Source organism: Xenopus laevis, chromosome 7S (genome assembly GCF_017654675.1).
Source record: "Xenopus laevis strain J_2021 chromosome 7S, Xenopus_laevis_v10.1, whole genome shotgun sequence".
Lineage (NCBI taxonomy): Eukaryota > Metazoa > Chordata > Amphibia > Anura > Pipidae > Xenopus > Xenopus laevis.
Genome location: NC_054384.1, coordinates 29,545,131 through 29,833,488, shown reverse-complemented (window position 1 = coordinate 29,833,488; position 288,358 = coordinate 29,545,131). Strand labels below are relative to the sequence as shown.

The 288,358-nt window shown below is 38.6% G+C and overlaps 6 protein-coding genes and 1 long non-coding RNA gene across 15 annotated transcripts in view; 4 read left to right on the top strand and 3 right to left on the bottom strand.

Annotated features, from left to right (window-relative positions):
- The window catches only part of micu1.S (mitochondrial calcium uptake 1 S homeolog), an 84,948-nt gene extending 66,460 nt beyond the window's left edge, over positions 1 to 18,488 (bottom strand). For 3 of the 4 annotated variants that reach the window (XM_018227564.2, XM_018227566.2, XM_018227567.2), the window contains exons 1-4: positions 18,274 to 18,488; positions 6,842 to 7,003; positions 2,730 to 2,892; positions 276 to 438 (exon numbers count right to left, since the gene is read on the bottom strand). In XM_018227564.2, coding sequence (XP_018083053.1) covers positions 276 to 438; positions 2,730 to 2,892; positions 6,842 to 7,002 — 487 coding nt within the window. In that variant the 5' untranslated portion in view covers position 7,003; positions 18,274 to 18,488. The remainder of the gene's footprint in view (positions 1 to 275; positions 439 to 2,729; positions 2,893 to 6,841; positions 7,004 to 18,273) is intronic. The other variant, XM_018227568.2, reaches the window with a different exon arrangement.
- Positions 18,489 to 97,592: 79,104 nt separating this feature from the next.
- On the top strand, positions 97,593 to 168,991 carry mcu.S (mitochondrial calcium uniporter S homeolog). The gene is made up of 8 exons (XM_018227563.2): positions 97,593 to 97,748; positions 159,724 to 159,793; positions 161,518 to 161,688; positions 161,836 to 161,940; positions 163,435 to 163,595; positions 163,740 to 163,943; positions 164,691 to 164,807; positions 166,695 to 168,991. Exons 1-8 carry the CDS (start codon positions 97,635 to 97,637, stop codon positions 166,770 to 166,772), a joined length of 1,020 nt encoding a protein of 339 aa, XP_018083052.1. The 5' UTR covers positions 97,593 to 97,634; the 3' UTR covers positions 166,773 to 168,991.
- Positions 168,992 to 177,332: 8,341 nt separating this feature from the next.
- Positions 177,333 to 202,170, top strand: oit3.S (oncoprotein induced transcript 3 S homeolog). Its single transcript, XM_018227561.2, has 9 exons — positions 177,333 to 177,421; positions 181,596 to 181,970; positions 183,634 to 183,744; positions 187,682 to 187,804; positions 193,503 to 193,625; positions 194,669 to 194,829; positions 198,267 to 198,682; positions 198,872 to 198,971; positions 201,689 to 202,170. Exons 1-9 carry the CDS (start codon positions 177,355 to 177,357, stop codon positions 201,866 to 201,868), a joined length of 1,656 nt encoding a protein of 551 aa, XP_018083050.1. The 5' UTR covers positions 177,333 to 177,354; the 3' UTR covers positions 201,869 to 202,170.
- A 5,265-nt stretch (positions 202,171 to 207,435) lies between these two features.
- pla2g12b.S (phospholipase A2 group XIIB S homeolog) lies at positions 207,436 to 213,452 on the bottom strand. Of its 2 annotated transcripts, none has more exons than XM_018227559.2 (4): positions 213,138 to 213,452; positions 212,014 to 212,102; positions 210,807 to 210,972; positions 207,436 to 208,111 (listed from the first exon to the last, which is right to left on the bottom strand). In XM_018227559.2, exons 1-4 carry the CDS (start codon positions 213,364 to 213,366, stop codon positions 207,993 to 207,995), a joined length of 603 nt encoding a protein of 200 aa, XP_018083048.1. In that variant the 5' UTR covers positions 213,367 to 213,452; the 3' UTR covers positions 207,436 to 207,992. The 2 variants fall into 2 exon arrangements, with proteins under 2 accessions (XP_018083048.1, XP_018083049.1); XM_018227560.2 differs by having other exon boundaries at positions 212,026 to 212,102.
- A 4,204-nt stretch (positions 213,453 to 217,656) lies between these two features.
- Positions 217,657 to 248,922, bottom strand: p4ha1.S (prolyl 4-hydroxylase, alpha polypeptide 1 S homeolog). Of its 5 annotated transcripts, none has more exons than XR_005962941.1 (16): positions 248,763 to 248,922; positions 238,930 to 239,034; positions 236,404 to 236,500; positions 234,554 to 234,705; positions 234,008 to 234,145; positions 231,969 to 232,208; positions 231,385 to 231,572; positions 230,057 to 230,233; positions 229,521 to 229,591; positions 225,871 to 225,970; positions 224,703 to 224,756; positions 223,664 to 223,729; positions 223,505 to 223,573; positions 220,317 to 220,413; positions 219,428 to 219,766; positions 217,657 to 219,333 (listed from the first exon to the last, which is right to left on the bottom strand). XR_005962941.1 is itself a non-coding variant. In XM_018227557.2 (16 exons), exons 3-16 carry the CDS (start codon positions 239,009 to 239,011, stop codon positions 219,696 to 219,698), a joined length of 1,602 nt encoding a protein of 533 aa, XP_018083046.1. In that variant the 5' UTR covers positions 239,012 to 239,034; positions 241,847 to 241,979; positions 248,763 to 248,912; the 3' UTR covers positions 217,657 to 219,695. The 5 variants fall into 5 exon arrangements, 4 of the variants coding, with proteins under 4 accessions (XP_018083046.1, XP_018083045.1, XP_018083047.1 ...); XM_018227557.2 differs by adding an exon at positions 241,847 to 241,979 and having other exon boundaries at positions 217,657 to 219,766; positions 248,763 to 248,912; XM_018227556.2 differs by having other exon boundaries at positions 217,657 to 219,766.
- A 19,121-nt stretch (positions 248,923 to 268,043) lies between these two features.
- LOC108697479 lies at positions 268,044 to 273,578 on the top strand. The gene is made up of 3 exons (XR_001932434.2): positions 268,044 to 268,734; positions 269,613 to 269,720; positions 271,071 to 273,578. It is a non-coding gene; the product is annotated as an uncharacterized LOC108697479 (long non-coding RNA).
- Positions 273,579 to 279,210: 5,632 nt separating this feature from the next.
- On the top strand, positions 279,211 to 285,303 carry LOC121396273 (myoferlin-like). The gene has a single exon (XM_041571091.1). The coding sequence runs from the start codon at positions 279,528 to 279,530 to the stop codon at positions 285,231 to 285,233; it is 5,706 nt and encodes a 1,901-aa protein (XP_041427025.1). The 5' UTR covers positions 279,211 to 279,527; the 3' UTR covers positions 285,234 to 285,303.
- Positions 285,304 to 288,358: the final 3,055 nt, after the last annotated feature.

Here is a 288,358-nt window from a genome sequence, read left to right as displayed (position 1 = left end):
CCCTTTCTGGATACCGCAAACTTGGACTTTTACCCTAAGCTTCCTCCTTGGTCTGGACTTCTCCCGTTGGGAGCCCCCTTAAAGTTTTGAATCTCTCTTCTAGCCTCTTATCCTATCTGCAACTTTGCTTAAACCTCATTTGTACAACATGTCCCTCCACATGTCCATCCAACACAGAGCAAGGAACAGAAAGCAAGGATTGTGGACCCCCAATAATATTGAGGTAGTGTATATACACTATAGTTCAACATGATATTCACACAAATAAAACTTACTTTCTGGTTGTTTCTCATTTGGTGTTATTGACCTTACAAAATCTTGAGGTGTCATGAATACTTCAGACTCCCCTGATTCGTGAATCACTTTCAGAGTTGCAAAGTATCTGAAGATTTTGTCTGGAGTAGAATAAGCTCGAATTCTGTTCTCATATTCCATCACCTAGAATTATAAGAGCGAGAGAAATGAAACAAAGAAAGACAGACAATTTAGATCAAGAGCAATTGTCGATCTCTTTTCACCATTCCCAGACATGGAATTGATAAAACTGCTTTAAAAAAAAAAAAGTCAACCTACATCTACGGGAATGAAGTAATCTGCAATTTAGAACTGATAATAGCGAGATAGTAGATAATGCCATGTTTGGGAACAAGGAGTGTACCTGCATCTCACTAGATTGTTTTCAAGCTTTGAGATGCTCTTGCCAGTGTTTTGTTTGGGTATTTTATATATAAAAAAAAAAAATTAAAACAACACTATTATGTGTAAATTATGTCTGTATGTATGTTGGGTTTATGTCATAATAAACAGAAATATTAAGCACAATAACATGTAACTTTAAATTATAATGTACATTGCTTGTGCTTTACTAAACACGTTTTTAGTTAAAATCAACTGAAGGTAAAAGGCTGCACAGTTTATAAAATACAAAAGGCATAATACAAAAGTTTACCATGCTGTACCAAACCCTTCATTCTCAAGATATGCAGCAGCTTTACTATTCTATTTTAGCCCTTTAGTCCATTAACAGCAAAGAGCAAGATATTAGCAGACTGAAAGATACCACCATAGTTTCTACATAATAAATTGTTTACCTTTCAATTAACTGTTAGTATGATGTATAGAGTGATATTCTGAGACATTTTTCAATTGGTTTCCATTTTTTATTATTTGTGGTTTTTTAATCCACAAAAACTACCCTAGCAACCATGCATTGATTTGAATAAGAGATTGTAATATGAATAGGAGAGGGGCTGAGTAGAATGATGAGTAATAAAGAGTAGCAATAACAATAAATTTGTTGCCTTACAGAGCATTTGTTTTTTAGACGGGGTCAGTGACCAGCAGTTGAAAACTGGAAAGAGTCATACGGAGAAGGCATATAATTCAGAAACTACATAAAATAAAAACCAACTAAAAAGTTGCTTAGTTATATAACATACAAAAAGTTAACTTAAAGATGAACCACTCCTTTAAAAATCTAAACTAAGCAAAATTAAATAAACATCTAACTTGAGAATACTTGTGAAGCCACTTGTTAAGAAAATTAATTCTTTGGTTAAGGTCTCAAGGAATTTCTTTAGAAATGTTTCTTCAAGTACTTTTTTGCCAATCAAAACTGTGCAATCTTTTCTTACAGTCTTCTCACTTATATAACTCTTCATTAAAAGCTAAAAAAAGCTTATCCGCTGCTGTTCCACTGGAAATTGCCTGAACAGAAATGAGTCTTGTTATACCCCAACAGCCTTTAATATTTTTAAACAGAAAGGGGAATGTTTCAGTTCACATCTCTTATAGGAAATTTCAATGATGAATAAACTGTGTGCCGATCGATGCCCTACTGCTACCGACAGATTTTCTAATAAGATCTGTTAGAAATGCCTCATATTTTTATCACAGTCAATATTCAGGTCTCATTTGCAATAATCGCTGGAAAGTAATTCTGAGAAGAAAGATCAAGGAAGGAGTCCGCTCATGCCTCACCAGACTTTCATTCACACTAGTAGGTCTTAGACAAAAGTGAAGGATGATTCTCCTGACAAAATTACTTACATTTATTACTCAAACCACAAAATTAATTTAATAAGGCAAAATAACTGTATGGCACACTGCAACCTCATAAAGCATTATTCTGTCAACTAGCCTCATTTATGGCTGCAGAGCACAAAGTGCCATTTTCAAATGAAAGTCGCCAGGTTTTTTGGCCAGAATTCAAACACCACTGTGGCCATGGATGAAGTATTTTGAGGGTTTACATTTTCTTTAAAACAATATGCTGCATTTTTCTGCATTTAAAAGAAATGCATGTTGAATTGACTAAAATGCCCTTACTGGTGTTAAGATGCATATGAGCAAAATCTTATGACTCTCTGCCTAGAACACCAAACATATTATGATCTCTCAGAACTGGGCAGCTGATAAATGAACCATAACATCAGACTAGCTGAAGCCTACCTTATCAATACAGCACATTGTTCCCACGTTGGACCATATGCTCTGAATATCGGTCATTCTCACGTACAAATTAGACTTCCATATACTTACATGGGATCTATAGACCCACTACAGCGATACTATATTTTCTTTCTTGTAAATCACCCCCCTCTCGAAAATCACATTAAACAGCCCGATATTACAAAGTCCAATCTTGCCGTGACCCTTCAGTATGAAAGTTTGTTTAATTTCAGTTTGGATTCCTTAACATATATAAATGTATCAAAAGTGTGAAATACCTTCCGGTCCCTAAAGCCAACACGTTTTTTCTTCTTTCCTTCTTGCTGTTGCTCTTCATCACTTGACTCCACAGCCTGATCTGTATCTTCTGGTTCCTTCTCCTTTTCACTGCTTTCTTCTCTCATGTTGTGTTTTACAGAAGACTGAGCTTCAGCATTAGCTCTGAAAGAAAGCCAAATGAATAACAAATAAAGCCAAATGTTAAGCAAGAGTAGCTATTAGGAAAGTAGCTTGTTCGAAAAGAAGCATTTTTTCCTGACGTGCTTTCCAACAGTTTCTAATTGTGTGGATGCCGACACTTTTGTAGTTTGCCACTGATGGGACAAAAGACATAATACCGGATACAGGTATGGGATCAGTTATCCAGAAAGCTCCTAATTACAGAAGGGCCGCCTCCCAACGACTTCATTTTATCCATATCCAAATGTTTTCTCTGAAATAATAAAACAGTGCCTTGTACATTATCAAACTAAGATATTATTAATCCTTATTGGAAGCAAAACTAGCCTATTGGTTTTATTTAATGTTTACATGTTTTTATAGTAGACTTAAGCTAAGAAGATCCAAATTATGGAAAGATCCATTATCTGGAATACCCCAGATGCCAAGCATTCTGGATACCATGTATATATAACTACTGGTAAGGTCTCATAAGGCAGAACAACTCACTGTTAAACTAAACATTGAGGCATTATTTATTAAAATCCAATTTTTTCTGGTCCGACTTTTAAAAGTGGGAAATTTAACTCCCATGGTGTTAAAAGTCCAAACAAAAAAGTAATCTAACTCATCAGACCTGCCGAGTTCATGTAGAAATCAATGGCAGATGTCCCGTTGATCTCCTGATCTGCGCTGGGTTTGTTCAATAATCCGAAGATTTTGTGGCTTCAGGCATCAAATCCGAAAAATTCGGATTGGCTGCATAACCCATTTGTAGTGCCTGTACAGGTATGAGAACCATTATCAAGAATACTCTGGACCTGGGGTTTTCAGGGTAAGGGATATTTCCATAATTTGGATCCCCATACCTTAAGTCTACTAAAAAATAATTTCTAGTAAGGATTAATCATATCTTAGTTGAGATCAAGTACAAGGTACTCTTTCATTATTACAGAGAAAAAGGAAACCTATAGCAGTAGTGTTTCTGAAGCAAACACATCAGTTTTACCAGTGCAGGGCAACACTTCATTATATTTTTATTACTTTAAAACACTTTCATTTTTGATGTTACAGTTCCTTTAAACCATTAAATTCTGTGCCAATGTTATTGGCTACAGACCTGCTAAGATTTGAGATGTTCATGATCAGTCACCCCTTTGTGGTTCAAAGTTGGGTAGCTCATCTTGATTGGCTTCCTGGCTGCTCACCTACAAAAGGATTTTATGCCCCCCATTCTGTTCAAGAGCTCCGCAGACATCTTTGTATGATATCATCATTTAAATATAATTTGGCCCCCAGATATGTTGTATGTCACATGTCAAATGTATGTCAAATTCATCAACTGTATTGAAAAAGTTGTACAGCAGACAGGTTTTTTGAGCTTATTTATTAATACACTTTCCTGAAAATTTTGTTTGCAGGGAAAAAAATGAAAAATCAGATTTTCCCGTTTGTTTCGGATTTTCCATCCGATTTTCACGATTTTTTCACCGGAAAACTCAGAAAACTTCGGGGTATTGCCAAAAACCCAGCGCAAATCAAAAAATCATTGGGACTTCTCCCATTGACTTATATGCAACCTCAACAGGTCTGAGATGCCGGGCTTTCAGATTCTGACTTTTCCATCCTCGGGGTTTAATAAATTCCGAGAAATGTGTGATTTTTTTTTAAAAGTCGGAATTTTATAAAAAAAAAAATCATTCGTGATTTTTGCATTCGGAGTTTAGTAAATAACTCCCTATGTATTTGCTTACTGATGAGGGATAAAAAATAAAATAAAAACTCAGCCAGCAAAAATATGGTTCTTACCAACAGGGCCTTGTTCATTTCACACCATGTATAGCTCATAAATTCTTAGGGGTTTAAAAGTGCAAAGTAGACCATGGCATAAGTGCTACTGTCTGAGGACATAGAGACAATATTGGGTTGCCACATTTGCACTGGCAACGCTCTCTAGAAGGTATCGTTACATTATGAACAGGTATATCCAAATAAAGCAACTCTTATGAAGTCTCAAATTATGGAAAGCTGCCAGAGCAAGTTACACAGAAGACAACGTCTGTTTATGCCAGGTTTTAAAGAAGGAGGCACACACAGCCATTTAATGTATTTCCTTTGGCAGCAAAGACTGTTTTCTCTGGGAGTCCAAAAACTGCTATACACAAATCATGCTACAAAAATAGAAAGAGAACAGAAAGCAGCAGGCACAGACAGCATACTTTGAAGTATACATTAAGGTTTAAGATACTCCAGAAAAAAATTTAATTAGGTTTGAAGAAAAGCAGTTAAATACGAGTGGAACATCGATCATCTTTCAAAAAAAGTGACGTACTAAATTCCCCCTTGCATACCCTCATGAATTAACCTCTATATAAGGGTACTGGGTGGTTAAATATGAGTTTAATAGCCCTGTTGGTCAGGTCTGGCAAAGTTGTCCAAAACCATCTCACTTCCCACCATATTGATGTCCTCTGACCCTCTTAACACATCGCGTTTTCTCTCTCAGCAACATTTGTGTTCACACTGACTGGATTTAGACCAGAAAAAAAAAAAACTGTCTCAGTCGCATTGGGCTTGAAGGTGTAAATGTAAATGGTAAAAATGTATACTATACTAGGTTGATTAATTCATATTTTTACAGTATAGAAACTAGTGCATTCCAAATCAGAACTGATGAATAATCAGGGTTGTAGCACTGGCTTCTATGAGAGATGACTTCCTGCTGTTTTGATAATTTTTTACATCCACTAAGCTTTCTGAAAGAAGCCTAGAGCACATTAAGCATGTACAGTTTCATCGGTACCCAGAAGACAGCCTAAATACATTAAAAGATAGGGATTTTTTTGGTAAAGAGGTTTGTTACTCACTGGTATTTTACCAGTGTAGCCTGACAAACCTGGGGGCTGGTATTAAAAATTCAATGCAATGTAGTTGCCTGTAAATTTGTAATACCCTTACCTTCAGACCCTGGACCTGCCATTTAACCCCGCCCCCCCCCCCCCCCAATTCACCAAAAAACTTTTTCTCTTCCCCAATCCGTCCTCGGGCCACCTGTGATGTCATAGCTCTGCACCTTATCTTCCTTCCTCCTTGAGTCCCTGTTCCACCCCTTCTATGTCATGGACCACCCCCTTTTGGCAGTGCCAGCCCTCTGCCGGCCAATAATTACTTTTTAGAAAGACAACCCCAACTGTAGATAACAATGAAGACGTTGACGGTTATGGGTTACTGGTTCGCTTGGCTGGTACAGTAAGGTTAGTAGATAAAACACAAATTTCTAGCCACTTATTTTAGTTTTCTTTTAACCTGATTTTGAGTATTAGAATTTCTTTAATGTGTCCCTTGGAAAGTTTTAAAGAAGAAGGAAAGCTACAGAGGCAGTTTATTGCCAATAGATTAGGCACAATAGTGCAAGCTATAACCCTATATTTATTCTGCAGAATGCTTTATCATACCCGAGTAAACAGTTCTAGAAGCTCTCACTGTTTGTTTAGGACAGCAGCTGCCAAATTAGCTTGGGTGACCACTTCCTTCCTAAATCTCTCCCTGCTTTCTCATAGCTCTGGGCTCAGATTACAGCAGGGAGGAGAGGAACAAACTGAGCATGCTCAACCCTAGCCCTGGAGGTTTATGCTGAAAACAGGAAGTCTGATACAGAAGTCCATGTATATACAATAGAAGGAAAGAGATGCGGTGTTTCTTTTGACAGAGGACTCAGATCAGCGTTACTTTGAGGGTTTACTGGTGTTTTTATATAGACCATTCTGATAAAGCTTACTTAGTTTTAACTTTGCCTTCTCCTTTAACATCATCCTGTAAATAATTAGTCCACCAGCAGTAACAAGCTTCAAACAATTCTATTCAATGTTCCCTACTGGACATTCCCAGGATATCATGACTCACTCTGGAAAAAACGCTTAGAATTTTAAATTGTAGCTTGGCAAATTCCTACCTCTTCCATAGCAATCCAGCACTGGCAGACACTGCTGTAGCTCCCACAAAGGCTGCCATCATAAGCCTCCTTCTACTCCTTGTATGATTAGCCACTCCATGGTAGCGACGGGAGACGGCCGCAAGCCCGGCCACAGCTGGTATGAAGCGGAGTCTGAACATCCTACAAATAATATGAAAAGATTTGTAATTTTTTTTTTTTTCAAAAACACCAAAACCTGTCAAACAAAATGAAATCCAAGATTTATTGTAGGATGCAAAATCAAATACAATACAAAAGTGACATTAATAATGTTCCATAAATAATATTAAGTCTGTCTTACAATTATGTCACAAATAAATGATGAACAATGATCTTAGGGTTGTGAAATCAGACATGAACATAGAATATTGTACTTTCAGGTAAAAAAAAAAAAAATATATATATATATATATATATATGTATTGAATGAAGTTAGAATAAAAGTGGCAGAAATCTTCGAGTTGTATAAAAAATAAACTAGTTATGCAAAATACATGCAAGGTTTGATTCTGTTCCTGTAACCCACAAAAAACAATGGTAAAGCTTTAACTGATATTTTTTAATTGATAATATGATTTTATTGGTTTCAAAGGGTTTGGCAGGTAGAATGGGGTACACATGTAGCATTGGCTTGCAAACTCATGGTGCATTTCTAACATCATGATGCACTGGACATGTATACATGACTTTATTTTGGTGCAAGTACCACAAATATATAACTTTGCCCTGGTTGGAGCAGGTAATGCTGTTCAACCAGTATGGGCTCCCCATTTGGTCAGAAATAAAAGTGAATCAAAGCCAACAATCTGTCTGATTACTCTCGCTACAATAGAGAATAGAGGTAAAGCATATGCTACAATGGGCTGAGCAAGAGCATATACTGCCAGCAGGGCCGCCATTAGAAATCACGGGGCCCCGTACAACAAAATTTTTGGGGCCCCCTGGGCCCCGCCCACACTGACGACCAAGCTCCACCCCATATCCCGCCCACTCCACATCGCAGTTAAAAGACCACACAGACATCAGCGTTAAAAAAGTAACCCCCCCCACACAAGTTGTAAAAAGCTATTGATGGTCAGGGCCCCCTTATAAAAAAATTGGGGCCCCAAAAAAAAAAAAAAATTTTTTTTTTTTTTTTTTAAAAAAAACTGTTTTTTTTATAAGTTAAAAAAAAACTTGGGGCCCCAACAAAAAAATGTAAAAAAAACTAAAAAATAAACAAACATTGGTGGCAGGGGCCCCCTTATAAGTTAAAAACAAATTGGGGCCCCAAAAAAAATTTGAAAAAAAAAAATTTTTTTTTGAAAAAAAACATTGGCGGCAGGGGCCCCCTTATAAGTTAAAAATAAATTGGGGCCCCAAAAAAAAATTTGAAAAAATTTTTTATTTTGAAAATAAAAAAAAATGGTGGCAGGGGCCCCCTTACAAGTTAAAAACAAATTGGGGCCCCAAAAAAAAATTTGAAAAAAAAATAATTTTTTTTGAAAAAAAACTGGTGGCAGGGGCCCCCCTTACAAGTTAAAAAAATTTGGGGCCACCAAAAAGAAAATTAATTTTTTTTTTTTTTTTTTTAAAAACAATGGTGGCAAGGGGCCCCTTACGAGTTAAAAAAAAATTGGGGCCCCAAAAAAAAAGTTTTAAAAAAAAGATTGGTGGCAGGGGCCTATAGAATATTAAAATAATACATTGGTGGCCAGGGGATTAAAAAAAAAAAAAAACACAAACTGTTGTTCAGTAGGATTGAACTCATGGCTTCAGTACTTCAACTTCGCCTCCTTTCGTGACTTCGGGTCTTTTCACCGCTTCAGGACTTCAATTTCGGCTGTTTTCGTGACTTCGGGTCTTTGCGCTGCTTCAGGACTTCGGCTTCGGCTGTTTTCGTGACTTCGGGTCTTTTCGGCGCTTCGTGACTTCGGCTTTTTCCGTGACTTCGGGTCTTTTCGGCGCTTCGTGACTTCGGCTTTTTCCGAGACTTCGGGTCTTTTCGGCGCATCGGCTTCGGCTTTTCGGCACTTCCGCATTCGGCACGCAAGAGGCAAGACGTACGGCTCGGGCGCTCGCAAGGGGGGCCCGGATCTTCAAAAAATGCAGCGCTGCCGGGCCCCCCTTCATGCCCGGGCCCGGTACGCTTGTCCCCCCTGTCCCCCCCTGATGGCGGCCCTGACTGCCAGTTCTATTACACTAGGCACACATTTGATGAAAGACTTCTGGATGAAGGCCCCATTTGCAATGGTATACGAGTTTTACAGATCATGCCATCTGCCTAGGGATTGTCTACTTTAATTTGATCATCGTTAACAAATCCAGTGTCTTGTATTTTTGTTTATTGTACAAAATAATGCACAGATATAAAAATAAAAACAGGTTTCTTGTGCCTTTAAGGAAGAGACACTGTGAGCAGATCTTCCACTTTTCAGAGGCAGCGTTTTGTATGCAGGAAGAGAAAAGAGAACACTTGATCATCCACTTTTTCTCATAGCCCCATTGACAGAAAAGGCATCAGCCTGCATGGAACTACACTGAATTTGGTGCAAAAATTAGAATGTGTGTGTTTCCACACCTAGTGTAGCTCCACAAATGCCAATGGCGTGCCTTTCAATTGGGCTACATGAAAGAGCAGATGAAAGTGGATCCACTTTTCTCAGTTTAAATACAAAACTCAGGCTGAGGAATGCAGATGATCTACTCAGCATGCCCCTGTACTTAGTCTACGTTTGCTACATGTCAGGGTTCCTTTAAAATCAGTGGGAGTTCACAAAACCCAGCACAGACACGTTTCATAAAATAAATATAGTTTATGCCTTTTTTTTTTTTGTCTAAAACGGTCATTCACTATATCTCCCTCTTATAAGAGGAGGTTTAAAAGTCAACACTTATTCAAGAGCATTTCAGCATACATTTATGGTTATTGGAGTGAGTACAACCAATAAAAGTATGTTGCCATGATTTATCTGGAGGTTACAGCTATGTTTGTGTTCTAATATTCACTCCTCTACTAACGTATATTTTGTTTTTATTAATGCAGCCAGAGTTCTCAGTTTACTTGTCAATGTCATTCTCAAAGTCCTGGAATCTCCTTTTTAGTCTCATCAAGTAATTTAATATGCTAGCAGATTTATTTGCTGGCAGCTGCTACTTGATGAGAATTTCTGCAATGCAGTAAAGCCACTTCTCTAACACACACACTCACATTATATAAATATAACGTATGTGTGTGTGATAGATTAGATAGATTGGAGTTTCTGGGAGTTCCTCACACAGGCAGGTAGCATTCCTGCTCTGTTCCCTGCTCTGAGAGAGACTCCTAAAGGTGCCCATACACGGGCCAATAAAAGCTGCCAACAGTCCAAGTTGGCAGCTTATCGGCACGTGTGTAGAGCCCTCCAACGGGCTTTCCCGAACAATATCTGGTCGAAAGTCGGCCAGATGCCAATTGGGCAGGGTAAAAAATCAGGTTGGATCACAACACATCTTTTCGTAGATGCGGTCCCACAATCCGTCTGCTGCCCGTTTGGCCTCCATTCTGATCCGATTGTGGTCCCTATTGGGGAGAGATGTGCTCGTTTGTGTATGGCCACATTTACAGCGTCACTAGAACTAAATACCTTTCCACAGGACAGCCTTCCTGTGGAAGGTGAGCTGGACTACTGGATCGGAGTACCTGGCTTGCATGTTCTTTCCAGAATACTCCAGCTTCCAGGACCTGACCACCAAAACTTTTAAAAAAAAAAAAAATGTATATGTATATGTATATGTATATGTATATGTATATGTATATGTATATATATATATATATATATATATATATATATATATATATATATATATATATTTCTAGCGGACTACAAAAAAAAAATCTAAACACCAACTGGTTGGTATGAGTTACAGAAAACTTACAAAATCGCACATCAACTACATAAACATGGGTTATTTTCCTTTAAATACAGATTAAGATATGTGTATGCATCTTTATCCTTGATAATATTAAAATAACAATAATATATTCAATATTCCCAGTCTATATCTACATTGCGTTGGCATACGTTTTCTGTAAATGGTGAGTTAAAAGCATGTTGAATAGGTCATTCTGCACAAGAAGTCTTATTTATTCATATATCTGATTGAATCGTCAGATATAGGTAAACCCCTGTTTTACACAGAAACCTATGCTGTGTTTTCTAAATATTCACCTGGGAGGTAGAATGTCCCTTTAAATGTGTAAGTTTCCAGTTAAAGCTTTCAACCTACCATTTATTATTTTGCCCTTGCCTGTTATTCAAACATACATTTCATTTAGACTCATGTTTCCTATGAGAACGATGTCTTCCCTCAACTCTGCACTGCTTCAATGCACACAACCTATAATATCTTAACTATTTTACTGTTAACCGCATCTGCTTTGTACCTAATCAATACTGCTTTTATATGTGACCAAATCTCTGTTCCTACCCTTGCATATAATTATTCCTGACACAAAGCGGTTTCCTCTAGCTTCGCCTTTTACTATCAGCCAGAAAGGGTCCAACCTGGGGGGGGCAGGTATACATTTCCAGCTAGAACTGCAGCATTAATAAAACGGGAAGCATTCATCAACAGGAGACTGCAGAGCACTTTTAAATTTCATATGCGAACTGATGAGCACTTTGTCATCACAGCATCAGCAGACTGAGTAGGTTCTACTTCCTATAAAGGTTAATGGTATCAAGGAGGAATTCTCTTAATGGATAAATCCTATTAACTAATTGTGTTTAAAATGAAATCACAGCTATCTGGTGTCGTATAACATAAATGGTATAATTTCCAGTTGGAATACCAAGAACACAATTCAGCTCCAGATTATAATTGTCAGTGAGTAGACAAGATATCCAGATAGAAGTCTGAGAGCTTTAACAAACCACAAGAAATGTAAAGAAATTTGACTTACAATTAAAGAGATATTTTATAGCAGCTGCTAAAATGCTGTCACTCAAACTCCAAAAACGTCTAAAAGTCCAGCTTGATTAAAAATGGTCCACTCTTTCCTACAAATGTTCCAAGCACTGACTGATCACAAAAAAGGTTTTTGGAGGAGATTACAGTAAATATTAGCCAGGGCCAGAAAATGTCCCTGGTAAAACCTTTAGCCCCATGTCTTCTGAGAACACCAATTCCAAATGCTTTAAATAATGAAAGTATGCGGGCACCCCTTCTAATATTTGGAACTGACTAGGAATCATTTGCTATGAATCAAGCTTCACTGCATAGGACTCTTACATATAAATAACACTTAGGGGCCGATTCACTAAGCTCGAGTGAAGGATTCGAATGAAAAAAATTCGAATTTCGAAGTATTTTTTTGGTACTTCGACCATCGAATTGGTTAAATTCGTTCGAATACGAACGAAATCGAACGAATCGAACGAAAAATCGTTCGACTATTCGATAGTCGAAGTACTTTCCCTTTAAAAAAAACTTCGACCCCCTACTTCGGCAGGTAAAACCTACCGAAGTCAATGTTAGCCTATGGGGAAGGTCCCCATAGGTTTGCTAACCTTTTTTTGATCGAAGGATTTTCCTTCGATCGTTGGATTAAAATCCTTCGAATCGTTCGATTCGAAGGATTTAATCGTTCGTTCGAACGAAAAATCCTTCGATCGATCGATCGCAGGATTAGCGCTAAATCCTTCGACTTCGATATTCGAAGTCGAAGGATTTCAATTCGAGGGTCGAATTTCGAAGTATTTTTAACTTCGAAATTCGACCCTTAATGAATCTGCCCCTTAATATTACTATAAATGGAAGCACATCACACCACCCATGTTCCAACATATAGTGGAAAGCCTTTCATGAAGAGCAAAGGATAAAGAACATCCTCTACACTAGAGTCCTGCAGAGGGTCGGGTACCCGCGGGTTAACTAAAAAAACCTGCGGTACCTTGCGGGTTGAGGGGAGAAGTTCTGGGTGCGGGTAAAGACGCGGGTCGGAGGTTCTAATGACGTCACTTCCGGTTTACGACAGCACTTCCTGTTTTACTCCTTTTTTTCTGATCACGTCTACTTCCGATGATGTCACTTCAGGTTTACAATGACAGCACTTCCTGATTCTTGATGGTCAGCGGGTAAGGTAAGGTAGGCAAGGTACTTGCTCATGGTTCAAGCACGTAAGAATGCGGGTCCGGGTTGCAGGTTGCGGGTATGGGTCGGTACGGGTCCCAAAAAATGGATCCGCGCAGGACTCTACTCTACACCTTGAAATGAAGCTTTGTTTAAATCCTCTCTAATGGTATGTACACAAAAAAATTAGTATGCTTGGTGGGCCAGCGATACTGTATACTCCACTGCCGGGAGTTGTTAAAGTAACGCAAGGCCTATACAATATATGAACTTGGAGGGGGAGGGGATAACGTCTATGGTTTTTTTAGTATTTAGGTCAACAATGAGTATTCAGTGACTCTGGAACACATTTTGTAGAAACTGAGGAAGCAAACCAATGACTAAACTAATTCCCCATGCCTTGCAAAGCACTTGTCAAGTCATAATTGCCTGACTATCCCTTTCTGAGCAACTATCATCTGACAAATACTTGCATACTTCAGTGTGTCATCACTCATTAGTTTGGCTGCTGCTTTTAGGCTGTAGTTTAGTTTTGCAACCACAAGATGGAGCTTTAAACTGCTTGCCCCTGAAGCTCTAAATAATAAATTCATGATTATAAAAGCATATGCTGGCTCCTTATATGTGTGGCTGCGGCAATCATGTTCTAAACCCTTTTCTCCAACAGTGTTAGAACTATGAGATTTTTTACTTGCAATACTAATAATACCTCTTTAATGCTATTAAAGGGGTAGTTCACCTTTAAGTTTGCTGTTAGTATGTTATAGAATGCCCAAAAATGACCAAATTTTCAATTTGTCTCGTTATTTGCCTTCTTCAACTGCCTCTTTCCAGTTTAAAAATGGGGGTAACTGACCCCGGTAGCCAAAAAACTATTGCTCTGTTAGACTACAATTTTGCAGTTATTGTTACTTTTTATTATTTAACCTCTCTCTTTAGGCCCTGTCCAATTCATCTTCCTTTTTCTCTGTAATAATAAAACGGTACCTTATACTTGATCCAAATTAAGATATAATTAATCCTTATTGGAAGCAAAACCAGCCTTTTGGGTTTATTTAATGTTGACATGATTTTCTAGTACACTTAAGGTATGAAGATACAGAAAGATCTGTTATCTAGAAAACCGGTCCCATAACTGCATGCAAGATATTTTTACATAGTCTTATCGTTTAGTAAGAGCCCTGGTAAGAAGCCTTATATGAAGAACCACAGATAAAACATCCCATACCTATATTTCGTTAAGCCCTTTCACCAAAAGATCTTCCCAGCGAAAACAACAACATGCTTTAAGTTCAGAAGAAAATACATTTCCCCTAGGGCAATAAAGTTTCTTTTCTCACTTTTAACTATTTAAACTATTTTTGATGGCACATAATTTTTACTTGGAAATATGAACAAAATGTACTGAAACTAATATATGTTATATAAGGGGCAGATTTATCAAGGGTCGAATTTCGAAGATAAAAATACTTCGAAATTCAACCATCGAATTAAAATACTTAGAATTCAAAGTTTTTTGTGGTTTTTTTTGGGTATCCTGTGGTCGACGTAAAATTGTTCAATCAAATTATTAAATCCTTGGAATCTAACGATTCGAAGGATTTCAGCAATGGATCGAACGATTTTTCTTCGACTTAAAAGGCTAACATAGCACTTCGGCAGGTTTAATTTGGCTAAGTATTGAATTCAACATTTTTTTTTAAGAGACAGTACTTCGATTATCGAATGGTCGAAAATTCTAGTTATTTTACTTCTGATCAAATTCGAAGTTGTAGTATCCTATTCGATGGTCGAAATATCCAAAAAATTACTTTGAATTTATTTACTTCGAAAATTCCCTGGAATTCACTTCGACCCTTAGTAAATCTGCCCCTAAATGTTTATCTAGGCAATGGTTTATCATTTTGAAGTTAGTAAGGGTGATGGCACACGTAGAGATTAATCATCTGTGATAAATCTGCTCTACTGCAAGGCAACAAACCTCCTGAAAATGGTTTCCCACAAGTGATAGTGTAAATAGCCATTGGAAACACATAAGTGTTGTTTTATTTTTCCTTGTGAGGCTAAATTGGCCTACTTTATAAAAACAAACAGGCGCATATGTTTTCCCACTGTCGATTTATTATTTCCAGTGTGAAAGCTTATTCAGGAGAATAGTTGCCAGTGGAAGAGCACATTTATCATGGGCAACTATTTTCCACATGTGCCATAGCCCTAAAGACACTTTTTTATAAGTCTTTCTACTACTAGAAACAAACTAGTACCATAGCTTGGCCTCAGTTACCCAGTCACTTAATTCCTTGGCTCATCCAAACACTTGCCTCTTTATGTGTGTATGTACAGATATACCCCCATATGTAATATAAGGCACTAAGTTTGCCCAGGAGCAGTAACCCATGACAACCAATAAGATTCTTGCATTTAAACATTGACTAGTAAATGCTACCTGCTGATTGGTTGGTATGGGTTACTGCCCCAGGGCAAACTAAGTGCCTTTTATTACATAACCCCAATAGGGTCCAAACCCGTTACCAGAAAACTCAGAATTCTAGAATTCTCCCATTGACTACATTATAAGCAAATAACTGATTTTTTTTTAATTATTCCTTTTTTCTAAAATAATAAAACTGTACCTTGCACTTGATCCCAACTCAGATAGAATTAGCCCATATTGGTGGCAAAAAAATGTTTTATTTGGTTTATATAATGTTTAATTAGTAGACAAAGTATGATGAGGCAAATTAAACCCCATGTCACTAGATAGATAGATAGGCAGGCGAGAGAGAGAGAGAGAGAGAGAGAGAGAGAGTGTGTGAGTGTGTGAGTGTGTGAGTGAGTGAGTGAGTGAGTGAGTGAGTGAGTGAGTGAGTGAGTGAGTGAGTGAGTGAGAGAGAGAGAGAGAGAGAGAGATTCATATTATTAAAAAAATAACACTATTAGAAGTTACCAAGAATTTCCTATAAGGGGAGGTTCACCTTTAAAAGAGAAGGAAAGTAATTCTGCACTTGGGGGTGGCAAATGTTAGGCACCCCGAAGTGATTGTATTGACTTACCTAAAACCCCGGGCCGGTGCTCCTATCAGCAGAAAACTGCACCTGCCCGGGGTTATACCAGCGAGCAACACGGAGAGCTTCTCTTCTGGCTTCCATTTTCTACGCATGTGCAGTAGAATGAAAAGCCGAAGTTTAACTAAAAAGTCTGCTATTTCGTTCATCTGTGCATGTGTTTGCCCTGGTGCAAACGCTTGCACAGTTGAACACATGTGTTTGCTGATAGGAGCACCGGCCTGAGGTTTCAGGTAAGTAAATACAATCGCTTGGGGGTGCCTAACATTTGGCACCCCCAAGTGCACTATGACTTTCCTTCTCCTTTAAGTAAACTTTTATTATGTTATAGAATGGACAAAACTAAGCAACTTTTCAATTGGTTTTCATTTTTTATTTTTGAATGATTAGCCTTCTTCTTCTTCTGACTCTTTCCAGCTTTATAAAGGGGGTCACTGACCCCATTTTCAAAACAAATGCTCTGTGAGGCAAAAATGTATTTTTATGTCTACTTTTTATTACTGATCTTTCTATTCAGCCCCTCTCCTATTCATATTCCAGTCTCTTATTCAAATGTATGGTTGCTAGGGTAATATGGACCCTAGCACCAGACTGCTAAAACTGCACACTGGAGAGCTGCTGAATAAAAAGCTAAAGAATTTAAAAACCACAAATAATAAAAAATTAAAACTGACTGCAAAATGTCTCAGAATATCCCTCTCTACATCATACTAACAGTTAATTTTAAGATGAACAATCCCTTTAACCACACAAAGGCATAAGCCAACTAGTCAAGTTGTTTTATGCAGGTCACAGAACTCCAAGGTGACATCTTTTATTAATACACAAATGTCAATGTGTCATGTGACCAGTGACCTCACTATACACCATTATATAGTGAATAAAGTACCCCCTCTTGTAAAATATAAGGATATTATAAGTTACCGAGGAGTTTCATGACCATATAAAAACACGAGGCCGAAGGATATTATAAATTACCGAGCAGGACTTCGGCCTCGTGTTTTTATACAGGTCATGGAACTCCAAGGTAACTTCTAATATCCTCATATTTTGCAACTGGGGGTACTTTATTTATTATAATACACAAGTTTCAGTGAGTCATGTGACAGAAATGACATCAGAACTCACCGTTTATAACTGATGACATCAGAATTCACCGTTTATAAGGATATAATTTACAAGATATTCGTGGCTTTTGTGTATTATATAGTGAATAAAGTACCCCCTCTTGTAAAATATAAGGATATTATATGTTACCGAGGAGTTTCATGACCATATAAAAACACGAGGCCGAAGACTGAGTGTTTTTATACAGGTCATGGAACTCAGAGGTAACTTCTAATATCCTCATATTTTGCAACTGGGGGTACTTTATTTATTATAATACACAAGTTTTAGGGAGTCGTGACAGAAATGACATCAGAACTCACCGTTTATAAAGATATAATAAACTAAAGTCATGAATATCTTGTAAATTATATCCTAATAAACGGTGAATTCTGAAGTCATTTCTGTCACATGACTCACTGAAACTTGTGTATTATAATAAATAAAGAATCCCCAGTTGCAAAATATGAGGATATTAGAAGTTACCTCGGAGTTCCATGACCTGTATAAAAACACGAGGCCAAAGGCCTCCTCGGTAATTTATAATATCCTTATATTTTACAAGAGGGGGTACTTTATTCACTATATATTTTACAAGTTATTATTCATGGCTTGTGCGTGTGTAAGTATGTGTACACAATATGTCACATTCCCTCCTGTTGTGTCATTGGGATGCAGAGTAAGATTTGCACATAACTGCCAGATCCCGTTTGCTGCCAGATTGGAACAACACATAAAATGTGTTCCTAAATGGGCACAGATAGCCTTGTACACTGAGCATTACACTTCTATTACAGTATCACTCACTAGAACTATATAAAGAGACAGTCAGCAATGATTATTTTGTTGAAAGAAGAATATATTTGTATTCGGGTTCAGTAACTTGCCAATTAGATTGCAGGCAGATGCTTGCTTCCTGACACACACACACCGCCCAGGACACAGCACTGCTGTCAGAATACACTGCTCACTAGGTAAGACGTACATAGCACATATCAGCCACATACTAATAGGAAAGCACTGAGCTGTACAGTCTCACATGCACTCTGTCAGTATAAGACACAGACCCCTCCATGACACCTCTACTTGCCTATTCAATGAACTACAGCCACATACACACTGCCGCACAAACTATACTGTCTGTACCTGTCTGCGCGACTTGACGTCCACCTGTTCGTGAGTCTCCGACTTCTTCCGGATTCTCCTACGAACCTAGAAATGAAGAACTTGGAACGTTCTTAGAACCAACAACCCCCAAGGTTTGGTGACTGTTCCTGACCGAACCACTGCCTATTATGACACACCCGCAGCGCCTGTAGAAATAGTCTGGACTACAACTCCCTACAGCCCCAAACACGGAAGGACGCGTTCAATACCGACAAGCTTTATTTAAAGTAGACAGTGGGGAATGACAATCGCTGACAAAGCTTGATTGTACGGTATCCATTTTGGGACATATGTCTCCCCTTTATAAAAACGCTGTATATTGTTAAAACATTCATTGTTCTAACCTTCCTCACCACTGATCACATTTATGCTGTCTCCTTCTTTATATCTCCCAACTGTCCTGTTTTTAGAGGGACAGTCCCTCTTTTGACAGCTCAACCTGCAGTCCCTCATGGAAAGTCCCGTTTTTCTCTGCACTGAACAGTCAGAAAAAGAAACAGTTTCTAACTTAATTGGCTTTTGGCAGAGAGCCCACAACAGCCACAGCAGCAGATAAGATACATGGTAAAAAAAATGTGCTGCGCTGCACGCGCCAACTTTTTTGTCCCTCTTTTTATTTCCCAAATGTTGGGAGGTATACATAACTCCCAACTGTCCCATTTTGAGCGGGACAGTCCCACTTTTGACTAGGGATGCACCAAATCCAGGATTCGGTTCGGGATTCGGCCAGAATTCGGCCTTTTTCAGCAGGATTCGGATTCAGCCGAATCCTTCTGCCCGGCCGAACCGAATCCGAATCCTAACTTGCATATGTAAATTAGGGGTGAGGAGGGAAATCGCGTGCCTTTTTGTCACAAAACAAGGAAGTAAAACATTGATTCGGTTCGGCCGAATCTTTTGTGAAGGATTCGGGGGTTCGGCCGAATCCAAAATAGTGAATTCGGTGCATCCCTACTTTTGACAGCTCAACCCGCTGTCATGGATTTGTACTGATAAGTCCCTGGTTTCTCTTTGATCTGCTGCACTGAACAGCCAGAAACTGATACTAAGTTTCTAACTTAATTGCGTCTTGGCAGACAGCCCAGAATTGATACTTGACATACTTTTGTGACAATTTGATAAGATAAAAACTTAGACTCAGCATAAAGGGCAATTCATCTTCATTTGCAAAACTGTAATAACATATAAAAAACACAGAAATGTGTTCAAACTTTCATAACCTGCCAAATTATGTAAAATGAACATGGTAATTAGGGGGTGTGGCCACAAAAATTGGTGTGTCCAGAAAATGTTGACGCACGCCAAATCTTTTTGTCCCTCTTTCTGTTTCCTAAATGTTGGGAGGGACCTGCCATTTTATTTAGGCAGCGTGCTATTTCCATAGATTTTGCCTAAATAACAGCTGAATAATGAAAATAGTTTCTGTGTATTATTTACAGATGAAGTAAATCATTTATGGCCAAATGCCTGATTCTAATGCAACATGCAATGTGAGACAAAAATTCACACTTTAATAAATATCCCCCTTGGTGAGATGAAAATTCAGAGTTATATTTTCTTACTTACACACAATGTCTCTCTCTCTTTCTCACTAAAAGTAAACTTGATTTTAGACTTTACATGTAGTATATCAAAGTTAGTTTAAAATGGAAAATAAAACACAATTGATATGTTCTCAGAAGTGTGACTCTGGTAAGTGCAATAAGTATTAAAATCTTTTTTTTAAAAAGGCAAATTTCACTACTACTTACCGTAATCATAATAGAGAGTGGGAAGTCCGCATGTTTTATTTTTGAAGAAAGCCCTGTAGCATTTTAATTTAGGAAAATCACTACAGCACAGAAAAGACACAATATCCATGCATATACTTTCTATGGTTATGGACATGCTTTCAAAGCTGCCAACCCTGCCAGATTTTCCTGGAGTCACCATAATTTTTACATACCTCCCAACTGTCCTGTATTCTGCGAGATTAACATCTTAAAGGGCAATTTAAGCTTCATTAGCAAAATTGTTATAACACATAAAACATGGCCCTGAAACTCCCAGAAATGTGTTTAAACTTGGACATGGCAATTAGGGGGTGTGGTCAAAAAAAGAGCATTGTCCCTCACTTGTTGGGAGGTGTGCATTTATAGCAGTCTGGGCAGAGTTGTGGTTGAGGTATAACAAGGGATCAGGCTATAACCAGGAGTGACTTTGCCCAAAGAACGTCGGCATTTCTATGCCTCTGCAATTAGGCTGGAAAGTTAGTGTCAACATTCTGGAATGTTAAAGGGATAATGTCATGGGAAAACATGTTTTTTTTCAAAACGCATCAGTTAATAGTGCTGCTCCAGCAGAATTCTGCACTGAAATCTGTTTTTCAAAAGAGCAAACAGATTTTTTTCATATTTAATTTTGAAATCTAACATGAGGCTAGACATATTGTCAGTTTCCCAGCTGCCCACAGTCATGTGAATTGTGCTCTGATAAACTTCAGTCACTCTTTACTGCTGTACTGCCAGTTGGAGTGATATCACCCCCTCCCTTTCCCCCCAGCAGCCTAATTTGGCCACAACAGAACAATGGGAAGGTAACCAGATAGCAGCTCCCTAACGCAAGATAACAGCTCCCTGGTAGATCTAAGAACAGCACTCAATAGTTATATCCAGGTCCCACTGAGACACATTCAGTTACATTGACTAGGAGAAACAACAGCCTGCCAGAAAGCAGTTCCATCCTAAAGTGCTGGCTCTTTCTGAAAGCACATAACCAAGCAAAATGACCTGAGATGGCTGCCAACACATTTGTTGGTTTAGGAATGCAATTTTATATTGTAGATCGAACAGTGTAATTTAGTAATAAAAACTGCATCATAAAAATCATGACAGAATCCCTTTAAAGTAAATGGCAAGGGTTGTCTGCAATTGGTTTTCTTCAGTTTTTGCTGCAGCTTCAGATCCTTGCTACCTTCCCTGATATCAACCTGCTTCTTGATTTTGATTCTCATGGCTTGGCTTATTTGATGAAGCTCCTGTCTTCATTTGCAACTTGTCTTGCCAATCCTTTAACTCTTTCACTAGCTATCAGCAAATTTACATTAACTAGCTTAGTGGGAGGTGTAGGCAGGGCTGCATCTGTGGCAAGGCCACAAAGGCCAGGGCCTAAAGCATCAAGATTTTAGATAGAGAGATTATTATTTTTTTATGTACCAATCCTATGGGATGAATTGCTGATGCTTACTTAGGTGACTGCCTGTACAGCCAACAGGTGAAATTATACAGTGTTTTTATGTATATATTGTGCAGAGTAGAGGGGTACACTCATTTAAGTTAAATACTCCCCAGGTGCCTTTCCCATGCGTTTTGTTAATTAATTGACAGTCCGTGAAGGACGAGCCTTTCTTAGTTGGCAAACATATTGCAATCAACACTTGCAAATGCACGCTGTGTACAGTACCTTTGTTAATTTAAACCTAATAGTTGGAAAAGCTTTAGATGTCCTTTAATCATAACTGACAGCAGAGCTGATTGAAAATTGCAAGGCAACAGTAATTCTTCTTTGTTTATATTTTCTAGAAGAATTGTGCTTAGAACAGGGGAATACCCACTGGCATAGATTTATGCCATCATTACAAGCTATGAGGAATCCAAGGAAAATGTCCTTGCTATGGAAAGTACTATTTTTCGCCTGATCATCTAGCCATGTCCCAGTCATGACACAGTCATAGAAATTAAAGCTATTTGGGAAACAAATATACATTTCAGTATTCACATTATTAATGACAAATCTATAAGGAAAGTTATAAAATCATGGAATAGTGCTTTAAGACTTGACTTAGTGCTTGAATAGTCTGCCAACACTGCACATTCTACATTTCTGGGTTGCTCTGTGAAATATGCTCATTAAATGTTATCGAGCTCAAAGATGCCTTGCAGGGAAGAGAAGAATGACAAACCAGAATAAAAAAATTCTGCATTTCTGTTGCCAAAATATGGTACTTATGCTGATAAAAGTGGTTCTGGTGTACAGTAACTGAAGCTCTGTAGGACAGCTAAGAGGTAAGAATTTTTATAAATTAGAGATGCACATGTGAAGCCTAGAATTTGCAACTGTGCTGGAGGCCTGGACGTAAAATGGTTTTATTAACACAAAACAAGTTAAACCTCATTTAAATCTTCAAGCGTAAGCACATTAAAATGGATGCAACAGTTGCAAACCCAGTCCTTGTCCTTATGTATATTTGTGCTAAGGACCTTTACATCTGTTGACTTACATGATTCTACCAATTAATTTTCAGAGTTCATTTGGAAGCATTGTGTACTTAAAATAAAACACATAGCTGAATTATGCTGCAATTCTGGGGACAATCCTGCATCCTGAGGGGAAAAACAAGGTGATTTTGTCTGAAAATTTAACTTTGCTGTTTCTTAAATGCCTTTTGTAATCTTTTACCACAGACAAAAGAAAATATTGCATTCTGAAGGAGCCAGCACACAATCCCACAAGCAGGATCTGGAGAATATGGTTGAGAATGGTAAAGGAGATTAGTAGTCTGGTGGTGATTGCATACATTGACAGCTTCGAGCAAAGTGCCCAGAACAAATCCTAGATCCCAGGATCCATTAATGACACCTCTGCCAGTAAGTACCCAGGGCCACCATCGGCTTTTGGGGCACCAGCAATGACCAGGTACCCTACAGGTGTACCCCTGCTATGCCCTTTTCCTAGTATTCCAGACCTCTGATAATTTTTAAACACCAAATTAACTGTACAGTTGTGTATGCAAGACCCCCTAAGGAAAACTATACCCACAGAATGAATACTTAACCAACAGATATCTTATATCAAATAAGGTGGTCTATTTAATAATCTTACCAAAATTAAATATAGGTATCAGTAAATATTGCCCTTTTACATCTATTCCCTTGAGTCACCATTTTGTGATATTATCTTTGTTCCCCTTAGAGTAACCTGATCAGAAACACTACAGCTGTAACTGTAACCGTAAGGAGTAAATATAGAACTTTGGGGCAAATTCACTAAGCGCCGAAGCGCCTAACGCTAGCGTGAATTCGCCAGCGTTGGGCATTTTCGCTACTTCGCCGATTCACTAACGGACGCTGGCGTAACTTCGCTAGTGTTACTTCGCACACTTACGCCTGGTGAATTTGCACAACGGATGTAACTACGCAAATTCACTAACACGCGCATTGTTCTGAACGCTACCTTTTACGCTAGACTTCCTTCGCCACCTCAGACCAGGCGAAATGCAATAGAGTAGATAGGGATTGCTTCAAAAAAAGTTAACATTTTTTCTAAGTCCCATTTTTTATGGGTGATAGGCTGAAAACGATCGAAAATTTTTTTGGGGCTCCCCTCCTTCCCCCCTACATTTCCTAACTCATGGCAACTTAACTATACAGTGGGCACATGTGTAGTGCAAAATAAAAATTTTATTTGCTGTTTTGAAGGTTTCCCAGGCTTGTGTAGTGCTGCTACATATACCTCCACTGTAACTTCAATTTGGCGCCGTATGCAAATTAACCATCGCTAGCGTAACTTCGCTTTGCTTGGCGAATTAACGCTAGCGCAACTTCGCAACCTTACGCTACCCCTGAGCGCAACTACGAATCTTAGTGAATGTCCCACTTAGTCCATTAATTGGCTCATGTGACCAAATATGTTTGTGTACCTTTTGTTTGTTTGTGTGCACCGGTAATCGTATGATCCTAGGAGGCTGCCCTTAATTCTTAAAATGGCAATATTCTATTTAGGTTTACCCAGTGGCACATATGAAAATGATTCATTTATATAAAGCAGGGTTTTTACAGGCCTGGATTTGTCGGCAGTCCACAAAAGCACGGGCCTAGCGTAGCAAAAAATTGTGGGACAGGAAATTTTTTACAGCAGCTTTACTCTCCCGCCCACTCAGTCCCTAGTGGAAGACTTTGCAATGGGTCCGAAGAAGCAGAGCCAGTGGGGCGAGGAGGTTGTTGTTGTTAGGATTTGAGCTGGGGTTTTACGTATGAGCTGTTTTTTGCAATATATTTTTCATAAAAGAACAACATGAAAAAATGTTGTGACTGAGAAGTACATTTTAAAGATAGCATTTTTAAAAAACAAGATAAATGTAGTACCTTATGTTAGTTTTATAACTTTCCCTTCTTTATTAATCAGAAATTAAAGATAAAATATGTAACTTTAAGAATAAGTACAATTTCTTCTTATGGATGATGCAATGAAAATACATTCATTCTTTGATATAGATGTATGCTTTCCTTAATTATATGAAAAGTGGATTCAAGACATTTTGATATATTAAAACTTGGGTGTTTTTTCACATTTAACTTTTGAAATCCAGGATTTAAAAGTTGTGTTCCTGAACAGTTGTGTATCAATTAAGACATTTTTTAAAGCATAAATAGAAGAACAAATAGCAAAGGGAAAATATCTGAGATTTGGAAGATGGATTCTCATTCTCTGTATGTTTTAATGTGCTTTGCACAGAAACTTCAGGGAAAAAATCAGTACGTCACTTGATTAAATAAAAAGGGACATGACAAGTGAAGCTAAGCATGAAACAAATAAATGTTGATCCAAACAGGGAACTTTTCCAATATTGCTGCAGATATAAATCATAGAAATTTTATGAGATGCCCAAATTATGGATTTATCAGACCTCCGAATCCCTGAGATCTCCTGGTGACCCTCTCTCACATGAGGCATGCCCCTGATTCAATAACAGTAAAACATAGAAAAGCATCACTATAAGGACTCTCAAGTAAATGTACTGAGACAGGTCATCTGTTTTCCTTTGACAGATATTAAACCAGTGCTGAGAAATAAGGAAATTTGTAAGTGTTACTACATGGTCTGGCTCTGGCCTCCTTGTTGGATTACAAAATCCTATAGTTTTTTATAGTATTGTTATTATAGTATAGTATAGTAATGAAGCAGATTTTGAATCACCCATCATTATATTTGCATTTTGGGACAGGAAAAATACAGGGATATGCCATACTAAGAAGGAAGTAGCCATATGCTTTTAAATAAAATGTTCTGTTACCCTGGATGGGTAAAATAATTTATTTGCTATAAAAGCACTGTGTAGTCATGGAAGCAGCCGCTGAATTAGCTATAGAGCTATATAGCATAGTAGAATACAATGGTTTTAGTTTTTACACAGGAACATATACACGGGTCAAATATCCTTCATGTTTCTCAACAGAACTATAGAATGAATATCTTTCAAATATTAAATGGGAGAGTTGTGTTTATTTGTAGGCAGTAACTACAGAGGAAGCAGAGCCTGTGACTGCAGGGGTGCCCAAGTGGTATAGAGGCCCCACAAGACCCTAATTAATGAGTAATTTTGATATATACAGGTATGGAATCCGTTATCCGGAAACCCGTTATCCAGAAAGTTCTGAATTATGGAAAGGCCATTTTCCCATAGACTCCATTATAATCAAATAATCCAAATTTTTAAAAATGATCTCCTTTTTCTCTATAATACTAAAACAGTAGCTTTTACTTGATCCAAACTAAGATATAATCAATCCTTATTGGAAGCAAAACCAGCCTATTGGGTTTATTTAATGTTTATATGATTTTATAGTAGTCTTAAGGTGTGAGGATCCAGATTACGGAAAGACCCATTATCCGGAAAGCCCCAGGTCCCGAGGATTCTGGATAATAGGTCCCATACCTGTAATTGGTAACAGCAAAACCAGTTTGGGCCCCTCAAATTCAGAAACGGAACTAGGTGGGGGCGGGGCCTTGTTGCGGACCGTGCAGCTGGCCCCCCCACCCTCATCCATGCTCGTTATCTTTGCGACTGCAGCTGGGATCTGCTGGGGGGGGCCCTGCCGGGGGTGTGCGGCCCCTGGCCCAGTTGCACCCCCTGCTCCTCCGGTAGTTACGCCACTGCTCAAATGATTTTGCTGTGGGTCCCAGACCCAGTAACATCTGGTTATGCCATTGTAGGTTCTGAATGGACAGATACAAAGTTTAGATGTAGAAAAATATTTTTGCTTCTTAGTATTACTGTTACTTGCTAACGAATCTGTTTATGAAGGTTATTTCTAGGAAATCCCGATTTATTTGCAGAAAATCCTTCCAAAACTGTAGAAAGGAACACCCTTTTCAAATATGTTGCCCGAGTACTAAATTTCTACACAGAATTACCAACCAGACCAGAAACTCTAGTAAACCAACTTCCAAATGTCAAATGGCTGGTGTTTGCCAGTTGTGGAAGCTCTCGCTGTAATGATTGTGCACTGGCTTTACGGTAGGCAATTGCCACTGTTTTGTATATCACTTTAAAGCAATCTGGTTCTTAATCACTGGAGTAATTATAGAGGGAGCTGACCCCCTTTAATTTGATAGAAATCTCCCCTCCCCAGCCACTCTCCTACCTGAAAGTGAGTGGGCAACAGGAGTTGAAGAAGCAGGCAGACAGGAAGTGTAGGGCCCCCCCGAGGATTTTTTTTACAAGGGCCTGCCAAGGAACCAGATAGTTAGGCCACTGTTCCGAATTTGTATTTTATTTTTATATCAAATTTTGTTTTGGAGAAGAAAAGAGCGTTCAAATCCTGCCTGTCTTAAAGACAATATTTCAGCAAAGTCAGCATTTCAAAGGGACAAATCTATATCCAGCATAATTTCCCAATCTGGTAATTGTTGTCTGTCAGCCGTACAGCCACATTGGTGGTGCAGGGTCTCCATATCATAATGTCATTTTCAAGATACACCTCTGTTACCCATTGCTTTAATTGTTTCTAAGCCTTATGCAATTTCAGTGACTAGATTCACTGCTAAACCTTCAATCCCTATAAGTGTAAATCTGAGTTAAAATGCCATTCTCAGCTGAAATTCCACAATCCTATCGATTTCTGCCATAGCCTGATATTCTCTTGTGAGTTCTCATTTTCTAAGCTGATGACCCCGACCTGACCTGCAAGGTGGCAGTTCTGCTTTGGTCTATAAAACACTAATCATTAAATTCTTTGTCAGATCGTTTTGACAAATAGCAGCCGGCTTCAAAATATTTACTAAGAATGATATTTGCCTGTTGACAACATCTTAACGCTATACGTTATACTGTTATATAGATACTGTTGGAAAGTAAACCTGTTCTTTTTCCATTTCTCTAGATCAATGACCAGGATCTGTATATTTCTGACACAATCAGTATTTCCAATAACAATCAAGAGTGCATACTAAGTAGTTATGGGACCCCCAATGGTGTCCAGTTTCGGAGTGATATCAGTAAAGTAATATACATAAGTCAGTAAAGTTGATTCTTGGTGCCTCATCTGTTTAAAGTCATCTGGACAGATTGTATGTCTGGGGTGTAAGTGGCAGCAAAGAGACAATGGAAATAAGTATTGTGTTACATGTAGATAATGGGGATAGTAAAGCACCATATACATTACATAGGATAGCATTGGATTAAAGCAGAACTAAAGCCTAACTAAGGAAGTAGAAATGTTTTACATTATGTTTTGGGCTTCTGTATCAGCCCAAGGCAACCACAGCCCTTTAGCAGTAAAGATCTGTGTCTCCAAAGATGCCCCAGTAGCTCCCCGTCTTCTTTTTCACTGCAAATACTCGGTGCTGCTGTTACTAAAGGTGGCCATACACAGGGAAATCCACTAGTTTGGCGACTAGCGGATCTCTCCCTGATAGGCCCACACTGAAGCGGGCGATATCGGGCTAACGATCGGATCAGAGCGGAGGCCAAATGGGCAGTCGAATTGCGGGACCGTATCAATGAAATGATGCGGACGCGATCCGACGGGATTTTAAACCTACCCGATCGGCATCTGGCCAACAGGCCCGTGTATGGGGGCCTTTACTGAGCTTAGGAACCAACTCACAATATACAGTACACATAGGGGCAGATTTATCAAGGGTCTAATGTCGAGGTGATGGAAGTTTTTTTAAACTCCCATCACCTCGAAAATTCAAATCGAAAAATTCAGCAGGTTTTAGATGGCGAATAGTCAAAGTCTAATTTTTAAAGAGACATTACATGATAAATTTCAATATTCAAATTTTTACATTTTTTTCAAATTCGATTCGAATTTTGACTATTCCCTAGTCGAAGTACACTAAAAACACAACCTCTTCTACTGCTGTTGTTAATCTACTTTATGTACAGTAGAAACCCCATTTTACATTTTCAAGGGGACCCGCAAAAATGGCGTAAAGTCAGGGAAATTTATTAAGCATTATATATTGGTGGAACCACAAAAAATGGTATAAAATATGGAATAACTCAAAATCAGGGTATGTAAAATGGAGGCTTTACTCTATGTATCCAGCCGTAACTAGAACTCTAGAGTGAATAACATTCTGCAAACCACTGCCTAGTAATTGTGCTAAGAAATAGAAAAGACCAAGTGCTGTCCCGGGAAAACAATGAGCTATTAGAATGGCAATGCTATACATGTACAACAGTTACTACTTTATATATTTATAGAAAACCCGTTGTTAGGTTTGTGTGGAAACCAAAATATGGGTACAAGTCATTTATGTAATATGTTTTCTTCCTTGCCCCCCACTCCCCCGGAAATGTTTCTGCGGATGCCAATGGATACAGGTTATTGACAATATGTAGATACAAGATTTGTACTAATTTCCAAATGAGTATTCCTGGCATGGACATTTTATAATGAAGGTTTGGGCTAAGTCTCCCCAAACAAACACCAATGAATTTCTTACAGAAAACAGATTGGTATTATACATTATACCTAGAACTGACCCTGGGATTATATAAAGTCATCCCTGTAGAAAATGCCTTTAATTAGCCTTACCAAGCACAAAATCAACTTCCATCTGTTATTCCAGGAACAAAGGCACAGTTTATATCCTAATTATTACTTCCGCTTTGATCACATCTGGTACACTTATTGCTTCTTATTGCTATCTGCAGGTACTGTTGCATCCCTATTTTCTCATTTAGAATTTAGAACAGATCGACTGCACTAAAAAATACTGCAAGCAGAAGAATGAAATAATACATAATAGTATGAATAAAAATGTTTTTAGCAACAATTTTATCTTGGCATAGTCCCTCAGGGAGGAGTGTAAATTCATATTAAAATGTCAATGGAAAATTAAAAGCAGCACAGAAACCTGATACACAATGACTGGATTTATTTCCCTTCCTTGTGCCAGCGCCTATGCAGCCATGATTTTAAATGTGTTTTATTACAATTTCCTAAGATTTACTGTCTGCTCTAGCACTGGGATGTAAATAAGGGCCACAAATTGTAGATTGATCACTAGCTTTAGCTGAACACAGTAGGTTAACAAAGATATTATAGGCACCATCATTCACTGTCAAATCATTTATAAAATTTCAAGACAAATGGTTGGACTATTTATATCTATCAATATGCAACAAGTGATGTATGGGCTGATATGTAACCTCAGAAATGTATGTATGTAGGCTTTCAGATACAGGCATTATATCTGTTATCTAGAAATATAGTCCCTATTGCCTTTTTTCTAAAATATTAAGATGGTATTCAGAGGTATTTCTGGTCCTCCTGCTTTCTGTTGCTGCAGATCAGATGCTGTCTACTGTCACCGCTGTGCTTACTTTTCCCAGCTTTGACGAGGACAAGGTGGTGATGGGGGTATTGCTAATACAGAGAGGAGGAAGAAAATCCTGTGTAACTCCTGGGAATCCAAGGAGGTATAACAAAACCCCCCTTTAGGGAAAATCAATATATAAAGAATAATAAATGCAAGATACATTTTTTATAAAGGTCAGTGCCCTCTAATATCTTTATATTTAACAAAAGGGTGTGCATTCATTTTTACAATGTGACACAAATTACATAATTAAAGGAGAACCAAACCATGTCATATTTAATATACTAAACTTACTGCACTTGCCTAAAGTTTTAACTTGTCAATAGCAGCAATGATCAAGGACTTCAAACTTGTCACAGGGGGGTCACCATCTTGGAAAGTGTCTGCGACACTCACATGCTCAGTGGGCTCTGAGCAGCTGTTGAGAAGCTAAGCTTAGGGGTCGTCACAAATTATCAAGCAGAAAATGAGGTTGGCCTGTAATATAAGCTGATGCTTAAAGGGATACTGTCATGGGAAAAAATCTTTTTTTCAAAATGAATCAGTTAATAGTGCTGATCCAGCAGAATTCTGCACTGAAATCCATTTCTCAAAAGAGCAAACTGATTTCTTTATATTGAATTTTGAAATCTGACATGGGGCTAGACATATTGTCAATTTCCCAGCTGTCCCAAGTCATGTGACTTGTGCTCTGATAAACTTGAGTCAGTCTTTACTGCTGTACTGCAAGTTGGAGTGATATCACCCCCTCCCTTTCCCCCCCAGCAGCCAAACAACAGAACAATGGGAAGGTAACCAGATAGCAGCTCCCTAACACAAGATAACAGCTGCCTGGTAGATCTAAGAACAACACTCAATAGTAAAAACCCATGTCCCACTGAGACACATTCAGTTACATTGAGAAGGAAAAACAGCAGCCTGCCAGAAAGCATTTCTCTCCTAAAGTGCAGGCACAAGTCACATGACCTGGGGCAGCTGGGAAATTGTCAAAATGTCTAGCCCCATGTCAGATTTTAAAATTGAATATAAAAAAATCTATTTGCTCTTTTGAGAAATGGATTTCAGTGCAGAATTCTGCTGGAGTAGCACTATTAACTGATGCGTTTTGAAAAAAACTTGTTTTCCAATGACAGGATCGCTTTAAATTCTGATGCTAGTTGCACTGGTCTCTGTGCTGCCATGTAGTGATTACTAATCAGCCTTATATTTTGACATAAGTGACCTAAGCTCAGTAAATGACAGCAGAACAGAGCATGTGCAGTGAATCAGCAGAAAAGAAGATGGGGAGATACAGGGGCATCTTTGGAGATACAGATCTTCACTGCTAAATGGCTGTGGTTCCTTTGGGCTGGTACAGAATTCCAAAACAGAATGTAATGTAATCAAATAATTAATATTTTTGAATAATATAGTAGTAACTTGTACTTGATCCCAGGTAAGATGTAATTAATATTTTTCAGAGACAAAACAATCATATTGGGTTCATTTTATGTTTCACTTATATTTGAGTAAACTTGAAGTATGGTGATCCAAATTACAAAAATACCCCTTATCTGGAAAACCCAAGGTCTCAATCATTCTGGATAACAGATCTTATACCTGCACATACAGATTAAGCCTTTATTTGGGGCCTGTTCTTATAATCCCCAGAGAAAATGAAATATGTCACATATTTTGGACAGAGCTCAATTAATTATTACTATTCTCCCGTATTTATATAGCTCTAACATATTCTGCCGTACTTTGCTGAGATCATACATCATTCACATCAGTTCCTGCTCCAGAGTTGCTTACAAAATAAGATCACATTAACACACAATCTGGTTTATTTTATCAGGAGGCGGTTATCTTTCCTTTATGTTTCTGGAGTGTGGTTGGAAAGTAGAGTACCCGGAGGATCTCCACGCAGATGGGGGTGAGCAGTGCTGTAACTAGAGGGGGCGGGCCCTGGTGCATGATGCTCAGCCGGGCCCTGCCCCCCCCTCCGTCACGACTGATTTCACTGCCGAGCAGCCGGGGGGCCCTAAGGGGGTGCGGGCCCTGGTCCGTTCGCACCCCCTGCTCCCCCGGTAGTTCCGCCACTGGGGTTGAGTATAGAAACTTAGCTAACAAAATGTTTTCCCTATATGAACGCTTCCATGGCTGCTTCCCAGTTTCGCAGTTCTTAAAGGACAAGGAAAGTCTAAAATAGAATAAGGCTAGAAATGCTGTATTTTTTATACTAAACATAAGCATGAACTTACTGCACCACAAAGCCTAATCAAACAAATAATTTATGCTTTCAAAGTTGGCCACTGGCTAAGTGGGATTATTTTATATCTCAAAGATAGAGGTCCTCATCTCCTTTTTGGGTAGCTATAATGTTACAAGTGCGACTGCTTACTGCTCTTTGGGTGGGTGCACTGATCTGACTATGTGTCGTTTGGTCCACAAGGTGTGGGTAGAAATGGGTGGTATGAGGTTTATGGAGATTAGATGGTTATATAACGTGTGTCTATGTGCACGATTGTATTGACTACAGGGTGACCGTACTGAGAGGTTATATAGTGAATAAAGTACCCCCTCTTGTAAAATATAAGGATATTATAAGTTACCGAGGAGTTTCATGACCATATAAAAACACGAGGCCGAAGGCCTGGGGGTACTTTATTAATTATAATACACAAATTTTAGTGAGTCATGTGACAGAAATTACATCACTACTCACCGTTTATAACTGATGACATCACTATTCACTGTTTATAAGGATATAATTTACAGGATATTCATGGCTTTTGTGTATTATATTGTGATAATTTACCTGCTGTATTGATGTATGATATTACTGTTTTCTCTGTATACCCTCAGCTTGTTTATTATGGTGTAACTTGATGCTTTGCTATCATAAGTCTTTGTGAGTGTAAACAGTTATGATTTGTGATGAAAACTGTCAAAATCCAATAAACTATAAGTTACAAAAAAAAAGTTGGCTGTCATCTTGTAACTTTGTTAAATATCTTGGCCTGACCCTGACCCTGCACATGCTCAGTGTGGTCTGGGCTGCTTAGGGATCGTCATAAACAAAGCTGCTTGAATTCTGCATGGCTCTAACATTTTTTAATTAAAGTATATTGGAGAAAGGTTTATTTTTCATTAAAGAATGTAAAAATTGGATTTTATTGTTTTGTCTTTCCTTGTCCTTTAATTAGTTTCCTTCATCCATGCTGTTGGATGCTGGGACATCAGGACAACCTTCATACAAACTGTCCCCCCCCCCAAAAAATAAAAAAATAAATCTGTGTGAGTCAAAAGGAATGATTGGATTAACCCTCTGTATACAACTGTGGCCTCAAAAAAACTGAAACCCACAGGGAAGTAATCCCTGCTTGTACCCTCCACAAACATTGCTGCCCTGCGTATTGGGGAATACATAAGCAATTCTATTTACAGTAGTTCTGTTTATTTGTTCTTCTTTATAACTTTACTTTGAAAATGCTACAAAATAAATCATCAAAGATTTTATCTTACTACACTGATGCCAAGAATAAAGGGTCTGAAATGGCATCATCGGCATATTGGATTCCTTTCACTTTATAAAGCACTGCAATAAATCGTGGCGAGGCAGTTGTTCTGTAACCAAAAGGAAAGAGATACAAGACGTATAATAATATCAGGCTCTTCATAAAGAACAAGGAAGCTGAAATAAACTTGGATACTTTTCTGGTTTCCAGAGAAGATTTATAGGCATAATCTATATGGCAGCAATCCAAAATATGAACTAAATTGAATTTCTAAGTTTGTATAGTTCATATAGAACCACATCCATTGATTGGCCCGGACGCTTGGTTTATTCCATTAATTTCTACATGGGAATTTGCCCCTTATATGGGCCTTTGTTGACTACACACAGCCCACAGACCCTGAGGCATGCACAATAAATATGAAAATGAAGCAGCTCTAGGAGGGAGTTTGCCAACTCTGTAAACTGATCTAAACTGATACATTAGTTGCTACATTTGCTATCTTTGTCCCTGCTGAGCAGAATCCCTGAATTTTATTAAGGGCAGCTGTTAGAATTGATACAATAGTTGCTAATATTCCACAGATGCTGCTGAGAAATGTTTCAACTAATTGTATCAAGTAATGTAGCAAAATTTTACTTCAGATTCAGTGCCTGGATCACTGAGCTGCCAGACTGAAATAAAAGAGAAATGAATATTAAGGGGTTATTTATGAAAATCCAAATTTATAAAAAATTTTAAATAAAAAAAAGTCAGGCCAAACTAGAATCCATGATTTGCCCTTATTTATCCATAAAAAAACTCAAAAACGCAACTTTTTCAGATTGTCATGCAAGTTTGAAGCCTGAAAACCAAGAAAAATTTGAGTTTTCTCTGAAAAACCGGTGTCAAGCCTGAAATCTTTTCGTGAGGGTTAAAAATTGGTTAAGGGGACATCTGCCATTGACTTTTACATGAATTCGGCAGGTTTTAGATGGAGTATTTTCGGACTTGGAACAGATTCAGAGCATAGTAAAGTGCGGAAAAAAATCATTTCTTTTTTACTGTGACTTTTTTGGGTTTCGGCGTCAAAATGCTGTGAAAAAAATGTGCCTTAATAAATAACCACCTAAATTTTAAAGTTGAATTTTGGAAAAAACGGTAAAAAAATAAAGGATGGAAAGCAAATTAAAAAAGTCTTTATTTCTAATGAACAATGTAAAAACAACACAACTGAAAAAAGTGTTTGGAAGGTCATCAACCCATTTAAACCCCCTTTTTGTCTTTCCTGCTCCCTACTGTACCTTTCCTTGGAATCCCTGGGCCTATTTTTAAACTGTCAGATTATGAACGTTGATACATCTCAGTGTTTTTTTTTGTACAAGTAGCAACTAATGATTTATGAGGTTTCAAAAACTTTCTGTCGAGGTTGGAAATTAAGTGAAATTGTTTCTATTGGAATAGGAATTTTATTAGTATAAAAAAAATGCTACCCAGCTCCCGTCAGAAGCAAAATGATTGAGGAGTAAGAAATTGTCAGTGATTTTTCTCTTCTCTTTTTGCCAGGGAAAGGTAATTTTGCATAATTTTGAGTAATTGTACAATAGAAGGCAGGAGAGGTGCCGTGTTATGTTAATAGAGTAACCCAGGGCTACTGCGTGAAATGTATTTGGTTATGAGATTTGTATTTCATGCTTTTACCTTAGCACTGTTTAATAAATCTTTTATCAGCTATTAAGGAAGTAATGGCTCCCATACCAATGTTTTTGCACCACATTGGAAAGTGCACACCATTAAATAATAATTTACAATAGATGATGGGTCACTTTGGGTGTGAGGGGTCAGGTCAGGAGTTTAAACATCTATTGCTTGGGGTAAGCTAACAAGGGATCATTTGGTGATCACAACAGCATTATATACAGTGTAACAATTTTATATCCACTGATTTTCTTTTCCTGCAGTTTACACTTGTTTTGCCGCTCTGCCAATGCTTTTTAATAGGTGCATTCCCCAGATTTGACACCATGTTTTCACAGATTTTACACCAGAATTTTGTCCTGATTTTCTCAAAAATGAATATTTATCCTTAAATACAAACTAGATGCATATTTTGAGAGTCAGGTTCATGTATGATTGTTGATATGATATTATATCACAGTCACGGGTTCTATTATCCAAAAGCTCCAAAAATTCAGCACTGCCATTTCCCATTGGGTCCTATTTAATGAAGCAATTCTTTCTATTTTATAGACTTCGCTTTTTTTTTTTTTTATTAATACGTTTATTGTAACTAAGCTAGCATGCACCCCTGCTGTTGGCAAATTATTCCTTGTTTTTATTTTCCTGGTTTATTTTTATTTAATTTTGAAATGCTTTATTTAATAGTTTTATTTAGTAGATTTCTTGACACCAGGAAATCCAACCCCGGTGTCAATCATTCTGTTGTATAGTTGGACTGAGTATTATTTATGTTACACTATGGGGCATTATTAAAATATGTATATACTGATTTCATTAAATAATTAGAAGATGGCAAAGAATGTCCAGTTACCAATAGTTGCATTGTTTAGTAACGTTCCCCATTACAGAAGTAAAATAGAAGAGCAACAGATGGACTATTGACCCCCTCCAGTGGGGTGAATTACTCAACTGCAGGTATAGCTGACTTGTCTGTTAAGATTTCTTAAGTTTCATTTCTCCAATAAAGTATTTCAGCAAGGTAAGCACAGCTTAAAGAAATTAGAATTATTAGAGTTTTTATCAAAATGCTGATTTTCATTAGTGCAGGTCCATTAATCTGGTAAGAGACACATTATTTCTAAGCAAATGTTCAGCAGAAATAAAAGTACTTTTTCTGCTAAGACCTATATGCACGGAACACAGTGAGTGCTGTTTACCAAACATACAATAATTCCCAGCTGTGCAGAACTGGCAGGGTTAGATAACACAGTAAAACTCTCAGACCTAAACATCAGTGGCCCAAAAAATTAACACTAGCCTTCCAAGTTTCACACCAATTTACCACCTGCGGCGCTCCTGGAGATGAGGTTACTGGGAATCACTGTTTGTTTCAATAATGTTAGTTTCCCCGCTCTGCAGCTTTTAGTGTTGGAGTACTCCCGCTCCAAGTATATAGAAATCTGTAGTAAAAGAAATAAAAGTGCAAAGAGACAAAGTATCTTTTCTAAGTGCAGTATTTAGTTGTAGTTCAACATATCCCTGCATAAAAAGTTACACTCACAGGATAAAAAATTTTCAATATCGCATATAAATTTCTTATCTGTCTGTATGCATCCTTCTCAGTCCCACTCTGTGTGTGTCCAGTGATCGGACTCAGTCCTGTGCCGGCAAATAATCTTTCTATGGTCAGGATCTCGAGCTCTCTTGTTTAACACTCATTTGCGGAGGGACTTCAGACAGATAAACGAACTTCTCGCTCTTGTCCAACGTGTTTCACAGAATTCAATCCGCTTTCTCAAGGACTGCATGTCTTCTGCATCACTTCCTTCCCCCTTATACTGGTCATCATTAACCCTTACCCTTGTTAACCATTCCCTAAAATATTTTTATACATTTTATTGAATATCATAACCCCATCATAGATTAATTTAAATCCGATTAAATTCACTATTACATTTTCTTAAAACCATTTTAAAACATGTTCAAAATCAATTCATAGCACTAAACAATTAACTAACACCATACATGCTGCTAGGTCTATATCCACATTTAAACCCTTCCAAAACCTGTTCATATTCAATTTATAACACTATACAATCAATTGAAACCATGAATGCTGCGAGATCTATATCTTGAGAAAGCGGAACGAATTCCGTGAAACTTGCCTTAGCTAATTGATTCCAGTATATTCTGCCTGGTTTTATTCATGAGTTTTCTGAGTTGCATTTACTCCATTTGTGTTTCAGTGTGTGTAGGGACCCATAGTGGTTAAATCGCCCCTATGCCTTTAAGCCCTACCCTTCTCCTTTACTTCCCTAGTTACTAGGCAAAAGCCTATGGGGCAAATTCACTAAGCGCCGAAGCGCCGAACGCTAGCGTCAATTCGCTAGCGTTGGGCATTTTCATTACTTCGCAAACTAACGTGGGCGTAGATTCGCTAGTGTTACTTCGCACCCTTACACCTGGCGAATTTTCGCTACAGACGTTACTACGCAAATTCACTAACGCGCGCAGTGTACTGAACGCTACCTTTTACGCTAGACTTCCTTCGCCACCTCAGACCAGGCGAAGCGCAATAGAGTAGATAGGGATTGCTTCCAAAAAAGTTCAAATTTTTTCTAAGTCCCAAAAAACGCTGGCGTGTTTTCTATATTATGGGTGATAGGCTGAAAAAGATCGAAAATTTTTTGGGGCTCCCCTCCTTCCCCCCTACAATTCCTAACTCATGGCAACTTAACTATACAGTGGGCACATGTGTAGGGCAACACATGTTCAACAAGATGTTTTGAAGGTTTCCCAGGCATTTGTAGTGATTCTACGTATTCCTCCATTGAAATTTGAATTTGGCGCCGTATGCAAATTAACATTCGCTAGCGTAACTTCGCTTCACTTAGCGAATCAACGCTAGCGCAACTTCGCAACCTTACGCTACCCCTGTGCGCAACTTCGGATTTTAGTGAATTTGCGGAGCGCTGGCGAAACTACGCCTGGCGAAGTGTGGTGAAGTGCGGCGAATCTTAGTGAATTTGCCCCCATGTATCTAATTTCTAGTTCTATTTGCATAACCAGTAGTTATTGGCCAAAGGGTGTAATGACCACTTCCTACCACACTTTAATATAGTGTGTGGAAAGGGGTTGATGTTCCTCTTTGGCTGCTGGTGTCTGGATCGACTGGATGTGCCATTGAGCCTGGGTACACCAAGGCCCAGTAAATCCACTTGCCCTAAAGGGACAGCAGCTTTAGTGATTGAGTCGGGGACCAGGGAGCCCCGTGAATGAGGGCTAGCTAGAACAGGGTAGATCTGTAATAGTCTCTCTAGGAGAGAAAGGCTGAGAGTGTATTTAGAAAGAGCATCTGAAGCTCCAACTAGGATTTGTAGTAGGGAGTAGCTTCCCAAGGCTTCTTGATGTTGCCTTACAGGTAGTGATCACAACAAATAGGGTGTCAGGCTAGACTCCTTCTCCCTGACCATTTTGCTGAATTTGGATCACTGTAAGCTGTGTTGCCGGGGGTTGTTGTACTACTTGACTTCATTGCGTAATGGAGTTCTGTTCCTCAGCTGATTCCTGTGTTACCAGTTCTAAATGATATATTATCTGCTAACACCTATTCAAATGGGAGTAAACCTGGGGACATTGTCTTATACTAATAAACCTTTTCTTTGTTTTCAGAACCTCCTGGCGTCCAATCATTTTTGTATATTTTGCATGCTCAGTAGTCTGGGAGTTGTAGTTACACACGTCTGTCTGGGATTGCTTCCACTTAGAAAAGGCCCTGATCCTGTAGTGTGAGTCCAATGTAACCCATGCTCCTATCTTAGCTGGACATTAACTATTTGTGGCATGCCTAGCCCAAATTAGCGTTACAGATGTTTGTGTAGACACAGCATGGTGCATGTTCTTGTGCTTGATGTGCGTTCAGCTATCAATAGAACAGAGGGTTGTGTTTGGAATGAAAAAAAACACACGAAGAAAAAGTCAGTATAAATGCAATATATGCCCGTGTGTAAGAGCGTTTATGTAACTTAGCTACAAATCTCCTCTTCTTTCGCGGCGACTACTCTCCCCGAAATGCCTCCCCTGTCTTCCCGCCGGCTAAAATGCAAATCGCCGGTGGGATGGCACTTGGCGCGATTTGTTTTCTGAAGTCACCTGAAGTTTCCTTGTGAGGCAACTTGTTAAATGAATCGTGCTGAGTACCATCCCGCCGGCGGTTTGCATTTTAGCCGGCGGAAAGGCAGGGGAGGCAGTCGCCCCGAAGACAGGGGATTTGTCGCTGGTCAACTAATCTCCCTAAATCTGCCTGTGTGCCCTGACCCTAAAGAGTCGGCGACTCCCAGAGCTGCTTTAGAAGGTGAAAAATGAAACTTTACACTACACTATTAATGAACTGTCACAAATAAAAAATATAAAGTAATTAGAAAAAGTCTTTATTTCTGGTGAACTATCTGAACCCAACTGAACTGAACAAAGTCTTTGAACGTGAACAACCCCTTTAAAAATGTCGGCAGGGAATACATTTTTTCTTTTAATTGGTCCGAGGGGATTTGTGCTCCAATGCATAATGCAGTGGATGATATGGGGAAGAGGACCATGGGGGAGACCTTCGGGGGAATGCGAAAAGTTATGCCTTTGAGTGAACAAAATTTGCTTTGCGCGATATAGTGACCACTTCCGACAGTGGAAGAAAATTTGCGAATTTTATAGTTTGCGCCAATGCGCATTAAATGTAATAAAACTTCTTACTGAAAAAGTTGTTATGTTTGCCCCAAAAGACACCTTCAAGCACTTCTTGGGCTTGGGTCCCCAAAGAAACATTACTGCCAATGCACATATGATTCCCCTGCATAATGGACTCCTGCTAATAAAGCAGCCACAGCAAAAAAGAATGGGGGCACGCTAACGGTCCTGTTGTCCAGTTTGTACTGTTTATTTCTAGTCATAACAGCAACAGATTTTTCATCAAATAGACAAAAATAATGTTCAGCACATACTTATGTTGCACAAAGAGGTATACTGCTCCTTTAAAAATTACAAATACTTGGGGGGGTAAATCCCCTTCTGATATACCCTCCCCTAGATTTTTTAACCCAGTTCTGAATTTGAATGCAGGGTGGTGGGACAATGGAGAAATTTTCAGTGCGGCATAAGCAGCATTCCACACTGATACACATCACCCAGCCCTTCCTAGAGCACTGCTCTTCTGCTGTCCTTGGTCTATATGAAACATGTATGTAGAATGCTGGCAGCTGGTTTATATATCTTTATTATATATCGTATATATCTTTTTCCTCTCTCTAAATATATGGTAAACAGGAACAGAGGTGCCAATTAATGGGCAGAAGTGCCAATCAATGGGGAGTCTAAGCCAGAATTTAAGAGACTATATGGGCAGTGATATACACACAATAAAACTTCCCTAACAGAATAAGATATAAATAGTGATCTGGTGAGTTACCTTGGTGCAGCAGCTACTGGTAGCCATACCTGTACTCCCCTCCTTTCTGCACTCACACAGTCAGGGTTGGACTGGGCCCAGGGTTGGATTGGGCCGGCTGGAGACCGGGAAAAAACCGATGGGCCCCGTTGGCCCAGACCTGATCCCCGCCGGCTTTCCCCCAGGCCACTGATCTCCCAGCTTGCTAAAAGTAAGTTTAATTTTTAGGTGCTATGGGGAGGGTGACTGGCAGTGACCCCTGTAGGGGGTGTGGGGGCACAGAGGGGGCCCCTTGGTTGGTGCGGGGGCCCCTGGGGTGCAATCCCAGTGGGCTCTGCACCCACTTGTCTGACCATGAGTGGGTCAGCAGGACACTGGAAAAAAACCCGGTGGGCCCAGCTCTCATGGGGTCCTGCCAACCCAGGTCTGCTTCTTCCCTGGTTCCCCCCCTGAGTTGCAGCTGTGGTGGGGGGTTGTCGCTAGCCCTGGTGGACTCCGGACAGAGAAGCAGAGAATCAGCACTTCCTGTGATCTTAAAAATCATTATGGGGACTGGGGGTACTTACTGTTGTCCAGCTACTCTGGGGAGGGGCCAAGTGCCTGATTATCTATACTGCTAAGTGCAATGCCACGTCTCTTATTTTAATCACACCCTTCTCTCATATCACATACCTCCCAACTGTCCCATTTTTTGCTGGACATTACCGATTTTGACAGCTCAGTCTGAGTCACTGATTGTTAAGAAAATGTCCCATTTTTCTCTTTCATCTCCTGCACTGAACAGCCAGGATAAGATATAAAGTTTCTAAAATGTAATTAAATCAATTTTTCAAATGTTAGAGGTATGTATTATAAATAAAGAGCCCTATTTACTGATTGTATTCATTAATATTTGTATGTTATGTATTTGTTTCATGTATACACCATTCTATTTTATAGTGCTGTGATACATGTTGGTGCTCTACCATTTTATGTTAATAATATGATTAGGCAGGAAAAGGGTTGCATGTTGGGACCTTAGCTGCTCATGTATGTGACTGCCCAACATTAACCTTTATTTTAGAAGGAAATACTGATTGCCATGTCATGGTTCTGTCCTGTTTCAAGCCCGTACCCCTTAACCACTCCCTGTTCATGATTTGTGACATTATGTGCTTTATAATTGTAATTGGACAATCCTATTATGAATCCTGCATGATTTTACATAAATCAGGTAAATACAAGATTTCATGCATATGAAATAAATTAGTTCAGCTACAAAAAATTAAGACATAAATTCAGCAGACTGAAATGTGAAAATCCAATCATCCAGGAGACTTCCTGAGCACCACAAATGGACAGCAGAAAAAAGATTGGAAAATGTCAGTTAATTAACCCACTTCAATGATCAGATTTTAATTTGGAATGGGAATCAAGAAATTAAATATTTATTTTCAACACATTGAAAATAATAACAATCTGTCAGCATTAGTAATTCTGTCATAGGAACTGGACGAGCAGCTTCCAAACTGTGGAGAATAGTCTGGGAGAGATCAGGTTACTAAACTAAAGAAGGATACTGAATAAAAGAAAAAACAAACTATGATTGGTGGTACTGAATCAGCAATATACAGGAATGGGATCTGTTATCCAGAAACTCATTATCCAGAAATCTACAAATTACAGAAAGACCATCTCACATAGACTCCATTTTATTCAAATAATTGAAACTTTTTAAATAATTTCCCTTTTCTTTGTAATAATAAACAGGCCCGGATTTGTGGCAACAAAGGCCCAGGTCTAGGGCAGCAGAAATTCAAGGGCAGTATGCCACCCAGTCAAATTCAAGTTAGTTGTGCATGTGCATATACGGGCACGGACAAGCGGACGGGGAAGAGGACGCGGACGGGGGAAGGAATGTAAGGGGAGTTTGACGTGGATGGGGAGGGAAAGGGAAGAGAGACGATGATGGGGAAGGGGAGGGGGTTGCGGACAGGGAAGGGGAGCAGACGAGGAAAGGAAGAGGAGGGGGACATGCAGGCCCGGATTTGTGGAAAGGCCACCTAGGCCCGGGCTTTTAGGGGGGCGGCATGCTGCCCAACCACACCCACATTGGTTCAAAAACACTGGGGATGCCCTGGAGATACAATTATTTTTTAAATTTCACATGCACCAATCCCCATTGCTCCAGTCCCACTGGAGGGGACAGGGGCGACGAACGGCAGTGGGCCTAGGGGCGCACACTATGTAAATCCGGCCCTGGGGACATGGACAGAGAGGGGGATGCATACGGGGAGGGGAAAGGGTGGTGATGAGCGGAGACAGCCTAGGGGTGCCCCATTTGTAAATCTGGGCCTGATAATAAAACAGTACCTTTTACTGGATCCTAAAAAGTATATAATTTATTTTTATTGGAGGCAATTAGGCAAACAGTACTATTCATTCTTAAATGATTATTTATTTAGCAGACATAAAGTAAGGAGACCTTTTATCTGCAAACAGGTGGGAGCCTGGGTATGCTGCCGCCTGAGGCAGGATCCCCTCTCCCGATCCACGCTTAAAACTTCTCACCTCGCCTCATGCCAGGAGCGGCCCTGTCTCCAAAACCCCAGGTCCCAAGGAGTCGTGATTACAGGTCCCATACTTGTACTACTACTTTGCTATAAACAAAATACAATATTACCCTCTCTAAAGGATTATTTTACTATACAACATACACAGGTGCTCTAAGTTGCAAACCTATGTACTGTGGCGCTCACATTTGTGCCCATCCATTGCACAGTGTGCCCTTTAGCTTGTGCTGGTTATGCCTTTGTTGGCACATCTGTTTCAAAGCTCAGAAGCGTAAGGTAGTCTTTTACTTTATGTCTAAAGCCCATTAGATTGATCATGTTTTCATTTATATCAGATGCATATCTTTGTTTCCTTTACTCAAACACATAACCTAACAGCAAGCAAACCCCAATAAGGGCAAAAAATACCAATTCTGCCTGCTTTTGAACTCTGCTCTTTTAGATTTGATCATGGGTTCAGTTAACACAGTAATTCTGAAACTTTTGATTGCTTGCTGTAATAAAGCTCTGTGGGTCTGCAGCTTTGAACCATTTGTATAGTGAGCAATGCCTGCAAGGCCATTCTTCCCTTTACCTGCGTTGGATTTCCCTTCCATTCATAATAACTTAGCACCAGGTTTAAGGATCTGCACAAATCTAAGACACTAGAAGGGCTTAGGGGCAGAATACTTGGGAAATAGATAAAACTGGTTGGAGAGGAAAGAAAGAACAGCAGCAAATATTCAATATGAACTGTGCATGTTTCTGTTACACATTGAGCATCAAGAATCAAGATCAGGAATCCACCACTTGTGCATCTCTAGCTTTTGTTGCTACTCAGCTGCCTAGCAGATAGTAGATCACTGTCAGGATCACAACACTCAGTATTTGAGTAAACTGATGCTCAATAAAGCATTAACTCATTATAGCCGGCAATACATAGTAAGGGTAAGGACACACGAGCAGATTCGGGGAGATTAGTCGCCCCGGCGACAAATCGCCTCTTCTTCTGTGACAATCTCCCCGAACTGCCTTCCCCTACCTTCCCGCCGGCTATAATGAAAAATTGCCAGCGTGATGGCACTCGCAGCGTTTAGTTTAGTCGCCATCCATGTGATGGGCTGAATTAGGTAAAGGTGGTCATAAAGTGGCTGACTGATGGGTGCGCTGGTTTAATATACAGATATTATACGAGAGGTCATATAAACGGCATGTATGTTTAAAATAAAACATGCCAGACTGCATGTGAATTTTGCACCTTGTCTAAAGCAATTGCTTTATAAATATGCCCTATAATCACTTAATCAGAGTCATGTCCCCTCAGGCAGGGGTGCTTCATCAATGAGGCGAGTTGAGGCTGTCACCTCAGGCGGCAGCGCCCCACTAGGTACCAGGGGCAGCAAAAATGCTGCTCCTGGTACTTTAAGAGCGAATTTCTGGGGATGGGGGGGGCAGCAGCAACTGCTGCTGCCTCAGGTGGCGGAGGGGCCAGGATCGCCCCTGCCCTCAGGGCAAAACAGGAGTAATTACTCTTTGTATAAATTGCTCATTAACATTTATACTTGCCTGTGGCTGATTAAAATACACTGTATTTGCCATATGTAATGTTTCCCCATCAGTATATTGCAACCAGTGGAGAGGGGCCTGATAACTCTCCGTGCCACCTGTATACCTTATTTACTTGTGTCTCCTCTTCCTGGGAGACTGTTTTTGGCATATGAAGGGTATTGGGCACTGCTGTCCACTGGCTTACTTTAAGGGGCAGATTTATCAAGGGTCGAAGTGAACTTTCGAAAGTAGAAAACGTTGAATTTCGACCACTCGAAAATCGAAGTACTGTCTCTTTAAAAACTTTGACTTCAACACTTCGCCACATTAAACCTGCCGAATTGCTGTTTAGCCTATGTGGGACCTCCTAGAACCTATCTGAGGCTTTTGGGAAAGTTTTGAGAAGTTGAAGGCTTTTTGTAAAATCCTTCGAATCGTTCAATTCGAAAGATTAAATCGTTCAATCGTGCAATTTTACTTCGATCCAATACGGCAGTTTTCGCTGGAAAAAATACTTAGACTATCGAAGTACTCAAATTCGATGGACGAATTTCGAAGTTTGTAACTCCTTTGTAATTGGTTGCAAGTCTATTAGTTTGCAACCAGTCGCAGTAGAGAATAACCCTTGTGTGTGCATCATTTTGTAAACAATAGAAAGGTTTCAGCTAAAAAATGGCAACTTCTGACAAAGGAGGCTCTTAATTACTTGTACAGAAAGGAAATTATTATTTCCAAAATCTAATTTCACAATTCATCTCATCTATCACTGTGTAAGAGTGGGCCCTGAATGCTAGGTTCTATGCAAATTGAAAATGGAGTGGAGTAAAGGGCTCTGGGCATGTGTTAGTTTAAGTGTGAAAGACTGCTCTATTTCTAATCTGTTGTGGATTCTCAAAAGAAAACCCTAAATTATGTTTTAAAACAAGTTTTAAGAATATGGGACCAGACCAATAAATATTATAATCTTAAATTCTCCCCAATGTTCATTGTTGGGATGGTCTCAAAATCCTGCTTTCCCGCCAAGAAAAACAGGCAATTTTACTTGTGTTATCTGTCTGGCCTGTGCAGATTTTGGGACTTGATTAAATCGGGCTCACTATTGCCGGCTGCAGCCCTCAAAGAGAAAGTCCTTATTCTATCTGCAGACCTCCCAAATTTTGTAAAATCAACATGGTAATTAGGGGGTGTTACCACAAAAACGGGCAGGGTCAATTTTTTTTGTCCCTCTTTTAATTTCCAAAATGTTGGGAGGTATGCATCTGGTACAAATTTATCATTATGTGCAGGCCCGGATTTGTGGAAAGGTCACCTAGGCCCGGGCATTGGTTCAAAAACACTGGGGATGCGCTGGAGATACAATCATTTTTTAAATTTCCCGTGTGACAATCCCCATTGCTCAGGTCCCAATGATGAAAATATGCATGAATAAAGGGGAGGGGACAGGGGCAACAAACAGTAGTGGGCCTAGGGGTGCCCAGTATGTAAATCCAGCCCTGATTATGTGTCTTCCCTCCTGAAAGAGAAAGGTGAAAAGATCCCAACCCCAACCCAATTTGAAAACATATGTATCTCTAGGCCCTTAAGGCCCCTATACATGGGCCGATAAAATCTTATTGGACCGTGTGTGGGGCCATCCGACGGGCGTCCCCGATCGCTATCTGGCCGAAAGTCAGCCAGATATCGCCTACTTCAATGTGGGCATATCGGGAAATGATCCGCTAGTTTGGCGGCATCGCCAAACGAGCGGATCTCCATGTATATGGTCAACTTTAGGCCCAAAAATTGTTTCCGTACTCTAAAGAGATTGATCTCAGTGGTCTCTATCTTGCAGCTGAAGTATATCAAAGACTGGCATGTGGAGCTGCGTAATCCACAGTCAGGGGAAGTATGGAAAGATATCCTACAACAACCAACAAAATATTCTGTTAATGCTCTTATTCAAGAAACCTCATTCAAGGTATTACTACGATGGTATATGGTCCTGGCGAAAATAGCCAAGAGGTTCGCTGGCCTCTCCCCAAATTGTTTTAGAGTTTGCAATAAACCGGCCACATATGGTGGGATTGTGCCACCTTGAAACGTCTGTGGATACAGATACAGGTATGGGATCCGTTATCCGTTCAATATGGTGAACATTAGGATAGACAATATAATGGTAATGGACGGGTTAACTTTTATACTTAAAGGGATATTGTCATGGGAAAAAACATTTTTTCCAAAATGAATCAGTTAATAGTGCTACTCTAGCAGAATTATGTACTGAAATCCATTTCTCAAAAGAGCAAACAGATTTTTTTTATATTCAATTTTGAAGTCTGACATGGGGCTAGACATTTTGTCAATTTCCCAGCTGCCCCATGTCATGTGACTTGTGTGCTGATAAAATTCAATCACTCTTTACTGCAGTACTGCAAGTTGGAGGGATATCACCCCCCTCCCTTTCCCCCCCCCCCCCCAGCAGCCAAACAAAAGAACAATGGGAAGGTAACCAGATAGCAGCTCCCTAACACAAGATAACAGCTGCCTGGTAGATCTAAGAACAACACTCAATAGTAAAAACCCATGTCCCACTGAGACACATTCAGTTACATTGAGAAGGAAAAACAGCAGCCTGCCAGAAAGCATTTCTCTCCTAATGTGCAGGCACAAGTCACATGACCAGGGGCAGCTGGGAAATTGACAAAATGTCTAGCCCCATGTCAGATTTCGAAATTGAATATAAAAAAATCTGTTTGCTCTTTTGAGAAATGGATTTCAGTGCAGAATTCTGCTGGAGCAGCACTATTAACTGATTCAATTTGAAAAATTTTTTTTTTCCCATGACAGTATCCCTTTAAGGACAAGCAAAAGGTGTTTAATAAAATCGTGGCTGGCCTATAGGGGTATTACTGATTCCCCAGTGCACCGGCAATCCCGCTGAAAGCCCCCATATCTCCCTGAGTTGTTGAGATATTGTAAACGCCATCCCTGGAATACATGACAAAGTAGAATTGCAAGTCAAAAATGTATGTAATGTAAAAATGTATAATGTATAAAGATAACGAAAACGCCAATAAAAAAATTATTATTTTATAATAAAATACATGAAGCTCTGACATGATTGTGGCATCACCTGTGGTAACATCAACACAGAAAACTTTTTAGGACCAGAAAACAAAATAAATTACCATGTGGCCTATTTATGGGCTAGCTATATTTCTCCAACCCTCCAAAAGTTTGAAACTTATACTAAGCAACATTTTCTCCATTTAGTGTCCCTTAATGAGGTCACAGAGAAAACTTCGGGCGACTTTGGAAAACTAAGCGCTCGATTGCCATCCCGACTGGCGATTTTCATTCTAGCCGGCTTATCTCAAAATTGTTATAAAGTATCTTAGTTGCACCTGGTGGCTGTTTCGGGCTCTCTGCTAAAAACCAATTAAGTTAGAAACGTTGTTTCTTTTTCTGGCTGTTCAGTGCAAAGAAGGTCGGGACTTTTGAGTACAAATGTGGAACTTCGGATTGAGTTGTCAAAAATCGGGACTGTCCTGCTGAAAATGGGACAGTTGGGAGGTATGCCTTGGTCAAATCACTAACTCCCACTCGGTAACCAAGCTTAAGGGTGATGGCAGACAGGAAGATTTGTCACCCTAGGTTATATTTGTGCTATTGTGGGCTACACATTTCCCAAAAATGCTCTCCCATAAACAATAAAATAGGAAAAATACAAGCATTTTGTTTTCTAGAGCCGCTGGAAGTTTCCTTTATTGGCACATACATGTACTGTATGTCCACCTTTAGATATTAGACATTAGGGAGGGGGACTTGCTGTGCCTGAATAATATCACATCATTTAGGCAGCATCATACTGTATAAGAATAAAGATAACACAGATATAGTATCGTATTCCTTACTCTGTTCTGTATTCTCAGCTTCTTCTTCTAACGTCTCTTTTGTCCTTGATAAACAGTATCTTTGCTGATATGCTCATCTATCACACAAATGTATATGTATTCATCCTTTGATAAGTACCGGGGTTTCCTTGATGCATGCCACTAAAAGTAAAATTTACAAGAACAAAAATTGGTTTCTCCTTTTACTAAGTCTAATAAAACAAATTTGAAATAATCCAACTGCACTGTAGCTCTAGATTCATGTTTGCCATTAAAATTTAGAAAAGCCGGGAGAGGCAGAGCGAAATTCTACTGAAAATGCAATCAAATGAAATCTATTACTTAGCACATTACATGCTCTTTCAATAAGGTTTTTTATTTTTGGTCATTACACTGCAGGCAGCTTACCTTTCACTGAGCAGGATTTGTTTTTTGGCAATGCATGCTTTTTTATTAAGGCTTAATCTTGTGAGCTAAATGAGATGGTTGTAAGCAGCCTGGCTTATCGAATGTAATCTTTGTACTACTGACAGGTGTATTCAGTCTCTTTATCATTTTCTTCTGCCAAATGTTGTTGAATGTTAAAGGGGAAGTATCAGCTGGGAAACAAAACACAATTAAAGTGCCCCCAGTATCCTTCCCCAAAATCATCAGAGCACCAACTGTGCACATTGTGTTTTGGAGGCGATGACTGAGCTCTAGTGTATTGTAAAACTATCTTTATTTTGTTATCTTGGCAGGCACAAAGGAACAGAATAGAATTACCAGGCCTGCAAGGTGTATAACATCAAATTTACAAAGAGAAAGGGGGGGAGGGTGCGCTGAAAGAACGTGGTTTCACTCGTTGACCTAAAAAGACATAGTAATCCCAAATAGTGTAATAGTCCTTTGGTGATATAAAGATGTTTAGGTGAATCGGATCTACTCACAGACAGAATGTATCATAGGTGCCTTTAAAGTATTGCCGGCGATGTCTGATTCTTAGGATAATTACGTCTGTAGGGAAAAAACTTATATAGTGCAGTACCGACGTGTGTGCTCAGGACGAAAAATTCTAACCGCACTTACCCCAGATTCGTGGGAGAATGCGCAAAGGAGAGATCGTTGAGGATCAGCTTACGGTATCCTGTATGGCTAGATGTTATTTCTTTCGCCTGCCAGTTAGGTAACTTGTTGGAGCCGTGTCTGCTGCGGGGAAGGGCTGAGATGGTGTAACACAGTGGGTAAAGAGAACGGTGATAGTTAAAGGCCGCACTTACCCTTCTATGATAAATCAGGTGCACTTTGAAATGATGCGGTCGCTCTGTCTCTTAAGCGCTCAGGTTTCAGCAGAGCCGCATCCGTCTTAGTGGTTCTTTTTTCGCCGGTTTAGCGCCTCCTTCCTCGTGTCAAACGCTGATTGTAAGTCTTTGAAGCTGATTTTGAGCGGATTCAGTTCGTCACTATTTTCTTTTTGATTGGTTCAAACGAAATCCACACGTTGAAGAGGATTGTAGGTTAAATAATTATTTTTATTGGTAGATAATTAGACATACATAGCCCAACGCGTTTCGTATTGTAATAATACTTCCTCAGGGGCACAAAAGGCTTTTTCCCATAATTCCTGGTGGTGTCTTTTATCCCCTAGGTGGGTGGTTCTTTCAATTGGGTTAATTGGTTACTAATAGTATAAGGTTACAATAGTGATACAAATAAAATTCGTTTATAAAAACATATATGGAATGGAGAGTACATAATCACGCTTTGTTAACAATAAATAGTTAAGATAGGTCATAAAAGGTTAATTTTTCTAAACGAATTAACCAGTTAAAAAGCAATTCAAGTCGATGTCTATATTTAATCCTTTAGGTGCCAGTGTGCAAAGTTTGTGAATCCAAGAGGTTTCTTCCTTGGATATTAGATTTATTATGTCACTTCCCCGCCAGTGTGCTTTCTTTTGGACGATTCCTACGAAAGTTAATAGGGATGGATCACAATTATGGTGACTTTTGAAATGGGCTGATACACTGTGTGTTAATACCCCTTTTTTAATGTTGTTAATGTGTTCCCTTAGTCTGGTTTTTAGGCATCTTCCGGTCCTTCCTATATATTGTAATTTGCATGGACATTGTAGCAAATATATCACGTTCTTGCTATTGCAGGTGATGAAACTTTGTATTTTATGGGTTTCTTTCGTTATTTCTGACGAAAAAGACAGGCTTGTTTTCTGGGTATTTTTGCATGTCTTACATGCTTTACAGTTTTTACAAGGATAGAAACCGTTTTTTTGTGTTAGAAATGTGTTAGTTATCTTTTTCTGTGTTGGTATGCAACTCGGTACCAACATTTGTTTTATGGTTTGGGGTTTTTTATAAAGTATTCTTGGATTTTCTGTCAGATGTTCAGATAGATCTTTATCGTTTCTTAGTATATGCCAATGTTTTTTTAAGATTTTTTCAAACTTGTTTTTAGAGTGGTTGAAGGTAGTGATGAACGAAATATGGTCATTTTTCTGAGTTCCTAATTGCTTGTTGGTATTTTTTAACATTACATTACGGTCTTTCCTATCACATTTCTCTTTGGCTTCTTTTATGGTTTGTTCTTTGTATCCCTTTTCCCTAAATTGCTTGTATATTGTGTGGCACTCATTTTCATAGTCGGTTGTACGGCTGCAATTTCTTTTTGCTCTATTAAATTGGCTTAAGGGTATGTTGTTTAGCCATTTTTTATGATGGCAACTACTTTGTAGTATAAATCCATTGGTATCAGTTGGTTTTCGATATAGACTTGTGATGAGTTTGTCGTTGTCGGCTGATATCACTAGGTCCAAGAAATTCACACTGACTTTACTAGTGTCACTGGTGAAATTGATATTGAAGGTGTTAGTGTTAATCTGTTTTAGAAATCCGTTTAGATCTTCTTCAGGGCCCTGCCATTTACAAAGCTCTAAAATAGTCAGTCGGAAAATGGCCTGTGGCCTGATCCCTAGCTAAAACAGATCAACGCAATTATGGAACTGACCACTTATTTATGTATTAAAGAATGAGTAACTTAATTTTAGAGGAAGCAGACCCCTCAGTCCAGGCCCCCATGCAACCGCGGAGTATGCTTCCTTGATAGTTACCCCACTGGTATGTATACTGGTATGTTTTCAATGCCAGACTGGGGCTCCCCTCTACAGCTCCTCTTCCTGAGTCGCAACCCGCCTCTGGCACCCCTGTGTGTATGTATTACACACAGGGGTGTGAATTTGCCCCTAAATACTTTTATCAAGCCTGTCACACCTTCCAGATTATTTGGGAGTCACCCATATTTATGGTCAGGGCATGCCATGAACATAAACAAAAATCACCCAGATTCAGTTCCCAGGAACATAATCGTGGTCATTTATGAACGCAAATAGTGCAAACAGGGGTGATCCTACCCAATTTGCCGCCCAAGGCAGCCTTCGTTTTTGCCGGCCCTTCAGCGCCAGATGGGGGTCGGCGGGGGGTCCACGTCGCTAGTGCAGAAAGCGCAATTGCGGTCTCTGCACTAGAAGAGCCGAATTTCTGGGTTTAAAAATGGAAATTCGGCTGTTAGTTACCAGGAGCGGCATTTTTGCCGACCCTGGCAACCAGGGCGGCGCTGCTGCCTGAGGCGTGTGCCTCAACTCGCCTCATTGGAGGAGCGCCCCTGAGTGCAAATAAGGGTTCAGCATAGCAGTGAGCACCCATTCATTAAAACCATGCACAAGTGCACCCATTGAAGCAATCAGACTTTGGATCTATTGCCACCTCCAAACACCTCCAAATATATTGGCATGCTGGGGGGGAAATCCCTGCATGTCATGGTTATTATGGGTAACTGCACTATTTCAATTTAGCAGGATGTTTCTTCAGCCTTCAATGATGATGGTCGAGCATGGTGTAAGAAGTTTTTAGGGTCGGACATTCAACTCCACATTGATCAAGTAGATGAAAACTATGAAGAGATTGGATTGAGCAATGGTACCCCTACCAGTGTCGGACTGGCCCACCGGGATACCAGGAAAACTCCCGGTGGGCCCAGGTGTCAGTGGTCCCTCATGCTGCTAAACATTTGTCTTATTTCATGGTCATTCCCTATTTCTATAAGAACAAAGCTAAATAGATGGAATAATAGATTATAGTGTGTAAAAAAGAGACTAGGAGAATAGAGGTTGAGTGAGGATAGGAAGAATAAAAGTAGAGTGGGCCCCTGGTCTAAAATTAATTGGTGGGTCCCTGGTCAAAGATTTTTGGGTGGGCCCCTGGTGTTCCAGTCTGGCACTGACCCCTACTCTCTGGTTTTAACCTTTTACTCTTCCATTCTTTGCCGCAATAAATTGCTTTGTTCTTGGAATTCCCTGCTATGTCCCATAACAGTATTCCCAACCATGTGTTACATCACATGGTTTGCAGCCAGGAATGAGAAGCTGTTGGCTCCTTTCTGCAAGAGAAAAGCTCAATTCGTAATTCTGTTATGTGCAATCAATTAGAGGGTGGTCGAGGACAGAAGTGGTACTTCTCCATTATTTATAGAGAAGTAGGACAGAGTCCGTGGCAGTCCTTTTAAATGGGCATATGGGAAAATTAGGGATGTTTTTTTTTATATGGGGTGCTGGGAACGATGCCAAAGGAGCCATTATAAATAATATTGGGACAAGAGAGAGTTTCTAAGAAGAAGAAATGGTGTGCTCTGCCATTACACTACATATAACAGTTAAAAGAGAATAAGACATAGTTCCATACACACACACACTATACATACATCATCTATGCCACTGGAAAAATAGCAGCCATACAATGGTAGTGGGTTGGTTCAGCAGTGGGCCTAGAGGCACCCACTATGTAAATCCAGCCCTGAGGGAAACAAAGAATGTTTGGGGGGAAAAAAAATGATAGTAAATGATAAACTGATGTTTTATTCCACTGTTAATAACTGACATGCTTTTGTTTCAGTCACATCAGGACATAAGGAGAACATTACCCTGGTGAAATGTTTGAGCATTTCTCTGTGTTACTTGGTAAACTATACAGTTTCACAGTTCCAGGCACATGACCTTTACAGTTTATTAAACCCAATTATTTGGACTTCTGAAAAGAGTTCCCTAAATAGCACATTTTATAAAAATGCATGAAAAAGGCAATTACTGCAATCACTGAGAGATGCTATGGTACTTGGAATAGAGAAAGAACATTCCCTGGGTCAATGAGGCATCCTTTGGGAATTCTTTGAATGTCCTCAGCACTAAGTACCTCTCAGATCCGAACGATGGCAACAAATGAGTATGACCGAGCCCCAGCACGCCTCTGCTTCTTGTATACAGCCAAACGCTGCTTGGGACTTGCAGTGCACAGCAGACCTATAATGACAAACTATTTGTTTTCATCACCAAAGTGGATTTTTCATTAAAATGCTGTTGATTTAAATAACCCTCAGCAATTGTTTTCTGTTTTCTCTCAAACATACTCAGGAGCCAGATGTGACTGCACAGTATGATAACAATATGTTATTGTGACTAACAATGCCCGGTGCAAGTGAATGGCAAATTGCTACTTATACTGATTACACCTTAATTTTTAACTCAGTGTTAGATTAGCAAACCTAGAGTCTGATACCTTCAGGAGGAGACTAATCTCTCTAACACAGTGATCCCCAACCAGTAGCTCGTGAGCAACATGTTGCTCTCAAACCCCTATGGATGTTGCTCTCAGGGTCCTCAAAGCAGGTGCTTATTTTTAAATTCCTGGCTTGAAAGCAGGTTTTAACTGAATAAAATTTATAGTGCTAAGTAGAGCCTCTTGTAGGCTGCCAGTCCATATAGGGGCTACCAAATAGCCAATCACAGCCCTTATTTGGCATCCCAAATGTGTTGCTCCCCAACTTTTTTTTTATATTTGAATGTGGCTCACAGGTAAAAAAGGTGGGGGTCTTGGGGACCCCTGCTCTAACATGTGGAGACTATGACCGGCCTAAATCCACATGTGCTGTACAGTTTAAGGGACCAGCTGTGACCTTTGTAACTCATAAATGAGAATCAAATTAAATAACAGCATCACCCAATTAGTAAGAATGAATACAAAGTTAGGGCTTTGTTAAAATAAATATATTAACCAAACCTTACAGGGATACGCTTGGCCTGCTGAAAGCAGCCATTATAAAACCACTGAATCAATAACAGGTGTTCCCCTCTGCAGACCAAAGCCATAAACTCTTGTTAAGGAATAAAACACATTCTGGCCCTTGCAGTGCAGACTTCTGCCAATTAAATCACCCAAAAATTCAATCAATTGTGTGTTGTATCATTGCAATTGTAATATTGGGGTTTTATATACTGTATGTGTTGGACCCAAGGCAAAGTCAATTTGGGCTTTCCAAGCCTTAAGGAACGTTTCTCATGCATTTACTGGAATCTGTGCTGCAAGCAGCATTCGTCTGTGTCCTCCAATCTTTGTATCTGTACTGCTCTTTGTAGGAGGGGAAGACTGAGTTTTGAGGTACAGTAGGGACTTGTGGGTCAGAGCCTTGGGTGACAGGTCAAGGCATAGGAAAATATCCAATTCCCCTGCTCAGTTTGCATCAAAATCCAGCAGCAGAGCATCTCTACTACTAGGTTTCTGTAGTGCACATGCGATTTGCTTACAGCAGCAGCGCACTGTAATTCACACCTGACTTTGTCACTGCTGTATATTTTTTACTGTTAGTAACACTAAACCACTGCACACCTAGCTCAGGCTTACCCAAGGCCTACTAGCACCTTTCTAGTCAAAACTGTCACCACTGTGCATTCTCAGAATTACTTCCGGAAACGTTTGATATCCTGGGTTTTTGTTTGTTACCAAGTACCCTTATACGGGATTGTTCATGTGCCAATTGTCTGTAACTATTCTTTTTAATAATTAATATTTATTTCTATAGAAGTCAGGAATTTACATGGAAGAAAACGTGAGTAAAGGGAAAACAAAGATGGAATTGGAATGAATCCTTCAAGCCATTGTGGAGCAATATGCTTTTAACAGTGATTAGGTTTTAGTGCAGGGGTCAGCAACCTATACTATCAAAAGAGCCATTTTGCTCCCTCTTCCACTAAAGAAAAATAGTGTGGAGCAGCAAAACATAACACAACATAAACTTTTAACCTTTTTTTAATTTTAACTGTTACAGAATACAACAAACAGAAGTGCAGTGTGTATATGTAGGCCTACTTTGAAATAAATTAAACACTGAATAGCCCTATTAAATGCTAGTGTTCTCATCTGTTTAATCTGACTTCTGTTTCTGAAGCTCCATGCTGATCTTCCTTCTCTTGTCTTGAGTGTGTGACCGCGGTAAGGACCATGATGAATCTTCTTGCTGCAGCTCAGTCTTGCCTGTCACTCCTGGGACATCTATACAGTCCTCACACCTGCTGGCGGCTTCCTGAGTGTGCGACCCCTGTAAGCTAACCATTCAAGAAGCAGGTGTGAGGGCTGTATAGATGACATCCCAGGCAAAGACGCAAGACCGAGCCGCAGCAAGCAGGATGAAGAGCCACATGAGGCTTCTGAGCCGCGGGTTGCCTACCCCTGTTCTAGTGCAATCACACCATATCCACTCAAAATCATAAAATTAAATTGTCCCTCTTTAGACACAAAAGTCCTAAATCATGGAAACCTACCAACTCCCCCCAAATGGGTGCGGCTTACCAGAAAGTGTGTAGTCTTTCAGTGAATCAGGAACAAGGCTGGGTAGATTGGAGAGTTGCTTGATCTTTCAAAAATGCTCAAAATGGAAAACCTAGTTGGTCAATCAGCCCCACTGGGAATTGAATGGGTCATTAGTCAACTAGAAACAGGATGGGGCCCACAATTAAATAGTGACTGATTGGGCATCAGGGCTGGTCAGTTGGATTAATGAAGTGTGAATAGATTAGATATAATTTGTTTAATAATTTGCATCTGAATATCCATCTGTAGAACACAGCACTAAGCTTCCCTTAACCAAAATGGCTGATAACAGAGGACAGTTACTGTACTTAAAGTGTCAAAGAACATAACTTTAAATTTAGATGACATATACATTTCTATATGCATATATATTCTATATACATATACAAGCTGCATTTTTATGGTTGATCAAGTGTCGATGTTGGATCAGGGGTGTCAATAGAGCTAACGATCAGGGGTGTCAATAGAGCTAACGTTTATAAACCAATGGAATGTATAGGTTGCACACAAACTATAAACAAGGCACATTATCCACCAGTCAGGGAGAACACAGACAGCTCAGTAACAGCCTTGGGCTGAAGATGCCAATACAACCATTATTAATCTTTTATTTTAATAGCGTAGTATGAATTTCAGGATTCTTTTCCAATATGTGGCATAGAGCCAGAGCTATATATTACGTTTCTATTGTATTGCTATTAAACAGGGAAAGTCTCTGTTTGTAAATGTTCAGATCATTTGCAGTTAATTGTGCTATGCACATATCATGTCACCATCTCATTCCAGTTATATTAAAAACATACAATTAAAATGGTTGTTCACCTTTAAATTAACTTTTCGTATGATGCAGAGAGTGATATTTTGAGACAATTTGCAACTGGTCTTCATTTTTTATCCGCTGTGGTTTTTGAGTTGTTTAGCTTTTTATTCAGCAGCAATTTCAGCAATCTGGTTGCTAGGGCCCAAATGACCTTAGCAAACAGGGTTGATTTAAATGAGAGGCTAAAATATGAATAGGAGAGGGTTTGAGTAGAAAGAGTAGCTATAAAAAGTAGCAATAACAATACATTTGCAGCCTTATGGAGCATTTGTCTCTAACGGTGGCCATAGACTTAAAAATGATGATCTTTCTTGGAAAAGATCTTTCAATACACACGTGTAGAGCTGAATCATCATATATAAAGGTAGAAACAATATAATTCTACCTGTATCTGATGATTCAGCACTAACAATGGCCGATGTTTGGGTACCTTCAAAGGCACCTGATCAAAATTTTCCGTCCAGCCCGATTGGCCGAGCATACCGATATCCAAGTCTTCTGCCAATATCAGTCGGCTCGTTTCCCACCATACACGCACTGAATATCGCACAAAAATTTGTTTCATACGATATTATCTGTGCGTCTATGGCCACCTTTAGATGGGGTCAGTGACCCTCATTTGAAAGCTGGAAAGAGTCATAAGAAAAAGGCAAATAATTCATAACTATAAAAAAAGGCCAACTGAAAAACTGCTTAGAATTAGCCATTCGATAACATACTAAAAGTTAACTTGAAGGTGAACCACCTCTTTAATTATCTGCATGCAACTGTGGTACATGTCTGTATATTTCCATTACCGTATATACTCGCGTATAAGCCGAGTTTTTCAGCACCCAAAATGTGCTGAAAAACTCGACCTCGGCTTATACGCGGGTCATACCGTAGCAACAGTAGCCAATCCCTCACCGGCCGCAGATACGCTCCTTCCGCGGCCCCAACACACCTCCCTCTCCCATAGCGCAGGACTGTCTGTGTGATCGCCGCCCGGAGCAGGTCCAGGAGGCCGGCGCCGCTACCCACGTGGCGGCCATGGGCGCCGCCATTTTGAGAGCGAACGCCGGCAGGGAAGGACGCGCCACCCGGAGCTCCTGGACCTGCTCCGGGCGGCGATCACACAGACAGTCCTGCGCTATGGGAGAGGGAGGTGTGTTGGGGCCGCGGAAGGAGCGTATCTGCTCCTGGACCTGCACAGACAGTCCTGCGCTATGGGAGAGGCACAGACAGTCCTGCGCTATGGGAGAGGCACAGACAGTCCTGCGCTATGGGAGAGGGAGGTGTGTTGGGGCCGCGGAAGGAGCGTACGGTACCTTTTTTCTGCTTTCCTAGGTGCAGCACCTCATTGATCTTCTGAGCAGCCATGACAGGTGGGAGGTCACAGGGAAAACAAGTGGCAATTGTCCAGCTAATAGTTCTGACTCTTTTAAATCGTTTTAGATAGATTTCTATGCCATAAAACATGATTACACATTTACACATTCACATTTTGAAATCTGACATGGGGCCCCTAGGCTTATACACGAGTCAATACATTTTTCCAGTTTTCTTAGGTAAATTAGGTACCTCGGCTTATACACGGGTCGGCTTATACACGAGTATATACGGTAAGTGTCCAAACTATGGGGATATCACCCTTATGGCTGCCAAAGCAGTGGTTGTGTGGTCCAGCATGAAGAGCAGTTAAGAATACATTTTTAGGAGAAAGCTTATTTTTTCCTTAAATACCACTGGAACTATATTACAGTAACATATTATTTAAGAAAAACCCCACCAAATAGAGGGTTACTATATCTATACCAAGTAGACTCAAACCATAGATTACAAAACCAAAATAATTAATGATAATAATAATTCATTCATAAAGGTGCTGACTAATAAATTAGGTAAAGTGCTAGTGCAAATAAATAAGGTGAGATCAATCAGTCCAAGGACTGATAAAAAAAAGTTGATTATTCCTAAATCCAGAGGGTGTATTACCCCACCAATAGATTCCAATAACATCCCTTAATAAATAAATGAATTCATTAATTAATATATAAAGTGTGATTAATCAAGATAGATTTGGCAAATTGATATTGCAATAAATTACACCAATAAAGTGCAGTGCAATAAATAGGCTAAAAAATGAGACTTGGTAATTAATTAAATGGTTAAAAAGGAATTGGTAAAAAATGGCCAGAAAAAAATTAAATATGGGTTAAAAGGTTATTCGGTGGGGTAATACACCCTCTGGATGAATGAATTATTATTATCATTAATTATTTTGGTTTTGTAATCTATGGTTTGAGTTTTCTTGGTATAGATATAGTAACCCTCTATTTGGTGGGGTTTCTTTTTTCTTAAATAATATTAACACTTTTTCATCTGACTTCGTCAGACCTCTACCTATAGTTTGGGTTAAATAAGGATCAAATATATATATATATATACACACAGGGATACCAATCAGTGTTGTTTCTTTATATTACAGTAACAGTTTCACTAGTGTTTCTGTAGCTTTGAGATGACTGCTTGTTCTCTACTCTACCTCTTTTTGCAATTAAAGGTATGGGACCTATTCCCCAAAATCCTTGGGAGCTGGGGGTTTTCTGGATAATGGGTCTTTCTATAAATTGGATCTCCATACATAAAGTCTACTTAATGTACTTAAAGTCTATTAATTTAAAAATCTAATAAACCCAATAGGATTGTTTTGCCTCTAATAAGGATTAATTACATCTTTGTTGGGATCATGTACAAGGTATTGTTTTATTATTACAGAGAAAAAAAAAGAGAATCAATTTAAAAAATTTGAATTACTTGATTAAAATGGAGTCTATGGGAGATGGCCTACCCGTAATTTGGAGCTTTCTAATGCATCCCATACCTATACAATTAAAAGGCAGTAGCCTTGTAATTACATAAAGGGGACCTTGAACAAAGGCCTTTACCAAATGTCAGGCAACAAAGTTGTGTTTGGACCCTGAAACATCTATGTGTCTCTTGTCTAGAGAAATTTGATGGAATTAAGGTCCTTTGAGCAAATCCTTTTAGGGGCAGCGTATTTGTTCGGCAGCACAAATTCTCACTCTGGAGAACCACGTCAAAATCAAATTGTTTGTTTCATTCTGTACAGAACAAAACAAACTATTTAATTTTAACATGGTTCTCCAGAGTGAACAGGTATGCTGACTTATGCAGTTTGAATGGCTTGGCAGCATCATTTCTCTGTTGAGATGAACATGTTAAATATTGGGAATGTATTACCAGCATAGTATTATTACATTTGCAGCATATTTGTTCACTGTCATGATCTATTTCCCAAAAATACATAAGACCGACCCTTCAAGGTGACTATGGAACACAGAATGCAATAGTACTGAAAGGCAAAGTATTTAATTCGTTGAATAGAACAGGATAGATTTTTAACATATGATACTTCCTAATTCAGAGTGAATACATCATTTGACAACAAATGGTAATATATTATTTGTGTGAGAAATGTATAATTGGTGTGAAAGTGGCTGTGTTGTGGCTGACGGACTTAGAGAAGGGATGTTGATAAACGAGCTGGTGCATCCCTGCCTCGCAGCACAGTCCCATCTCTTCTGCTGTAGTAAGAAAGGCACCACTCTGTCATCATCTGTCCTTGTATGAAATAGGATTGGGAAAGTGTGACCATCAATAATCTTTTCAGCACGAGAAACTGAGATGATGACACTTTGCCTATAGGTTTTTTTAAATGTAATTTGTGCAAATTGCTCTGTTGGAGAAGTAGTTACAGTTTTACATCCTTCCCATAAATGCCTGGGGAGCACCAACTGCCTCGTGGGATTGTAGATATGGGCTTGGACACATTAGGGGCAGATATATTAACGATGGAATGGAGAATTCTGCAGGATTTCGACTGTGATCAAATCAATAGGCCAAATTTTTATATATTATTGCCTATGCTCTTCAGGGATGCCATAGCTCAGACCCCCAAAACAACTGATGTGATATTTCGCATTGTAGGACAATGTTTTGTTTTTTTGTATGTTAAATTGGTACTGGTATTGATAGAATAATGCAAAAATAAGGTTTAATGTACACTAGGGTTATTTTAAAATGTAGCTTTCCTTTCCTTCACATGTTATAACTCACTTATAACTGAGATGTTAGCTCTATGTTACAGAGCATACACACTGCAGTGCTCATAGAGCCGATCTGAAGCCCTGTTTTTATATATTTGAGCCTTTTGCCCAAATTAAAAAGGATGTAAACCAAAATTCACTGCTGTTTCTGAATATTAAAACAAAGTAGCAGAAACCAGCTGATTAATGGACCTGTAAGGGGGTGCAGGGTGCCAGACAGCCATAAGCCCTGCACTTTTTTGAATTGCTGCAGCTTTCTGCAAAATAGGGGATATAATCCTGCTTATGCCCCATGAATTAGCATATACACTACAAATTAACAAATTAAAGCCTTACCAGCCAAATATTCGCCTTAGCCTTTAGAAAATTTGCCCCTTAGTATGTCACATAATGGCTGATTCTAAGCAACTTTTCAATTGGTCTTCATTTTTTCTTTTTTTTTATAGTTTTTGAATTATTTGTATTCTTCTTCTGACTCTTTCCAGCTTTCAAATGAAAGGGAGGTGGGGGTCACTGACCCCATCTAAAAAACAAATACTCTGAGGTTACACATTTACTTTTATTGCTACTTTTTATTACTCATCTTTCCATTCAGGTCTCTCCTTTTCATTTTCAATTCTCTTATTCAAATCAATGCATGGTTGCTAAGGTAATTTGGGTACTAGCAACCAGATTGCTGAAATTGCAAACTGAACAGCTGCTGAATAAAAATCGAAATAGCTCAATACCACAAATAATTTAAAAAAAAATGAAAACCAAATAAAAATTGTCTTAGAATATCACTCATACTAATAGTTCATTCAAAGGTGAACAACCCCTTTAAGTAGCATAAGTTTCCTCTTAAGGCGATTTTGGGCTTCTTTGAAAAGTTGAATCAATGGCAATATTAGTATATAATACACAAAAGCCATGAATATCTTATAAATTATATCCTTATAAACAGTGAGTAGTGATGTCATCAGTTATAAACAGTGAGTATTGATGTCATTTTTGTCACATGACTCACTAAAACTTGTGTATTATAATACAGTACCCCCTGTTGCAAAATATGAGGATATTAGAAGTAACCTCGGAGTTCCATGACCTGTATAACTCCTCGTGTTTTTATATGGTCATGAAACTCCTTGGTAACTTATAATATCCTTATATCTTACAAGAGGGGGTACTTTATTCACTATTGTTGCCAACGGAAAGCAAACTAGGGACATTTTGTCACCCATGCAAGCACAGAGATGTCCCAATGCGCCAGGGCCCTCAGACAGAGAAAAACCACATGCAAAACAACAGAAATTGCTTTTTGTGCCATAGGTAGCCCTGCACTGTGCTCTTTTTACAATATACGCCTATTATAATGCCAGACTCGTAGCTAATAGCACAGATAACAAATTGAGATTCCATACAGACTGTTTGCATTCCTGCTAATAAGAATGATGTCCATTAAGAATTATTTGATCAGAAAAATTGGATAATCTAATCTAAATTGAAAATGTGACCTCCTTTGGGTCATCAGTAATTAATAAATCTAGTGCCGTTAATTAGCATCCCTTCTTAATGTCTGGCAGTCCATTGATCACTCCACATCTTACCTAATTAGTGTAAATAGAATTCAAAATAGTGGTGTCACATTTGTGTGACATGTACAATCTTGTTATAAATCAAGCTCAGAAGATACTGGACTTGGGCATGAATTATAAATGAGTAATATTAAATATAAATAATGTCTCTGATGGTTTTGATACGAATAACAGGACGTCGGTTTCGTTTTATCAATACTTCTATACATTACACTGCAGGTTTTGTTATCCAAGTACTGGAGCTGATGGATTTTTAAAAATGTAAACAAATAGAATGTTGTAGTATGGCAGATTTTGTGGACAATATAATGTCATACAAATGGGCAATATACACCTAATGAATCAGGGCTTTAAATAATTGTTTTGATTTGAAAAACTAAGGTTTGTCATTGCACATGTTAAACAGAGCATGAAGTCCAATCACACTTGAGTTTTTATATGAGAATTTAGTATCCTATTGCAAGGTGTATGTATATTCCTGCTATGCTGCATGTCATAATCTATCAGGAAGAGTTTTATTATACAGTTATTAGAACACACAAAAAGGCTAGACAACCTGCAAAATATAGCATTATAACGGCACATAGTGACATCATCATTTTTAATAATGCATAGTGACATCAGTTAAGGCACATGGCTTATTTAAATTGGTACATCAAAAAGGTTTTGGAACCTCTGTATGGGGGCATGGAACTCATGCTGTTCTGATAGTTACCTGGTAGTTACCAGTCTGAAATCACAAACCAGGTTAATCGGTTCCCGAGTGATCTGCAGCAGGAAGAAAATGTTAGATTGGGAAGGTCACAGATCAGGGGGGTAACTACAGAGGAAGCAGACCCTGCGGCTGCAGGGGGGCCCAGGAGGTACAGGGGGCCCCATGAGGCTCTCATTGATGAGCAATTTCAACATATATTTTTAAAACAGGACAAACACTGGATATGTTGGGGGCCCTAAAATTAATTTGCTGTGGGGCCCAGCAACATCTCGTTACGCCACTGTCACAGATAAAACATTATTGAGGACATTTACGACCTGCAGGTGTAATTGTGGCTGTGCTGCAAGTCATTGCTTGACAAATCCTGTTTACTAATGGGGTTGTTCACCTTCCAGAACTTTTTTTCAGTTCAGCTGGTTTCACATACAGTAGTTCACAAGAAATAAAGACTTTTTTCAATTACTTTCTATTTTTTATTTCTTTTCTAATATTGAAGTTTAAAGCTTCGTTTTCACCTTCTTATGTCTTTCTAAAGCAGCTTGGGGAGTCAATTACCTTCAGTTTCCATTCAGCACCATGGTCAAACTGGAGGGTCCATGGTCTACCAGGGCTTCCACCCCAGGGGCCACTGCCCTCCCCCTACAGGGGCCACAGCCCTCCCCCTACAGGGGCCACAGCCACCTGCCTTCCCCCAAGCGCGTATAAATTAAACCTACCTTCAGCTCTTCCTAGATATCATTGCAATCTTCACACTCCCCCTCCCTCCTCATGCTCTAAAATTGTGTAGGGCACGCATATGGGCATTAGGTCCCCCATTCTGGCACATACACAATATTTTTTGGTGATACAAAATGTCTGCTTTCTGTGATCACGTAATTCCAAGACTGAATGAAACAATATTTAAATAATAAATATATAGTAAATAAAGTTTATTCTGCTCAACTAAAATGATATAAAAGGATTTGGAATTTTATACTAAACCCCAACCGCCATATTTGCCAGCATTTTACAATCTCACTTGGCCATGCCCAGTTATGCCCCTGAACTTCCCAAAACTCTGCCTATTTTTAGTTAAATTCAGGGGACAGCTGGTAAGTATGCATAACAACCAATCAGTAGGCAGCAATTGCTTGTCTACTGTTTGAAATCAAGCATCTGATTGGTAGTCATGTTTTATTTGCAATGAAGCCATTTTATAATGCATTGATCCCCAGGATATAGTTAGTTCATATGCTGTTTTATCATCTTGAACAATATTATTCTTCTTTATATTGCAGCAGCCTAGCGCCAGAGCTATCTCCTGCTCAGCAGGACAGCTAGGAAAAAGTACAAAGGAAATTTACTTCTCTAGAAACATTGCTTTAATCTTAAAAATGAATATTTAATATCCTTAGTTCTAGTATTGTATTAAACTGTTAAACTGTTACTGTTATGTGAAAATGTTATTTTCTAAAGTAGTCTTTTCAAAAATGTGTAAGACAAGATAGCCATCGTTTTATTTCAATTATAGCCTTTGCTGCTATTCCCAAATCAGTACAAATATTCATTTTGGTCTTGCAATATTCAAATGACATTTTAAAAATCAATTTAAAGAAGTCCTTGGGTGCGCCTGTGGGTGTGTAATGATAGCTGTGCAGATACCTGGTATTAATGTATTAAAGAGCAGGCACACCCACTGTATTTAAAACAGGTCTTTCCAGAGACTTTGGTTACTGTAAGATTAACTGGAGCATGGAGAAAACAAAGCAGTATTTTGTTATAGCTAAAACTATATTTCACTTACTGCTGCTTTGTTACACTGCAATAATAGGCTTCCTTTTAAATGTAAGAACAACAAGCAAGTGTTGTTGTACTGTGGTATAATAATATTAGTGTTAACTTGAGTGGCTTGTTCTTGCTTTATGACTTAGCCAATGTCTGACTTAAAGCCACCTGAGGTTTTCATTAAACCTTGGTGACACTACTCATATACGTGTGTTTCTTACAATTACTTTTTATATGTCATTTAGCCTGGGTTACACAGTTACATATAGGTATTGGTTGATGAAATACATGCGTCCAGTTCTCACATCTACTCTACACATCAAATTCACAGTCAAAGAGAGAAGGAGAGCTCAGAAGAAAAAAGGGTTTGAGCTTCATGCTAGACCATGAAGTAGCTGAAATGAGCTGCAGTTTCCATCTTGTGATTTAGAAATGACATGAGACTAAGGGGCAATTTCACTAAAGCGCGAAGCGCCTAACGTTAGCCGGGCGCTGGCATAAATTCCCTAGCGAAGTGGACCTACTCTAGCGCTACTTTGCACCCTTACGCTAGGCGAAGTTGCGCTTTGGCGAAGGGTCAATGTACCTACGCTAATTCACTAACTTGTGCATTTTACTGAACATTACCTCTTGCGCCAGACTTGCCTTCGCCACCTCAGACCAGGCGAAGTGCAATAGAGTAGATAGGGATTGCTTCAAAAAAAGTTGAAATTTTTTCAGTCCCAAAAACGCTGGCGTCTTTTCCTTTTTTAAGGGTGATAGGCTGAAAAAGATCGTACATTTTTTGGGGGTACCCTCCTTCCCACCCTACATTTCCTAACATATGGCACCTAAACTATACAGTGGGCACATGTATAGGACAAAACACTCTTTTTTATTTTATGAAGCTTTCCCAGCTTGTGTAGTGTAATGTATTTGGATGCACCGTATGCAAATTAGACATACCACTGCCTTTTACTGGTTCACTGGGTTACTGCTACCCAACTTCATTAAGGTTTTTGGTCACCCACCCTAGGTACTAGGGGGAGTCCAAAGAGGATGAGCCATGTGCTCCCTCCCCTTATATAAACTAAATATAGTAACTTGTCAGACCACCCCAGAGCCATTTGGGAAACTTCCCACCATAGGGCAAATATTAGAGATCTTGTACTTCCTGAGCTGTAGAAAAGTTAAAGGGCAAGTCAGCTCCAAAATAAAAATTTTGCCCAATACAACAAAATCTAAGAAATTTGTAAATATACATTTATTCATATGTTTCAGTAAAGTTATTTGTAAAAACAATTGCTATTGAAAGCAGCATTTGCTTAACTACCTTTTGTTGCAAAAGTCTTAGTTCCCCAGCAAAGACAGGTCTGTTAATCAGCCCTTTGTCTTACTTTGTTTCCACTGTCTGACTTACCAAAGCAGAGACTAGAAAGGGACAGACAAACACTGCTTTCAATAGCAATACATACACAAATAACTAAAAAAAAATGAAAAATGGTAATGAATGTATATTGCATTTATTAGGCAAAAAAAAATCTTTTTGGCGTGGACATTCCCTTTAACCTTTTCCGACAATATATTTCATTTGAAGAGTTTGCCCTAAACACAAGAAGTCAGTCAACTGCTTTTTCTGCAAAAATACTGTTTAATCTCCAAGTTTAGTGACCAAGTACAGTAACTGTGAGTTGTTATAAACAATTAAACACATTACACCTCCATAATTACTTTGGTTTCAAAGTTGCAACAGAATTGCACATTTTAATGGAAATCAGGAGAAGGATTATTATTGTTTATTGTACCAATTTCTGTGCAGTAACACAATTACTAAATCATGTTTTAGTAATGGAGCTGATCCTGGAAGCAGAATAATTAGTATTTAAATTGCTAACACTTTCTACTATAAAATTGCACTAAATCAGCATGTTTTGAGAATCCTTGGGATAAAATAAAAGTTGTCATATAAATTAAAGTTGCTACTATTCTTTCAATAAAAAAACTGCTTAGAGTTGCATTTCACTGCCACCAATTCTCAGACCATTTTGGCTGCATTCTGCTGATTATGGGCATCAGTCAAGTTAATGTTTTATAGAACAATTGATTAGTCACATTTTTAGAGCACCACATGCTGCACATTAATAGATGGTGCTTTTATTTTTTTTAGAACAAGTATCTGTGCACAGGTTTTAATGGAGCCAATTTTTGTGCCAAATATTAACAAGTTAGCAAGTTTTTATGTATGAACCAATATTTTGGCTAGTGAATATTGTATTTTATTGCAAACACAATTTTAAGCTGGATCTTCACAGGGCTGGAACTAGGGGTAGGCAGAGTAGGCATGTGCCTAGGGCGCAAATGTGGAGGGGCGCCAGGCATGTACTTACTCCTACCCCTAGTCTGGTCCCTTCTCTGCTGACCATCCACTTGCTCTTGTCGATTTGCGATAGCGCCTATTCACTCTATTCGTCATGCGCGAAAACGTCTAATAGACGTGCACCCAAGCGGCGTTGCGACCAGCCAGGTTGCCTAGGGCGCCTACGGTTGCCACCTGGCCCAGTATTTTACCGGTCTGGCCAGTAAAAACTGATGGTTGATCCCAATGTTAGTAATAGGGAAAAATTATAAATATATAGGAAGGCCGGTATTTTTTTCTGGAAAAGGTGGCAACTCTAAGGGCGCCTGGCTGGATTGGCCCTGCTCTGGATCTTTCAGTAACGAAACCAACAACCTGACTTGCCATCTTCCTTTAAATATTAATTGTAAATTAAAGTATTTTGTCATTTAAATGTAAGAGGACAGGCCTCATCCTTTCACCATGAGTAAGAATTCACGAATGAAGGATTCTCTTATAGAATAATTTTATTTGCCTGTATAATTAGATCAGTTTGTATATTTTAATTCAGTTTTGGTTTTGACCTCAACAGTTCAACATTTTTAATTAGGGCTGTTTGGATTTTATCTTTTATGAAACCCAAACAATAATCTGGCCAAGTTTGACCACCTCTGATGCCACAGTCTTGCTTCCACAAGGCACAAGCACATAGATAGATGTATAGATGCGGGTCTGAAGGTTGAGGGTCGAGTTGTGGGTCTCATTTAAATTTCTTATCTTATGTTATATTGTCTATATTTTAGTCCTTTCAATGATGATGTCACTTCCGGTTTGCAGCAACATCACTTCCTTTTTGATGGTGGTCAGCGGGTTGCGGCTCAAGTTGTGTATAAGACAGTTTGCAGGTCCCAGTCGGGTGGCGGATCAAAGTGGGTAAATATGCGGATTGTGGTTCGGGTCACGGGCTGTGGGTTGCGGGTCCGGGTTTTAGAAATTGGTTCTGCACAGGCCTCTACCTATGACCTTCTGATTAGTTGGTCAGTCAGAACAGAAATGAATTGTGTGGGTCCAAAAAATACAGCTGTAGGTTATGGTAGGAGTGAGCATAGAGTGGGTTTGGGTGCATCTTGTAGGAAAATTTGATTGAAGGTTCCTCTCAGGGAACAATGATATAAGGTAAAATTCACTCATAAATCATCATGTAATATTTTGGCTGTATGCAAATAAAGTAACATAATAATAATATACTCCAACATAAAATAAAGCTTAATGTAGAGCTTAGGAACAGAAATTCCTCAATAAAGATAACAGATTAACCCTGCAAAATAATTGTCTAATTCTCAGTCATAATAACTTAAGTGCTTAAACGTAATGCTTCAGTAAATTCTTAATTCCCCAGACTGTGGTCCTGTATATCACAGCCTTATTTTTCCTATAAAATGATGGGGCGTCCTCATAAATTCTTTCTCTGGCATTACGAGGAAATGTAAATAAAGATGTTTTGGTTGAAGGGGTGAAAGATTTATTGCAATATTATTATTCTCCTTAGCTAGGAAAGGACATAACTCAGAAATATTCCAAGTATAATTTTATTTTGTGCATCATCCCAGAAAATGCCTTTTACATGGTTATTATACACATCATAAAGAACTGGAAAATAAACATGCTGCAAATGCATGCTTCCTTTGCCATGGTCACTAACTAAGCTTTCAATGTTAGTTTACATATTGTCATGGAGAAAATAATACTGTGCCAGATTTTTCAGCTAAGAATATTCTCTTTGGGTCACACTGTTTTCGTTAAAAGTAAGATACTGATGAGTATAAAGTACACAGAGGGCAAGATGATGCATTAAGCGAAAGCATTACATGGATATGTTTGTTTGTCATATTAATCATAATACAGTATTATGTAATAAAGTGCAGGATACGAAGGAACTTGAATTCAAAAGCAAAACTTAGTGCAAAGACACACGTGTCGATAAGTCGGCATGACTTTTAAAAACACACGATCACGGTGACGTAGCACCCATAGGTTAATGCACAAGTCGCCTTGATGAATCGCAAGATAGTAGCAAAGTACCAAAGAATCCCCACTTGAGTCTTTCCTGTTAAAACTTAGCTGTTTGAGACAATGTAACATTAACTTATTACATACAAGATCCTTATCTTTAAAGGGTCATTTCACTTTCACAAACATTATCCTTTCGAAGTTGCCATAATTCATAGTCCTGTCTCCTACAAACTCAGTGGGGCTCATTTATCAAAACTTCGCAAATTTGCCCATGGGCAACTACCTATAGCAACCAATCAGTGATACGCTTTTTAAGGCCAGCTGCAAGTAGAACAATGAATGCAGAAACTTAATTGGTTGCCATGGGTTACTAACTATGGGCAAATTTGCCCAGTGTTGATAAATGACCCCCAGTATGCTTTCCAAATTTGTTTTTTTTTTTAAAGATGTAATATTGGTCTGTAGGCAGCCATCTCAGGTCATTTTGCGTGGTCAGGTGCTTTCAGAAAGAGCCATCATTTTATGATGTAACTGCTTTCTGGCAGGCTGTTGTTTCACCTACACAATGTAACTGGATGTTTCGCAGTGGTACCTGGATTTTACTATTGAGTGCTGTTTTTAGATCTACCCTGCAGCTGTTATCTTGTGTTAGGGAGCTGCTATCTGGTTACCTACCCATTGTTCTGTTGTTAGGCTACTGGGGGGGGTGATATCACTCCAACTTGCAGGACAGCAGTAAAGAGTGATTGAAGTTTATCAGAGCACAAGTCACGTGACTGGGGGCAGCTGGGAAACTGACAATATGTCTAGCCCCATGTCAGATTTCAAAATTAAATATAAAAAAATCTGTTTGCTCTTTTGAGAAACGGATTTCAGTGAAGAATTCTGCTGGAGCAGCACTATTAACTTTTTTCCCATGACAGTATCCCTTTAATGTATCACTTTGTGACAGTTTAGAAAGTCAGTGACCTGGCATGAGGAGCAGCATAAAATATCAGGAGATGCAGGCAATCCTTGTTCTTGCTGCCTGACATATGTCAGGCAGACTGGAACCTGTTGTGGCGTTTGTCCTCTGCAGCCTTCACTTAGAGAGGTTATGGGAAGGGGGATGGCTGGAGGGTGGATGCCTATGTGCCTTCTTCAGCCCCCTGCTCCATGAATACAACATTGATAAATGCAAGAAATTTGCCTTTTGCCTGGTTTGCTTTTGGTAAGGAGTGCTGTGAAATCTAGGAATCGCAGAATGGAAAGTGAAAGTAATTGACTGCCCTGTCACTATGCCTGAGCTATAAAAATAGAGCAGGCAATATATGATTGAGCTGAGATTTTTAAGTAGGTTTATAACAGGTATGGATGTTTTAATTGAAAAAAATGGGTTTCATGTTTAATTTGAAAAGGACTTTAATTATAAAGCTTTTTATGTCTGGATGATAGATCCCCTTTTACCCTTTCTTGTCTCTACAATGGGACTTCCTTTAGACCTGCAATTATCTTTCAATATTACAAAAGTTTTGCAACTATCTTAAAAGCAGAGTTTCATTGTTGGCTTTTTTAATTTATTACTAATTTTTTTATTTCATATTTCATATCGCAATGCAGTAATTTCTCAAATAATGTTTTGGACATGGGTCCTTTTTCAGGAAAGATCTCAATAAATAACAGAGAAATGTCAAATCTGTTGGTCTTTCCGGAGGTTTAATCCTTCATAACATAAAATAAAATGTAATATACAAAAGTAATTTTCTAATTTTCACAATCAGCCTGATGAAATCCATTTCCTTTTAAGTTTTGCATTTGAGGCTAATTACTGGTTTCTTTTTAGTGTTGCATAAGTCTGTAGATTTTGCAGAAAATATATGGAATCATAAAGTTAAAGTATATAATTATATTTAGGTAGGGTGTATAATGATGTGTGTTTTGAAGGGAGCAGTTATCTCTTACAGATGACTGACAAACCTTTGGCTGCACTAGTCTAATCTATATTTTGTACTGATGAAAGTTATTATGAAAAAGTATCTACAAATTATAGTTCTGCAGTTCAGCCGTCTATGGTTCTGTAGCAGTACTTAAGACGAGCAGTGATATTTTCATTCTGCTGCCCATAATTCCTGCGCAGGTTATAAGGGCCTTTTCTCCTGTAAGAAGGCATTTATATGTTGTTTTAGGTCACGTTGAGTGCACTAAATCATAGAAGGTTTATGTGAACATTTTAAACACGTTATATAAAAGAATAAGTGCTGTATGCTTTTTATAGCTATTTTTATATGAGCTCTTCATATTAATATTCTTAATAAAATTATCCAGCCAAAAGGGAGTTCTTTTTACTTTTACATTTGTAGTAATTACCTGTTCAACCGCTGAACAGCAATACATAAATGGGCAGATTTATCAAAGGTCGAATTTCGAATCTATGTGAATTTATTTTTACTCTAATAAATTTGAATATACTCACAACTGAATGGGAGGTTATTTAAGAGAAATTTTGAACCTCTAATATTCGATCAAATAGTCCCGACCTGAAAATTCAAACAGAATTTGAATCAAATTCCAGTGGTGTAACTACCGGGGGAGCAGGGGGGATGCGATTGGGCCAGGGCCCGCACCCTCTCAGGGCCCCCCGGCAGCTTGCGCGCCACTGACTTCTCCAGTGTTTTCGGGCGTACAGAAGGGGGTGGGGGCCGGCTGCACGTCCCACGCCAGGGCCCACCCCCCTCTAGTTACGTCATTGTCGAATTCTAATCGTGTTTTCCCTCTGAAAAAAACTTGAATGTCAGGAAGGCAATTAACATATTCAAATGGTTCAACGGATGTCTGCCATTGACTTGTACATGAACTAGCCAGGTTTTTAAGTGGTGAATATTCGAATTAGAGGTATGATAAATCTCACATTCAAATTTATATTCGAATTGGGGGATTAAAATTTAAATGTGTGAATTTTGACACCAAAAATGTTTTTGAAAATTCGAATTTACTATTTAAATATGCCCCATAATGTCATATTATTGATTATCCTAAAATAATTTTAGGCCCAACTATTGAAGAGAACCCCCCCCATACACACATACATCTGCCTCAGATGGTGTGGAGTAGGACAGTAGTTTTTACAGTAAATTTCCACCTAGTCATTTTGATAGGTAAAGAGACACTTGTGATCAGTGGTGGGCGAATTTCTCCTGTTTCGGTTCGCCGAAAAATTTGGGAATTTCGTGAAACAGTGAAAAATTTGCAAAACATGCATTTTGACGCCCACGTCAATTGAGACGCCCACATTAAAGTCAATGCACATTCGATTAATGTTGATCCGCGGCAGTTTTGAAGCAATCGACTATGTCCAAATATTTTTGACACCGGCGTATTTTCACCACAGTTTTGCGAATTAATTAGCTGGTGGCGAAACGTGGAAATTGCCAGTGAATTTGCACCTGGCGAATTTATTCAGCCATCACTATTTGTTATCTGTGATTGAGCTAAATGAGGGGCTGGGAATTAACAGTGAAACTGTACTATAACGTTGGCATACAGAACATCAGGCATCTGAAGTAGATACAGTGCACTGAAGTTTTAAGTACAATGTTAGAGGCTGGGAGACCATAATCCACTATTGTCTAGGGTGCCAGAAGAACTAGACCCAGCACACCTTGTGTATTTTTGCTTTGTAGCAAAGTAGCAAATTATTTCTAATGTTACTTGCCTGGAATTGTGACTACTTTTCATTACATAGTAGTGTCTCGGTGTCTAAGTTGAAACTGGGAGATTTAGGGTAGGTGATCTATGCAAAAAGAAAATATATACTGTAGTGCAAGGGGGCTACTAAATACTTGCGAAAATGTTAGTGCACAAGCAAACACCAGGCTATGCAGTAGAATTTCAGCATTCCAGTATGGAACATCACACATCCAGTATGCAGCAGTACAAGGTACAGAAAGCAGGTCTCATGCATGGGAAAACCAGAAGAGGGCTTGCTTAGCAACCCAGGGCATATTCTGATGTAAATGGAGGGTTTGACCAGTTTAATTGGGTCATAAATTGAACTATCACCAACAGTGACAAATTCCAAGGTTTTCTCTTGGCCTGTGTACACCTACTTAATTATGTCTGCATAGATATCACCCTTTAATTATTACACATCTGCAGGAAAATCTCACTGGTCTCTCAACTTGCCACCCTACTGTATATTTAAGGGTGTTCTGTGTTCATTTCTAGTTTTTGGCCTTTACCCTGTAAGAATTCTCCAGTACTGTATCTCCTGGGACATGTTGGCTGCCTGCTGCTATTTCTCTTAATTACCTCATTTACTTCATAGTGTGCTCCAGAAACAGAAAGGAGCTGAGAATTAGCCATTTTCACTCCAGTAACTGCTGAGATACAGTAAAGCCTCATTCCAGGCAAGCTCTGACTGCTGCTGAAATAAATTCTTTATGCCAATGAATACTGCATGCTTTGTGCCTTTGTAGCATTTATACTCCCATGTCACTGTCTGCACTGGAATAATATTAGATGCTGAAAAATAAATCCACAGACTTCCACAGAAAATTCTTCAAGTAGGTAAAGTTAGACAATCTTGACTAATAACTGCCAACACACCTTTTAATAGGAATAGGAACGAATTTAATAGAAATTCTGTAAATAACTGATTATCTGATCTGATATTTGATCATCCACTTTTCCTGTCATTTTAAAAAGAAACTTCTTTTTTTCCCACAGATATAAAAATGTAAATTGAAAAATATGTTGCAAAGATAAAAACCTGAATAAGGCTAAAAATCAGTTATCTATGGTTGGCTTCGAGGCTTTAAATTTAAGAATTAATCTGATCAGTTGTTAGTCACTTGCTAAAACCAAAGGGCAGTTTTAAACAAACACATGCATATTTTATATATATATATATATATATATATATATATATATATATATATATATATATATATATATATATATATATATATATATATATATATATATATATATATATATATATGCATACCCAAGCACACTTATATAAGATGTGGAGATAAGGAGTGCACAAAAAAAATCACTGCAATTCACCATGTTTTCACTTCTTCAAAATGGCAAATACAGGTATGAGATCCGTTATCCAGAAACCTGTTATCCAGATGGAAAGACAGCCTCCCATAGACTCCGTTACAATCAAATAATCCACATTTTTGAAAATGATTTCCTTTTTCTCTGTAATAATAAAACAGTACCTTGTACATGTATCATCCCCATTATATTCAACGCCTTCAACTTGTCGCATCTGTTTCACTGCTGCGCGACGCATCTCACTGGAGTTCAGCCCATATACTGATGGACTGAGTAATGGGTCATAGTGGCAGCTTTACTAAAGGTCAAGATTGCTCAGGACCTGGGGTTTTCCAGATAACGGAAATTTTCATAATTTCCTAACTTAAGTCATAGGAGTCTATGGGGTAGATTTACTAAATGGCGAAGTGATTCACCAGCGACGATTCACCAGCGTTACTGCTTTCAGGCACCTTGCCGATTTACTAACGGGCACAGGCATAACTTCACTAGCGAAAGAGACAAACGCTGGTGGTCATCCACACTCTATCGCCAGGAGAATTTTCGCTCTGGCGCATGGACGTTACTCCGCAAATTCAATAAAATGTGGATTTTACTGAACGTTACCTCTTTCGCTAGACTTGCCTTCACCGGCTCAGACCAGGCAAAGTACATTGGAGTGCATATATCTTCTGTTACTTACATCATATTTGTAGTAAAAAAAAGTAGAAAAAGTTTCTAAGTCCCAAAAAATGCTGGCGTCTTTTCCTTTTTTCAAAGTGATAGCCTGCAAAATTCCTTAAATTATTTTTTTGGGTAACCGGGTTCCCCCATACATTTTCTAACATAGAACATAAACTATACAGTGGGCTCATGTGTAGGGCATTATAACAACTCTATTTTCTTTTTTAAGGTTCCCTGGACTTGTGTAATGTAATGTATTTGCTGCAACATATACGTCCATTCAACTTTATCATTTCCTGCCGTATGTAAATGAGCCTGAGTGAAGACCTCTAACGAAGTTGCGCTAGGCATAATTGAACGCTATCGCATCTTTGCTTTGATTGCTATAGTAACATTAGCAAAAATTCGCCATAGTTCGGCGCCCTGGACGCAACTTCACATTTTAGTAAGTAAACGTTGTCTGAGCGAATTTTCGCCCTGCGAAGTGTAGCGATGGGTGCAAAGCCGCTTAGTAAATTTACCCCTATGGGAGATGGCCATTCCGTAATTCGGAGCTTTCTCGATAAAGGGTTTACGGATAACAGATCCATACCTATATATATATATATATATATATATATATATATATATATATATATAGAGAGAGATATCTTAATCAATTTTGCAGGTCTCCACGCTTTCCCCTATGGATGGGGTGCTGACCCCCTGTTTTAGTCAGTGATGCTGCCTGTGGTGGATTATGTAATGTGCTGTAAAGACTACGCAGCCATCAGGCACTGCTGTAAATGCCCCTTCCGTTCTGTTTTTTGTATGTTCTTGATGCCAATGGCTATTAACATTATATGCCAATCAGACGGGGAAATATGGCAACCCTAAATTGCACTCCCACATTTTTTTAGTGTCTTTTTCTCTAAAATCAATTTGCCAGTCTAAGGTAGGAAAAAACACTGGAAAATGGAAGCAATTGTTTTCCCCTGGGAAAAAAATGAAATGTGTTTCCTCTGAATAACTCCAGGCAAACAGCTGTGCATCCGCCTTTGCAGTCACCTTTCTCTATTGTTTGATTTTATTCATCTAGCTTTTCCAGTTAGACCTATAATATATGTGCCCTTTAACCTTCAACCGATAACCCTGGCCAACGATGCAACATTTTGGGTAATTTGTGAGCAGATTTCACTACATTGATTGAACCTAAAATAAATTATGCTTCCTGTGGCAGAATTTTCTTGTCCATTCCTGTCTCCTTCACCCGGTGCCTTCATCCTGCCATTAGATTTGAGGTAACAAATCCTGGCGATTTAACCCTAGTGGAAAACATCCAGAGCAGTACATTATTTACACTTCAAATATTCTGTATATTTTGTATACATTTATATATGAATTACCTTGGAGTTGAGTAAATGTATCCCTTGCATGAGGCAACTGACATTTAAGGACCCCTATGATCTAAAATACTCTGACACAAGTTGCGGGATTTTGTCGGACTAAAGAGGGAAAATAAAAAGTAAAAATAGATGAGCATGGGATAAAGAGTTGATTAAAGATGTTGGTGGAGAGGCAACAACAACTTGCTCCTACAAGCAGAATGTTTTGCAGGACCCAATGCAGTGCAGACGTGCAACCAATGCTGTTTAGATAATGTATAGAACTGCACTGAAATTAAATTGCACCTGTATAAAATAGACTATTAGTTACATTTTTCTAACTGCACCAGGCTGTAATACTAAGCCAGGGATGGCAGTGAGAGTGACTGTAATAACCTTTCACACAACATTTGTACATATACATCACTATTCCTTTTTATTGTGTCTCTGCGGCCACAGATACAGTCGTTATGGACGGTGAGGCTTCTGTGTTGCTAACAATCAAGCTCTCACATTTCACACAAATTAGTTTCAATAGCTGAACCACAGCTTCATTATCTGTAGCTGAATCACTCTGAAAGCTGTGATATGTACTCTGTTTATTTCACAGCAGTACTTTTATATTGAACCTCCTACCAGATATACTGGATCGCATTGTATTTAATACTTGGCTGTTATAGGTAGGGCCCTCGTCTGTCTCTGTGTTACTCTTCTGTTTTGGAATGTTTATTTGTTTGGGTGTGATTTAACAAAGGTGGGGTCCTTTATTATTTGTATTATCTTAGTAAGTCTTAGTGTATTTTACTATTAGTAAATGGCATGCTGGAGGCTTGATGCATATTTTATTCTTCTGTTCTAAGGTTATTGCCCAGGTGTTCTTGATGAAATTTATGCGACAGAATAGAATTAGAAATGCTAGTCATACATTAAATGGTAGTGTGATAGGGTATACTTAAAGGAACAGTAACACTAAAAATGAAAGTTTTTTAAAGGAATGACCATATAATGTAGTGTTGGCCTGCACTGGTGAAACTGGCGAGTTTGCGTCAGAAACACAACTATAGTTTATATAAACAAGCTGCTATGTAGCCATGAGAGCAGCCATTCAAGCACAGGATACCCAGTAGAAAACAGAAGTTCTGAAGAGTCCCATTGTATACTACAAAGTTTATCGGTTATCTGCTGTGTATTCCTGTGCCTTTTCTCCTTTTTCAGCTTTGAATGGCTGCCCCCATGGCTACACAGCAGCTTGTTTATATAAACTGTAGTAGTGTTTCTGAGGCAAATACACCAGTTTTACCAGTGCAGGGCAACACGACATTAAATTTCATTACTTTAAATCCCTTTTGTTTTTTGGTGTTACTGTTACTTTAATTGAGAAGGATTTGAGGACTTTTGAGGATAACAAGCTGTGAAACTCTAGGCATTGTCAGTCAGCAGCTACTAACTAATTAATTATAAGTACTGTCTTGCATAAAAATGGTCATTAGGTGAGAGACCCCTAAAACACATGATGTTGCTGTATGTAAGAGCTGAAGACGGCTCAAGTAGAGGAGCTGAAACGTTGAAATAAACTTTTTTTTGTGTTTATTTGAAGCCCTTGGAGTGCGGTTTGTGATTATTGATATTGTATGACATTTTTTAACCTGCACCTAGGCATTGATGTTTTTGTGGTTTGAGTGCACTCATTTTGGAGAAACTATATATATATATATATATATATATATATATATATATATATATATATATATATATATATATATATATATATATTGATAAGATGGGTGGCACTCCGCTTCACGACTGCACCCAGTTGCACGGTTAAAGTTTTCATATATTTTTTCAGAATGAACCAGCAACACAGGTTTTTTTCAATAGAAAAGTGTATTTAGTAAGTTAGTAAAGCATGTTCCAGCATATATATATATATATATATATAGAGAGAGAGAGAGAGAGAGAGAGAGAGAGAGAGAGAGAGAGAGAGAGAGAGAGAGAGAGAGATTTGATTGCAAAGACCCGCACACCAAAGTTATTTTCTTCAAACTTAGTGATTTTATTTAGTACATAAATCCGACGTTTCGGCCCTTTTTCATTTGGGCCTTTTTCATCCGAAACGTCGGCTTTTCGGGACGGAAGAGGCGGCACGGCTTTGGCGCGATCAAGGGGGGCCCGGCTATTTGAAAAGTGTAGCACAGCCAGGCCCCCCCCTTTAGGCACGGTACAGGAGTACCCCCTGTGCCCCCCTGATGGCGGCCCCTTAAACTACCTCATATATATATAAATGTCTTGGGTCTACGTCTGGAATCATATCATATGAAGCTTATCGAACGTAGCATCGTAGTTCTTTATTCAATTGTCTCATATATATGGCTCATTTAACTACAGTGCCCACTGCCAATATTCTTAATTAGCTCAACCTGCTCTTCTGCGCTCTTCAATATTTATGTTCATTACATAAAGGAGGTTAATTAACCCTAACATGAACTGATTCACAAGGGTGATATGCACACCATTTACCAACATAAGTGCCAGTAAATTATCTCTTCATTCAACCGGCTCATCAACAGAGCCAATACATAGAGTGACTAGTTCAGTCCATCTCACTTGCTTTCATTTCTATAATATTACTTAGCGGGTAGAGGGTTTATTTTAACACAACAACAAAGACTGGTTCGCTCAGGTGGTATACACACCCTATATCTGTAGGGGTATTTGACAAACCCGGCGTTCATAAAATTGTCCCCAATGAGTTATTCGGTTTTAATCTGTCCAGTATGGTGTTTGTGCACCCACATATTTCCAACCAGCCTCATGCAAAAGGATGTATTATTCTCAGATATCAATGCTGTCCATGAATCACCAAAGGTTTAACTGAGCGCGAACCGAGGAGTCTGCACAGTGAAATAAATCATCACTAATAAGAGTATCTTCTTAATCGTTATTTATCAACCTTAGATAAAGTACCCATTTGATTGAGTTAGAGTGCAGATACACACCTGTACATATATATATATAAATATATATATATGTATATGTATATGTCTATGTATATATATATAAATAAAAGTTCCAAAGGTGCACTCCGTTTACTGTGTATATACCCGTGTGCCAGCTAGGAAGGATAAACATCTGTGTGAAGAATAGCGACAGTATTTATTCCACTCAGCGTTTCGATGAAGATCCCCGTGAGGGATCGAAACCTTGAGTGGAACACCCCCGTGAGTGTCGCTATTCTTCTCACAGATATATATATAAATATATAAATACAAGTTATCTACCTGGGGCACTCCTTGTATATGTCCAAATGCCTAGGTGCAGGATATATAATAAATACAAAAATGACAAACAAACCGCACTCTAGGTCTTTTATCAAGTGAAAAGGTTAAGTGATGTTTATTCCGGACGGCTTAAGTTAGGAGCCGAAACGTTGGAATAAACATCACTTAACCTTTTCACTTGATAAAAGACCTAGGGGCCCATTTACTTAGCTTGAGTGAAGGAATGAATAAAAAAACTTCAAATTTCAAATGTTTTTTTTGGCTACTTCGACCATCGAATGAGCTACTTCAACCTTCGACCACGACTTCGACTTCGAATCAAACGATTGGAACTAAAAATCGTTCGACTATTCGACCATTCGATAGTCGAAGTACTGTCTCTTTAAGAAAAAACTTCGGGCCCCTAGTTCACCACCTAAAAGCTACTGAAGTCAATGTTAGCCTATGGGGAAGGTCCCCATAGGCGTAGCTAGCTTTTTTTTGGTCAAAGAAAAATCGTTCGATCGATGGATTAAAATCCTTCGAATCGATTGATCCGAAAGATTTAATTGTTCGATCGACCGAATAGTGCTATATCCTTCGACTTCAATATTTGAAGTCGAAGGATTTAACTTCGACAGTCGAATATCGAGGGATAATTAACCCTCGATATTCGACCTTAAGTAAATTTTTCCCCTAGAGTGCGGTTTGTTTGTCATTTTTATATATATATAAATATATATACCTAGGGGCAGATTCACTAAGTGTTGAATTTGTGCTAGTGTCTGCTTCGCTCAGATCGCAACATTTCGCCAGGCGTAGATTCACCAGGACAACGTTAATTCACTAAAATCTGAAGTTGTGCCCAGGGCACCGAATACTGGCAAAGTTGCGCTAGCGTTACTGCGGTAAGCAGGGCGAAGTTGCACTAGCGTTGCCTAATTTGCATACTGTGGGAAGTTAAAGTTGAATGGACGTATATGTTGCAGCCAATACATTACACTACACAAGCCCAGGAAACCTTAATAGAATAAAATAGAGTTATTATATTGCCGTACACATGAGCCCAGTGTATAGTTTCTGTGCCATATGTAAGGAAATGTAGGGGGGAAGCTGGGTACCCCAGAAAAAATGTACAATCTTTTGCAGCCTATCACCCTGAAAAATGAAATTTGCCTGTGTTTTTTGGGACTTTTTTTTCCAAATATTTTTTGAGGAACTCCTATCTACTCTATTGCACTTTGCCTGGTCTGAGGTGGTGAAGGCAAGTCGGACGCAAGAGGTAACGGTCAGTAAAATCCGCATCTTAGTGAATTTGTGTGGTTACGTCCCTTCGCAGGAGCGCAACTTCGCCAGGCATAAGGGAGCGAATTACCACTAGAGTCTATCTCCTTCGCTAGCGAAGTTACGCCTGCGCCCGTTAGTAAATCAGCAATGTAACGAAATAACGTCATGCTGGCAAATTTTTAGTCACTTCTCACTTTAGTAAATGTGCCCCTAGTGCTGCTGCTTACATTTTCCTACTTTTCAAATACATTGGAGGCTAGAACGTTCCTCCTTATAAGTGAGTACCTACTGTATAATAATATTTGCATAAAATATATATAAAATTATATTTTGACTCTTTATAGGTCCCTGTTAGGATTTTACCTTGAGTGCACAGTGCAGTTTTGGGCCCTAGTCATTATGAAGGATATATATAAGCTGGTAAACTGGTAAAAGAAATGGAAAATGTAAACCAAGGTTGGGTATTCTTGCACTTGTAAAGAGACATGATTACTCTTTACAAATGTGTTAGAGGACATTATATACACATAGCATGGATTTTTCCCCATAGAAAATATCAAAGAACCAGAAGCCACCCATTTAGACTTGAGGATTTGAACTTTTAGGTGAAGCAGGGAAGGTGATTCTGCACAATGAGGCCAGTTGTGAGGTTGTACAATGTTTTGCTGGGTGATGCTTATTTCTAAAACAAGCATAATATCTACAGCTATATTGATCTTAAGATCTACAGTTAGTATCGATATTGGTATATATAGTTTATATATGTGAGTGTATAGATCTCTGTATAAGTATGTGTGTATATATATGCACTGGGGGTCATTTGGAAGGGTTGATTAACTTTTGGGTTTTTTTCAACCCAAATTAACTATATAACCATGTAACCTTATGACTTTTTTTAAAGGTCATGGCCCCCAACTCAACCTAACAATAATATTGCTTAGTCTGGACATACATATTTACAATGTTAGTGTTAAGCTGGCCATAGACGCAAAGATCCGATCGTACGAATCGTGGATTCGTACGATTTTCGGACCGTGTGTGGAGAGTCCCGACATTTTTCGTCCGTCGGAGATCGGTCGTTTGGTCGATTGGACAGGTTAGAAAATTTCTGTCTCCTGCCGATAATATCTCTGCGTGTATTGCCGATCGTACGATTTTCAGAGGGAGACTGTCACTAGTGTTGTCAGACATAAGTATCGTACGATTGCTTTCAGGGGCAGAACATTGGGTGATCTGTTCTTATTTGATCGGAATGGTAAAGACTTTGATCTGAATGGTTAGTGGAGGGTCGGGAGATGGGAAAGTCCGATCGTACGTTGATTCGTACGATCGGATCTTTGCGTCTATGGCCAGCTTTAGATTGAAGGGTTCCAACCAATTGTGACAAAAGGTCATTTAATTCTTCATCATCAGTTCTCTTTCTGATGAAATGTAGTGGTTCAGCTTTAGGTGATTAATATATGGGCCATTAAGCAGTATTGATCTGATCAATATCTAAAGACAGAAAGGAAATACAGTATAAAGTAGGGGCCCAGGTGTTTCTGCACTTTCCATTCTGGTTTGTAAAATGAAATGACTTGATTGACGACATGTTTTGTTTGATTTTTAAAGGTTTTTACTTACGTTTAACCTCCAACAAAATAAAAGTGCATAGTCTATTCCTGAGATTATAACCAGAGGGTAAGACAGTAATGGTATAACCAGTTTTTAACAACACATAGTACATGGGAGTCAATGATGCGGCATCTATACGGTTTTCCAAACCTTCTTATATTTTTGGGGCAACCCCATCTCAAGTTGAGAATTTTATCTGCAAATTAGAAGGCTTTGGAGCCATCCACCTCATTTAGAGTTAATTTCCTTAAATAGAACAGAATTGATGTCATTAATATTGTAGTACTTGAAATGTTATGCAATATTGCCCTGCTTGTGTGTCATTACAGCTCTTCCGAATAAATCTTTGGTTACAAATATTGCATTTGCCTAATATCAACTTGCTCTGCCCCACATTTAGTTTTATTATATTTATCAGTTCTAACTGTAAAAATGGATAATATTGCCAGCTGTCTCAGATTTGCAGGAAGTACATTTTTGGAATACTAGTTTCGGGTATGGCATAAGGATAAGTATAAACCACATGATTCTGATCTTTCTGCGTAACCTATAATGTAGTGTGTGAACCATTATTGTATATTACAATTCTACTGATTATGCAGATTATATATTCAGGGTAGGGAACAAAATGTCCACTCTAAGGTCCAGTAACATCCGTCTAGCAATTGGAAACAAAATAGTTCATGTGTAGAGAGCCATTATAACCCTAAGTTCCCTAGCACTAAAATACTAAATCTATTGTTTTTATCTGCTAAGTGTGCCTTATAGCCATCCGGCTGATACTTTACTTACCATCTAATAAAAAAACTGCTGCTATATGCCAATGTTTAATTTTATTAATAGGAAAAAAAAACATAAGAAGGTATATTTTTAGGAAACCATACATTCATGGCTTCTGCAGTGTCACAAAGGCGGTATAAACTTTAGAATGAGCTTTATAAAAAAAAAGCAGGGGAACAGTATGTTACATTTAGTTTGTTTAAAAAGCTCTTATTTTTCTGATATTGGATTCAATTATCGGGCATGCTGAGCTGAAATATTGCAGTGCCAGGACCACAAAGTAACTTCTACTTATTATACACTGTATACACTTGCATGAGTTCTTTGATATCACTCAACTGTCATTATGTTTATGAGTAAGCAATGAGTAACAAATGACTGACCATGTAGGGAATGCAGGAACATGATCACTTATTTAGGCAGAACATCATGACATGCCCATCATTTACATTTTGATGTTAGTAGGCCTTAGTTACAAAAGAAAGCAAGGTGCAGACTGCAAAAAAACAAAGTGTGTGCCAACATGTTGCACCTAAGGATGCAAACTGCAAATTCCATGGTGGTAAAAGGCAAAAAATGGCACTTTTGCCCCATGGAATTTGCATGCTGTTGTGCCTCTCTCCAACATTTGCCCAGTTATCACCTTTACTTCAACTAGTGAATGGCTGCAGATATAATTATCTTGTATAGTCTAATATGTCAGTGCAGCATTACTAAGGCTACATCTCTAATAGTGCCCGCCCTTAAAGGGATACAGTCATAGGAAAAAAAAAATTCAAAATGAATCAGTTCATAGTGCTGCTCCAGGAGAATTCTGCACTGAAATCCATTACTCAAAAGAGCAAACAGATTTTTTTTTTCAATTTTGAAATCTGACATGGGGCTAGACATATTGTCAATTTCCCAGCTGCCCCAAGTCATGTGACTTGTGCTCTGATAAACTTCAATCACGCTTTACTGCTGTACTGCAAGTTGGAGTGATAACACCCCCCTCCCTTTCCCCCCCCAGCAGCCAAAGAAAAGAACAATGGGAAGGTAACTAGATAACAGCTCCCTAACACAAGATAACAGCTGCCTGGTAGATCTAAGAACAACACTCAATAGTAAAAACCCATGTCCCACTGAGACACATTCAGTTACATTGAGAAGGAAAAACAGCAGTCTGCCAGAAAGCATTTCTCTTCTAAAGTGCAGGCACAAGTCACATGATCAGGGGCAGCTGGGAAATTGACAAAATGTCTAGCCCCATGTCAAATTTCAAAATTGAATATAAAAAAATCTGTTTGCTCTTTTGAGAAATGGATTTCAGTGCAGAAGTCTGCTGGAGTAGCACTATTAACGGATGCGTTTTTAAAAAAACATGTTTTCTGATGACAGGATCCCTTTAAATTTCAGTAGAAATGCTATTCATGGATATACTTGCTTGTGGGCACCCTTGTGGCCAAATAAACCCTATTGTATTCTTTCTCCATTGGTCTTTGTGTTTTTAAGAGACACTTTCTTCCTCAGAGACATTAGTTCTATGTCTTGATCCATTAAATCTTTGTTTGTCAATATTAATTTACTTCATATTCCAGCCCAGATGAAGAGGCTATATCATAAAAAAAATTACTAGTATGCAGACATGTGTATGTGGAATTGTGATTTAGTTTTCCTTAGCTATAAAAACGACAAGATTATTAATCAATACAAGAATATACTCGCATGTTCTTTGTGAAGCCAACTGAAGAAAAATCGAACAAACCAACATTTATCTGTGCTGTCAAAGTTCACTCTTCACAGATAATCTGAAAGTTATTCTTTCTGTCATGTGTAAGAAGCAATTCTAATGTATTGCATAACCAAATCATTATCCTATCTTTATGCAATAGTTTCCGGAAATACAATTGCAGTATATATGAGCATGTTCAGTATAAAAAAAGGAAAGGAGATCTGATTTGGGCAACTAATTTAAAGTACATTTTGCATATGGTCTGTGCTAGAAGAACAACTACAGCCCATGCCTTCAGAATGTTAAAGCTAGACATTCTCTTGAGACTTCCCATCCCTCCTGGTGACCTATAGATAGAGTGATACTAAAGAGCAAAAATATATGGAGATACAGGAAAGAAAAGATGGTCACTGTCTGAGAGTTTGTGTGTCTGGGCTAGAACAGTAAATCCAATGCATGAGGCACATCATACTGAAAATATACGTGCATACTTTGCCAGGTTTTAGCTGCACTTTAAGGCATTTTATTTTGTATTTACTATTCTTTATGGGAAAGCTATGTTTCTAGGGAGTATGATTACTCTTTGATTACAAAAAGCAGTGAGCTCCTCTTCCCACAGAGAGGCATTTGTACAATAACAGAATGTGTATGCTCCTAGTGTTACCACTGAAAAAGCATGTTCCTTCTGATTCTATTACTGGTGATTCAAACCTACAATTCAACAACATTGCTAATTGTTACATATATATAGACCCTGATGCTTTATTTCATTTTGTACAGAAACCAAAAGAAAAAAATATGAACAGACAGTGATTATACCATAGTTTGCAATTCCAAAAAAAGATATGAATAGAAATTCTTGGGTCAAATATTGAAAATACATTTTATACATTCCAAGTGTTTCTGCTATTAACATAACTTTGTAAATGCTGCAAACTATTTCGCTTAAAATGGTTATTAGTATTAGTATTTTATTTCATTTGATATCAGTGCACAGGGTAGTTGTTATTATTCGTTTTTTATACTGTGCTGCTGTAGCACTTTATAGAGATTATACTTATTTAAGACACTGGCTATACATGCAACTGACTGCAGGGAAATTGCACGGACCACAACTGCACTTGTGAATGTAAATGAGCTATTTGACTTCCACCTGAATTCATACCATGAACCCACAATGCAGTAATCTCTAAAGTCTCTACAATTCACACTAGCAACAAAATATACTGATTTCTTAGGTTATTGCAAAATGCTAAGTTTTCTTTCATAGCAATAATATTGACAAATGTATTATTAAGAAACAAACAAATGCCCTTCTTGAAAGGACAATGGTGTTTGCTGTAATAATAAAATGTATCACCAGATGTTCACTGAACACAGAGAGGCCCCCTGATAAGTCAAGCTGCCGTAGATGACATAGTATCTGCAGGAAAGGAAATGGACATAGTATATATCATAGTGGGATGGGATATGATTATTAATTACAATAATAGGACAAAATATATAACAAGTATCAAACAGCCCAAGAGGAGACTACATGCAGTTAATGATAATCTGAACAATGTTCTTTTACTATCTATTACATAAGCAAATGCATAGTAGTGCAGGTATGGGACCTTTTAGCCAGAATGCTCGGGACCTGGGACCTTCCGGATAATGGATCTTCCTGTAATTTGGATCTTTCCTTAATTTGGATCTTCATAACTTAAGTCTACTAGAAAATCATTTCAATGTTAGATAAACCCAATAGGCTAGTTTTGGCTCCAATAATGATTAATTATATCTTAGTTTGGATCAAGTACAAGGTACTGTTTTTTTATTATTATTATTATTATTGTTATTATTGAGAAAAATGAAATAATTTTTAAAAATTTGGATTATTTGGATAAAATGGGTTGTATGGGAGACAACCTTTCCATAATTTGGAGCGTTCTGGACGACAGATTTCCGGATAATGTATCCCATACCTGTATATGTAATACCAACAGACATGCAGCTCTATTTATATTCAGGTTCTTGAGAAAAGTACAAAGTGCGATACACATAAGTTTGCTCTGCCTTAGTCCCGCTGAAAGATTAGGTGTGGTGGTGAGATATCATATCAACCATGCACAGCGGGGAATGGAGAAGCAGAGCTCATTCATTTTAAATTTTAACTTATAGACCCCAGCCGGGAGCAAGATTTTTCTATAGGTAAATTTTTTATCTACATGTGCTATTTTAAACTGCAAAGTAAAGGATTTATAAGGGGAACGCGGAGTAAGTGACACTACTTTATATACAGTAGATATAAAAAGTGTTTTATGCCACTACGTTCTATGTGCAGGAAATCCACATTATAAAAGCTGGAATTGTGCAATTGTTTTTATTCTTTTCTGATCATTTGAAGAGAAATGCTGTCACATAATCTGTTTGTATAGTGGATTTCAGAGTAATATCTATTAAATAAACCTGGGAAATTGACTTTTTTATTAATGTATGGTGTTCTGATATAAAGAAGAGATAACCTGGTAAATGGCGCACCATGTTTCTTTTTTTACCCAGAATACAGCCTTTCCTCCATCATTCCAATAGTGTGTGCAGGTTTTGACAAATCAGATTTGTGCTGATAGTTTTCCATTTTTGGATTACATCATTTCTGGAGTTCAGTGGAAAACTCACGTGATTGCGAGGTGCAATTTTACAGCTCCTATTGAAGAAGCCTGCTGTGGATTCAACTCATCTCCCACTGGGAAAGTCCAAGGCATAAGAAATATCAAACGATTTCATGTTCCATGTGCAAAGTTTATTTCTGTTACTGTAAAAAGCCCTGTATTCATGTAAATGTGGACAGCTCCTTTAGCTACTAAAAGGAGGGAAAGAAGGGTCAAAATTTATGATCCTTCAGATAATATCATTTAACTGTAAAATATTATCAGCTTACAGAACACAATATCTAGTTTCGCTGTCTTGATATTTTAAATGTAGAACTGCAATGTAGTTAAGATCTAAAAATAAAACTAAGATCTAAAACTAAAACCAGCAAGCACATGCAAGCGGACACATTTACTGTATGGCTTCTTTACGGTTACACTCTTATATAACACTATATAACCTGTTGCCATCTAATAAATAAAACTGTTACTTTAGCAGGGAGGGCCTTGCTAACCTTGTAGCGTAGGGCCCTATAATTACTGACAGACTTTCCTTTTGCTCCCACCCCACTGCAAGTTGCAACCTTTGCTTAGCATTTGTAGGTTAAAGGGGTGGCACACTTTTAAAGGAGAAGGAAAGGATACATTTAAGTAAGATTTAGCAGAAAGATCTATATAAATACACCAGTAAACCCTTAAAGTAATGCTGCTCTGAGTCCTCTGTCAAAAGAAAAACAGCATTTCTTTCCTTCTATTGTGTACTCATGGGCTTCTGTATCAGACTTCCTGTTTTCTTCTTAAACCTCCAGGGCTAGGGCTTGAGCATGCTCAGTTTGCGCCTCTCTTCCCTGCTGTAATCTGAGCCCAAAACTATGAGTGAGCAGGGTGAGAGTCAGGCAGGAAGTGATGTCACACCAGGCTAAAATGACAGCTGCTATCCTAAACAGAGAGATTTTCTAGAGCTGTTACTCAGGTATGGTAAAACATTCTGCAGAATAAATATAGTGTTATAGCTTGCACTATTGTGGCTAATCTATTGGCAATAAACTGCTTCAGTAGCTTTCCTTCTCCTTTAAGTTAACTTTTAATATGCTATAGAATGCCCTATTCCTAGCAACTTAGCAATTGTTTTTATATTTTTTAATTATTTGCTTTCATTATCTGCTGTTTCTTCCCAGCTTTCAAATGGGACTCAATGACTTCTGCGGCCAAAAACTGTTGCTCTGTGATGTCTCTCCTATTCATATTTCCATCTCTTATTCCAAGCACTGCCTGGTTGTTCAGGTAAATAAGGCCTTAGCAACCAGCTGCTGAAATACAAATCTAGAGAGTTGCTCAACAAAAAGCTAAATAGCTGAAAAAGCATAAAATTAATAATGCAACCAATTATAAATTGTCTCAGAATATCAATGTCCACATTATACCAAAAGTTAATTAAGTCAGTATTGGATTGGATTTCATCTTGTTTATACTAACCTGGGCAACTTAAAATCAGAGCCTGTTTTACTCTTTTTAAATATTTTATCATATATTAATTCTTACTTACAATGATCTGAGCATAAATACAATGGGATTCATTAGTTCATATTATCACTTCATTTGGTTTATGAAAAGAAAGGGATTATGACGACACTTATTCTAATTAGATCCATCTGATGGAATGAACTTTGTTTCCTGCAAGAAATTCTGTTTTTCAAGATGTAAACACTATCACACAGGAAGGATTAGGAAGATACAATTTAAATCGACAACCTCTGTGGTCAAAACAAAACATATTGGTCTGTTGTGGAAAACTTTTCCACCATCTCTTAAATAAGTGGAGGCTAATTAATTATGTTATATTACATAAATTTGACATATGGTTTATAATGATGGTTTAGAACAATTTTAATAAACATTTTGATGGCTCATTGTGATTCCATATTTTCATCCACCTTCTATATATTTATATATATATATATATATATATCAATAAATTTAGGCACAGTGCACACGGATAACCAAAAAGCAATGCCTGTGTGCTGCTTATAAATATCAATAGTAATAGAAAAACCGCACCAACAGGTCTTTATACAAAAATAAAAAAACTTTTATTGATCAACGTTTCGGCTCGACTGCTGGAGCCGTCTTCAAGAACAAAAAAAATTGTGCATACCTACAAACAAAACTTAAATACCCCCATTGCGCGCCAAAAGGGAAGTGACGAGTGAAAGTGGGAGTGTACAATGTATTATGTCACTAATTGATACACATTGTACACTCCCACTTTCACTCGTCACTTTTTTTTATGGTGAATACATTAACACTTTAATATACACTCGATCACTTGTTCACGTATATGGGGCTTAATGACGTCACAAGATGGAGGTTTTGGCGCCAAAATGGGGTTTAAATGTTTGGTTTGTACAATACACTGTGTTCACTTCCTGAAGAAGGCTCGAGTGTTAGAGCCGAAATGTCGGAATAAAAACCACTTTTGTTTGCACGAATCAAGCCCTGTGAGTGTTTTTTGGTTGCTATCTATCTATATATATATATATATTATAATCCATACCCTAGCTATTTAAGATCACCCAAATCTTGTGCAGTGCAGCTGCACATATAACTTATATAAACCCAAATGGGCTCCAGGACATGGCATGCTATATACAGCATTAAAGGGGTTGAACTACCTCCCCACATAGGTGTATCTCTTCATTTATATTAATTATTACTCTGTAGATTCAGCTATTATTAGGTCATATCCCTCCTGCTCAAATGGCCACAAAATGTTCACATGAGCGATGAAAGTGGAAGCACATCACTAATATTGTGGAGTCAGATATATGCCTGATTTAGACACTCCCTCTGAGCAATGGCCGACTGAGCAGTTATTGATACTTAAAGCACAGGGTGATGATATATATGTATGTACGGTAACTATACCTCCCCTGTCAGCAGCATAGCTTTTTTACAACATGCAAATAGAGGAAGAAATGTGAAGAGCGTTCTTGTCAGGGCTGGTCATGCTACATTCCCAGGTGTGGTGGAAAAAGGTAAAAATAACAATCTGTACATATACTTTTCATCTAAGCACTTTATCAATGCACAGTGTGCTCCTCCACTAAGCACTTAAACATGCATTTAATTATAAAGGGTAAAAAGCCTTAAATCTGTGCAAACCAGCAAGGTATTGACACACATCAGGAGGATCATGCACCAGGCTACAGACGTATTCAGAGGCCCTGGAGTGCCTGTTGTGTTCCCCAAATATTTGACAGTTTTGAAGGCCATGACTAAATCTGAACTACTATATTTTATATAAAAAAATCTCCACCTGATGGCATTATTTCACTTTATAAACTATTCACGGTTGAAATTTTGTGTGAGTTTGTGCATGCCTTGATCACCGACCACAAAAACTTCTGAGGATTACAGAGTAATATACGGCTAGGTTTTAATACTTTTAAACAAGATTTAATTGATTAGGGAACACATACAAAGGAAGGGGAGTGACATTTGCTTGAAGGTAACATAACAAAGTTGGGGGTAGAGCCAAGTTCACTTTGGTTCCGCTATGAGCCTAAAATTTGACTCTAGTATAAATGAGGCCATAGATTAAGCAGTGATCATAAGAAAGTTACGGCAGTAATCAGGGTCAGTTTTAATTCTAATTCCACAAGGAGTAACCTCTGATGGTAACATTATTGAATCACCTCTTATTACTGTGACTAGAATAAAAAAAACATATTTATTAAACTGCCTACACCATGCTGTACAAAATCACCACATGGGTTATATGTAACTTGTTCTTCTGTTTAAGTTTTGTTAGTGTCTAACTAACTCCCTGCCTAGGCAAGAGATGCAAGGATTTGCAGAAATCTGAATCTAGTGCATTTCTGTTTTATACAAAGTTGGTTAAAAGTCAAAATAAATTAAAAGCAGAGAGGTAGTAATGCAGAATGCATCATAATCATATTTTTTAGTCTGTAAATGGAAAAGTGGATGCTATATCTTATGCAAGCATTATTTAGCAGAATTTTTTTTTAAAAAAAAGGTATTAATTTCCCTACATTTATGAACAATCTTTATCACTTTTATGGTACATTGTTTGAATGATTTTATGTGCAAACTGATATATTTATTAGTCACAGTAGATTCTGGTGTAGGTAAAGATGAGCATACATGGTAAGATTCACTCTTTTGGTGAGGTTGCCAAACATGTGAATCTTTCTTCCAATATGCCCACCTTTAGTGGGCAATATCATGCTAATGTGATTGTTTGACCCTAGGCCAAATGCTTGAATGAAAATGCAGTCCTTGATCCAACAGAAAAACCAAGAGTGCCAGATTGAAATCTGGTCATTCTTTGTGCAGATCAGTCGCGGAGCTTTCGGAGGGCATCATACACTGCCAGCTAAGCCGCCAAATCAGTCTAAAGGACCCAAATTGGCATCTTAAAGGGAAACTATTAAAATGTAATATATGCTTCCTCATACTGAAGTAAGAAAGTTTCTTAATACAATCAATTAGAAATTCTGCATTGCTTCTGAAATAATCAAGTTTACGTTCACTATCCCTCTCTGAGCATCTGTTTCTCTTCATTCTGTCTTCATGCAGCAGTTGGGTGTCAGATGAATGATCCAATATATCTTATAGGGGGGCTTCCTTTCCTAGCAGATGCATTAGAGCTCACTCAAATTACTGATTTCAGTACAAACAAAATCTAACAAAATAACTGCCTTTTGCACAAATTCTGCATGTAGAGAGACAGGATTTCCGGTGATTTTAATGGAGGGAGCTCTAATACATCTTCTAGGCAAAAGAGCTCCCTATGAGATATATTGGATCATTCACCTGACACCCAACTCCTGAATAAAGACAGAATGAGGAGGAACAGATGTTGAGAGAGGAATAGTGAAGATAAACTTGATTATTTTAGAAACTATACCCAATTTTTAATTGATTGTAGTTTGTTTCTTATTTCAGTGTGCAGAAGCTAATATTACGTTTTGATTTTCGCTATAGCTCCCCTTTAAACATGCCTGTGTATAACCAACTTAATGGAGAATTCAACCCCTTCGGCGCTAAAATCCGTCCTCTGTGTTGCCCCCCCGACCTAACTCCCCCCCCCGGGCAAATGCCCCTAACTTGTTACTGACCCCTCCATGCAGTTCCTCTCCTGTTGAGTTCACGGCAGCCATGCATGCATTTGGTGGTGCATGCGCAGTAGAGGGATTTACCGGTATTTACCGGTAAGTGCTATTGCCATACAAAACCCGAAACTTTAAAAGCAATGCTTTTAAAGTATTGGTTTTGTATGGCACTAGCACTTTAAACCGACCTAGGGTGTACCAACATGTTAATCCATTCAGTTAGGGGTGTACAAAGTACACTGAAGTTCCTCTATGGCCTTTAACTTTGACCTTTATTTTGACCCCTATTCAATTCTACTGAATTGGAGCTCTGATTGTTGCACCTTAGTAAAGTTTGTTTGGATTGGGTGGGTTTGTAATTGGTGCTATGATCTGATTCATTGGTGTATAAATATTTGAGGCATGGCTCTGTGAGTTTAGCCTATGATTAAGTGTTGATGACACGAAACGTGTCAGGCTGAGGACGCAATAAACTTTGTTCACTATGACTTGTTGCCTGGTGGAAGTTTGCCTTATTTGAGTGCCTGCTCCATATTGGTTTGTCTATTTATTATAATACACAAGTTTGAGTGAGTCAAATGACCTAAATTATAGTACTGTATATAAAGAAAGACATCACTAAACACCATTTATAAGAACGTCATTTAGAGGAAATTCTATATTATATAGAAATATATATCATATATGGTCCAACTTTTACCCAACTCAGACAACCTCATTGGGACAATTTTCTTATTAGTGCAAAGCTGCAAAATGTGGCTTCAGGCTTTGTACACCGGGAGTGAAGCCACAGACACGGCTTTTTACAAAGTGATTTTACTGTAGCATTTACAATCCAGAGTAAAAGACAGATCCTACAAGTGACTGAATGACTGACATACTGTAGTTTACAGCTCAGAAAAATATTAAAAGAAAACTAAACCCCCAAAATGAATACTTAAGCAACAGACAGCTTTATCAAATTAAGTGGCATATTAAAGAATCTTATCAAACTTGTATATAAATTTAAGTAAATATTGCCCTTTTACATTTCTTGCCTTGAACCACCATTTTGCGACGGTCTTTGTGCTGCCTCAGTGATCACCTGACCAGAAATACTACAACTCTAACTGTAACAGGAAGAAGAGAGGAAGCAAAAGGCAGATTTCTGTCTTTTAAGTGGCTCATGTGACCCAAAATGTATGGTTTGTTAGATTAGTTTGTGTGCACTGTGAATCATAGGATTCCAGGGGACGGGCCTTTTTTATAAAATGGAAATTTTCTATTTATGATTACTCAATGGCACAAACTACTAAAAAGTATATTATTATCAAAATGGTTTATTTACATGAAGCAGGGTTTTACATATGAGCTGTTTCATTCAATATGTTTTTATTAAGATCTACATGGCTCAGGGTGTATAGTTTTCCTTTAAACTCTAGTGTCTTAGCTCACATTTTATAGACCCAATATACAATAAATCTTACCCGTGAACAGTATAGCAAGTTGCTGACAATTCAGAGCACCAAGGTGTTGTACCTTATCAATAAAAGCAATGTGATGATTTGTCTTTTGTGTCACGCTGTGGCATATTTTATTTATTATCAGTGCTTGACAGATATAAACATTCAGCAATAAGGAAGCAGAAACTTTTCTGCAATACACAAATCTCTACAAATAAAGATATAAAGGTTTACCATTGAAATCACTAGGGTAAATTTACCATAAATTAACAGAACACAGAGAAATTTGGATTTGACTACAATTGTCCACTACAGTTTGCCAGATTGTGCTCCCATCAACATGCATACCAATACTGCCCAGCATTGGGGTGTCTTGAGGATACCAAATGTATAAATTACTATAAGTGTCGCCACTTTTTACTATTTTAGTTAGTGGGCATGAGCTTATAACACCCCTAAACTCACAGTAAAAGCTGAAAAGAGATTTATAGTAATCCTACTAAGTGGCCCAAAGTCAGTTCTAATCTGATTGACCAGATGTATAAAATTAAAGGGGATCTATCGCGAAAATGAAAATTTAATATAAGCTTCATCTTACTGAAATACCAACAATTAAAAATTCTGTACCATTTAAGAAATAATCAAGTTTATCTTCAGTATCTCGCTCTTCATGCTCTTTTCATGCTGAGGTCTGGGTCCGATTTTGATTGACAGGTAGGTCTAATATGTCTTTTAGGGGGCCTCCTTTTCTTAGCAGAATAACTCAAATAACCAACTTCAGCACAACAAAAGGAAACAAAATAACAGACTCTGGCAAACACCCTGCACACAGAGAAACAGGATTTCAATCAGCACCTCCTAGGTTAAAGGTGCAACCCCTAAAGGATGTATTAGACCTACCTGTCAATCAAAAACTGACTCCACCTACTGCATGAAGACAGAATGAAGAGGGGGGAGAGTGAAGAGTAACTTGATTATTTTGTGCATGGAACAGAATTTTTAATTGATTATATTTAGAAAGTTTCTTATTTCAGCAAGATGGGGCTTATATTAAATTTTCATTTTCACGATAGATCCCCTTTAAGAGATGCCCTGAATCCAAGTTATTTTTGGATGACTGGGATATGGCTGATTGGGCATTAGGCCTAACCAGATCCAAAGCATTTCATGTTACTGTATTGGAATACAGAAGGTGCTGCATTATTTTGCCAGCTGAAATGAGATAAAAGTGCATGCAGAGAGCACTTCTGTTCGAGATCTGGCTGCAGCGCACATCATCAGAAGGCACAGGGCAGCCACGCCATTACCACCAGTCACAGGCAAGTGGGAAGTAAAGAGCCCCATTGCAGCCTGTGCCCATCAGCACTCCCTCACTCGCGCATATGAATGACATACGCGAAAGGAGATATTTAGGGGGCAGGAAGGTGAGCCTTCATGCCTCCGCAATCTCCTCTTGAATTCAGTGCTGCTGAACACAGGGCTGCACTTTATTGAAGGGACACGTAGGTCTCCAACCCCTGAAATAGGAGTGCTGAAACCTGTGGCAATTTATTTATTTGTAAGGTAGCAACAGGTCACTTGGACAGAACCTGGTGGTCCCCGGCCCTCATGGGCTCCGATGACCCAGGACGGACGCCTTCCTTCTTCCCTGATGGCTTGGAACTGTGGGCCCTCAAACCCCAGCTGCGGGCACCTTTGTTGGCAGAGACTTACAGCTGGGTCTGTGGACCCACCTCCCCCTGCTGGCTGAGAGCAACAGGACCACAAGGAGGAAAGAGGAGGAGTGTGTCAGAGCATGGGGGGGGGGGGCAGGAGTTCATGAAGGGGATGAGGATGGTGTGCCCTTAAAGGAATTGTCCAGTATAAAAATAAAAACTGGGTAAATAGATAGATGTGCAAAATAAAAAAATGTTTCTAATATAGTTAGTCAGCCAAAAATGTATTGTATAAAGGCTGGAGTGACTGGATGTGACTACATGATAAAAGCCATTTCTAATATAGTTAGTTAGCCAACATTGTAATGCATAAAAGCTGGAGTGACAATGTCTAACATAACAGAACACTACTTCCTGCTTTGGGACTGCACCCACTTTTGGAACTTTGTACCTTGCCCTGCACATAGCAAATAACCCCTTATGGGTTTGGCTCAGGTTTAGGAACAGACTTTTAGGGCAGAGACACACGTGGAGATTGAGGGAGATGTCGCCCAGCAACAAATCGGCTCTTCTCCAGGCGACTAATCTTCCCGAAACTGCCTTCCCTCCAGCTAGAATTTAAATGCCCTGTGGGATGGCACTCGGAGCGCTTCGTTTTCCGAAGTTTCCTGAAGTTGATTCACGATGAAAACTTCGGGTGACTTTGGAAAACGAAGCGCTTCAAGTGCCATCACAGTGCTCCAACGTTTCGGTCCCTCTCTTTCAAGAAAAAGGTCCCAAGAGGGACCGAAACGTTGGAGCACTGTGATGTGTGAAAAATAAAATCACTTGATTTACTAAGGAAAGTGCTGGCCTAGGAATGCTTTATTCCAAATTGAGAGTATATGGAGTGCGGATACTGAAGATATAATATATATATATATATATATATATATATATATATATATATATATATATATATACACAAAAGCTATGAATATCTTGTAAATTATATCCTTATAAATGGTGAGTTTTGATGTCATCAGTTATAAACGGTGAGTTCTGATGTCATTTCTATCACACGGCTCACTGAAACGTGTGTATTATAATAAATAAAGTACCAAAGTAAATAAAGTACAAAATATGAGGATATTAGAAGTTACCTTGGAGTTCCATGATTTGTATAAAAACACTCATCCTTCAGCCTCGTGTTTTTATATGGTCATGAAACTCCTCGGTAACTTATAATATCCTTATAATTTACAAGAGGGGGTATTTTATACATGTAAGTGTCAAGAAGCAAATACAACACATATATCAATGCTTATTATTAACACCCTGAAGTCCAGTTTCTAACTCTATAAAAACCTCATCCTCTCACTGGCAAGAACAACTTCCAAGCTTCTTGACAGGACCAAACCACTACCCCCTGTGGGCGGGTTTTTAACATTCGTAAAACCGCCCATTACACTACAGTCCCGGAAGCTTTGTGGAGTGAGGAGAGTACCCTTTAGTTTTTGGGACACGCCTCTTGTTCATCCCACTTGTGGGATTGGTCGGTGCTATTTTGAGAAGCAGGTTTTAGCCACGCCCTGCTAACTCCGCTGCGCGCCCGGGCTCCTGAGTGCTTCCAGTTGAGAGATGGCGGCCAGCGCAGGTAGATCTCGGCTGCTGCTGCTCTCGAGGAGTAGCGGCGGGGGGCTGACAGCGGGATTCCCCGGGCTGGGGGTCAGTAGGCACCGGCCTCACAGGACGGTGAGTGAAAACTGAGCTCGTGCTCTAAACCAGGAAGCAGTGTGCGAGTCAGGACAAGGAGTGTTCTGCCTGGGGCGGGGTGTGCGGGGAACTCCCGGTTGCTGCAGCCAGCGCGTCTACAGACTCAGCTGGGAGGGGGGTGTTTCCCCAGTCACTTGTCTTTTTTTACTATCGTCACCCTGCTCTGTGTGTATAAGTGGACGGGATCCACCCCTGCTGCAGGGACAGTGAGCGCTGCCAGTCTTTGGTATCTGCAGTGACTTGGGCACATTTGTGTTCCTCATTTGCCAACTGTCAGTTTTGTGAAATGTCTGTCCCGGGTGCTGCCCTTGGAAGCGGCCCATGCTCTGCAAATGAAGTGAATGTCAGTGCCCCCATTAGCACAATGCAGTTGTCAGTGGCAGGGGTAATTCTGAAAGGGGTGCTTGATACACAGCATGATCCTCAATATCCTTGTTCATTAGCTATTGGATTCTCTTCTCTATGAATCCCTTTCTAGTGAGTCCCATGTGATGTGCAACTACAGCAACAGATTCTCCCTGGCTATTATTTCTGCTATTGGCTCCAATGCAGTCAGGTTGGCAAACATATGCCCCTTCCAACTGTCATTGGTCTTGGGCTGCAATGCCCATTATTTCTTGTACTGCTCTTTTAGTTCAGTAATGGGGACAATCCAAGTCATTAATACCTGGATGATGCCCATGTTGCACATCTTCAGGCATGAGGTTTGAGAGTTGTAGTTCAACAACAACTGAAGCGCCACAGGCTGACTGTACCTGAAACAGGTTATGTACCGTTCATTAAATTGTTACCATGTGGGATACCTGCAGGCCAAACTGCCAAGTTTCTTAGTTAAAACACATTTGAGAGATTGGTGCAGTGAGGTTTCCTCTGTTGCACCTCCCCACCCGGCTAGAGTATTTTTTTTCCTGGGCTATGCTGAATGAGTGGGAGGATTTCCAGCATGAAATCTATCCTTGGGAAAGGGGAATACTCTTTTGCATCCCTCCTTCCATAAAAGGCATTTATTCATGCATTCCCATCCACTCTAGACCCTAGGCTTGATAGCAACTGGTACCAAGGAAATGATCTTCTAGTTCTCATGAACCAAGACAGGAAAGCAAGAAGCTTTACCCTTTTCATATTGTAACACGATTATGGTAATAGGAGCTTATACTGCATTATCAAATAGAAAAATAGTTACACTGTATAGTTTAGACATCGGTCAAAGAACGCTACACTTCTGCTTTGGCAACAGTTGTAATCAGAAACACATTACCTACATTGTTGACATGGGATCATTGTTCCAGATTGATTTTTGTGGGGATAGGGGATCTTTTTGTAATGTGGAAAACATTATTTTGAAATATAAAAACAAGCCAAGAGAATTGACTATATGCTAGCTTGGTTACACTTACTAAAAAAAAAGTCAAAAATGCAGAATGTTTTTATTTATATTGGGCAGTTTTGGATAACCGGTTTCCGCATAAAACATCCCATACCTGTAACTTCTTATAGAGTAATTTTTTGTGTCCTTTTAAATGTACTACTGATTTGCAGTGTACACACACAATACAGTTTAGTACATGTATATATTTTACAGTTTATTTTACAGTTTTTTACATATAAAGAAGTATATGTATTTAGAACAGCTTAGTGCAGAATACATATATAGTATGTTACATATATAGCCGTATATATAAAAAGTTACACCTATAGCCGTATATACAGTATGTAACATATATATCAAAATGTTTTGCCCATCGCAAGTAAAATTTTGACATTATGGTTCACACTATCACTTGTGCAACTTTGAGTATCTGCGTGATTGCATAACATAATTTGCTGTGGGTGTTTATTTGGAAGAAGGCATCTATATATACTACAATGAAGTAATTAAGAAGAAATGCTTGTATTCTGCTTGTATTCTGATATGACTCTTTTTGAATAAGATGGGAAGTACATATACTGATTAGTCATTCAGTGGTAGAGCTCCTAAAATTTGCTCATCTCCTCACAGTCTTACAAGGACACACTGGCTTGTATGACTGCTTGCAAGCTTTGGTCAACCACCGAGCAAATGACTGACATACCTGTTTATTTCTGTAGTGCTGAATCATCAAAACAGATGCAGCTCCATTCAGGGATTTATATGTGTTATTAACGTCCTCCTCCTACGTGGAAAAAATCTGTCCTGGTATCTATAAAAACACTTATATACCAAGTGTGTGCTTAAGTGTCATCCAAAAAAAGGTGCACGTATCGCACACAAACGTGGGTATGAGTGTGTCAATACAGTGCTTGGCATGGTCCACATTGCAGTTGCAAAAGCGAGATTTGAAGTGAGCGCCAATATAAGTGACTAGAATTTAGAAGAAACAGGGGAAATGCTTCTTCATTCTGAAGATCATGTAATCTGATATGATATATATTTTTAGACAGAAGCAAGTAGTGTTGACTCCCACCCACTCAGCCCTGTTCACTCACCTCTCCCCTTTCCTTATGGTGCTTGGCCTTTCCCCGTGGCCTTCTTTTCAGCACTCAATTACCGCAGCTGCTTTTTGTTGATTGCTACAGATGGCCCCCTCTATTGTGCCTGATGCGCATATATCTGCTGCCTATCCCTAGTTCTGGCCTTGTTGTTGCACTGGGCCCTTAACTGTTCGAATGCTACTATCCTGTGGCTTGCATGAATAGTATAGTTCTGACAGGTAGGTAACACATTTCATCCTGTGGAAAAAGCACAGTATTATACAGGTGCTAGAATTGTGTTTTTGCTATTTCTTCCTCTGGCACTTGTAGGCTCTGCTCTGCCAGACTTGCTTTTCACTGCTATTTTTGGTAGGAAGCATCTCATTAATAAAATATGACAGTGTTAAAATGGAATATCTTTTTGGAAACTTGTATTATTAAATGAGCGGACTCTGTGTTCTGTTGTTGGAGTTGCTGGCTTGGTTGGAGATGGGCATTGTGACAGCATAATTGGAAGGGTAAGATGTAACACAGGGATAGTCTCATGTGCTCATGAAATAGGCGTCTCATTCTTTTATTAAAGGGGATATAAGCCCCCCCAAAAATTGAACTGATGTACACTCTAAATGGGCTCATTTTGAATAATTTTTCATGACTCTTCGTAGTTTTTGACAGTTTTACAAAGCCAATACCAGGCTTTCACCTCAACAGCTTTCTTTAAAGATTATTAGCAACCCAAGCTGTCTATCCACTTCTTTTGCACACCCAGTATTCTGGAAACCATAGAATTTCTGACTTTTAGCAGTCCAAAACGGCAAATATCACAGAACCCACACACATTCATATATATGCAGTTGGCAAGCTTACCCCATTTATTATTCAAACAAAGTATCAACGTTTTGGGGATGCAACCCTCCCTTCGTCCTGAGGGTTGGGGCTGGAGGTGTTCTGGGGGGCTAGGACGCTAGCATAGACAAGTGCAATCTCGCTCCCTGTCATAGAAGAGCAAGATTTCTTGGTTGAAAAATTAAAATTTGGCTCTTCAAGTTTTCAGGAGTGGCATATAGCCAGCGGGCCTCTGCTGCCTGTGAATCATTGGAGCAGCGCCCCAGCACCGAGTTACAAAACAGTTAAAAATCCAAGGAGATTTGCATCCACCATACTGCGGGCAGCACCCTCCCCACACTTCTGAACATGATATGCTACCTCATTTGATTTAGATACTTTACTCAGATGTCAGCATGCACACATTTTATGTACAAACAAATGCCCTGGGCCTGTCTGGTCTTGGTCTACAATTAGTAGATCAAATAAAGGAATTCACCAATAAAAAATATGTGTATTAAAAAAAGTTTTAAGTTGGTCTTAGATGGCTTTTAAAATTGATTTCCTACCTTAGTGCTGATTGCCAAAATTTTCCAGCTATAAAAATACCAGAAATAGCAACATTTAAAGAGGCTTCTGACTCCTGATTGCCAGGCGTCACTTAGTGAAACAACAAAGGAAATATAGGTAATAAACTTGACATACCCCATACTGCATAGGCAAGAGAAGCAATTGAAATCTCCATTCAGTTTGTACCAAATTGCAGTCAAGGCCAGTGCAAAGAGAAAACCCAGAGCTATAGACAGTGGAGAAAGTAATATATATATTGAGACGCACAATATTCTTCTCTATTTTTGTATGTCTGTATGGTTTGTGCAGCCATGTTTTGGCACTTGGTGGTTCTAATGATAATCTTTCATTGAAACAAATCCTTCAGCATAGTGTGTTGGCAGCAACAATAACTGTGTGTAGGTTCTAGCTATAACTGTTGCATGCAGCAAACCAGCACTGAAATAACATAACCTGGGGAATAAAATTTTGGCCAATGAAAAGGGGCATTTAACTTGCAGTGCTTAACACACTGGGGATTAGCTTTGTATTTCCAGTTAGACTATTATAAATAATATTTTACTTTTAATATTATAGCAATATTAAAAGCCTCCTTGAGGCTAGGTCCATTTTTTAAAAGCACAATTGCACTTTATGCTTTTATGTGGTAGCATAACTTTGTAGTGATTTTGAGTACTTTTTATAATCTATACAGCATAGTGACTAACTGTTGTATCTTTCAGTGCTGGGGTCCAGTTCTTATCTGGGTGTTATTTGCAAGGAAATAGTATGTTCACCCCACCTCTATTTGGGTATCGTTATGGTACTCCGACTCTCCAAAAACATACAAGCAGGTTAATGTAATGGGGACCATAGATTGTAAGATCCACTAGTGCAGGGACTAATATACAGATGTTTTCAGAAATTCAGAGTTCACCAGAAATAAACACTTTTTCAATTCCTTTTATTTTATATTTGTGATATTTTTTCTATTATTGAAGTTTAAATAAAGATTTATTTTAAACTATTTTTTTTTTTTTTTGGAAGCAGCTCTGGGAGTCAACAAATCTGGAACTGTCATAAATTGATACATTAGTTGATTTCTTATCAGAATCCCTGAGTTTTGTTAAAGGCAGCTGTTATAATTGATACAATAGTTGCTAACATTCCACAGATGCTGCTGAGAAATGTATCAACTAATGGAGCAGATTGTAAGAGTTCAGAATCTTCACCTGGACCACTGAGCTGCCAGACTTGAAACATCAGACATTAAACTTTAAACTTCAATTTTGGGGAAAAAGGTAAATAATTAAACATGGAAGGCAATTGAAAGAAATCTGCGAAAACAGCTGAACTGAAAATAAGTGTTTGGAAGGTGAACAGTGGTGTATTGTTGGGCCAACCAACACAATATCATTATTAAACAGGTTTGAAGTCCATTTATTGTGTCCCTTTATTTGGCAGAACTCAAAAATAGCATTATAAAAAATTTACAAAATGTAAATAGTGCTGCATTTGTAACTTTATATAGCAAAAGTTTAGATTTCAAATATTTGCACTTCCATTGTGTGTTCCTCACATCAACTTCAAATCACCTCCATCCACGCTGGCACCCTCAATATGCTGTTATTTGGGTGACAACAGCAACAGCAAACAACCCCTTTAACATACTCTTTCTTTATTAATAGGTGTCAGTGCTATGTATTTCTATTGTAAGACAGAACACAGCCTCGCTTCATTCACTTTCATTCTGAAAGCAAACCCTGCAGCCCCATTTTCTTCATCCTGTCCATGAGCACACATCATTTAATGAACTCCGTTTAAAAGTTGCGCCTCGCCTCTGGGAGCACTTAGGTTAAGTAAACATGGAGTTAGTATGTTTCGACACAAATGTAAAAGTGTGGCCACCGTGTACTTGCACAATGTCTTTTTATGCATTGCACATTTTTTTCACAGCCCACTGTTAGGTTTAACCGACAGCAAAGTTGTGCATTGAGTATTGTTCCAGTTATTTCCTATTGCACACCAGCCAAGGCCAAAGACTGGAATTAGAAATTTTTTGTCAGTGTACTTGCTAGTAAATTTGGACCTGTATTTGCTTTTTGTTCTGCCCCTGTCCTACTTATTAAAGCTCTCACCTGAACCAATTCCCTTTTCCACCACCCATTCTCTGCTGAATCCTGCCCAATCCATCCAATCTCTGACTCACCTGCCTAAGTTTGTTGCCCCTTTTTTAAACAAGGCAACTCAAACCACTCTGCGGATATGAACTGCTTCTGAGTTCATCCAATCAATGGGACTTTTTTATGATCAAAACTTATGTGGAAAATATTTGTATTGTAAATATTGGGTTGATATGTGTAACATGACAGAACCTTAAAAGATTAATCAACTACATATTGGACAGGGGCTTGGGGGTTTTCATTATAGTATTTCTCTTCAATAGTCAATGCTTTGCAAAGTGAAGGCGATATTATATCACAGCATACATTGTCCTAACATTAGAGTCGTTTACATTTGATTTTGAGGAAGCAGCAGTGCATCTTGGGAAGGTTTGCATGATTTCTGAAAGTTCTAAAAGGTGTTGCTAAGATACAATCCTGGCACAAATGTAATGGGGGGGGGTTGTTTTCTGTACTTGTTTTATTTGTACACGAAAATATGATAGTTGTGCATTCTATTATTATGGTTCCTTTATTTCAGTATTTTTGATTATCATCCACTGGTTACATTTTAGATTTCTGTGTTGTTCCCATGTGCCACCTGAGCTGTTAAATTCTTGAATAAACAGTTCATTTGTTATATAAGAATAGGAATAGCCATGAAATATGATGCACTCTGCTTGCTTATGTGTTACAGTTTCCATAACCATTGAGTGTTGTTCCACTCTGTTTACTGTTCAATGCACCATACACCTGGCAGCGTTGGGCTCAAAACTGGACTTGAATACTTGAATAAAATTGCTGTATAGTAGAAACTTATACTAGTGACATTTAGGCAAAATACAGTGAGTCATTGGCCGTTCATGTATCTCAAGTAAAATGTTGAGATATATATATATATATATATATATATATATATATATATATATATATATATATATATATATATATATATGCTAATGGTTTAGGCCTTATTAACATTTGTGGCAATGTTGAGATAACAGATGTATGTCTATTCCCTTTTTCTTCTTGTGGATACAAGAATAAATAAAAACCCAAAACCCCAAAAGTTCATATAATTGTGAGATACTTGGAGATTATTAGATATCTCGTGATATAATTCATATAAAACATATCTGCCAAGGATTATCATGTTTAAATATCTATATGTTTTTTCCGGTAGCCATTCGTGCAGTCCCACAGGCGGATATGTGCTCTCGTAAAGTATGAAATCTGTGACAAAGGCAGTGCAGCATTTAAACACTATTTCTCATGTCCTCCTCTTTACATGGTCATAGGCATGTCATTGATCTGATTTAGTTGTAACGAATGTTAAAATTATTTGGATTTTCAGCCTCTGATGCGTCTTTGTCAGTTCATTGCAGGTAGCATTGCTGATTCAACCAGAAGGATTAGTGGCCCCAATCCAAAAGGGGGATAGCAGGGGGGCAGTGACCCCATCCAGAAAGGCGAGATCAGGGATCTGTGGATCCCAAAAGTTTTTATATATTATATACATTCAATAGCAAGCTTAGTAAAGGTGAAGATCCCCTTTAAGAAGAATTGTTCCTCACATTAGTTAGACCTTTAATGTGTTGTGATGAGGGTTCCGGTTAGTACCAAAATATTATTTACATTCCTGGATTGCATATGACATTCCAGCCCCTATACATGGGTAAATATACTGCAGCCAGTGAAATGTTCACTGCCCATTTTCCAGACTTATGCTAATATATTGAGTTTATTTAAATCATTAAAATCTCTGCCTTATTTCCAACCAGGCTTGCTCCTTCCCCAAGCCAAAGGACTCCAGTTTCCAGAGGTGTGGCAGATGTTCTGCCATTAGGCCCTTTGATATCCACCTTCAGTCAGGCCTGTGTACTCTAGCTCAGGTTACTTTGGTCCAAGTTGATGAAAGAAGTGTCTTGTTGAAAACTGTTTGAGGCTGAGTGCTATGCATACACATTTGTTCCCTAAACACAAGGTTAATAAGTAGTTTGCTGTGCAGTGAAAGCTCAGTTGTAAATTTTTGTGGTCTGCTATAAGACCATTGCTTTATCTAGAAGCCTAGTGACGTGCATGTTTACCCCTTACAGTGTAAACCACACAAGGAATACTGTCATGGGAACACGTGTTTTTTTTTTCAAAATGCATCAGTTAATCGTGCTGCTCCGGCAGAATTCTGCACTGAAATCCATTTTTCAAAAGAGCAAACAGATTTTATATTTTTATATTCAATTTTGAAATCTGACATGGGGCTAGACATATTGTCAGTTTCCCAGCTGCCCTCAGTCATGTGACTTGTGCTCTGATAAACTTCAGTCACTCTTTACTGCTGTACTGCAAGTTGGAGTGAAATCATCCCCTCCCTTTCCTCCCCAGCAGCCTAACAAAAGGACAATGGGAAGGTAACCAGATAGCAGCTCCCTAACACATGATTTCAGCTGCCTGGTAGATCTAAAAACAACACTCAATAGTAAAAGCCAAGTCCCACTGAGACTGATTCAGTTACATTAAGTATGAGAAATAACAGCCTGCCAGAAAGTAGTTCCATCCTAAAGTTCAGGCACAAGTCACATGACTGGGACAGCTGGGAAACTGACAATATGTTTAGCCCCATGTCAGATTTCAAAATTAAATATAAAAAATAAAAAATAATTATATATTTTCAGATCATTAAAGTGCCCATGCCAAGTCACTGAAACAAGCCCTTCAGTAACCAACTGCAGCCAAATAAATGTATTTATTATGACATATATGTGGAACCTGCAATGCCTATGCAAGCACTATGTTGCTAGTTGCGTGGTGTGTCTAAATGGGCCTTCTAGTAGGACAGATACAGTTGCTCAGCATAAATATTATGGAACCTCTTTTTGCAGCTTGGAATTTAATAATGGTAATGACATGCGTAATGGGGACAAGTTGTTAGTTAACCTTCCCAGAACATAAATTTTTTTGTCTCTTCATATGAGATAAATTCTTTTTTAAGACTGACTATGAAGATTTCTAGATTGCTTTCTGGGGTACTATAACCTTTCGAAGACTAAACAAAGCCATACGAATATGAACATTTGAAATAACTCATGTGTCTTGTCTTTTAGGATAGTAATACTATTTAAAATGGTTAATTCATATAATGGCAACAGAATTAAGATTCAGTTTTAATGTATTTAAGATATTTCAGTTGAAATGCTATAAATGTGTGTGATCGACTTCAGCATAGACAATGAACATCTCGAAAGAATGACAGATCAATGTCTAACTATTTCTAATCTCTGTTTAGACTTTGATGGGATCCCTAGTAACTGCACTCTCAGACTGTTAAATTATGCAAAGTGTCCCTATGGGGTCCATAGTTGTGTATATGAGGACCATTCAGAAGCATAGATTTTTGCGTGAATACCTGAAAAAAAAAAAAAAACGGCCCATGAACCATCAGCTCTAAAGTTATAGGAGTCTTGAAATATGTAGAAAGCATTAGAACAAAATAAATACAAATTAAACTTTTTTTTACATCTATCATAATATTGCCTTTGAAAGCTACTTGTAACTTTGCCTTAAAGTATTTGCAGGATGTTTTTACATTACCTGTCTGATGTTCCTGTATGAAGGGGCTGCCATATTTGTGCAGCAGGAGTCCGTTAGCATTAGAAACTTTAACTGACAGGCTGAGATGGGACAGTCGGGTTCGCAAAACAGCCAGGTTTAGAAACTTCAACTAATGATAACTTATAAAAACAAACCTCTTAGCAAAAAATTATCAATATGACCTATAGGTAACTTATAATGTACATTCATATTTTAAAAAGTAGCTTTTTAGGGTCAGTATCACTTTAATTAAAGAGCTGTAGACCTTATGAAGACTATATGAAGAATTAGAAGGGACTACGGCGTTTATTCAGTTCTACATTTACAAGACTCGCAGGTTTGGTTGGCCTACTATGTTGTATTTCTGAAATTGTAAGACACTCTTGCTAATCTGTTGAGAATCAAGTGGGACACTTTATTTCCCCATTACCTGGTAATGGCCAGGCTTTAGCTCCTGACATTTTTATGCAATCTTTTTGTTCAATCCACTGAGTTAAAGCTGAAAGCCTGCAGTTCAACTGTATCTGAGTTGTTTCATTTAAAATTCATTGCAGTAATGTACAGAACCAAAATTATAAAAACAAGTTGTCTGTCCAAATATTTATGGACCTAACTGTATGCATACTCCATTTCCATTCTTACATCAATCTTTCTGTAAATTGTGATCTTTGACATTTTAATACGCCGAGTGTATCCGTAAACGTAGCTTGTATGTGCTGACTAAAAAGATAGTGGTCTTAAACCATCTTTTTCATTGCTTAAATGCATATCTGTGCTGTTATTCTGATTACATAAGATTAATATTGAACTTTGTTAGCCTGTTCAGCTACTCTGTGATAATTGGTACTCTTGTTTGAACTTTCACTCTATAAAATGTTCTAATAATAAAGAAGGATAATAATCTGTTACATAGTGTACCTGAATCTGACACTGCATAATCCATGCAATTATTTTTTCTTTTCTCAGTAAAAAGCAATTTTGACAGGAAGGGAATTCCTTTGAGCAAAAGCTTGTTTATGTTGGCATCGCAACTGCAACATACCTTTGCCTCAATTATTTAATAATAACGAAAAAAATTAAATTGGAGTTTGTTGTTTTACAGGAGAACTAAACCCTAAAAAATGAATATGGCTAAAAATTATATATTTTATAGGGATGCACTGAATCCTTGATTCGGTTCGGGATTCGGCCAAGATTCTGCCTTTTTCAGCAGGGTTTGGCCGAATCCTTGTGCCTGGCCGAACCAAATCTGAATCCTAATTTGCATATGTACATTGTGGGGAGGGTGGGATTTCACGTGACTTTTTGTTACAAATCAAGGACGTAAACCAATTTTTTTCCCACTTTTTCCTTTCCTGCCTCTAATTTGCATATGCATATGCAAATTAGGGTTTGGTATTCAGCCGAATCTTCCAAGATGGATTCGGGGATTCGGCCGAATTCGAAATAGTGGATTTGTTGCATCCCTAATATTTTATATACTGAACTTATTGCACCAGCCTAAAGTTTTAGCTTCTCAATAGCAGCAATGATCCAGGACTTCAAACTTGTCACAGGGGGTCGCCATCTTGGAAAGTTTCTGCGACACTCACATGCTCAGTGGGCTCTGAGCAGGGTTGGACTGGGCCGGCGTGGCACCGGGAAAATACTAAGTCCGACTGGCTCTGAGAAGATGTTGAGAAGCTAAGCAGAAAATTAGGTTTCCCTGTAATATAAGCAGATACTACAAGGCTGATGAAGTTTTGATGCTAGTTGCACTGGTTTATGTGCTGCCATGTAGTAATTATCTTTATTAATCACTAAACAGCCTTATATAGTTACATTTATATTCTATGTGTACTGTATAGTTTGAGTCGTTCCCTAAGCTCAGGTAAGTTGCAGCAGCACAGAGCATGTGCAGTGAATCTTCAGATGGAGGTTCTTTGGAGACACAGATCTTACCTGCTAAAGGACTGTGGTTGCCTTGGGCTGTTACAGAAAGACAAAATATAATGTACAATATTTCTAGTTACTTCTTTAGTTAAGCTTTAGTTCTTCTTTAACAAGCACAAGGTAAATAAATGAGTAAATAGATCTATAAAGGTAAATAGATATATTAAGTATTAATTAGAAATTAATTCTCATTTTAAACTTTCAGAACTGGCAAAGTACATTGAAACTGATTCTGAGTCGTGCATTTTGCTTTTATCCTGCAGTAATGCCCAAACTGTTAAATACCCATGTGGCATGGGCAGCTCCTGTGCCGCTTTTACTTTTTGTTGGTGCTTTTTGCTAGCACAAGTAAAGGACAGGTCTACATTGTCTTTCTTTCAAATACACCTGGCACCATTTAAGTGCTTTAAAACTGCTCAAGGTAAGTCATGTTCTAAATGACATAACAGATGCAGCACAATAAAATCAGGGCTCACTAATTGCTATGTATCTGTACAGACCTACATGAACATTGAATGCAGAAAGATTTGTCCTGATGTGTCTATGTACAGGTATTCTTTTCATTAGCTCTCTGTGGAGCACCACATTGACATTTCCAATAATGGCACACCAATTTTCAAATACAAATACCCCCCCTCCATAGACATTTTCAGTGGCATAACTAGATATTACTGGACAGCAAATTTTTTTTCAGACCCCCAATATCTCTAGTGGTTGACTTGTTTTACCAATATTTATTCAAATTGTATATGAATTGGGACAATATATACTTCCTGAGCTCCCCTGCAGCGGCATGGTCTGCTTCCTCTGTAGTTAAGCCCGTGGACATTTTTGTATTGCAGTTTGCAGACAAGTGCTTATAGCCCGAAAAAGCTAATAACAGGAACAGCCCTGTATCATTACCCTAAAACAGGCAATACCACGTATTAGCAACTGGAGGATTAATGTGATCTTGGCACATTTGCTTATTTAAGGGCAGCATTGCATTGACCTAGCTCACACTGGCCCCAGTGATGATTCAGTTTGGTTACAATTTTACATTTCGCGGCTGAAAATCCACTAATACGATTCAAACAATGGTCTTATTTGGCCAACAGTATATGGGCACCCCTTTTAAAATCTCAAGTCCTCAGTTGGAACGCTCACTTTGAGTTAAATGTCTCTGTAAGCAATGACATTACCTGTTTTTATATATATATATATTATATATATTATATATATATATATATATATATATATATATATATATATATATATATATATATTTTTTTTTTTTTATCAATTCACATGTATCCTGTAGTGGCTAGAAATCCATACTGTGCATATCTCCCTGCTGACAGCTGCTTTGACCTAACTACATTTATATGAAGTACATTTACTGCCCACTTGAGCAAAGGGATACAAATTTGCTACTAAAATAATTTAATAGTAATTTAATTTGCATTCAGCCACTCTTCTAAGCCATTTTTGCACTTGAAATTCTTAATGGATATTTCTGTGGTTGTCGCTGAACTTTTAAAGGAGCAGTTACTCTTCAAACTGCATTCATGAATCCCCCCCCCCACACACACACACCCTATTTGGGGTGTTACAGATGCTGCCAGCTTGTGGCCTGCCACAACATTTGGAAAAATTGTGCCTCGGAAGGGTAAAGGCAGTGGCTTCAAAGCAGCTTCTCCCTTTAAGTAAAATGCTTCTGCTGTTACAAAACAGTGTAAAGCTGACAATACACATGCCATTTAGTACTATTTTGAGTAGACATATTATTGCCTGATAATGCTGACCAGTATTTATATATTTGTTGGTTTATGGACTGGGCAGTTTGAAAATATAATCTGATAATGCATAATTTCTGTCTGTATGTGCTGTATCTGCAGATGAAGGAGCAAACAGGAGCTGCTGCTTTTGTTCAGTTCCTGCTGCTCTGTTCTTTCAGGCTGACGGCCCACATAAGCAGAACAATAGAAAGGTGGCTGGCTATATACTGTATATTAGTAGTACTGGTTGGGATCAAAAATATAATCCAAATAAAATATGAAATACTATGTGTAATTTCAACAGAAGGATCATATATAAAACCTGCTATGACACCACTTCCTCTCCCCTATTGTCTGTTTGGCCCATGGATTTATTGGTTTGGATACCCTATTTTTATATAATACTTAGTTGAGCCTCCTTTTGCAAATGTAACAGCCTTTAGACGCCTCCTATAGCTTTTGATATTTCTGGATTCTGGATGGCGCTATGTTTGACCAAAATCTCTCCAAAATATGTTAAATACGGTTTCTCATGATTATACACACCTGCCTATGAAGTTCAAGGCTTAACGAGCTAATCCAACCAATTTGGTGTTACCAGTAATCAGTATTGAACGGTTACATGCATTCAAATTAGCAGAATTACAAGGGTAACCAAATTTTTGCACAGCCATTTTTTCACATTTGATTTAATTTCATACAACTGAATACTGCTTCACTAAACACCTTTGTTCAGAAAACACCCCAGTACTCAGATGTTCCTGGAAAATGAAAGGCATACCACTGTTATCTTTTTTTGTTGAAAGTGAAGTAAATTATTATGAGGGGTTCCCAAACTTTTTCGTGTGTGTGTATATACATATATATATATATATACATACAGTAGAACCCCCATTTTAAATTTTTCAGAAAAAAATGATGTAAAAAAAATAATTTAAAATTAGGGAAATGTATTATGCATAATACATAGGTGGGACCACAAAACAACAATGTAAAATGAGGGAAAACTTAAAATCAGGGGATGTAAAATGGAGGTTCTACTGTATATATGTGTGTGTATATATATATATATATATATATATATATATATTTATTTGTTGTATAAACTGCATATTCAATGTCTTTTCAATATCATTTCGATTTAAGAGATTTGCATACTTTATAATCTGATTTTCAGCAGTACCTTTGGAAGCAAGTCATCTATATCGGCAGCACACACCAAGAATTTCAAGTATGGATGATTAAATAAAGATAAAGGGCAGTGGCACCTGGGTCAGAGGAGAAAGTGGGTAAATGAGTTAGCATTTGCTGAGGAATGGTATTGTTCAATGCTGTCAATTTATTTGAACTGATTTTAGATTGTAGCAATATGGTTGAGAATCACCCCAGCAATGGGCTGACAGATATACCTGTGTAATTGCCAGTGTTCTGGACTCTGCTTTGGGCTGACTAGTACTAAGAGCTGTGCTCAGCAGACAAAAAATCTTTGCAACTTTGTGCATTTTATTCTCTGTCTGTCTGAATCAGATAAGTTATTATTAATTGTATTCATTCTCGTCCAGTTGTTGCTTACAAATTGCATTAGGGCCAAAGTGTAATATTCCACTGGCTTGGACGTATTTTTTGTGATGTGAAGAAATACTGATAGTTCTGTATATTGTTCCTTGTCAGAGTATTTTATTGTTAGCAATATCTTATGAGCAGCTCTCTGAGCTGTGGTCATATAATCTTTCCTTCTCATGAATTCTTTCTTTCAAGAAGCTTTGCAGTGAATGGCATCTGTTGGATTTTCACATGCCCATATCCGTTTAGAGCCAGGAAGCACTTTAATGTGCTACATTGTGGCTTTTTCCTTGCTGACCTACAGTAAGCTAATAATATTGCAGCAAATTACCTTTCTGTACAAATGACCAAACATCTCTATGTATCTGTTTTGATGTTTTAATGGATTTAAATAACTTATTTAAGTAAAAATTAAAATGGAAAATTTGTTTTCATTATGATGCAAATGAATGGCCTTCAGTGCCAGCCTTGGGTTCATTTTGTTTCCTTTTAGGCATGTAGAAGCCAAAATACATTTTGAGATTATTTCAAATAGCAGATCACACTCATCTGTAATATTGTTGCTAAATGTATTTGTATTTTACCTGCCAGTAGATGTTGCTCTCTTCCCTGACTATAATAAGTAAACTGTCTTTAGAAATAAATGTACAGTACTTGCTTTTAGCAGTTTGAAACATACTCTGAAATTGCATAATTTTTCTGGTTATTTGTTTCTGGTGACTGTTTTGGTACGGTCTCTGCTGAGAACTGAGCGTACAGAACTACATAATCATTAAAAAATATTGGAAAAAAGCAGAAAAAACCCATATCTGAATGACTGTTCTTTATCGTGCAATAACGCCTTTTTAAACTGTTTGTCAAGTTTAACTTTACAGATAATAGTTTTGCCTGTGCAAAACTGAAGCAGCAATTCTTTGAATTTGTTTCTTTTTACTTAGAAAATAAACAAACGCTGATGTAACCACTCATTGCATCAGTAGGCTTCATACACAATAACATCTTTGCTGGTATAGTGTTATGATATATATTTTTTTTTAGATATGACAACATTTTTGGGAGTTTTCTTTGCAATTCTTAATGGGGGTGGTTCACCTATAAGGTAACTTTAAGGGCAGAGACACACGGTCAGATCGGGGAGATTAGTCACCTGGCGACAAATCTCTTTTTCGGCGTAACTTATCACCCCGAACTACCTTCCGCTGCCTTCCCGTCGGCTAGAATGAAAATCGCAGACGGAATGACATTCAGAGCACTTAATTTTCTGAAGTCGCCCTAAGTTGCCTCTCGGGGAAACTTTGGGCGACTTCTGAAACTGGAGCTCTCCGATTGCCATCCCCTAATCTGACTGTGTGTCTCTGCCCTTAGAATGTTCTAGAATAGCTAATTTTAAGCACCTTTTCAATTGGCCTTCATTTTTTTTTTGTATAGTTTTTGAAATATTTGCCTTCTTCTAAATCTTTTTAGCTTTTAAATAGGGGTCACTGACTCCATAAGGCTACATATGTATTGATATTGCTACTTTTTATTACTCAACTTTCTATTCAGGCCTCTCCTGTTCATATTCCAGTCTCTTGTTCAAATCAAGGCATGGTTACTAGGGTAATTTGGACCCTAACAATTGTATTGCTGAAATTGCAAACTGGAGAGCTGCTGAATACAAAGCTAAACAACTCAAAAACCACAGAGAGACTAAACAATTTAGCCGAATTACAAATTGTCTCAAAATATCACTCTCTACATCATACTAGATGAACAACCCCTTTAATTCAGTTCTACATAGCAGTTCAACTACCCATGCCAGACCACGTCCCCTTCTCAAACTCAATTGCAGCCAGCCAAAATATGGCAAAATGGGCAAAGCTGGAAATCAAAGCTAAGCCAGAAACATTTTCCTAGTTGCTGTGTGTTTACAGGCAATGACACAAAGCTGACTTTGCCCCAATTTAGGCCAGGTTAATCCTGCAAATTATTCTCTATTTCTGGTAGGGAATCCATATAGCTGATTCCCGTGAATCCCAAAATAAGCCAGAAGGCCGTGCCACAGTTCCAAAGGCAGTCACAGTACAAAGAAATATATATATCAAAAGATATATGCCCCAAGGCTTAATTATAGTAAAAATAAAATTATTTATTCACATTAAAATTGGTACATACTGACCTCACATGGCCCACCTTACGCGTTTCGTACCCTCCAGCACTTAGTCATAGGTGTCAGTAACATATTGAACACGGAATTTAAACCCAGGTAATCCAACCCATTTTTTCTTCAAAAGTCAAAAGGGATTAACCCTATTTTCTTTACATTTTATCACATAATGCCTATACAGGGTACTAGTACCATTTCCTTTACATCATTCATTATAATCTCGAGTTTCATCTTAATAACACAGTATTTTAACAATCCAATGATGTACAACATAGTATATTAAAAATATATAAATGTTACAGTCAACAAAAGGTAGTCAATTTACCTAAGAAAATTTCGCTAAATCCTACAGCCAAGCCTTGAAGGTCAGCCTTAACAAAATTTGGAGTGATTGCACATTCAGACTGCCTCTTTTTAAATGATGTTGAAGTGTTAAATATCCCTTGCATCCTGTAAAATGAAAATTGCATTTATTTAAAGGATGCTAAAATAAAGCTGTTGAAATAGTTTGGCCACAACTGTAATATTAAAACACATAGCCTAAATTAACATACAGTCTTGCACTATAACTTGTTTTGCAGGATTATTAGTCACTTGTGCATGATGGTATGAGTTTAATGAGAAAATAAACCACATTTTCATGCTCTAGCAATTATATATAATTTTACAAGTTACAGGGCATTGCATTGTGATCCCAAACAAGAACTGGGTTCAGGGAGGCTGGCAAACAAATGTTGTTAATTATGTAGTCCAAAATGGCGTCAAAGCAGGTGCTTAATTTAGGATTTCTGATTCGGAGGCAAGTAATGGAAACCTAAAGATCATGTGTACTGCCAAACAGACCCATCTGTAATTTTCCACTCCACATAGAAGCCACAAAATAACCAATTACAGCCCTTATTGGTCATCCCCTATGAACTTTTTTCCATGCTTGTGTTGCTCTAACTTTTAGCCCCTAGTCTAAAGGCTTCTTTCTCAAGGTCATAATATTCAGTAGTCATTGGTCATTGGTATTGATGGTGTTGAACAGTAAAAATAGCTGAAAAATATTATACATATACTGATCCATTCCACCTAAATACAGTATATATATTGCAGTGGCAAATACTTTCTTGATATTGCTTGTTCTTTTACATTGCACTAAACACGGGAAAATATTATGCGTTCATTGCATGCATTCCTTGAAAAATACCGCTATAATGCCTAAGGGTATAATAGATTTTGTTTTGTTTCCCCCCTTCACTATTTTCAGCAGATTACCATTCTGGTTTGTAGCCAACTTCCCATTTACTGCTGGTAATATAACCACACAAAAAAAAATTAATGACTGGCTTTTAGAATAAAGTCTGTTGAGGTTTGGTACACTTGCTTTCTTATGTCACTTTAAGTCCTATCACACCACAGACTCCAGTAATTACTGCACAGTGCTTTGGGTTGTCTAACATCAACACACGAAACTACATTTGTTCCTCCAAATGTCAGCAGTCTATGAAACATGTTTTTTAAAACTCTAAATTCATTTTTGTCTAGTGTCCATGGATTCTTTAATTTACAGGTTTTCATTTTCCAAGGGAATCGTTTATGCCGAGGATACAGAGAAAGCAAGCAATACCATGGTGTTCCAAAAATGGTTAACAGCACGCCTCCTGCAACAGGTTCATTGTTGCCTAAACTCCTTCCCCACTGTTCATACAGACAGGGTTATTGTGCACAATGGGATCTGTCACAAAACTATGTACAAACTGAGATAAATGTTGCTCAGAGTAACTCCAGTTTGTATTTTGGCCATAATCTGCTTCACAACCCCTAAGGTCTATCGCTGATCTGTCTCCCGTCTCTCCTCATTTTGCTATTCAGTTACACATATTTACAACTGCTAAATCCTGCATGTATTTTGTTTTATTTTAATAGGGATATTTCTGCCTACCTGTTAGTTACAACTGTATTCATCTGCACACTTAGGAATGAATGAAGTCAAACCAGTTTATGTATATAATGTCTCTGACTCATTTCTTTATAGCCATTAGCACATGCAGCATTTAAAGAATTAACACACCAAATCCTTTGTGTGGTTCCTTATGTTTTTACCTGATCTACTTAGTTCCCTAGTGAGTTTTTTTTTTTCTTATTGATTAACTGCATGAACAGCACAAAAGGCATATATGTTCCAAGTCCTTAGAGACCTGTTGGGATATTCTAGTTTACAGCAATGGCACACGGTGAGATATGTCGGCCATTGATGCAGATGGATTAATGCAGGCTACAAATCTCCCAAAAAAAGACTTTACATAGTAAAACATTAAGATTGCCACAAGTAAAACCTATGTTGTTTGGAAATTGCTGATTGTGTGGAAATTGCTAAAGATAATATTGATTTGAAAGGAGCCTGTAAATAAGCTTTTGACAAATTTGTTCTATTATTAGGAGTCATGGTGAGGGGGAATCATTAAGCAGACTTTCTTAAAACCTGATGGTCTTGTGATAGGCTCAACTTGGTGTAATTAGGAATGCCTTTCAGGTTAATGATATTTGTAGTTAATGTATCTTATTTTACATGCAACTTGTGTCTTTAAAGTGCCATGGTGCTATAACTGATGATTATAGTGATCACTTCCCTAACTATGAGGATCACTTGAGCAGCAAGACTGCGAAGGAAGAACCTATAGAGAGGGTGCTTCTCAAGAGATGTGAATGGATTTAAGTGAATACACTGGGACACAGATTATTAGACACTAAGCTACACTTACACTGAATGAGAAATGAGAGTTCCATTTGTTGATGTGGTGGAATGTTTAGAGCGAGTGTACATGGCAAAATATTTAATCATCCCGAAAATTAAGTGGTCTTAGGTGGTGGAAGACTTAAGCAGGCTGATATACAGTAAGCTGCCGACAGACCAAATCAGCAGCTTATTGGTCAGCTTATGGAGCCCTCCGATGGTCTTCTCCAATCAATGTCTATCTGAAAATTGGCCAGATGTTAATCGGCCAGTTTAAAAATCCCATCGGATCAAGGATCACATTGGTTCATTGATGCGGTCATCAATCCGACCTCCTGTATTGTTAAGTATTGTGATCAGCCTGATATCTCCTACCTCAAGGTGGGCATATTGAGGATTGATCTGCTCATTTGATGACCTTGCTCATAGCTCTGTGCTCAGATTACAGCAGATAAGGAAGGGGAGAGGGAGACAGGAGCAAACTGAGCATGCTCAAGCCTGTGCCATGGAGGTTTAAGCAGAAAGAAGGAAGTCTGATTCAGAAGCCCATGTGTACGCAATAGAAGGAAAGAAATGCTGTGTTTCTTGTGACAGAGGACTCAGACCAGCACTACTTTGAGAATGTATTGATGTAATTACATATACATTTTTGACAAAGCTTGCTTAATTTTAACCTTTCCTTCTCCTTTAAGAATGCTCAAGCCTTTGGCTATTGTAACATTTCTTCATTTGACTACCTCAACTTCTTGTTCACCCCCCACCACCACCACAAACATTTTTTTTTAAGGTACCAAGCTTTTTATTTTTTTGAAAAACCCGATCAGGTAAATAAAAACGGTCCGCTGGAAACCAGGGTGTTCGAATGAAGGCACCACTTGAGAGTTTAGATACCCGCACATGTTTTTAGCAGTCGAATGCTGCAGCTTTCTTAAATGGGCCCCTTATTATAGCCTCCCATGCCCAAGGTGCTTGGATTGTTATTAAACAATATTTAGCATTTATTACTGAGTTTTGTTAAACTCTTCTTTTTAATGACATACTTCATCTTCCTCTAATACATGCAAGGTTATATAATTGATAGTACCAGATGGCAGGGGCTAAAGTATTTATTTTAATTGCCCTTTTGCTAATTACCCTTTAATTGCTTGTGTATTTTTGTACTGAAACTTAAAGTAGTGGTAGTTCCGTTCATTAAAAATAATCAACTTGTCATTATAATGCATTAATGCATGTATGTTTCTAGAAGTGGTGTCCAATCTCAAATTAGGATATAGGATATTTTATAAATGGTTACTTTTACATGAATTTGCCTGGGGCAGCAATGCGCTATCACTCACATACATATATACAGCCAGTAACGGAACTTGGTGGGGGCGGGCCCTGGTGCGGGCCGTGCAGCCGGGCCCGCCCCCACCCTCATCTGCGTGATTTTTCTCTGATGCTGCAGCCAACTCCAGCCGGCTGCAGCGCGTGCGATCTACCCGGGGGGGCCTGCGGGGGTGCGGGCCTGGCCCAGTTGCACCCCCTGCTCCCCCGGTAGTTACGCCCTTGTATACAGCAGTGCTTGAATGTTTAACCCTTTAAATATTTTATATAATTGTGACTTAAAACATCATCTGATTTTCCAACAAGACCTAAAAGTACATGCATTATACCTAGTTAAACACAAATCATTATATCTGGTTGTGTATTTAAAAAAAAAAAAAAAAAAAAAAAGATCAATAACATTTCTGCAAAAGTGAATCTGTTTTCACTTACTTTCCCTCAGTATTTGTGTGACCCCCCTTGTGCATCTATAAATAAAATGTCTAGAGGTTGACCTATTTTACCACCATTTATTCAAATTGTATATGAATTAGGGCCTCGTGGGGGCCCCCTTTACCTCCTGGGCCCCCCAGCGTCTGCTTCCTCTGTAGTTCCTCTGTATTCTGTATTCTGCTTCCTCTCTTCTGTGTTTATATATATATATATATATATATATATATATATATATATATATATATATATATATATATATATAAAGTTCTTTTGTTGCCACACATACCATAACTAAAAAGTAGTTGATTTTGTTGGGTAACTGCACTCATGTGGCTTATTATTTTTAGGGATGCACCGAATCCACTATTTTGTATTCAGCCGAACCTCTGAATCCTTCGCGAAAGATTCGGCCGAATACCGAACTGATTCCGAATCCGAATTTGCATATGCAAATTAGGGGTGGGAAGGTGAAAACATTTTTTACTTCCTTTGTGACAAAGTCACGTGATTTCCCTCCCCACCCCTAATTTGCATATGCAAATTAGGATTCGGTTAGCAGGGCAGAAGGATTTGGCCGAATCCAAATCCTGCTGAAAAAGGCAGAATCCTGGCTGAATCCCGAGCCAAATCCTGTATTAGGTGCATCCCCAATTAATTTTAGTAAAGCCTCACCATCTGGAAAGCAAGTGTGCTTGGGAGTATTGGTGAGGGCAGTTGGAAACCTCTCGTAAGGAAGTAGTGATTGCTACTAGCACTCTGCCCCTTTAATCTCAATGTTTCAATAGGATTTCAATCAGTGTATGTAATGTTGAAGAATAAAAATCCTATTATAAAGCATTAAATGGGTTACCCTTTGACAAATGCTCAGCTTGTTAGAAATGTATTGGGCAACAACGTTATTATTGCATTTCACAAATATTTATGTATATCCCTGGCTACTACTTTTCAATGAGAAATAAAGAATTCACACATACAATATGAATTGGTCAATAAAGCAAAGATGCTAAATATAGGAAAACAAAACACAATACAATGAAGTGCAGTATAGCAAATCTTGTCCAACTACTTTGACTCATAGGAGATTTACTAACAACTTGTCCCACAAGATATTTGAGTAAAAACTGCATTAAGAATTTTTTTTTTCTATTTATGAAAAGTAAAATTTAGGCCAGGATCTGTTTCTTTGAATTTCTCCCAGGGGTTTTGTTTTTTTAAAATCGAAATGCAATTTGATGTGCAAAACTAGTTATAAGGGGGAATATAATATATGCAAAATACACAAAAAATATTTAAGAAACTGCAGAGCAGGTGTTAAAGGTTCGCCATGCGCAATTAAAATTCACAATGCAATGCAATTGTGATTTTTTTCCGCACCGTCCATTTTGATGGTGAAAACCGAAAAAGTTTTGGTAAAAAAAAGATGAGATTTTTTTTTCATGGTTTATTATGCGCCAATATCTGAAAATACGCCATCTAAAACCTGCCAAATTCATGTAAAAGTAACCATTTGAAGATGTTTTAACCCTCATGAAAAAGTTTGGAAATTTCACGGTTTGACGCTGGTTTTTCCACGAAAACTCAAATTTTTCTTGGTTTTCATGCATCAAACGTGCAACAATCTGAAAAGTTGTAGTTTTTCCTGTTTTTTTATTGATAAATAAGGGCAAATCTCGGATTCTAGTTTGGTCAGACTTTTTTTTATTTAAAAAAAATCAGAACTTTTCTTTTTGATAAATAACCCCCTAAGCCTCCCTGGGCATTTTCTCTGCTGGTGGCTATGAAAATCATGTCAAATTGCCAGTAATGCCAAACTGTCAGCGTGAAGAGGCAAACAATATCATCTTGGCACAGTACTGGCACTTTCATATGGTTTTATATAACAGGTAATGGGATGGTAGAAAGGATGGTTTTGGATGTTTTATTGGCTGAAATATACCCCCTGTGGAATCTTATTCTTATATACAGATTCATAGATGTAGGCATGAAAAAAAGCAATTTCTTTCAAAGTTTTTCCTATGCCCTGCTCCATAAGTTTAGATATTTTGGTGGGGGGATGATTAAAGATCGCAAGCGTTATTTAAAATAGTGTTTTTGCAAATGTTTAGCGCTGCTAATAATGTAAATGGTGTCTATTACATTGCGCATTATTGCTAAGCAAAGGTTAGCGTTAACATCTGCTCTGGAATTTTGTTAAATATTTTCTCACAAAAAACGCTTTGCAATTGCGACATTTGATTACAAACACTGAGCATGTTGGCAAAATCAATTTGTTCAAAGACATTGCTAGGAAGTTGTTGAGGTCTATGACCTGTCAAAAAGGACGCAAACATGGTCAATAACGTTTGAAAAGGTGTTTGCAAACGTTTTTGGCACTAACGAAACATATTACATTCCCCAAATTGAATGTTATTTTGTAGTGAAGACCAATTTGTCTGTAATTCACTGCCTGTAGCTACATTTGTAGCATTTTACAATTGATTTTGACAAGTGCAGTAGTAGATTTAAAAATCTGGTTATTGCCTAAGATATTAATTGCCTTATTCATCATCCCTCTGTAGTACGACTCATCACGGTATACATAGGTCGATAACATCAGTTGATGGTGAATTTTTAGGTGTTTTCTGGGGTACTATGGTAACTTCCTGTGGTTCTGCTGGCTTCCTCTCATTTTGAATGTGAGAAACAAATGTAAAGTCCTTATTCTCAGATATAGAAATCTAAGCTAACCTTTTTTTTGGTTAGGTCATCCTTTTCTTCCTCCCTTTCCCTTCTGTCTTACCCAAGTTCCTCATTAGTGTTCACACGCATTGTGTTAAGAGAGATGTTCTGCTGCATAGACGTGTGTGCTATAAGAGCTTTTAGCCTTCCATTTGCTTTCATGCACAATGGTTAAAAAGAACCCCAGATACAAAGGTTTTTATTTCACACAGGGAAGGATACACAAGCTGGATTTTTTTTTTTTAAATATATTTCCTACTACTAAATTGAATGAAATGAATGGGACTTCTTATCCTCCTCTTGCATCCAACAATTTTTCTGTATCATTTTGAAGAAATTGGTTGCAAAAGATGATTTTTGGCTTAGCAAATGATTGCATTTGTATAATAACAGAGCATCCGTGGCATAACCAGATATTACTGGGCCCCACAACTAATTATTTTTGGGGACCCCAAAATGTCTAGTGTTTGCCAATATTTATTGAAATTGTATATTAATGAGGGCCTCATGGGTCCCCTATACCTGTTGGGGCCCCTGTACCTACTGGGCCCCCTGCAACTGCAGGGTCTGCATCCTCTGTAGTTATGCCCCTGCAGAGCATCCTAATTTTCCTTACATTCCAGTCCAAGCTAATCTTTGCACCAACTGTACTAACTGTTTTACTTTTTAAAAATAAATGGAAAGAAAATTAGAATTTATATAATTTGATCACCTTATACTAAAGGTGGCCATATACGGGCAGATTAAAGCTGCCGATATCGGCCCTTTAGACCGATTCAGCAGCTTATCTGCCCATGTATGGGGGCTCCCGACAGGTCCTCCCGATTGATATCAGGCCAGATATCGATCATCAAGTTTGATTTTTTTGTAGTTTTTTCAAGTTAGATTTTTTTGTACGATCCAGGACTGCATCGGCTAGTTGATGCAGTCCTGCGACCCGTTGGAGCCCATTCGTAGTATTGTAATCCGATCATTCGAATGCTTGGATTCATCGGCTATCGCCCAGCCGGGCATATCAGGTTAAGATCCGCTCAGTTGGCGACCTTGCCAAGTGAGCGGATCTTATAGTGTATGGACACCTTTAGTTGTGGTCTGTAGTTTCTATTGCATAGGATTAAGGTGTGTCGAGAATAAAATTCCCTTGGGGGACATGTGACACAAGGTTAGCGGATATATTTGTGATCCCAGTTGGACTTAACTCCCGCTGTCTACTTTATATTAACAAAAAGAGTGCTCACTCGGTCTTTCTAGTAGTGATGTGTAAGTAAACCCGCAGGTATCTGCCGACCCCAGCATACCACTTGCGGGTCGCGGTTTCGGGTTGAGCTCTTCCACCTGCTCTCCCTCCCGCAGCCTTACATTGACGATTTCTGACCTCCAGCATCTGGTTTTATAGATGCGCGCCTGCCGGCCCCTTTTGTGACATCATCTGCGGGTCGGCGCGAGAATATAGATGGAGAGGGGGAAGCCTGATGCAGGCGGGCACGTGTTAGGTTTGGGTGCACTGTCCGATGGAGGGTTCTTTGCAAAGCTGTTCATATCCAATTAACTGCTTTGTAGCTTATGTTTTTCACACAAAAACCTTGTTCAGTAGCAAGTAAATGGGCTGGAGTAATGTAGGAGTGCTATAATAGATATATATATATATATATATATATATATATATAGATATATATATAGATATATATATAGATATATATAGATATATACAGATATATATATATATATATATATATATATATATATATAGTCAACTACAAGAGGTCCACTGCACTCAACCCATTATCAATATATTTAAGACAGCGACATTTTGTGCATACTGCTACTAAAAAATGCCTTACCCTTTAAACAACACAGGGATTGTTTGTCCATATATTGCAATATATTTATGCTGGCCAACTACGTCAAAGTCATCCCATATCTGGACAGTCCTACGCTTAATTTTCATCTGATTCATTAAGAATTCAATTGCTTAATTATACATTTTACAAAGGGACTAAGTTTTACCTGCAACTTACTAGCTGCTTTCAAAGTAAAACTCCCAAACTTGGCTGCCCTTTTATTAGACACCAGTGGGACTATAGCTGGGAAGGGTGGGAGCTACAACATGGAGCTGGTCACTGCTCCTGTATAACTATAACAAACAAGGGAAAGTTGTGCTCACCACTATTTTTTAAAACCATTAGGCGGGGGTGCAATGAGGGTGTGACCACAAAATACATATAGTCAACTACAAGAGGTCCTCTGCACTCAACCCATTATCAATATCAATATATATCAATATATTTAAGACAGCGACATTTTGTGCATACTGCTACTAAAATATGCCTTACCCTTTAAATAACACAGGGATTGTTTGTCCATATATTGCAATATATTTAAGCTGGCCAACTACGTCAAAGTCATTGCATAGCAGTATGCACAAAATGTCGCTGTCATATATATATATATATCCAGTCAGTGTGAATAAAGAAGCGGATTGCAAAAAGTGTATTAGAAAAATCACATCACAGTTGCCTGAAACGTCGCAACTGTGATTTTTCTAATACACTTTTTGCAATTGGATCCTGAGTGCCGCTACTTTATTCACACTGACTGTTTACACAAATATGGGGGGTGATGCAGCATCCCTATATATATAATTTTACATACATATTGTTAACATAAGTCAAAAGTTCAAAAGCTGTGTGTACATAATGGATGGATTAAGTCTGGTCAACAACTTCACTATGGGTGTGTAGAAAATTAGTTGGTTGTGCTGGTACATAGAACACAATAGAAGGAACATTTCTAAAATGGACACACCTATAATTTTGTTAAGTTGACTTGGTGTATATAGAAAAATAAAATCAACATTATACAAATTAGGGCATTTGCTTATCTACACAGCGTGCCCTGGTTTGGTTGATGTATCATGGTGGGCTTTTTTTTTTTATTAATAGGAGCAACTACACAAAGAAATGTAATGTAACTCTAGTAAGAATATAGCTAACCATACAGGTGTCTTCATCCTAGGATGCTAAAGTTAGAACAAAATATATGTTACTATAGAGCATATCTTCCCTTAAAAGTAGTGGTTTTTGGCTGCCGTAGACTCAAGCTTGGTCCCCAATATTTGAATAAGACCCCCTTAAGGCTAATGCCACACCAGGTCCTTACACTGGAATCAGTCCTGCATTCCCTGCACCCAGATCCATTGTATCAGCCCAGGCGTAAACACACGGATTTTGGGTGTAAACGCCATTCCTCCTTCTATAGTTCCAAAGTATGTGGAATAGCAGATGTGTCTTGTCCTAACTGGACTTCAATATAGGATTCCAGGAATATATGACAGCAAAATAAACCTACCGGTATATCCCAAATCTCACTTCATCTTGCCTTCTGGCTTAACCCAACTCCATACTTATGCTCAAACTTTGTGTGGGGGCCCCACAGTTTCAGAAATTCTACTTTAAGGGTTACAACTCTTAAATATGAACCTAATGATGAATTACAGGGAGTGTATGCTTTTAAAATTGAATGGCATAACTAATACAATATGCAAAACATAATGCCATATCTTACCATGTGTAGCTGTTTTTTATTTATTTTTTGGACCCCTCTATGATTTCTTCGTGGTTTCAGTGATCTTTGCTAGTTATCCCAGTTTTTGAGCATTTGCCCATCTTCTATAAACCCCATGTACATCCCGTAGAACAGAAGGAATACATAAACACAGTCCTTGTGATTTACTAAATGGCTCTTGGCTGTAATGATCTGTAAACACACCTGTTAGAAGCAGGTGAGCACAGCACTCTGCAAATTTACAGATGATTACTGCAATTCGACTCCCTGTAATAAAGACTAGCTATGGAGAGAGCTTGGGTGCTTGAACTATACATGAATGGAAAATCATCCTGATGCTCCTCTTCCAACTCTTTATAATAGCCATATCAATACTTTTTACTTGTTGCGGAGTATGTAATGATTTCCATCTCTACTTGTAATATTTTAGAACAGGGATGAGTAAGCCAAGCCCATTCTAGCAAATGGTGTAGGGTCTGGTGTAAGCTGCCAGTGGCTGGTACTGGACCAGTGTAGGGCTGTTTGGACCATTGTTTACTTGAAATGCCAAAGCCCATTTTGAATCCCAACTTGGTCTAAGCTGAAGTTCTTTAGCACTTAGTGACAGGGGGCACACTAGTGGTGCTCATTACATTAAAAAATACATGTTTCCTGCAAACAAATGTTTTGTAAAATCAATACAGAGATGGATGTACTGTACCTAAGGTGTTTGAAAACCAAGTACTATGTATCGTTCTCTCTTTTCTTTTAAATTTTGCAAGAAGGTGTGTTCTAGGATTAGTGCTTGCCGCAGCCTGTAGGTCGATTTTCAAGTTTTAGAAATGTATATCACTAGCTGTGATTGGTTAGTTGTCTCTAATGCACGGCTGTGTTTGCTGGATAGGGTTGAGAAGTCCTGCTCTTTCTTCTCTTTGGTGTTAATGGTGTTTCTTCCTTATTATTAACCATTAACAGGCCTGTTCTCTTACATCCTGCACTCCGATCATTAGCTTTAGTTTATCAATAGGACTTTTGCATGGAAACACTGCAGTACTTAAATGACTTTTCTACACATTTCATAGCTTACACAATGCTCTGCCATGTAATTCTTACATAACTTCAGGCATATTTCTCTTGTATGCCAAAGTTCCAATTGTAGGGAAATTCCTGTGGTAACATCAGCTATTTCTACACTAAGGCTAGAAATCGCAAAAAAACACATGTATTGGAATTATTCACATATTTCACATAATGCTTTCCTCCAATGTGAATCACACTCACTGGTACATTTGACATAATGGGTAGTAAATAAGCTCTGTCGTTTTTTATTATCTGCATAAGACACTAGAAATTGATCTGTTATATTACCAGAGGTACCATGGAATTATTATTTATATACTTCCTGCCATGGTTAGTATGCTACAGTAAAATTGGGGGTTATTGCAAATTGATTTTTCTAATCTCCCTTGTTCTTTGTATGTCTTATTTTTTTTCAGTGGAAATTACTATTTTTGTTTTGAAAATATAGTCTTAATTGTTTTATTGCCCAGTGCATTATGTTTTCATTTTGCCAGATACGTCTGTCCTTTACTGCATAAATGGATGCGTTTTGATTATTGAGCAGCATCTTTTAGGTAATATTTATATTTGTATCTGATGTAAAGTAAGCTGATAACCTTGTCATAATCTAAATGATCATTTTCTGAAGTAGAATATACCCTAATAATAGCTAGCGGTCAATCCCTTTGTTTTGTGTTCTCTATATTTTTACATATATCCATACAGGTGGGAGCTGACATATTAGTTTCCTCATCAGATGTGTTATCCAAAGTATGAAACATGTTAAGCACTCCTCACCCTTGCTGTTTAAGATTTCCAAGAAATATGGCTTCTTTGGTTTGCACACAACCATTTTGCCATTGATACTTGATTAGGTTACCAGTGGATTAAACATGTCAGAAGTATGGCTATAGTCTGATCTGTGCCTTCCCTATTATCTGGCATGTGTTCATAGAAGAACTGATTTAAATGGGAACTGTCACCAGACCTAAAAAGCTGTATAATATGTCATTTTCACATTAACCTGAAACTCCAAATCTTTTTTTTTTTTAATTAAAACATCCATGCCTTTTATAAAGGTATTTTAATATCTCATCTGTTAATCATATTTTGCCTGCTCCACATCTATGCCTCAAGTATAGAGACGGGGCAGGCAATTACTTTCACTTTCATTTCTGCACTTTCTTGATGTCACTGCCCTCCTCACTTCCCCCTTCCTCCTCACCATTTATAACTGTGGGCATTGGCATCAGGTACCCATTCTGGCACATAAAGATGATTTTTTTATGATGCCAAGCTTCCCTTAAAGGAGAACCAAACCCTTGCTAATAAAACCCCCTACCCTACATAGACCCTCTCCCTGCTTCCCCACCAGCCTAAGTGGTTCCTTTTGGTAAATGCCCCTAACTCTTTACATACCCCTTGGTGCAAATTCAGGGCATCGGAGTTCACAGACGCCATCTTCTTCTTTTCAGTAATCTTTGGGTCCTTTTCCGGTGATTTGGCAATTTACGTGGCTTTCAGCGCATGCTCAGTTGTCACGAAACAAAACATTGCTCCAACTGCGCTTGCACCGACCCGCCGCTCTCTTTCCGAAGATTACTGATGAGAAGGATATGGCGCCTGTCAACTCCGATGCCCTGAATCTGCACAGAGGGTTAAGTAAAGCATTAGGGGCATTTACCAAAGGTAACACCTAGGCTGGGGGGGGGACAGGGGGGTCTATGTAGGGTAGAAGGGTAGAGGTTTTTTATTAGCAAGGGTTTGGTTCTGCTTGCTGTGATTTTGAAGAAAACAAGATTTGATTAATTTATATATTGTTAGATTATTTAGCTTCAGGGGTGATTCGGGCACCTAAGCCCAGGCGCTTTCAAGGGCTTCTGCTGCCTGAGGCAGCAGCCCTGATGCCGCCCCCCTCCCTCCCTTTCCATTTTAATTTGGCTCTTAAAGTTACCAGATGCGGCTTTTTGCTGCCCCTGGTAACTGGCCACTCTCTGCTGCCTGAGGCAAGATTCTCTTCTTGCCTTATGCCCAGAGCAGCCCTGCCTAAGCCGTCCTGAGGCACATTGCTAGTGTTGAGAATGCATTTGCTCTCTAATGCACTAGAAGAGTTAAAATTCTAGTTTAAAACCCAGAAATGTGTCACTTAAAGTTTACAGGAGCAGCTAATGCCACCTAAGGCAAGGTTTTGACCTTGCCTCATAGCTGGTGCACCCCTTTTCCTGTTAAAGTGGACCTGTCACCCAGACACAAAAATCTGTATAATAAAAGTCCTTTTCAAATTAAACATGAAATCCAATTTCTATTTTTTATTAAACCATTCATAGCTGCTGTAAGCTCATTTAAAAATCTCCGCTGTCAATCAAATATTGTCTGCCCCTCCTCTATGCCACTGGCATAGAGGCGGGGCAGACAATTACTTTCACTTTCTATTCAGCACTTCCTAGATGTCACTGCTCTCCACACATCCCCCCGTTCTCTTAACCATTTTATTGTGTATCCAGGGCATTGAAATGGACATTGGGTCCCCCATTCTGGTGCACAAACAAGATTCTGAGATGATGCAAGCTTTGCCTTAATAACAGTGTGCACAAAATGGCTCCTGCCTGCTTGTTATAATTTTGAAATCCCAGACTGAAGGAAGCAAGATTCAAATAATTTATATAGTGTAATTAAAGTTCATTTTGCTTGACTAATGTGATAAAATAGGATTTTGAATAATTTCTTTGGGTGACGGGTCCCCTTTAAGCTTGACTAACACATTAGAAAATACTTTTTTTGGGGGGACCAGTCCATTGATATTCTGTATTTCAAACTTGGTGTTATTACTACTCTCAGCTGAGTCACAAAAGTATAATGGGAAGACCAATATATGATGCTGCAGAATTTACAATCGATGTAAAAATATTCATATGGATTCTTTAGGGTTGTCCATTATCAAACCATCCAGAAGGGACCATTCTCAGCATGCCAGATGCTGCAATTTATAGCTGCTGCTCTAGAGATTTACATATAGCAAACCATGCATTTTGGCGACCTTAGGAAAATAAAATTCAGGTAACACTTCCCAATTAATCAAGACAGGTTGCTGTTTCTATAATGATATAGACTCTAACATCATGGGATGACATTTTTTCTAAGCAAACAAGATTAAGTGGCCACTTCTTTTATATAAGATCCTTATAAAAAATTCATCCAAACTGAACTGCATTACAATCAAAATGCAGTATGTATTTTTTAATATCCTCCATTAAAGCTGATGCATGGTTGCTTTAGTAAAGCCTTACTAAATCTTTGATATAACAGTACAGAATGACTTTTAAAAGTTTGAGGGTGGAATAGTCGCAGTCTTGTTAATGTAAGATGCCTTTGCAGAAGTCAGTGAGCTTTAGTTTGGGAGCTATAGTTCAGCCACCTCTCTTGGATAGACCCTTCAGGCAGTATCACATTGATTGAATCCAAGCTGCGTGCTTGTATTGCAAATTGACTACCATTCATCTTTAGCACAGATCAATGGTTATCTTACGTGTTTGGCAGGACAGCAAAATTAATCGTTCAGAGGACTAAAACTGCCCACCAGACAGTTTCTGAATTCTGATGCATGTGGAATAACTGAACAGGGAATTGTCTTATTTAATATGTGTTCATAATTCCATTTAGATGGTGAAGTGAAAGGAAAGAATTATATTGTTAATGGCGTATACTCAAAGGGGTTTGTGTGGTTGAACATGAAGTATTTGGTCCCATGCAGCTCAATGATTCTGTGCTCATGGAGATGAAGATGACGACAAATACTGTACACAGATGCAATTGGACTTGAGATTGCTTTTGTATTCATTGTGTATCTTTGGTTCATAGGTAGGAGATTGTTTTGCTGTCGTTGGTATTCATATTCCATTCTTAATCATCAACATAAAGTATTTTTCTCATGTACCTCTACAATTGCTTTTTTTTTATTCTCGAAGCCCTCTTGCAACTGAATATTTAAATCATTTATAAATGGTTAGCCAGTGATACTCCAGGTTGCTTTGTTTGCAGAGAAGACTATGCAAACTCCTGTACTGCATATTTTCTCCATGGCTGAATATGGTCATTTATATTCTGTTAGATTTATCAAAACAATTATTCATATAGACAAATGTAACTCATTAGTTACTTGAGGTATTTTTCCACGGGACACCTTGGAAAAATCTATATTACATATAAATATGTTACATATTTATATTTTGTGTAATTCAAAAAAAAATAGATAGTATTGCATTCCTAGTAGGAAGTTCATCCTGAAGTTTTGTTTAGTGGTCATACGCCTGTCTGACGGCCTTTGTGTTGTTCCATTCACTGAGCCCATTCAGACTCCCTGTGATCAAAATGCAGCATGATCTACTCCTTACTCTCCAGTAAGAAGAAAGCCACTGTACAGTATATTATTAGATACACTAATAAATACATTTGTGAGCATTTATTCAAAGGACCCATCCTCCCTAGGAGAAATTTTGGTTTGATAATAAAATGTTTTCAATCACAGAAACGTTACTATAAGTCTGGTAACCTGAAGACAATGAGCTTTGTATCATTTTTGAATCAAGGACATTAAAACAAGCATACCGATATGCATAAGGTTAATGGCAGAAATGACAATTTCCAGCAGTGTTTAGTAGCTCCATGGGAGGAAGACTTGTACACCTGAAAAACTCAGGGCATAAGAATCCAGCTTCTCACCATTCATCCCTCAAGACCATATATAAGGATTACACTCTTGGGACGCACATGGATAGCCAATTGGCAATGGTCCCAAAATTCTGATTAGATGACTATACTGATTTATGGGTTCATTTGGTGTGGAACAGTGTGTTGAACAGTTAGTTCAGATATATATAATTAAGGTCATAAGTAAACTTAGTTTTTCCTTTGATAAGCAACTCTGATTGGCCCTAATGACCATTATGTGCCCACACAAACATGCATGAATACAGTTTTTGGTAAATGTACTGAAATGTATTGTGAATCTGTACAAATGTGAGTAGTTTAATTGCCAATTGAATCTTCTCTTCATCTGTGAATGTATTTGTTAAGATGAATGGTGAAAGTTGATTCCATGTTCATCTTCATGGTGTTTTGCTCCTCAGCTAGTATGAAAATCTATTCCAAGAGCATCTCTTATTAAGCTTATGCAGATGCAGTACTTTATCATTCTGTCAATCGAAGATGAAGGATGCTTTTTATTTACTCCCACGGAAGGGCACTATTCAGCAGAATTGTTGCATAATTGGCAGCCAGCTAATTTACCAAAGAAAGCTAAAACCTAGACGATAAAAAGACAAGTGGAATGGAGTGTTGCAGTGCTTGCTCAGATACTGTTTAACTTTATTTTTACATCTTGTCCTTTTTGTGACTACCTATATGTGGAGCTGCCTTCTCTAGGGGGCCTTAAGCAATGCAAAGGGCTGACAAGGTTGAAGTCACAGTGGGGTGAAATTTTTGGGATAACAATTTATTTTATTTAATGGTTTGGATTTTTATAGTTTAAAGGGGGCCTTACCAAAAGTTGGAGTGCAGAGTCTGAATGACTACTGTGTTTCTTTAAAGTGATGACAGTGTTAAGGGTTCCAGGTCAAATCAGGCTGGTCTGGTCATTTGGCTGAGCCCCCCCAGAAAAAAATCAGATGACATGGCGGGACCTGTGCAGACGTGTATGACGTTCTTTCTGCAGTCCTTGCCTCAATGGATTTTCCAGCCAGCTCAGTTAATATCTGGCCAAATTCTGACAAGATTCAGTTGGTGCACCTGCTGACTTAGGAGATGTTCAGTTAGCAGGCAATATCAGCTTATGTGACTTTAGTATAGTCATAGTATCTGACATTTACACTTCCATTTATAGAAATGGCTGTACAAAGCAAATGTCTGCACCCCCTCCCCATAAACAAAGGCTATTTTAAAAAAAGGAGTGTGGCATTTCCCATTTGCATTGTGTGCAAATGCTTTTAAGCTATTTGTATCATTTAGTTCTTCTTTCACAGTTGTAACTGTATATATTTATATATATTAAGACCAGTTGGTTCCTCTGCAGCTTGGAATTATTGGTAATGAGAGGAACAAGCCAAAATTAAAGTCATAAACTATGAATTTCTTACTTCCTAGCTCTCTTCAACTGAGCGAATGATATGTTTGAATGAGACACTAAAACCTATAGGCTTTAGTCTGTATGATAAGAAAGTTGGCAGTTCATGCATAGTTATTATGGTTTGTAAAGAAGCGCCATACCTCCTAATGTGCATATTCAATCCTCCCATAATTGCTTTCTAATGCTTTAGCGAAAGGTACATATAATGATTACAGCATATTGTTGGCCAGGAAATTGCTCATTGGATTGCAGCCAAAATGCTCAGAATTGCTCCCCGTTTATGACCGTTACCTGTACTTACATCATGTAATTCAACTTCAATAACAGATGTACATTTTTGCTAGGTGTTTGTGGAAGCACTGCCTGCCACATTTCCAAACATCAAGCACCTGGCAACTAAGTATTCCTGTGATTGTAGTTACAGCCATTGTATTTACTCAGTGCCAGGACCAGACTGGGCCCCTGGGATATTAGGACAACCCCGCAGAAGCTGGGATTAGCATGAATCAATGGTGTGTGTGGAGTGGCTTGGCATCAGTGTCTGGGGTGGAAGTGGGCCCTTGAGACCAGGTCCTCTGTGGGGCCCCAGTTACTCCAGTCTGACATTCAGTGCTAAGGGTCAGAAAAAAACATTATACTTGTATAAATAAAAACTATCAATGACAAATAGGTATATTGTTTAGTAATGAGCGAATTAGTCCAGTTTCACCCAAAAATTTGTGAAACTGCAGAAAAATTTCAGAAACTTGTTGAAGTCAATGGGCATCAACATTTTTTTCTTTTTACACAAACAACATTTTTTTCTCACTCCAAATGCATTAAAGTCAATGGGCGTTTTTCTTGTGGCGACAATTTTGTCTCTGCGGAAATTTTGTGTTGGCGACTTTTTTGTCCACATGCACTAGTCAATGGGCTTTTTTTCCTTATAGCGATTTTCCTATGGTGACAGTTTTGTACAGACTTTCCCTGCAAATCCATGCTTGGCGAATAAATTCGCTCATCACTAATAGTGTTTTTATGTAAACAAAGGGTGAATTTCAGTGGATTTGGTTTCTCTATTTAAGCTACGGTAGCCTCTTATATTGCTCCACTATTCTACTGGTCTCTCCAGCCAACAATGACGTGAATGTAAACAGTGAGAAACATGACTCTTCCCACAAGTTTTGTGTGAGATTTATTGCTATGATCAAGCCTATATATAAAATCCCAGCGATGCAGCAAGTCAAATCTGTCTACCTCCTCCTTGGCAGAAACACAGCAGTTGGGATTTTAACAAAATGCACGTACCCGAAAGTCCTACAATAAATCACAGCATGAGAAATTGCAGTACTATCCCAGCAACACTTTGATTTGGGCCTACATTCATAAAAATGCTGCGGTTTTACAGCCAAAGAACACCTATGGGTATAGCCTTACATTTGACAATTGATAAATCATAGATTCTTGTTTATTACAAAAGGATATGGAGGGCAAGACTTTGTCTTCAAGCAGACTTTAATTCTCAAGAATACAATCTTTTATTGGGGGCAAAATGGTATAGAATGGAAAAGTTGCCTTTAGTCAGGTTACTATTATTTATCATAAGTCGTTATTTAGAAAAACAAATGTTTTGAAATTGTTTACAATTCCATTACCTAATAGTGTAGAATTGAAAAGGGTATATTACCCACGATCCAACCTGCTATTAACTCCACAGTGTAGACTCCGGTATTATGTTGTGACCTGTAACTGTTTCCAAACAAAAGGAAACCAACAAAATAAAATATGTTAGTAGTGCCAAGTGGTTTACCTTTCTTTTACAGTCACAAACCACTTTAACAAACCACAAACCACTGCCTCAACCAGTGACATCAGAGATATATACTAGTATATAAGAGGTACTACCATGGTGGGTCAGGCTTGGATATAGGTTGAGAGAGGGTAGTGCTGTCACTTATTATAATTTGGGGGACCATAGCCTGTGCACACTTATGTTAGCAGCTACAGAGTTTTCAAATATAACCATAATTTATTCCCATTGGGATGACAAGCCGTTTGTAATACACAACCTTGATCTTGCTTCTGTCAAACAATATGTATTCATCACTTCACCACTGTCAGGGCATGGGGCTTTTTTTTTTTTGGAAGCAGGGCAAGTGAACATACTTGTCTTTGAGCCTTTCGTCAGGTGTCTGTCTAGTGACTACATGTGCTGGAGCAGGTGCAGTAAGCTGATCTGCAGGCACGTGTGTATGAAAGCCTTCAGTCAGCCACATTGCAGTATATATTCATAGAGATCCTCACATAGTCAGTTTGCTGTTATCTGTGTGCAAAGCAAATTAATAGTTAGCACTTATCAAATAAATAGTTTAAATCAACTGGATTTTCCTTGGTTTTGACTGCTGTAAATATTTAGTGTCAATATGAACAACTGGGTTAGATCTGCATTCACTTGTATCATTTTCTAAGTAGAGTACCCTTTGCTAGTGGCACTATAATCTTGTTTACTGGCAACGCGGAGCAGCATAGATCAAAGTCTAGCTCAGACACTATATGCCACTGCCATGAGGGTCATTTTTATAGCAGCTCAAGGTCCAGACTAGCAAACTGTGATTTCTGGCAAATGCCAGAGGGACTGCTGTAAGATACCATAGTCTATCATGGTTCCCTATGAATGCTTTCACAACCAGATACATGTGGAAAATCAGTATATGCTTTGTTTTTCTCTCTTTATTTTACAGGTAGCCCACGGGTTACATACTAGATAGGGTCTGTAGGTTTGTTCTTAAGCTGAATTTGTATGTAAGTTGAAACATATGCATTTACTTAAATTAAATACAACTTAGACAGATGTCTGTCTTAACATAGTATTTATTTTTACGTTTCTGTGCATATTTATTTTTAACTTTATGTGCTCTGCAGTAGACAACACACACCAGAGGGGATTGGGGCAGGCGGTTTATTAAAGCTAAATGCTAATAAAGGCCAAGCAATCCACAGTACATTATTGTTGTAGACTCTGTTTGTAAGTATGAGTTGTATGTAAGTCAAGTGTATGTAACTCAAGGACTCCCTGTACTGTGCCACTCCATGATTGTAAATTAGGCTGCCCTCCATGCAGCTTTCCTTGAGACTGTGGTGTTAAACATTACACTATCTTTTGTAAAGAGAGTTTCTTGATTACCTTTTCATTGTATTTGGTTGCTGTATTGTTTGCCGATTACAGCAGCCCTGTGGAATTAAAATAAACAAAAGTCATGGTGTTGTACAACCTCTTTTGACAACTACACTTAGCTTTACAAGATTGTTCTGTTTTAAAATGTTTATGTCTATGTTTATGTGGGTCTGTCAATTATAAAACATGGTCAAGTTGCATTTAACCATGTTTACCATCACTCAAGGGCAGTTACTATTCACTTTTAGCCATGTCAGCTTTTGTGACGGCTTTAAATAAAATCATGGCAATCTGGAAGGCCCGTTATCTGGATATTTAATACATTTTTGCCTTATCTAGTGCCTGCCTGTTGAAAATAAAAAGCATGTTTTGAATAGAAGTCTTCACTGTCTGTTTTTTTACCTTCATCAGGCACACATATCTGAAGTTTTACTTTAAATTACTTGTAATGAATGAGCTTGTATTTCAGATCATTGGCAAGGTTAGCACAGTAGGATTAAGCTGGCCATAGACGCAAAGATCTGATCTTATGAATCCTCGATTCGTACGATTTTTGGACCGTGTGTCGACATTTTTTCGTCCCATGGAGATCGGTCCTTTGGGCAGTCGGCCAGGTTAAAAGATTTCTGTCTGTTTCTCTCTGCATGTATTGCCGATCGTACGATTTTCAGTGGGAGACTGTCACCAGTTTTTATTGGACATAACTTTCGTACGATTGCTGTCAGGTGCAGAATATCGTCTGATCTGTTCTTTTTCTACTTTATTTGATCTGAAAGGTTAGTGGCAGGTCTGGAGATGGGGAGGTCCGATCATTCGAGGCAGTTTTGGGCTGGGACAGCAGGGGCCCACCCAAAAACTTTTTTCCAGGGGCCCACCATTTCATCTTAGACCAGGGGCCCACTCTCAGTACTATTTTATTTTTCTCTTTGCTCATCCTCTGTTCTAGTCCCTCTTTCTTTACATACTATAATCTGCACTCTGCTTCTGCATCCGACAGTCGTGAGGCGATGGATCAACGCTGCGACTTTTACCTCTTACCTTATTTCTGACGTATACGACTTGTCGCAGCGCGTCGGATCGCGCCGAAAATGTCCATGTACTACTACCCTAAAACCATATCCAAAAAGTGCCCAACACTGTGAGCTTAGCTGCATTATGGAAGGGTCATCCTGCAATAAATTTGTAAAAGAGAATTATGCACTTTGCTGTAAATATGCAGTAAATATATCTGCCACTGCTGAAATTATTTTGCTACACAGCAGGGGAAATGTATAGGGTGGGCTGTTTTTAAGGTGGACAAATCATCCTATTTATAATGCCCATGTGTAATACATGTATATCACCACTACATATTCTAGACTTCTATATTAGTCTTATATTAGTAACCTGTAATAACCAATCTGTAGGTACTATTTAATTGTCACCTGTTGAATAGTAAATATTTTATTGCCTGTTTATTGGCACCTGGGCAAACTTTTATTGGCCGTTTATTAGATATTCTGGTTATAGTGGGGGGGGTTTTCTGCAGAGATCCTTTTAGTACATCTTTGAAACTTGCCATGTCAGACATTTAACTCGGCAACCTTCCTGTTTGCTCACTGCCTTTCTGTAAATTGCTTTAGTTCTACAGGTACTTTCTGAATATGCAGGCAGGATTGTGTAAAGTGAATGCAAACCAAGTCCTTGTGTTCTAGTACAAGTATAGGATCTGTTATCCAGAAATCTGCCATCCAGAAAGCTCCAAGTTACAGGAAGGCCATCTCCCATAGACTCAATTTAAATCAAATAATCCAAGATTTTAAAATTAATTTCCTTGTATTTTTCTGTAATAATAAAAAAGTACCTTTTACTTGATCCCAACTAAAATAAATTCTTATTGGAGGAAAAACAATCCTATTGGGTTTTACAACACTTGGCCAAAGTGTGGTACTACCGCCTCAATTTTGGTAATAATTCTTTTTTAAAGGTAAACCGTGCACTGGCAATCTTTCTCCTACTTTTTGGATTTTATTATTTTTTAATAGGTTTAAGGTATGCCAATGCAAATTACAGAAAGATTCCTTATAAGGAAGACTCCAGGTTCCAAGCATGAAGTGCGTTATATATTTATTTGATTGCATGTTTAACAAATAAAAGTATTATCAGTTGTGCAAGTTGTTATGCAAGTGTCTGTTTTATAGAGAGCTACTTTGGATGCCTGGAAACAACCTGTCCAGTGTTGCAGCATCAAAGCTAATGAACCCACATACCTCTGTTGTTCTGATGTATATCACCATGCAAACCAACCTCCTGTTATTCTTTAGTTGCTTTGTATTTTAAGTACATAAAAGCATGCATAATAACCACAACTACAGTACGTGGATAGATAGATTTTTTGTAGGTTTATGTTCGTTTCCTCCTCTTTTCTTATGTTTTATTAAATCTTACCGTTGTCTTATTTTGATGCAGAACACTCGTATAGCAGAATTGCCCTAAAATGCCCCAAGCTATTTTATTGATTATTTTTTTTAAACCTGCCTGAGGCATTGTCAACATATCTGGTCCTAGGACATGATTTCTTTGTTTTTTTAAATTATTTGGTTACAAAGTTATTTGTTAATTTATTCCCATTCTGTAGTGCCGATTGTGACTCCTAAAACAAGAGAGTAGCAGAGAGAAGAGAAAAGAAATGGACAGGAAAATACTGCTTTCAGTAGCAATTACATTTACAAATACCTATAAGACAATTTTATTAGGCAAATATGTATGTTTGATTAATACACCTAATTAAGTTAATTTCAAGTGGTTCCCACTACTGATGGATGCCTAAGTCAAATGCATTCTGTCTTTCTATAAAACTGGCTCTGGTGTGAGTCTGGTGCTAAACTTTGATGTTCTTTAAACCCTTCAGCAATGCCATGCAAATACAAAGATTTAGCAGAGTGCAGAACCACAAGCACTGATGAAGTCAACACAGTGTGGCTGCATATATACTCAGTGTTCAAGGACTTCGACCATTCTTTTTATTTTTTTTGTCATCCTACCATGATACTGCATCTAATTTAGTAGAAGTTAGTTCTTCAATCGTTACCATAGTGAATTCTGTCAAAGAAGAATGCTTGGTCGTATAGTCAGGTCATGACTTGCAGACTGGTTTCTGTGGTTGCTGCTAAAAATATATATATCTGTAATATAATGGGTAACTGACAGTGTGTGTCTACAGTTGTGGAAATGGATTACTTGCATAGGCAAGATCACATTAAAGCACAGTTAAAGGACAAGGAAAGGCAAAACAATAAAATCCAATTTTTACATTCTTTAATGAAAAATAAACCTTTCTCCAATATACTTTAATTAAAAAATGTGTACAGTTTTTATAAGAATCCTGACTGTATGCAGTGAAATTCTCCCTTCATTTACTGCTGTGGATAGGGATTGTCAGACGGTCCCTAACTGCTGAGCAGGGAAACAATCATACTTATGAACAGCAGGGGGAGCTCCCGCCTTACTTCCCAGCCATGCAGAGCTCAAACAGCTTCGTTTATGATGATCCCTAAGCAGCCCAGAACACACTGAGCATGTGCAGGGTCAGGGTCAGGCCAAGATGTTTAACAAAGTTACAAGATGACAGCCCCCAGTGGCCAACTTTGAAAGCATAAATTATTTGTTTGATTAGGCTTTGTGGTGCAGTAAGTTCATGCTTATGTTTAGTATACAAAATACAGCATTTCTAGCCTTATTCTATTTTAGACTTTCCTTGTCCTTTAAGGGTGGTGGCAGACGAGTCTACTGGGGGAGATTAGTCGCCCAGCGACAAATCGCCTCTTCTTCGGGCGACTAATCTCCCCTAAATGACTCCCCCCCAGCTCGAATGTAAATTGCTGGAGAGATGGCACTCTGATTGCTTTTCCTAGTGAGGCAACATTGGGCGACTTCGGAAAATGAAGCGTTCCGAGTGCTATCCTGCCGGTGATTTACATTCTAGCCGGTGGGAAGGCATTTAGGGGAGATTAGTCGCCAAAGAAGATGTGATTTGTCACTGGGCGACTAATCTCTCCCAGTAGCCTTGTCTGCTACCACCCTAATTTGGAGAACTATCTTCAAATAGTTTGTATGTTCTACCCTATCTTCATGGGATTTCTCTGGGTACTCTGGTTTGTTCTCTCACTCCAAAAACATGCAGGCGGGTTAACTATCTTCTGATAAAATCAATTGATAGTGAGTGTGAATGGACCTTAGATTATAATCTGCATGAAGCCAGAGACTCAGGCTATTTATGTGTAATCTATGTTAAGTATTGAAGAATATGTTTGTTTATATAAATAAGATGCATAATATAATGGAGGTTAATATATTTTAAAACTCTAAACACTGCAGGTACTGGAACAAGTATTAGAAGACAATATGATGTGTAAAGCATACATTGGACATTTTCTATGAAAACTCAGTCAGTAGTATATATACATGGTGCCTTTGCAGAGAAGCTGGAGCATGTCACTGATATTTGCTGTCTGTAAATTGAGTATATTGGTGCTTCCTAACTCCACCCCCTACATCTGCAATTTGCCTGTTTTTTGTAGGTTTCTATTTTTTTTGTGCTCTTTTTAAAACAGCTAAATTCAGCGCATACAAGTTCTACAGGCTATTCTATTCCATAATGAGAGTGTAAATAGTAAACACGAGCCAGTTCATGGTAAACCTATTTTATCATATTGTTGCAAACAGATTCATCATACAGTATTACTAAACCAAATATCAGTACAGAGTAATTAATATTTCATTATTTTAAGCCTGACGGCCAAACTTTAGACCATAATTTGGCGGCATCCTGCATGCTCTTAAAATATGGAAATATTGCTGCCTTAGTCTAAATTGGTTTACTTTTTTTGCTGTTAAATGCTTAGGACAGAATTGAAGTACTGCCACTATGCAGTGTATTGTAAAAGAGGCCTTGGGCTGATGCCACATTACTCCACCAGCATATAATTGCTGGACCAATCGTTCTGAGTTCTCAAAGCTCTAGTCAGCACAGCATCCTCTTGTCGGTGCTCAAAATCCTCCTCACTTATCGTGTTGGCCCAAATGCAGAAAACAATAGAACGTGGCCAGTCAGATACTGTGGAGTGTCAGCCAGTGTAAAGGTGGCCATACACGGACCCTTCAACTAATTCGCTTATTAGCCTGTATAAGGGGCCTTTCGGCAGGCTTGCCCACCCTGTGGGACAAATTTACAAAAATGGGAAATGACTAACGATGGCGAAAATTCGCCAGTGTGATGTCATATCGGTACTTCGCCCATTTACTAATGGGCGCAGGCGTAACTTCGCTAGCAAAAGAAACTGACGCTGGCACTCATTCACACTCAATCGCCAGGCGAAGTTGCACTCTGGCGAAGGGACGTAACTACGTAAATTCACTAAGATGCGGATTTTACTGAACGTTACCTCTTGTGACAGACTTGCCTTCACAAGGTATTTAATATTGTGTGTAAGGAAATATAAGGTTCACTTCCCCCAGATTCATGACAGAATTTGCTAATATGGAATGTAATGTCCTTTCGCTAAATGTAAATGGGATCAATGAACCGGTTAAAAGAGCAAAGGTATTTTATGAGTGTAAGAAATATAAAGCTAAAATAGTTATGCTACAAGAAACCCACTTTAGACAAAATCACTTACCAATGTTAAATTTAAAGAGTTACAATAGTTGCCGGCGTCCAAGAATAGTTGTCGGGGTCCAAGAATAGTCTCCAAGAATATTCACCAAAAACGAGACGCCAGCACCTCCAATGGGAGCAGAAACCCTCAATTTTTTGATTGAAACTTACCAGAAGCTGCTGCATTTCTCACCCTCGGCTTATACCCGAGTCAATAAGCTTTCCCAGTTTTTGGAGGTAAAATTAGGTACCTCGGCTTATACACGGGACGGCTTATACTCAAGTATATACGGTACTCTCAAATATTTATGAGCAACAACCGTGATAAAAAAGCCATGGGATTGATGACATTAATTCATTAAGACTTGCCATTTAAAATGTTAGATAATAGGACTGATACTGAGGGAAGGTATGTGTTAATCAAGGGAACGCTGGCCAATCAGAAGTGTACAATAGCTAATGTTTATGTTCCAAATAGTAAACAGAGCAATTTCATGCAACATTTTTTATAGGTATTAGAAAGCTATAGAGAGGGATTAGTGGTTTTGGGAGGTGATTTTAACATAATGCTGAATCCCCTAATAGATTCTTCATCTGGTAAAACAAATATTTCATATAACAGTTTGAAAGGGGTAAAAAGAGCCTTAGCAGATATTTCTTTAGTGGATATTTGGAGGACAATGAACCCCTTAAAAAAAAGACTATACATATTTTTCAAACCAATATCAGGTTTATTCGCTAATAGATTACATAATTGCACCTCAACAATGGACACATTTATTTACACAGGCGTTTATAGCAACCTCAACCATATCAGACCATTCACCGGTGATAGTAAGATATACTTTACCAGGGGTTTCAAAATTAGAGTTTAATTGGAGACTAAATGAATATTTACGACATGAGGATGAAAACAGGGAAATAATACATGAATGGATCACACAAATAATACAAAATAATAATACACCAGAGATCTCCCCAACAACTTTATGGGAAACTTTAAAATGCGTTCTGAGGGGACATTTGATAGCTTTGGGGTCAAACCTAAAAAAAAAAAGAGAGAAAAAGTGATTAAGAGCTTAATAGAGGAAATATCACAATTAGAACAGGTCCATAAAGAAACATTAGCACGCAAGACCTTTACGGTATTGGAGAACAAGAGAATGCAATTGAAGTCATTATTACATCATAAAGTTAAAAAAGGCTTATTTAAGAACCAAACAGAATCTTTATGAATTTGGCGATAAGTGACAAAAAAATAATCAGTCCTCCTCAAAAAATTTAGATATTTATTAAGGAAGCCAACTTGAAGTCCCTTACGCAAGCGAAGTGTTGCGCTGCCTGCGAAGCCATCGCTGGCGAATTTTCGCCGCTTAGTAAATTTGCCCCATATGTGCTCAAACGTAATACAGATAATGATTTTGCTGGTTCAAAATGAATCGACTGCATCGGCTTGTTGATGCACCCCTCACCCCCCGCAGCGTGCTTTTTTACCCAGGGGCCAAATGAACAGTTCAGCCCAGATATCACCCAGCTCGAAGTGGGCATATTGGGGAAAGAACGACTTGCTCAGGATAATTGTTGGGCTAGCATAAGGCTCATAGTCCACATAGCACGTGTTTCTACTTGCTGAACCACCACAAATCATATGATTTCAGATAAATGACATGCATGTATGCTGTATGTTTGGTTTCACATTTTTATTATTGTGATCTGCTGGGAGGAATTTGCATCATTCTGACTGAGAAAAATCTTAGGCATCTCTGCACACTGCTAATTGTGCCATAAACCCAAACTTATACTGTTTTTAACTGCTTGAATGCCAGCCAGTTAGGGGAATTTTATTAAAGGAAAGTGATTTACACTAGTAACCACCAACAGAAGAGGCCCTCTATTCTCAGTTGACAGCAGTGTTCCATAAATAAGGTAGGCCTTGTCTGTTAAAAAAACCTATTACTGGTATGAGATTTATTATCCGGAATGCTTGGGTTTTCCAGATATGGGATGTTACGGTCAGTGTCGGACTGGGACACCAGGGGCCCACCCAAAAACCTTAGACCAGGGGCCCACTTTCAGTACTATTATTCTTCCTCTCCTCACTCAACCTCTATTCTCCTAGTTTCTTTTCTTTAGATACGATAATCTTTTATTCCATCTATTTAGCCTCTTTGTACTCCTAGAAATAGGGATTGGCCATGAAATAGGCCAAATGTTTAGCAGCATGAGGGCCCACCGACACCTGGGCCCACCGGGAGTTTTTCTGGAATCCCGGTGGGCCAGTCCGACACTGCTTACTGTAATCACCACACCATCATTCAAACATTAAGCTGCATAAATCCATATTGGGTTTATTTAGCATCAAGAACAGATATATTATTGCGGAAAAAGGAAATCATTTTTAAAAAACAGAATTATTTGCTTTAAATGGACTTGGCCATCCTGTAAATCAGAACTTTCTAGATAATGGATTTCCTGATAAGGTATCCCTTACCTGTAATACCACTTCAGGGAATTTTTTTTGTTTGTATATATTATTAAAATAGCCATTTCCACTACACTTTTTATTTCCTATGGACTTCAGCCATTTTGTCATGAAGCCCAGAATAAAGATGAATTTTTATTTATGTATGTATAACACTGAACTTGCTTGCATTGATTTTCGGCAGTGATGGGCGAATCTGTACCGAAAAATTCGCGAAACGGCTGAAAAATTTGCGACCGCGTTGTCAGTGGGTAATCAAAATAATTATGATACGTGTGTTTTGTCCAAATGTATTAGTCAATGGACGTCTGAATAATGCGTCAATTTTATGCGTGCGACTATTCTGATGTGCGACAATTTTTTTGTTGCGGCGGATTTTTCGCCACAGTTTTGCAAATTTATTAGTTGGTGGCGAAACCCAGAAATTCGTGCCTGGCAAATCGCTAATTATCGGTTCTGTTGGTTGACATGTGGACAGATTTACTGTGTTTCAACCTCAGCAGTTAAAATAATGTGTTTTCCTAAGCCTTTATGAGTAGTAACTGCTGTTTGCTGTGCCGGCCCTCGAGACAAGGCACTTGGATACCTGACTCATTGTTTGCTTTCCTGGGATTGGCAGGGATGGCTTCAGGTAACTAGGTGTTTGGCCTTGCTTACTGTGTGCCTAATGTACATATACATAGTGTGTCTATAGATTAAACCCTGAGCATATAACAAACAATGTGTATTTAACTGATGGCCGCTGGATAAAATAATTGCATGTTGCTGATGTGCTTTGCTGCACTGGGCTGTTCCTGCTCAGAGTTTCCACTGTAGAATCCTTGAGTCGTCATAGAATGTGGAATTCCGGACACACATGCATGATATCTTTCTCCCCCCTCTCCCCAGCACCCTCTCTCTCCTCCTCCTCCTTATCATTTGATGCCATTTCTGATGTGCTCAGCATGCTGAGGGAGTTTCATCCTGCGGTTGGTGCTCCCCTTTCTCCACACACAGATGAGCAGCATTAAACGCTCTAGTGATGCCAGTGTTTCCCCAGATAACCTTGCTGCACAAGGTTATATGCTTCACCGTGAAGCTGCAGCTTTGTTGCATATCCGCGTGTCTGCTACCTGAAATATATTTTACATGGCCATCCCATTGTTTTCTATAGTAATTTTACTGCCATGTATTTCTCATACACTGCATTGGTGGGTACTCATCAGTATCTGACTGAGCTGCCCATGTTCAAATAGACATATAGGGGCAGATTTATCAAGGGTCAAAGTTTTTTTTTTTTTATGGCCAAAACTGTCAAATCTGACTAGGGAATTGATTTTTAAAAAAATTTAATAAAATTTTCAAGATTTATCATACACTGGCCCTTTAAGAACCCAAATTAGACTATTCGCACCTAAAACCTGCCGAATTGCTGTTTTAGTCAATGGAAGACGTCCAGAGATCAATTTGGAGTTGTCTGCAGCCTTACTGACATTCCAGTTTTTAAAACTCAATTCAAATTTGATCCAAGTTTTCGGTTCAATCTTATTCACCCGATTTTGGAAAATTAGATTTTTTTGTTTTTTGCGGCACGGCCCGCCCCTTTGGTTCCTGCCCCTACCACTGGCCGGTAATTTTTTTTTTTTTTTAAAAGGTGGCAACCCAACTCACAGTGTATGGTCACATTTCTATTGCTCCATTCATTTGGGGCAACAGCCCAATAATTCAGAAACAGATCCTTTTCAGAAAAGGGATCCTTTTATCGGAAAACATGTTTTTTTCAAAACGCATCAGTTAATAGTGCTACTCCAGCAGAATTCTGCACTGAAATCCTTTTCTCAAAAGAGCAAACAGATTTTTTTATATACAATTTTGAAATCTGACATGGGGCTAGACATTTTGTCAGCTGCCCCTGGTCATGTGACTTATGCCTGCACTTTAGGAGAGAAATGCTTTCTGGCAGGCTGCTGTTTTTCCTTCTCAATGTAACTGAATGTGTCTCAGTGGGACATGGGTTTTTACTATTGAGTGCTGTTCTTAGATCTATCAGGCAGCTGTTATCTTGCGTTAGGGAACTGCTATCTGGTTACCTTCCCATTGTTCTTTTGTTTGGCTGCTGGGGGGAAAAAGGGAGGGGGTGATATCACTCTAACTTCAGTACAGCAGTAAAGAGTGATTGAAGTTTATCAGAGCACAAGTCACATGACTTGGGGCAGCTGGGAAATTGACAATATGTCTAGCCCCATGTCAGATTTCAAAATTGAATATAAAAAAATCTGTTTGCTCTTTTAAGAAATGGATTTTTTTTTTCAAAATGGAAAAAAAAGGAATATATGGAGAACTACTCGTATTCTCTTATGTATTTATAGAATCCCATTCCCAAATACTCCTGGGTCCCAAACTTTCCGTGCCTGTACTATGCACCCCTGCTCTGCTCGGACATCAGTGGGATTTCTTGTAGCGCTATACACACACGCAGTGAAGTATTTGGCACAAACTTGTTGGTGACATATTGTGTTTTTCCCCCCTCAACACACAATTACTGAGCCAAGGCAAGTTCATATTGAGCAGATTGCTACAATTAATGAATTTCCTTGCATCCATTTTTTAAAATTGATAGAGATAATGAGGTGCAAAATGTGAAATGCCTTTCTAATCTGGACTTTCATCTGCATTGTAATTAGGGTTGCCACCTTTTCTGGAAAAAAATACCGGCCTTCCTATATACTTGCCGTTTTTTCCTATTAATAACATTGGCATCAAGCATCATTTTAACCGGCCAGGCCGGTAAAATACCGGCCAGGTGGCAACTCTAATTGTAATACAAGAGACTTGAGGAGTGATGCCTGAATAAATACATAAAAGCTGAAAAGTCATTTTGAATGCAGAGATACGGTTTAGTTAGTTAATGTATGAATTCCTCAGGACAGTAGTCCAAGTTGAAAACATATGGCACACAACAATTTCTGCTGAATTTATCTTTGTGTTTGTCTAAGGTGAAGTACAAAATAATGTTGTAGACCTACGTCCTTGGACATTAAAGCTGAAGCAGCTCTCTGGAAACATTGCTTCTTTTGCAGCTTTAGCAGCTGTCCCAATAATACACTGTGAGTTTAAATTGCTTTGCCAAGTTCAGAGATAATAGGAATGGGTGATCTTCTATACTGTGGCTAGGGCAATGATAGCCAACGTGTGACTGAAAAACTCATTGCACCTTGGCTGGTTTCCTTCCACCCTCCAGAACTTCTCAGGCAGGTTTCCTGGTTCCTAAAACTTACCCTTGTAAGAATTTGTTTGGTAAGGGCTTTGTATTGTAAATTCTACTGTGGCAGGAACTAGTGCTATCAGTGCTTTATAGTTAAAGGATAAAATGTTCATTGAATGTATCCATTACATGAAGTTTGTTGCTGCTCTTGATTAAAGGGATACTGTCACGGGAAAAAACATGTTTTTCAAAATGAATCAGTTAATAGTGCTGCTCCAGCAGAATTCTGCACTGAAATCCATTTTTCAAAAGAGCAAACAGATTTTTTTATATTCAATTTTGAAATCTGACATGTGGCTAGACATATTGTCAGTTTCCCAGCTGCCCCAGTCATTTGACAGTATTCCTTTAACCATGGCACCATATACATAATGAATTATATGGCTTTTTAGCCTTCTGCTTAAATAATTTTGTTTTTTAATGGAACAGGATCCAGATGTGTGTTAACAAAGTGACCTCTGCGAAGGCAGAACGGTTTGGTGGTATTTCCAATGTGCTAGCATGCAACCTAGAAGCTCTATTTGGTCCGTTAAATGTGTATATTTTACATGAACCATGCAAAAAAAAACAAGATCTTAGAGCATCCTCTTCCTTATCAGTATATCAGAGAACACAAAGATCTTGTTTTTTGCATGGTTCATGTAAAATATACAAGGTCATGTAATAAAATACACATTTACTGGTCTAGTAACCTATAGCAACCAGCATGCAGGTAGTATTTATCGGCATACTAGAGTCTTTTTGCCTTTATGTACATTATGTAGATAATTCGCATATTTCGCAGCGCTGAAATGTATTTCAAATATAGCTTCTTGTAATGAATAGTTCATTCCGCATCTAAATGGTCTTTTCTTTAAAAACTAAATCTCCCATTGTAACTTTGGAGTAAGTACTAATGCTATGTAGAGATGCAACGCAATTACTCATGTACAGCAGCTTTATAGAATAATGTTACTGCTCCAAATATGCCCCATAACCATCCAATTATTTGGAGCCAATGTTAGATTGTTGACACAGTGAATGTCCTGTTCCAGGCAGGGCACCATCATTTGCTTGCTATGCATACTGAACTCCGCAAAGGGCTTTTCACAAGGTTCCCCTAGTGTCCAATCATCAAAGTACACATTTCAGAAGCCACATTGTCATAGGGCTCTTCAGTAACCTTTTTTTTAGATTAATAAGCTTATTGCTATAATTTTCAGCAACCACAGATTTTTATCCATTAGGTTTCAGAACGTAACAGAACTTTTTGATTTTATTTGATTTTGTATGTTCTGTAGGAGCATGTAGCAACACATTCCAGAGCCAGAATTCCTTTGTATAAGGCACATGCGGATGTTAAGTATCTTATTTTACAGTGCACTGATAAAACAATCGATGTTATGGGTATCTCAGATTCTGCAGAGGCATCTTACTTTTTGTATTTCTTTCCTGCTCAGCAGTTAAGGGAGTAAAATTGCTGTATCCACCATGTACCTCAGGCCTCAAATTAATACTCTGATATTCAGATTTCTCAACCTAAATTTAAACTGAAAAATATGTATCTACTTTGCCATTGAAATAAGGTGTATTAAGCCTGCACCCCTAAGCAGAAAACAATTTCTCTGTATCCTCCTGTAATACTTGTTTCTGTACACCCTGTAATAAGGTTCATTTGATGTTGAGTAAGTGCCTTGAGCTTGCTGCTTGCCTTTACTTTACAGTGCCCTTTTGTCCCTTTGCAAGGGTTTTTCAGTTTGCCCGTAGATCTACAGTCATATGAAAAAGTTTGGGAACCCCTCTTAATTTTTGGAGTTTTGTTTATCATTGGCTGAGCTTTGAAAATAGCAGCTTCATTTTAATATATAACATGCTTTATGGAAACAGTAGTATTTCGCAGTGACATAAAGTTTATTGGATTAACAGAAAATATGCAATTTGCATCATAACAAAATTAGAGAGGTGCATAAATTTGGGCACCCCAACAGAGATATTACATCAATACTTAGTTTAGCCTCCTTTTGCAAATGTAACAGCCTCTAGACGTCTCCTATAGTCTTTGATTAGTGTCTGGATTCTGGATGGCGGTATTTTTGACCATTCGTCCATACCAAATCTCTCCAGTTCAGTTAAATTCGATGGCTGCCGAGCATGGACAGCCTGTTTCAAATCATCCCATAGATTTTAGATGATGTTCAAGTCGGGGGACTGTGACGGCCATTCCAGAATATTGTACTTCTCCATCTGCATAAATGCCTTTGTAGATTTCAAAGTGTTTTTAGTGTCATTGTCTTGTTGGAATATCCAACCCCTGCGTTACTTCAACTTTGTGACTGATGCTTGAACATTATCCTGAAGAATTTGTTGATATTGGGTTGAATTCATCCGACCCTCAACTTTAACAAGGGCCCCAGTCCCTGAACTAGCCACACAGCCCCACAGCATGATGGAACCTCCACCAAATTTGACAGTAGGTAGCAGGTGTTTTTCTTGGAATGCGGTGTTCTTCTTCCGCCATGCAAAGCGATTTTTATTATTACCATATAACTACATTTTTGTCTCATCAGTCCAAAGCACTTTGTTCCAAAATGACTGTGGCTTGTCTAAATGAGCTTTTGCAAGTGACTCTGTTTGTGGCATGAGTGCAGAAAGAGCTTCTTTCTCATCACCCTGCCATACAGATGTTCTTTGTGCAAACTGCACTGAATTGTAAAATGATGTACAGAATTAGATGTTCTTGCAAGTCTTTGGAGGTGATCTTTCGGTTGTCTGTAACCATTCTCACAATCCTCCGCATATACTGCTCCTGTATTTTTCTTGGCCTGCCAGACCTGGGTTTTACAGCAACTGTGCTTGTGGCCTTCCATTTCCTGATTACATTCCTTACAGTTGGAACTGACAATTTAAACCTCTGAGATAGCTTTTTGTAGCCTTCCCCTAAACCATGATACCGAACAATCTTTGTTTTCAGATCTTTTGAGAGTTGCTTTGAGGATCCCATGCTGTCACTCTTCAGAGGAGAGTCAAACAGAAGCACAACTTGCAATTGGCCACCCTAAATACATTATCTCATCATTGGACACACCTGCCTATGAAGTTCAAGGCTTAACAAGATAATCCAACCAACCATGCCAGTAATCAGTATTGAGCGGTTACAAGTTAGCAAAATTACAAGGGTACCCAAATTTTTGCACAGATATTTAATTTAATTTCATACAACTGAATCTTTGTTCAGAAAACACCCCAGTACTCAGATGTTCCTGGGAAACAAAAGACATACCACTGTTATCTTTTTTGTTAAAAGTGGAGTCAATTATTATGCAGTCTGAGAGGGTTTCCCAAACTTTTTCATATGACTGTATTGACAGTCTGCTAGTTCCTCATTGTCAAGACATCAGCTGGTCAGCCAACTACAAAACAAGCTTTCCATCCTATAAATGTCATTCAGCGTGGCGCCCTGTCTTGTAAAGTATAGGATTTGATTACGTTTTCAGTTCTTTAGGGCACTGAATGGGATCATTTCACAGGAATCAAAAGCTGAAGTTCTGTAGTTAAAAGGCCGATATGTGGCCTCTGGCACTGTAATACAAGTGATTGCTTCAGTACTGCATAAATATAATGCTTGCATACTAGTCATAAAATGATACATGTTCAAAAATGTTGAACCTAACATATACATATCATTTACTGAAACATTTATAAAAGAAGCAACGAGGCAGCTGTAATGCATTTGTGCAGTGAATATATCTGGTTTAATTATGTTAGCCTGGAGTCTGCATGAAGTTCATTTTACCCTTCCTTATACAGCAAGTGTTCAGAATAGATTATTTGGATTATTTCCCTCGGGCTGGCAGAATACAGTTCTTTCCTAATACTTGACAATATTTACATATTTTAGAGAATGGTGGCAGCATGTTCCTTGTAGAATTTCCCAACAGTGAGAGGAGTACACACACTTTGATATAACAGAGCAGCAAAGGGGGCTCTATGTGAATGCTGGTGGCAGAACCGATGATTAGAATGTACAAACTAAACCTTTCGTGCACCATCTGGAAATATGTCCATGCGTGTCATTTAATGCTTAGTATGAGACAAAGTAGTTATCCGTGTCAGTCCACTTGCAGGACTTGAGCAGAGTTAAATAAACCTCAAGAATCTCTATATGACCAGTGCAAGCTTAAAGCTTTCCAAATGAGTTTGTATGCAACCCTAATAAGCCTGCTGTACTGTGTGTCATTTGTCTTGGCATTTAGCTAATTCTAGAGTCCTGATCCGGTCTTGGTGTTGTGTAACTGTAATTATACTATGTAGGGAACACCCTGCATTAGCAAAGTCTTGGTGATGTGTATTTGGATGTGCTGGCAGGCAGTCACAGGGTTTGAGATGCTCTAGTGTTGCTTTGAATGCAGTTGCTTGTATTTCTTAAATGTGTTTTGAGAAAGTAACTGGTTTTGTGAAACCTTCTTCTTGCTCTGAAAAACTAAAACCATGCTCTTTAGTAGTTGAGAATATCCCATACTGGTGCCTGCTAGGATCAGTGTGTTGGACCAGGGAAATCACTCTGCTCCTCTTCTGCTCCTTCGACCTACCAATTGGTACTTGGAACAAAGTGCTTGTCCTGGGATTCTCCGCATGAGCGGGCTGCATATAGGTTGAAATCACACACATAGTCATTTCTGAAATTGGTTTGGTTTATGTATTGCAATGACAATAAACCTCTCATTAATTTACTTTGCCTAGTGATATCAGCCAAAGGAGATCACCCTGGTTACACTAAAATTGTTTCCCATCATTTTCTCCTTTTCTGGTTGCAGAGAATAGTGTGTCCAAGTTATATTAGGTGTAGTTAAAGTAGCAGAGGTGACACCTTTTTATAAAATCAAAGCTTTTAACACATTTTTTCCATCTAACAGTTCTGTGTGTGAAGGTTGATTTTAGTTCTCAATGCTTCTATTTGCTATTTCATATAAAACAAACCAGACGTTCTGCAGATTAGCTCCCCTCTTAAATGGAATGCTCTACTAATGTCCAAGTATTTTTTTACAGTTAGTTAGAACACAGAATAGTGGAAACCTAAAAAATGTAATAGAAAGAAAAGAACATATGCATTCAGCCTGCAACATTGTTACCCGAACAGAAAGCTATGGGTGTTGTAGAACTGAGTCCTGTGCGGAAACAATTTTTGAGACATGGAACAGACCAGCAATGCTCATAATTACTCTTGGATCTTTGACCCAACCAGTAATTGCTTTATCCACAACCCGATCCACAACCCGATCCACAACCTGCTGACGTAAATGTAAATATACAACCTGCAGACCCACATCTATACCCGCACACAAAAATTCTACCCACAGGGTGTTACTGTTCCCTTAAATAAACCACTTTCTAATTTCTCAACCAGGATTACTTCAGCGCACAGCCCAGTAGTATATGCAGCGGTGCTTCTTTCCTCATAGACATTACCGCAAGTCTACGACATAAATCCAAGTAGAATAGTGAGGAGAGCGACCCAGGGCAGAAGATCTGCAACAATGTGATTTATTAGCTGCTACAAACACACAACATGTTTCGGGCCTCAAACGCCCTTTATCAAGTGTCACTTTCTAATTTGTCCTTTGTACCTTGTCCATATATTCTGAGGCCCATGAATGATGTTAATACTGAACACTCTAACTATATTTTACTAGATGTATTCTGACGGCTTCTCTTGTCTCCTGCCAGAATAACAGCCTTCGAGTGATTATAACTTGTACAATTAGAGCGGCTCCCTCCCATCAGTTGGATTTTGTGTTGCTATGTGATGGACTGCATCCCAGAAAGAAATTAAGTTTCATATAAAGTGCTGTATTGCAGCTTCGGCCAAAAAAAACACATGTGTTTGGCACACCAGCATAACCATATATTGCTTTATGATATTTATGGGTCATCCATAACGTAAGAGTGACTTGCTCTTAAATGTGCACTGGAGGTAGATGATGGCAAACTGATGTTCTTGCATAAAGATCTCTAGAAGTGCATGTATAAGGATATATGTGTGATAAGTAGGGATGCACAGAATCCAGGATTCGGTTTGGGATTTGGCCTTCTGAAGCAGGATCCTTCTGCCCCACTGAACCGAATCCGAATCCTAATTTGCGTATGCAAACTAGGGACGTGGAGGGAAATCGCGTTATTTTTTTTTGTCGTAAAACAAGGAAGTAAAAAATGTTTTCCCCTTCCCACCCTAATTTGCATATGCAAATTTGGATTCAGTTCAGTATTCCGCCGAATCTTATCAGTAGGGATGCACTGAATCCAAAATAGTGGATTCGGTGCGTCCCTAGTGATAAGACCACAATTTGTCAGTTTTGCCCTCTCACCAGTTAATGCGAATAGTGCGACTCCAACAATACGTAGCAAACAGTTAATCCATCTGGAGTTGGGACTAAGTTCTTGCCTGTTAGATGCTCTAGTTTCTTGTTTTACCACGTTATTAATGTGTGTGTTGGGGAAGTGTACTTTCAAGCGATAAGTGGTACGTTCAAGAGGGTGTAGCCAGATTCAGAACCATATCTATACAACTCTGTTGGGCATACTTGTGCTTTTCTCATTTACATCCTATTCACTGGAATTGCCTATTTGTGAGACAGATACTCTCATTATTCTGAACATTTCACATACAGTTTAGGCAGAAATATCTGCATTTCACACACAGCTCTGTGGCGCCAGACTTTTATTTTAGTCCTAGAAAATTGCAACTGCTGACAGTGCTTTGTTCAGATGAGACTGGAGAGCCAGAGAATGCCAGCTCCTGTGGTTTGGTTGTACAGAACAGAGAAATAGGCAGGACACACTAAACATTCTTGTGCCCTTCATGCAATATACATATGCAGTAAATAGTGAATATATGATGAGAGAAACATGCTGGTGGGAATGTTCTACAATAAACAGCTCAATGTAAATGTAAATATACAACCTGCAGACCCACATCTATACCCGCACACAAAAATTCTACCCACAGGGTACCCTTTTTTTTCTTCCTGCAGGACTCTAAACTAAGGACCTCAATAATTACTGTAGATTGACTGTTCCTGCAGGAGAATTGGATGCTTTTATTATTTAGAAAATAAATGTTATGCACTTTATAGGAGCTGAGAATTCAGTACGTGCAAAACCTACTTACTCTATGCTCTACTGGAGAGTGCCGTCGTTACTGATTTAAGTGTAATGCACAGTTCATCTACGATACCCACTGGAGACCCATGTTCTTGAAAACATCCTAATTCTTATTTGGAATTATATTAACAGAATTGCAGTGTCACGCTGGGCTCAAGTCTTGGGGAGAGGGCTGAAAATAGTTTGAAAGATCACAGACCGGCATCATTAAATGAACAGTAACACCAAAATATTAAAGTGTTTTAATTAAATGGCATTATAATGTACTCTTGCTCTGAACTGGTAAAACTAGTGTATTTGCTTCAGAAAGACTACTATAGTTTATATAAACAAGCTGCTGTGTAGCCATGGGGGCAGCCATTCAAGCACAGGATACTCAATAGATAACAAATAAGTTCTGAAGAATCCTATTGTATACTACAGAGCTTATCTGTTACCTGCTGTGTATACTGTGCCTTTTTTCCTTTTTCAGCTTTGAATGGCTGCCCCCATGGCTACACAGCAGCTTGTTTATATGAACTATAGTAGAGTTTCTGAAGCAAATACACTAGTTTTACCAGTGCAGCGCAGCAGTACATGGTATTTTCATTACTTTAATACATTTTTTGGTGTTACTGTTCCCTTAAATAAACCACTTTCTAATTTGTCCTTTGTACCTTGTCCATATATTCTGAGGCCCATGAATGATGTTAATACTGAACACTCTAACTATATTTTACTAGATGTATTCTGACGGCTTCTCTTGTCTCCTGCCAGAATAACAGCCTTCGAGTGATTATAACTTGTACAATTAGAGCGGCTCCCTCCCATCAGTTGGATTTTGTGTTGCTATGTGATGGACTGCATCCCAGAAAGAAATTAAGTTTCATATAAAGTGCTGTATTGCAGCTTCGGCCAAATAAACCACATGTGTTTGGCACACCAGCATAACCATATATTGCTTTATGATATTTATGGGTCATCCATAACGTAAGAGTGACTTGCTCTTAAATGTGCACTGGAGGTAGATGATGGCAAACTGATGTTCTTGCATAAAGATCTCTAGAAGTGCATGTATAAGGATATATGTGTGATAAGTAGGGATGCACAGAATCCAGGATTCGGTTTGGGATTTGGCCTTCTGAAGCAGGATCCTTCTGCCCCACTGAACCGAATCCGAATCCTAATTTGCGTATGCAAACTAGGGACGTGGAGGGAAATCGCGTTATTTTTTTTTTGTCGTAAAACAAGGAAGTAAAAAATGTTTTCCCCTTCCCACCCTAATTTGCATATGCAAATTTGGATTCAGTTCAGTATTCCGCCGAATCTTATCACTAGGGATGCACTGAATCCAAAATAGTGGATTCGGTGCGTCCCTAGTGATAAGACCACAATTTGTCAGTTTTGCCCTCTCACCAGTTAATGCGAATAGTGCGACTCCAACAATACGTAGCAAACAGTTAATCCATCTGGAATTGGGACTAAGTTCTTGCCTGTTAGATGCTCTAGTTTCTTGTTTTACCACGTTATTAATGTGTGTGTTGGGGAAGTGTACTTTCAAGCGATAAGTGGTACGTTCAAGAGGGTGTAGCCAGATTCAGAACCTTATCTATACAACTCTGTTGGGCATACTTGTGCTTTTCTCATTTACATCCTATTCACTGGAATTGCCTATTTGTGAGACAGATACTCTATCATTATTCTGAACATTTCACATACAGTTTAGGCAGAAATATCTGCATTTCACACAAAGCTCTGTGGCGCCAGACTTTTATTTTAGTCCTAGAAAATTGCAACTGCTGACAGTGCTTTGTTCAGATGAGACTGGAGAGCCAGAGAATGCCAGCTCCTGTGGTTTGGTTGTACAGAACAGAGAAATAGGCAGGACACACTAAACATTCTTGTGCCCTTCATGCAATATACATATGCAGTAAATAGTGAATATATGATGAGAGAAACATGCTGGTGGGAATGTTCTACAATAAACAGCTCAATACCAATGAAGTGTTGAGTCTTCAGAGTTGCTGAGAATGTGCTTTCCGACAGAAGTCTAAGAGAATGTGACATCTGTGAAATGAATGCAAAGTGATGTATGGGAAAGCTACAACAGAATCTGACTTGCATCGGCTTAACGTTCCCTTCAAGGTCATAAATATAGATTGAGCAAAATCTGATTTCATTCAGGTAGAAGCCTTGCAGTGTGGATATGAAAGCCAATGAAGAATAATATATTTCACATGTTACGGTCACTGAGAAGGTCCAATTGCCACCTAATTGCACCTCTGTTGTACCACCAGGGGGCACAGTTTCTGTGGTGTTTATAATTCTCATCAGAGGACGCAGTTCATTCACTTCTCCAAATATAAATGTGAGAATTAATAAAAGTAAATGACACAATTGGGCAGCATGGTGGCTCAGTGGTTAGTATTACTGCTTTGCATCACTGGGATCCTTCGTTCCACGGATGAAGGAATAGATTTTACCAGATACATTTTCAAGGTATGAACCTGGCTTAGAACTTCAAATAACTATTTAATGGAAAAAGATGTCTTGTTGTATCCCTTTGTAATAGCATATTAATAAAATAAAGATTGAAACAGAACCTCCATAGCCCTGGCAGGATCAGTAGAAGGCCATGACAGCCTACATTCTTTGGGAATCAGAAGGAGATTATCAGAGCTACATTTGGGCAGAGCTGGATTTGCATAGCACCCCTAGGCCTGTTGTCATTTGTTGCCCCCGTCCCCTTCTCTTTATTTGTGCAAATTTTTGGAGCAATGGGGATTGGTGCATGGGAAGTTTTAAAAACTATCTGAACCAATGTGGGTGTGGTTGAGCAGCATGCCGCCCTCTAAAATCCTGCCGCCCTAGACCCGGGCCTTGGTGGCCTTTCACAAATCTGGGCCTGCATTTGTGTCCTTCTAGTGCGGCATATAGTTAATTTAGTTCTATCTAGGGTAACCCATTGCAAACAATCCTATGAAAAAAGGACTAATTGCCTTTTGCCTGATGTAGATTACAGAGTTATAGTGAAAGTACCTGGTGTGTCGGTGCCGTGTTCATCCAGCCATCAGTGTACAGAGTAATTTCGGCCCCACACAGACACATTTACCAGTATACAATGGTCTTTGTAAAGTGACCATAAAAAGCCTTATAATTTGGTGAGCAGAATATATATCATAAACAATACACAAAAGCCATGGATATCCTATGAATTATATCTTGATATAAACAGAGTTTACTCACATGACTCACTTGTATTTAGGCTTTTGGCCTTGTGTTTTTATATGGAAGAAGAAATCTAGTAGCACACTGTGGTTAATGAAGAAATCTTTTGTGATTTATTTAGCCTGTATACATACAAAACAAGGTCAACGTTTCAGGCCCTCCTGGACCCTTTATGAGGCTTGATAAAGGGTCCAGGAGGGCCCAAAACGTTTCTTTGTATGTATATGGGCTAAATAAATCACAAAAGATTTATTCATCAACCACAGTGTGCTACTGGAGTAGTTCTTCCATATTAAGACCTATACAGGTTTATTTAACAAGGGCTGAGCGCTCCAAACTACGAATCGTGCTTTTATATGGTCATGGAACTCCTCAGTGACTTATATTATCCTTATATTTTACAATAAGGGTACTTTATTCACTATATATGGGATACACTCACACATGTATATGGAGAATCTATATGTGATGTAGATATTTCATTTCACGTTTAGCACTGCTTTTAAAAGGAAATACGTCCCCTCCTCTGCATTGCTTTCTATTGCAGCATTTTACTGAGAGACATATCCCTCTTTGCACAAGGTTTTTTTCCCCTTCATTATACCTAGAGAACATGTTCAAGCCAGTGTTTCCATTGTGGGAATTCCTGAAGAATAAACTTGACTGTAACTGCACTGTGTCTTTACTGGTTTTACAGAACAGACTATATATGTGCAATATGAAATTCTATGTGACAGGTTATGTTTCTCCTTTATCAATTCTTGAATGGCAGACACTACTGTCTAGGTTTAAATATTTCCATGAAAGTGAATGGAGTCGTTTTTACTAAGCACTACTTGAAGCAATACTGTTATCTCCCTTACATGGCTTTTCCTACAAGCCAGGCAATATAAGCCCCAGGGAATCAAGGCAACCAGTTGTACCATAGCTATAGGTTACGGATGCCCCTGGAGGAGCTACAGATTAACCCCTGGGGTGAGACCAACTGGTTTATATTTGTATTATATTTTCACTTCATGTTCCGATAGCTTGGAAATTGCCTGTTAACCAGAGAATTTAGAAGATAAGAAAATGTGACCTTTTTATATGTATCTTTTTAACTTAATCTGATGTAAATAGAGTGTGGATGTAATTGCTGGAGATCAGAATGAAAATCCAGTATATATAGAATTCTAGCAGTCGCTGAACTGCCCATAAGACTTAGTGCTTTCCTCTGTGTATGGATTGTGACGTGCCATTCATTATAGATATAATTGTGTGCTGTGCGTTTGCATGTGTGGGCGTACGCAGCACAGTAACTAGAATAGGTTCCCGGCAGACCTGGAGTCCATGGTGTAATGCAGGGGATTCGATGATTGTCAGTGGCCTGTGGCAGCATCTACTGTAAAGCAATTACATCAATAAATGGGATATTGTAGATGTACGTGGAGTTAAAGAACTAACAACCTTGCAATTAACTATTTGAGAATCGGGGCTGTAGACGTCTGGGGAAGCTCCCAGGTATAAAAGCAAATCCTAGTAGAGCTTCCCAGAGTGTGGTGGGGCCCAGAGTCAGATCCAGGGTCATTGTTTATTTATTTATTGTTCTAGGTTTCCCTGAGGGGCAGGACGTGCAAGATCTGGGCTCTATTTGTGTTCTTTTTAAAGGCAAAGGGCTTGCAGGGGTGTTGTATTGATGGTGGGGTAAGGAGGGCAAAAAGGGGGTACAGAATGTAATCCATTTTACTAATTTATTACAATTCTTGGATATTCTGCAGAAGGATTTCCCCATAATTTGGAGTATCTTAAATCCGAAATAAACTGAAACATGAGAAAAGTAAAAGTATACTGTTGATTTTTCCATCAAAATGGAATTGTTGTGGGTCAGTTAACAATTACAAGGCATTGCCATATTATTACAGAGGAACAGGGAGTCGAGCAAGAAGGAAGCTTTGTTTGTCTAGTGTGTGTGTGTGTGTGTGTGTGTGTGTGTGTGTGTATATATATATAATGCTGTAAAATGCATTGTGTAACTGTGAGATGCAGTGTTATACGTTTGTGTACGTTCTTATTAGGACAAGCAGGGAGCTATTGCTTAGATACTGTTTAATGTTTAATGTTCATTGGATGTTTCCTAGAGGTACAGAACTAAGTCTCCCAATGCTCAGAAGCAGGTCCCTCTACCTTCCCAGGTGATTAATGATCATTGTTTTTTTCTTCTCCAGGTGCACCAGAGACATCCTGCATGGCTGAGCCAAAGAGTAGTGTTTTGCAGTACAGTATCGCCCTCTGATGGTGAGTAGTTGCACTGCTTTTTATTGCTCAGATTCTCATACTGTGTAAATCATAATACAGGGAAACCTTAATTTTGCATCCTCTGGTTTTAAATCTTCTCTTATTTTATACCATTTTTTGTGTGCAGATCTCTTATTTTTCATTTCCATAGATTTTGCACCATTTTTTCTGGTACCCTGAAACACGTAGAAAGGTGGTTCTACTGTAAACCCATTTCTGATTTGATTTTATAGCACAGAAACATACAATTTTATTATATAGTAACCATATGTTCGGTTTTTTTTTTAATTTATATTATCAGCTGTTTGTATGTATGTATTTTGTTTTTCCCAAGACAATGATCCACTGTTACAGAACTAAACTAATCTCATTTGTAGTAACTACTGACCTGTTTATGAGCTGTTACAATTTGCAGGCTCTAATATTAGCTACCTCAGATGGCAGAAAGTGTATAAATAGGCTGAAATTTCCCCTAGCCTTTGTCTGTATCATTCTGTAGGCTGTAATCTTGGCTACTACAGGGGATTCCTTTGAGTTCTCACAGTTCATTAAGCAGTTTGAGGTGTCAGTGACTAATAACTTTTATGAAATGGTTTTCTTCTTGGAGAGGTGATTATGCCAATTAAGGACTTTCCAAGCTTTAGCAGTTTATCTTACCTACAAGACCGCAGAGCAGTGAGGTCCCACGTATTGCATGTATATGGCTAGTTAGCCTCTGTACCATGTTTCACACGGTACAGTGGTTCCACCCTCTTCTCTGACTAGCAGCCATTAATCAGTGGGAGCCCTTTCCAGATTTCCTAATTTTCACCTGGATAGCGTGGGCTGTCCCGGCAACCCTACTCCAGTTGGACAACACTATGCTCAAATGTGCATTTTCATTACCATTAATTCATTCAATATGTTGACTTCCTCTCTAATACAGGCATGGAATCCATTATCCAGACAACTCCAAATTACGGGAAGGCCATCTCCCATAGTGTAATAATTCAGATTTTTAACAATGATTCCTTTTCCTCTGTAATAATAAAACAGTACCTAGTACTTAAAGGAGAAGGAAAGCTATGGACGCACTTTATTGCCAATAGATAAGCTGCAATAGTGCAAGCTAGAATGCTATATTTATTCTGTAGAATTTTTTACAAAAAGCTCTAGAAGCTCTCTGTTTGTTTAGGATAGCAGCTGTAGTATTAGCTTGGTATGACATCACTTCCTGCCTGAGTCTCTTCCTGCTCACTTATAGCTCTGGGCTCAGATTACAGCAGAGAGGGGGGAGGGCAGAGAAGCAAACTGAGCATGCTCAAGCCCTAGCCCTGGAGGTTTAAGGTGAAGACAGGAAGTCTGATATAGAAGCCCATGTGTACACAATAGAAGGAAAGAAATGCAGTGTTTCTTTTGACAGAGGACTCAGAACAGCATTACTTTTAGTAGTATATTTAGGTGGACCTTTCTGATAAGGCTTACTTAGTTTTAACCTTTCCTTCTCCTTTAATCCGCACTAAAATATTATTAATCCATATTACGGATTTTTAGTAGCCTTAAGATATGGAGATCCAAATTAGGAAAGATCCCTTCTCTGGAAAACCTCAGGTCCCAAGCATAAAGATCCCATACCTGTATAACATACAGGGAAGTACAGCACACTATTCTGTTTTTCCTGGTAATTTAAACACACCTGTTTCCATACAACTAATCATTGTGATGCTTTTCTTGTATTCCAATAGACGTGAGTGTGATTTACCAAAATGGGTTACCTGTGATCTCTGTTAGTCTTCCCTCACGACACGAGAGATGTCGATTCACCCTCAAGCCCATCTCAGATTCAGTTGGAGTGTTCCTGCAACAGCTTCAGCAAGAGGACCGAGGCATAGACCGGGTTGCAATCTACTCTACAGGTACGGAGTGTGGCACGGACAAATTAAATTCCTTGAATTTTTACCCCATTTTAAAACTGAAAAAGGAAAAAAGACCAAAAAATATATTTTCTGTTTTTGTGGTTTCTTGTTTGTGTTTAACGTTTTGTTTATATAATTATGTTGCAGATGGAACACGTGTGGCCTCTTCCACAGGGATTGAAATTCTCCTTTTAGATGATTTCAAATTGTCCATTAATGATAAAACTTATTATGTACAGCCACCAAAAAGAGGTAAATGCTTTTTACAGCTTGCAAAATATTTGAATCCTGGGCTATGCTTTCCATAAATGTATGCATGTGCATTTTTTGAGCAAAGCCTAGCTCCCATGTTAATTCTAAGCCTACCCTTTGCAACATCTCTACAGACAGGCTTACACTCTATGATTGGCAAGATTTGCATTGCATGCTGGAGTGCGATGTTTAATTCTAGAAATATCTCCCATTCTACTATAAAACTAGTGAATTAGAGGCGATTGTTACTTCTGTGCCATGTATGTGGACGAGTACACAGAACTGCTAGTGATCCTCATAACAGAGGAAACCTTCACAGACTTATTGATGTATTTAAAACCAAACTACAGAGTATATTAAATGCCGTATTTTAGTGCTACCATTTATTGACAGAGCATGTTTTCCTTGTTCCTGTCATGTTAATTGTCTTTCTCAAAAGATCTAAAACATTGCAATCAACTCACTTATTAAAGGGATACTGTCATGGGGAAAAAAAGAATTTTCAAAATGAATCAGTTAATAGTGCTGCTCCAGCAGAATTCTGCACTGAAATCTATTTCTCAAAAGAGCAAACAGATTTTTTTATATTCAATTTTGAAATCTGACATGGGGCTAGGCATATTGACAATTTCCCAGCTGCCCAAGTCATGTGACTTCTGCTCTGATAAACTTCAATTACTCTTTACTGCTATACTGCAAGTTGGAGTGATATCACCCCCCTCCCTTTCCCCCCCACCAGCAGCCAAACAAAAGAACAATGGGAAGGTAACCAGATAGAAGCTCCCTAACACAAGATAACAGCTGCCTGGTAGATCGAAGAACAATACTCAATAGTAAAAACCCATGTCTCACTGAGACACATTCAGTTACATTGAGAAGGAAAAACAGCAGCCTGCCAGAAAGCATTTCTCTCCTAAAGTGCAGGCACAAGTCACATGACTGGGGGCAGCTGGGAAATTGACGAAATGTCTAGCCCCATGTCAGATTTCAAAATTGAATATAAAAAAATCTGTTTGCTCTTTTGAGAAATGGATTCCAGTGTAGAATTCTGCTGGAGTAGCACTATTAACTGATGTGTTTTGAAAAAAACATGTTTTCCGATGACAGGATCCCTTTAAGCAGGATTTGTTTAGTTAAGAGAACAGATGGAGTATTATAGATTTTAATATAAATAATTAACACCTCAATTATTATCTTCAAAGTTACTGATTCTAAAATATGCTGTGAGACTGCAAGGATAATTTTCAGCAATTGAGAAATATAAGGTATGATGAAAAGTTCTTGGGTAAAGCTTATCCATAAAATAAAACTCACTGGAGCAAATGTAAGAAGTCATTCCTGTAATGATAAATTCTCATTATTATGTCCACCAGAAATGAGGACTTTTAGGAATGTAGACTTGGAAGTGAATGATGGTGGCTTGTTCTACCACCAGGGTTTATGATCCAAACATTCATCTGTTTGTATCCATAATTGTATTTTCATTATGCTTAGAACTCTTAAGCCATGAAGATGCAGCAACAATGAATGACCTAAAAATACTAGTTCAGCACCTGTACAGCACGTTGCGCATTGAGGAACATCAACTTAACAAAGAACGGGAGCTGAACGGACGGCTAGAGGATCTCCGAGGGCAGCTAGAACCTCTTGAGAAAGTATGTACTTAATATATATATGCTCTTGACATATTACTGATTGCATTGTGTGATTCTTCTAGATGTTATATGCAGCTTGGTATCTCCAATAAGTATATGGATATATAGGCAAGTAATTATTATTTGGATTTTGTTTCTTTCCAGCTGCGTCAGGACATAGGCCGACGAGCAGAAAAACGAACCACGTGGGTTCTGTGGGGTGGACTAGCTTACATGGCTACTCAGTTTGGTATTCTCGCACGCCTGACATGGTGGGAATACTCTTGGGATATTATGGAGCCTGTCACATACTTTATTACCTACGGGAGCGCAATGGCAATGTATGCCTACTTTGTACTAACACGACAGGTAAGAGCAAGGCAGAGAAATGAGTGGCTCTAGACTAGAGACTGAGCACATCCGAAAAGGTATAATTAGTGCACTCTCTTGCAAGACTTTGTAATTATTTGTGCATATATATTTGTTACACCGTTTAGTGCATTCATTTAGCCTTTGCATTCATAATCTTAAAGCTTTATCCTTTTCTCATTAGGAAATTAAGCCACCTTGATTGGTTGTTGATCAGGAGAAAAAAAAAGTGTCAAGGTCATTGGCTAGTGCTTTGTTAATCTTATCCAATCTTTTGTGTGTCATATTTCCCATTGGGGCTTATACATTTTTCTATATACATCTTGACTGCAAGATAGGTAGAGAATGGGTAGACCTACTTCCCTATGGTTTGGTGTATTCTATAGAAAGCATTTTTTGAGTTATACCCAGAGAGTGTTATATGATCCATTCACCTAGCATTGTTATTTAAAGTCACAGCAGCTCATGGCAGTTCACAGTGACTTCCTATAATACTGAATTTAATGCTTCAAATATTTTTGTTACTTTTTATTTGTAAGTCTTCCTTTAAGTCCTCCAAGATGCTGCAGTACTTGAAATGGAAAATCTGACTTGGCGATATTGTCTTTGCCTGGGATCCTTTCTGATATTGCTTTATTTATATCACTATCTGGCCTGGGGGTTGTGTTGTTCTCTTTGTAATCATCTGCTTTCAAATTTTTGGCCTGATTTCCTTCCCACAGTAAGAGACTTCCTTTCTCTTTGCAGGAATATATCTATCAAGATGCCAGAGACCGACAGTACTTAAACTTTTTTCATAAAGGAGCCAAAAAGATAAGTTTTGATTTAGAAGAATATAATCGACTCAAGAATGCAATTGTTCAGGTATGGAATTACTGGTACCCAAGCCTGGCTCTTTTCAGGCAATACATACAACCTTTTTACAATTGCTGTGGGCCTTTATTTTAAAGGCTAAATGCGCCATAGTTAGGCTCACAGATGTTTCTGTTACCACTATTGTTTTAATAAATATAATCTTTTAAAGGGGTTGTCCACTTTTGAGATACTTTTAGTATGATGTAGAGAGTGATATTCTGAGACAATTTGCAATTTGTTTTTATTATTTGTGGTTTTTGAGTTTTTTAGCTTTTTATTCAGCAGCTCTTCAATTTGCATCTTAAGCAATTTGGTAACTAGGGTCCAAATTACCCTAGCAACCATGCATTGATTTGAATAAGAGACTGGAATATGAACAGGAGAGGCCTGAATAGAAGGATCAGTAACAATAACAATACATTTGTAGCCTTACAGAGCATTTGTTTTTTAGAAGGGATTTAGCGACGCCCATTCGAAAGCTGCAAAGAGTCAGAAGAAAATGGCAAATAACTATAAAACTATAAAAAATAAATAATGAAAACCAATTGAAAAGGTGCTTAGAATTGGCCGGTCTATAACATAATAAAAGTTACCTTAAAGGTGAACCACCCCTTTAAGAAGTAGTCTCTTACTTGCTGGTTCAGTGCTATTGTTCTTAGAAACAGAATTGCTTCTGCCATATTTTCCTTCATCGAAGCTCTTAAATCTGATTTGATTATTTTCAGTGCTTGTTTTTAAAGTTATTAAGAGTCGGAGTACATATTTGGCAACTCCAGATACCCACAATTGCAGACTGATATCTTTATCTTATAAACTCATATGCCCACATGGCACAAATGCGTAAGCTACATATTGAGATTTTTGTTTTTTTAAATAAACTATTTTTAACTGCATCTACTTTCATCCTTTGTCCAGTTTGTTTCAATCTGTATGAGAAGTAAAGAATAAATTACTTTTTTTTTGTTGTGTTCTTTTACATATTTTTAATTGTTGTGTGCTAATATGTTCTGATGTGGGCCGGGCCAGTCCCCTCTCCCGATCAGATTTGGGGGGGAAAAAAAAGTTTTTCAGGCGCTGCGCAGCGCCATCTGCGCATGCGCTCAGCACCTGTTGATTTAGGAGCGCTGCAGCGCCTTCACCCTTCACGCAGGTGCGCTGAGCGGCGCCTTCATCCATGCGCACTTGGCGCATCATATCACATGGGGGTCAGAGGAGGCCCTTGACATTAGTCCCGGTGGGCCCTGGGCCCCCCAGTCCGACCCTGGATGTAGGGGAAAAGCTCAACAGAGACACAATGATGGCTGCCATTTTCCAGCACTGCTCTTCTGCATGAGTATTTGGAACACAGGAAGTGACATAGCAGGGGTTACTTTGCAGCGCTATAGCAGTTCTGTTCTAAAGATCCTGCCATGAGACCAGTTGAGAACCTTGACTCAGACAGCAGCGAATGGCCAGTTACAAAGGGCGGCCAAATACTGCCTTTTGTAACTTAAACCAGGAAATTCAGCTCCGCTAATGCAGAGAGAGCTATTGCGCTCATTGCACTATTGATGCTGCCCTCTTTGACCCGCACCAACACTGATTTTTAAGATCGGTAGGGGAGCAGTATATCAGGTGGCAGCAGCCCCAGAATCTCCCCTGGGTGTAAACTTTATTTCAGGGCAGCTGGTGGGGCTGAAGTCTGCCCCCTTCTTAGGACAGGGGAACATTTATTTTTAGGTGCTATACATCATTGTATTTCACTGGAATTTGATTTCACCTATGTGCATAATGTCCCTTGTTAGTTGTCTGAGCTCTAATCTCTCTTAAATGGAAGGTTGCACATTTACCAGTGCTGGAGTGGCCTTTATTGAAGCAAATTTCTAATTGTATTTTTCACTTTCCCTTTTCTTTTAGGCCGAGTTAGACCTCAAGAGACTGCGTGACCCCTTGCAAATGCAACTCCCCATCCAACAAATTGATGCTAAAGATTGATCTTCATCATATCTCTAAATCCCCAGCCAAACCTGTGGATATCAATTGCCTTTGAATTAAAAGCATTACAGGTGGTAGCTGGGACATGGTATTGGGATGAGCATTTCCTTTTTTTTTTGTTTTTCTTTTTCCTTTTTTTTTTTTTTTTTTACTTTATAGTAAATGTTATACAAATGGAGAAGAAGGTGAAAAGGAAAATTAATCAGCATAAGGGGCCTTGACAATGCCTCTCCGAAAGGGCTGTGGCAAATTGTCTTACTCAGACTGTAGCTATCTTTTTATTTGTATGTGGACATGCATTACTAAATATATGGTTGAGGGGGTTTGAACAAATTACAATATTTTATTTAATTTTGCTTTTCCGTTTTACTTTTGAGTTCATGTTTTAATTTGGTAAGGTTAAGACTGTGGCAGAGTGCCTGTAATCACATATGAATTTTAGGTCTGCCAAGCCAAGTGTGGGCACAGCAGTAACATACAGCAGTAACATACAGCAGTAACATACAGCAGTGCACAATGAATGGGGTTGTAAGATGCTGGACCAGAAGTAACCTCAACAATCCAATACCCTCTTCTCTTTAGAGGTATCTGAAAGGCGCTGTTATGCCTTTCTGTTCTTTAAACTCCAGGTTCATGCACATGCCTTTTCCATGCAACATTGTCCAGTTTTTACCCAAGTCCCAAACACTTTCTGCTATGCATTTTAAGGAAACGCACGTGATTTTCTAGTGATCACATTCTAAGTGTCCCTCAGTCCCTCCATTGCCCTGGCTGACTAACCCAGTGGCTGAATGCATGATAGGTCTATGTACGTTCTTTTGGGAGGAAACTGTTCAACTGTCCTATGCACTTAGTAGATGGATCAGTTGGGTAGCGATTCAAAGTTGCATGAATGTATAAAGGAGCATCACCAATTCTAAAGCGATAACCAGTAAATGTCTTTATGGTCTAGCTCTTTCCATTGGTCCCTCATGAGCTATTTCCTTCAGAAATATCTCTCTTGGGCTTGCCAGACGTCTAGCTTTGTCCATGTATTCTCCTGCCTCCTGCAAGAACTGAGCTATCGCCTCTGTCTTTGTTCCAAAGATTTTAGGGGGACACATTTTCTTTATTTTTGTATTGTTCCTTTGGAATAAGCTGCTCTTCCACAGACTTTCAATATCGAAATGGTGCGGTCTCTCTTTCCAGCCCAAACATGGCTGGGCATTTTGGGGAGGGTTGGCATGATGGGTAATGAGGGAGGTTGGGACTAAATGTTAACTTTACAAGAGACACTTTTTTAAAGCACTCCCCACTGTGAAAGGCTCCTACTTCAGGAATAGAACCGCAGAACTAAAGAAGTAAAGCCAGATGACTGGTGCCTTGCAAATATTGAAATGGAGAGAGGAGATCCAGTCACCTTATTGAAGACTCTATGCTGGCTCTAATAGGCCTTAGGTGGCACAAGCTGCCAGAGTTTGCAGCCTGATAACTGCTAAAAATCCAGCTCTACTTGCTGATGAAATTAATGTTTTCTATATATATATATATATATATATAATTTTTTTTTAAATACCCATCTTTCATTGTCTGTCATACATATCCAGATAGTTCTAAATTGATCTGCTAAGAGTAAATGTCAGATTATGGCAACTAGATTTTGGTGCATCTCGCTGCATTTAATCCCTATGCTGTTTACAGCTTGTACTTGATGCTTATTGCTGTGGTGCTTCTGCATCTGCTTTGGAGTAATCAATTCAGACAATCATGTTCATCAAGTGTCCCCTTAATTGCGGAGACACCGATTTTCTGCCAAAAAATAATTTAAAAAAAAAAAAAATCAGTCTCCCAATGTGATGCCCTGTTTCTGACAATTGAAATATTCAGACTGGATGATGTTGGTCTCTTTAAACACTAAAGAAATTGGATTTTGGTTTGAACATTTGCATTCAGTTTGCCCTGAATGATCTGGCAATATATGCACTTTGCTAGCACCTTCAGCAAGAAAGTTTAATTTTTTTTTTTTTTGTTCTGCAAAAAGGTCTCAAACAAGTGTAGTAAAGATGTCATAGTATTCAATAGGGTTGGTGTGTGGGTGTATGTGCAGGGAAGTTTGGAGCATGGAGGAATGTCCTATCAATAATAACAAAATATTAAAAATGTGTAAATCCTGTATCATTTATGAAATATGTATAAAGATAAAATGTAATTCTGCAACAATAAACACACAATTTTTGGAAGCCTGGCGTGTACGTATGTGTTATTCAGATAGTCACGGCTCTTCATAGAGCAATCAAGCTATTCACTTCTATTATGTGCTATATCATAATACATTATTTATAAAAAGCCTCAGGGACATGTCCCAAAGTACTGAGCTCATAGACACCTCATTGCAACATTTGTCTTTTCCTTCCGTTGTGTTAAGTGCCAAACGCTAACAAAATAAGCATCTGTTGCAAAGATTTGTTCGGGTGTTAAGCTGCTAAATTTTAGCTGCTCTGGGGCCTAGAGCTTTGTTGGCTTGGCTTCCCAATAACAAAGCTGTGAGCATGTTTTTCATAATTAGAACCAAGAGTAGAAAGTGTGGCGTTTAGGGGCACATTTATAAAGATGAATAAGAACAGCACAAAACCTAGCAAGTAACAAAATGATATGCCACATTCATTTGTGTTCAGACTAATAGCTGTCCTACATCACTAACCTGATCAATCACTGATTTTGGAAGAAATTATATTTCTACATGGCCAAACTGTTTTCTAGTAAGTGTAGTAGAGAAATAGAAACCCAACAGACTGCATGCTGCTGATTCTGTGTCATTGAATCATTAATTGAGTTGTGTTCCATATAAGGGCTCATACTGACGAGCAGTTGAGGCTGCGCTCCCCTGCGTTCCGTTTTTATGCGTTCAGCCGCAGGGGAGCGCAGGAATAGATGCTTTTTTCAATGGGGCTGTACTCACAGAGGCACGTATAGGCACTGAATGCAAGAAAAATGCAGCATGTTGCGTCTCAACCTGGGTTCAGCGCCTAAACGCACCTGTGTGAGTACAGCCCCATTGAAAAAAGCTTAATGCTTCTATTCCTGCGCTCCCCTGCGGCTGAACGCAGAAAAACGGAACGCAGGGGAGCGCAGCTACAACAGGTGTCAATTACAGCCCTTACATAAGGAAGGCAACAAATGTTGTGCATGCTGGTTATAGTGCATTTCTCTCTGAAAATCTAAGTAAATGGGTCTTCCAGACATTGTTCAGAAGAACAGCGTACTTATATAAAGTTGATTGGAGAGTGGAAAACATAAAGCGGAACAAACTTATAATAAATTAAAGGAACGGTAACATCAAAAAATGAAAATATATAATATATATTTTTTATAATAATATATAATTATGGGAAGGACATATCCCATAGTCTCCATTATAAGCAAATAATTCTAATTGATAAAAATAGCTCTTTGTACTGGATCCCAACTAGAAAATACTGTAAGTAATGCTTATTGGAAGCAAAACATTACTGTCAGGTTTATTTAATGTTCAGTTTATTTATTAGTAGATTTAAGATATGGAGATCCAAAATACAGAAAAATCTCTTATTCCGAAAGCACCAGGTCCTGTACATTCTGAATAACAGGTCTCATACATGTACTGTAGACTGGCTCTCACTTTTTCTGGAACGTTGCACTGCCTTATGCTTAGCAGCATTGTCCATTTAGCAGCAAATTGTTAATCCCTGATGCACATTGCAAGCCTGGAGTAAAGATTTGAGTCTGGCCATCTGCACACAGGCCTCACTAATGTTATTTTGTCATACACAAATCATGCTTAGTATCTACTCACTCTGCCTTTAGGGGACGTCTTATTATAATCTTATTAACCAATAGCCAGCTGTAAAAGTTGCCTCACAGGTTCCATTTTTCTTCCTCAACTGACTTATTCCCTTTATTAACGAATTATCATAGCGCCAGCAACTACGGTACATGAAACTAGGTTACCAGGACATTTACCAAATGATTGCAGTACAGGTATGGGATCCGTTATCTGGAAACCCGGTTTCCAGAAACCTCTGACTTACGGAAAGCCCGTCTTCCATAGACTCCATTTTATCCAAATAATTAAATTTTTAAAAAAATGTTTTCCCTTTCTTTTCTCTGTAATAATAAAATGAATAATAATAATAATAATAATAATAAAGACTTCCATATGAGCGCAGAAGTTAATTATATAAACACTTATTTGCAACCATATGCAGGTGCCATTTTGTGAGCACTGTTATTAAAGGGGGGGTTCACCTTCAAGTAATTTTTTTATTATTCTATAGAAAGGCCAACTCTAAGCAACTTTTCAGTTGGTCTTCATTATTTATCTTTTATAGTTTTTGAATTATTTGCCTTTTTTCTTATGACTCTTTCCAGCTTTCAAATGGGGGTCACTGACTGTCTAAAAAACAAATGCTCTGTAAGGCTACAAATGTATTGTTATTGTTACTTTTTATTATTCATCTTTCTTTTCAGTCCTCTCCTATTCCTATTACAGTGTCTTATTCAAATAACTGCATGGTTGCTGCTAGGATCATTCCCCGCTTAATGTTTTAAAAATTAGTGGTGAGCATAACTTTCCCATGTTTCTTATAGTTTATACAGGAGCAATCGCCAGCTCCATGTTGTAGCTCCCACCCTTTCCAACTATAGTCAGATGACAGCAAGTCAGTATTTGGTTCGGCCGGGCAGAAGGATTTGGCCGAATCCGAATCCTGCTGAAAAAGGCCGGAATCCTGGATTCGGCGCATCCTAATTATATTCGGTGCATCCATCTTGTTGCATCGCAACAAGCCGCACCGTGGAGTTCAGCCCTTACACTTTCACTGTTACTTATTACCCAGCATACTGAGGGGTTCCCATGTCAGATGCTAGAATTAAAACTGGCCCTGCTCCAGAGATAATTTTATTGAAGTAGGATTCGTTAAAAAGGCACATTGCTGCTGAACAGAGTATTAGACATATTTCATAAAAGCGGATACTGTTAAATTACTTGATTTATGTCACAAGCTTTACAGCTTTTAAAATGTAGAGATATGTTATAGATTTAGATTCTAAATTTCTAAAACTCAAAAGCTTTTTCTCTTTTGTTGAACAGGTTGTAGCAGTAACTGTATGCCTCGGGACAAATTGAACTCAACAGATGCCATTTTATTGCTAAAATCACAGTTAACAGCTAAGGAAAAGTTACGGTATATCCGCATTATGTTCTCTTGCAGAGCAGAATGATTCCAGATCAAACGCAGAACCATATGCCTATTAGAATTTATTGCAGTCACTTCTCCATGCAATTGGCTAAATGGCAACATTTATTTTCCCAGGTATATTCACTGATTCACCTGGAACAGATACGAGGGACCTGCCTCCCTGCTATCAAGTTTTTCTATCAGCAGTGTGTAAAGGAATGTGGACTTTCCATTCATTTGATTGAGATTGGTGGTGAATTCCATTTCATTGTCTTACCTCCAGTTCTTAAATTCTGTATTAAAACCTTGCCTTTCCATTATTTAACAGCAATTCTGGGTTGTCCCTCAACATTTGATTAGTCCCACATTTAACCTACAGATACACAAAGCTTTGGAATAATGGCTCCACGACAGTTTAAGTCAGTGGTCTCAAAGCAGGTGCCTATTTAATTTCTGGTTTGGAGGCAAGTTTTGTTTCCATAAAGAAAAGTTGTACTGCCTAACAGAGTCTCTTGTAGGCTGGCAGTTTAAATATAGGCCAATCACAACCCCCCCCCCCCAGGCTAAACAGAAAAACACCATCCAATGTAAAAAAACAAGTCTGAAGATGACAAGGAGCCTTAAATCAATAACTCAGAATCCCAGAATCAAGACTATTGCACATGAAAAATTGAGGCTGTGAGACCCTGTATAAATTCATCTATTATATGTCAGCTGCCGCATTTTTCATAGGAATTTCTGTAGCTTCTTAGATTTCCATTGATCCATAACCTCATTCAAAATACATTTACATACATTAGGATCCAATCTGTTGGTTGCACTTTTGGAATAAACAGATGGCAAAGATGAGTAAAGAGGGGTCATGGCAAGTGTGTGTGTAGGTAGTTGACATTTGAAACTCAAAGTGTTGCACCAATACTGCATTAAAAAGGGCCTTTGGATACAGCCCCTTACAGTATAATGACCAGGTGCTGCTTCTTTGGCAAGTTGAGGGGGGCTGTATCACTAGTGCAAAGAGGGCTATTGCCAAATGTATATTTTAAAAAAATAGAAATTCTTTTATCAGAAGTATCTTTTTTTCCACTCCTATTAAAAAGGCATCTGAAGCAAGGTTCTCACTTTGCTTCACGACTGAAGTGTCCCTGGGAAAGAGTTTTATCAGCTTTCATTGCTGTTAGGAACTGGCAGGGGCGATCCTGGCCCCTCCGCAGCAGTTGCTGCTGCCCCCTCCCCCATTCGCTTACCTTTTTGCGTCTGAGGGGGTCCAGGGGGGTCCACGAGGACGGCAGAGAGGGCCAGTGAACTAGCGCAGAGAGCCTATCTGCGCTCTCTGTGCTAGAAGAGCCGAATTTCCAGTTTTCAAACTGTAAATTCGGCTCTTAAAGTACCAGGAGCGGCATTTTTGCCACCCCTGGCAGCTAGCGGGGCGCTGCCGCCTGAGGCAACAGTCTCAAGTTGCCTCATTGGCGAAGCACCCCTGGGAAGTTTTCCTCTAGGACAGTGATCCCCAACCAGTGGCTCAGGATCTACCCAGTAGACCTTTAGCTGGTGATCAGTAGATCTCAAGAAACTGTCAGCAAACAGCTTGTCAAAATCTCCCTCCTATTTCATGCTTTTCATGCAGATATTTATTATGTTAAGATAAGGTTACATAAGACATAGTTGTTTGTTAATTATTGCATTATACAATTTCCCATCAATCGGTATTTAAGTAATATTTTCCATGGAATAGAATGCGAACAATGCTTTTATGGATGTAGATCAGGGGTCAGCAACCTTTATTATCAAAAGAGCCATTTTGCCCCCTCTTCCACTAAAGAAAAATAGTCTGGAGCCGCAAAACATGACACAGCTTATAAACTTTTAAAAGTTTTAAGCTTTTTTTAATTTTAACTATTACAACAACAGAATACAACAAACAGTATTGTAGTGTGTATGTGTAGGCCTACTTTTAAATTAATTAAACACTACTAAATGGGAGTGTTCTCATATGTTTAATGTAACTTCTGTCTGAAGCTCCATGCTGATCTTCCCTCTCATCTTGAGTGTGTGACCGTGATAAGGACCATGATGAATCATCTTGTTGCAGCTCGGTCTTACCTGTGGACGTCTATACAGCCCTCGCACCTGCTGGCGGCTTCTTGAGTGTGCGACCACGGTAAGCTAACCGTTAGCTTACCGTGGTCGCAAACTCAAGAAGCCGCCAGCAGGTGCGAGGGCTGTATAGACGACATGACAGGCAAAGTCGCAGCAAGCAGGATGAAGAGCCACATGAGGCTGCGGGTTGCCTACTCCTGATGTAGATCATAATGGGACATCACTAAAAGTAGACCTCACATTAGTAAAGTATGCCCCACAACATGATGCTACAACCATATATATTCTTTATAGGGATTTTTATATAAAACATAACATTTAGGGGGTTATTTACTAAAATCCCCATAAAAATTCAGTATTTTCTTAAAACCACTTTGACCAAATTCCTGCTGACTTTTTTTAACCATATTTATCAATACATTTTCACAAAAAAATATGGTGCAGGAAAAGACTCGATAAAATCGTAAAAATCTGAATCGTACAACTTTTTCAGATTTGTCACTGAAAACTGCGACTTTTTTTGAATTATCGCCTGAAAACCAGGAAATCTTGAAATTCTTTAACAAAGCACAGCGCAGATCAGGATATCCTCCAATTGTAAACGGGACATCTGCCATTGACTTCTACATGAACTCGGCAGGTCTGAATTGGAGTACTTTTTTTATTCAGACTTTTAACACGATCACAAAAAATTTTTTCTTTCTACCAAATGTTTTTCACCCCTTAAAAGTCCGACCAGAAAAAAATCGGACTTGAATAATTAACATTTACAAGTTATTTTAAGTTTCTGCACTTTGAATTAAAATGATAAAAATATGACATAGAAATAATTGGTCAAGGACAAAGCCTTTAAATTGCTTAATTAGTAAAAGATTTGCATGTTTTGACTGTACAAACAGGCGGAGTTACCTTTTTTGGACAAACTTAGGGCTCTTACACATGGGTGTTTTTTATGCATTAAACACAGGTTTGAGCACAAATAAAAGCATTTGCTAATTGATTCCATTATATTATGTTTGTCTGTACTCATGAGCGTTCTGATTTGTGTTTTACTCCATTTGCGTTACAGTGGGTTTGTCGCACGTTCAGCTATTAATAGAATAGAAGGTTGCTTTTGGAACAGAAAAAAATGCATTTAAACACAATATATGTATCTTTTCGCGCTCAGCATGCGTTTGTAAAATGCAGAAACTTACTTTGAAAAGACTAAATGAAAACAAATCCCTCAAGAAATATTTTTAACAAAGGAGAACAATGCTGACTTATTGAACTATAACATCGTCTATTGTTATATGTCTGCCAAGATAAGGTGCCACACCAAGGGGCAGATTTATCAAGGGTCGAAGTGAATTCGAGGGAATTTTCAAAGTAAAAAAATTCGAAATTCGAAGTCATTTTTTGGATACTTCGACCATCGAATAGGATACTATGACTTCGAATTTACTTCGAATTCGATTCGAAAGTAAAATAGTTTGAATATTCGATAATCAAAGTACTGTATCTTTAAAAAAAACTTTGACTTCAAAAGTTTGCCAAATTAAACCTGCCGAAGTGCTATGTTAGCCTATGGGGACCTTCTAATGCATTTTTTAAAGTTTTTGGAAGTCAAAGTAAAATCATTTGATCGATTGTTAAAATTGTTCGAATCGTTCGAATCGTTCGATTCGATACCCCAAATTCGATGAAATTTAAACCCCAAATGAAATATAAACAAAAAACAACCCAGAAAAAGTCAAAGAAATCAGAAAAGGTCACTGTTTACAGCAGTAATACATTTAGGATATAACAAGGATTCATATTTAAATAGATAGAGATTTCTCTTTCTACAGAACATCATTTTTTATACAATTTAACTGCATAATGTAATATGTAACAAGAAAAAAACCTTAATATCAAAAGCCCCTGGGAGCATAAAGGGGGGTGTGATGTGATGGTCATGGGAATGGGAAGGCATTAGTGAAGCTGATGGAGTGAGGTCAAGTGATTAGGATTAGAGGTCAGGCAAGGGGATTTTTAATGAGGCAAGCCTGGTCCTGCACCCTCTTTATTGCCTGAAGGGTAGGCTTGTAGGTCTACCTTCCCTCCTCTTGTTCATATACTGTAAGACTGATGTGGAAGAGACAGTGGTGGATAATGGCACAAGGAAGTTTAGCTAGAGAAAAGGGGGTCAAGTGACCCAGGGAGATTATAGGGAGATTATAGTAGTTGGGGTTTTGTTGCAGAGAAACTCACCTCAAACTTCAACCCATGATAAACCTGCCCCTTAATCATAGGCTTCTGTTTGTGAAACACGAAATGTATAAGGCTACCTCCATGTGTGCCCAATAAACATTTTGATCCACTCCCCTAGCAGAAGGCTTAGGGCGGTGCACCTGGGCCTCTTCCATACGTTGGTGATTTATGCGAATTTACGACAATAATATGTGGCAAGAACTGGTCAAACTGCAAAAGTTCAACTGCTTTTATTGTCGCCTGTGAAAAGCACTTGTACTTTGGCAGTAATTATCTGCATTTGACCAGTACTTGCCACATATTATTATCGGACTACAAGGCTTCATTGGACAGAAGAGGTGGTAATGGTCTATATTAAGCGCTGAATCCTCATTTTTCATTATGTGGATTTACTTTGGGACCCTGATCATTTCACTACACCAGTGCTTTCAACCCACACAATTTTAACCATCGAAATAAATAATTACATTATTTTGTTAAATTAACTAAATAAATTAGTTAATTTACCAATATGCGTTCTAGAATATAGCAGTAGGAATGATTTCTATGAATTATTTAATCTTGCAAAATGTTATGTATTAGCAGGTTTCTTGAATGTTTATTAATTAAGGGTTATCTTGCACAGGGAAAGAGCTGAATATGGATGCAGAAATATAAGCAACATGTGACTTGGTAAGAAGAGGAAGCACAGATTCTGGCTAGTGTCTGTCTCCTGGCATTCCTTCTGTGTAGTTCCCTTTTGGATAAGATGAGTGTCATTTTCAGGATTCCATCATAAGAAAAACAATGGGAGGATGAGGCATTGGGATCAATCGGTAAAAATATCCTTGTTTACAAGGCAGATATTTATTGAAAAGGTCAGAGACGCTACCCATTTCATCCTCTTCCTTCTGATAATGTGTTCAGTGAAAATGATAAAGAAAGGGGTTTTGGTGATAAATAAAAGAAAACAAGAAAACATACACACGCAGTGATAATCAAAGACAATCTTGCAAGAAGTTAAAGAGTTCAATAGGAGGTCCAGCTTCCATTCTCTAGTTTACTGTTGACTTGCCAAGATGCTGCAGCTTCTTCTTCTTATTACACTCTCTATCTGTTCAAGACTGAAATCAGTGAGCCCACTGGGTAAGTATGTTTAAATCCTGAAAACGAAGCAAGGATATCGGTGAACTGTTAATTAATGGGCATCAGGCCATTTAGAGCACTGTTGGCTGATTTTATATTTCTTTGTGTGGCTAGGAGCACAACTTTAGGCAGCTCAGTTTATATACCCAATTGTTATTGACCTGCAACATCACAGTTGTTGTTGGTGATAGTTGGCATTCACAGAAACTGTCCACAGCAACTTACGTTGTTATAGTAATACAGGGAGATATGTAGCTGCTGTTCTACCAAAAAAGATTTATTTTATTGTGACAAGTCTCGTGGCATTCAGCACCAAACAGATCCGCGTTTAAGCAGATACAGAAAACAGATGCAGAAGCTTATGTGGCAATTCTCTGTTCTAGAAGATGTAATAGTAACCGTTTAAAAGACTTTGATCAGCTGCCTATTCTTGAAATCCACTGAACTGATGATTTCATTTCATATTATATTTTTATCTTGTACTTGTCAATGTATTTGTTCTGCTCTTACAGTATATATGAAATTTTTCAGTCCAGTCGGCATCATCAGGGTTTTACCTTGGAACACTTCTCTAAGTTTTCTGGCAGTTTTAAAATGATTGTCTTGCCTCTCAGCCAGTCTGTCAGTTCACACTTCCAAAACGATTTCAGAGCTAATTATCTCTGTAACTGATTTGACACATAAAGAAGCGGCACAGTCTGTTTCAGGTTTTGCCGATACAGTCAGCATTATCTCTCCTGATATCCAAATGATCTCTAAAGCATTTGTCTAAATTTAAAAAGTAAAAATGCACAGCTACAGTACATCTACACTTTGGGGCAAATTCATCAAGGGTCGAATTTCGAGGGGTTAAATCCCTCGAAATTCGACTGGGGAATAGAATCGAATAGAATCAAATAGGCAATTCGGGCGAATTTACGCGCTGGCAAATAGTCGAATTGGCAAATATTCGCCAGGCGAATAGGCGCTCGATCGAATATTCCCTCGAAGGATTTTTTTATTCGATCAAAAATTTGGAAAACAAGCCTATTGGACTTTCCCATAGGCTTTTAAAGCAATTCGGTAGGTTTTAGGTGGCGAAGTAGGCAGTCGAAGTATTTTTAAAAGAGACAGTACTTCGACTATCAAATGGGCAAATAGTTGTAGCGTTTTTGCGCTCGATCCAGTACTTCGACTATCGAATGGCGAATAGTCGCAGCGTTTTTGCACTCGATCTATTTGAATCATTCTACTCAGGCGAATTTACGCCAATTCGATAGTCGAGGAGCACAAAAAACTACTCGAAATTCGTTTTTTTTACTTCGAATCCTTCACTCGAGCTTGGTGAATTGGCCCCTTTATATATTTTTTAATTAATCGTTTTGTTTCGTCGTCAATCAACTATTATGAAAACTGAGTAGTAAAATGATTAAAATATTTTCTTCTTAGTGAAAAAACACAAAAGCTTCTCTTTTAAAGACTTTGCTTTTTTAAAGGGGGGAGGGGTGAAGATTCTTTTATAAAGCCCTCACATGGAAAAGTATTTATGTGCCACTATTAGGTGACATGTTATTTTATGCATGAATTTTAAAAATATAAAACATAAAATAATTCTTCTTTGCAAATTGCAACAGCTATATATGGATGGGTCCCCTTTAAATTAACTTTACATATTTTGTAGAGAGTGTTATTCTGAGACAATTTGCAATTGATCTTCATTTTATATTATTTGGAGTTTTGTAATTATTTAGCTTTTCGTTTTTTGGAATTTTGCAAGCTTCTGGTGACTAATGTTCAAATTACCCTAGCAACCAGCCGTTTAAATTAGAAACAGGAATATGAATAGAAGAAGGTATGAATACAAAGATAACTAATAGAAAGTGTCAATAAGGATAAAACTGTAGCTTCAAAGAGCAATTGGTTTTTTTTTTGGCTGTTAATGTCTGGGGTTTTGAAAGCTGGAAAGAGAAGACGAAATTTGCCGAAAGAGAAGACAAAATTTGGCGCAGTTTCGTGAATTTTTCGCTGTTTCACAGGAAAGTCACAAATTTTTCAGTGAAACGAGACGCCCCAAATTCGGCCATCACTACTGGCAACCACTGGCCTAGGACAATATATATTCTTATATATGGATCTCTTCTTGGTTTTGGAATGTCACTGTGTCATACAAAAATTCTGGTCTACTCAGTGACTGTCTTTGCGGAACCACAATCTCAAACATTTCTCAGCAATCACATTTTACTGGTTTTTGAGTTTTTAAAACCATGAATAAATCTCAATAAGTGTAAAAAAAAACCCACAAAAAACTCTAATACTAATTGACCTCTTAGGGGCAGATTGTGTCAGAATGTAAACCCTCAATATATTCTTTCTGAACAGCCTCTACAGTATGTGTTTCTTAATACTTATGTTGCCAAACCACTTAGCAGAAAATCACTTATAACAGAGGTTAAGAAGGATCTCAAGGGCTCAAAAGCTTGACTGATTCACACAACCATCACTGTCAGTGCCCAATGTAAGATGAGCTTCTAGTCAACCCTACTTAAACACTCCTGGCCCATTTTTTGTGCAACCACGTACAATATGGCTAAAAGGATTGCTAATTAGCCTTCTGGCTTATCAACCTATCTAAAAAGCTCATGTGGTAACCTTATAGAACTCACTTTCTGCTAATGTGCAGACCTGATAATTTGAATAGTAAAATGATAGAAACACCCTTTTTGAAGGTTGACTGTAGTATTTTTAGATATTCAAAAAAATTGGATATTTTATCTGCCAACACATTTTCATCCCACATGTTAGCTATGACAAGCTAACTTCATAAGTCACCTTAGCTTCCAGATTTGTATTGTATAATACACTGTATTATTATCATTGCCCTTTAATTAATTACTATTTCAAAGTTCAGTTTGTTTGTCTTTAAAAAAAAAAGGCAGAATGACACTCACCTGAACCACTTGCTTTCTGTGATATGTGCTATAGGGAAATCAAAAGCATTACTCCATATTAATTCAATTACATTTCGGTGTGCTTGATGCGAAGGCAAAGTTTGGTATATATGGATTGATTATTTTAAAACACTGGGTTTCCATTATTACATGCAGTTAATGCTTTAGTGGTGCACCATACCTTACATGTATATATTGCAGAGGAAGAAAATTCACTGCAAATGATAATGGAGTGAGCCACACTTGAGTTGAAAATAAGGGTTTACCTAGAGCAGTGATCCCCAACAGTGGCTCATGATCAACATGTTGCTCTCCAACCCTTCAGTAGCCTCAAAGCAGGTGCTCTTGAGCAACATGTACCTTTGGATGTTGCTCCCAGAGTCCTCAAAGCAGGTGCTTATTTTTGAATTCCACTCTTGGAGGCAAGTTTTGGTTGTATAAAAACCATGTGTACTGCCAAACAGAGCCTCCTGTAGGCTACCAGTCCTCTACCAATAGCAAATCACAACCCATATTTGGCACCCCAGAGACTTTTTGCATGCTTAGGTTGCTCTTTTGCAAAGTTTTTTTTTACATTTTAATGTGGCTCATGAGTAATATAGTTTGGGGACCTCTGACCTAGAGGGTTAGGACTCTAGTGCAAACGAGGAACATTCATCCCCCCTGCCTTTCTATTCTTGCATATTTACTTCTTGGCTGGCCCTCAGTGCACAGTATTGTTATCTTGGCTTTAAAGATAAGCTAATGATCAGCTGGTCAAAATGGTTCTGAAAATGGTATGACCCCCACTCTTGCTAATTAATAAATTAAAGAGTGCATTGCTGTGCATTGAGGACAAACTAGGATGTAAGGGCTAGATGCCAAGGTAAATAGAGTAAGGATGAACTTCTGAATGCGGACATTTGCTGCCCCTTAGGTGCCCACCTTGTGTCTTGACAGAAAGGCTTTTGGCTGAACAATTTGGAAATCCCTATCCTAGGGCAGATGGAAACTGCAAGTTTTTATAATCTGGATTTCCACAACCAATTTAGTGACCGTCGTCCAAAAATAATATATGAAGGCCCCCAAAAATTAACCTTATCCGCTATGGATAAATAGGAGATTGTTACAGGCATCCAGAGTGTGCCCATGCTACAAAATGCTTAAAGGTCTAGTTTTTCCACTGCAACTTTCAGAGATGTACCATTAAACTTACAGTTACTTGCATAAACATTTGTATTCTAACTGAGTTTTATCTACCCCACTAGCTCTCGACCCATGTTCTGCATACATAAGTCTCAATGAGCCTTGGAGGAATACAGACCATGAATTCAATGAGTCCCAAGACAAACCAATGTGTGACAACCATTTGGATGGAGAGTGGTACCGTTTCACTGGCATGGCAGGAGACGCAATGCCAACTTTTTGTATCCCAGAAAACCACTGTGGCACTCATGCTCCAGTCTGGCTGAATGGAAGTCATCCAAGTGAATCAGAAGGAATTGTACAAAGACAAGCCTGTGCTAGCTTCAATAACGATTGCTGTATGTGGAACACCACTATCAACATCAAGGCTTGTCCGGGAGGATATTATGTCTATCGACTAACTAAGCCTAGTGTCTGTTTCCACGTATATTGCGGACGTATGTTTTTCATTTCTCGTTTTATCTGTATTTTAGAGATTGTATTGGGTCCCTTAAGATATACAATCTTTATAATCTGGTCAAAAACCACAGCTAATTATAAAATATTAATACTTTTCACTCAGAAATCAGATTTAAAATTTTAAAAAATGTTCTTATGATATATATCGTTGCTGATTCTTTTTATCAGTGAAGCATATTGTTGGAAAAAAGATATAGGAACAATTGCCAAGAACAAAAGAGATATTAGCTTTCATTATCCAGTTTGTAAGAAACGGATGAAAAATAATTGCTGTTTGGTTGCTATTGGCAATGGTCATTAAATATATAAGTGCCACTATTCTATTGTTTAATTATTAATAAATATATGTTAGAGGAGAAGTTCACCTTAAAATTTGTACTTTATCTTTTTAATTTTATATATTGCATATATAATTTTATTTATTTACCTTTTTTAATCCATGAGCTCTCCAGTTTTAAATTTCTGCCACTATCTTGTTTCTAGGGCCCAAGTTACCCAAGCAACCAAGCAGTAATTTGAATGAGAGACTTTAAAATTAATTGTATAGGGCCTGAATAAAAAGACAAGAAAGAAAATGTAACTATATCATTGTAGTATCACAAAGAAATAGTTTTTTGTTATCGATTCAGTGACCCCTTTTTAAAGTTGAACAGAGGCAAAGTGAAAAGGCAAATAATTCAAAAACTATCAAAATTATGACCAATTGAACATTTTTAAGACTAGGACATTTTAGAACATAATAAAAGTTAACTTGAATATTAACTACACCTATGAGAATACTAATTGCTACATAGTTCTGACTAATCAGCCCAAAATATATGTTCCTATTTACATTAGCATTAGCAAAACACTCTGAAAAAGCACAATTACAGGCAAGGCGTGTTGGGATAAATGACCTCCTCTGTTCATTTAACCTGAAAAGGATATTTCAGGTTGGTTTGTAACTGAGGCCAAACTCAATTTAACAAATCAGTTTCAGTCTTGAAATTCCAGACAGGAAAATTATGTAAATAGAGGGCTATTGGTCTAAACACAAAGAGACCATTCACACTGGCCTCTTCTCTTATAACCGAGTATCCTATTATTTAATATTATACTTCTGAATTGTATACAAATTCTGCATGCTTCTTCAGTTTAAATTTTAATACATAGATTTTCAACGCCCAAAGGGGGAAATATTGGCTGCCCAATGAGTCGTTAGTCCTTTTGTGTATAGGGCCAAAATGAACACCTTCCCAATATAAATTTGGCTTAACCTCATTGATGTCTTGCTCATGTGGATAGAAAATCCTGTTGGCTGAAGACAGTATGAGTCTGTGTATTCCGTTCACCAGTGAGAGTTCTATGGCCCATGGTGATCAAATTGTTGCCTTAGGGAGTGAAAATCTATTTAATTCACTGAACCAACAAGGGGCTCTTTACTTGTGGAACCAGATTAAATATCAGATGCATGTTTATTTATAGTCGACCATATTCCTTAATGAAGATAGAAAAAACATTTCAAAAATTACACTCCCCAATAAACGGATTTTTTGCAGTTTGACTGCCGCTTTGGATCTGTTCCACATCCATACTACAGTTCTACATATTGTGCAATATTGACTTAGTGCCCATGCTCTGAACATTGTTGTATTTTGCCAGATTTCTATGATATCTGTGACGTTATTGATTGCCGAGGGACATGCGTGGATTCGGGAGATTGTGTTTGCAACAGTGGAACAGTATTAGGCCCAGATGGGCAGACATGTCTTGGTAAGTGAACTTGGTATCTGGGTAAGCACAGAGACACTCAAACATTCCATAACAAGTCTTGTAACTGCTATGCTGCTTCTTACACTAATTTTATTTCAGGGGATTGCTGTTAATTTTCTGCCCTAGGCAACCTGACCGGTAAGCCCTGCCTCCTGTGCGCGCATGTGCAACGGAGAGGATTGAGCAGCGCCAGATTTAGTCCGCCCGCATACTCCCCTCCCCACGAGCACGTGTGCATGCCAGCACCGGAGTGCTGGGGAACTGTGCCCCTGAGTGCTCCCCGGAAAGCGGCTGGGCGGCATGCTGCCCCTAATATGTTGCCGCCCTTTTGTTTAAAAAATCACTCACTCCTAGAATAGGAATTACCATAAACCTGTGGACAGACATAATATCAAAGGCTATTGTGATACTAAACTCTATAGTTAGTATAGGTATGGGTATATAGAATTTATGTGAAAGTAGGGAGGGGTGTATGGATGCTGGGTTTTCATTTGGAGGGGTTGAACTTGATGGACTTTGACTTTTTTCAACCCAATTTATGTATCTAACTATGTGCTCCTGAAGCAAGTCCAAGACTGTGGCATCTGCACAGTAGCGCATTTAAAACTTCAGACTGAAAGGAGCGCTCACCCCCCACAATTGTTTTGGCGCATGCCCATTCAGTTCACGGGCACCATCTCTATTGAGACTCTGAGTAGAACATGGTGGCAATGAATACGGAAAGAGAGAGGTAAATTCAAGCGATTGGGCAGACTCAGGGGCACTCAATTAGATCTTAGATATTAAAGTCGTGGTATTCAGGCGTCAAATCCGAAAAAGTTGTGGTATTCGGGTGTCAAATCCGAAAAAGTCGTGGATTCAGATTTTTTATATGCTCTTATCGAGACTTTTAGAAATCTAATGATATATGGGGGGGGAAGTAAGTGCCGATTTTAATTTATTTTTGAACAAGAAAGTTATTATTAAGAATATGCTGGAACATGTAAGATACTACATACACATCACAAATGTAAACAATCATTTTGAAATGAGTTACAAACTACAATTATAAATGTAGCAGTCCAAGTGAATGGAGTTTAAGTGCGGATTTGGTCGGAATGGCTTTCTAAAAGTAGTGAGATACAGTAAATTCAGATTTTGATAAATAACCCCCTCAATGTGCATTTGAGACACGGGTTTTTGGTCACCGAGGTGCATTCATTAATTAATTATATCATTTTCTGCCTGGTTTTATCTGCCAGCATTCAAATGTACATTTCAGTACAGTCTTTTTTTGTAGCACAGTCATGCATTTTCATGTGCTCACTGAGTTCTCAAACTATATTAAAACTGGAAGATAGATCTTGAACTCAAAAAGTGCTACTTCGGAAAACAAAGCGCTCCGAGTGTCACCTGCCGATTTCGATTCTAACTGGCGGGAGGTAGTTCGGGAATATTAGTCGCCCCGAAGAAGAGGTGATTTATCACCGGGCGAATAAATCTCCCGAATCTGAGCGTTTGTCTCTCTAAATCAGTGAGGCCATGCCTGGGAATGAAATGTTTATAGTGAAATGCTATAAATATGATGTCAGAATTAACCGATAATAAAATGAATTTAAACCTGAGTTCAATAGGTATTACTTGTCCCCTATGCTTCATATATTTTTATTGCTGCATGTTTATTTATAGAAAATCTAAGACCTATTAAATAAATACAGGTATAGGGAGGGATCCCTTATCCCCTTAACTCATTATCCAGAAAGTTACAAATTACTGGAAGGCCATCTCCCATAGACTCCAATTTAATAATTTTTGAAAATGATTTCCTTTTTCTCTGTAATAATATAACAGTATCATGTACTTCATCCTAACTAAGTTGCATAAATCCATATTGATGGCAAATCAATGCTACTGTGTTTATTTAAGGTTTTAAATGTTTTATTTTAATGCTGGGTGAGAGCAGCCATTAATGCAGTGGCCTTATTTTTGTTATTTTAAAAGTTTTTTATTTTCTTCACAATTTGCTAAAGCAGAGTCACTTTATTTAAGATATGAGATTAGGAAATAGTTAAGTAAAGGCTGAGACTTCTGTTGTAAAGGTTATTTTAACATATTCAATGACATAATAATGTTTTCACCTCATGACCACTCTCTCTATTACTTATGCCTTGGGAACTGATAATTGTCAGTATTTTTTGCTCTAATGAGGATTATTAAAGTCCAATCTCAGGCTGATTTGATGTATGAATTGATGGTTAAAAAGATAATCAATATGGAGTCTGCTGAGCTAAAAAATGGGCACCGCTGGTCTCTCTCTAACTCACGACGCCTCGTGCCAAGAATATTTTAAGTTTCTATCTGCCATGGGAGCAGAAACCAAAGTCTTTCTGATTTATAACGTCCCTGACTTAATACGCTACAGAAAAATAATCTGTCAGCTGCTACTGCAGATCCATTCATTTATTCAGATGAAATCATGTTAGAGAGACAGATGCTTCTAGAAAGATGAAGGAGGTGAAGGTTGTTAAAGAAAGTACAGAAATAAGGAAAAATATTGACCAGTGGCAGAAAGAGAAGCTGTTTTCTATCTGTGCAGATCTTAGGCTGTTAGAAAGACCTTATGAATTCAGGTATCTTCAAATTCCCCAAGCATTCAAAAGTATCAACCAAAACAAAGATGTCGTAGAGTGTGTTGAAGGTAATTACTTCCACATAGATGGGTCTCCTGTATTAATTAAAATGCTTTTCTCTCACCTCCAAACATTTCCAGGTTAAAACAAGAACTTTTGGGCCATCCTCCTAACTGACAAATCCATGTGCTACACTGCTTGGATATTGCCCAACCAATCGCAGCCCTCGTTAAAATTAATCCCCCACTACTCCCACACTAATCCCACACTATGGGAGCCCATGGGTCATGAGTTATGAATAAAAGTGCTGGGCAGAACAAGGTGCTCAATATTTAGGCTACCATTGAAGAAACTCCATTAATATTGAAAGAAAATTGATGACTGTTTGGCAGCGCCTGTAGTGACATAGAAAGTTTTATATGATATGGTTTAGTGGTGACTAACCCATTAATACTTTATTCACCCCTCTGTTAGAAGTGATATCACACTCAACTTAGGATGGGTGAGAGTATAAAGTATAGATTTGCTGGCTTCCCCCCACACACTGCCAAACAAAGCAGAATCATAATTGCTCCCCCAAAAAAGTGGGGCATATAATTTTAAAGATAAACCTCCTTGTTGAGCAGCTCCACTTTTTTATGAAATGGAGGAATTTAAGAACTTACATGTGTCCAAGGTATGTAAATATACCCATGCAGCTTTTATCTCCTCGGTGTTTGATAACATACCTGGTGCAGGCATTTACCCTTTGTGCCAAGCCCAAAACCATCAACCAAGGGGGATCGGAACAGTAGCATATTGGCTTGCACTCAAGAAAGGCTCCAACTTACAGACCAGAAGTATAAAAATACTAAAGAACATTTTATTTATGCTTATATCCTAAGAGTGTTGATGCCATCTGGCACTTAATTGCAGGCTAACCAACAAAACACACAAAAAAGGTATTTAACAGCAAAACCAACAATCAGAATGTACATTACGTTAACAATGAAAGAGGGAGGGAGGTGAGAAGGGATAAAATACATCTTTAATTGCAATTAACACTTGGCATGTTTGGAAAAAACAAGCTTAGGGATGAATATTCTTCAAACATGCCAAATGTTCTGCATATTTATAGTATAAAGAGACTTGAACTTGAATGAAATATTATGTAAACTATAGTCCGGGTTCATTAGTGCTTTTTCAGACTGTGTTCCCATAACATTAAGTGATTAACTGTCTTGGCAGGACTCTGAATAGACTGTAATAAGATTCTGTTTGAAAACATTAATTATAAAAAGCAACTCATTTTTGGTACAAGCTTGAATATGATTTTTTCTGCCACTTAGATGAAAATGAGTGTGAACGAAGCAACGGAGGCTGCAGTGAGATTTGCATAAACTTGAAAAATTCTTACCGATGCGAGTGTGGAAAAGGAAGGGTCTTGGGAAAAGATGGAAAAACCTGTGAAGGTAATTGATACATTCCGATAATAACCTTGGCTGCCTCCCAGCCAATCAAAGGCTCTGATTTATACCTTAAAAGTTCTCCTTGCCAATATTTCAGGCCAGTTGGACACGGTTAATTATATTAAATATTTGAGAAGCACTTCTTCTGGGATTGTTTGACAATTATAAAAGGGTAAAAAAAACCTATTTTTATACATTAGTGTACTTTTTGCATCTGTGTTTTCTATTTAGAGGGAAAAAAAACAAAGTTAATTGCTGATCTGTTGCTCTTAGTTTCTGCACTGGTACTAACATTACCTGGTGTTAGTGAATCACCCCTTGTGTATCTTGTACCTGGCTAATTGGGAGAAATCACCTCTGTGGACTTGTCAAACGTGGTGCTCTACAGTGCACTAAGAGTTCTTGCACTTGAGTATAGAGTATCTGTAAATGTAAAGTAAATAAAATCGCCAGCAATGTATGAAAGCAATTAACCCTTGTTACGGTGGACTGATGTTCCATAGAATCCCCACAGCTTATTTAATTAACCTGGCATGCCGGAATGTCTTGTAGGAAAAATATTTTAAAATAAATATGTTAAAGTCTGCTAAATCCAATGGTCTAGGCCACTAGCAAATAAAGAATTAGCAACTATCCAGTGTCAAAAATGTTGCTAGTATAAGGGCACAAATATTATTAAAATGTATTTCTTTATAATATAAGAAAATATATCCCTACTAGAAGCTCTGATTAAAGTGACTTTCAGAGAATGTGACAGATATATTCATTGCTTTAGGACCCTGGGACTTTTTCCATATAATTCTCTTTATTTTTCTTCTGCAAGATAGAGTCCTGTAGCTGGTTGAGTACCCGCAGGTTACCCACAAAAATGTGGATGCCGTGCAGGTTGCAGGTAGGATTTTTGTGTGTGGGTCTGCGAGTCGCTAGACTGTGGGTGGTGGGTGTCAGATCTAATCTGTAAGTAATACAGATTAGATCTGACACCCACCACCCACAGTCTAGCGACTCGCAGACCCACACACAAAAATCCTACCTAAGAAGGATTTAATCGTTCATTCGAAGTCGAAGTATTTCAATTCGATGGTCGAATTTCAAAGTATTTTTAACTTCGAAATTCGACCCTTGCTAAATCTGCCCCTTTGTGTCTTTTTTTAATCACATTTACTCTTTTGTAATTTGATATATTATACATATACGGTTGATATATTGATATATATATATATATATATATAGTCAAATACAAGAGTCCTCTGCACTCAACCCATTATCAATATATTTAAGACAGCGACATTTTGTGCATACTGCTACTAAAAAATGCCTTACCCTTTAAACAAAACAGGGATTGTTTGTCCATATATTGCAATATATTTAAGCTGGCCAACTACGTCAAAGTCATCCCATATCTGGCCAGTCCTATGCTCAATTTTATCTGATTCATTAAGAATTCTATTGCTTCATTATACATTTTACAAAGGGACTGGCGAGGCATTTTCAGGCGACTGTTGAAAAGCGCATCGCCTCGTGTGGTTAGCACAGGCGTTTTTACATAGGCGCCCATACAAAACTGTCGCCTGCGCCGGTCGCGGCGCTTTGTCGCCGCGACCGCAAACGCGTCGCTATCTCCCCGTGTGGAATAGCCCTTAAACAAAATGTTGTAGCTCCCACCCTCTCCAACTATAGTCAGGTGATCCCACTGGTGTCTAATAAAAGGGCAGCCAAGTTTGGGAGTTTTAAGGTGGCCATACACGGATAGATCCGCTCGTTTGGCGATGTCGCCAAACGAGCGGATCTCCCTCCGATATGCCCACCTTGAGGTGGGCAATATCGGGCTGGTCCGATCGTGGGCCCTAGGGCCCAACGATCGGATCCTAGCGTTCGCCAAACGGGCGGTCGGATCGCGGGACCGCATCAACGAACAGATGCGGCCGCGATCCGACGGGATTTTTAACCCCATCCGATCGAGATCTGGCCGACTTTCGGCCAGATCTCGATCGGGGAAGCCCGTCGGGGGCCCCCATACACGGGCCAATAAGCTGCCGACTTGGTCTGTCGGCAGCTTTTATCGGCCCGTGTATGGCCACCTTTACTTTGAAAGCAGCTAGTAAGTTGCAGGTAAAACGTATTCGTCCCTTTTATAAAATGTATAATTAAACCATAGAATTCTTAATGAATCAGATGAAAATTGAGCATAGGACTGGCCAGATATGGGATGACTTTGACGTAGTTGGCCAGCTTAAATATATTGCAATATATTGACAAACAATCCCTGTTTTGTTTAAAGGGTAACAATCACAAATATGGAGCGCTCACCTCCCAACTCGTCTCACAGTTGCTGTGCCAGGTGCTGAACCGGAAGACCCCAATCCTGTCAAAGGGTCACATCAATGCTCCAAGAAATTACCAGCAGCACACTGTTAGTCTTGCATAAGTGCTCAAGTGCAGATTTATTGTGTAGCCCATAGCATATAAAGGCAACGTTTCGGACCTCCCTGGTCCTTTGTCAAGCCCCATAACACACCACAAACAACCCTTTTAAAGTGAGGGATGGGGGGTTGTGCATATCGTAGTCCCACCCATTTCAATTGAATATCCAATCAAATTACAAAGTGGATTAATCATAGTCAATTTTAACCCCGGTAATACAAAATCATTGTGAAAAAAAGTTTAAAAGTTTTTAAAAAATTTTTAAAAAATTTTTTCAAAAAAGAGTCCAAAAAAAGTTAAAAACAATTGAAAAACATTTTTTGAAAGTTATTTTTTCTTTGTGCATGTCCAGAGTGAAACGTATCGTGTCCATTGAATCTCATAAAAAATCCAATACATATCCCATAAATAGACCATTAATATCAAACCTGTACATAATACAAAATTATTTTAGAAAAATTATTCAAAGAGATAATTATCAATTTTGCATACCTGAGGCATTCCTATGACAACCCTTGCATATCTCACTCAGCAGTTTTCTGAGGTACTCCTTGATATGTCTAAGGTTTTGTCAGCACTCAGGGTATTCAATGTAGTTTTCAGTACTTTCAATTCCCTTAAAAAAGGAGAAGAATAAAACAATTCAACACTAAAGTCAAGTCGCTATAATGTGGTGTGTATAATATCAACATATGCATACAAAGACCCTTTAATCACCTAGAAGATAAATGATACTGGAGTATATTCCCTATTTAAGCCCCGGGGCCAGATCGTATCCAATTTATGAATCCACATCATTTCCAATCTTTTTAATCTTAATAGCCTGTTACCACCCCTCCTGGGTATCTCTACTGTGTCAATCACTTGGAATTTCAGTTGGCTGACAGAATGTCGTGCCGTTTGAAAATGTGCCGGGACCGGTAAAGCCCCTTTCGTATCGTAGATTTATGTTTAGAGATACGATCACGTATCTTCTGTGTGGTCTCACCCACATAAAGTAGGCCACAAGGACACTTCAGTATATAAATGACATACGATGAATCACAAGTGAAATATTTATCGATGTTATACTTATTCCCTCGATGTGGGTGATGAAAATGATTACCCTTTATTACTGAATTGCACTGAACGCAATGTAAGCAGGGGAATGTACCAAATTTTGGATTTTGTAAAAACAGTTGTTTAGACCCAATTTTACCACCTATATCAGCTTTTACCAGTTGGTCTCTTAAGCTTCTCCCACGTTTGTAAGCCAATAAGGGTACCTGTTGAAAGGAAGGTATATTCTCATGGCATGATTGTAATATGTGCCAATGTCGGCGTATGATGTTGCCAACATGCCTACTTGCTGTGGTATATTTGCTTACAAATGCCAATCTATCACTCTTATTTGCTTCTCTCTTAGTGGGTAACAACAGATCCCTTCTATTCTTGTCATGTAGCTTATTATAGTTTACATCAAGTATTTCCTGTGGATAACCTCTATCCTTAAACCGCATTGTCATCTCACGAGCCTGCGTGTCAAACGCATTCTCATCACTGACTATGCGCTTTAACCTTGTGTATTGGGTCAATGGTAGCGAGTCTCTCAAGGCCTTCGGATGGAAACTAGTGTAATGTAGTAAACTGTTTCTGTCCGTTGTTTTCCTAAACAAATCCGTTTTCAGTTTAGTCCCCACCCTTGTTATTTGAACATCAAGGAAACTTATAGAACATGGATCATATATTTTGGTAAATTTTAACGTCTCCTCCATGTTATCGAGAAACGTGTGGAATTCAAGTAGGGTATCAGGTGTACCTTTCCACAGAACCAGCAAATCATCTATATAGCGTATATATAGAATACAATGCTTACAAAACATTGGATTCACATATACAAGTGTTTCTTCAAGGAAAGCCATATATAGGTTGGCATATGTGGGTGCCACATTACTACCCATGGATGTCCCCCTTTGTTGGATGTAATACTGGTCACCAAAAAGAAAATAATTCTGATGCAACACAATTTCAAATAAATCGATAATGAAATCTTTTTGTGGTGTACTATATTGGGTTTGATCAAGGTGGTAACGGAGGGCTCGAAGGCCAGACTCATGTGCAATTGATGTGTACAAACTGCTGACATCGAAACTAGTCAGTAAAACATCTTAAAGAGTAAGGCATTTTTCAGTAGCAGTATGCACAAAATGTCTCTGTCTTAAATATATTGATAATGGGTTGAGTGCAGAGGAATCTTGTATTTGTCTATATGTATTTTGTGGTCACACCCTCATTGCACCCCCGCCTAATGATTTTGGAAACTAGTGGTGAGCACAACTTTCCCTTGTTTGTTATAGTTCTACAAGAGCAGTGACCAGCTCCATGTTGTAGCTCCCACCCCCTCCAACTATAGTCAGGTGATCCCACTGGTGTCTAATAAAAGGGCAGCCAAGTTTGGGAGTTTTACTTTGAAAGCAGCTAGTAAGTTGCAGGTAAAACGTATTCGTCCCTTTTTTAAAATGTATAATTAAACCATAGAATTCTTAATGAATCAGATGAAAATTGAGCATAGGACTGGCCAGATATGGGATGACTTTGACGTAGTTGGCCAGCTTAAATATATTGCAATATATTGACAAACAATCCCTGTTTTGTTTAAAGGGTAAGGCATTTTTCAGTAGCAGTATGCACAAAATGTCTCTGTCTTAAATATATTGATAATGGGTTGAGTGCAGAGGAATCTTGTATTTGTCTATATATATATATATATATATATATATATATATATATTTTTTTTTTTTTTTTTTTACTACATACAAATGTTCATCATATGCCGATTGTGGTTATGCATCATAACTTTTTACTTCTGCCATAGCTATTACAAAGGAAGTACAGTGATCATTCAGTAATCACTGCCTTGTGTGATTTTTCACTTTTGCAGTAATTATTCTGCCACTAAAAGCCTAGGTAATTAGAATTGTCACACATTCAGCAATGAGTTACATCTGGTCCCTGGAAAACCATTGGGTCAGAGGCCTTTTCTTCTGAATGTCATAAGACAATGGAGAGAAAGCTTCTTTGCTCTTACTTCCATGCACAGGTTAAGAGAAAATACATTTCTTTTTCTTGCTAATATCAATTATACACTGCCTTCACTTTTCATTTTATAACTAGGGAAATATCTATTTGATTAATGGATAAGATACAGATTGAACCTGAAACACTTTAATTAAAACAGATTTATAAATCTCATACACCACTAACCATACATCACTGAATATGGTTCCTCTATTTTTAGATATTGCAGGCTGCCAGCACAACAATGGCGGCTGCAGTCATACCTGTGTTGAAACTGGGGAATCCTATCAGTGTCAGTGCCCACGAGGTCTGATCCTCTCTGATAATAACCTCACCTGTCAAGGTAAGTGAAACTATTTGGTCACCTGTGACTTATGTTTTGCCATAAATATTCCTAAAAAAAGTCACAAACTGGGGTTTGGCAAACAAGAGAATTTTTGTGGGAGTGTCGGAAGGTTTACAAAGAGTAAATAGACTATACCGTGGATGGATGAACAAAACAGGTTTTAGTCAAATAATAAGGTTCATAAATCCCTTTATGCAATTTATCAGTAGAGTTTGTTTGTGAATCCAACCCTTATTCATTACTTCTGTACAAACTATATGCATTATAATAAATAAATAACTAAATAAATAATGTCAGAACACTGATGTAAACCTAAAATAAAATGATGCCTAATAAAATGTAATTTTAAGCAACTATCCAATATATATTTATACATACATTATACAAAACACATTCATTAAAAATTTTGGCTACCCACATCATTACAGCAGCAAAGTATCATAGAGATGCCAAATGGTAAAGTGCTTCCCAGCCAACCCAAAAGGTCTTCATATTCAAAGTTGAATGGATCATATCAATGGAAGCCATTAAAGCTCACTTATTGGGAAATAAGTACAACCATGAGTTATAATGGCTTCTTTGGCTGACATGCAAGAGGGAACATGGGGCACGTACCTCTTTTTTTTGCATACCCCTAGTTTGGTCCTTGTCTCCCCCAGGTTGCTTGTCCCTCCTACCGATCAAGGTGGCTGTCCAGGTAGCCTAGGATGCCTGGCCATCTTGGCCTGGCTCTAGTCCCTGAAACTGGAATTGGCCACAATTATAATTTTTAATATTATTCATTTCAGCTGACTTCTTCGAAATTGTTTAAAAATTCGGAACCATCAGGGCAGAAAACAGAAAGTGACAGACAGATACTCACTTCAGTTGGAGTAATGTTTACTAAGAATTATTTAAATCTGTGATTAATACACACTAGAAAATTGCTTAGAATTATAATTACTTATATTAGGCAAATGTATATTTTGTTGTTTACACTTCCTTTTAACTAGCCCAGTCCATGTACTAAGCTGCTTCATATTTTATAATATTCTTTGCAGTTCCTGTGCTGTGCAAACCCAGCACTATAGAAGTCGCTGTCCCAAAGGATCTGGTAGGGGGCTTAGAACTCTCTCTATCAAACTCATCCTGTAAAGGAGTCTCCAATGGCACCCATGTCAATGTCAACTTTAACCTAAAGACCTGTGGAACAGTCATCAATGTTCGTAAAAGTATTCTTTCTTGAGATTTTCAGAATCACTTAAAGTAAAAACTTGATGACTAAAATATGCAAAATATGTGTATTGTATGAACCTATTATATGTGATTATATGAACCTATTATCCCAGAGTAGACATTAAATACAGGTTTCTTGAGAACCTTGCATCACAGGGCGTTCTCTTTATAGTGCTTCTTGCATGACGCTCAAAGGGGGGGTCCAGTCAAGAAATGCCCACTTCTCCTCCGAGTGTTGTCCCTTCTATATGCAGTACTGCCAAGTGCAACGAAGCTCCAAGTTGTGCCTGTCAACCGGCATAATTCTAGGGGTCAGAATGACTGTAGTGGTGTTGACCACTCCCTGTTTTAAGCCACACCCACTTTAAAACACACCCTTGTTAACACAAGATCATGTCCACATTAATGGTGGTAGCACACCAAAGAACCAAATTGCCAGTACTCACTGCAGGGATATCGCTCATCACTCATATGTGAAACTTTTAAGTCATATTAAAACATACCCTTAAATCCATATGCCTTCTTCTCCACTGTGGATAACACAACACCACCCCAGCACATAATTAAACACCTTAGGGGCCCCCTAACAACAATTTCCAAATAGACCCTCCCCCCCAGAACAAACCCTATGAGATTCTCATCCCACAGGTAGTGTAGGGCATGCAGAGTATGGCACACACAGGGAGCATAGGGCAGCTAGAGTATGGCACACATAGGGAGTGTAGGACAGGCAGATTATGGCACACACAGGGGGCATGGGCAGGCAGAGTATGGTACACATGGGGAGTGTAGAGCAGGCAGATTATGGCACACAGGGAGACTAGGGCAGGCAGAATATGGTACACACAATGAACATAGGGCAGGCAGAGTATGGCACATATTGGGAGTGTAGGGCAGGCAGAGTATGGCACACACAAGGGGCATGGGGCAGGCAGAGTTTGGAACACACAGGGAGTGTAGAGCAGGCAGATTATGGCACACAGGGAGACTAGGGCAGGCAGAATATGGTACACACTATGAACATAGGGCAGGCAGAGTATGGCACACACAAGGAACATAGAGCAGGCCGAGTATCGCACAGACAGGGAGCATAGGGTAGGCAGAGTATGGCTCACACAGAGAGTGTAGAGCAGGTAGAGTATGGCACACACTGGAAGCATAGTGAAGGCAGAATTACAGACAGACAAACCTATCAGGACTGTTCTAAAATGAACATACATGCAGCAGTTTGTTTGGGGTGTGAACAGGTGAAAAATTATGATATGGTGTGAACAGTACAGAGCTTAAAGGGTGTGAACAATAGATGTGTTACAGATGTGAACAATGCAGGGGGTTTACATCTGAAAACAATGCAGGATTTTACTGTCTGAATGTGAGGTGTAAACAATGCAGGGGCCAATTAATCTCAGTTCTGATACCTTTTAAACCGTACACACAAGGGAAGTAGTCACAGCAAGCAGACTTTCATGAGGGGGCTACACAAGGGGGGTCAGTTGGATAGCAATTACCTAATACATTAGCTCTTTGGTTTCTAAAGCTAGTCATAGACATTCTGTGTCAGACATATTGTGCAACTACTGCACCATCTGTAGGTAGAAGAAGAGAATGAAAGGCTCATTTAATACTTAAGTGCAAGTGTTATTGTGCTAAAGTGGAATCATATGTTGTGTATATTGATTTTAATGGTACCTGTGTCCAAACACTCCTTACCATCCCTTATAATTTGCACCTAGTGCACCTACTGCCGCTAGAGAAGCCATGCTTAAAGTGACAGTAATTCCCAAGGTTCCCACAGTTGAGCTAATAGTCAAAACAGACCTTAGCAATATATATATATATATATATATATATATATATATATATATATATATATATATATATATATATATGGATTAATGAATAGGCTAACCTAGGCTATAGCCTAGCGGCCCACAGTGCTGAGGGGCCCATGGGGCTTTTTCAATTTTATTTTTATTGTGTCCCAAAAAACTTTTTAACTGTGCTGCAGGGCCCTGTAGGGTGCTGTGCTGCTCTCTCCTCCCCTCTCCCCTCCCCTCCTCTCCTGCGCAGGTGGTACCTGCTTTCTGGCTGTCTTAATGTGGATTAAGCCAGCCAGGCAAAACAAATGTTTTGGGGCTCCCGCCCCTTTCTCAAGCATCATTAGCACCAATGACATCAAACACTTGCCAATCCCAATTTTAACCCTTAATCTTTTCTCACATTATCCTTTTGTTTAGGATATTGTGTGAAAAGATTGAGGGTTAAGGTTGGGATTTAAATAGATTAGGTACCCCACATTTACTGTAAATATATATTGATATATGACCCATAGGTGTAGTCATTGTCAAAGTGCAATTGAAAACTAAACATCCAACTTAAAAACACTGTTTTGTGGGAACCTGCTGTGGCTTGTGAGAAATTGTGACAATTCACAAGTGTATTGAATTACAAACAACACCCCCCTACTGTGGTAATGGGCACATATTAATACTACTGAATCCGAAGTGGATTCTCACATAGTGACCAGTATTTAAATATTAGCAACAAAGTAAACATGCAAAGAAACAATATAAATTGAAGTCAATTCTCACATAGTGGTCAATGTTCAACTCTTGGCAACAAAATAAACATATAAAAAAATATATAAAATCAAAACTGTTAACCCAAGAGCATAAACGAAACATTTAATCCTCAACATATACTTAAGCCAGAGGGAAATATTGTTACATACAACTAAGAGGTATAGCTGTGTAATGCAATTATATTTTATGGATTATAATGTGTAGACCCGCCTTCTCTACTCACGAGTCTATCAGGCTTCATATATATATATATATATATATATATATATATATATATATATATATATATATATATATATATACAGTAAATGTCCAACACGTGTCGTGCACTGTTATGATTATGAGTAATATACATGACTGGTGCATACACCCAACAAGCGGAGAGTCAATCCACTTCATATATATATACATATATATATATATATATATATATATATATATATATATATATATATATATATATATATATATATATATATATATACATATACACACATATATTTTGAAGGGGCTCAATCATCAAATGAATCCCTTTTTATACATCTGTTTTGTCCTAGACTTAAAAATCATATCATTACATACATATTTTGTTACATGTGTCAAAACCACTCACTAGTTCTGCCTCAACTATGCTACTCTTAAAGATTATGGATAACCAAAACATGGGACAACCTTTGAGTTATCTGATCAGTCCACCCATAGAAACATCATTCTGGAATGGCAGATCCTTAATTATAATAATTTGGAAGAGTTCTGGTGTTGATCTTGACAGTCAGCTCTGTATTGTATGAAACTTAAACTTGTAATTGTCAAGTTAATGTTGATATTCTGACTTTATCAGGTGGCAAGCGATAAGATCATTGCTTCTAATCTGGTCACTGGAATGCCCAAGCAGACCCCAGGCAGCAGTGGAGATATTATCATTCGTACCAGCAAACTCCTCATCCCGGTAACTTGTGAATTCCCACGGCTTTATACCATCTCTGAAGGTTATGTCGCCAACCTAAAGAACTCCCCATTGGAGATCATGGGCCGAAACCGAGGAACCTTCCCATTCTCTCTAGAAATATTCAAGGATAAAGACTTTGATGAGCCATATAGAGAAGATCTTCCAGTGCTTAAACTCAGAGACTCCCTTTATTTTGGTATTGAACCCCTTATGCGTGTGAATGGCTTGGAAACCCTTGTGGAGAGCTGCTTTGCAACCCCAACTTCCAATAACGATGAGATCTTGAAGTACTATTTAATTAAAGATGGGCAAGTAGTTTTAAATTATTAGTTAATATTTATTTACTAGCATAATTAACTTTACTTTTAGGTATATTTTAAATCATTAACACTTAGCAGACACTTTCTTCTGCCTGTTTTTAGTGCAAAATAGTCATTCGTTTTATGGAAGCTTTTGGATTATCAAATCTTAAATATTATTTTCTTTTTCATTTTCAGATGTGTCTCTGATGACACAGTGAAACAATATTCATCAAAAGATCATCTTGCCAGACATTTTCAGGTTCCAGTGTTCAAGTTTGTGGGAAAAGATAACAAGGTAAAAGTTATTATTTTGTATGTTATGAAGAACAGTTACTCTTTTTCAGTTCAAGGTCACCTTTGAGGTTCCACTTTTGGCACAACTGGCACAGATTTATGGATATAGGACAATGTTGAAATCTTCAATTCTGCCATAGTGTAAATAAAAAAATATACAGAACAGAAAATACATCTAACCATAACTCACCTTCAAGGTAGGATTTCAGTTGTCTTATGGTAAGTCTATAAGCATTCCCTCCAAATATCTCCCTAACTGGGCTTCAGACTGAGCTCCCCCCTCCACTGATCCAGGCCCTTAGAGGGAGAGCAACCCCACTTTTTGGGAGCCAATGCTCTAGAGCAAGGGTCCCCAAACTTTTTTTACCCGTGAACCACTTTCAAATGTTAAAAAAAGTTGGAGAGCAACATAAGCATGCAAAAAGTCCATGGGGTGCCAAATATGGTCTGTAATTGGCTACTGGTAGCCAATGTGGACTGGCAGCCTACAGGAGGCTCTGTTGGGCAGTAAGTGTGGCTTTATGCATCTAAAGCTTGTCTGCAAGTCAAAAATTCAAAAATAAGCAACTGCTTTGAGGCCACTGGGAGCAACATCCAAGGGGTTAGAGAGTAATATGTTGCTCACGAGTCACTGGTTGGAAAACACTGCCCTAAAGTTTACAGAAGAGCAGGGTAACATTAAGGTTATCAAGGCTGATGTAATAAACATTTTTGGGTGTATAGGGGAATCAAAATATTCAAATGTTATTAGTAAATATATTTAACATGTAAAATGCAAGACAGACAGAGGCTTGGCAAGGTGAACTTGGTAAGAATTGGTGATGGGAAACAGGGCAACAGTCAGTTCTGTTTTCTTAACCAAAATAGTTGTAAAATAAAGCAAGTAGACAAAAACACTGTCTTTATCTATGTAGTATAATCAGCTTTTCTGTATGCAAAATTGTAATTTTTCATAAAACCATGCAAGTGAATAATTGGGCTGGTTGACTACATACATAATGGCAGAGCATTGTGAGCAGAATATGGAGTAACAGCTGGCCTAGGGTGGCCATAGCCAGAGTTTGGGAAACATTGCCTAGTTACTTGGTCATATGCACCTGCCTGTACTGCAATCTGACACTTGTACCTAAGGTCTTAATAGATGACTTCAAGGTGTGCAATCATTAAGAAGGCTCTTGTGGACTTAGCAGATAGTAATTGTTTACTGCTGGGCTAAAGGTCATACACATATCAGTGCACAAAATAGGACTTTATCCTGATTACTTGCAGCTTGGACAGCAGCATTTCTCTTGTAATAAAAAAAACAAGTAATATGTGGGTGAACTTAAGTGCAGGCTATAAACCACATTATATACAATCAGACAGGCTACATTTATTTGAAATTTCATTTTGAAAGTAAAGAGAACGTATGTCTCATAAGGATCTATTCACTTCAAAGGGGTGTGCCACTGACATTTTTGCTCATTGTGAAACTATAAAAACGGCAGTATGTGTGATTAAAGAACCCATTGCCGTCTTCCAAATATAGACCTGAGCTCAACCAAAGAAAGAGTGATTTAAGAAAATATCTATTCTGTCACTGTAGTTAAAAAGGTAAAGTTTTTTGTTTTTCTCACTAATAACTGGAATGATGTCACAAAGAGAGAGAGAGAAGGGCCATCATTATAAAGAGCAAAATGCCTTTCTTCCAATCTAAGTCCAGTGCTACACGTCTAATCAGTATTTGCACATACAACAATCCTTCAAGAGCAAAGTTCAATTATATACCAGTATTGTGTCCCATGGGTGTGTAAATATGAGTGGCTTTTGCCCCGTGTTATTTTTAAGACAAAGCTTCCTAGTAAACAGCCACGTATCATCACTTTTTGCAGCTCTAAGGCAATGGTGCCCACACAGCTGAGAATGACCCCCTCCGTAATCAAATCTATGAGGGAATTATTGAGCAGGGACGTTATGTGGTCCATGGGTCTGCTCATGGGTCTGCTGGATCTCATATATGGGCTAAATGGTTGGATTCACTTGATTTTGCTCAACCCTTTGTTGGCCAAATTATAAAAAATTATATTATTATAAAAAAGTTCCACATGTTTAGCCAAAATGAGCAGATGTCTTAGTGCATTTTGATCTTAAAATTTTTTGGTATTTTATATGCCATGCCTTTTAATCCCTTGCCAGCTGTTGTATAGATCAGCAAATTGTTGAAGTAAATAAAAAACAAACAAAAAAACCCAACAAATTAGTGATGTGCGGGCCGACCCGATACCGGGTGGGTCGGGCGGGTTTGGGTGGGTTCGGGTCGACCTCGCACTGCTCCTCGGAGTCACTTTCAAATGCCGGCATCCGACTTCTGGGTTCCGGTTTTATAGTCTCGCGTCTGCTCGCCCCCTCCCCTTTCGTGACATCATTGTGACGTCATTGGCGGGGCGGGTCGGTGTGGGTCTATAAAAGGACCCCGGAAGCGTGGGTGTGGGCGGGTTAGGGTTGGGTGCGGGTCAGGAAAACCCTGACCCGCACATCACTACAACAAATGTCTCTTCTGCATAGTAGGCTGATTCATTGGCATCAGTATTCCCTTTATAATGGATTATTACCTGTAAATGAAGGAGGTCTACATTTGACTTTGAAGAGTACAGCTTGCTTAGTGAAAGCACATGACAGTGGTAAGCTATACCTGTGTAGCATATGATACAAACCCCATTTTTCTTTGCCTCACCCCAGGAAGTATTCTTGCACTGCCAAGTTTTAGTTTGTGGCTCATTGGATGAAAGGTCTCGGTGTGCTCAAGGATGCCGGAGTCGCATGAGGAGATCTGCTGAGATGGATGAAGAAGGAAAAGCCACTCACTATGCAAATCGCCTCCTCACCGGTGGACCTATTCGTATTGATTTTGAGGAGTAGTTTTAATTCAGAAAGATAATTCTGTATATAAAGCTTCGTCACTGGATGTGCTATTATTCTTTTCAAGCATCCATCGGGTGTGAACATCTTTGCATTGTAATTTTCTGTGTTTAAAGCTGCGACATGCTGTTTCCTTTTCATTATCACTGATGTATATAGATATGTTTCTAGCCATCATCACCCTTCTATCATTGCTACATTGAAATGTAACTAAAATATGGCATTAATGAAAAGTAGTGTTAACTTGTGCTGTTCCAACCCTCCCATTCTCCCACAGCATAAAAGCCTAAACAAAAACAGCATGTACTTTTTTGATTAGAACATTGGTCATAGACATGTTGTGCTTGACTTTTCTTGCTGAGTGCACAGGTCACACATGGGCTGTGTTGACCACAGAGAAAGTGCAAAAAATTGTTACACTTTGCACAATGCTCCAATCTATTTGCTGCCCTGAGGCTTCTAGAATGGTCGTAGAAAGATGTGATATTGGGAGTGCTACATAAATGTGTATAGAAAGTTCATGCCTATTAAAGCAGGTGTTAAAGGGATACTGTCATGGGAAAAATTTTTTTTTTTCAAAATGAATCAGTTAATAGTGCTGCTCCAGCAGAATTCTGCACTGAAATCCATTTCTCAAAAGAGCAAACAGTTTTTTTTATATTCAATTTTGAAATCTGACATGGGGCTAGACATTTTGTCAATTTCCCAGCTGCCCCATGTCATGTGACTTGTGCCTGCACTTCAGGAGAGAAATGCTTTCTGGCAGGCTGCTGTTTTTTCTTCTCAATGTAACTGAACATGGGTTTTTACTATTGAGTGTTGTTCTTAGATCTACGAGGCAGCTGTTATCTTGAGTTAGGGAGCTGCTATCTGGTTGCCTTCCCATTGTTCTTTTGTTTGGCTCCTGGGGGGGGGGAAAGGGAGGGGGTGATATCACTCCAACTTGCAGTACAGCAGTAAAGAGTGATTGAAGTTTATCAGAGCACAAGTCACATGACATGGGGCAGCTGGGAAATTGACAAAATGTCTAGCCCCATGTCAGATTTCAAAATTGAATATAAAAAAATCTGTTTGCTCTTTTGAGAAATGGATTTCAGTGCAGAATTCTGCTGGAGCAGCACTATTAACTGATTCATTTTGAAAAAATTTTTTTTTCCCATGACAGTATCCCTTTAAGTACAAGACAGGATTCCCTTGTATTCCGTAGCACCAGTCTGTGGTAGCAGTAGCCAAGCAGGTAGAACATTGTACATAGACAGTGACATACTTACATGTGCATCGGAATACCTTGCAAGTTAGGGGACTCTTGTAGGTTGCAGGATAGGGGGCATCCACATTTTACACCTGCCCACCCCTCCTGAATACAGTGCTGCCAAATATAAAACACTGCTTTGGAGCATACGGGTCTACAAAAAAAGTTGACACGTCTGTTCTGCACATAACAACCATGGACCTTTGTGTCTATCATACCTTTGGCCAGTCTGTAGCACATTCTTATGGAGATTCAAACTGCGAGCTTAGTATTCCATTAGTAGTAATAATGTTCTTGCGATGCTGCTCTCAAATGGGCACAGTACAAATTCGGCAACTACTAAACATTAATTGGAGTTACAAAAAGAAAAAAATCCCATGATGATATCCTGATCATGAATTACAATATATTTTCCAGGACATAGTTCACGGCATTAATAAAGGTGGTATACTCCTCACACATCTAATTTCCAATAAATGACATTATAAAACATGCATGGCTGTTGTTTCACTCATTAGTATGTTAGTTTTTGATTATACTGAGTGATCCAAAACTGGATCCCAATCTAAAGGACAGTGGCATACTTGGCCCCACAGGAAAATATATTTGAAGCCCTATTCTTAACAGTGAGAAATATGATCTGTATCTCACACATATAATACAATTATAAATCAGACAGGTCACACCATCAGGTCCTCTATAATTCGGGGTCACTCTACAGCGACTAGGATTGCTGTCGCTATAGTTAGACTCCTATTAATGGCTAATCACAGCTCAAAAAACTGAAAAAAGGAGAAAGCATTGCCAGTAATTATTAGTTTTTTTAAAAAAAATATTATCCAGGGGACAATTTTTATGAGACTTTTAAAAATTAACAGCAGATAGCTCATTTACTCCATAGCCAAGAGAAAGAAAATATAGAAGACGTGTAAAAATGGGTAGAATGGGTAAATAGGTAGATTTTCAACACAGACTAAATTAAATAAAATTTCTCGTTAACCTCCTACAAATAATAGGCAACATTAGGGTTATGTTTTTGATCCCAGAAATGACAATAATGGAATAAAACTAGAAATCATTATGTGCCTTTAACTGTTTATTGAAAATGTAGTTGCTGTTAGCAGCAAGTCATGAGAAGTGGCCTTCTTGTAGTGATTCCTATTGTGGTCAAGTCACCAGGGGATATTCTCAATGTTGGGAAAGATAAAGTTGATTGAAACGGTGAGTGTGCCATAACTTCTCACCTCCAGGACAAGGACTAAAGTTATAGCTGTTGCCAGATAGGGAAACGCATCAGGGCCATTTAGAAACTAAAATAAATGACTGTTGCAAAAATCATTCTTAGTTAAGCACAATTACAACATATTATTTGCATGATTCAGCGGGTTATCCAAGTGTTGGATAAGGCGTGAGATAGCCTCTGTCTTTGTTTTATTAATAATTACCAGACTGGTCAGCAGAAGTCAAATGCAGAATATGAATTTTTTTAAAATGCAACTTAAAATCAAGAAGGTGCAATTTAACTTTTTAGGAGAATGTTACTGACATCAACAAGCTTGACATCAATGTATTAAAGGTATTTCACATGTAATTATTGCTTTGGGACCATATATATTAAAGAGGGAAGAGACAATCTATGACAAAAAATAATTCACTTTGGACTTTTAGGGGTTTTCAGAGAGACTCTCAACTGAAAAGAAAATGTCCCCGCCAGACATCCCCCTCCAGACCAGACTGACAATCTGTAGATTTTGGCTGCTGTAAGAAGCCATAGACAGTCACTATTCATTGGGCCCATGGGGACCAGGGCTGCCATCAGGGGTGTACTGCTTGACCGGGCCCGGCGGTTTTTGAAGCTTAAAGGGGGCCCAGCGGTGCAACACTTCCTGGATTTGCCAGGCCCACCTTAAGTTACAAAGAACCTAGCGATAGCCGCTCCCGATTAGACCTGAAGCCGCCGATTAGACCTGAAAGCAGCCGAAAAGACCCGAAGCCACGGAAAGGATCCCAAAACTGAGGAATCGAGCCAAAGAAGAGGAGAAGGAGCCGAACAAGAGGAGAATGAAGAAGACTTTTAAAGGTAAGTTCCACTGAACACCAATGGTCTTTTATTTTTTTGTTTAACGCCTGACCACCAATGTTTTTTTATGTAACTTTTCTGGTGGACCCTTGGACCCCGATGTTATTTTTTTAACTTATGGGGGGGCCCTGGCCATCAATATTTGTTTTGTTTTTTACTTATGGGGGGCCCTGGCCACCAATGACTTACTTTAACTTGTGGGGGGGGGTCTGGCCACCAATAACATTTTAACTTGTGGGGGGTCTGGTTGTGGGGAAGGCCCAGGCACCAACAGTTTATCATAATTTGTGGAAAGGGAGTCTGGCCACTTATAGGGGGGCTGGCCACCAATTAATTTATTTTAACTTGCAGGGACTCCCTGACTACCAATGGCTTTTTATAACTTGTTGTTTGTGGGAGGCGGTTACTTTTTTAGCTCGGATGAATATGTGGCTTTTTTACTGTGGTGTGTGGATTTGGGCTGGGCTTTTGGATGTGCTGGGGCGGGGACCGGGGCCCAGAAAATGTTGTTGTACGGGACCCCATGATTTCTGATGGTGGCTTTGACTGGGGACTGTGTACCAGAAATGAGAGGGCCTATTTTGCATCATAGTCTGGTCTCTTTACTGAGAAGTGTATCTTTGCCCTTGGATTAATAAGCCCCTGCGATTCTGTACAGAATCCAGTCATCCAGCAGCTCTGTCCTCTACCAAATTACTGTACTAATGGTTGTACTTTGGTTGTCACTAAAATAACTTCCATGTTCTGTTCACTAGATGATATAGAACCCTGTGACAAGAGGGTACAGTTTATCTGTTGGCAAGGTTCTGTGTGTAACTACAGAAGTAGTAAGTTCAAGTATATTTTATGTTTAATGTTTAGAAAGCTCTCGATACATTTAAAAATATTACTAATCCAACTAACCATCATCAACTATAGCACCCACTCATAAGGCAAATGATCTCTAAATTGCAAGCAGGTCCTGGATGAGATAAAGTAAATTGATCCCTTTTTCTGTAACCTGGCAAGTCAGCAATTTTGTTCATTTTCCATTGACAGAGTAAAAATAAATGTGCCACAGAATTTTATGTGATTGCCTTTTTATTAAAATAAATGTATAATATTATAAATATATTACAAATAACACCCTGCTTTGTTTTCTCTTGCTTTTATGAATATGTTGGATCTTTTCTTGAATTTAGCCTTGCATATTATGCCATTGTTATATTTCATGTGTGGTAAGGTCACTACCAGGATACCTGGGAAAGTCCATGACGGAGCTTATATATCTCCTAGGTTCCTAGCTAGCTAGTCCAGCCCGGGTGTTTTGTGTCTAGCGGAGGAACCTCAGGTGGATAATAAAAGGAAAGCTCAAGCCAGAATGGAGGGCTCCAGTCTGGGGAAAAGACACAGGAAAGCTGCCTGTAAGCCTTCTCCTGGTTAGTTAGGACAACTGACCTGTGCTAGTTAGAAGCCCATTAAGTGGCAAGGATTTTATTTTGAACTGTTTATCTTGTTTATTTGTTGCAAGTGAAAATAAACTGCTTGAAAGATCTCATGAGTTGTGAATGTGCCGTGGACTGCTTTACCCCAGAAAACTGGTCCCAACTACCTAACCCCTACCACAGGTCAGAAGCATTAATATTTTTTTCCCTTAATGAATCTGGCATGGAGTCTAGAAACCCAGATGGAATGGGGTTTTTCTCTTCCACAGATGTTATATTATAAAGCTGCATTCTTGATAGGGGGATTATTTGGTAATCTTCATTATATTACAATGATGATGTAAAGACTGGGGGCCATAAACATTTAGTAGAGGACCACTTCTAGCTCGGAGTTCTCCAGTTGGACAACCTTGTTGTAGAACATAATGACCCTTAAGATGGCCATAGACGTTGAGATTTTTAAAAGATCCGAGCCTCATCATGAGACCACGATTTTCTCGGACCGATCGTACGAATTGAACATCAACTAAAAAGACCTATTTGCCAGGAAAACAAAGGGGCCCTGCAAACATAGATAGATTGCACTTGGGCCGACAAAGATTTTTTTGACCTGGCCGATCAATTTTCTGACAGATGTCGGCCGAAAAATCGTAAGATGTACGATCGCTCGAATCCCACTAACCGCACCATCATTTCGAATGATTTGTCGGACTTCTCAAAAATTGGTCGTTCGTCAAGAAGAATCTTCGCGTCTATGGGGAGCTTAACTTACATAATGGGCAGTGGTTCTAGTAATTGGTCAAGACAACAGTTCTCACAAAATGTATTTATAAGAATAAAGATTTCACAAAAACTACAGAAAAGGCAGGGGCACCTTCTCTGACTGCAAAATACATTATAACCTACATAAGACAATATTCTGTGCATTTCCTACTATGAAAATAAGAGGTGGAAAATACATTGTGAGGTTATGGATGGTGCACATTTCTATTTGATATAATCCTTTTAACAAGCTATACTAGTGATCTTGCATCTATTGTACCACCTGCCCTACAATCTGTTATCCCTAGCCTTTTTATTACTCTCATCTTGAGCTGTGTAATGCCTTAAAGAAAAATAAAGAGTCTTCCATCCAAAAGTAAAGGTTCACAAAATGGAACTAATGAGCGGTTGCTTGCTGCAATGGTCTTCAGAGTCTAAAGGTGTTGCCACGTGCAGTCCTATAATGTTCAGTCAATAAACTAAATGAAAGAGGCAAAGCTTTACTCTGCAGATTTCATGCAGGAAATAAAGTGGATGGAACTGCAACATTCTGTACAGATCAGCCGATAAACTGTGTAGTAATACAAGTCCAGAGTTCACCAGCTCTTAGAGCTCATCTCGTTCTTCTTCGTTACAGGTGCAGGATGTTCTCTGACTATTCATAAAGGGTTTACATCCCAGTGTCCAAACGGTGTTAAAAACTGTGTCTGCCACAGACTCACATGCTGCAAAAAAAAAAAAAATATATGTTATTTAATTTTCATATGAATCTTATCTGGACAAGATTTACAGAAACTAAGGGGCAGATTTACTAAGCTCGAGTGAAGAATTTGAATGAAAAAAAAGTATTTTTTTGGGTACTTCGACCATCGAATTGGTCAAATTCGATTGAATTCGATCGAATCGAATGATTTGAAGTAAAAATCGTTCGACCATTCGATAGTCAAAGTACTGTCTCTTTAAAAAATACTTTGACTTCATACTTTGCCACTTTAAACCTACCGAGGTTCAATGTCAGCCTATGGGAACCTTCCCCAGCACTTTTCTAAGTTTTTTGTGGTCGAATAAAAATCCTTCGATCGTTGGTTGCTTAAAATCGTTGGATTCAAAGGAATTTATCATTCGATCTAACAATTTTTATTCGGTCGTTCGATGAAAGCTTTTGCGGTAGGATTTTACTTCAAGGGTTGAATTCGAGGGTTAAAAAACCCTCGAAATTCGACCCTTGATAAATCTGCCCCTAAATTATAAATATGCTTCCTTTTGGCAGCTGATTATTCACTATATAAAGTTTTAGTTTTCATTCTATGGTAATTTCTGTGGTAAAGGAAATTGTACACCTTGCTACAGCTGTGAGATGGACAAGCAGACCTTCTATATGCCTGCCTTCTTTCTAATGTCTAATACCAGAAAAGCTTCTATTGCTTCATAGTAATTTAAATTTGGATGCTGATTGTTAAGCACACGGAGAACTATTTGTATGAGTAAGAAGTAACATTCAACAAAAAATGCTAGAAATATACACCTTGAGGGTTCAATTGCTAAGTGAAGAAATACACCATTTTTTTTTCTAATTATCTCCGGTCACTGCTCTTCATTTTGTATGCATTCCCCTCATGAATACTTCACTGCCTGCATCTTGTCCAATGTTTTCATGAGGGGTGGAAAGAGCAAGGCATCCCCTTACTGCTCTAGCACTTGCATCTGAATTGACTCTCAAAAGAAGGCCTGCTGTAGACATATTTGAAGGCCTGGATCATTATATGGAAGTTATATGAGTTTAGAGATCAGGGTACACCAGGTATTTCTGTGACAACTGCAGGTCACTTTCCATTTGGGGGAAGAGAACCCTAAGCTGTAAATCCATGTTTATTTCCACAGGTCCAACTAGGGTTATCACCTTTTTTCTAGGGATGCACCGAATCTGAACCCACGAATCCGAACCCACGAATCCTTCATGAAAGATTGGGCCGAATACCGTACCAAATCCGAATTTGCATATGCAAATTAGGGGTGGGAAGTGGAAAACATTTTTTACTTCATTGTTTTGTGACAAAAATTCACGCAATTTCCCTTCCCGTCCCTTATTTGCCAATGCAAATTAGGATTTGGATTCGGTTTGGCCGGGCAGAACGATTCGGCCGAATCTGAATCCTGCTGAAAAAGGCCAAATCCTGGATTCAATGCATCCCTACTTTTTTCTTCACTAATACTGGCCTTTGGGTCATGATGTCACTCAGGGGCAGGGCTATGACATTTGGAGATGGGGAAAAGGGCAGGAAAATTTGGGTAAGACTGAAAAATGGCAAGTAAATGGGCAGACCGAGTGGAGAAATAGGAGGGATGGGGTAGGCTTACATTTATAAGGGGTCAACAGCAGTGGGGAAGATAAAGCTGGGGTTATAGGGTTTTCTAAGTTTACTTGTAAGTACATTGCCATTACCAGTGTTGGCCCTAGCTGTTAACTTGTCAGCTAGGCCTGTCAAATATTGGCCAGGTAGCAACCATAGGTCCAACTCTAGTGCCTAGTAGGGTTGCCACCTTTTCCATAAAAAAATACCGCCTTCCTATATATTTATAATTTTTCCCTATTAATAACATTGGGATCAACCATCGTTTTTACCGGCCAGGCCGGTAAAATACTGACCAAGTGGCAACCCTAGTGCCTAGTGTAGAATCTAGATTGACCGCATTGTTATTCAATCATTTTGAGAAGTTTAAAAACTAACCAACAAACTAAAATTGCCTGTTTTGTATTTCGTGTGTAAACATTTAAACCAGTGGATAGTGTTACGGTGCCGCCCCCCCCACAACAAAAATCTACAGGGGGCCTGATGCACACCAACCCGAAAACTGCCCACCCATCTGCTTCACCTGCTCCCTGGATACATGTAAGAGAGAGGCTGGGAAGGGGGAATCTCTATCGCCTTACACCATTATTAGGGTTGCCACCTGGACGGTATTATCAGTGGCAGAACTACCGGGGGAGCAGGGGGTGCGAGCAGGCCAGGGCCCCCCCGGCAGCCCGTGCGCCACAGAAAATGCAGCCGTATGGAGGGGGGCGGGGCCCGGCTGCGTGTCACGCACCAGGGCCCTCCCCCCCTCTAGTTACGATACTGGGTATCCAATTTTATTAAAAGGAAAAAACGGCAAGAATATGGGAAGACCAGTATTTTTTTCGAGAAAAGGTGGCAACCCAACCGCTATAGAGGAAGCAGGGCCCCCCAAGACTGCATGGTCTGTTTCCTCTATAGTTATGCCAGTGATTTAAACACAAGCAATACCTTCTCCCTAACAACAGTGAAGCCCTTTTCTGTTTGTATGAACCTTTATAGCAAATTAAGAACATTTCTTAGGTAAACAAAATTATTGAATTTAACAGTAACATCTAATATGCACCAATGCTGCCATGAAATTTACCTTCCACCTTGGAGACAAATCCCAGACTTTTTTTGAGATCAGAGCAGATAGCGTGCAGGCACCAGCGAAACTTAGCATCACAGCGGTACTTGTTCGCCCCACAAGTATCATAGCAGAGATCCAGTTGGTTACAGCATTTTGTCATTGCCGGGATACCTAAATCCATCTGCAGGGAAAAAAAGCAAGTGAAATGCTCAGAGTGAAACATTAACAGAAGAACAATACGAGCAGACACAACCCCCGACACAAATCCAAGTATTTAAACAGAACAGATGTTTGCTTCTCTAATGGTTCCCCTTATATGCAAATATATTCCTGGTGAATTGTGCTTAACATATGGAATACACATAGGAGCACAATTTAATGGTGTATTCTTATACAGATTATGAGAAAACCTAAATTGCTGTCCTTGCTTTGTAGTATCTATTTAAGGTCAGCCATGGCCCATTATACTACCAGATGTCCCCCTGGGCCACTAGACTACAACGCCAGCTTCTTATACAGGGATTATAATATAATAGGAAAGCTAAGGAAATGTTGTGGCCAGAAGGCTTAAGTAAATGGTAATTTAGGCAATCTAAAATCTTCCAGGTAAATCAGTAACACATTCATAGATGTAGGGAAGGAGGGACAAAGGGGGGGGGGAAGGGCAAAAAGCTCAGAATTCATTGAATTAAATGCACCTTAAATTGCAGGTGCACTTCTGTGCCAGGCCATTGTTTTCCATTTTCCAAGCAACAATTTCTCTAGTGTACTGGATAGGAATACCTGGCACAGCAATGTACTTAAAATTAATATCATGTTAATTTACCCCTTTTTCCTTTAAAGGAGAACTAAAGCTTAACTTAAGAAGTAGGGCAGAAGGGTTGTACATTATATTTTGAGCTTCTGTACCAGCCCAAGCCAACCAAAGCCCTTTAGCAGTACAGATACTACTATAGAGATGCCGAGCCTTTAAGCTGGTTCAATAAGATCAGTATATAAAATATGTAATTTCTAGCCATATTCATTATTTAGGTTTAGTTCTCATTTAATAACCAGGATTACCAGGGATACATAAAGCCCATGTATACAGCATATCATTTCTCATATAGTACCATTTTTATTATTTAAATCCCTCTATAATTAAAATGTGATCAGTGCCATTAGACAGGGTTAATAATTATTCATATGTTGATGAAATACATAAGGTGTTAATGGTACATACACTCTCTGGTACCTTGAGACCAAGAAAATAAGAACTGCAGCCATTGGGTTCAGGAGGCTTATAGTCTGGCCTGGGCAGTGGGGCTTTACCTGGAGAAAACATATAACAAAGATCAAATTTTAGTGAATGGCAAAATTGTAGTGGTTGAACAGTTGTTCAGTTTAAAATAACAAACATTTCAATTGTTAATTGAGTCATGCTTTATGGCTGAGATTATAGTTGTCTCTTTTAAAAGGTATTCTGACCACATTGGTCTGAGATCTTTACAGCTGATCATTTCGCATTAGTGTAGGGGAACTTTACCATTAAAAAATTGAGCATTTGCAAGAAAAATATTTTTACTCTTTTACTATGAGAAAACATAAATAGAAGATTTCCAATTAAGGATTAACCAAAATCCATGCAAAGGTATTTTATGTTAGCCCTGCAATTACGGCTTCACTCACTGCTCCAAGCCTTGTACAGAACAATAAGAAACTTTAGGTAAGCAGTATCAGAATTACAGTATTTAATAAATAAATCCCAATGCCTGATTAAAATTAATGTGACCCATGGAGAGGGTGTGGAATATTGATCTCAATTACTGCCCAACAACATCTCTGTATTTTCCTTTTATGAGTAAATAAACACTACTGCTTGACATAATGTTTAAAGAATAGTATGGGATGTGTATAGTATCTATAAAAACTTGCTTGAGATTTTACCAGAAGCAAATCACAATGCTTAAATATTCCCAAGGCCAGTGTTAGAGAAGAGGGAGCCTAGTAATACAGGTCGGCTGTTTCTCCCATCTGAAGGGAGGAGAAAAGCGACATAAATCAAGGAGGCCCAATCTAAAGCCCTGACGTTATTGTTTTAAAACTGCAACTCCCAACATTCCACCTGAAGTGGCAGTTTTAAAATAGCTGGAAGGCTGCACGATAATCAGCATTGATGTTTATATTGAATACGTCTAACAATAGTTAAAAATATAACTTAGATCTCTGCCAAACCTTAAAACCTGCCCACTTTGAAAAACAGAAAAACAGAAGCAGCACAAAGGACAACATTATATGAATAGTGCAGGGAGAAACTCCTCAGACTTCCCTTGATGCAGAATTTTTTCTGGGGAAACTCTGACTTACCATATCGACATTTGTACTGGCACACGCCATTCCTTCCTCCCAGTAGTTCCAGAAAGGAGTCAAAATAGCCATTAACTGCCTCAAATCCATCTCTAATCGTTCCAATGCCCCAGTCTGATGAGTCGTCTTCTGGTACCTGATTGGCTGTGTTATTTTGGGTTGTATCTTCAGTGCAAATACCCAGGCTTAAAGCCAAGCACAGCACAAAAATCCTGACAAATCCCTTCATTTTGCAGACAAGTCACCCCAGGACAGTACAGAAAAGAAAGGCAAAGCCCAGTTGCCAAATGTTTTTCTATCTACTCTGATCCTGTTCTTTGAATAGTTCCAAGAGTGGACTTTACTCATTGCAACTCAGATGAGGTCACTGAAAGTATAATAACAGGGAACATGCAGTCCAAAGGTTGGCCTTAGTGGCAGTCTGGACAAAGTTGCATTTACAAAATACTGAATGAGTAAGACACTGGGGATGCCTGTAATGCAGCAGATACATCAGCAGTAATAGTCTAGGGGTATAGGGTGGAAAGAAATACAGAAAGGTGTGTGTGTAAGTGTAAATTTGCTACAAGTCGCCCCATGCAATCAATCAAAGAGTGCAATTATTGTAATGTTTACTGCAAGTCTAGAAACTAATATCAGAAGGTTTTGGTACTAGATGACTGTTAGAAATCAGATATCTGACTGGTTGCTATAGATTACTAGATTTAGAGTAAACATTGTACCAGTTATTATATTGTTCCAATCATGATATTTCTGTAAGTTGCCCCAGGTCTAGTAACACGGCAGGACAGGAATCATTTATTTGGAGCCAGTAGGGATGTACAAAATACAGGAGCTGCAGAAATGTCAGACAAATACTAATTATTCAGCTGAACCAAAAATGAACCATTAAATTAATGCGACTTATCAGTCCCAGTGTGACTATTTTTAATTTGAAGAACCAATATACTGTATATGTGACATCTAGGGGCAGATTTATCAAGGGTCGAAGTGAAAATTAGAATTTTTAAAATCAAATTATGAGCATCGAATAGTCCAAAGTTTGATTCGAATTTGAAAAAAATTAGACTATACGAATATCGATATTTATCATGTAGTGTCTTTTTAAAATTTCGATGCTGCCTCATACCAACAAAATCAACCCAAGTAACTCTGCTTTCCACATACAAAAATAATTAAAGCTGTAGCAGTTTGATCACAATAACAACAGAAATTATAATAATTTATTTTATTAACTTGACTTTTCTGGCCCCACCTGCAAAAAATGATTAGATCCCCTCTGTGTTGTGTTACCCTGTCCAGACGCGAGCACTGCAGGTGGAACTGGTGCAGGCAGGAAGATGGTGTTAAAATCATTTGCAACAAACAGGGGTCTTCATTTTTTTACATGTAGGAGGTACAGGTATGGGATCCGTTATCCAGAAACCTCTGAATTATGGAAAGGCCGTCTCCCAAATTTTTAAATTATTTAATGTTGACATGATTTTCTAGTAGACCTAAGGTATGAAGATCCAAATTACAGAAAGATCTGTTATCTGGAAAACCCCAGTTCCCAAGTATTCTGGATAACAGGTCCCATACCTGTATCGTACTATATCTACTAACTGTGCAAACTAAACAATTCTCTTTTCTTGGAACAGGCAAATACCTGAATCAGGAGACAAAGTCTCAGAGAAAGAGATAGTGAAATGTATTGATTTGTATGGCTTCTGCTGAGTAGAGGAACATGGCTTCTTCTTGTTCCATTGAACTCTGCCCCTTACCCAGCAGGCAATTCTAAAATATCTTACATTTTCAGTGGCAATAAAAATCAACCACGATACACACAATTGTCTAGTCAGTTCCAGGCTGCCCTGGCATTTCAAGTACACAGAGGCCCAAACAGCCCCCAATAAATAGCAACTGCCCATGACATCTTACATTTTTGACAGAATCTACAGAGGAATCCTAGCTCAGACTTCATGGTTGTTTGAGGAGTCAGTTAGTTCATGTGCTTCCATTTAGACTAATGCCACTAATCTTGGCCGGCGGAAAAAGAGGTGGCAAAATACATATTCACATCTTACGTGCCAAAACCGAACATGTAGTTCTGGGTGCACTTTTCCACAGGCCAAGATTAGCCCCTGTGTAGCATTAGCCTTACCAGGGCCAGATTTACATAGAGGGCATCCCTAGGCACGCTGACTTTCGTCGCCCCAGTCTCCTCCCTTAAACTTTTCATCATCGGGACAGGAGCAATGGGTATTGGCGCATGGGAAATTTAAAAAAAACTATTATATTTCCTATGAATCTCCAGTGTTTCTGAACCAATGTGGGTGTGGTTGGGTGGCATGTCGCCCCCTAAAGTTGTGCTGCCCTAGGCCCAGGCCTTGGAGGCCTTTTCATAAATCCGGGCTTCAGCCTTACACCATGCAAATTGTGAGAAACTCCACCCCACACCAGCCATTTATCATTTATAGCTTTCTCCATGTAAATAGTTTGGTGGCAGGCCCAGATTTGTAGCGAGGTCACAAAGGCCTGGGCAGCAAGATTTTAGGGGCAGCTAGAGAGAGTACTACTCCTGTATGCTTAATCCCCAGTGTTCTGCCACATGGGAGTCTGGAACTAGGAATCTGTGGCCTAAGGGCCTGTCTGATGACCCCTAGAATAGTTTTAATGGCAACTTGTAGTTCTTATAAAACTGATGCACATAAATCTCAGCTCTGCCTTTACCACTGGCCTTGCCCAGAGTCAGCTGAGTAGGTCATTCTGTGTATCGGAGCTTTCATCACACAGGTTACATGCAAGACCCTAACAGGTTATTTGTTTTTCTCGTCTAGACACTTTCTGTCTGAAGCTTGAAATACTGGAACACAGGTACTTGGCATATCGTGTCACTGGCTGGGTTTTGGACAGTCATACTGGAAGGGTGAAAAACTTTCCAAACAAGTCCCGTAGTCACCTAAGGATACTGACTGCTTTAACTTTACAGATATAAAAGTACAATTGCTTTAAGGAGCATCAATGAATGTCAGTAGCAGCCACATCCACCCTTTAAACGGTATAGACCTGAGTGGCAGACTATGGAAAAAAGTGATTATGTACGGAATGAAGCAAAGGCAGTGTAATAAACGTGTTATTGGGAAAAATTCTCCTATTTCATTCTCATACAAGGTAAAAATAAAAAAAAGTGCAAAGCAAATGCAAATTGTCTCAGAATATTACTCTCTACATCAGGGATCCCCAACATTTTTACCTGTGAGCAACATCCCCATGTAAAAAGAATTGGGGAGCAAAGCAAGCATAAAAAATGTTCCTGGGAGGTGCAAAATAATGGCTCTGATTGGCTATTTGGTAGTCCCTATGTGAACTGACAGCTTACGGGAGACTCGGTTTGACAGTAACCTGGTTTTTATCAACATCTGTCAATTACTGTTTTTATATTTCTACATGGCAAATAATTTAGTAGTAGGTTTAATAGAGTAATAGAAACTCAAATACCCAACAGTCATGACATGCTGCTGATTCTGTCTTACTGAATCAATAATTGAGGCTTGTTCCAAATAATAGCATTGTTCAATATAATAATAATAGCTTATTCCAAATAATAACAGTGTGGAGTTCAATTAGTGAGGTCATTCATTCTGTGTCAATTACAGCCCTTATTTAAGGAAGGCAGCAAATGTTGTGCATGCTGGTTATAGTGCATTTCTAAAAAAGAAGAAGTTATGAGGAGAAATAGCGGAGATCACCCACTCGCGTCTCCCCTCCAGCGGCTTCCTGCGAGAACTCCACAGGCGCAAACAATCCCAGCTCCATACAGAACACGATGAGTTCTGTTGAAGTGTCGGTAATTCTGGACACGAAACGCGTAGGCTGAAACTGCACTATTGATTGCCACTGTTTGCTGAAATAAAGCCACAATTGATGAAGCATTACACTCCTAATCTATCCGGCTGATCGCCCGCAGTGTGGAACTTGTGTTCCTTATAGTACATTTCTCGCTGAAAATGGGTCATTCCAGACATTGTTCGGAAGAACAGGGTACTTTGATTAAACAGTTGATTGGAGAGGGGAACACAAAGAAGTGCAGAAAATGATAGGCTTTAATGCTTTAATATGGCAACCAAAACATGGAAGAGAACGGAAAACTACCAAATGGATAGAATAGCCAAAATGACAAAGACTCAGACAATGATCAGCTCCAGGAAGATCAAAAAAAAAAAAAGTTACCTGTGAGTAATGTTACATTTAGAAGACGCCTATGTGAAGCAAAGCTATCGGCAAGAAGCCCATTGTTCACACAAGCAGTGGATTGGAAGTCAGCTCAAATACGCAAATGGAGGCATCTTTGGGGTAGAAACACAGTGCGGATTTGCTTCTCACCCTGCAAAAAAAACACAGGCTGAGGGCAGTGAAGTCTACTGGCTCTGTGTGCCCAAGCCTTTAAATTTAATATGTACAACCATAGAAAGAAGCACCTGTATGCCCTAATGGACAGTTCAGAATAGAACGTCTGGCAGAAAACAAGACAAGCAGGTTGGTTTCATAATTTTAATAGAAATATAATTAGGGGGAAGGGTGCAGCACATGGTATTAGGAAATGTTATTGTGATCATAACAGGGACATAATCTCACTTTGTTATAATGCAGCACATTTTATTTCCCCCCCAAATACAAAAAAACATTTAAATTGGATTATAAATAGGTCAGATTTCACTGTCACAAAATGCTTTGAAATACAAATATGATCTGTTCTTTGAGGGAATTATATAAAAAGAAATGGCTGTATCCAATCAAAGGTAAGTTGAGTAGCTTGAACATATGCAGGTCAGAATAATAAAGGATCCATTGAAAGGTGCAAGAAAAGGAAAATGTTGGGTCCAGAAAGCTAAGGCACTAAACTGTAACAAGCAAAAGAGCAAATAAACTGCACCATTGCATTATCGGATATCAAAACAGCAAAGGCAATTTATCACTAAGTAGAAAAAAGTAGTTAAAATAAATGAAAAGTAGATTGACGTTTGTTTGGCATTGACTCATTTTTCCTGAATATCTTGTACCAGAAGTATTGCACAACGCCTCCTGCTGGCCAAGAAACACATTACAGGTTACTGGCTCTTTTAAATCTAATGTACAGAAAGGGAATGCCTTCCAATAGGAGACTGGCACTTGCGAGGGTGAGTTTTAAAGATTTCACATTATTTAGGCGAACACAAACTTAAGAGCACTTTAACGAGCAGAAGTGTTTTTGGCAGCAACTTGCCCGGTCCTTTTCCATTTCTTTTAAATGCTGGAAATCAGCACCATTAGATAGCAGAGCCATACTCATGGGGTTAAAGCAAAACAGTGTAAAAGCAATAAAGTTCTACAGAAAAAAAAGTTACAGGGGGTTTAGAGAAATCAGACATGCAAAAGCTTAGCATACCGTCTGTGTTCAATTCTCACAGCAAATTGCTTAAAGGCTCAAATTGTAAAGCCTGGTTTAGAAAAGGTCTTTCAAAAGAGAGGCGAGTAAAGTTGGCCTTAGACGCACCGTTAATATTGTATGAAACTAATTTTCGTACAATATTCGGTGCAAGTATGGTGGGAGATGAGCAGACAGATTTCGGCAGAAGGTTTGGATATTGGTTGACTCGTTGATCGGGCACCTGAACATCGGCCATTGTTAATGCTGAATCATCAGATACAGGTAGAATTCTATTGTTTAACTGTATATCTGATGATTCAGCTCTACAAGTGTGCACTTAAACAAACAATCTTTCCTGGAAAGATCTTTTCCAGGAATGATTGTAATTGTAACATCTATGGCCACCTTAATACAAACAGGGATTGCCCAGATTTTTGTATATTTTAACTACAATGTGGGCATAGCTTTTATTGCAGGTGACATTATTTCTCTGTATACTGTATACATCCTAAGATTAATACTGTTCCTCTGCTTTCTCACAAAACATGGTAGAAACTTGCTTGGCATTTATTTTAGACCAAAGAGCATTCTTGCTTTGCTCACCAAGAGAATACTTGTTTAGTGTGATGTCACTTAACCATAATAAAACAAACCATATATTTTGTAAATGTAGAATAACATTTGTAAATGTAGAATAACAATTTTGATCATGTAAGACCTGAAGCAATAATTCCTTTTTGTTCCATTAATTTCTGGCTGATTCTTGTCCTTGTTGCGATGTTCTTTTAAGCTTGGTTATCTGGCAGCCTTTGGCAATAGTCTATTGAAGAAGAAGCAGGTTTCCATCACTAGAAATACAGATCTTGTTGCGATGTTCTTTTAAGCTTGGTTATCTGGCAGCCTTTGGCAATAGTCTATTGAAGAAGAAGCAGGTTTCCATAACTAGAAATACAGATCACAGCTAGGCATTTTGTATCCAGTCATATCTGACCCCTCTTTTTTCGGACAAAAATAGAAATTTTAGACTCTTTATTCAGCATTAATTTCCTTCTTCCACCTCCATAGAGTTTTTTGGATGAGTAGACTGGGGTTGGTTGGTTGCAAATTGCACAAATGTTTGGAAGTTTGTGGATGCAAAATTGTTTCTCCCAGAAAACAAAAAAAAACTATTAATCCAACTCTGATAAATTACACGGTCTTCGGAACTCCTGACCCCGCTCATGTATCCATTTATTGGACACTGCAAAACAAGATAAAGGATGTCAATACTTAAAAGTAGCAAAGTCAGTGCATTTTAGAACACAGCATCATGCAACATCTCCAACCAGGACTGCATACTTAAAGCAAGTAACATATTAGTGTAAAGTGTGCATGCTTGATAACTAGAAGGGGTACAGAAGTCATGCAGCCAGTCGTGGCAAACACAACCAACCCCCCAAATAACTTTGCATTTTCAGTATTGTTAAAGGGAGCGGGCCATTGTGTGTTGTGCTTTTTGTGGTTGGGGTGAGATGAGGGGTAGAGTCTGCATTTCATTTTTCCTACAAAAGTCAAACTTGTCAATGTGGAGCATCTTTTAAAATACAGGTTCATGAAAAAGAGAGCAAGCTTTTACTATTTCTCTAAACCTCCTTCTTTCTGGACAATGTAGACCCACCGTGACCAAAATGGTCATTATTTAGTTTTTTTTAACTTAAAGTAGAATATAGTTTCAATATTCAAGGATGACATTAATCACATCAAAAATAAAGTTTAAGTGCAGTTTATCAAAAATACACTGCAACACTCACCCCACTTGTTTCCAACTAATACAGGACAGGCTGCGTGCCTTGTGCTGTAATCACCTTCACCATTTTCAAAAAGATTGTACCAGAAGACCGCTGTCCCCTATAGAAAAAACAAAATCAAATTCTTTCAAAGTTACAAAAAATTGTCTTGTAATGTGCCTCAGTGCATACATACACACATTATATATACACACACACACACGGATAATAATTATAATGAGATATATAGAGACAGCCCTATGCAATGACTTAAATGGGCCCTCCTCCCAAAAATTGTTTTGCATAATGGAAGAAACTTCAATTCTAAGCAATTTTCTAACACACATTACCTAAAGATTTGTAATGGTTTTGTAGTTATTTGTAAATGTAATTGCAGTTCAAAGCAGTATTTGTTTATCCCTTTCTTTTCACTGCATCTGAAACACACTGCAGCTTAACTAAAATCCTTAATCTTCTAGGCAATAATGAATGATATATGGTTCTGGTTTTACTTTGGACTAAAAATGTATATCTTTGAAAAAGGCCCCTTTTATTGGTACTCCTTATAAATCTGCTAGATTTGAGGTTCCCGTTTCAAAAGGAGTGTCCTAATGGTCCCTACCAGAAGCACAGTAGGAGGGAGATAGCCAGTCACAGCCCTGCAGTCACACAAGCTTCAGTTTCCTATCAGGTGTACTGCTCATATGTTCCTAACCTACAGTGCAGTGTATCGAGTGCTGCTGGCTCCTCTGCAAAGCCTGGGAACGGAGGCAGCAGAAGTAGAACAGATGGATGGATGGGACAGTAGGGTTTCTGCAGAAATTTCCAATAAATCAACTTGAAACACTACTTTTTTGAGCACATTTCTTCAGTATTTTAAAAAGTATAATGCACTGGTACCAATTGTTTTTCTTTTCACACAGTACGTCTCATTTACAATAATTTAATAGGAATGAAGTTGCATGAGTCAGGGTTGCAGGAGTCAGAGAGCAGAGGATATAAAAAAGTTAGACAAATATTGCTTTCAGTTAGCAATTACCAGTGGTGCTTGAAAGTATCATCTGATCTACAATTAGATCAAGAAAACCTAGTTAAACAAAAAATATATATGGTCAAGTATTTATTAAAAAAGACAAAAAAAACCATGATCCAATAACATACTGTATGCATGTGGCAAAAGTAAGAGAATCTTTAGGATTATCATAGAATTTGAAGGTGAAATCAGAACTGGTGTTTTCAGTCAATGGGATGACAATCAGGGGTTAGTGAGAGACCCTGTTTTATTTAAAGAACAGGGATCCAGCAAAGCCTGATCACACATACAACACATTTTTGCATATGAGTCACGGCTCAAGACGTCGGAAAAAGAGATGTTTATGCCCATAAAGCTGTAAAAGGTTACAAGACTATATCTAAAGAGTTTGGACTCCACCAATCAACAGTCAGACAGATTGTGTACAAATAATGGAAACTCAAGACCATTGTTGCCCTTCCCAGAAGTGGTCCAGCAGAGAAAATTCCAACTGCAAGGTGTCTAATAATCCGAGGGGTTACAAAGGAATCCAGGGTAACTTCTAAGCAACTGAAGGCCTGTCTCACATTGGTGATGTTGATGTTCATGAGTCCACCATCAGGAGAACACTAAACCGCAATGGCGTGTATGGCAGGGTAGCAAGGAGAAAGCCACTGCTCTCCCACCGAAAATATTACTGACCAGCTACAGTTTGCTAAAATTCATGGGGACAAAACTAAAGGATACTGGAAGAATGTTTTTTTGGGTGGATGAAGCAGAATTGAACTTTTTGTCTTAAATGAGTAGCGTTACATTTGGAGACAGAACCAGCACAAGAACCCTATCCCATCTCTGAAACATGGGTTTGGGATGTTTGTGGTTTGGGCCTGGATGGCTTGCCATCATAGACGGAACAATTAATTCTAAACTATACCAGAGAATTCTAAAGGAAAATGTCAAGTGAAATGAATCTCAAGAGACAGCGGGTCATGCAGCAAGACAACAATCCCCACACACAAGTCATTCTACCAAAGAATGGTTTAAGAAGAATAAAGTGAATGTTATGGAATGGCCAAGTCAAAGTCCTGACCTTAATCCAAATAAAATGTTGTGGAAACGCCTAAAGCGAGCGCTTCATGTGAGGAAACCCACCAACAACCAAGAGCTGAAGCTGTTCTCTATGGAGGAATGGGCTAAAATTCCTCAGAGTCGATGTGCAGGACTGATCAAAAGTTACGCAAACATTTAGTTGCCGTTATTGCTGCACAAGGGGGTCAAACAAGTATTGAACGAAAGTAAATATGGATTCACTTACTTTTGTCACACGCAGATATGTTATTGGATCTATTTTTTTCAATAAATACATGATCAAATATAATGATTTGTGTTTCATTTGTTTAACTAGGTTTTCTTCATTATTATTATTATTATTATTATTAACAACATGTATTTATATAGCACCAACATATTTTGCAGCACTACTTTAAGGACTTATTTGAAAATCAGATGATGTTTTAGGTCACATTAATATAAAAATATAGAAATATTAAAGGCATAAGAGTACAGGTATGGAACCTGTTATCCAGAATGCTCGGGACCTTTGGGTTTCTGGATAACGGATCTTTCCCTAATTTGGATCTTTATACCTACTACAAGTCTACTAGAAAATAATGTAAACATTAAATAAACCCAATAGGCTGGTTTTACTTCCAATAAGGATTAATTATATCTTAATTTGGATCAAGTACAAGGTACTGTTTTATTATTAAAGAGAAAAAGGAAATCAATTTTAAAAATATGGATTATTTGATTATAATGGAGTCTATGGGAGACGACTATTCCGTAATTCGGAGCTTTCTGGATAACGGGTTTCTGGATAACGGATCCCATACCTGTATTGGGGACAGGTAAAATAGATAGAGCTGGATTCAGTGCATTAAGAGATGTAGGGTAAAGTGATAAATGTGACTTGTTATTTATTGTAACTATATTATAAAAAATAGTCACTTATCTCTGCAAGAAAACAGAGGATAACTTGATACTATGTATAAAACTAAATTAGAAAGCCAATAGTAGCTAGCACATTTTCCAAACAGAATAGAAGCAATAGAAGATGAGTGCATATTTTAAGTATGCATTTAAAAAAGCAGGGGCATTCTCTTGGACTTCACAACACAGAACCACTTTTAGACGATTGTACCTTTTTAGGATATACAGCTGCGCCTACTTCTGGAAATACTGTAGCGCCTCCTGCTTCCACATCACTCATCTGCAAGTACAGCGTGATTTCCAGTGTTATGTTGGTACAGTAAAATAAGGTTATTTCAAGTACATTTCAATGGGGCTTAAACCAACTTACATAAAATAGCCATGTAGCAACTCTGTTGCCTGTTCCAAGTTCTTTAAAGGCATCTGGCTCATCTTTCTGTAGAATATACATTGAAAGGTTAAGCAAGCAATAATACCAGGAGAGCGAACAACACAAATTGCAATTGAGACATGCACATTAATTGGAGCAATCATCACAACAGTATTCATATGGCAGTGCACATTTCTAGCCATTAACATTTATTTCTAACTGCATTTGGCTTTATGGAGAGCTTAAAATTACTGGCCAGATTGGTGCAACATGATATTTCCATTTTTATTGAATAGGTACAAATCCTGTGGACATGTGGTCTGTAACAATAAACATGCCAAGGGGTGTCCTTTGGGGGGAGGGGGCAATTATCTTACAAACCAATAAAAATGCACATTTCAATGTTAATATGTTAAGTCTGAAGGTCAGTTAAAATAACACAGGCATTTTATAGCAAAGGCAGATTCTATAAATACTGATTCATATACCGAATCATAAAATCAAACGGAACCTTCAGAATTTACAGAATTGGGCCTATTAAAATCACCAGGAGTTTGATTAATACAAGTTATCTGGTAATGAAAAAGGCTAGATATATATATATCTTTGTCCTGGTGCAAAGTGATTGAAATTGCCTCCAAGATGGAAGTCCTGCAACCAGTAAAATACAATTATTTTCCCTCTCTTTACTTGAAACATACTCATGGTGATTTCATGAATGAGTAGATTAGGAAACAAGTAGTTTTGGACACAAGAATAAAGGCATCATTATAGCAGCAATCTTGTCATTGTTTATTTGCAGTTTGGGGCTGTTGAGAATTTCCCGGTCTCTTTCAGACAGTTACATGCCAAGATAATCTTTGCATTTTAAACAGCAGTTATTGCAGGCTTGAAGAGAAATGCTGCTACAATGTGGCCCTGTCCAACTCATTACTTGCCCGTGTAAAGTCAAAGTGTGGTTCATATTGTCCTCCCATTCCATAATTTGCCACCTGAAAAGACAAAGATGGGAAGTATTTCAGTGAAATGCTGAACTTACCCTTCCAAAATCAAAGTGGGGCTCATACTGGCCTCCAACTCCATAATTGGCCACCTAAGAGAAGCAAAACACATTGAGTAGTGAGAGCAAAGAGTGGCAGCAGTGAAATGAAGGAGGGACGGGTTTCAAGGCTGTAACATGATAAAGTTTATGAGTTGACCACATTATAATCCATTTCCTTCCAGGACACTAATGTTTGAATTTGTCATTTGTCCCTTCTACGTGTTGTTTAGCAGTTGGCAGCATAAATGTGTAAGATCTGGCAGGTGCATCAGTAAAACCAATAAAAGGAAAGAAGAGAATATAAATCACATGAATGTGATTTGGTGTTCTAAAACTGAAAGCCCAGAGAGAGAAACAAATTAACTGTGGATGACCAAAGCAATCTGGCACAAGCTACATTTCTGCAGCACTCCCCTTTGGGGGCCAGGGGACAACGGAACCCCCCCCCAAAGTTGTTAGTGGAGCTGCATATAATATACAAAATAAAGACAAACAACAATCCCTTTATATTTTTACAAGACCATGTAGTAAGCCTTTTTACTTAAAGGGGTTATTCACCTTTGAGTTAACTTTCAATATGATATAGAGAGTGATATTCTGAGACAATTTGCAATTGGTTTTCATTTTTTATTTGTGGTTTTTGAGAAATTTGGCTTATCTTTCAGCAGCTCTCCAGTTTGCAAATTCAGCAAGCTGGTTGCTAGGGTCAAATACAAAGTAGCAATAACAATAAATCTGTAGCCTTACACAGCATTTGTCTTTTAGATGGGGTCAGTGACCCCCCGATTCCTCAAGAAAAATAGAATTTTGCTTTGAAACTCAACAGACCCAATATCTATAGCAGTGATTCCCCAACCAGTAGCTCGTGAGCAACATGTTCAACCCCTCGGAGGTTGCTCCCAGTGGCCTCAAAGCAAGTGCTTAAGTTTGAATTCCAGGCTTGGAGGCAAGTTTTGGTTGCATTAAAACCAGGTGCACTGCCAAACAGAGCCTCAATGTAGGTTGATAATCCCCATAGGGGCTACCAAATGACCAAACACAATGCTTATTTGGTAGCACAAGAGCATTTTTCATGCATGTGTTGCTCCCCAACTCCTTTTACTTCTGACTGTTACTCACGGGTTAAAAAGGTTGGGGATCCCTGATCAATAGTATCTCCCCTTACCTGCAGTTCTTCTGCAGTGGACACATCCAGTCCTGTTAATCCTTGTATTCTGTTATTGAGACGTGCAACGACTGGATCCTCATAAGCAGACAGCCAGGCACTAGGGCCAAATTAAATTGACAGCACATTACAAAACTGTAGTAACTGAAACTTTCTAATGTTATTTTTTTGGGGGGGGGGGAAAATGCCAGAAAGGGTTATCTATTCCAGTGTTACACATTTTTATACTACTACCCATAAACACAATATGCAGGTTTTATTTCAAGCATTATAGGCAACAGTGTCACCAATTCATTCATGTTTCATGACAGTTCAAAGAAAAAGAATAATTGTACCAGGCATTCCTCTAATGTTTTGCAGCTAATAACAGTATTTTTTTTAGAAATAAATATGTCAAGGTGTTTAAAGGAATGGTCTTGCATTTAAGACAATTGTACAGACATATTTAAATTGTACAGACATATTTTTGCAATTTACTGCACTAACTATCCCAGTCACAACAGAACAATGTAATTTAGATGAGACTTTGAAGAGTAAACATTTGCAAATATTAAAGCACAGTCGCTTTTATTTCTTGCATCTTTTAACAGCTAGAACTTGAAGAAGAACCAAAATTAAGGCTGTCCATTGATGGGAATGATTAGAACAGTGATCCCCAACCAGTAGCTCGCGAGCAACATGTTTCTCTCCTACCCCTTGGATGTTGCTCTCTGTGTCCTCAAAGCAGATGCTTATTTTTGAATTCCAAGCTTGGAAGCAAGTTTTAATTGCATAAAAACTAAGTATAGTACCAAATAGAGCCTCTTGTAGGCTACCAGTCCACATAGGGGCAACCAAATAGCCACCACAGCCCTTATTTGGCACCCCAAGGGGCTATTTTATGCTTCTGTTGCTCTCCAACTCTTTACATTTGAATGTGGCTCACGGGTAAAAAAAGGTTGGGGACCTCTGGATTAGAACATTGGAATGCGTTAACATTATCTAGATATTAAGAAGTACTTTTGTGATCTATAAAAATTTTAAAGAAAATATAAACCCTCAAAACTAATTTGTGAAATTTCTCAGCGTCCTTCAAAGCACTTTTACAATTTGCATAATGTTGTTTTCAAGATATTAGCAGTTTTTAAACTTCTAATAAAATGAACCGCTGTGTTGAGGACTCTTCTCTAGAACTGCATTTTCTAGCAGAGCAGCATCACAAAATGTTGAAATGAACAGCAGATGGCGCTGTTTGATTCACTATATTAGCCATTTTTTAAAGAAAATGCTAATATCTTGAAAATTAGACAAAGCATTGGCACCAATGGACAGTCACCCAAAATAAAATAATAATTTGATATATTTTAAATTTTTGTTTGTTAGGGCTTTTAAAATGTGTTAATGCAGAAACATTTAAAATATATATTACAAATTAAGAGTCTGCACATGCAACTCAAAAATTGCACAGTGGCAATAAGGAAAAATAAAAAAAACATTCCCAATGGATATTCAACAAATATGATGTATCCTACTAAGATGCATATAAAAGGTATGGGGTTTAATATTCAAAATGCTTGGGATCTAGCATGAGGGATCTCTGTTATTTGGACCTTTATACCTTAAGTCTAATAAAATCATTTATAAGCCAATTAGGATTGTTTTGCTACCAATATGAATTATTTAAGGTACAGTCTTATTATTACATAACAGACAGGAAATTTAATTTGATTAAAATGGGCTCTCTGCAATACCTGTACATGAAGCACTATCTAAAAGAGACATATGTAAGGTAGCATTACTTTTGGCTTATATCCATGTCATGATGTTTGTTCACCAGGAGATATACAGTAATGGATAAATACCTTCAAAAGATGGTGGAGTCATTGGATACCATGGAGGTGACAGACTACAGTCAGAGCTATTTAAATTTTAACTGTGGTTACCCTTTACCTCCAGAAAGAGGTTCACCTAGTAACAAGGTCTCTGCATTCAGTAGAACACTCTTCCTTACCTCTTAGAGATTGTATTGAGCAGTGGTCAACTTTCCTGTCTGAGGGTCATGCACTGTAGCCCATCTCAGCTACAAAAAGAGAAAGGACCAAGGTTTAATTTTGGAGCAGGCTTGTGTGCCATGCCAGGAGTTCAGATTGGTTTGGGTAGAATGCTGTTTTTTTACCTTCAAACTTGGTTCCTTATATAGAATAATGTTCAGATTATCCGTTCATTTTGTCCATACCCAATTGTCCTTTCGCTTTTTATTGGAGATTTTCAACTCCCCTAGTTATACCAAATCCTTTTATTTTTCAGAAAACATTTTTTTCTTAAACAATGAATTAGAAATGCTATTGGAAAACAAAAGCTCTTTTTATTTTAGTGGACAACGCCTTAAAATATTATTGGGAAGAATAGAGGTTGGGGGGGGACTTTGGCAAATTACCTTAAAGGGATCCTGTCATCGGAAAACATGTATTTTTCAAAACGCATCAGTTAATAGAGCTACTCCAGCAGAATTCTGCACTGAAATCCATTTCTCAAAAGAGCAAACAGATTTTTTTATATTCAATTTTGAAATCTGACATGGGGCTAGACATTTTGTCAATTTCCCAGCTGCCCCTGGTCATGTGACTTGTGCCTGCAATTTAGGAGAGAAATGCTTTCTGTCAGGCTGCTGTTTTTCCTTCTCAATGTAACTGAAAGTGTCTCAGTGAGACATGGGTTTTTACTATTGAGTGTTGTTCTTCTACCAGGTAGCTGTTATCTTGTGTTAGGGATCTGGTTACCTTCCCATTGTTCTTTTGTTTGGCTGCTGGGGGGGAAAAGGGAGGGGAGATATCACTCCAACTTGCAGTACAGCAGTAAAGAGCGATTGAAGTTTATCAGAGCACAAGTCACATGACTTGGGGCAGCTGGGAAACTGACAATATGTCTAGCCCCATGTCAGATTTCAAAATTGAATATAAAAAAAATCTGTTTGCTCTTTTGAGAAATGGATTTCAGTGCAGAATTCTGCTGGAGCAGCACTATTAACTGATGCGTTTTGAAAAAAACATGTTTTCCGATGACAGGATCCCTTTAAGGTATTTCATTTTGAAAAAATTTTTTTTCCCATGACAGTATCTCTCCTTTAAGAGCAATGTTCCCTCTAAGGTGTGCACTAGTACACATTTTGAAGCCAGCACACAAAGAATTTTGAGTGAAAACACAAAATTTTGTATTAATTCTCACCTGAGCACAGTTTTTAAAAGCTGCACACAAGTTTAAAATGTGCTCACAAAAGAAATTAGAGGGAACATTGCTTAAGAGTGTAATAGGTATCAAGTTAAAATAGCTTATTTATAAGCAGGTTTTGTATTTCATGGTCCTGTAGCAATTGCTATACTAATAAAAAGAAACAGATAATTTCTGGTGTTTGTCAATTAGTTGGATTGTGGTTCTAGAATTGAACCCAATTAGTCATGAATGGGAACAACGCCTGTTAAATTCAGTTAAAATTGGGGCTTTTTATGTAAGTGGTTTAACACCTGCAAAAGACATTGTAGTCATATGAAAATGTAAAATTACAGTGAATAGAAATCTTCACTAACTTCAGAAGAAAAATGTTTGTTCCCTTACAGATTTAAAGTAACCTGTATGCAAATAAATGTATAATGTAAAAGTTCCTTTGTTCTTACCTTTTGCTAATTCTGTAGTGAGCTGTCTCCAGGACTCCTGTGATAGGGTTTGAAATGGTGGCTCGCCTCAGCTATGAAGACAACCAATCACAACAGTTGTCATAAAAAAAAACTAACATTCACCCAACCAATCAGAATCCCTTTTAAAGCAAAAAATAAACCTGAAGTACAATAGAGCAGATATTGGTTACTTACTGGCATTCATTAATAAAGGACATAGCTTATCAGTATTATAAACCATCTTAAAAAAAAGCCTTCTACAATAAATAAGAGTAGATGTAGAACCTAACGTTTTTTAAGCTTACGTGTAACAAAGTAGCAATAACAAAATTTCAAACATGAAAGGGAAAATATGTACAGTTTTACAATGGGCTCACAGAGAACATCACACTGAATATATTTTCTAAATACACCTGCAAATATTACTTGAGACGCCAATGACAAACTCAACTATCACACACATGCAGCGTCATACTGCTGTTTATTACTTTAAGCTGTAAAGCAGATATGCAACAATGCAAGGGAAACACACTCACCCTTGGCTTTGCCAGTGCCTTAACCTTAGAAATCTCCTCATCAGAGATAATATCATGATAACGCACAATACGTGGTTTGTCCCATTCGTCTTCTTGCTTTGTGGGAGACAGGATGAATGATGGATTTCGGTTACCATCATGATAGCGGCAGAAAAGTCTCTTTTGTCTGCGTGGAGTCTGAAATAGAAAGCTAAAATATCAGAATGACAAGTCTTATATCCTTTTTTCCACCCCTTTCCCTATAAAGGAATATAAAAAAAATAAGCATTTAAGCATACTATTTTTCTTGGCAACACATGCCATGTAAAGCTTTTAAGAAGTTTCACTTTTTACCCTACCCAATTTGTGCAAAATCCATCATATACATTAAAGGAAATACAGGTGTATGATCTATTATCTGAAATGCTTGTAACACGGAGTTTTCCAGATAACTGTTTTTTCCGTAATTTGAAGCAACATACTATATGTCTGATAAAAAAAAACATTTAAAGGGGAATTATCGCAAAAGTATAAATTTAATATAAGATTCGGCATACTGGAATAAGAAACTTTCTAAATACTCAAGTGAGGCAACTTCGGTCAACTATAGACAACGCATCGCCGCGTGTGCATTAGCGCAGGCGACTTTTCATTGTAGCCTATGGGAAAAAATGGTGAGGCAGTTCGGGGAGATAGTCGCTCAGAAGACGGGCCGATTAGTCGCCAGGCGACAAAATCTACCTGAATCTCCTCGTGTGGCCTTATCCTTAAAATCACCAGACATCATGTCTCTCTACATGCAGGATTTGTGCAAAAGGCAGTTATTTTGTTAGATTGCGTTTGTACTAGAATCAGTTATTTGAATGAGCGCTAATAAATCTGCTAGGAAAGGAAGCCCCCTTATAAGATATATTGGATCTAACTGTCAATGAATATCTGAAACCCAACTGAATGAAGACAGAATGAAGAGAAACAGATGCGGAGAGAGGAAAAGCGATCATAAACTTTTAGAAATGGTGTGGAATATTTAATTGATTGGATTTAGAAAGTTCTTACTTCAGTATGAGGAAGCTTATATAAAATTTTCATTTTCGCGATAGTTAAACATGAAATAAACCCAATAGGCTGGTTTCGTTCCAATAAGGATCAATTATCTTAGTTTGGATCAAGTACAAGGCAAGGTTTAATTATTACAGAGAATCATTTTTCAAAATCCAAATTATTTGTTTAAAATGGTGTCCATGGGAGATTGATTCCCAGTAATTCTGAATAACCGATCCCATACCTGAATTGTATATATATCTATCTATAACAAAGAAAGACAGGTCATAAATATACACAGCTAATACCATTTTGACACCCTCTCCACGACACAGCATCTCATATTTCTGTCGCTCAGGAAGGTGATCTTTGGGCCGACCTTTCCTTGTCCTGACTTCTTCACCCTCAGAAAGGCTAGAGCTAGATTTGTTACTCTCTTTTGACATGATATATTTAAAGTATCTTAGATTCCCATTGCCTCTTTGATGCTCAGGATCTGTTAATTGAAAGAGATAAAAGCTGAAAATAGGAGGATTCTACCCAATTAAACATTACACCTTTCCCCAAAACACTGTACAGTAAGTTAGGGGGATCTAGGTTAAAAATTAAATTTATTAAATTTCTTTTGCACACATAAAAAAGTAAATCTTTGCCAATCAGACCTCTATTAGATAAAACAGTCATTTACTGCATTTATACTAAATATAATACTTGTATATGGTAAGTATCCCTTGGTTGGCCTATTCTCATGAAGTAGAGGTAGTTAAACCAATAGAATTGATAGTGTTAGAGATGGTATGGCTAAGAAAAATAAATATTGTGAGGACATACATTTCACTGAAGAGCGCCATTATCATAGACATGTCAAAAATACTCCATACTAATCTCTTACCCAGCTCTAGTAATCTGTTGGTTAGCATTAGTGCTTTGTCCAAGTCCCCTTGCTGGTACACAGCATAACTAAGATAATCTAGAACTGTGACTTTGTCAACAGAAGACTCTTCTCCTTCATCCAACTGCCGCAAAGCCTGCTCCATCCATGGCTCAGTATGGTAGTAGTCAGCATCTGTGTAAGCAGTTTTACCCAAATCAAAACAGTCTTCAGCTGTTAAGGAGGATTTGTGTTTTACACCTATGGAAAGAAAAAAAAACAAACAAACAAAGGTTCACTTAGAATTTCTAAAAGCAGAAAAAAACCTTAGCACCACAAATTAAAATATCAAATCCAAAACGGCTATAAAAGAAATGGGTGCTATTGGGCTGCACTTGACAAAACACATTCCTTTTAAAAAGCATTAACAGTACTATAAAGAGATTCGTGTTGTAAAGGGTATGATGTTAAATAATACTGATTTAGCATTCTAGCTTGTAAAGCCTGGAATATATTTTCCACAGGCGACAACTGCCAAAGAGGGAAGATTAGCATTTTAAGGCCATTATCTTGTGCTGTAAGCAGAAGGTGTGTTTTCAAATCCGGAGAAAAGATGCAGAGACAAAATGTCACAGAATGTACCATATGTAGTTAGGTTCAGAGATTCTAATGATTGCAACTAGCTTCCCCCTTAAGATAATTAGCCATTGCCAGCATCAGGTTTAAAGGGATTCTGTCATGATTTTTATGATGTAGTTTTTATTTCTTAATTACACTGCAAATAATTCACTCTACAATATAAAATTTCATTTCTGAACCAGCAGGTGTATTTTTTGGTGTGTAGGCAGCCATCTCAGGTAATTTTGCCTGGTCATGTGCTTTCAGAAAGAGCCAGCACTTTAGGATGGAACTGATTTCTGGCAGGCTGTTGTTTCTCCTACTCAATGTAACTGGATGTGTCGCAGTGGGCAGTACAGCAGTGACTGAAGTTTATCAGAGCACTGGGGGCAGCTGGGAAACGGACAATGTCTAGCCCCATGTCATATTTCAAAATTAAATATACAAAAATCTGTTTGCTCTTTTGAGAAATTAATATCAGTACAGAATTCTGCTGGATCAGCACTATTAACTGATGTGTTTTGAAAAGAATATTTTTTCTTCATGACAGTATACCTTTAAGGTAAATAGTAAAGGGGCATTATAAAGTACAATTCACAGGTAATTCTCTTGATTGTCGGGTGGTCCCTCACTCCAAATGTATCAGGGTTCTATCAAACAGAGTCAGTGGCACCGTCCAAGCCACAATATAGCCAAGGTAAAAGTAAAGTTCACTCTGGAGAACCACATTCAGACATGTCTGTCCGAAACATGTTGTGTTTAAATAAAATACACTGAATCCAATGTGGTTCTCCAGAGTGAACTTTACTTTTACCTTGCATTATAAAGTACGGTGCATTTTGGAATCTGAAATTATAAAATTTTTTGTGATCTGTAAATCCCTAAAAGATCATTTTTAAATTTAAGATAAAACTTACAACATTGTAAAGTCAAACATTCTACTTTTTTTCTTATGTCTAATCATACTTTAGAACACGACATGCACAAAAAGTCTATTATACATTATACGCATTTCATAACATTTTGTGGGAAGAAACACTCTTGAAATGATTTTATCCCCTTGATGTGTTGAGAACCCTACATAAAATCTTTCAGAATACAGTATTTATCTAGGATGCAAATGTGGGCTCTACAGCCGTACAGGACCCAGCGTGGCTGCTAGCATTGCTACAACAGAGCTTGCTTCGTTAACTATATTAGTAGTCTTCTAATGTAAACAAATTATGTATGGATGCAATGGGATCGTACATTATATTTAAATATCCATGAAACATTTTCATTTTGTTTTGTGGTTACTGGCCCTTTAGCTGGGATTTGGAATTGTATATGAAGAGCCTTAAATAAGCACAGGATGGGTTATTGGCTAGGCCTCAAATTACTGTATAAATGGCATGTCAAGGGCCAGGACAGGGTTAAAACCTCAAACCATAAATATTTATTACCTGGAAGGTTCCCCTTGGAGATGGTGTCTGTCTCAAGTCTATAAGTGTCCTGCAGACGAATTAGAGCCTTGGCAGCGCCAGTCTGGTCCTCATCATTTGGGAAATACTGGCGCTGAATGGTAAGGTTAGAGATAAAGCCTTGAAACAAACACAAATATTACAATGTTATCTTATTTAGTTAAAGTGATTTATATGCAAATTCATTTATTATGCACTGGGACTCAATACAAGCATAAAAATACACAAACAAAAAACAAATTGGGTGGATGCTTTTTTATGGTAAAAATTACAAAAGAGCACAATTACAACACAATTTCCAACAGTATAGAGTATATACAGTATTACATATTAACAAAGCTAGCAAGGAGAGATTCTGAAACAGGAACAGTAGGAATATTCAAAATGTTAACCGAAACACGACCAGGTTGATGCATAATGTTCACAGGGCTGCTGCACTGCCTATCATGCAGCAAAACAGTCTTATAATGTGAACTGCAGCTCTTCATGCCGTTTGTTACCCTAATGATGCCGTTAAAGATGCCTTACCATCAGATATATCTTTAAGCACTAGATTCTCTAACTGAACCCATTCTTTATTGAGCCTCTTCATCAGCTTGAAAGCATTGACTGGATGTCCCAAGAATCCCTCAGGGTCCTTTGTCGCAGTGACTGTCAGATGATCTAATTTTTCTGCCCATCTAGGAGGGGGAATAAAAATACACCAATGACTTACTGTTAATATTTTTTATCCTACAAAACATAACTAATATTGTAATAATGGGGGCTAAATTGAACAAATGCAGTTACCAGTGGAAACCAACCAGCAATTAGTTTTGAAGAGGATATGAAATGATAATAAAAGCAATTTTCTGATTGAGTGCTGTGGATAACTGCACTATAAGAAGTTTCATATCTTAAATATGAAATGACAATAAGAATAGCATTAGAAGAAAACTGCAATGAAACCTTTCAGCAACTATATCACTTAAAATTAAATATTAGGGCTTATATATCAACCCTTTAATTTTTACTGAGCAAAAAAGTTTTCCTGACTGACAACAATGTTTTGATAAATGGGGAAATAACTTGTAATCCTTTTGGATTTACCAGATTTTGATAAATCAGACCGGTAATATTTGGTAAGGGACAGAGAGTATTCTATTTAACTAATCTGTGGCTCCTGTCTAAGTTCCTTCTTATACCTTATTACAAAAAGACGACTTACGGATCACTGAACACCAGGCCTGGACTGACTATCTGTGAAATCTGGAAAATACCCAGTGAGCCGCTGTCTGTATAATGTAAATGGGCTGCACAAGTCTCTCTGCAAAGCCTGCTGTCCCGAGTTCTACCGTAGATGTCCGGTAATGAGACGGCTTTTGCTGACAAACACCACTAGATGTTGCTTATTTCTCAGATGACTGCAGATCCTCTGCAGTTCTTCAAAGTAACCACTAGGTGTCAGTACTTCTGGAACCTGTAACTGCGTTTATACAGGTATGTGTTTCTGGCGTGCCTTCCTGGTACTCCCGTGCAGCATGGAGGTGCAGTTCTCTGGCAAGTTTATACTTATTTCTGAGCTTATTGCTGTGTTTGCTGAAAATTTTTAGCAGCCAATATCTGTTAAAGGCTATGAAGCTGCTTCTACTGCTGATCCTAAAAATGTTCAGCCCTTTAGCCTGTGAATTTTCTTTTAGCAAATACATGTCTCCATAGCAAAGATCTGATAGGTTGCTATGGGTAAAATCACTGGAGATATTTGTCACTATTGTTATTAAATACACTCCTTAGTGCAGAGGTATACATGTACAGCTTTTCTATGCCAGGGCTGCTTTTAACTCCCAGTCTGGCACTGCTGAACACTATCCAATTTTCTCCATATTAGGAGTCATATCATACATGCAACAGGTTTCAGGCCAGACCACCATAACATGATGAAGTACTACAAATAATCAGATGGAGCACATAGGCTCCAGGCTGTAAATTATCTTGGATGACCAAATGCATTAATTAGACCTCTCGTCTGCAAGTTTTTACCTAACACAACATATCTTCAGTTTTGAATTCATTTGGGAAATTTAACAGACTTGTGAATTTTACAAGTAACTTCCAAAAAAAGCAGTTTGTATATTTCCTTTAGATTCCATTTTGGCTTGACTTCTAAATGTATTCTTTCCACGCGCACTGTAAACATCACATCATAGTCTGAAAGTTCTAGAGCAATTTCAGAAAATGACAACACTGTATATTTACAACTAAATTCCTAGACATCTTATGGAATCATGGAAATTAATGATACCGAGGCCTGCTTCTATTAGCCCCCACTTTGGCCAAACTGGTATCAAAAGGAACTTTATATACACTTCTGTACAAAAACAGTGATGGCATTTACTCACTTTTTGATCTCTGCCAGTTTCAGCTCCTCTGCCTTTATATAATCTTTGAGTGATGTAACCAAGTCTCTCTCTGTGTTTAACAAATCTGTCATGTGACCTGGATTTAGAAAACATAGTTACAACTGCGAATACATATTATAACATCTTGAATTACTGTCATAGAATGTGCATAGTAGCACGTTTGTGCTCAAGGGCAATGTACTGTGTAATCATAAAAAACAGATTAAATTGTTGTGTTCACTTAGGATAGGATTACATGGACATTTTCGGCGCAATCCGACGCGCTGCAACAAAACACCGGCGTCAAATCGCATGCAACGGAAAAAAGGTAATGTTGGATGAAGTTGCAGCGTGGATACGACACAACACGACTGTCTTGCAGCATTGCATCGGATCAACGCTGTGACACCATCCGACAATGCATTCACTTGCCTTATTTCCGTTGCATGCGACTTGACACTGGCATTTTGTTGCAGCGCGTCGAGCTGAAAATGTCCATGTGGTCCTTCCCTTAGGCGGAATGTCCAATTTTCTTGCAAAAGTAAATTTTGCATCCAGCATCACATGCACAATATGTTGAGGGTCTTCGTGCTGGCAAATGCTGTGCATAGAATGTGACAGCAAAACATTATGGCAAAAGGATTCAGTATAAAACGCCGGCTAAGTTGCAGGCAAGCCCCTAGAATCACTAGCACTCTTAACAGGGTTGTTCACCTTTGAGTTAACTTTTAGTATGATGTACAGAGTGATATTCTCAGACAATTTGCAATTGGTTTTAATTTTTTGTTATTTAAGGTTTTTGCGTTATTTAGCTTTGTATTCAGCAGCTCTTCAATTTGCATTATAAACAATCTGGTAGCTAGGGTCCAAATTACTCTACCAACCATGCCTTGATTTGAATAAGAGACTGGGATATGAAAATGAGCAATAAAAAGTAGCAGTAGTAATAAGTGTTTAGCCGTACAGAGCATTTGCATTTAGATGGGGTCAGAGACGCCCATCTGAAAGCCCGAAAGAGTCAGAAGAAAAAGGCAAAATTATAAAACTATAAATAATGAAAACCAATGGAAAAGTTGATTAGAATTGGCCATTCTATTACATACTAAAAGTCTACTTAAAAGTGAACCATCCCTTTAAGTTACCGATCAGCCATGTTGATAGTTGTTTGCGGATAGGTCTGCTTTTGTAAGTATTTGTTACTTGAAATACCTAAACCTGACTTAAGGATCAGGAGCAGTGGCAATTGACTTGTTTTAATTGTACAACATTCTCAATTTCCTGTTATTTTGTGAGTATACCCAGTTGTTGGGGCACATTAATGCAAAATAAATACATCTGAACTATTATATATTTCTTCTTTTTATGAACATTGCGTGAATACTTGGACACATTGGACTCAGTATGAGCTTGCTTGATGAGTACTTACTTTGAAAGTCTGGTGAGTAGGTAATTTTACCATAGGGTGGCTGATTTATCATCCTTGGTCTAACTCACCTGAAGGGTCTACAGCACATGGCACTTTCTAAACAAATCTCATGTAATTAACACAGCAAAGTGTGTTGCACTTGGCACTTTATTATACATAATTAAGGGTACTGCACCATAGTATGCATTTTGCACTTCCCTACAGAAATTTGTTACACCTGACTGTCCCTTCTCAACCTGGCAGTTAGAACTGCCAGTGCTTAAATGGGAACTAAAGTCTAAAATAGAATAATACTAGAAATGCTGTATTTTGTATACTAAACATAAACTTACTGTACCAGAAGCCTAATTAAACAAATGATTTATGTTTTCAAAGTTGGCCGCAGGGGGCTGTCATCTTGTAACTTTGTTAAACATCTTTGCAAGACCAAGACTACGCACATGATCAGTGTGGTCTGGGCTTCAGTTGGGAGATTAATCTTAGGGATTGTCATAAGTGATAAAGAAAAATAGACAAGTCAAATAATATCTGCCATAGAAGCCGATACAGCAAGATTGATTAATAATCAGAATATGGAGACTGCACTGGGTCTGCGGATACAAATCTCTATACAGTCTCCGGCTGCTTTAAAGGGAAACAAACAAAGCTGCTCGCGGTCAGGGAAGTAAGGTGGGGGTGGTTTCCCCCTGCCATTTGAAAGTATGATTAGTTTCCCTGCAGAGCAGTTACAGACTGTCTGAAGTTTCCTATCGGCAACTGTCAGAGCAAGTAAAATGAAGGGGGAATTTCCCTGCATACAGTCAGGTTTATTATAAAAAACTGTACACATTTTTTGAATTAAAGTATATTGGAGATAGATTTCTTTTTAATTAAAGAAAGTAAAAATGGGATTTATTATTATAATTGTTTTGCCTTTACATCCCTTTTAAAGAAATAATGCTGCACAAATATAGCAGACTAGTATAGAAGAACTAGGGCACCTGTATTGTAAAAGCATCAGGATGTATTCTTCATGGCAACAATTTAAAGCTCATGATGATATATTTAAAAACAGTTTAATACCAGGTGTCTGTATCTCTTTAACATGTAACCCAACTTACCAATTGAGGTGTAGAAGTCTGTGTGTGCACAACTTAATGAGAGAAGCCCCAAGAGGGACAATACTAGGTGCATTTTCATCATGTAGACTGTGATGAACTGGAAAACTGTATAGAAAAAAAAAACAAAATATTATAATGTACAATGCTAACATTTTTACATTATATATATTATATAAAGATTAGAATGTTTATTAAATTCACTTCCTTGGAATGAAGGTCAGGACTTGACCAATTATTTCATAAGAATTTAAAGTGGGACCTTCTAATGCTAAAAAGACTACTGCTGCACAAATAGGGCAGACCCTTATAGAGGATCATAATGGACTAGAAAAGTAATGTATCTCTTTAATGCCCCCCACTTATGTATTCTTATCGTAGCGTATCAATCATGCTGAAATTATATATATATGGGTTATACATAGGTACGGGACCAGTTATCCAGAATGCTTGGGAGCTGGGTTCTTCCAGATAACGGGGGGGGGGGTGTGTGTGTAGTAATTGAAGTATCAGCAGTAATTTACTTTTTCAAAAAGCATTTGGTTTTAAATTCTACCTAGGTAAAATGTAGCTATAACATTTTACATGCACCCTTAATAGCAACAGGTGAGGCATAATACATTTAATACTTAAAGAAAAGAAAGGAATAATTCAAAACCAACTAGAAATGGGAATAAATTATGGTTCAGGCACTGAAACCATTCCAAAGCAGGGTTAAAAAGATTCAGCTTCTTTGGAAAGGCAGCACATGGTTGTACATGACACAAAACCGAACTCGTTTTCCAACAAACTTCAGCAGCAACCATAGTTCTCGCACGCTTACACATGGGGGGTGGACCACAGGCTGGTCTCCAGGCGTATACAACAGAAAATCAATACATACATACCGAGATTTTTGTTTCCTGTACTGGAACATGGCAGTGGGCACCATAGGGTTAATTCCCTCCCGTCGTAGGAGGAACAGGAACATACAAGTGAATAAATCAGCCTCCCTTTCCCCCTGCCGCCATCTTTTTTTCTTCCTGCACTCCCCCTAACTAAGTGCCAGCGTGGTGCCATCTCCTGCGCTGGAGCTCCGGTACCGAGCTTAAAGGTTTATGTGAGTCTCCGGAGGGATTGGCGAGTCCATGGCCATCCATTGCCGATCAGCGTAGTAAGCCGCAAAGCCTGAAAAACGGCACATGCGCCATTAACCGATGCAAGACCGTTGCTTACAAAAAGGTAATGCGCATTGCGTGAAAATTGGATTAGACGCGGCTGGATGCTAAACAGCGTCTCTCTCCATAGTTGCTGCCAAACAGCCGGATTGTGCTACAAGCTTCTATTAGGTGTTCTAACTGTAAGTAGTATAATATATATTGTCACGCCTGAGCCTTTTTTAGACGGACAGGAATCTGTACTAAGTATCAGTACTTATTGATTGTGTTAACAGGGGACTGGTGTGATGAGTTCTAGCCACTCATACTCAGGCTCTAGGGGGTGAGTGTATTTGATTTTTAAGAAAATCATGAATACTCAGAGATGTGTCAGTTCCTTAATAAAAAAAAAGGAAAAAATCCAGTAGAAATGAATGCACCTCATGTGGACATGCAGCATTGCAAGATAAAAGATTATATAAAAATGTCTGGATGAAGCTGCTGGGGTCAACTCTAAACAGTTTTCAGATCTGATGGACTGGGTGAATGAATCATTCAACAACTCTATGTCCAACATGGTTTCTCAGGTCACAGATAAAGTCCTAAGCAACCTGAACTCAGACCATACCAGTGCTAACGACAGCACTAGCTTTAGACAAAGAGATACTGTCTCCTCAGTATCAGAAGGTGAAATTTCGGAATCTGATTCAGAGGAGGCAGAATCAGACATATCTCTAGATTTGGTGGAACCACTCATTAAAGCTATAAGAAAGACACTAGATTTAAGAGATGAATCTACACCAGCTAACAAAGGCGACAAAATGTTCAAATCGTCAGCCAAGAAAAACCATCTATTTCCATTACATGAGGTCATTAAGAAAACCATGCAAACTGAGTGGGAAACGCCAGATAAGAAAGTTGCTCTTTCTAGGAAATTTAAGAAAATGTTCCCCTTTTCAGATGAAGATGCAAAAACTTGGGATAACATACCGAAAGTAGATGCATCCATCACCAGGGTTGCCAGAAGAACCACGCTACCTGTAGACGAGGGGGTGTCTCTCAAAGACACAATGGAAAGAAGACAAGACGCAACTTTAAAGAAATCTTCTCAATGGGGCCATTTGCAAGGCAGAGGTAGCTAATACCACAACAGCTAGAGCAAAAAAATTTGGATTAATGAGCTGGAAAACGCCATCAAGATCCAAACTTCTGGAGATGCTCCACGACATCAAGATAACCAATGACTATTCGACTGAAGCCTCACTATGTAACGTCAAATTGTCAGCCAGAGCAATGGGACTGGCAGTAGCAGCTAGGAGGTCCCTTTGGCTAAGACACAGGAACGCAGACTCACAATCCAAGCATAACTTATGCTCTATACCCTTCAAAGGGGATTTATTGTTTAAGCCAAGCTGGATCAAATCATATCCAAAGCCTCTGCAGGAAAATCGGCTTTTCTACCTCAGGAAAGGAGAGACAAAAGATTTAACTACAAGAACCAGCGTAGCTCCTTTTGAGATGCAAGGCAATATAAACCAGGTAAATACATCCGTAGGCAATGGAAAACCAGAAGCCAGAATTTCCAATCCCTACAGGGAATCAAAAGAGAGCCCAAAACTGACAAAAAAGCATGACGGTGCGAGAGTCCAGCTGTTTTATCTAGGAGGAAGATTGAAGAACTTCAAGGCAGTGTGGGCTCAAAATATACGGGACCAATGGGCTGTGGATACCGTATCAAAATGATATCGACTGGAATTCTGAAAGAAACCCCAAAATTCTCTCACCTCTTCAGACAAGCCAAGGACAAAAGAAGCTTCAAAACATCTCAAGCTTATAATAAAAGATTTACTGCAAAACAGAGTGATCTCAAAAGTCCTTCCAAGCCAAAGATATACAGGAATCTACTCCCACCTCTTCCTGCGAACAAAGATAAATACAGAATTATTCTTCTTAAAAAATCTCAACAAGAATCTGAACATACAGATATTCAGAATGGAAACTCTAAGATCCATTTCTTCAGCTCTATCCATAGGACACTGGATGATAAAGCTGGATTTAAAAGACGCCTATCTACACATACCGATATGGAAGGCTCACATAAGATTCCTGAGATTCAAAATCCTGGGAGAACACTACCAATATGCAGCCATGCCTTTCGGGCTAGCAACAGCTTCAAGGATTTTCCCGAAAGTCCTACCCCCTGTCTTAGCGAATCTAAGACTCATGGGAATTCAAGTCTATGCCTACTTAGACGAAATTCTCCTCAAAGCCCAGTCGGTGGCAATTTTGATGAATCATCTGAGGGTAGTAAGGAATTACTTGGAGCAATTAGGTTGGAAGATAAAACGAGGAGAAATCCATGCTTATTCCCGGGCCCAAGTAACTTCAGAAGATATCTGCAAGGCAGCAGTATGGAGTTCGTGGGACACCTTTATTAAACACTACAAATTTGATGTTTACTCAAAAAACCTTTCCAATTTTGGGTCTGCGGTTCTTAACTGTGCATTAAATAAGTAAACTTTTTGCATATCCCACCCATGTCTTGGCTGCTTTTGTACATCCCACTGCTATGTGTAAGTAACAGGAAAACAGAAAATCAATACATACTTACCGAGATTTTCGTTTCCTGTACTGGAACATGGCAGTGGGCAAGGCTTCCCAACCCTCAGTAAGGGGGAGTTAAGAGATCAAAAAGATGGCGGCAGGGGGGAAGGGATGCTAATTTATTCACTTGTAAATTCCTGTTCCGCCTACGACGGGAGGGATTAACCCTATGGTACCCACTGGCATGTTCTAGTACAGGAAACGAAAATCTTGGTTAATATGTATTGATTTTCTGTTGTATACGCCCTGAGACCAGCCTGTGGTCCGCCCCCCATGTGTACACGTGTGAGAACTGATAGAGAATTTTGCCCACTCCCTCCTCCCCTCAACACGTGCATCACAGCGGCCACACCAGAAAGAGTAGCTTTGAAAGGAGGCGCACTGGCCAATAGCTCCCTATCAATTTAGCTAGTGGGTGGCACGCCACATTTAAGCTGCACCTTCAGAAATATCCGGCTGAATATGGGTAGATTTAAAAATACCATTGGGACAAAGATCACATCCGCTCGTTGATGCCCTGAAGGCCTGCATTCCTGTCATTGTGACCCGATCATTTGGCCATTTGAAGCTTAAGGCTGCTGCCATGCATCATGAATTGGATCAAGTCTTACATTTTAAAAACAGCAGTGATATTGCTTTGGAATCTTACTCCCAAACGCCGTGTCCTAAAGCCTCTTTCTAAACCAAATTACCTCTCAAACTCCATTACTGAGCTGACTGCCAGAAACAGCAATATATTCTTAGCAACTTAATTTTGATATATACATAATTTGCATATGTAAATTAGGGGTGGGAAGGGGAAAACTTTTTTTACTTCCTTGTTTTGTGACAAAAAGTCACACGATTTCAGCTTGGCAGGGCAGAAGGATTCGGTGCATCACTATTTTAAATAAATGTATTCTAATGGGGATTCATTGACCCCAGCATCCAAAAAGGTTACTGCTCTGAGGCTACAATTCTACTGCTGCTTTATATTTTAGTAAAACCTAGACACAAACATAACTACCCCTTTAAACAACTTCAATCATAAATACTATCCCCCAAATGTATTAAAAGGCACTAAGTTTGCCCTGCAGCAGGTAAAGTAAATGCTACCTGCTGATTGGCTACTATGGGTTATTGCTCCTGGGCAAACAGTGTCTTTTGTTACATATCCCCCTATGTTCCTAACCAAGACTACAGTGAGTAAAGGGGGGGAATGTGAGGAATGCTGTGACACCCAGGAAGTACAGAATGGAAAGTGAAAGTATTTGCCTACATTACCTCTATGCTCACGGCATAAAGGAGGGACATGTGATTGACAGGTATAGATGTTTTAATAAAAAAAAAAAATCACGGTTATTTTGAAAAGAACATTTTTTTTTTTTTAAAAGTCTGGATGTCAGGCCCCCTTTAAAATAGATGGGTGTGTAAGAGAGATCTGTTTTTATACCAATGCAAAGCACTAGGTCTTGAGCTCAACAGGGAAATTGACGCTACTCCATTAGTATTTTGAAAAATAATTAAACTACCAGTACACACACACACACGTTAGCAAGGACCATATATGGACTAGCTTTAAAAACTGAGTTTGCCCTCTTTTTCTCAAAAATTACAAAATAAATTGTGATTATAATAAAAAGCAACAAGTTCAAGCCCTGTTTACTGCACGCATGTTGGACAAATGGGTATACTGGCCCTTTAATCACCCTATCCATCCTAATGACCAGTTACAACTATACCAGCACACAAAATATTTCTGTGGCTAGCAAACGGATTTACACTGGATAAAAAAACGTTTCTTTTACGCCACCCAGATAATCATCATTAATCTTGTATATAAAGCACCAACATAGCGTAAGGTTGTGTTTTCAAACATACTCCTACACAAATACTGACTGATACAGATGGTAAAGGGGATCCTGTTCAAAAGAGCTTACAATGTAAAAGACTGCCATATAAGTTATATATTACAGTTTCTTAGAAGTTAATGCTTACAAAGTATAAATATGGGAAGGATCTCCTATCCAGAAACCAGGGGCGTAACTATAGAAGAAGCAGACCCTGCGGTTGCATGGGGCCCAGGAGTGTAGGGGGCCCAGTGAGATGATTTCAGGAAACTCATTTTTTGCTCTATATAAAAAATTTAAAAAAAAACAAAAAAAAAAACCACAAATCAGTGTCAAAAAAACCCAAGTTGCATAAATGCCATAATAACAACAACAAGATAAATCAAGCACAAAGGCCATCCGGAGGGCTAAGCTTCTATTAGTTTTGCAAAGATGTACATGATATAGATCTGTGCAGCTGTGGAAGCAACATGTTTGGGGAAGTCTAGGGGTGGATAAGATACAGTAGGTTGGTTTAGGAATGTGCTGCCACGTATCTAAGTGTATACTCTCCTCCCCCAGCTGGAAAATGTCAGATTCCCAGTACTCATTCCACAGTACAGAAAGGGGGACACATCCTAATCTCTAACTGGGTTGGACACTGCTGGTTTATTTCAGACCCTTCTCTTTGACTGTCTATACAGCAGAGCTGTGGGCTGCTGCTTTTATTCCAGTTCTTGGCAAGCTCCATTTCAGCTCTGCACACAGCCCCTTTCCCACATGTCACAAGAGAGAAGCTCAAGGATCGCACCAGAAATTTCTACTGCCTTCTAGAACTCATTCAGCACCAAAAACAAAACTGCACTTGGCGCTTAACTCTTGAGATAGACTTAAATATTTACCAGAACAGAACTGCCAATATTTACCAGAACAGAACTGCCAATCAGAAGAAACCTTTTACATACTGGCTTGTATTTTAAATGATTATTTCATACAGACATGGGATGTATTATCCAGAAAGCTCTGAATTACAGGAAGGCCTTCTCCCATAGACCCCGTTTTAATCAAATAAGTCAAATGTTTAAAAATGATTTCCTTTCTCGAAAACTATACCTTGTACTTGATCTTAACGAAGATATAAATTATCCTTATTGGAGGCAAAACAATCTCATTGAGTTTAACATTTAAAATATTTTTTGTATATAAGGCATGGAGATCCAAATTATGGAAAAGATCAAGGTCCCGAGCATTCTGCATTACCGGTCCCATACCTGTATAAAGAACTTAATAAAGCTCTTAATGGGGGCCGCCTCTGCCCCCAAAAGCTGGACAGCCCTGAGATGGAAAGTATTCTTCCACTTGGGGTGCCAAATGTTAGGCACCCCCAAGTGATTGTATATACTTACCAGAAACCCCGGGCCGGTGCTCCTGTCAGCAGAAAACTGCAGCGGCCCGGGATTCTTCCAGCGAGCACCACGGAGCGATCCTCTTCTGGCTTCTTCTTCTTCTCGTGGCTGCGCATGCGCAGTAGAGTGAAAAGCCGAACTTTAACTAAAAAGTCGCCTATTTTATTCTACTGCGCATGCGTCTGCCCCGGGAAATTTGAAGAAAGAACGGAAGAGGATCGCTCTGTGGTGCTCCCGTGCCGGTGCAGTTTTCTGCTGATGGGAGCACCGGCCCAGGGTTTCAGGTAAGTAAATGCAATCACTTGGGGGTGCCTAACATTTGGCACCCCCAAGTGGAAGAAGACTTTCCTTCTCCTTTAAACTTAAGTAAGGGCAGAGGCAGACAGGGCGATTATTTATGCATGACTGCGGGCGACAAATCTCCCTAAAATGCGTCTCCACTGGAAATAATGGAAATCACTGGCAGTAACACCAACATATTGCAAAGTCGTCCGAAGCTTCCTCCTGAGGCAAGTTTGGAAGAATGAAGCAAAGCTTTGGTTTCACTCCAGGGAATTTCAAATATTTCCAATGGAGATGTCGCCTGCAGTGGTGCATTTTTATTGGAGGCGTCAAATCTCCCCATCGGCCACTGCCCTAACAAGGTTAGTAAGTGGGGCAAGACATACTGCAGTTCATGATCAGGTAAAGGACCCCGTGAAGACCACACAATCACTTCAGTAACAATTCAAGCCCCATAGCTAGGATTGGCATTACAGAATGCTAATAGGAAACTACATTACAGAAGTAGCAAGACAAAAAAAAAAAGTAATTATCGTACCTATGGCAGGCTGTTACTGAGGAGCAAGTGTCAGATTTTGGTTTTGCTCATGCATGTCACAGAATAGAAAAGAAGAGCATCAATAGGCAAACTGAACCAATGACAAGTTGTTGTACAAAAGCTTCGGATTAGTGTCACTGCAGCTTGTGGCAGAGCAGTCAACTAGCACCCCAACCAACAGCTCAAACTATAACTTACACAATAAAGACACCCCAGAAAATTAAATCAAATAGTTGTAGGCAAATCCCTACAGATACCTATTTAAAAAAATCAATTCTATAATCACACTCTGCTCTATTAAAACACCGCAGTCAATGCAAATATGAATCAAAGCTTGTTTTGCTTCCACAAGATGCTGCACTGCGTAATTATCAACGTGGCTTCCATGCTTCTATAAATGGCTACATTGTATAACCAAATTACCATGTGCCGGGGAAAGCTTTGATGCAAAAAAAAGTCAGAGAAAACAAAGTGACGTACACAGCTGCTGTAGAACCTCAATAAAAACGGAACCCTACATTAAGTAATTCAGTAGCTGCCAGGATTCTCCCCAGAAGCAGAAGTCTCACACCTCATCAGCCTTGTAAGTGACAGTGACTGGCCCTTGCAAGCCCCTCGCTGACATTAAAGGGGTTGTTCACCTTTAAATTAACAGTTAGCATGATGTAGAGAGTGATATCCTGTTAAAATTTGCAATTGGTTTTCATTTTTTTATCAATCGTGGTTTTTGAGTTATTTTGCTTTTTATTCAGCAGCTCTCCAGTTGACAATTTCAGCCATCTGGTTGCTAGGGTCCAAATGACATTAGCAACCATGCACTGATTTGAACGAGAGACTGGAATATGTATGTATGTATGTATGTATATTTTTATTTGTAAAGCGCTCCTCGAGGGCAAAGCACTGTACAGCAAAACAATAAATTAGTAGTAACAAACAAGGGGTCATTGGACTAAAAAGTAACAATAAGTGCATTATTAGAAATACAATTCACATAAATATAAAAAATGTAATTACAATACAGATTAAGTGCTCAGTGTCAAGGAAACAAAAGGCTAGAGGACCCTACCCCGTAGGGCTTACAGTCTAAATAGGAGGGTAACATACAGACACAATTCAGAGGGGTATTAAGGTGCTGTGGGTTAATATAAATAGGAGAGGGCCAGAATAGAAGGATGAGTCATAAAAAGTAGCAATAACAATACATTTGTAGCCTAAGGGTCTGGCCACACAAGCAGATTCGGGGAGATTAGTCGCCCCAGCGACAAATCGCCTCGTCTTCGGGGGTGACAATCTCTCCGAACTGCCTGCCCTCGCCCGGCTACAATGAAAATCGCCTGGGGAAAGGCACACCAGGTGCTTCGTTTTCCGAAGTCTCCCAAACTTGCCTCACGAGGAAACTTCGGGCGACTTTGTAAAACGAAGTGCCGCTCCTCTAATCTAATCTCCCCGAATCTGCTCGACTGGCCAGAGCCTTACAGGGCATTTGTTTTTTAGATGGGGTCAGCGACCCCCATTTGAAAGTTGTTAAAGAGTCGGAAGCAGAAGGCAAATAATTCAAAAACTATAATAAAAAAAGAAATCATTCTATAATATACTAAAAGTTAACTTAAAGGTGAACCACACCATTAAAGCAGAAGCGACATCTAAAGTTGATGGGCTGGATAAAAAATAAAAATCAATCTTGCCCGCCCCAAAACAATAATTCAGTTTTAAAGTAATGTTTGCCTATGGGTGGGACTCCATGATGAACCCCTTTAATAACGTAAAAATGTCCTCCAATGAGGCATATGATTTTATAATGAATAGTAATAGGGTCACATCTGGTTCTCAAGCAACTTTGGGGTCATAAAGTCGATTCTGAAACTCAAGCCCCCTGGGAAAAAAACTTATAAATGAAATTTCCAGCCTGGGATAAACAACCTTTCAGCGCTGCAATTGTTGCAAAACTGTAAAGTCTCAAATACCCGAGAGGAAAACTGATTGATGGGGATGATTGACGGTTCCATGACAGCTTGAATCCCAAAGCAACACCCAATAACCAGCAACGGAGGATGAGACGTACCTCTAGATACTTAGTGCTGAGATCCGACACTTACGTCCGTCATTAAACCCCGGCTAGTGCAAAATGTGAGTCCCAGGCTCCGTCCGGTTTTTTATACGCGCACTCTTTTTCTCCTCCGCCCCCTTGTACAGCTACTTCTCCAGCCCCTCCAAACTAGTTTTCTACGTGAGGCTGCTCACACAATAAGACGAACGCGCATGCGTATAAATACCTTTCTCCATTGCCCATGCGCAGAGAATGCATTGCCGAGCTGTACGAGGATTGGAAGTATGTGAGCGGAATTCGGTGCCACTTTGCAGTTTGGCTCTTGCCTGTCAGTCTTCAATTGGCAACTCCATTACTGTAGGATGTGTGATTTTAATCAGCCAGAATTTAGTTGGAGCTACAAAATAAGGACACGCTGCCATCTGACGAGATATAATATGGCGAGAACGCAATTGCAATTGGTCTCAAAAGAACTCGTAGAGGATTACATGTGTGCAGCTGTGTGTTATTTAGTAGAGAAAATTAATGTATTATATATGTATATAATACACAAAAGCCATGAATATCTTCTAATTATATCCTTATAAACGGTGAGTTCTGATGTCATCAGTTATAAACGGTGAGTTCTGATGTCATTTCTGTCACATGACTCACTGAAATGTGTGTATAATAATAAATAAAGTACCCCCAGTTGTAAAATATGAGGCTAGAAGTTACCTCGGAGTTCCATGACCTGTATAATTATCCTTATAATTTACAAGAGGGGGTACTTTATTCACTATATAATCTACAGTCTGGTCATTTCCCTATTGGACCAGACTGTAAATTATATCCTTATAAACGGCGCGTTCTGAAGTCAGAACGCGCTGTTTATAACGGGTCCCCTTTGCGCGCTTGCGAATTTGCTGCTGCGCGTGCGAACATGATGCCTCCTCGGTAACATAATATCTTTATAAATTACAGTACGGAGGTACATTATCTACTATATATATTAGGGTTGTCACCTGTTCGGTTTTGACCCCAACAGTTCGGTTTTTCTAAGGCCTGTTCGTTCTCAACTTTCTGTTCAGTTTTCAGCCTTATGAAACCCAAACAATACTATACAACAGCTACTATAATATATGAAAACCAATTAAATACCAAGATACTCACATTGACCCGGCTTAGTTATCATCCAGTGCAGTTAATTTCTTGTTATTACAGAAACAGAAATAAGCAAATCAATCAAAAATAAGAACATCTCTGTTTGTCAAAGGACTGTCTGTTCAAAATTGTCCCCGAAAACTGGACAGAAATACAGCCAGTTGCATATAAGTGATGTAATAACCCTGACCCAGCATCATAACTGCACAACATCATCTCTGATGTCATCAGGCCCACCCAAACATCACTGCTCAACCCCCCAATGCTATTTGCCCCGCCCCCTTTTTTCAGGTTTAGTCACTGCAAACTGGCAACCCTAATATAGATTTTTTTTTCTGCAGGGAAGTCCGATTTATTAGGCCAGCTGACTAATATAAACTATAAACTTAAGGGCTTTGACGTTCGTTTCATCAAGGTCAGTGCTCCTCCCTCTGTCTCCTGCATCTGGCACTCATCTACCCTCAGCACATACTTTCCTGTCCCTTTGCTCTAGCTCTGTGTAATACTACCGGGCAGCATGTTTAAAGGGGTTGTTCACCTTTAAATTAAGAGTTCTATTCTGAGACTATTTGCAATTGGGTTTCATTTTCCTTTCCACATGTATTTATAATTGTGTCTAAAAATATTCTGTGAACACGCTCACATGTGGTTTGCTTTATTAAAATAGAGCACTCTTCTTTTCTATTGTTTGGTCACACATCCATAGATGTTGGGTTGTTACCAGCTTTTGTATATTGATTGTTCAACAGCATTCCTTATTGACAATTTTTTTTATCTGAAAAGGTGATATTGTTTCTTTGGCATGGCATAGAAGAAAAGTTAAAATATTGTCGGTATGATCTATTTAACTGATTTATTTGTGGAGAATATTACCTTAAGGTCATTTGGCAGAATGAAGCCACCCAGAAATATTTTACAATAGCACTACATAGCATATAGAACTGATGCTCCAGTTGAGTTTGCTGGTCTGATTAACAGGACTGTAAGGATACATTTGCTGATGAGTTTTTAACCATGGCAGCTGTATGTGTTCACATGTGTAAATAAGACAATTGCTTGGTGTTTGTGTAGGTGCACAATGAAGACTGTAGTATAACTGTTTGTATATCACACCAAGTGGGATACCCAGCTTTAAAACATAAAATTAAAAACAAAATGGCATACAGTATATGTTTTTAAAGTACAGGTATGGGACCTGTTATCCAGAATGCTCGGGACCTGGGGCTTTCTGCATAATGGATATTTCCGTAATTTGGATCTTCATACCTTAAGTCTACTAGAAAATCATGTAAACATTAAATACACCCAATAGGCTGGGTTTGCTTCCAATAAAGATTAATGATATCTTAGTTTGGATCAAGTACAAGGTATGGTTTTATTACTACAGGGAAAAAGGAAATCATTTTTAACATTTTGGATAAAATAGAGTCTATGGGAGACAGCCTTTCTGTAATTCGGAGCTTTCTGGATAAAGGGTTTCCGGATAACGGATCCTATACCTGTACTATTGTTACTAATTTCATTAAATGCATTATAGCTGTAGAAAACTCCACCATTAAGATACAATTTGACTGCCTAGTTTAATTTTCATCTAAAATATTTGTAATGACTGTAGCACAGTATAGATAGTAGCACAATATAGATTGCAGCACATACACATTACAGTTTTGGGTTAGGGGGGAATAAATAAATTGCTGTTACTCCAACTTTTCAGCCGTTGGTTTAAAAAAAAAACCTGAAAGCTGTGTTAAGATGTTTCTAAATTTTGTGTTAGATAACAAACAAATGTTTTACTCCACCTTCAATTTTGGCCAAATTCCACCAACCATGATACAATCATGCTGGATATCTAATTACTAACCAGTTCAGTTACATTTAATGTTTTCTAGGCAAGAGTTCTGTATAAACCTGATTTAGTGACCAATTACTCATGCAGAGTTTGTATTTTAAAGGTGTTAAAGGAGAAGGAATGCTACAGAGGCATTTTATTGCCAATAGATTAGCTATATTTATTCTAAAAAAAGTATGTTTTACCATACCTGAGTAAAAAGCTCTAGAAGCTCTCTGTTTATTTAGGATATCAGCTGCAGTATTAGCTTGGTGTGACATCACTTCCTGCCTGAGTCTCTCCCGGCTCACTTATAGCTCTGAGCTATATGGAGGGTAACAATTCAGATATCCAGTGCAACGCTGCAGTGCCTATAATGAGAATGGTAAAGATGTATGTTTATTGTAAAGAGTTTGAATTACAAATCAATGTGCTGCAGACAAGAGTTCTTTTGAGATTGAGCTAAATAGATAAATAGAAGAGCAGAATATTTTTTCTTTACTTTCTGAATTGACAGATATTTGATGTTTTCTAACTTAGCTTGGCTACAGCATCCCAGGGCACCTGGGGTATTTTTGTGCATAAGGCATTTGGCTGAACAAGAAGAGAAAGCTAGTGTGAAAAGGAAGCACATATTGATCACCCCCAACTAATTGCAAATAGGTCGTGTGGTTCATCCAGTTGGCATGGAAAAGTTTTTATTTTCGTCTCTGTTGGTTTCAGATTTTTTAATGTTTCTACAGAATGCTCTTGTTCTTCAGAGAGAAATATTATACACATCATACTCCCGTTGCTAACTACTCCCAGTAAGAAAGCTCTGCCCAGCATTGGTACAACTTTATTTGTGATATATAATAATACAATAATTGTTTGCCTAACATGGACTCTATAGGACATGACTTTTGCATATTTTTGATCTTTCAAGATAATGGGCTATAGATCTTATACCTCTAATATCACACCTGCCCTGAATGATGATCAGTGGGATGAAACTAAATAATCACTTGATCGCGCCTCGTGATAAACGGGTACAATATATAGTGAATAAAGTACCCCCTCTTGTAAAATATAAGGATATTATAAGTTACCGAGGAGTTTCATGACCATATAAAAACACGAGGCCGAAGGCCGAGTGCTTTTATACAGGTCATGGAACTCCGAGGTAACTTCTAATATCCTCATATTTTACAACAGGGGGTACTTTATTTATTATAATACACAAGTTTCAGTGAGAAATGACATCAGAACTCACCGTTTATAACTGATGACATCAGAACTCACCGTTTATAAGGATATAATTTACAGGATATTCATGGCATTTGTGTATTATAAATGTATTCAACAACTGTATATTAAATCCCTTTATTAAGGTTCCCTGGACATGTGTAATAAAAAGTGGTAACTTCAAGCATTTGCACCAACATTTGTAATCAAGACCTCCATACAACTTTAAATTTCCTGCCTTATGCAAATTGACCTAATTGCAAGATCACTAGCGAACTTTTGGTTGGCACAAATGAACGCTAGCGCATCTTCGCTATGAAATGCTCACACAGCCAAAGTAACGGTAGCAAAAAGTCACCAGCGTAGGACGCCCGGGATCAAACTTCGCATTTTAGTGAATTAGTGTATTCGTAGCACATTTGTGCCTGGTGAAGTGGTGCGAGGGGTGCAAAGCTGACGCTGGCGAAAATTTGCCCATTGGTGAATCTGCCCCTAGGTATAAGAACTCACCCTGGTGGTCTAACGGGGTCTAGACGTCTGTCGCGATTTCAGTGTGTTTATTGTTGTTTGACCCTGCCTGATCCTGACCAAGTCCTGTTTGCTGCCTTTCCTGACCTCTGCCTGTATTAGACCATTCTTTCGGATTCCGTATTGACACTGTGTATTGGTATTGACCCAGCCTGTTTTCCTGACTATGCTCTTGTCTTCTGCTACTGTACCGCTCTGCCCCTTTGGTATTGACCTGGCCTGTAACCCTGACTACGCTCTTGTCTCCTGATACTGTACCGCTCTGCCCTTTTGGTATTGACTCGGCCTGTGATTCTGTCTACGCTTCTTGTTCTCCATTCCCGTACCACGAGCGGTTCCCTTGCCTGCCCAGAACTCTCTCCCTGGTCCTCTCATGCTGAGATCTGCCGGCACCTAATTAACAGAGGGCTCCTCCCGAAGTGAAAGGTGACTGTTATAGGCGGAAGACTGAGCCGTGATGGGGACCTTGGGGATTGTTCTGGGTTTGAGATACCAATTTTAACACTAGGGCTTAGAGGCCAATGCAGTAGTTTAGGATGTGATATGATTGTTATACTCTATACGCTGATGTAAAGTTACTGTACACCTTTATTTTTTTGGTTTTTCTTATTCATTTTCTTTCTCTATCATAAATATACTTGTTATATATGGTTTCTTTTGAAATAACTTTAACCAAAAAAAAAAGCAAAAGGATATATATTTCTGCTGATGCGGGAAAATTCCACAAAAGAATTAACTTACATGTTGTATGTTTGCAGTGTAAAATGTTGAGCTGGTGATTTAACTTTTTCTAGTTTCTTTGGCTACTTATCATTTGTTTTACGTTTGCCTTCCTGTTATAAATAATGCTTGGCCTGTTCATTTACAAAAACAACAACAAAATGTGCTTTATTTGGCTTCCATTCCATCGTGTACTGTTATTAAGCCAAAGGAACTACAGCTGCTTTTTCATAAAATGTAAAAGGATTTTCTACTTATTTCTTGTAATATTCTTATCTTCTTAGAATGCAGTAAAAACATACTCAAAAACATACCCCTAAAAAATCTCCAAATGACAGTAAGGTCATCTCCCATAGAGTCCATATAAAGCAAATAATCCAAAAGTTTAAAATAAACATAATTCAAATGTTTAATAATACAACAGTGCCTTTTACTTCTTATAACAAAGCTGCATTACTCCATATTGGTGTCAAAACAATCCTATTGGGTTTGTTTAATGTTTAAGTAATATTTTAAGCAGAAAGTATGAAGATCTAAATTAGAGAAAGATCCCTTATAGAGAAAATCCCAGGTCCCAAGCATTCTGCAGAACAGATCCAATACCTGTATACCAATTCTGCTCGCACAGCCCCACTGCTCACATCCCTCACCTTTGCAGCTCCCAGTTTGCCAGCACTGGGGACTAGGGTTGCCACCTTTTGGCCAAGTTGAATCCAGGCAGGGGAAGGGGCTGTGACACAATGGGGGGGGTGGGTCTGTGATGCTGCCGGGGTGGGCTATGATGTAGCGATCGGCAGTTGGCCAAACGCTGCGTCAATTATAGGGAATCCTTCATGGTTTTCCTAATTTGGAAAACTGGGCAGGCAGTTTTGACCCGGGCAGCCCTTCAAAAAACCGGGTTGTCCGGGTCTAAACCAGACAGTTGGCAACCCTGCTGGAGACTGGGTGGGCAGAAGATTCAAACAACTGTCAAAATCTCCTGCCCAATTCCCACTTCAGATGCAGCCAGCAGGTGGCATGCTGCCTTCAGCTCTCTGCCGCCCTACACCCTGGCTTTTGTAGCCTGCCCACAAATCTGGGCCTGGATGTGGGATTGTTTAAAACGGACACCATGGTCAGAAAGAATAGCTTTAATCTGAGCCTGAAACCAGTATGTAAAATATGTAGTAGACACATAGTAGTACACATGTGCCCACAGTATACTTTAGGTGCCATATGTTATCAAATGTAGGGGGAAGGAAGGTACCCTAAAAAAAAATCGATCTTTTTTAGCCTATCACCCTTAAAAAAGTAGATACCAGCGTTTTTTTTGTCACTTAGAAAAAATTTTTTGTAGTAATCCCTATCTAATCTATTGCACTTCGCCTGGTCTGAGGTGGCGAAGTAAAGTCTGGCGCAAGAGGTAACATTCACAAAAATCCGCAACTTAGTGAATTAGCGTAGTTAGGTCCCTTCGCCATAGTGCAAGTTCGTCTGGCTGAAGGGTGCGAAGTAGCGCTAGAGTAGGTCTACTTTGCTAGCAAATTTACAAAATGACGTCACGCTGGCGAATTTTCGCTAGCGTTAGCCACTTCGCCCTTTAGGAAATTTGCCCCCATGTGTAGCTCCACTGACACAATATCGGTCTGAGTGCAACTACACAGAGAGCGGAGTTCAGCTGGGAAAACTCAATGGCATGCATTTTTTCAGTCTTAATTTAGATTTCAGCTCATCAGTATGTAACAATGGCACCAGTTGTTTAAAGTGTTTGTATTTTTCCAGATGCACATGTCTGCTTCCCTACAATAGTAGCCAATGTCATTACTGTGAGCAGGGAAATCTAAGGACTGAAGAACTCATGTTTCCAGCTGCTTCATAAGCCTAACAGTCATTAAAAACATAATTGCTTTGTATTGCCAATTAAAAGGTGTATCTGTTTTTTCTTTTCTCTTCTTCTCACTTTTTAGTTGATCAAATGAGACAAGGCAGCATCAGTTATACTCTTGGCCCCCAGGTTTCAATACAATTAGGATACATATTTAAGAGTTTTACTTAGGAGATTTTGGAAAAAATAGGACACCATAAAATCTCTAACTATGGGGGGGTTGTGGATGCACACCTGAGGCCAATTTCAAAAAGTTTAAAGCCCTGTCTAAATAATTCAAGTAAATATGCAAGTGCATGTAATTTTGAAACAGGGTTTTTTTGTTACAAAGTTATGATCATAATATTGATAAGCCACCATAAGCTGCCATAATGCCCTTTGGGACTGTAGAGAATTTGAAATTTGCGGCGCTTCTATTTCCGAAAGTCACCTGAACTTTCCTCACAAGTAAACTTCGGGCGACTTTGGAAATTGAAGTGCCGCGAGTGCATCATGCACAAGTTGCAATTATCCTTGAGAAGTGACCTTCTACAACGATGCATATTATGTGTCAGGACACAATACTGCTGAGCTTAGATACCAATAAAATAACTAGAAAGTTATACTTGTCAATGTTTATATGCAGAGTTTGTCGAGAAGATGAGGCTCACTGAATTGGAAGAAATATCATGGATGCTTTGAAGTGTATTTTAACTATATCTTATCGTTTTAGGTAGATTTCCTGTTCTTGAATAGACCTTCAAGATGTTCTCTGGTGGTGTTGGTATAATGCGTCCAGTCACATCTGTGTGATCCCGACTCTTCATATGTTAAAAATCCAAGGTATGTAGTTACACATTGTTTATAATCACTGACTTTTAGGGGCTGATTCACTAAGGGTCGAATATCGAGGGTTAATTAACCCTCGATATTCGACTAGGAATTAAAATCCTTCGACTTCGAATATCGAAGTCGAAGGATTAAGCGCAAATACTGCAATCATACGATCGAAGGATTATTCCTTCGATTGAACATTTAAATCCTTCGAATCGAACGATTCGAAGGATTTTAATCCAACGATCGAAGGAATATCCTTCGATCAAAAAAACTTAGGAAAGCCTATGGGGACCTGTCCCATAGGCTAACATTGACGAAGTAGGGGGTCGAAGTTTTTTTTAAAGAGACAGTACTTCGACAATCGAATGGTCGAATAGTCGAACGATTTTTAGTTCAAATCCTTCGATTCGTAGTCGAAGGTCGAAGTAGCCCATTCGATGGTCGAAGTAGCCCAGAAAAATACTTTGAAATTCGAAGTTTTTTTACTTCGAATCCTTCACTCGAATTTAGTGAATCGGCCCCTTACTGTATGATCATTGACCACTTATTTGCCAATTACTGTTAAGTTTCCTTATTCAACAAACATAATGTTTTTTGTTACAGGTGGACTTCCCTATTAAGGACATGTTTTGGGATAATAATTGATGTTATATGAGGGATAATTCAACCTTACTGTTAATATAAAGATAATAGACATCACCAAGACATTTTAAACTACACAGGCACAAGGCCACTTAGCAAGACCTATTGGTAACCTGACCTGAACTGGTAAACTGACTGGTAAAATGACCCACAGATACATGACCACATCCCTGATCCACACCAGTCACACTTATGATACCTGTACTCTGCCCACGATCCAGTCAAACAGCACCCACTCTCCTGTAAGACCCACCCACAAACAATGTGCAAAGCACAATGTTCTGTCACCTTGACCCCCTCTTCATTTATCCCCTCACTACAATACCCTCTGGACCCTCATGTTAGTCGCCCTGTTGTATGTCTGGACTTGGAAGGAAAAAGTAATTTACAGTTATAAGGTAAGTGAAATGCCCAATTTAACCCAAATGCGAGGAACATGGTGGCTATGCCCACACCTGCAATTCTTCCCAATGAGTAGGAAGGGACGATAATTTAGTACAAGGCTAAAACCACAGTTATGCACACACCTGTATTTCTTACCAATAATCAACAATATAAATAATTTGTGTATTGGAGCACCAGGCAAATACATCTGTGTTGCCTGGGAATAACTTTCTCAAAAAATGCAAACCAGTCCAAACTGAGCTTCCCTTCTTTCAATATGACCCACTAAAGAAAAAATGTTGGAGATAATATAATCCAACCACCCTGTCCCCAAGTTTAAAAAAAATATATTTATAATTCCCACCCCTTGTAAAGAACAGTTTTGTTGTTTTGCAAGGATTTGTACTGATGGAATGGATAAGGGGGTATAAAGGTCTTTTTTTAAATTATCTAAGCTATCTGTCATATATTCTTGTGGCGCTGACAGATGGCCTGGGAAGTATACCCAAGTGTTCATTATATATGAATTTAAATTTATCACAGCTGATGAAATGATGACACTTATAAGTGCAAACATATCCAAATGCAGCAAAACAAACACTCATTCAAAGCACCCCTTATTTTCTTTCTTTGGTAGCCACACAGGGTCTGTTGAAATACACAAGTTGAGAATCAGCTCCTTACCTTGCCTGCACCAAGAACCTTTGCATCGGTCTGGGTGCAGGCACATGCAGGGGATTTTGGCAACAATATGTTTTTGTATTTGCTACGTGAAAGAGGAGAGAAGAATATTGGAAAATGAGCACAAAACTGAAAAAGATAAGAGAAAACGTTTTTATCCGATCTGGGATCTGTTGTGCTTTACAGAAAGTAGTGTGGCTTAACAAAGCGGTTGTGTTATGGTGAGCCTTCAATATTTAAAGAAAATATATGGTTCTGTATGGCTGTTTCAGGAGTGCACTCACCTTCAATTTGTGATGTCTTGGGGGCGTTTCCCTTACACATATGTCTGCATGTGAAGTTTGTGTACCAACATGCAGATACATGTCTTTTCATACCATATATCTGCAAATACCGTTGAGTAAAAAATTATATATTATATATATCATACAGTTTTAGCAGAAGAAAATTAAAGGGTTTGTTTAGAGCATAAGATTCTAAGGCACTTTGCATGCAAGTAGTCTCCATTTTTTATTTTGTGTCTCTTAAGTTACTTACATTTTTTATGCCACCACTTTCATGCAGGAAATTTTGCCTGCTTTCTGGTTGCTAGAGCTTAATTACACTATTAGCCAGGCAGCATTGTGCAACAGGTTAGTTGTAGGCTGGATTAAGCTGAACAGAAAATCTAATACACTGTCATTAAAAAATACCTTTATACAGTTGTGTACAGAATAATAGCAGTCCAACATCACTACCCTGGATAATCACTGTTTTTGCTAGAAATTACATTTCTACATGGCAAATAATTTACTAGTAGGTGTAGTAGAGTAATAGAAACCCAACAGTAATGACACATTCTGATGATTCTGTGTCATTGAATCATTAGTTGAGGCTTGTTCAAAACAATAGCAGTGTTCAAAATAATAATATCTTGTTCCAAATAATAGCAGTGTGGAGTTCAATTAGTGACCCCAAAAAGGGGTCGATTACAGCCCTTATTAAAGGAAGGCAGCAAATATTGTGCATGCTAGGTTATTGTGCATTTCTCTCTGGGTCTTTCCAGACATTGTTCAGAAGAACAGCATACTTTGAATAAAAAATGGATTGGAGAGGGGAAAACATATAAAGAAGTGCAGAAAATCATAGGCTGCTCAGCTAAAATAATCTCAGATGCTTTAAAATGGCAACCAAAACCTGAAAGACATGGAAAAACCAGAAAACTACCATTTAAATGGATAGGAGAATAGCCAAAATGGCAAAGACTCAGCCAATGATCAGCTCCAGGAAGATCAAAGAAGGTGTAAAATTACCTGTGAGTAATGTTACAATTAGAAGACGCCTATGTGAAGCCAAGTTATCGGTAAGAAGCCCCCACAAAGCCTCATTGTTAAAAAAAAAGATGTGCTGAAGAGGTTACTATATGCTAAAGAACACACTGTATGGTGCAACATTTTGTGGACTGATGAAAGCAAGATTGTTCTTTTTGGGTCAAGGGGCCACAGACAGTTTGTCAGACGACCCCTAAACACTGAATTCAAGTCACAGTACAGTGTGAAGATAGTGAAGCATGGTGGCACAAGCATCATGATATGGGGATGTTTCTCATACTATGATGTTGGGCCTATTTATCGCATACCATGGATTATGGATCAGTTTTAATAAATCAAAATACTTGAAAAGGTCAAGTGTATGGGGCGGCATAGCCTGTGAGGTGGTTGAGCCTGTGTTTAAATGCCATGTGTGTGTTGTGATTGGATATTTGTATGAGGTGAGTAGCAGGTATAATGTCTAAATTTGTACATTTGGAACAAGGATAGTGCCCAGAACCAAAGCAAAATTAAACATATGAAGTTTACATTAATTTGGTAAAAATGTGTATTTTCCTAATGAAAACACATTGAAAGTTCAATTTTATGTCTTTGAAAAAGACAAAACTGCCAGTATGTGCCATTTTTTTTACCCTAACCCTGTTTATATAAACAATAAAGAAACATTCATTTTAAAGTTAGAAAAAAACCATCTAAACTTTTCCTATCTACCTTTCCCAGTTTGTAATTTTATCCTTGAACGGAACACACATTTAATTCCTGCCATTTGCTAAAATATTATACTGTATTCTAGCACAGGAATATTGTGGGGAGGCGAATGGCTTATAAAACCAAATAAAATACATTTTTCTGCAACTTTACTTGGTACTTTGGAAATAGTCTGACTGGCAGTGGTAGAAAATAAATGATATAAATGCACATGTTCCTCTTCTGTAAACTGAATATTTGAGGAAGCATGTCTATAACATAACGCAAAAACGTACTTCTTAGATTACTTACATTATGAATACAACTTAAATACCATGTTTGCTAAAATATTTAGTAAAATGCATGTCATGAAAAGATTTGCAATTACATTTTGTAAATTGAAGGGGTTTTTCACCTTTAAATTAACTTTAAGTATGATGTAGAGTGATATTCTGAGACAATTTGCAATTGTTTTTCATTTTTTTATCATTTTCCTTTTCATCTGTAATAATAAAACAGATCCTTGTACATGATCCAAACTAAGATATAATACATCTTTATTGGTGGCAAAACCAGTATATTGGGTTTATTTAGGGGGTTATCTAGTTATTACTAAAATAATAATTTCTCTTAGGGTAAGGGCTTACCTGGAAATTCAGGGAGATTTAGTCGCCCGGCGACATCGCCTCTTTTTTGGGGCAACTTATCTCCCCAAACTGCCTCCCTGTGTCTTCCGCCTGCTTCAATGAAAAAATACCTGCGCCAATGCACTCACGGCGCTTTGATTTTCGAAGTCGCCCGAAGTTTGTTCATTGATGCAGGCAGAAGACACGGGGAAGAAGTTCGGGGAGAGTAGTCGCCCCAAAGAAGAGGCAATTAGTCGCCAGGGACTAAATTACCGGTGTGACCTTACCCTTACTTCACGACTGAAGTGTCCATGGGTAAGAGTTTTATCAGCTTTCCTTACTGTTAGGAAGTAGTTCTGTCCTTTCCTCCAGGCTGTCCAAGCAATGCTAATGCATCTCGATAATCAGGCACTCACTATTTTGTTTTTTTCTTGAGCCAATCTATTGTTATTTTGGCCTGTTATTCTGGATAATCCTTCTTCAAAAAAAGTATTTCCCTGTATTTTTCACCATCCATTATCTGGAAAACCCCAGTTCCTGAACATTCTGGATAACATACTGTATCTCATGCCTGTACTGCAAAATAGTACCTATGTGCCACGTACCCAGTTCACACACAGTTTCGATGGTTCTCACTTGTGATCCCTGACCAGTTAAATGGCCACACAATATAATGCAATATATGCTACATTTTACAGTGTATAGGATTCAGCTGAGCCAACAATTTTTGCTTTACATGAGGAGAAAGATTTATTAAAAACGGAATTTTCAATTTTTTATTATTATTATTTGGCCCTAGTTACATATACGGTTAACCAGACTGCCCAGTACGACAGACCAAGAACCACTCTGGAATTGAGAATAAACACAGAATATGTTGATCACTGGCTAGCAAGAAAAAGTATTTTTGCACCAATGTGTGCTTATGCAAGACCTGGGAGATCTTCTTTAGAAGTATACATGGGCAAGTTTATACTCTTGTTGCACAACAAATAATACGTTGTGTAGAGAAAAAAAACCTTAAAAATTACACAACTGTATTAAGGGCAGAAAATATCGTATTATAAGAAGGAACTTTCAGCTTCTGAATCACAGATGTCAACCCATTTAAACCCCCTTCCCTCTCGTAACCTTCAAAGCAGGTCCAGACTGGGATTTACAATAGGCCCAAGCAGCCCCCCACCAGCCCACTAAATAGTGACTGTCTAAGGCATCTTATAGCAGCTTTTCTGGCATTTGCCAGAACTCACAGTTTGCCAGTCTGGGCCTGCTTCTTTCTGCCAGCACCTAGTAACTGAGTGTCTGCCTCTCAGCACATCTGCCTTTTAACCCATAATGGCCATAAACACAAGCCCCCTCAGGATATGCTTTTTTACTGGGCATTTGCTAGTCTCTATAACACTATTTCAGCAGCCAATTTCAAGACAAGCACGCATGCAAGGGTTTTAAAGCCTAAAGGGGGATTGTAATTAAAAGTCGCAAGCATTATTTAAATTGGCATCTTTGCGAATGTTAGCACTGCTCACAATGTAAAATCAGTCGCTGGTAAATATTACATTTTCGCTAAGCAAAGGTTTAGCGTTAAAAGAGAATTCAACCTGTGGGCAAAAAAAAACCGTAGACCCCACCCCACGCAGACCCTCCTCCCCCCAGGCTAACTACCCTCCCCTGGGGAAATGCACCATACTCCATACTTACCCCTCGTCGCAGATTCTTCCAGCTAAGTTCCACGCATCCATCTTCCGCATCTGTAAGCTGGCTGGGAGATTGGTATTTCTGCTCATTTTGAGCAGTTTGCCGGTTTGCGACAACTGCGCATGCGAGAAATTTCACAGAAATTGCTGATCTCCCAGTCAGCTTACCGAGGACGCGGAAGATGGATGCGTGGAACTTCGCTGGAAGAATCTGCGACGAGGGGTAAGTATGGAGTATGGTGCATTTCCCCGGGGAGGTAGTTAGCCTGGAGGGAGGGGGGTCTACGTGGGGTGGGGGGTACAGGGTTTTTTGCCCACAGGTTGAATTCTCCTTTAACACCTACTCTGGAGTGTTGTTAAATATTCTTGCTCAAAAAAGGTTTTGGGATTGCGAAATTTTATTGCATCCACTTCGAACCATCGCAAAAATGATTTGTTTGCAAACTTTGAGGTTGTTGAATTCTTTAATCGGTCAAAAAGGACATACATAATTTTTAAATACCTTTAAAAACATAACAGCTTTTTTAAACACCCCCTCCAAAATAGCAAGGTCATAAGGAAAAATTACTTGTTATGTTTTCTTAGCTTCAACTTATGTGGGAGTGACTAGAATTATGAGTGTAATATAACCCCTAGCCATTCTGTACGCAACAGCTTACTTCAGATGCAGCCACCTGGACACTTTTAGTGCGTGAAAATATTAGTGTCATGGCCAAATTACAGAATTAGCTGTATTCTAATAAAGAGATTTCTTTCTGCTGCTTTATGCCCCATGAACAAAAATCGAAACTATAGGGAAAAAATGATATAGACAGAATGCAGTTATATTTATACCAGTGATTGGCATGCTGCAGCACCATCAGAGTAAACATTTGATTGGTAGAAATCACTTACTAAACTGTTATGCTGAACTCGTGATGGTTAATGGGTATACAGATAAGTAGCAGCAAATATTTTGGGATATATTCAAAGCAAATGTGTACTTTCCATCTACCCACATGAACTAAACATGTCCCTGGCCTTTCTCTTTAAATTAGAGTTACACAAAATTCTTATTGAACACAAGAAGAATGAGCAGAGAAAAAGTCTGACCAAGCTAGAATCCAGGATTTGACCTTATTTATTATTTAAAAAGCACAATTTAATCGGATCAGGGTGAAACTCAATAAAACCCAAGTCATGCTATTTTTGTTGGAGGTTTTTCCAAAATCTTATGATTTTTTTTCGGATTTTTGCCCGAAATAGTCGGATTTTCGGACTAATTCCAGCGCAGACCACAGAAACTTCCAAACAGGATAGGGACCTCTCCCATTGACTTATATACAACCTCGGCAGGTCTGCGATGCTGGATTTACTATTCTGACTTTTTCCATTCTTGGGGTATAATAAATCTCGATTTTTTTTTTCCTCTAAAAATTTGTTTTTTATATTAAAAAAACCTTAATGTATTTAAGTTTTTAGAATTCTGTTAACGGTAGGCTCTATACTTATCTTTGGGCATAGATGTTCCGGATGTGATATGCAGGAAAATGGAATCACTACGTACAAATTGCAAGTGAGACACAGAACATGTAGATTTCTCATGTCATATTATTAGGTGACAGGGTACTTTATAGAAAATCTTTCATGGGCATTTATACGACGGATACTGTTACTTTACATGAGAATTGGAATCTTACACCTGTGTGCTAGAAATCACATTCACAGTCTCCTTTTAATATCCTACATTTTTCTCAGTGTCATTTATCTGATCTGAATTTTTAGATCAAAGGTAAATATACTGATGCAATCACATGAAAATCACTCTTCCAGAAATATTTTAAAGAAATGACATTTCAGCTCATTGCACCAAGCAAAGAGAAAGTAGGGGTTCACAGTTGAAGAAGTCAGGAGGGGGCTCTGTGACTGCAAGGAAGGCCCTTTGGGTTGCAGCTCCAATGCTCCAGTCCGACCCTGGTTATTACTCACACTATATAAAGGTACAACACAGAGGGGCAGATGTAAGAAGGGTCGAATATCGAGGGTTAATTAACCCTCGATATTCGACTAGGAACTAAAATCGTTCGACTTCGAATATCGAAGTCGAACGATTTAGCACAAATCCTGCGATCGAACGATCGAAGGATTATTCGTTCGATCGAACGATTAAATTCTTTCGAATCGAACGATTCGAAGGAATATCCTTCGATCAAAAAATCACAGGCAAGCCTATGGGGACCTTCCCCATAGGCTAACATTGACTTTGGTAGCTTTTAGCTGCCGAAGTAGGGGGTCGAAGTTTTTCTTAAAGAGACAGTACTTCGACTATCGAATGGTCGAATAGTCGAACGATTTTTAGTTCGAATCGTTCGATTCGAAGTCGAAGTAGTAGTCGAAGGTCGAAGTAGCCCATTCGTTGGTCGAAGTAGCCCAAAAAACACTTCGAAATTCGAAGTTTTTTTAATTCGAATCCTTCACTCGAGCTTTGTAAATCTGCCCCAGAAGGTTGGAACAGGTTATGTGTGTCTTTTGGCTGATATTAGACTGGGTGCTTTGAATGCTGCTGTACACAAATGCACTGCATATATCCTTAAGGGATGGATGCGACCCTTGGAAACTTAGCAGGGAGGATCTTGTTCCCCCCGTTTCCATTAGGCTCTGCTCCACTTAGGAAAACAACAAAAATAAAGTTGTAGTGTGATTGGTCCTATAGATTAAGAAAATTTTTCATAAGAATGTTTTAATGTATAATTACAGCTATTAACCAATTCTTTATACATTAAAGTTCAGACCTGGTCCGTTTTACCATTTTTATCTTGTGATGTAAACGTTTTACTGTTATTAATAAGATATGTCATATTTATGACTGTATGTTCTATTTTAAAAAAAAAATTCAATAAAAAGAAAAATATTGAAACCTGAATGCTGCTGTTACCGGCTGACCGCAAGAGTCAAAATTACTTTCCTATTTTGTCACCTTTTTCCATATTCAAGCTGGCCATAGATACAAAGAGCCAATCGTTCGAATCCTCAAATGATTGGACTTCCCCATCTCCCAACCTGCCACTAACCATTCCGATCAAATAAAGTAGTAAAAGAACAGATCAGCCAATGTTCTGCCCCTGACAGCAATCGTGCGATAGTTATGTCCGACAAAGCTGGTGACAGTCTCCCACTGAAAATCGCACGATCAGCAATACATGCAGAGATATTATCGGCAGCCGACAGAAATCTTTTAACCTGTCCGATCGACCAAACAACTGATCTCTGCCGGACAAAAAAATTCGGGACTCTCCACACACGGTCCGAAAATTGTATGAATTGAGGATTCGTATGATCAAATCTTTGCATCTATGGCCAGCTTAAGCAATTGGAAGCACAGTGCCTGAAGCACACATAGTAACAGGTGGACCTCCAGTGGTTTTAATGGAGACATATAGCATAGGAGAACTTCCGTAAACTTGTATGCAGTAATGAATAATATACAGGTATGTGTCAGCTTTCAGGCTAGGGTAAAAAATATCATCTTTAAAAATGGCCAATTTATTGGAGTTTCCATAGATGTGCTTTGCTTCCTGCACATGTTTCAGATCTGCTAGATTTGCTATTCCTGTTTCAAATAAGGGGTGGATGTGTCCTAACAGTCCCTGCCAGAAGCACAGAAGGAGATGGCTAGCCAATCACAGCCCTGCAGTCACACAAGCAAAGGCTTCAGTTCCCTAACAGGTCAGCCAAGCTGCTGCTGGTTCCTATCCTACAGTGCCACTAGCTCCCTGCACAGCCTAGGAAAGGAGGCAGCAAGAATTTTTTAATAAATCCTGATAAAGCCTGAAACACATCTTTATTTTTAAAGGGATGTTCATTTTGAGTTAACTTTATGGCAGATTTATTAAGGGTCAAAGTGAGAATTAGAATTCAAAAATTAAAATTTTTAGTTTATTTTAGTGTAATTTGACTAGGGAATTGGATTAAAAAATTTAAAAAAAATTCAAATTCAAATTTTTAAATGTATCATGTACTGGCCCTTTAAGAATTCAAATTAGACTATTCCCCACCTTAAACCTGCCAAATTGCTGTTTTAGCCTATGGGGGGATGTCCTGGGATCAGTGTTGAGACATCCTGAAAATAGAGTTTTTTTTGTGTAAAAATCTCAAATCTAATTTGATTCAAGTTTGCGGGTCGGTCCCATTCACCCAAATTTTTTTTAGATTGGTCTGGTTTTTTTTTTTTTTTTTGAATTTTGAGTTCATGGGAGATTATGGGAGTTTTTGCAAATAATATTAATATGACCCTTGATAAATCGTCCTCTAAGTATGATGTAGAGAGTGATATTTTGAGACAGTTTGTAATTGTTTTTCATTTTTTATTATTTGTGGGTTTTGAGTTATTTAGCTTTTATCCAGCAGCTCTCCAGTTTGCAGTTTCAACAGTCTGGTTGCTGTGGTCCACGTTACCCTAGCAACCATTGATTTAAATTAGAGACTGGACTGTGAATAGGAGAGGCCTGAATAGAAAGATGAGCAATAACAATAAATGTGTAGCCTTACAGAGCATTTGTTTTTAGTTGAGTTCAGTGACCTCCATTTGAAAGCTGGAAAGAGTCAGAAGGAAAAGAAGGTTAATAAATAAAGAAAACTATAAAAATAAATACATGATGAAGAGTTGCTCAGAATTGACCATTCTATAACATACTAAAAGTTAATTGAAAGGTGAACCAACCCTTTAAGCACATTCCTTTTACATTTAGAGATTTTTTTTTACACAATATGTCTTGTCTTGCTATCACTCTGACATTAGCCTTTGTCTGTTATGCTGAGGAGGAGGAAATTATTGTTTGGAGCGGCTTTCCACTGGGGAACTACTTCTATATGAATATTTGACAGTTGGTCACTTTTTGGATCTCCATTTTTCTTTGTGTGTTAAGGTTATGTGTGTAAATGTCTAAATAGCACTTTACCATTTGGTATCGGAGACGGAAGAGAGTCATTTGCCAGATCTGTACATGGTGCTAGTTGTACATTATTAATTATAGATTTCCATTAACATCTCATTTATAGGGATTACAGTTTATAATCATGCAATGCTTTAACAAAGGAACATTCCATTACCTAGTGAGTCTGTATGGGATCTATATTACCCTTTCATGTTCCTTTCTTCCCCAGGGGCCGGTAGCTTGTTCTAACACAAATCCACATTCATAGCTTAGAGAAGGTATTTTTTGTTAGGGTGTACATGATGTTCTTCTGATTTTCTTCTTGCCCAGGCTTGTGTCAGTCCTGCCAGCTGCCTAACTCATGAATGTGTCCGTGATGGGGTATGACTATAATCCTTCTTTAAAGTGTTAGGAACATTGCCAGAAGGCAAGAAATGGAATGAAAATAAAAGGGAATTGAATCACTGACACGCTGCTATAAATTAGACGTTTACTCTGTTCCCACTCAGTGGCTACCGTCTGGGTTCAGCACACAAATTTAAGCTAAATTAACCCAATTTACATGCTGTGTTAGTCACCAGTTTGGCAGTATGATGCTCACTACATATCCCCCCATTATTCACAGTTTGCCTCAACTCCCTTTGTTGTTATCAGTGAGTTGCAATATAATCCTGCCCATAGAGAAGCCTCTGCCAAAACAAATGTGTGATGGGAAAGATTTTATCATGGATCTGGCAGTACCTGGAATCCACGTTGCTGGTGGAATGTTTATGGGATGATTTAAGCCTCCCTCTTTTTGCAGGCACAGGCCCTTCTTCGTGGCATGAGAGTCACTAGTACTGCAGTCAAACGAGGAAACCGACCCAAAAAAACATATCCGCTAGCAAGTGTGTGTGCCAAGCAAATGGACTAATCTATTACCCTCAGGTAAGCACCATCATTTACAGTAATAAACATGTTTGTCTAATTTTGTTTGTCTACTATCTCTAGGAAACATGGATGGGAATCTCTGGTTTGTATAATCCTAGAAAATATTATATACACTTAACATAGAGAAGGTAGCCAAGATAATGGAATCATTTAGGGATATTTTCTTTAGCCTTCAATCTGCTGCCCTCTTCCCTAGAGATCATCTGAGCTGTAGTTTCCTCAGTGCATTTTAGCTCTTAATTTATCACTTCAGTGTCAATAGAGATTAGGCATTTTAGTGATACTATTTAATATCTCATGCCCCCCCACCAGTTTAAAGAGACCTATTTGCTGCACTGTGAATTATCGAAAGGTGGACGAGTCACTAATTCCTCCCAACAACGTTGTGTTAGTTAGCTGCTTGGGCTTAATAGCCTCCATAGATGCAGCACTGTCATTTAGATGCCAAAGGAAGATAAATTCCCTCTAAAATAACAATCCTCAGGCTAGGCTGATTGATTTTTCTTATGTGTGATGGAAAAGTAATTCTGGCAGAATCAATGAGACTTTTTTGACCTGAGCCATGGAGAAGGGAGGGGATACAGTTTATATAACAAATTAACTATACATGAACTAGGGAGGAGAGTAGAAAGAACTGAATTCTTACATAAGGCTGACCCCTAGCTGCAGTTAGCAGCACCCAGTGACCCATTTTCCTTATTTACCAGTCTAGCAGAAATGGGTACCGACTCTTGTATTTTGCCCTTATGCTCTGTTTCTATGGATTAACATAACATCTCCCTTCCTTCCTTCCTTCCAACTCTAAAGATTGTTAAAATATATATATATATGTTTGCTGATAAACTGTTATTAACCTAGTTTTACTTCTGGTTTAGATGTTCTCAGTGATTATCACTCTGGTATCACACAGAAAGAGGTGCCTGCTTGCTCGGCAGGACTCCCTGCTGGAATATACACTGCTGTATCTGGTTTCTGTGATATAGGTAAGGGATTATTATCTGTGCATATTAAATGAGCACTCAACCTTAGACTAATGTTATTTAAATTAGAGTCCCTAGCTGATGCTGGACTGCACCTCCAAGCATCACCCAACAAACAACCAATGATAAAGCATGCAGGGAGGTTAAGCCCAGTAATATTTCTCTGCAGGGATATGGCAAAATAGCACAATTAGCACTTTTAGCCCATTCAGTTCATGGTCAGAGGTCTTGACATTTTCATTTAGCATTCTCTATAGCTCATAATTCATTGTCCCATTAATAATGGCAAGCCATCCAGGCCCAGAAGCAGCAAAGCAGGCCCAAACCAGAACACTCCCACATCCATGTTTCACAGATAGGATAAGGTGTTTTCCTTTCTTCAAATGTAACGCTCCTCATTTAACCAAAAAGTTCTATTTTAGATTCATCCTTCCAGTTTGTCCACATGATCTTAAGCAAACTGTAGACGGTCAGTAAGATTTTTAGGTGAGAGCAGTGACTTTATTCTTGCTACCCTGCTATACACACCACTGTCGCCAATATGAGACAGGCCTTCAGTTGCTTCGAAGTTACTCTGGATTCATTTAGAAGCCTTGCAGTTGGAGTTATCTTTACTTCTGGGTAGGGTAACAGGGGTCTTGAATTTCCTCCATTTCTACACAATCTGTCTGACTATTGATTGGTGGAGTCCTAACTTTTTTTTATAGTTTTTATTTAAAGTTTTAAAATTTGACAACAATAATAAGGAGTAGGAGTAGAGTAGGAGAGAAGAGGTGGCTGATTGTCATCCCATTGACTGAAACACCAGACTCTGATTTCACCTTCAAATTATGTGATAAATTTAAGTATTTGCTTACTTTTGCCACAAGCAGGTTTTTTTTCAATAACTACATAACCAAATATATTTTTGTTTTGTATGTTTAACTAGGTTTTCTTCATGTAATTTTGGGACTTGTTTGAAAATCAGATGATGTTTTAGGTCACATTCATATAAAAATATAGAACATTTTATAGGGTTCACAAACTTTAAAATACCACAGTATATTTATATATGACGGGGGGTGTTGCACCTACATATTATTATTATTCTTTTATGCTATTATTTTGCGTACAGCAGCCGTACATATGTACAACAGCACCATATATACAGTATGTATGATCCCAAGCTTACTATTGTTTTACTGGCTTCAGCAGCAGGGCTGTTTTTATAAATGGCCATAACTTCTTGGGGGACCACCATCAACATTTCATCTCCAATAATTTTTGAATAAAGCTTCTCCTCTCTGTAAACTCTCTTTTATCGTTGTATAAAACTACTCATATCTCTTAGCCGTGCTCTTGTAAAATATTTAGTGAGTTTCAGACGAAACGCTGGAGGAGACAGTCCGGAGAGAAGTGGCAGAGGAAGTGGGGCTGGAGGAGACAGTCCGGAGAGAAGTGGCAGAGGAAGTGGGGCTGGAGGAGACAGTCCGGAGAGAAGTGGCAGAGGAAGTGGGGCTGGAGGAGACAGTCCGGAGAGACGTGGCAGAGGAAGTGGGGCTGGAGGAGACAGTCCGGAGAGAAGTGGCAGAGGAAGTGGGGCTGGAGGAGACAGTCTGGAGAGAAGTGGCAGAGGAAGTGGGGCTGGAGGAGACAGTTCGGAGAGAAGTGGCAGAGGAAGTGGGGCTGGAAGTTTAGTAGATCAGATATTCTGCATCTCAACACTGGCCATTTTCCTAAAAGCTCACTGGTGGCATGCCACGCCACTGTGGGACAGGAAGAGGTACTGCATTTTATAAGCAAATCTTTTAGGACTACTGCTTTTCATAAAGGAATATCTTGACTAGAGCAGTACTATCACAAACAAAATGTTGGCTGTTTTGAAAACAGAAACCAGTAGTGTATGTAAAATTACAACATTTATGACTTCCTGCTTACTGTCATTAAAATAATAACAAATACCCAAGGTTAAAACCAGTTTAATTCACTGGTCTTGGATTCCTGAACAGCCCCAGAGTGTCAAAACACCATATAGCATTAACACTGTCGGGAACTGGAGTTGTTTTTGCAATGACATGATCCATTTACTTACTCTACTTATTTATTGGATATACCTTATTTTGTGTGTGAACTTCATGTATTTGTTACACTAAGCAGGGTATTGGACTGTGAAATGCCTGCCTTACTACTCCGGAAGGATTTTCCAACCCATACTAAACATGAAACATAAAGTAAAATACAGAAAACTCTCAATTCCTAGAACTTTTGTTACTATTTTTTTTTATTCTAGACAATTTTTGGGTTGGGAGAGTGCAGCTCTATTTTTCAAGGGCAGTAAAGTAGTGAATATTTTGACATCTACCCCTTGCTGCAATGTCTTATTAGCAGCAGAACTTGAGACGCGAGCATTCCTTTAGAATCACTGCAATTCCAGCTGTAACAAAGCAGCGGGCTATGTGGAGGGAGTCCTTCATTCTCTCTGGGTACCTTCAACAGAAATATAATAATTATATAGACTGGACTAATTCTGCGGCTAACATCAAAAATAATCAATGTGCTTAAGCCTATGTATTTTAAGTTTAGGCTGTTTAATTACTCCCTGACATCTGGATCAATTAGAATCATAGGAAACCTGAAATTATAGAAAAAAAATGCTCTAGGTTGAATTTGCTTTGCGATGCTGAATTTGGCACTCTGTGTAGTAAAGATCCCAAAGCTGTGCTTTGTAGCTTTTAAGTTTCAGCTACAGTCTTAAAAAGGGAGGGAGTAATAAAAAGATTTACCAACTGATTTTTCTCTGCACAGCTTTAGTTATTCGCCCTGATGCCAAGAATCCCTCTGGGTGTGCAGACAGCAGCGCCAAGGCTTGGGATATTGCTTATGTTGTTTACTAGATCATGCAGATCTCCTTCATCCTGACACACAGGCAGAATACGTAGCTTCACATGATAAAGAAAAATACCTGCCATATAATGGTTATTACAACAGGTTTGAGTAAATGGTTAATTCTTTTATTGCTGACTTATTCATGGCCCTGGTGAAAATATCTCTGGCTACAACCCATGTTGTTGGCTTCTTATGAGGTTTATGTCGCTTATAATGTTACTGTACCAGAGTATTTAAGCGGATACCCTCATTAATATGAGGCCTGTGGGGTAATGGGAAGAGAAACATTACATAAGCCTTAAACTAACTGCATTTTTTCCATGGTAGAGAAAACGCATTGTGCATTGTTAAGGGATTTTGTCTATCAAAGCATTTTAGGAGGATATAAGGAAAGGTGTGGCCAAATGAAAGTGAACTGTAAAAGTCACACCATTGTGGATGTAGGAAGTACTGATATACTCAACTTTAATTGTTGGATCAATATTACATTGTTGTTGTTGGTTAACAGTGCAGGGTCCCCTCCAGTATACAACCACTAAGTTATTTTTTAGGGGGGAATGTGTTTTAAATATGCCTAATAAATTGTGTATTTTTTAATCAAGTATACTTGTGGTTGAATTTCTAATGGATTTCTTAAGAAAGTACTACCGGTAAGTGCGAAATGTGTAGAAGTTTGCTCTGCACAAGTTCCGCTGGAAGATTAGGCGTGGTGTCACAGGACGCAAAGTTTACGCAGCGTGAGATCAAACCACACACAGCAGTTACATTTTAATTTATATACCCCAGCCAGGAGCAAGATTTCTTTATATAGGTGAATTGTTTTATCTACAGGAGGTTTTCTTAGTGCTATTTTAAACTGCAAACTGCAGTAAATGATTTATTAGGGGATTTCTGAGTGACCCTATATAGATATAAAAAGTGTTTTATGCCACTAAGTTCTATGTTTAGGAAATCCAAATCATAAAAGCTTTGGTTGTGCAAGTGTTTTTATTATTTTCTAATAATTGAGAAACACAGTTACATAATCTGTTATCTTCTGAATATTTAAATAAACTTGGGAATTTTTTATTGTGTGGTGTATAGGAGCTTTTCTGATTTGTCTGGCTGAAGGACCCAAATACTTTTATAAGTCTGTTATTCTCTCTGTATGAATGATTTTAAACAGATATACTAAAAAGAACACACAGCTCTGAAGTGAAATGTATTGTAAAAGTATATATTACTTACATTACTTATTTGATTTAAACTATTTTTAGGCTTCAACCATTTTGGTTTTTTCAGCAAAAACTCACCATCAACAATACATCAAAAGAATTACGGGGGAATGTAATAAGAGTCAGTAATGGAAAGACTATTCGCAATGCGAGGAAAACGATGCGTAATACGAGGAAACTTCGGGCAACTTCGGAAATGATTAGCGCCGGCAATTTTTCATTTTAGCCAGCGCAGAGTGAGGGAAGGTGTTCGGGGAGACTGGTCGCCGCAAAGATGAGGCGATTAGTCGCCAGGCGACTAAATCTCCCAGAAACGCTCAGTGTGACCTTACCCTAAGTCTACTTATTATTTAAACTGTAAATTGTAGCTTAGTTTGGATCAAATACAAGGTACTTGTTACAGAGAAAAAGGAAATACATTTTAAAAGTTCGCATTATTTTATTATAATGAAGTGAATGGGAGATGGCATTCCTGCAATTTGGACCTTTCTGGATAACTTGTTTAACAGATCCTATACCTGTGTGTGTGTATCTATCTAACTATATATAGCACAGTTTAACATTGCTGCCTTTCAAAGCACTTACTCCGTGCTTGCATATGTTTCCCTAAACACTAATCAGCTCATGCTAAAACTGACCAGTGTGTGTGACAGAGACCTAGATGTCACACAGAGGTTAACAGCAATAAATATATTGTATTTACCTGGCTGCCACTTCTGGATACTCTTTGGTAGTCTGAGGACAAGGTACACAATAAACCACTGATCTTCAAGATTATCACAAAAATGTGTCATTCCTCCAATGTGAGCAGGAGTATCACCTGAGATGTTCAATAGTGAATTTTACCAAGTTAAAATGCTGGGAGCTTAAATATGAGTGCATATTGTGGTGTTCATGCAAATGGCCTGTAGATGTCACTGTGCTCATACTTATACTGTGCATACTTCCTGGTAGCTTAAACGTGTTGCAAGGATGCCGCATCCTGGAATTCCATCCAGGATGTGGCATCCTTGCAACACGATCTTGACAAACTGGCAATCTGGGCAGCTAATAAATCCAAAAAATATCCAAGCCACTTATACCCTTAATGGGACTGCACTAGGCAAATCCATTATGGAAAAGGACCTTGGAGTCCTTGTAGATAATAAACTTGGTTGTAGCAAGCAATGCCAGTCGGCAGCATCAAGGGCAAATAAGATCTTGAGCTGTATTATAAGGGACATAGATTCACAGTAGGAGGGAGTCATTCTTCCACTGTATAGAGCACTGGTAAGGCCCCATCTATAATATGCTGTACAGTTTTGGTCTCCATCACTCAAACAGGACATTATTGTATTAGAGAGGGTACAGAGAAGGGCAACTAAGCTGGTAAAAGGTATTGAAAATCTTAGCTATGAGGAAAGACTGGCCAAATTGGGGATGTTCACGCTGGAGAAGAGGCGCTTAAGGGGTGATATGATGACTATGTATAAATATATAAGGGGATCATATAATAATCTCTCTAATGCTTTATTTACCAGTAGGTCTTTCCAGCTGACACAAGGTCACCCATTCCGATTAGAAGAAAAGAGGTTCCACCTAAATATTCGGAAGGGGGTTTTATAGTGAGAGCTGTGAAGATGTGGAATTCTCTCCCTGAATCAGTTGTACAGGCTGATACATTAGATAGCTTTAAGAAGGGGTTGGATAGCTTTTTAGCAAGTAAGGGAATACAGGGTTATGGGAAATAGCTCATAGTCCAAGTTGATCCAGGGACTAATCCGATTGCCATTTTGGAGTCAGGAAGGAATTTTTCCCCCTCTAAGGCAAATTGGAGAGGCTTCAGATGGGTTTTTTGCCTTCCTCTGGATCAACTGGCAGATAGGTAGTTAATAATAATAAAAAAAAAAAAGGTTGAACTCGATGGACATGTGTCTTTTTTCAACCTTACTTACTATGTTACTGTTGTGTAATGGCTGCATGAGTCTCTGCTAATAAAGCACTGTTATACTCTACTCATCCTCGGCTACCCAAAACATAACAAATTGAAAACGATCAATATTGACCGATCGATTTTTGACGATTTTTGGTCTGATATTGATCGGTTGGACCCGTCGGTAGCCCCCACACATGGGCAGATAAGCTGCCGAATTGGTCTAAAGGACTGATATCGGCAGCTTTAATCTGCCTGTGTATGGCCACCTTTAGGCAACGGAGTCTGAGAGTTTATTTGAGCAGGATCTTTTCACTGTATACCTCCATCCTGCAGCTGCTCTTGCTGTACAATTTTTCCTTTGAAAAGTTCAGTTTGTATAAAATAATAATCTATTTGTAATTTAAATTGCCACTTGTCACTCTGCTATGAGTTCCTGGAGGAACTATACATGGAATTCCCTCTGTACCATTCTGATATGAGTCTTGGGGATATTATACATGGAATTGACTCTGTGCCAGATCCTGCTATGAGTTCTGCGGATATTATATATTATATTATGTTTAGTTATATTTATGTACTCACTGAGAGTGTATCCGTCCCCGGATTTCACTCTGAAAATTTGGTCACCTTAATTTGTGTTCTCTCTCACTGTCGGCACTTTGTATAACATTTTTTTTTACCCATTTAGTGAATTAGGCCAAATTTTTCTAGGAGTTTCAGGAAATAGAGCCATGCTATGGAGTCAAAGACTTTGGCAGCATCCAGTGACACCACTATTCAAGAGCCCTTGTTGGTGTGGTCTGCATGTATGTTGGTGAACAGTCTCTGAATGTTAATATTGGTAGACTTATTTGGCATAAAGCCAGCTTGGTCAGGGTCAATTAGCTTCTTAATTAGTGATGAGCGAAATTTCGCCACAAAAAATATTCCTATGGACTCCAATGGGTGAAAATAAAATTTTCATGCCTCATAAAAGAACATTTTCGGTGAAGTGAAATGGGTCAGATTAGCCCATCATTATTCACTATTCGCCCATCACTCAATCATTATTTTCAGTCTATGGGATATGATTTTAACAAAGACCTTAGCATCCATGTTGAGGAATGAGATGGGCTTGTAGGCGCCACATCAAGATACAATTATAGATCAGCACAACAGGCTATGGGAAAAAACAAATAACAAAACCTAGTGCAATATTATAAATATTCAGTGCAGTCACCAAAGTGTTGCGATACTAGTCTGTGTGTATCTTGAACCATAGAAAATCTATGCACAGATCTTTCTTGTGTTTTCTAAAGTACCATAGTGATTTCTACAAAGTGCTATCTCCAAAATAAAATTATAATTAAGTCAAACAAGGTGCTTGCAGTGCTTGCTGAAAAGGTAAAATGAATTAAAACAAGGCACAATGGTGTTTTCTTCAATCAGTAAAACTCAGCATGTGGCTTCTCCACTCTCTGGTGGGATTGGCAATTTACAAGATTCAAAACAGCATATCAATATCAACTCCTGGGTATTCCTTTTTATAAATCACACTTCTGAGCGCATATCGAACAATCCAGTTTTATAGTACAGATTTTGGAGGTGAACCTTTGCAATACAAAGAGATTGGTTCTGCCGGCGTCTCCCTCTCCCATGTGTTCCACCTGTACATCCACTCAATGCTCAGACCGGAAGTGATGTCACACCTGATGTGGTTTGCGGAGGTCAGCTTCTTCAGACTACACTAGAAAATTGCATTTGACTGAAGACTAATAAAGCATTAATTGTATTAATGATATACCGGGCGTATCTCATTCAATTAACAGAATATATACCTTAGAGTTTCATTTGAAAATTTGTGGATACAAACACCTTGTGCTTCATACCATTCTTTTTGTTGTGTTCGTTTTCTTTAAACGGCAACATATTTGGTTTCTATATATAATTGGCTGGTGCAGGGGTACGGCAAAATAATACCAAAAAAATAAACATAGATGCAAAAAACTGCTATTAAATGTAACTATGGTAATGGGACCTGTGTATGACAGCATCAAAGATAATGAAGATTTACATTTATTGTACAGGTATAGGATCCCTTATCCGGAAACCCGATATCCAGAAAGCTCCGAATTCGGAATGGCTGTCTCCCATAGACTCCATTTTATCCAAATAATCCAAATTTTTAAAAATGATTTCCTTTTTCTCTATAATAATAATAAAACAGTATCTTGTACTTGATCCAAACTAAGATATAATTAATCCTTATTGGAAGCAAAACCAGACATAAGGCATGAAGACCCAAATTACGGAAAGATCCGTTATCCAGAAAACCCCAGGTCCTGAGCATTCTGGATAACAGGTCCCATACCTGTACTGACCAATGTATACTGCCCATTGATAATCATTCCAATACCTCTTAGATCATTTACCGTATTAAGAGATACATATCAAAATAGAATATGTTATTAAAGAGATAATGGCAACAGAAAATAACCTTTTTTTTAGGGATGCACTAAAGAGATTCGGTTCGGGATTCGGCCTTTTACAGCAGGATTTGGCCAAATCCTTCTGCCCGACCAAACCGGATCCAAATTTGCATATGCAAAGTAGGGGTGGGGAAAATTGTTGAAAAGAAAATTTTTAGTGTCAGCATCACTTTAAAGTGATAAAATAATTTAGATACAAGTATAGGTACCCCTAGGTTCACTTTATGCAATTTGCAGCTAAAAATAATCATGCCTCTTTCTAAAACTACAACAATTTCCTGTATTAATAAGGAGTGTTAGACAATGTGCTGTTTATATATTTGGGGGATGTATTTTTTACCCCGCACTAATTTTTTGAGTGTTTATTGAACAGTCATATTTGTAAATAAGATATGGAACAATTTGTTATTTCAACATAATGCTAGCTAGATTAGACTTGACTAGTTTGGACAAGTTTAGACTAGATTCAAAGGCACCTTGGTTGCCATAGTAACAATTGTTGAAAAGAACATTTTTAGTGTCGGTATCACTTTAAAGTGATAAAATAATTTAGGTACTAGTGTAGGTACCCCTAGGTTCACTTTCCAATGTCCTGTATTAATAAGGAGCGTTAGACAATGTGCTGTTTATATATTTGTTATGATATGTGTTCATGGTACAAACTGTGCATTTCAGGTTTATCTATTTTTATTTTTTAAAAACTCTCTAAATTTGAAACTTCAATACATATAAAATATAAAAATGTTTAAAATTCAAAGGAACCCACATGTTAGTTAAAATCTACAGAAGTCAATGGGGATGCATTTTTTACCCCACACTAATTTACTTTTGAGTGTTTATTGAGCAGTCATATTTGTAAATAATATCAGGAACAATTTGTTATTTCAACATTATACTAGCTAGATTAGACTCGACTAGTTTAGACTAGATTCAAAGGCACCTTGGTTGCCATAGTAACAATTGTGACATCACAATACTGCTGATACAAAAACACCTGGGTTGTCATAGTAACGATTGTGACATCACAATACTGCTGAAACAAAACACCTGGGTTGTCATAGCAACACTTGTGACATCACAATGCTGTTCAAACAAAACACCTGGGTTGTCATAGCAACATTTATGACATCACAATGCTGCTCAAACAAAAACACCTGGGTTGTCATAGTAATGAGTGACATCACTTACTTCTGAGACACAAAACACAAGTGTAGCCTACTTAGAGATCATTTCATTTGAGACTATTGGCAGAGATAGTTAGCTCATAACTACTTTGTACTATAGTCTATTTATATACACCTATTACCAATATTTGATCTCCATCTGATCATCACCATCAGTTGAGAAGATGGAGGTCTCCAAAACTAGAAAATTTTCAAGCACTATTACAAAACCATTTCGAATGATGGGAAAATTATTTAGAAAAAAATCAAAGAAACCAAAGGATTTAGAAGAACAATACGCACCAGTGATAGAAAAAACTCATGAAGTTGCTGAGATTGTTGCTGAGGAAGGAAGAGCTGTGGTGAGTGAAATTGCTAGCACTCCTAAGCAGCAAAAACAACAGCAAGCCAACCAGCCATTTAACATTCCCTCACAAATAGAGAAGAATGAAAATGCTCAAGAATTTAAGATTCAGGTTCGGATAATAGAAGGACGTCAGCTGACTGGAAACAATATCAAGCCAGTTGTAAAGGTTAAAATTGGACACCAGACTCAACATACTAGAATACTGTCTGGTAATAATCCTCCCTTTAATCAGATGCTGACTTACGACATGCACCGATCACTTTCCGATCTGCGTATGGAGCCTATAACCATTCAGGCACTTAGGTCTCGTGCATTTAGAGCAGACAGCCTGATTGGTGAATTTATGATTGATGCTGGATTCATATATGATGAACCAGGTCATGCAGTTATAAGAAAATGGGTTGCCCTGAGTATACCTAAAGATACAGCCTTATCAACAAGAGGCTATCTAAAGTTAAGCATCTTTATTCTTGGAAGAGGAGATCAGGCACCGACTGAAACTGCAGGACACCATGAGGATGATGATGTGGAAAATAATCTACTGTTAACAAGTGGGGTAGTTCGGCAGACTGTAACGTCTGTTGTCAAAATCTACAGAGCTAATGATATTCCCCAGATGGATGATACTTTTATGAGAAGCATAAAGGGACTCTTCAGGTCAACTGTTGACAAGAAGAATTTAGCGGATCCCTTTATAGAGGCTGCATTTGCTGGGGAGAAAGTACAAACGAAAATAATTAAGGAGAGTTGCTGTCCCATATGGAATCAAGCCATCACTCTGCCTATGAAGATCCCATCAATGTGCGATAATGTTAGGCTTAGAGTGTATGACTGGGACAGAGCAAATAAGAATGACATAGTGGGAACAGCCAACTTGGCCCTGTCCAAGATTTTTTCACCAGCTACTGGTTTTGAAGGGACTGGCCTAAATAAAGGCTTTTTACCAACCTTTGGACCAAGCTATATAAACCTGTATGGAAGTCCAAGGGAGTTCAAACGCTATCCCGACCACTATGATGAACTGAATTATGGAAAAGGAGAAGGTATTGCTTATCGAGGAAGAATTTTAGTGGAGATTACTTCTTCGTTGGATGAATCCACAAAGGGGATTGAAGACATCTCTAAACAGGACGTTCTTGCTGTTGAGAAATACCAGTTCAAGCAGAAATACAGCTTGTGTGCAGTATTCCATTCTGCTACTATGTTGCAAGATGCCAGTGAAGCTGTACAGTTTGAAGTGAGCATTGGCAATTATGGCAACAAATTTGACAGCACATGTAAGGCACTGCCATCAACCACACAATATAGACAACCTCTTTTTGATGGCAACTTCTACTATTACATACCATGGTATGCCTCAAAGCCAGTAGTAGCATTAACATCATATTGGGAAGATATAAGCCACCGTCTGGATGCAGTGAATATTTTTACTGCCCTAACAGATCGACTACAATGTGGCTTATCTTCCTTGAAATTGGCACTACAAGCAAATGTTACCAAGACAGAAGCGGTTTCAATATGGCAGAGTTTATTAGACCAGCTTATTGAAGATGCTAGGAAACCACTGCCTCCTATGGTAGGAAAGAATAATGTTAATGAGTTAGACGTGCATCTGCAAAAACTTCGGTTGTCTGCCTTAACCCACATCAGGGAGGCAGCTACCAGAATAAGAAGGGAAGTAACCGATGTAAAATCAACTCTACCTATGATTGAGGAATGGATAGACAGACTACAACAGCTGTCTGAAGAGCCACAAAACAGTATGCCAGACATCATCATCTGGATGATAAAGGCAGAAAAGAGAGTGGCCTACGCCCGTATACCTGCGCATCAGATCCTCTTCTCCAAGACTGGTGGAGAGGCATGTGGCAAATTCTGTGGAAAGATACAAACCATATTTCTTAAGTTCCCTCTGGACAAAAGCGAAGGCAGGCATGTTCCAGTTCAGTTGCGTGTGATCCTGTGGCTGGGACTGTCTGAAGCAGAGAGTGAATTTAACAAATCCGCGCAAGGGACTTTTAGTGTTCATGCAGAAATGTATGAAAATCAGTCACGGTTATCAGGTAAATGGAGCTCCAGGTTCCTGCTAAATCACCACAAATTCTCTGATGCCACCGGCACAGTGAAGCTGAAGAAAAAAAAATTTGTGGTTCCCGAAGGCTGGAAATGGGAAAGCGATTGGCAGGTTAACAATGAAAGGAGCTTACCACATGAAGATTATAACGAGCACCTAGAAATTACAGATGAAGTGTTTGAACACGAGAGGCGACTTTCAAACGAAAAATGGCAAAAGCCAAAGGAAGCATACACTAATGCTACCGGTGAAAAATTATCTTCACCAGATAAGATTGACTGCCCTCATGGATGGATCTGGGATGATGATATATGGAAATGTGATGTGAACCGGGCTGTGGATGAAAATGGTTGGGAATACGGAAAGGCTTCCTCTCCTGATAACCTGCCACAGCACTGGGTTTCATCAGAGAAGACTTATCATACCAATCGCCGTCGAAGATTGGTTCGCAGGAGATCCAAAGTCTCTACACCCAAGGAGGAGGTTATGCCTCCAAAGAAGGACAAAGGATGGGAGTATGCTGCAGTGTCAGGCTGGAGATTTCATACGAAGAAATGCAGCACTGACACTTTCCGTCGAAGGTGCTGGATAAGGAATATGGTCTCTTGTGCTCAAACATCTTCCATATTTAACCTGGAAGGCTATCTTGTTAATGGAGATAAACAAAGAGAAGACCAAATAGAAAAGCCAAGAGACTTTTACAGGGAGCATGTTCCTTTTGTTTCCTGTACATTTGGCAGAGCTTCCACATACCATCTTAGATGTTACCTGTATCAGGCTCGTGGTCTCACGCCAATGGATAGAGACAGCTTTTCAGATCCATATGCTCATGTCTCTTTTCTTTACCAAAGCAAGAGGACAGAAATAATTAACTGTACCCTCAATCCAACGTGGGACCAAACACTCGTCTTTAGTGACATTGACATTTTTGGAGAGCCCTGTGAAATTGAACAGAATCCTCCTAGCATTGTTATTGAATTATATGACAGTGACCAAAGGGGAGAAGATGATTTCCTTGGTCGAAGCTTGTTTTTCCCAGTGGTGAAGTTGGACCCAAATATAAGTGACACACCAAAACTTTTCTGGTGTCCGGTTACAATGGGAAAAAGACACTGTGGAGACATCCTTGTGGCCGCAGAACTTTTCCTTCCAGAAAACAATGGATGCAATCTACCTGTTCTTCCATCGGAGAGGGCACCAAATATTTATATGGTGCCAGATGGAATTCGGCCAGTGCTAAAGCTAACTAGCATTGAGATACTTACTTGGGGCCTACGAAATATAAGTCATTTGGAATCTGCAAGATCTGCAACTCTTATTGTAGAATGTGGTGGAGAAATGGTTCAAGCTGCAATAACTGGAATATTGGGAAGGAATCCAAACTTCCAGAGTGCAGTTATCGTCATGAGAGTGTATTTACCACAAGAAGAAATATATACTCCACCCATTGTTATAAAAGTTATAGCCAATAAGCATTTTGGAAGGAAAGAAGTTGTAGGGCAATGTACTATTGAGCAGCTAGAGGAATTCCACTGTGATCCCTACACCATGAATCAAGACCTTAAAGCTGCACCTATCACTACATGTCCCAATGTTGTGATAGACATGGAAGGTGCAGAAGAAAGTCTGCTAGCTAAAGAGGAGGAAGATGATGTTGATTGGTGGACAAAGTACTTTGCCTCTAAAGGAGAACACGACAAGTCTGACCTGTGCACCCAGAGGAAATATGATACCTTAAAAGTGTACGACTGTGAGTTAGAGAGAGTTCCAGAGTTCCTCGGACTTACAGATTTCTGTCAGACGTTCAAGCTATACACAGGAAAGGCTACCTATGATGATGAGCCAACTGTTGCAGGAGAGTTTAAGGGATCTTTCTGTATGTATCAGATCCCAGAGGATCCAGATGCCCCACTACCTCCACAGCACTTTCGTGAGTTGCCAGATAGTAGGCCTCAGGAGTGCATAGTGCGAGTATACATAGTGAGAGGCATAGACCTGCAGCCAAAGGATAACAATGGATTGTGTGATCCTTATATCAAACTGAAATTGAACAAGAAAGTGGTTACAGACCGGGAGAACTATGTACCCAACACATTAAATCCAATGTTTGGAAAAATGTACGAATTGAGCTGCATTATACCTCAAGAGAAAGACCTGAAAATTTTTGTATATGACTATGATGCGCTATCAGGAGATGACAAAGTCGGTGAAACAACTATCGACCTTGAAAACAGGCTTCTTTCTGGATTTAGAAGCCATTGTGGACTGCCAGAAACGTATTGCATATCTGGAGTAAATCGATGGCGGGATCAGCTGAAGCCATCTGAAATCCTACAGCATTTCGCCAAATGTCGAGCACTACCGCTTCCTGTCTATGAAGATGACGGGAGAACACTGATATTTTCAGGGTCACGGTATACTTCAGCAAGTATTGAAAAAGCTCATGAATTCCTTGGACCAGCAAGTGAATGCCTTGCTCTTAAAGCCCTTCATAATCAGGAATTGGTTCCAGAACATGTTGAGACGAGGACATTGTACAGCACTTGCCAACCTGACATTCCACAAGGAAGAGTGGAAATGTGGGTGGATATTTTCCCAAAAAGCTTAGGACCTCCGGGACCTGCTGTTAATATAGTACCTCGCAAACCTAAGCAATATGTTCTACGCGTGATTGTCTGGAACACCAAAGATGTCATCCTTGATGATATAAACCTCTTTGGAGAGAAAATGAGCGATATTTATGTCAAAGGGTGGCTTCTTGGCCACGAAGACGATAAACAGAGAACAGATGTACATTACAGATCTCTGGATGGAGAAGGCAACTTTAACTGGCGATTTGTCTTCCCATTTAATTACTTCCCAGCAGAACAACAGTGCACTATTTCTAAAAAGGAACACGTATGGAGTCTTGATGCAACAGAGATAAAGCTGCCACCCAAACTTTTTGTTCAGATATGGGATAATGATAAGTTCTCCAGAGATGACTACTTGGGATGTATTGAGCTTGACTTAAATAATGTTATTATGCCAGCAACAGAACCAAAGGAGTGTTCACTGAAGTTAATGGACAAGCCACAGATGGTATCTTTGTTTAAAAAGAAATCCATAAAAGGATGGTGGCCATGCTATTTAGAAACTGATGAACAATACAATTTAACAGGCAAAGTTGAACTGACATTAGAGGTCCTTACTGAACAAGAAGCAGAAAAAAGACCAGCTGGCAAGGGGAGAGATCCCCCAAATACAAATCCAACTCTGAGTGAACCAATGCGTCCAGAAACGTCATTTCTCTGGTTCCAGAACATATTTAAAATGCTGAAATTTGCTGGGTGGCGCAACATCAGCAAATTATGCAAGCAAAGAGAGTGCGTGATTGCTGCAGTCATTGTATTATTTGTAATTTTCACTCTCTTCTTCTTGAGTTATATCATGCCTCTGATTCTCTCATGAAACACTAAGTGAAACTACTACAATTAAAAAATGATATGTAGAGCAAGTGGCGAAGATACAAGAAAGAAAGCAGCAGTGTAGCAGCCAAACATGTTATCTATGCGGTTTAGGGTGGGTGGTGGGCCAAACCGCATGATAACATTGGCTTCATCTCTTCTGTAACTTTACCAATACCTATAAAAACTGTATTTTAACCTAAATGAAGTGAAAATAAAAGTTATAAGATTTTTTTATAATTGTTGTTTGTAGTTATTCATTATGCTGAGATACTCCAGGACCTGTGTGAAAATAGTCTTTATTAAGTGTGGTTGTAATTTACTATTACCCCAGGTAAAAGTACTTGGCCCTTAGTGATCATGCACCTGAGGTTAAACTTAAGGTGGCCATACACTATAAGATCTGCTCGTTTGGCAAGGTTGCCAAACGAGCAGATCTTAACCCGATATGCCTACTAACAGCAGGGCAATTAGTGAGGCCGAACGATCGGATTACAATAGTACGAATGGGCTCCGATGGGTTGGCAGGACTGCATCAACTAGCCGATGCAGTCCTGGATTGTACAAAAAATCAAACTTGACCGATTGATATTTGGCCGAGTTTTGGCCTGATATTGATCGGGAGGACCCGTCGGGAGCCCCCACACGGGCAGATAAACTGCCGAATCGGTCTAAAGGACCAATATCAGCAGCTTTAATCTGACAGTGTATGGCCACCTTTAGTGATGTGTGGGCCGACCCAAAACCTGCGGGTCAGGCAGGTTTGGGCCGACTAATGCACAAATCTTCAGGTCGTGGTCTGTGACCTAGTATTGCTGGCTTCTGGCGCAGGAATTTATAGCCTTCTGCCTGCCCCCGCACCTTTTGTGATGTCATTGCGGGGCGGGCGCGAGTCTATAAAAAGAGGGAAGGAGTGGGCCCGGGGCGAGTACGGTTTGGGAGGGGGCAGGTTAGCGTCGGGTGCGGGTTGCGAAATTCTCGACCCGCACGTCACTAGTTTAACTGTACCCTATGCTTTATGCCGTTGAAAATCTTGATTGCGATGTCCAGTGCACAGCTAATGCAGATGCAGGCCAGCCCATGTGCAAGTTAAAGGGAGCTCCTAGTGCAGGCAGCCATTTTTAATGAAGACATGCGCAAAACAAGTACCGTTGTACTCCTTATGCACGTGCCTGTGGCATCACACGTGTGTACTTCACAAGCAACAGCTGTGGTACAATTCTCAGAGCTACAACATGCTGCCTGCACCAGAAGCTCCATCTTGCTGTGGGTATCCCAGCACTCAGAGGGGCATTTTTAAAAAAAAAAAAAACATAGTGTGCACTTCTGGTGGGGAAAAACAGTTTTTAAGTAACCAACGTCCTTAAAGGGATGGGAGTGGGAGACACTTATATGCCATTTTCCCTTCATGAATAAAGCACTGCTGAAATAGAGGAAAGAGCCCTGCAGCATTTTAAAAAAGATTGGAAGGCAGTGTTGAAAAAGCAAAAAAGTTTTGTTGTTTTTTCACTTGGCGGATTGCCTTCCCAATTGTAAATAACCCTTATATTATATTTTTTGACTCTATTCAAGCCAAACCCCTTCCATATTTATATATGTGCCATAAAGTTTCCAGATTCCATTAGTAAACACTCAAAAGTACTGCTGTTGTGAAAACTGCGTCGGATGACAGTGTGGCAATTTACCGGGAATGACAAGAATAATTTACATAATGGCTGGTGAAATTGTTGTAAAAAAACCTGAACTTCCACTGAGTGAAAAGTGGATATTATTAATATATTTAAAATTGTTTATTTAAAATAATTCAAATAAGTGGGAGTTTAAAGTGAGGGCACTGGCATAACATATGAAGAAAAAGAAGCTGGAACAGAATAACTATGTCAGTGCTTTAATAACAGTGTGTTATTAAAGGAGGAAAGGTAGGAAGGAAGGAAAGTAATCCTGCACTTGGGGGTGCCAAATGTTAGGCACCCCAAGTGATTGTATTGACTTACCTGATACCCATGGCCGGTGCTCCTATCAGCAGAAAACTGTACCGGCCCGGGGTTATACCAGTGAGCACCATGGAGCGATCCTCTTCTATCTTCCACTTTCTTCGCACGAGCAGTAGAACAAAAAGCCAAACTTTAACTAAAAAGTCGGCTCAACTGCGCATGCGTTTGCCCCGGGAAATTTGAAACAAGAAGAAGCCGAAAGAGGATCACTCTGTGGTGTTCACTGTTATAACCCCTGATAGGAGCACTGGCCCGGGGTTTCAGGTAAGTCAATACAATCACTTGGGGGTGCCTAACATTTAAAGCCGTTATCCTATTGGGTCCAGCTTCCTTCTTCATATGTTTAACCATTGGTAAGTGTCAGAGCAGGACATGGTAAGGAAGAACCTGGACAGCTTTGGTGTTGGTTGTGGAACCTATTGTGTTAGAGGGCACTGGTATATAAATGGCAACATTTGAATCAGGCACGTAGAGCTCTAAAAGTGATATAGTGACCCCATTCCTTCTTACTTTAGCCCATTTTTCCATCAGAAAACGTGGAAGATGAAGATGGAAATGGCTCTATGCAATATTTTGGTGTTGTGCCCCTTTCCTTGCACTTTTTGCCAGAACAGAGGTTGCTGCTAATGGGGTATATCATATAAGTATTTGCTAGATTTGCACTGAATTATTGAAACAATTATATCTGTAGTAAAGGTAATGCACACATTTAACTTAACTGGAAAAATATATATACAGATGTAACCCTATGGTGACACCCTGTGTAGTATAGGATGTATACTCAATAATACTAATCTATATTATTATAAATAATAATCATAAATCTCTTTATGAATCCCCTTTGCTATATGAAAGATACTGGGAATTTTTAATGCAGTGCCTCCATCTAGAGGGCACTGGGGAATTCCACTAGGAACAAATAAAACACACAAGTGCAGCAAACAAGCAGAACTTTAAATAAACTAGCAAAAGGGTAAAATGCAATTACATATGAAAATCAATAACCTGGGGAATCTGTGTGGTAAGTTCAACCCTGACACAGTCTCGACCAGTACTCAATCCCCACACTCCACTCCAGGACAAAGACAGTCACAGTCCCTAGGATGCTAGCAATGGTGTTCCCTAGAACCCGCCA

Excerpts from the sequence above, each read along its gene's own strand:
- mcu.S (XM_018227563.2), top strand. The coding sequence starts at position 97,635 with ATGGCGGCCAGCGCAGGTAGATCTCGGCTGCTGCTGCTCTCGAGGAGT. Across the intron at positions 163,596-163,739 it reads AGCTAGAACCTCTTGAGAAA|CTGCGTCAGGACATAGGCCG; the intron begins GTATGTACTTAA and ends GTTTCTTTCCAG. Across the intron at positions 164,808-166,694 it reads TCAAGAATGCAATTGTTCAG|GCCGAGTTAGACCTCAAGAG; the intron begins GTATGGAATTAC and ends CTTTTCTTTTAG.
- oit3.S (XM_018227561.2), top strand. The coding sequence starts at position 177,355 with ATGCTGCAGCTTCTTCTTCTTATTACACTCTCTATCTGTTCAAGACTG. Across the intron at positions 183,745-187,681 it reads AGATGGGCAGACATGTCTTG|ATGAAAATGAGTGTGAACGA; the intron begins GTAAGTGAACTT and ends TCTGCCACTTAG. Across the intron at positions 187,805-193,502 it reads AGATGGAAAAACCTGTGAAG|ATATTGCAGGCTGCCAGCAC; the intron begins GTAATTGATACA and ends CTCTATTTTTAG.
- pla2g12b.S (XM_018227559.2), bottom strand. The coding sequence starts at position 213,366 with ATGAAGGGATTTGTCAGGATTTTTGTGCTGTGCTTGGCTTTAAGCCTG. Across the intron at positions 212,103-213,137 it reads CCAGTACAAATGTCGATATG|GTAAAGCCCCACTGCCCAGG; the intron begins GTAAGTCAGAGT and ends TGTTTTCTCCAG. Across the intron at positions 208,112-210,806 it reads ATTTGTCTCCAAGGTGGAAG|CATGTGAGTCTGTGGCAGAC; the intron begins GTAAATTTCATG and ends TTTTTTTTGCAG.
- p4ha1.S (XM_018227556.2), bottom strand. The coding sequence starts at position 239,011 with ATGATGAAAATGCACCTAGTATTGTCCCTCTTGGGGCTTCTCTCATTA. Across the intron at positions 229,592-230,056 it reads AGGCACTGGCAAAGCCAAGG|CTGAGGCGAGCCACCATTTC; the intron begins GTGAGTGTGTTT and ends TTGTCTTCATAG. Across the intron at positions 220,414-223,504 it reads CAGCTGTATATCCTAAAAAG|GGGACAGCGGTCTTCTGGTA; the intron begins GTACAATCGTCT and ends TTTTTTCTATAG.
- LOC121396273 (XM_041571091.1), top strand. The coding sequence starts at position 279,528 with ATGGAGGTCTCCAAAACTAGAAAATTTTCAAGCACTATTACAAAACCA.